This window comes from Monodon monoceros, unplaced genomic scaffold, assembly GCF_005190385.1.
Source record: "Monodon monoceros isolate NGI ecotype Baffin Bay Population unplaced genomic scaffold, NGI_Narwhal_1 Super_Scaffold_20, whole genome shotgun sequence".
In the NCBI taxonomy this organism is placed as follows: domain Eukaryota; kingdom Metazoa; phylum Chordata; class Mammalia; order Artiodactyla; family Monodontidae; genus Monodon; species Monodon monoceros.
The window spans coordinates 135,807,362-136,040,155 of NW_021703777.1; the positions used below are offsets into that span (position 1 = coordinate 135,807,362).

General features: G+C 49.3%; 4 protein-coding genes across 8 annotated transcripts in view; all 4 read left to right on the forward strand.

The window, feature by feature from the left end:
* The window catches only part of ZFYVE28 (zinc finger FYVE-type containing 28), a 62,961-nt gene extending 36,535 nt beyond the window's left edge, over positions 1 to 26,426 (forward strand). For 2 of the 4 annotated variants that reach the window (XM_029235525.1, XM_029235526.1), the window contains 5 exons: positions 20,513 to 20,646; positions 22,205 to 22,321; positions 23,364 to 23,468; positions 25,623 to 25,726; positions 26,295 to 26,426. In XM_029235525.1, coding sequence (XP_029091358.1) covers positions 20,513 to 20,646; positions 22,205 to 22,321; positions 23,364 to 23,468; positions 25,623 to 25,726; positions 26,295 to 26,426 — 592 coding nt within the window. Of the gene's footprint in view, positions 1 to 642; positions 657 to 5,479; positions 5,490 to 5,766; positions 5,795 to 20,512; positions 20,647 to 22,204; positions 22,322 to 23,363; positions 23,469 to 25,622; positions 25,862 to 26,294 lie in introns of those variants that run through there. The other 2 variants (XM_029235527.1, XM_029235524.1) reach the window with 2 other exon arrangements.
* Positions 26,427 to 36,718: 10,292 nt separating this feature from the next.
* MXD4 (MAX dimerization protein 4) lies at positions 36,719 to 48,172 on the forward strand. Its single transcript, XM_029235402.1, has 6 exons — positions 36,719 to 36,937; positions 37,042 to 37,141; positions 40,685 to 40,714; positions 46,149 to 46,263; positions 47,229 to 47,391; positions 47,703 to 48,172. The coding sequence occupies exons 1-6, from the start codon at positions 36,874 to 36,876 to the stop codon at positions 47,855 to 47,857; spliced, it is 627 nt and encodes a 208-aa protein (XP_029091235.1). The 5' UTR covers positions 36,719 to 36,873; the 3' UTR covers positions 47,858 to 48,172.
* A 7,158-nt stretch (positions 48,173 to 55,330) lies between these two features.
* Positions 55,331 to 67,612, forward strand: HAUS3 (HAUS augmin like complex subunit 3). Of its 2 annotated transcripts, XM_029235436.1 has the most exons (6): positions 55,331 to 55,473; positions 56,238 to 56,293; positions 56,667 to 57,720; positions 58,675 to 59,114; positions 60,663 to 60,891; positions 67,293 to 67,612. In XM_029235436.1, the coding sequence occupies exons 3-6, from the start codon at positions 56,812 to 56,814 to the stop codon at positions 67,524 to 67,526; spliced, it is 1,812 nt and encodes a 603-aa protein (XP_029091269.1). In that variant the 5' UTR covers positions 55,331 to 55,473; positions 56,238 to 56,293; positions 56,667 to 56,811; the 3' UTR covers positions 67,527 to 67,612. The 2 variants fall into 2 exon arrangements, with proteins under 2 accessions (XP_029091269.1, XP_029091268.1); XM_029235435.1 differs by having other exon boundaries at positions 56,238 to 57,720.
* POLN (DNA polymerase nu) lies at positions 55,337 to 222,567 on the forward strand. The gene is made up of 26 exons (XM_029235434.1): positions 55,337 to 55,473; positions 56,238 to 56,293; positions 69,369 to 69,513; positions 81,642 to 81,721; positions 83,665 to 84,168; positions 91,287 to 91,483; positions 94,921 to 95,033; positions 105,612 to 105,769; positions 108,344 to 108,412; positions 109,636 to 109,696; positions 110,435 to 110,499; positions 118,979 to 119,062; positions 119,379 to 119,474; positions 127,501 to 127,557; positions 128,456 to 128,509; positions 129,124 to 129,189; positions 160,818 to 160,875; positions 161,828 to 161,902; positions 162,817 to 162,931; positions 200,380 to 200,462; positions 204,936 to 205,067; positions 210,094 to 210,204; positions 212,467 to 212,545; positions 218,654 to 218,721; positions 221,108 to 221,169; positions 222,236 to 222,567. The coding sequence occupies exons 3-26, from the start codon at positions 69,375 to 69,377 to the stop codon at positions 222,413 to 222,415; spliced, it is 2,706 nt and encodes a 901-aa protein (XP_029091267.1). The 5' UTR covers positions 55,337 to 55,473; positions 56,238 to 56,293; positions 69,369 to 69,374; the 3' UTR covers positions 222,416 to 222,567.
* Positions 222,568 to 232,794: the final 10,227 nt, after the last annotated feature.

Consider the following 232,794-nt stretch of genomic DNA (forward strand, 5'->3'; position numbering starts at 1 on the left):
CCCCCCCCCCCCCCCCCCCCCCCCCCCCCCCCCCCCCCCCCCTCCCCGGCAGCACTGTCGGCACTGACTCACCTGGGAAGCAAGGTGGAGTTCCCTGCTCTGCTTTGTGTTTCTCTGGTGACGGTGTCCCTGGGCATTTCCTCCTGATTCTTCTGCAAATTGACCCTGCCCGTCTCTTGCCTGTTTTCCAGCTGGGTTTTCGTGTCTTTCTTGCTGCCTTGGAAATGTTCCTTCTGCCTGGTGTCTTTGTTGCAGGTCGCTTTCCCCAAGTTGTTATTTGCCCTTTGGTCTCATTTGTTGACGTGTCTTCAGTTATGTTCTGTGTAATCAAATTCATGAGCATTCTAGAGACTCGGGTCCTCTGCCTCTCTTTCCCTCCAGTGGGTCTGCGGTGCCGGGGGACATTCCCCTCACTGCCTCCTGGTGTCCCAGGGTCTCCTTCTTTGCTCTGCCCTGGTGCGTAGTGAGAGGCCCGGGCCAGCTTGCCTCCTGAGGCTGTCTCCGGCCACTGGAGGGGGCCAGGGGGCCGGGGCCGAGGGCCATCGTGACGCATGGGCAGGCCCACCCCGGGCCCTGGCTCAGGGCTCAGGAACCGTCACCGCTTGTGCCAGCGGCGGGCTTGGCCTGCTCTGTGTTACTCAGCTCCACGGCTGGCGGTGCCTTTGCCTCCCCACTCGGTGGGCCTCCCTGGCTGTCGTTTTGGTTAGAATGAAAGGAACCTGGAAGGGCACAGGCCTCTGAGCTTCTGCCCTTAAACTGGTGACCTGTGCCCCGACCACGCGCTCCTTCCTTGCTGAGCGTGGTGGTAATGGCAAAGGATGGACCTTGGGGACATCTCCTCGAGGGGCCTTTCTGACGCGCGGTGCTTCCTCGCCTGCCTGGGGGGTGGCACTGGAGCGTGTGTTCCTGCGGCGCGAACGCAGCGGGAGGGGGTCCAGGGGAGGAAGGGCGCCCGTGGGCTGGCGGCCACTTGAGGAGGGCCAAGGGGCCTCTTGCTAGCGCGTGCCTCCGTTCCTTGTGGCTCCTCCACGTCCAGCCCGCCCTGGCCCTTACTCACCGCTGCTGTTCGGGGCTGGGACTTGCCTCAGCCTTCGCCGCTACCAGTCCTGAGCCGCCTCGCTGCCCCATCACCAGTCTCACTGCCTCCTGGCCTCACCTCCACTTTCTCACTCCCCACGGGTGGGGTGGCAGCTGGACAGGGTGGTCGCAGACGTTGCAGCGTTGCTTAGTTAGTCCTGGGCCGACAGCTCTGTGCTTCGCCGACTTTGCTCTTTGCCCACCTGGCTCCTACTCCGGTGGACGCCCCGCCTTCCTGCTAGCCGCAGCCCTCCGGTGCTTCCACGCAGGCTCCACTGCGCTTTGCCGGGGTGGGGACCCCAGGGACCTGGGGATACCCTGGGTCCAGCCCCGAGCAGCTGGGGCTACAGAGAGGAGGCCACATCCTCTGTTCCTTGGAGCAGGGCTCCGGCCCCCCAAGGCCACTGCCTGTTTCCCTGTATGGAGGGGGCTGCTGGGATCCTCCTGGGTCCCTCCAGGCTGCCCCATGAGTGCCTGTGGGCCTCAGCCCGGCCTTGCTGCCCAGCCGGGGGGAGGCCGGATGCACTGGCACGGTTGAGCTTCCTCGAGCAGCATGTGGTGAGCGAGTCTCTGTCACTGGGAAACGTTCCCAGAGGCCCAGGGCTGCACTTCTGACCTGCTCTGTCCACACTTCACTGAATCCACTTTCCCTCCAGCAGATGGAGTCAGGGGCCGGTCAGCCCCTGCCCTGTCCCAGGGCCACTGCTGTCCACCAGCCTCCATGGCCTGGAAGGATGTGCATCCTTTTCCAGTGTATGATCAACACCCACAACCTCTGGTGCTGGCCGTCAGGACTGTGTGGGGTGTCCTGGGGCGCGCGTCCTGAGCTGGCACCCCCAAGGGAAAGGGGGTGTGAACCAAGGCATGGGAGTGACAGGGACAGAGCACTGCCTGGACTGACTGACTGCTCAGTGAGCCGAGACTCAGGACTGCCCCGTTGCTGGGGGCCGCTGGGGGCTCCGCAGGGGACCACCTCCGGGATGCGGGGACAGGGTGGGGCTGGATCTAACCCTAACCCCTTCCTGGTGGCTGTGTGACCCTGGGCACCAGCTCCTGCCCCATCCCCGCCCGGTGTCGGGGTGGACACATCACGGCTGTGTCGCCAGAGCCTCTCTGGGGCCGGGCAGTGGGCGCAAGCCGTTGTCCCCATGGCAGGTGTCCCGGCTGCCACGCGGAGCCCCGGGGTTTCCCACCCACGTCCTGCCCCAGGAAGGAAAAACGAGAATGACTGAGCGGTTTAAAAATAGAGGAGAACTTGGAATTAATGAGACGCTTGAAAAACAGATTGGGCCTAATGACTGCCATCAGACCAACCGTTAACGAGTGACGGGGCTCCCGCGGGGTGAGAGAGAAGCCAGGCTGAGTACCGGCTTGGGGTCAGAGGGCAGGGCTGGGTCTGGGGCTCCTGGGAGGGGTGCTGCCCTCCTCCTAGACGGGCCTCCCCAGCGTCTGGAGCCTTTCTAACTAACTCACAGCTGGGTGTTGAGCTGCTGTGTTCTGGGCCGGGAGGACGGCTTGGCCAGGGCAGCGGCCACTGTTTTGGGTGGGGGAGGCAGGTGCAGGGGCGCTGAGCCCGGCACCCAGGACAGCTCCTGGCCCGGCTCCCCCGCCCCAGCGTACCCGCCCCACCTCGTGATCCCACCCAGTGCTGGCCTTCAAGGCCCCTGGTCCCAGAGAAGATAAACGTGACTCCTAAGACGCAGAGTGCCGGCTGGGTGCAGGGCGGCTCCTTCAGTGAGCACCTGCCCTGGCAGTGACTTCACTGAGACCTGAATAGAGGGGCCCAGGTGCCAGAAGGAGCAGAGGGGGCAAGAGGAGGTAGGGGTGGGGAACCCCAGAGAGCTTTGGAGGGCAGCAGGGCAGGTGATGTTTTTCTCGGAGGAAGGTCCAGCATCCGAGGCGGTAGCATGTAAGCACAGTGAGAACGCAGTCTGGTATTTTAAAGTTGTTTTAAACAGGTTTATGGAAATATAATTGTCGTACGATAAACTGCAGTGTATGAGAGTTCCAGTTCCTCCACAGCCTTGCCGGCCCTCAGCATGGTCAGGCTTCTTACCTTTAGCTGTTCCAGGGGTGTGAGTAGTGTCTCATTGCAGTTTTCATGTGCATTTCCTTAAGCATTTATGACATTGAGCACCTTTTCATGTGTTCACCTGCCATCGGCCTATACTCTTTGGTGAAGTGTCTATTCAGATCTTTTGCTGTTTCTTTTCATTGTGTTGTGTCCTTATTGAGTTTTGAGAGTTCTTTATTTATACTGTATACAAGTCCTTTATCAGATATATAATTTGCAGCTCGTTTCTCCCAGTCTATGGCTTGTCTTTTCATTCTAAGAGTATCTTTTGAAGAGGAAAATTTCTTAATTTTGAGGAAGTCCAATGTATCCATTTTTCTTTCATGGATTGTGATTTTGAAGTCATATCTAAGGGTTATTTTCATAACCTACAGTCACAAAGATTTTTCTTCTGTTTCTTCTAAAAGTTTTATACTTTTAGGTCTATGATCCATTATGAGTTAATTTTGTATATGGTGTGAGGTATGGATCAAAGTTTTATTTTGTTTTTGCATAAGGATAGCCAATTATTCCAGTATCATTTGTTGAAGACTACCCTTTCTCCACTGAATTGTCTTTGCACCTTTGTCAAAAATCAGTTGACCATATATTTCTGGATTTTCTAGTCTGTTCCATTGATCTGTTTGTCTATATTGACACCAACATCACACTGTCTTGATTATGGTAGCTCTAAAATGAGCCTTAAAGTCAGGTAGTATAAATCTACAACTTAGTTCCGTTTTTTCAAAGTTGTTTTGGCTCTTCTGGGTCCTTTGTATTTCACATGAATTTTAGAAGCAGGTTGTCAATTTCTACCAAAAAAATAAAAAATAAAAAAAAACAAGCCTGCTAGGACTTTGCTTGGAATTGTGTTTAATCTATAGATCAACTAGGGAAAAATTAACACTTTAGTAATACTGAATCTTCAAATTCATGAACACAGTATATTTCTCCATTTATTTAGGTCTTTAATTTCTCTCAGCAAAGTTTTATAGTTTGTGTTGTTGAGGTCTTGCACATCTTTTGCCAGATTTATCCCTAAGTATTTTATATTTTTGATGCTGTTGTAAATGGTATTGCTTTATAATTTCAGTTTCCAGTTGTTCATTGCTTATATAGAGATACTTGATTCTTGTATATTGATCTTATCTCCTGCAACCTTGCTAAACTCACTTTATTAGATATGGTAGTTTTTATGAAGATTTCATCAGATTTTCTACACAGATGTTGTCATCTGTGAATAAAACCAGTTTTATGTCTCCTTTCTAATTAGATGTCTTTTACTTCTTTTTCTTGCATTTTTGCACTGGGGAGGACCTCCAAGTACAACGTTGAACAGAAGAGTTGACACAGGACATTTTTGCCCTGTTCCTGTTCTCAGAGGGAAAGCGTTCAGTATCTACCATTAAGTGTGATGTTGGCTGTAGGATGTTCATAGATGCCCTTTTTCAGGTTCAGGAAGTTCTATTCCCGGTTTGCTGCACTTTTCTCAAGTACTTTTTCTGCATCTTTTGGGATTGTCGTATAGTTTTAATTTTTTAGTCTGTTAATGTGATAAATTACATTGATTGATATTCAGATGTTAAGCCATTGCATTCCTGGGATGAACCTTACTTGGCCACTAGGTATTATCCTTTTTATGTATTGTTGGCTTCAATTTGCTAAAATTTTGTTAAGGACTTTGCATCTGATTGTGAGGGATGTTGGGCAGTACTTTTCCTTTTTTTGTAATGTCCTTTTAAGATTTGGGTATCAGAGTAATGCTGAGATCCTCAAATGAGTTGGGGAACATTCCCGCTTATTCAATTTTCCAGAAGATTTTTTGTATAAGTGGTATTGTTTCTGACTTAAATATTAGTTAGAATTCATCAGTGAAGCCCTCTGGGCCTGGAGTTTTCTTTATGGAAAGGTTTTTAACCATAATTCCCATTTCTTTACTAGATATAGGTGGTGGGTGTCAGCAACTGCTTTGGGGCCCTGCCCAGCTCTGCTATACCCCCCACCCCCTTGAGCCCTGGCAACACTGTAACCTCAGGAGTGAACAAAGCTGGAAGAGGCAGATGTGCCAGGGACTGGTGGATGCGTAGGACCTGCCAGGGCAGCTGTGGGATCCATGGAGGTGTCGCCATAGCAACACAGGAGGCCACCTGCTGGGGCTGCCACCCTCCCTCACATGGCACCATTGCATCAGGCCCTCCCCAGCTCTGGAGGAGGAGCTGCCCCTTGTTTCACAGACCCACCTCTGGGGGGGTGTGGCCGGCGGATGAGATGGACCTGGGAGCCGCTGGCTCTCCCTGCCTCTGGACTCCAGGGGGACCAGCCTGGGTGGCCTTCCTCCTCTGAGCACAGCCTGTGGCCTGTGACGGGGGAAGTGGCTCTGACAGAGCCCAGGTCCACCCTGCTGGCTGAGGCCATGCCATCAGTCAGTTGCCAGGCCAGGATGGCTCAGTGAAGACAGCAGGCATCAGGCAGGGTGTCTGCTGTCTGTCCTCCCTGTCTGGGGAAGCCGCAGGTTCCCAGAACTTCTGCAGCCCCTCAGGGCTCTGCAGAGTGTCCCTGGTGACGAGGGGTTGGCTGCGGCTCCCTGGCTGTTCCCCACAAGTGTCGCAGGGAACGTTCCTTCTGGATCACCATAGTGATGACCAGAGACTCCAGGTGGTCACAGTGGGACGTGTGCCCACAGACCAGCCTGGGGCAGACCTCGGGCACTCCTGGACTGGGCCCTGCTTGATGCCCAGCTCCTGCATGACCTTCTGGGGCTGGCCTCTTGGACCACGGTGGTGGTGGGAGCCTGTGGCCCTGAGGCCACTCCCCCACCCCCAGCCTCACAGCTGGCACCCCCGGCCCTTTGCAGAGGCTGTGATAAGCCCCATGTTACAGACCCAGGGCCACACAGCACGAGGCAGACTCGCGCACCCACCGTCCCACCCCCACTGTGAGTCCTTCTTCAGAGGACCGTGGGTGGTGGTTACTGTTTTCCCATTTTACAGACAAGTAAACTGAGGTTCTGGGAGGTTACATTCTCTTGCCTAGACAGCAGGGGAGTGATGCCCGAAGGCCCTCAGCCTGAGCTGTCTGACCTCTCCTAACTTCCCAGCCCCACCCTGGGAGCCGTCCCCACGGCAGGGCCTCCCCTCCCTGCCACCAGCCCAGGGCCCATCGAGGGCAGGTGCACCCAGCTAGGGCCTCATGTGCCCCCACCCCCAACCCCATAGCAGGTGCTCACCTGACTTCACAGACAGGGGCCTAACCTCCTTAGAGCCAGGCCCTCTTCCAGGCTCCCGGTTGGTTTTTCTGGGCGTTGGCCCTGGGGCCAGGATGGGGGCAGGAGCCCTTGCCCCTGGGGAGGGAGGCCGGCACTTCTCAGATGCTGTGATCAGCAGATCTGTGGGGAAGTGGGCCCTGAGGCCAGAATCTGCGAGAAATGCCCCACCCGGGTACAGGCAGGGCTACGGGGCGTGTGTGCAGTGGACAAGCAGTGCGCCAGGAAGGTGGTGGGGAGGCGGGGAGGCGGGGAGCCGTGAGGGTTCCAGTTCTGCAGGGGTAGCAGGCAGCAGAACCACGTCGGAACTTACAGGTGGCAGGTGCCGGGTGGGGCTGCCTAAGGCTGGGGAGGCGGAGTCCTCGGGCACTATGGGCCCCGCGTGTGGCCCCCGGCTGGGGTCTTCATGGACTTATAGACGGTAGAGTCACGCCTCTTGCCAGGCCGTGCTTCCTCCCCCAGGAAGCCCTCCCTGCTGCCTGGTGACTGTCCCCATCTGGCATAGGCACTGGTGGGATTCTGATGGCACGATACTTGCTTCTGTCTCCCCAGATGGGAGCCCTGATGGGCCTGGGCAGGGCAGGAGCCTGTGGGCTCAGACAGAGGTGGGCAGGAGACAGTCTGGAGAGCACAAAGGATGCTTGTTCCCTCCAACCGGCTCATCTCACGGGGCGTCAGTGGTCGTGCTGCTTAACTAGAGGAAACGGGAAATGAACTGGTTTTCAGTGTCTTGTTTACATTTAGTATTTGGAACCAAACTGCAGTCTTTGCTGTCCTTCAGTGATCTCCCTGGGGGCCCTCAGAGGTCCTGCTGACCTCGTGGAATGGGAACAGCAGCCGTGAGGGCCCCAGGGAGGGGAGGCAGGGGGGTGGACTGCACCCCGAGCGCCACGGGATCCCACAGTGCGGATCTGTGTGTGACGGTGCCTTGTTAAAACCCTGTGTTGTTGTTTTGGCTGTGGACTCAATGCTCTATTTCCTTAATCTCCAGTCTTGTGGGAATCCAGTGGGAAAGTACTGCAGCTTCCGGAGCATTTGTCTTAGGCCAGGCACGTCCGCTTTCAACGCACTGTCCCTAGTCCTTGCCACGTGGGTGTAATTATTCCCATTTTATAGAAGAAAATGATGAGGCCCGAAACTATCCCTCGAGGGACAGCGTGTGAATGAGACCCCGGTGTGCACGAGTGCGGCACGCGGAGACCGCTGCTGTTCCCGTGGTCATGGGAGCCTGAGCGTGTGTGCTCTCATGTCACACTCGTCCCCACACCCACACGTGCCCCGACGGCTGTGCAGGCCTCCACCCTCAGGGGCCTGCCCACTCTCTCTCTGTGTGCATGTCGCTGTTCCGGCCCCTACCCCGTGGCCACAGGGACTCACCAGTGAGGGCCAGGCTCCTTCCCTGGGCCTCCCAGGGGGCTGGTGGAGGACCCCAGTGGTGCAGGCCCCTGGCTGCCCTCCCCTCCCCAGGACAGATGGCGCTGGCCCGCGGGGAGGAGATGGCTGAGGGCACAGCTCTGCTCGGTAAGTGGATGGTCCAGCCTGACAAGCTACAATGTTTTCCCATAACGACAGTCTCTCTTTAGCATGTAACACACCTGGGATTTCATTTAAAGTCCTTTTTGGTACTTCCCTGGCGGTCCAGTGGTTAAGACTCCGCCCTTCCATGGCAGGGGGTGCAGGTTCGATCCCTGGTCAGGGAACTAAGATCCTGCAAGCCACACAGAGTGGGCACCCCCCCGCCAGAAAAAACCTTTTCACTTTTAAAACATGACAGGATTCATTTTTAAAGGGATGCACAGATAATATGCAAATAAATTATATCTTCTAAAAATATGAGCTCTAGCGCAACGTGTTCTAGAAATGGGTTTGAAAACCACCGTAGAACCAGGTCTGGTCACAGGTAGGCAGGACTGGAATATGTGAACTCGAGGTTGCAGCTGGTCCTCAAATGAGATGAAAGTCAGGGCTTATCTGGGCAGAATACATATCGGGTCGCTCGCAGGGGTGGTGAGCCCTCGGGGTTGTCCTCGTGAGCCCTGTGGTCTCTGCTCGGAACTTTGGGGAAGATGCAGCTGTGATCTTCTGGGAGGCTGTCATCACGGGTCTGAGCGGCCCCCACCCCCTTGCCAGTTCGGGGCCCACCGGCTGAGGGGAGACCCAGGCGGGGAAGGGCCATCTCACTCCCAGAGAACCCTGAAGGTGCCCCATCTGTGAATTACGTCGGTGTGCCCGCTTCTTTGGACACTTCCGTCACTCGGGCCCCCTCGCTGTGGCCTCACACTGCCCCACCAGCGCTCGGGCACCGAGGCGTCCGCTATGCGCCCGCCCTTCAGACGTGGTCGCCCTTGTTCTCACTGCGCCCACCCACGATGATTTTACTGCCCGTTCTGAGCCTGAGCAGCAGGGTCTGGGCCACGTCACCCCCTGGGTCGCCCGGCGGGTGAGAGATGGACTCGGGACTGGACCACAGCCTCCCCTCTGGACTGGTGTCCTGTGGTCCCATACAGGGCACTACAGACTGGGCAGCTTCAACAGCAGAGATGTATAGTCCCACAGTCCTGGGGCCCGGAAGTCAAGCTGCGGGCTGGGCTGCAGCCCTGCTGGAAGCTCTAGGGGATGGTCCTTTGTCGCCTCTTCCGGCTCCTGGCGTCTCCGGCTGCTCCTGGGCTTGTGGCTGCGTCACCCCAGTCTCTTCGTCATCCTCACGTAGCAGTCTCCCTGATTCTGTCTTCTCCCCTTTCCCTTGTCAGGACGCTTGTCATTGGGTTTAGGGCCACCCAGATAATTCAGGATGATCTCATGTCAAGATCCTTAATTTACTTACGTCTGCAAAGGCCTTTTTTCCAAATAAGGTCACGGTCACAGGTCGTGGGGATTTGATGTGGACATCTTTTGGGGGGAGGGGGGCCCTCGCGAGGAGTCGTTCCGTCAGACACATTTTCTGGATGCAGCAGGAGAGGAAGAGGACGCAGAGACAGAAACTTCCAAAGGTGTGAGGTTTCAGGAGGCCCTGTGGGTTGATTTCTTCCTGAATCCGTTTAGCACTCGATCACAGGAGAAAGCCTTTATTCCCACAGACAGCCCGCACCTAGTCTTCCTCTGTGTCTAACGAATTTGTGCTGTGTGTTCAGTGGAGACAGATTGGGAGGCTCGCAGGGCGGGGGGCGGGATGTCTTTGATGCTGGGCGCAGAGCGGTGAACAGACAGACGGAAGTCGCTGCGTGGCCGGCCCCACGTTCTCCGGAGTGAGACTGCTAGTCGGCACACGCGTGCTGCGTCAGGAAGACAGGCGCCCCAGGAGCAGTAATGCAGGGTGGGAGAAGGAAATGGAGGTTCTGTTGGTGGCCAAGGAAAGGGTCTCTGTTAGAGGATGCTGGGATGGATACCAAAAGAATGGGGGCCTCTGGGGGTGTCCAGACAAATGCATTCTGGGCCTAGCGATGTCCATGCAACGCCCTGTGGCTGTAGCACGCTTGTCTTGTCTGTGACAGCAAGGGGCACGGCTGGGAGGCGCCTACAAGCAGAGAGTGGGGGAGGAGGTTGACAGAGAGAGGTCCAGAGCACGCCGGGCCCCTCGAGCCTCAGGAAGGCTTTCTGGCTTTTACTCCAAGTAACCTGGGAAGCAGGGAGTGAGACACGTCTGCAGAGGAGGGATATGGTCTGAATTTTGGTTGAGAAGGTTTTCTATCCAGGGCCTGCGGGGTCTTGGTAGGAGCTGCAGCTCCTGTGGCAGCCCCTGACAGGGTCAGGGGAGTTGTGCCTGGCGGGTCCTGGGTGCTGGCCTCCCCGCCAGGGGCTGCCCCGGGTGCACACCGCACCGGGAGGGGCTCTGTAGTAGCCCTGGGGCCTGGCCTCTGAACAGCTCCCCCTCTGGCATTCAGTCCAGGTCTGTGGTCAGAAGCGAAGCCCCAGGCCGCCTGGGCCTTCCCCACCCTCAGGCCCTGCTCAGAGGTGAACACGTCCGCACCCCCAGAGTCCCCAGGCTGCCTGGACCCCCAGCAGCCCTCATCAGCCTCCTGCCTCGGCGGGGGTGGGGACAGGCCCCGGCAGATGGTGGCACGTGTGGAGACCGGGCGTCTCCCTGTAGATGTGAGCGCCCCTCTGTGTTTAGCTTGCGTGGTGGCCACTAGAGTCCTGTGCCTGCCATTGGTCATCAGTGGGGGTGGCTCTGAGACCAGCCCCTGTCCCCCAGCACCAGCCTGCAGTGCGCTGAGAGGGTGTCTGTCACTGGGCAGTGTATGTGGCTGCCCCTGCCATGGGTGACCCATCACTTATTGTCCACTTGCACAGGCTCTTGTGGAGCCTCAAGCTGAGCAAGAGTGTCAGGCACAGGTGCTGGGTGGCGGCCACACTTCCTCCTGCTGCTCCACAGGACCTGGGCTCTGGTGTGGCGACCTGCACAGACTCAGGTGAGCCCCGGGGATGCCCCGAGCCTCCCAAGACAGGAGCTGTTACTGGACGTACCCGCCAGGTCAGTCTTCTCTGCACCAAAGTGGTTTCATTTTGCTTTCAGTCCTGACTCAGGGTGCCAGCGCCCACTTGGTCACTCAGTTACAACATCTGCCCAGTTGTATTAGTCAGCCATGCTGCGTAACAAATTACCACACACTTAGTGGCTTCTGACAGCACCCGTTCATCATCTCACAGTGTCGGTGGGTCAGGTGTCTGGTGTGGTGAGATGGGTTCTCGGCTCAGAGTCTCACCAGCCAGGCGTCGGCCAGGCTGCGTTCCCATCTAGAGCTGTCGGTGTTTCTGTTGGCCGTCCCTTGGTCCCTCGGTGAGAAGAGACTGAAACAGCCCCTTTGGGTTGTTTCCTGGGTCGGCGCCAGCCCTCCTGGTCCCAGTCATTTCTTGTTCTCTTGTTCCCTCCGTGGACCTGAGCCGTGTGCTGTGGTCTCCTTGGGGAGAGGGGTTTATCCTTCCTCCCCCTCCCTCCCAGCCTGTGCTCACCCCAAGGGGTTGTTGCACTGGAGTAAGTTGTCTTCCTTCCAAACGCAGAGTCACTCATTAAAACCACTAGAAGAAAGACTTTGCAGGTGGCTGGAGAGTAGAGGAAGCAGGGAGATCTGGTCTGTTCACAATAAATTAGCATAGTTGCTGCCCCAGAGATATTTGTGCTGACGCCCCCTGGGCAGCCTGGGCCTGTCAGCTTTGTGCCATCACGTTTGTATTCGTTTGTAGGGTTGCTGTAACAAAGTACTACAAACTGGGGGGTAAACCATAAAAATGGATTGTCTCAGTTCTGGAGGCCAGAAGTCCTGGATCAGGGTGTCAGCAGGGTGGTTCCTTTTGAGGCCATGAGGGAGGATCTGTCCAGGCCTCTGCCCTCTCACTTCTGATGGATACTGGCAACCCTTGGGGCCCCTTGGCTTGTAGATGCTAAGCTCTGATCTCTGCCTTTTCTTTACATGTCATTCTCCCTCTGTGTGCACCTGTGTCCAAATTTCTCATTTTTTGAAGAACACCAGTCATATTGGATTAGGACCCACCCTAATGACCTCATCTTAACTAATTACATCTGCAGTGACTCTATATCCCGATAAAGCCACGTTCTGAGGTACTGGGGGTTAGCACTTCAACATATGAATTTGGGGAGACACAGTTCGACCCATATCAGCACACACATACCTCCCTGCTAAATCTTCACCATACTAGGATGAATGGATGGATGGATCAATGGATGGACAGATGGATACATGGATGATTGGATAGATGGTTGGATGGATGGATGGATGGATGGGTCGACGGATAGATGAATGGGTGGGTGGTTGGGTAGATAGATGGTCAAATGGATGGATAGATGGATGGATGGATTTTGTAAGGAGGAGCTAGCAGGGCCCAAGCTGGCTCATTAGAATTGGTATGTGGCTGCGCAGATGTCCAGACTTTCCATGTCCCGACATCCAAGCATTAACCTTCCTTCTGGATTCCATCAGTCCGTCTTGCTCCTCCTTGTTTTTCTCTTACTGAGGCCTTTACAAAGGGTTTCAAAGGCTCACAGATTCATCCATGTGATGTCACAGCCAGAAACACCTTGTGATGCTATTAGTTTTTCCAAGTTGTATTATCTCTTATTTCACAGACCCCTAGAACTTCAAAATGACTAAGTCCTTTTCCTGTCAAAAGGCCATTTTTTCTACTCTGACCATGGAATCAGATACTTCTCCATGTGTGCCTTTCAAGGGTGCCCTTTGGAAAGTTTGCCACTATGGACCGTGGCCAAAGACACAGGCTGGACAAAACCTTTGGTATTAATGTAACTTTAGAATTGCATTGTCTTTTGCTACTAGAAAATTGACACTTCCTAGTAATTCAAACCTAAGTGGAATTGTTACGGGGAATATGTGCTGCCTTCAATAAAAGAGAGTGGCAGGAAACAGAATCCAGTTGGGCATCGGTCACAGAAGGTGCTGGATTTTCCGACATCCAGGTGACCATGCAGATTTGAAGTTGAGTGCCTGGGTAGATACGGCTGGTGACAGGAGCTCAGACTGCTTGGTGAGGCAGAGGAAGCCCTTGGCAGGTGGGCGCCCCTCACGCCTTCACCCTAGCCTCTCTCGCCCACCTTTCCTCTGCATCTCAACTTCCAGCCATGTCTCACCCTCACTGTTCCTGCCCTCACCATAGACCTGGACCACTGGGCACCAGCCGGCCTCTCAGCTCTGTCTTGTTAAAGCGTGTGGCTCCCCCACTAGACTGGGCTCTTGGGGGCCACACACAGGGTCTGATTCATCCTTGGAACCCTCTTCCATGTTCCCAGCCTGCTGCATAGCAGCTGCCCATGGAGGACCAGCGCCCTTCCAAAAGGGTGGCCCTGGGCAGTGTTCCTGGGGCCCCCGGTGCCCAAACAATGCCCATCTATGTGGCCCCTAGGACTGGGCTGACCCAGCCGGGCCCCAAGCTCAGGCCCCAGGTGACATCCCAGGCCCCACCCCCAGTGTTCTGTTCTTTTGTTCCCGGTGGCCCTTCTAAGCCCAGCTGGGTTGCCCGTGGGCAGCACCTTGTTGGTTCTTCTGCCTAGGACCAGGCTCTTTATGGAGCCTCTGGCTCTCTTTCCATCCACACCCGCCCCCAACACACAGACACACACACACACACACACACACACACACACACACACACACACATGCCCCACTCTGCGGAGCAGCAGGAGAGGGCTTGAGGGCTTGGGGTTGAGACCATGGTTGCCATCTGACCCACCCACCACCTGTGGGCCAGCCTCGGTCTCAGTCTGCTGGGAGGGTTCATTGCTCTTTTAAGGCACAACATGAACCGCAGGCTTCATAGCTCTCAACGCTCAGCTGACAGTCAGGGCCCTTCCTCTGGTTTCTCGCAGGCGAGCTGCCTGCCAGCCGCAGCGCCTTGTCCAGAAAGGCTTCCCCGCTTCCAGGGCTTTATCTGAGGGGCAGGGGCTGCGGGGCTGAGCCCCAGAGCATGCCTTCCCTCCACTAAGAAACAAACTCTGTGCCTCAGGAGGGCTGCAGTGGCTCCTGCTGTAGGCGCTGCCTCTCCTCAGCCTAACAGTTATTCTTCTGGTCAGAGAAGTAATACTCAATCTTAGAAGATGCTCAGAAAATAATCCATAGTCCTACTATGCAAATAAGTGTAACGTTAATGCTTTGCCTTGACTGTATTTCCCCAAATCTCATTTATGTACATATGATAGCTCTAATTTTTAAAATGCTACCTTTTTATTTAATATTTTAGAATTTCCAGCATCATTAACTGTCCTTTGTGGAAACTGTATGACTGAGCTAACTTACTGAATCAACCCACAATTGACGGGCATTTAGCTTGAGCTCTTTCTTGAATATGAGTCGCGAGATGATTACAAGGAAAGCATCCTCTTATTCTTTTTAAAGTGTACAAGTCAGTGGTCTTTAGCATATTCACAGTTGTGCAACCGCCACCAGTATCTAATCTCAACATTTTCATCACCCCATAAAGAAACCCCAAACATCCTCCCCTCCCTTCTGCCACTGGCAACCATTAATCTACTTTCTGTCTCTTGGGTTTGCCTAGACTTTTCAAAGAAATGGAATCCTACAATAAGTGACCTTTGTAGCTGGATTCTGTCACATAGCCTGATGTTTTCGAGGTTCATCCACGCTGGAACACCTATCCATACTTTCTATGGCCAAAAATTAATCCCATGGTGTGGCTAGACCACATTTTGTTTATCCGTTTGTCAGTTGACTGACATTTGGGTTGCTTCCATTGTTTGGCTAGTATGTATGAACATTCACGTACAAACTTTTGTGTGAATCTGTGTTTCAGTTCTCTTGGGTAGATACCTTGAGGTGGAATTGCTGGGTCATACGGCACGAGGAACTGCTGAACTGTTTCCCACAGTTCCGGTAGCATTTCAGATTCTCACCAGGGATGTACAAGGTTCCAATTTCTCCGTATCTTCACCCACACTTGTTATTTTCTGTTTCCTTTTTAAACTCTTACAGTTATCGTAATGGATATAAAATAGCACATTATCATTTTAATTTGCATTTCCTGAATGACTAATGATGGCATCTTTTCATGTGTTTACTGGCCATTTGTATATCTTCTTTGGAAAAATGTCTTTTCAAATCCGTTGTCCATTCTTTAGTTGGGTTATTTATTCTTTTATTGTTGAGTTGCAAGAGTTTTCTGTATTCCAGATACTGTACCCTCGACAGAGACATGATTTGCAAAAATGTTCTCACATTCTGTGGGGTTTTTCACTTTCTTGAAGGTATCTTTTGAAGCACAGAAGTTTTTAATTTTAATTTTTGTGTGAATATGCGTTTCAGTTCTCTTGGGTAGACACCTCGGAGTGGAGTTGCTGTGTCATCCTGTCTGAGGAACCGATGAATAAGATGTTTGGTTTTGGTTGCTGTGTTTTTGGTTTCACACCTAAGAAACTGTTGCCTAATCCAAGACCACAAAGATTCCTGTTCTTTTCTAAGAATTTTTAAGAATTATTTTAAAGAATTTAAAATTCTTTCTAAGTTTAAGAATTTTAGAATAGATACAGGCCTTTGATCTATTTGAGTCAATTTTTGTCTATGGTATAAGGTAAGGTCTAACTTCATTCTTTCGTGTGTGGAAATGCAGTTCTCCCAGAAAAAAAAAATTTTATTGAAGTATAATTGACTTACAATATTGTATTAGTTTCAGGTTGCATGACATAGAAATTCAATATTTTTATAGATTATACTCCATTTAAAGTTATTCTAAAATACTGGCTGTATTCGCTGTGCTGTTACGATATGTCCTTGTAGCTTATTTATTTTACACTTAATAGTTTGTACCTCTTAATCCCCTACCCCTATCATGCCCCTCCCTCCTTCCCTCTCCCCAGTGGTGACCACTAGTGTGTTCTCTATATCCGTGAGTCTCCTTCTGTTTTGTTATATTCATTTGTTTGTTTTATTTTTTAGATTTCTACATGTGAGTGATAACATATAGTATTTGTCTTTTCTCTGTCTAAGTTCACTTAGCATAATACCGTCCACGTCCATCCATGTTGTTGGAATTGACAAATTTGCATTCTTTTTTATGGCTAAGTAATATTCCATTGTATGTATACACCACATCTTCTTTATCCATTCATCTGTTGATTGACATTTAGGTTGCTTCCATGTCTTGGCTATTGTGGATAATGCTGCTATGGACATTGGGGTGCATGTATCTTTTCTGCTTTCGTTTTCTTTAGATAGATACCCAGGAGTGGAATTGCTGGATCATATGGTAGTTCTATTCTTCGTTTTTTGAGAGACCTTCCATACTGTTTTCCAAAGTGGCTGCACCAATTTACATTCCCACCAACAGTGTGGGAGGGTTACCCTTTGTCGACATCCTCAGCAGCACTTGTTATTTTTGGTCCTTTTGATGATGGTCATTTGATGGGTGGGAGGGGATGTCTCATGGTGTCGATTTGCATTTCTCTGATGACTAGCGAAGTTGAGCATCTTTTCATGTGCTTTTCATCTGTATGTATTCTTTGGAAAAATGTCTATTCAGGTCTTCTGCCCATTTTTTAATCTGGTTTATTTTTTTATTGAGTTGTATGAGCTGTTTATATATTTTGGATATTAACCCCTAATTGGTCATATCTTTTTCAAATATTTTCTCCCATTCAGTAGGTTATCTTTTCATTTGGTCGATGGTTTCCTTTGCTGTTGCAAGAGCTCTTAAGTTTAATTAGGTCCCATTTGTTTATTTTTGCTTTTGTTTCCTTTGCCTTGGGAGACAGATCCAAAAAACATATTGCTATGGCTTATGTCAGAAAGCGTTCTGCCGGTGTCTTCTTCTAGGAGTTTTATAGTTTCCAGTCTTCCATTTAGGTCTTTAATTCATTTTGAGTTTATTTTTATATGTGGTGTGAAAAAACGTTCTAATTTCATCCCTTTACATGCAGCTTCCAGTTTTCCCACTTATTGGAGAGACGGTCTTTCTCTATCTCAGCACCATCTTTTGAAAAGAGCCTTCTTTCCTCGTTGGATGATCTTGGCACCCCTTTTGAAAATCAGTTGCCCACAAACGTGTGGGTTTATTTCTGGACTCGCAATTCTCTCCCATCCTCACGTGTCCTATGCCAGTGCCTCAGTCTTATTTACTGGCGTTTCATACTAAAGTCCACGTCATGAGTGTGAGGCCTCCAACTTGTTTCCTTTTCAAGATTGTTTTGGCTGTTCTGAGTCCTTGCGTTTCCGTGTGAATTTTAGGATCAGCTTGTCAACTTCTGCATGGAAAAAGAAAAGGTGGCTATTTTGATACAGATTGCATTGAACTTATTGACCAATTTGGGGAGTATTGCCATCTTAATGATATTAAGTCCTCAACCATGAACATAGGGTGTCTTTCCATTTATTTAGGTCTAATTTATTTCAGTGACGTTTTGTAGTTTTCCGTGTGTCACTCTTGCACTCTTTTGTTAAGTTTATTCCAAATATTTAAATCTTTTTGATGCTATTGAAGGTAGGGTTGTTTCTTAATTTCATTTTCAGTTTGTTTATTGCTACTATATCTTAATATAATTGGGTCTTTAACAGTAACTGCTTTATTGATATATAGTATATATACCATTCAGTTCACCCTTTAAAAGTGTATAATTTTTGCTGTACACCCGAAACTAACACAACATTGTAAATCAACTATACTTCAGTTTTTTAATTATTAAACATATGTACTATAAAAGTGTATAATTTAATGGTTTTTAGCATGTATTCACTCTTAACCTGTTGTATTGATGCCAAATCCATCAGCTCTCTTCGCTACTTAGACTTTTCAGTTCCCTTTCCTCTGCCCTCCCCTGTCCTAAATCTTTTTTTTCCCCTACTTTTTAATTTTGGCAAAATACATATAACATAAATTTTACTATTTTAACCATATTTAAGTGTACAATTCAGTGGCATTGTACACATTCACAGTGTGGCATAACTGCCACCACTCTTTATTTCCAGAACTTTTCATCATCGCAAACTGAAACTCTGTCCCCATTCAAGCCCCCTTCCCCAGCAGCCGGCACCCACCATCTGCTTTCTGTCTCTGTGAATGTGACTCCTCCAGGGACCTCACGTAAGCGGAGTCACACGGTGTTTGTCCTTTTGTGACCGGCTTCTGTCACTGGGCCTAATGTCCTACAGGTGCATCCATATGGTAGCTGGTGTCAGAATTTTCTTCCGTTTTAAGGCTGGATAATACTCCATTGTATGGAGGGACCCCGTTTTGTGTATCCATCGTCTGTTGACGGGCACTTGGGTTGTTTCCCCTTGGGCTCTTGTGAATAACGCTGCTGCCAATATTGTGTACAAATATTTGCTTGGGCTCCTGCTTCCCAGTCTTTTGGGTGAGGCTGTGAACTGAGACTGGGGGTGTTGATGGAAGCTGACACCCCAGACAGTGATGTTGCATCCCCCTTCTTTACTCAGCTCCCAGGACAGGGGCCGCCAAGTCCACACCCGCCAGGCAGAAAGTCAGGGGCTTCGTCTCTGGAAACCTGGCAGGTGGTCTGGGAGGGCAGAGCTGTAGATCATCACGAGGGTCCCAGCCTCGCCCTCAGCCTCCCACCGCTCCTCCACGTTCTGGTGAAATAGTACTGATAAGGGCACTTCCCTGGTGGCGCAGTGGCTGGGAATCCGCATGCCAAGGCAGGGGACACGGGTTCGAGCCCTGGTCTGGGAGGATCCCACATGGCGCGGAGCAGCTGGGCCCGTGCACCACGGCTGCTGAGCCTGCGCTCTGGGACCTGCGAGCCACAGCTGCTGGGGCCCGTGCGCCTGGAGCTTGTGCTCTGCAACAAGAGAGGCCACCGCGGTGAGGGGCCCGCGTGCAGCAACGAAGACCCAATGCAGGCAAAAATAAATAAATAAAATAAATAAATTTTTTAAAAAGAAATATTACTTGTAAACCAATGTTCACATCGCTAGAGTGTGCCAGTCAGACGCGCACTTGTGCATCTCCGCTTGGCTGAGCAGGGGGAGCCCATGAAGCCAGTCTGGGGCCCTTTCCAGCCCCAGCGCCCCCTGCACTGAATTCTCAGGCGCGTCACATCTCCGAGCTTCCTGATGGTTTGACACCAAGGGACGTGCCCCTAAGTGAGATATCGGGCGGCTGTGCGCGTCTCTCTGCCGTGTCGGCGAGGGTCGTCCACGTCCACAAGGGGCCAGGGCTGCTCACCTGCTACGATCAGGCGGGCCACAGCGTGACAAGATGACAGTGGATTCTCCTCCTCCATCACTGGTGGATTTTACTGGAACTTCCAGAACGGCCCTGAAGATTCTGCCACGTCTGCAGTTGCACAGGGCAGGGTCTTGGGTGTGTGCCGACCACGGCCCCTGGGCTGAGTGTGCCAGCTTCTCTGAGGTGGTGCCAGAGCACCTCCCCCAAAGTCATCCACCAATTTACACTCCCACCAGTGATGCGAGGGCGCCCGCTATTCCACCCATGCCAGGAGGCCACGCCAGGGCCTCTCTCTGACAGGGGTCTCTGCATTTGAGGCAGGCATGAAAAAACCCAACTCCCCCACAGAAAAGCAGAAACAGAGATAGTGCAGGCCACCAAAGGCAACTTTTAAAAAATTATAATGAGGGACTTCCCTGATGGTCCAGTGGTTAAGACTCCACGCTTCCACTGCAGGGGGCACGGGTTCAATCCCTGGTCGGGGAACTAAGATCCTGCATGCCTCGCGGCACAGCCAAAAAAAAAAAAAAAAAAAAATCAGAAAAAGAATATAATTAATGTTTCTAGATAGATAAAATATTTCACATCCATGAAACAACAGAGAGAGCAGGAAATTAAAAACCTGGTAGCAAAAATGTCGAGGGGAAAGTCGGAGAAAAAAAGAGGAAATTTCCCAGAAAGTGGGAGAAAACGGCAGAAATAGAAGATGGGAGACAAATGATTTAAGAACAGGACGGTCAGTGGACGCCCTAACAGTGTAGGCTCGACTGCGGCCACTACTTAGGGCCGCAGGGTGACCCCTGAACGGCAGAGCTCACAGCACCTGTAGCAGGACCCCTGGGCCGTGGGAAGGGACGTGCATGGTGGGGACGAAGGACGGTTTTAGTAAAACAGCACCACGACCTGGGGGCTTAAAGTAACAGAAATCTCTTCTCTCGCAGGCGGGAGGCCAGAAATCTGAAATCTGACAGGACTGCCCCCGCTCCGGAGGCTCTCGGGGAGGGTCCTTCCTGCGTCTTCCAGCTTCTGGTGGCTCCGGGCACCCCCAGGCTTGTGGCCACATCACCCTGATCTTTGTATCGTGGCCACTTCGCCTCCTCCCCTCCCCCGTGTGTCTGTATCTCCTCTCCCGTCTCCCACAAAGACATTTGTCCTTAGATTAGGGCCACCAGATAATCCATGATGTCTCCTCTCAAGATCCTTACCTTGATTGCAGCCGCAAAGACTTTTCTTTCAAACAGGTCCTGCTGGCAGGTGCAGGGGTTAGGGTGTGGATACATCTTTTGGGGGCCCGTCAGCCCACTGCAGAGGGTGTGAGGAAGGGCGGTGACTCTCCCACGGGAGGAGCTCAGCACGTGGCGTTAGCCCCAGTGCACTCCCGCAACGAGGGGGCCTCCGGGCAGAGATTTTGCCTTCCCTCGCCCCTCCACCTGTGCTCCTGTGTTTCCTTCTCTGCACAGCGGCTTCACGGCCGGCTCCTGCCCCTCAGACGAGATGGGGCCGGACGCAGGCCCCGTGGCCATCAGAGAGAAGATCCGGTCCCGGTTCCACGGCAGCCACGACCTGATCCACCGCCTGTTTGTCTGCATTTCAGGTGCCACTTCTGGGCCTGGGGCGGGGCGTGGGCTTGGGGACACACTGGGGCGGGGGGGCGTGCTTTAGCGGAGCGGCTGGCCCAGGTGCGGGAGGTTCCCCACTGATGCTGGGCTGCTCGGGTGTCAGCCCTGCCTTGGGCCTTCCTCACCGCATCACTTCATCCTTCGCCCGCGAGCCCCGCCATGAGCCCGGCCCGGTAAAGAGGCGGGTGTCGTGCTTCACCAGGCCCTCCCGTGGGGGGTGGAGGACCCCATTCTGGTCCCAGTGGCCCCTCGCTGCTCACACAGGGAGGCTCTGTTCAATTTGTAGGTCAGAGTTCATTGTGCGTCCTGTCCAGACTGATGTTTCCTCTCTTGGGGTGGCAGACAACAGGACGGTGACTGTTTTGGCTCCCTGGGGAGTTCAGTGAGGGGAGTGAGCACAAGCGGTGTCTCCGTAGCAGCGCTTTCCCTAGATTTGTGTGTTCTGAATAGCTGCGTCTTTCTCATGGTTTAAAAGTATGACAAGTGTGCAGTGAAGTCCACCCTCCTGGCCTCCTGCCTGCCCTTCCCCGACACCTCCCCGGGGCAGCCGGGTTCACACAGTGCCAGCCCTGCAGCCCAGCTCCCCTGGCCTGGAGTTTCCACGGCGCTCCCGGGCCCCGGGTGGAGGGGCAGCCGCGGGGCAGCCTGTGGAGTGGCGGACGGTGCAGAGTCAGGGTCATGATCCCCGGGGTCACTCCGCACTGCCGAGGGCCCCTCAGGCACAGCCCCCAGCCAGGCCAGGTGGGGGCACGAGGACCTCGGGGTGACTCTGAGCTTCGGTTCAGACATCTGCCGGGATCCACTACACGGGTTTGTTTAGAGGTCTGGGGAACATCATGCCAGCTGGTACTCAACACGGCTGCTGGCACGCAAGGAAGCCCCCGGAAGCGCCGGCCACGGTATCAGCGCAGTGATGGGTCCCGGGGCGCCCATGTGCTGCTGGGATGTGCACGGTCACTCCCTGGCTTTGCTGTTAACGGCAGCCCCTTGTGCCCCTGAAGAGCTAACAGCGCTCTTCACTGAGAAGGGCCGAGTCCACCTAATTGAGGGACAGAGGAAACCTCTGCAGGTGAGGGTGGGAGAAGCCTTGTCCAGCCAGGGAGCGGGGCGCGGCTGGCGGGGGGTGCCGAGGAGCCGGCGCTGGGCCCCATGTCTGGGCAGGGTCCACCCTCGGCCCCCCAGCCTCGTGGAACCTCACTGCATCCCCGCAGTCGAGGTGGCCGTGAGGGGAAGGTGCTGCCATGCGGGTGGGCACAGCTGGGGGCTCTGGGGTTGTCCCTCAGTGAGGGGCCAGTATAAAAGCACGGAGCGAATAACTGACCCCCGGGGGAGGGCTGCTGGGTACTTTACCCCCCTCCGCCACCTTCCCTTGACTCCTGAGCTTTTGCTTCTGCCAAAGGAGCTGTCACGGGGGCGGGGCAGCCTCTTCTCGCGGCCACTCATCCGAGGACATGTTGGTCTCTGACCACAAGCCCTGGCTGGGTTCACCAGCTGCCAGGACCTAACCCCCCCTCCTCGGGCGTCCTCCCCCAGGCGTGGCCGACCAGCTGCAGACCAACTACGCCAGCGACCTCAGAAGTATTCTCAAGACCCTCTTCCAGGTCATGGCCACCAAGCCGGAAACGGACGACAAGGAAAAGCTAAAGAAGGGTGAGTGCCAGCTCAGGACAGGCTCTGAGGCCTAGGCTGACCGTCATGCCCACCCACCCCCGGATGTGGGGGGCCTGCGGAAATCTGCACCCCCAGACCTGGCCCGGCACCGCCACCTAGCTTTTGTGGGCAGAGGGGCACAGGCCCCGGGTACCCCGAGAAGTGGGCTTGGGGACACACGGGGGTCACAGCCCCACGTGCCCACGCCCCAGCCAGGCCACCCCACTTCCGACGGCTGACGGGCCTGGAGACGGGACCCGGAAGCGGTACACTGTCAATTCTACCAAACTCTGTCAGAGCAGCCAGGGGCCAGCCCAGAGCCAAGGAGGGGACGTGGGTCCCCTGCTCGGGGAAGTGGCCGTCTGTGAGCTGCCTCACATACTCACACACGCGTGCACACACACGTGCACGCAGAGCAGAGTTACTTGGTGAGAGAGCAGGTGTCAGACAGGGAATGCTAAGGCACAGGGAGCTCGGCCCCTCGCTCCCTGGAAGGAGGTGGCAGTGTCCGAGCGTGGGGAAGGGGCCCGACCCCTGCTTGCCCACCCTCTGCTGGGCTGAGGCTCCCATTCTGGGCGAGTGGCCTCCCATCATAGGGGCTTCTGCTCAAGAACGTCTGGACACACGGGGCAGCCGGCCCAGCCCTGGAGGGCACGTCCTCGCCCACAGGGAGGAGAAGTCTGTCCTGTGTGCCAACCCAGCTGTGCCCCCCAGGGTCCACACCACTGGACCACACTGCCCCCATCTGCCAGGGAATTCTGGGCGGGGCTGCCTTCTGGGGCTGGCTTCTTGCTCTGCAAGCAAGGACAGTGGGCCCTGGGGCCAGGGGCCCACAGGCAGGACCAGCTGCACACCTGCGGGCACTCGGACGGAAAGGCCCCCTGCGGGGTCAGCACCCAGCCTGCGGGGACGGTGGGTGAGGGCTGCGGTGACCCACTCCGCATGCGGGACTGTGGGTTGTTCGGGGGCTACTGCCTGCTGGCGGCACCTCCCAGGGACAGGCAGTGGCCCATTGACCCCAGCGCCACCCTCTCTCTTCTAGTCACCCAGACCCTGCGGAGCGCGGCCTTGGAGGACTGCGCTCTGTGCCAGGAGACCCTGTCATCCTCCGATCTCGCAGCCAAGACCCGAGATGGAGACTTGGAAGGTGCGTGAGGGCCCGGGAGCCGAGCGGAGAGCAGGAGCCCTGTCTGGATGTTTCCACCGCTCTGCCCTGTACTGCAGGCTCAGGGCGGGCAGCGCTCCTCCAGCGGGGGCCCCTCCCCATCCCCAGAGACCTAGACGTGCCGCTTCCCAGGGGGTGCAGCCTCTTACTCCAGCTTCCCTCCTGGGCTCCCAGGGTGGGCACAGGTCCTCTGAGCTGCCGCCACCTAACCTCAGGCCCGTAACTGAACATCTCAGCCTGGGGGGCAGAGGGAGGGCGTGAGAAGCAAGGAGATGCCGGGGTCCAGGCCGTTGGCCGCAGCTGGAAGTGGCTGGTCCCAGGCCATAGGCACACTGCCGACCCCCCAGCGTTCACCTGCCCCGCAGGAAAGGCCTCCCGTAGCAGCCTGCTCCCCCATTAGCCTGGAGGTCGGCCGGCTGCAGGCCCGGTGGCTTGGCAGTCAGGGAAGGAGCGTCCAGGGTGGGCTGGGGGCACTGGCAACACATCTGTGGGGAGGGGGCCGCCCAAGGCCTTTGGAAGGGGCCGGAGGCCTGGAGAGGTGCTCAGACGGTCAGCGGCAGACAGGCCTGAGTGAGTGTTGAATGCGACCGGAGCTGAGAAGGAGGCGGCTGGCCCCGGTGTGCCTGGCCGGCGGCGCTGGTCCCTGCTGGTCCCGGCTCAGGGCCTCTCTCGCACTGCCTGGTGACCCAGGTGTGCAGTGGGGCTGCCTTGGCCGGGATCCCGTGGGGGCGGCCACACAAGCTTCCCTGCTTCCTAAATGCCCTGAGCCCTGGTCTTCTCTACCCTCCTGTGAAAATCACACACAGTGCCATAACTAGAACGCCCACCAGAAACTCGGAACCCCCTGCTCGAGGAGCGTGCAGCTGGTGAACTGCGAGGTCTTGAGGGGCCCAGCCCACAGCCAGGGCCATGTCCCACCGTGGGCCACCAGTCCAGCCCCCTCCTGGGAGTGGCTCGCAGGGCAGGGCCTGGACCCAGCAAGTCCTCAGGACCCTCACCATCCTCCTCGGGCGGGGGTCTCGACTTGTGTGTTGGAGCTGGCCTCGTGGCCTGGTGTGGTCCCGGAGCTGCCGGGCCCCGTCCAGGGCATCACTGGGGCCGGCCAAGGATTTCACACGGGGGCGGGGGAGGGTGGCAAGCATGAGAAGCCACCTCCCTGCAGTCGGGGGTGAGCTGATGGGGTCCAGAGCAGAAGCGGGAGAGCTGGGTGGGAGGGGTCGGGGGGAGGGGCGGTTCTGTGTGCAGGCGGGGGAGGGCAGGTCCTCAGGTGCAGGTTGGTGAGGAGAGGGGACAAGAGGGAGGCGAGGAGACCCCGGTCTCTGGTGGGTGGGCGGCCTTGCTGAGTTCCCTTGGGGGTTGTGTGAGAGTGGACGGCAGACCCCTGAGCTCACACTGTGGCCCCAGGGAGCCGTCCAGGTGTTCGCTCTCCCTCTGGGTGGCAGTACTGGGCTTTGGGTTGGTACGCAGTGGGCATCTTATGTCTGGGGTGGGAGGAAAGGCATGTCCCCCCATGCAAGATGGCTTCTCCCAGCGCCGACACACACCCTCCCACCCAAATTCCAGAGCAGATGCCCAGAGGCTTCCCCCAGTGATCTCCTGGAGAAGTGACATGGGACAGGCCCACAGGCAGCTGCCAGGCTGCACAGGTGTCAGAAGAGGCCAGGGCCAGCCTCGGCGCCTCTCCTCAAGAACCTGAGAACAGCCCTGGAGCTGGGGTGGGCAAGGCCGATTGACGGAGGGGTCCACAGAGGGGGCTGATTTCTTCATTTCCCAGCCCCCATTTTTGCCCAAGGGCCCTGCCAGTCTGGGTGCCGGCCGGGAGAGGGTTGTCCGGGTGGACGCCCCCCGCCCGTGCCCCGAGTCCTGGGGCGAGGTGCAGGCCGCAGCTGGGGTCCGATCGATGAGCACGGCCGACAGCTGCAAAGACTGACACGTCCATGGGACACCGTCAGTTTTCTGAAACCGCAGCCGGTACCGAGCCTCAGGGAGGACCGGAGGTGGGGAGTGGGGGACAGGCTGCCCCACCGGAGGCTCCTGCACAGCCGCCAGCCTCCGATCCCCACCCGTCATCGGTCCCCACTGCCGCCACCGCACGGGTCCCTCTGGCTGACGTGTTCCCCCCTGTCGTTGTCATAGACCCGCCCGAGTGGGTCCCGGACGAGGCCTGCGGCTTCTGCACCGCGTGCAAAGCCCCCTTCACCGTCATCCGCAGGAAGCACCACTGCCGGAGCTGTGGGAAGGTGGGTGGGGCGGCCGAGGTCGTCCCGCGGCCCCTTGTGCTGTCGCTGCGGGCATCCCAGGGGCCGTCACAGACGTGGCGCCGAGGTCCGGAAGTCCGGACTGATGCCCCGGGGTCCTTGTGCAGACACGCCTGAGCCCTGGGCCCTGCTCTGCCTTGGCACAGGGTGTGGACTCCAGGCACTCCGCCCACCGGGTGCGATGGTGCAGTGCCCAGTCCCAGCCACTTCAGACCTGGGGACGGGGAGGGGATGGAGGGTCTGAGTAGGAGCCTGCGGCAGCCTGGCTATGGGGCCAGGACCCCCTCCGTCGGCCCGGCCTCCTGGCCAAGACCTGCGCCAGGTTTTCCTGAAGGTTCCAGCCCCACGGGGGGGCCGGGAGACACCCACCCGCGCACGCCCGGGATGCTCTGGGTGGGAGGAAGGGCAGGAAGGCCGGCGGCGCCCGGGGCTCCGACCCTGTCCTTGCTGCGCGCCCCTGAGAGGCCAAGGTCAGGAAGGGGTGAGGCGCAAGGGCTGCTGGGAGCCCTGCCCAGCCCACTGGCCCCGCCTCCTGCCCCTCGCCTTCCAGATCTTCTGCTCCCGCTGCTCTTCGCACTCGGCACCGCTGCCCCGCTACGGGCAGGTGAAGCCCGTCCGCGTGTGCACGCACTGCTACATGTTCCACGTCACGCCCTTCTACAGCGACAAGGCGGGCATCTGACACGGTGCCCCAAGCCCGCGAGGGCCCCAAAGGACGCCAGGGAGGAGGTGCCGAGGAGGAGGCCTCCGGCCACGGGAGGGTCTTCACTGCATTTCATCCAGCTGCCGCCATCACCTCTGCCAGGGCTGCAGGCCGCCCTGACTTCCAGAACGTCCAGGACCTCCGCCCCACCCGCCCTGGCCTCCACACCCGTGGGGACCCCAGGCCAGCCGCAGGGGCCAACAGGAGGTCAGCTTCAGCCAGTGGGGGGACCTGGGGGTGCCAGGCGGCTTCCTGGGCAGGATGGGCTTTCCTCCCGCCCATCCGCCTGCCCCCCTGCCCTGCTGAGATGCGGCGTTGAGGCTGAAACGTAGCAGAAGGTCCGCCCTGCAAGGGGAAAGTGGGGATGGTGTCTGAGCTCAGGGCAGCCTCGGCCCCTGGGGCTGAGTCTGGGGAGATGGTGGACACCTCTGGGGGCCGGCAGGGTGGGGGGGGGCCTGGGGCACCGCAGGGCTTCCCCACACGCTGGCCAAACCAGAAAGACTAGGCTTTTCTCTCTCCAGGGCCCTGAGCCCACAGCTGCCTGCCCCCTGCTCCCCTCAGGACCTTGTCTCAGCAGCATGAGTCTCATTGCTTGTTGGAGAGAGGACATGCAGAAGCAGGCCTGGTGGTCCTCTGGGCAAGCAGGCGCGCCCCTGCTGCGGTCTGCCCACCCTGGTCCACCAGCCGATGGCGGGGTCAGGTGGCAGGCAGAGGTTTCCCAGCTTCCAAGGCCAGGGCTCTCCAGGGGGCTGAGGACCCCCGGATGTTGCCCGCTTGGCTGCCACTTCCCCTTCCCTCTGCACCCCTGGGACCCTGGCCCACCTCCTCAGACCCCAGAGTGGCCCCAGGCCCCAGCACAGACACCTCCTCAGGCTTAAATCTCAGGCTTCACATTGCAATGACGATTGCAGTTTTATTTTTAGAGAGATGACATACCTACTGCTTCTTTTATAGGATAAAATCCAATTACTATTTGACACTGGAATACACACGCACAAAAACAGCTTCTGTGGGAGAAGAAAAGCATATAATGGAGGGTATATTATGTATGGAGATTATTTTTATTTTCTAAATGCTGTAATTCAAAACCATTTCCATAAATCTATTTAAGGATTGCAGACACTCTTATTCCTCATGTGAACATGGATGGACTCCTCTTTCTCCGTCTGGCAGGTGACGGGGCTCTTGCTAAAGTTCATTGTCCTCTAGGAAGCTGGGGGCTTCTGGACTCCTGGGACAGTCGAAGGGCAGGACTTGACTTCCCACCAGCCCCCAGGAGAGGGGTGGCCGCCCCCCATCCCCAGCTCCCACTGCCTGCGATGGCTCCAGCCTCCCCACTGCCTGCCCACCCTGCCCAGCTCCTCTCCTCGTGTGTCTTCAGCTCAGACCCCTGGCGTCTGTGTGCATTGGGGTGGGCAGTGCTCTTGGACACCCCACCTGGGGCCCTGGAGAGAATGCAGGAGGGCAGACCAAACGCTGGGGTTGCCAAGGCGATGGGGCCTTCCCTTGGGACTTGGGTGCCCAGTCCCTCTGAGGTGGGCGTTGGGAGGCCAGAGAATGGGGGCATGGCTGCAAGAGGCCCCAGTGGCCACCACACCCATTTTCTTTCTGGTAGGTGAGAAAGTGTTTCAGAACCCGGGGGCTCCTCTGAGCAGCGCTGCGTCCTTTGGGAGCAGAAGAGAAGTGGCATCCAGGGAGACCTGCGTCCTTAGCTGCCCAAGACCAGGCCTGCCCACCTGGACAGAGTCCCTCCCACTCCTGTGGATGGCGGTGCCTGTGTCACTGGCTGGACAGCAGTGCCTTCAGGAAGTCAGCCCCCTGCAGGAAGCCCCCATGAACCTACACTCTGGGGGTCCCCCTCCCTCTACTCTAGGTACCCGCAGTTGTCACCTTCCAGACCTGGGACGTGGTGGTCCTCACTCACTAGGTCGGGGTGGGAGAGGGAGTGGAGACCCAGGAAGGAGGGTCTGCCCCGATGCTCACCCTCGGCCCAGACACAGCTGCCCTCCAGAGGGACAGCCTAGACCCCAGTGGACAGAGGGGTGGTCTCCAAGCCAGCCTTGGGCCGCTTTTGTGCAGTGGGAGGGGACGGCAGCCCACACCCCAGCTGTCCTGCAGGAAGGCCTGTGGCCACGGGAGCGCCCAAGGAGGGTCAGTAGCCGTCCCATCTGCCCAGAAATTGGGATTTTCCACGCTAAGTGGGGGATGTGTGGTCACTCTACCCTTCTACAGGGCTGTCCCCACCCCAAGGGTAGGGCCAGGACCTGGGGGTGGGGAGGGGTTGGTCCAAGGCAGAGTTTCCCGCTCAGGAAGGATCTAGAAGGAATGAACTTCTGCCCACCTACAGCAGGGGCTCGGGACTGGTGGGGGCAGGGGTTTGGAATCAGCCCTCAGGAGCCAACCTTGGACCTCGAGCAGGTGCCCTTCCGGAGCCTCAGCTTCCCCGTCGTCACCATCGTTGTCCTCGTTCCTGCTTCTGTTTCCTGAGGGCCGTCCCCTCCACTCCCCATGACAATCCTTCGAGTGACACTCCCTTGAGGGGGCAGGATCCCATGTCATAGATAGGGAACCGAGGCTCACAGAAGTTAGCAGGTAGCCCATCCCGGCCACGGGCCTTTAGAAGGGTCACGCGAGAGGCAGAAGGGAGCCCTGTGACCTGGGGGTGCTGGGAGTAACCGGCCCAGCTGGCTGTGCCTGGAGGGCCACCTCCAGGGAGGGCAGCTTGGACACACAGCGCCCATGGCACGCCGTGGTTTGGTGGCTGGAGAGGGGCTGGGGAGCTGCCAGGACCCCGCCCCACCCCCTTTCGGGGCAACACACAGGCCTGGGGAGAAAGCCACGGGAGCGCTCCAGCACCTTCCCACACGAGCTTCCGGCGACAGGCGGGGGGTCCCCCACAGGCTCTCAGGACCCAGACGCAGGCTGCAGCATCCCCGCAGGGCAGGACACCAAGTCCAAGGAGGGAGGGTGTAGGGTGGGAGCACCCAGAGCTGTGTCCCAGCGGTCGGGGAGGCCCTGGGACAGGAAGAGCCCCTGAGCCTGGTCCCCGGGGAGGTGGGGAGAAGGCCGCCTCCTCTCCCCCGCCTCCTCTCCCGTCCCGTCCTGCCCCTTCCACCGCAGGCTCGGCTCAGGCCACTCCCACACACCCTGGCCTCTGGAGGGGCCCCTGCTGCCGGCCCCCACCCGTGGCTCATCTGCCCCACAAATATGCCTGCATACAGCCGCCTGCCCCCAGGCCCGGCCCCCCCCCCCCACCAGGCAGGCAGGCAGGCAGGCAGGTGGACACCCACACGGGGCGGGGGCGCGGGAAGGAGAGGAGAAAGACTGTCAGTACCCTGGAGGCTGATGTTGCTGGTGGGGCGCTATCACCCCGGAGGCGGGTGGGTGGGGCAGGGCTGGGGGACACTACCCTTTCCCCACCAGGGCACCGGGTCGCCTCCTCCGAGGTCCCTGCTGCAGCCCCTAATGGCCACCAGGGGGCGCCCCGCCCAACGCCTCCTCTCCCACTGTGGCCCGGCGGCCAAGGCGTTGGGGCAGCTGGAGCGCTGCCTGCAGGAGCTGCCCCACTGTGGGTGGGCACTCCAGGTCCAAGCAGGGCCCCCCGCACAGACGCACCCGGCGGCCAGGCCCTAGTCCTCCAGAGAGCGTCCTGGCCCAGAAAGGACCACAGGCAGGGCAGACCTCGCCCCAAACGGCTGGGGGAGTGGGGAAGACGGGTCCTGGTCTGAGCTGGGCATTTCAGACCACCAGGGCTGGGGGTGGGGGCTGACACCCCACGGGGGGGGAGTTGGCTTCCCGGCCATTCCCAGCTCTTCCTGTTCTTTGGAGTCTGCAGTGGAAGCTGGGGGAAGGTGAGCAGGACCCAAAGCGCCCACCCTAGGCCACCGCCATGACCTGACCCAGAGCCCTGGCGGCTCTTGTCTCCTCTTAGGCCCACCCAGAGCCACCTCCTCCAGGCAGCCTTCCCAGACAGGGGCACCCCACAGCCCCCACCCTCACACACATTTTCAGAGCAGAGTCTGGGACCCTTTGCAGGAGTCAGCGAACCTCTCAGAGCCTCTGCTGCCTCTGAGACTGGGGAGGGGCGGATTCCAGGCCAGCACAAGCTCAAACTTAACCTCACCCCAGAGACTTAACATGTGGCTTGGGTTCTGCTGGTGTGCTCATTTGCTTCCAGGAGTTCAGGACAGCTCAGGGCTGGATCCTGCACCTGAACTGGGCAAAGATGAGCACCCAGACCCTCTAGACCTGCTCTAACCCTAACCCTGGGGGGCTGCAGGTCTGGGAGCAATGCAAGCTGGCTGAGCTGACTGGGCCTTGGCGGGCGGGCAGGATGTCAGTGGAAAATGGGGTACCAGAGCTACAAAGACACAGCCTACGTAGAAATGGTGATGATCCCATTGGGGAGGTGAGGGTGGAGCGCAGATGGGGAACAGGACTGGGTCCCCTCAGGCACCAAATACTGGGCTTTTGCTGAGCAGGGTAGGACATGGTCAGATTTGTGGTTTGGGCCCCTCGGAAGGAGGATGAGTTGGTGGGGCCGAAGCCAGGACCCCACTGCTCCATCAGAGGCAGTAACACGGCTCAGCCAGGGTCACTGCTCTGACCTTGCCACGTCCCCTGCCCCCATCACTCAGGACCCTGTTGAGCCACGTGGGCTATGATCTGAGAGGCCTCTTCACCCTCCGACGGAGGCGGCTCAGGGCACACTCACCAGAGTCTGATCTGCTGCCCTCTGGGTCTAGAAGCAGCTGGATGACTGACGGGGGGCCTCAGCGTGGGGGGCAGGGGTGGGTTTCCCAGGCTCAGGCCCTCAAGGCATCCAGCCTGAGACTAGGAGGTCTCCATCTTATGATTGTGTGTAGCAGCCAGGGCCAAGTGAAGGCCACCTGGGCATGGCCTGGAAGGCCCAGAAGGCTTCCTGGAAGAGGTAGGGAAGCAGGCCAGGAAGGCCTAGGCCAGAGAATCCTAGATGGTAGGACTGGGAGAGAGGTGTTGGGGTGAGTTCCGAAGCACCTATTGCTCAAGGAAGGGAGATCTGCCGGTTACTCCAGGTTCATCCTCCCCAGGCCTTGGGGAAGAAAGGGCGCTTAGGAACAGCCATTAGGGCCCCTGGAGCAGCAGCGAGGCCAAGCCGGGCCCCTTGTCCTGCCCCACCTGAGCCTGGGTCTAGTCCCTGGGACTGGAGGAGGCCCTGAGCTGTCAGAGGTCCAGACCCTCTCATTTTTGGAGGCCACACCTGACACCACAGCAAGTGCCTGAATCTGCATTACATCCCTCCTCCATAACTTTTTTTTCCTGTAAAAAATTTTTAAAAGAAAATTTCAGTGTCTTGGTTTTGGATATTTTTGGCTACAAGAAATTAATTCAATTTGTCTAAATTGTCTAAATTGTTCCAGTGTCATTGAGTAGAGTGGGAAAATCTTGTAAGGTGAGAAAAAAATCTACCCTACACATTGTTCACAAGTATAATGAACTTTTTTCTTATTTTAAAAATGGTATTGACATTATGTTGACTATGCAGACATTTATTACATCTTCATGCATCTTGATTTTGCTGTGTTCTTGTATTCTGGAGACAATTTTTTCTGAGTGTTAAACTTTTTAGAAGGCCCCCATATGCCCTTGGCTGGGTGGCTTGTGCTCTCTTTGATGTGACTCTGATACTGACCGATGGTGACTGGACAGGCCCTGCCCCACTTCCCCATGTGGAGGGCCCGGGTTAGAAGCACTTGCTGATTTGGGGCTGATGTTAATATCCCTGCCACTTCCTGCCTCCACCCAGAGCCCACTGCTCCCCAGGGCTTAATACACATCCTTCATCACACCCCACAACCACCCTAAGAGGTTGCTACTGCCAACTCCATTTTATAGCTGGGGAAACGGAGGCTCAGAGAGGTTTAAGGGACTTGGCCAAGGTCTTGTGGCCAGACTAGAATCCAGGGCAGCTTTTGGGGAGGGACCCAGTGACAGAAACCCCCAGAACTACCCCTGGTCCTGGCACACACCAGGCCGTCTCAGTGCAGGGGAGCCAAGGCTTCTGGGATGCCGGTCGCAAAGCTGGGCTAGGCCTGGCCCTCCAGCACCTGATAACCCTAGAAGTCATCTGTCCCCAGGCCTCACAGACCCAGAAACTGCCGGAAGGGAGCTGTCTGAACCTGCCACCGCCCGGGGTCTGAGGAGCGGCAGCGTCCGGCTGGGGGAGGATTCCAGCCCTGACCCTTACTCCCAGCCTCCTGCCCTGAATGCTGGGCCTGGGGACTCTGGTGGCAGCTGGAATCCACCCCAGTAACCGACGACGGGGCAAGAGAGGAGGCAGGGCCAAGACCAGGTCATCCTGGAGGTGTGAGGGGCGTTCTGGAGGAAGAAGGGCCTCACACACCTCCTCAACCTGGGTAGCGGTGGGGGTGCTTCCTGATGCCGCGGAGAGCCACGGGCGTGTCCCCAAATCAGTGTGTGTGGTGGCCAGGTGGGCGCGCAGGATGGGATACGGGGCCTGGAGAAGGGGAGCCCAGGCCCAGTCAGCATGGGGGAGGCTAGGAAGTAGTCTCCCAGAGGTTTCCTTCCCTTGCGCCTCCTCAGAGGGATCCCTGGCAGGCTCCCGGGGTGGGGGCAGGGGGAGCAAGCCAGCCTTTCCCAAGCTTCTCACCAGAATCCTTCCCCCAGTGCCTGGAGCTGGGCACAGCCGTTCTCATTTGAGGGCCAGGGAAGCTGAGGCTGGGGTGGGCAGGTGGAGGAAACGCTGGGAGCAGACCCCGCCTTCCCCCAAATCCCTAAGTCCCTTCTGGATTCAGGCCCCACACCTTCTCCCAGAGCCCCTGGCTGGGAGCTCAGGGACAGGGACGAGCTGGGCTTCCCCAAAGGGCAGTGAGGAAGAACAGTCAGGAGGATGGGCCAGTAAGGGGAATGCGGGCTGGTCCAGGAGGGATGCACTGCAGGGGGGGCCCTAGGAGCCTGGGTGCACGAGAGGGGATTCAGGGCTGAGGGCAGGAGCGGCCCAGGCTCTGTCTTCGGCTCTAAAGGAAGGTAAGGGTGGGGTCCTGGGCTCCCAGAGGGAGGAGGCCTGAGATGCCCATCTCCTCCCTCCCCGGCATGGCCTTTGCCGGTTCCCACTCGCAAAGTCCCCGCACCGAAGAAGGTGCAGTAAGAGCTGGGTAGGTGAGGGGTTAGGCGAGGAGGCAGCAGGCCCAGCCTGGGCTCCGAGAAGTCTTCCTGGAGGAGGTGATTCGGCCCTGTTGGAGACCTGCCCTATGGAACAGGTCCTAGGGGCAGCACCTCGCGCTTTCCTCGGGCCTGGACCAGCCAGCGCCGACCCAGGGCCGCCAGCGGCGCCCACACCGCCCCTCCCACCTGGGGGCAGGGGCTCACTGAGGCTCCGCGTGTGGAGACTTGACGGGTCCCGGGCAAGGCCATCACCCCATATATCCTCCCCCGTCCCAGCACCCCAACCCGCGGTTCATCGTCCTCCGGAATCTCCCCGGGGAGCTCTGGACTCGCTCACAGCTGCGCGTCGGGCCGCAGCGAGGTCCAGCTCGAGGACACGCCCGCTGCTCCCCTGGCCTCTCTCCTCCCCCCATCCGCCGTCCGGCCCACGTGGCGCCGCAGGGCTCCCCTCGGCCTGGGACCCCGACGTTTCACTCACTTCGTCGGCCCCGCCCACTTCTCCCCGCACTCCTCGCGGCGCGGTGGTGCCCACACTCACAGGCAGTGTGGACCCCGCGGGCACCGGGAGGTGGCCCGTCTCGGGTATGGCTGGGGGACGGGTCCCCCAAAAGGCCTAGATGTGGTTGGAGGCAAGGTGGGGACCACGCCCCTCCCCTGCAGTTACACCTCAGCACCAGCACCTGTGCTGTCCGCTGTGGCACAAAGCGCACCTCATGCCCCGCGGCAGGAAGGACGGTGGGCGTCCAGCAGGTGCACTCACACCGGCATAAGTGCAGGCTTTAGGACTGGGGCCAGCAACCCACCCCTCACATAAGCAGGGATGGAGTGACCTTGCAAACACCAAGTGGTGAGCCAGGGGTCCTGCCGCCCACACCCAGAGCCCAGAATGCACCCAGCCCTCACCAGAGCTGGGCACCTTCCGTTTACCCGCACAGCCCTGAGCAGCCCTCCAGAGTAAGCTGGAGGGGCGCAGCACCCAGCCTGTGATAGGGCTCTGCCCTGGCCCTGGGGTGATTGTGGAGCAGGGGCAGAAAGGGCCAGGGTTAACGTCGAGGTTTTTGGTTTTGTTATTTTTATTTATTTTTAAAATTTATTTATTTCATTTATTTATTTTTGGCTGCGTTGGGTCTTCGTTGCTGTGCGCGGGCTTTTTCTAGTTGCAGCGAGTGGGGGCTACTCTTCGTTGCGGTGCGCGGGCTTCTCATTGCTGTGGCTTCTCTTGTTGCAGAGCACGGGCTCTAGGCACACGGGCTTCAGTAGTTGTGGCACACAGGTTAAGTAGTTGTAGCACACGGGCTCAGTAGCTGTGGCGCACAGGCTTTGTTGCTACGCGACATGTGGGATCTTCCCGGACCAGGGCTGTAACCCGTGTCCCCTGCATTGGCAGGCATCCGGATTCTTAACCACTGCGCCACCAGGGAAGCCCTGGTTTTGTTTTTGGGTTTTTTTTGGCTGCGCGAGGCATGCGGGATCTTCATTCCCCGACCAGGGATTGAACCAGGGCCCTCTGCAGTGAAAGCGCAGAGTCCTAACCCCTGGACCGCTAGGGAATTCCCTTCAGGTGTTGTTTTAATGTCCACACAGAGCTGTCTAATGCCAGTTTCCAAGTTCCTCACTGGGCCCTGACACCCTAGGGGGGCACACATTCCTAAGTCCATTTCTCAGATCAGGTTGTGCTGGTCCAGGAAGTGATTTGGTCTCCACGCTCCTGTGTCACCAGCCCTGGGTCATGTGTATGACAGCCCTAATCTCCATTCCGCTGGGACTGCTGGGAGACCCTGGTGAGTCCCTAAACCTCAGGATTCCCAGCTTCTTGTCTGTAAATTGAGGGTGCGGAAACCCAAGGAAACCCATATAGAGCAGTCAATAGGTCCTAGGACTGAAAGTGTTTGATTTTTAGTTTTCGTTCTGTTTTGTTGGCAGCAGCAGTGCGGGTGGGGTGTGGTGGGTGGGTACAGTCACTTATACCCCACACTCTCCAGCCTGAAGGTCCCCTCCGCAGAAGCCCCCAGGCCATCAATCTCAACAACCTGTGAGAGGGGATATCAAGGGGGACTGAGGCCAATCCGGGTTTGCCCCCAGGCTGCCAGTCCTGCTCCTATGGGCCAGCTTAGCGTCAGGGGTCAACAGGGCCATCGGCCGGCCAGCCAGCCAGCTGGGAGCTTGATGAAGAGCTCTCTCCCCTCCCAGGAAGGGCAATTCTCTTCCCTAGAAAGCGCTTCCGTGGCCAGAGGGGACAAGTGCTAGCCTCTTGGAATGTCCCCACCCTTTGGGCCAGACGTGAGCACGAAGTCCTCCACTCACGGGAGCCCTTCTGGACTGTGGCGGCAGATCTCTGTCCCCTTCTCTTCTCAGACCCTTCCTTCCACTGGGCAGCTCTGAGGCATCCCTTCTGCTCTGGGCCTCAGTTTCCCCACTGAGATCCTCAAGGAGGCCTGGCTCTTAGGCTCAGACCGTCTACGCCCCTGCTCCAAGCCCCAGCCTTTCCTGGGGTCGCGCTGTGTCCGGCGGGGAGGGTTGTAGTTTTGCAGTCCCACGGGAGACCCCGAGCTTCCGCGAACCCAGTGTGGCAGCAGGCCCGGGGCAACAGTTTCCTGCGTAGAGGGTGCAGACCCGGCGGACCGACGAGGGCGTCCGGGACTCTCCCAGCGCTCTAACGGGCCCTCGCACGGGGCCCAGCGGCTGGCTGTCCCACCGCGCTCCGCTTCCTCTCGGCAACGAGTCCGGTCGCGGAGCCCTCATTGGCCGCGCGCCCCGCAGCCGGCCATTGGCCCGCCGTACCTACTTTACATAGACCGCTCTGGGCCAATCGGCGCGCGTCGCCTACTTAACATGCACGCCGGCCGCCAGTCAGCGAGCGCGGGGGCTGGGCCACCACGTGCTGTTGCTAAGCTTGCGCTTCTAAATTGTTACTATCGCGGCGGGCCTATCGGAACCGAGCTTCGCATCTGTCAACATTCTCGGCCCGGCCCGAGGCGTTCGGCCGGCTCCCATTGGCCCCGGCCCAGCCGAGCGCCCGCCCCCGAATCGGAGTGCCGGCTTCCATTGGCTGCATCGGCCGTCGCTCGCCCTTATGTGTCAATTTGAGAGCCTGAGGCGGAGGGTGGCGGCCGAGCGCACAGCTAGTCCGCGGGAGTCGGGGAAGTGGGGCCGCCGGGCGCGCGGGGCGGTCGGCGAGCGGAGCCGGCCGGAGCGGGCCGGGCAGCGGCCGCCGCCGTCCCGGAGCGCGCGCGTGCGCGTGGTCGGGCTGGTGGGCGGGAGGATGGAGCTGAACTCCCTGCTGATCCTGCTGGAGGCGGCCGAGTACCTGGAGCGCAGGGACCGAGGTAGCGCCCGCGCCCCTTTGTGCGCCGGGCCGCGGGCAGGCGGGCGGGCGGCGGCGGGGCCGGGGCCGGGGCGGGGGCCCGCTGACCGCGCCGTCTGTCCGCAGAGGCCGAGCACGGCTACGCCTCGGTGCTGCCCTTCGACGGCGATTTCGCCAGGAAGAAAACAAAGGCGGCCGGCCTGGTGCGCAAGGCCCCGAACAACAGGTACCGCCCCCTGCGCGGCTTCCCCGGCCCCGGCCCGACACCAGGGCCTTACGCCCCCGGAGCGCCCTCCCCAACCCAGACCCCAGCCTGTAGCCCGGCTGCCGCCGCGCGCCCCGGCGGCCAGCCTGGAGGAGGAGGCGCGTCCGGGCCGCGGCAGCCCCGCCCGGCCGGCCCCGCCCGCGCCGTCGCCATCTTCCCGCGGGCCGCGCCTCCTCGGCCTCTCGCGTAAACAGTGCCACGCGTACAGCGCCCGCCGCCCGGGGTCTCCTCCCGTAGCAGCTCCCCGCCCCCAAGTTGTTCTGGACTTTTCCGGGCAGGAAGAGTGTTGTCAGGGGCGCTGGCCGGTGCCCCGTGGGTCTGGGGAGACTGAGGCTCGGTGCAGAGCAGCATGGAGCTGCCCGCCCTGACCTCTGCTCGCCGCGGGCGGGTGGGCTGCATCTCTCCGACTGTCTCCAAGGGCCGAGCCCCGCTACTGGGCTGAGTCCACCCACCCCCAGGGGTTTGCACAAAGAAGGCAAGAAGGAGCGTGGAGGCCCTGCCCTGGGCCCCCACCCCTCGCACGGTGCCCACCGCTCCCACCCAGCCTCCTGACACAAGTGAAACTCCAGCGATCAGTGTAGGGGCACCCTTCTTGGGTCAGAAGGCCTTTTCTAAGGGACCGGAAGAGGCTGCAGGCTGCTGTGCCTGTAATCCACCCCTTCCTCTGGCCTTGTACCCAAGCTGTGGAATCCCGAAAGCCGGCGTGCACGTCCCTGGGTGGGAGAGAGGACCCTCAGCTAGGGCTCCCATGGGATTCCACTCTCCTGGCTGCCGTGGGGACCACAGCACACCTGGCACTGCACAGGGGCCCACTTTGGCCCTGGACCATGTCACCAGGCTGGGAGCTATACTTCCAGGGGCTTTGGGGCCCCTTGGCAGAGGGTGTGGCTCATTCCTGTGGCCTACTTGTTCTTGGGAAACAGAAAGGCTGGCACAAGAACCCATCTCCTGTGACGTCCTGGCGCCCTGGGCCTGGCAAGGAATTGCTTTAGTCTCCATCTGCTCTGGCTGGACATGCTTCTGAGTCCCAGCCCTTGGTGCCCTGCTGGGGCAGTTTGGGAAAGGACATGCATGGGTGGGGGGACACCACTGCCTCAGGCGTCCTTAGTGAGCGAGCTGGGCCCCTGCTGTTGTTTCTCACTTGTTGGTCCCAAGTGCCCTGCCACCCGTGGAAAACTTTGGGCTGTGATCCTTTACTTCCGTGGTATAGGGTAGCCAAAGCTGATAACCAGAATCATAGCTAAGGTTCTCACACGCGTGCTAGTTAATAGTCACCCCACCGCCTGAAGGAGATGTTATTTTTATCTCTACTTTAGGGCTGAGGCTCAGGGAGATTGAACTACTTGCTAGGGCCACCCTCCCATCTCTAGGGATCCAGTTCTGAGGTGGGATCCTGGCCGCCTACATTCTTCTGGGATGGAGACCTTGAGGGCACCGCGGAGGGACCGAGAGGGTCTCCCAAGCCAGGGTGCACCTCCCTGCTGCTCCTCTGGGTGGAGCCCGGCTCCCCCAGTGCTTCAGGCACCCCACGGCTCACAGGCAGCCCTGCGCGGCTGTCCTGGCCCAGCGGGGCCTCAGCCAGCCCAGCCCAGGGTCCAGAGGATGCAGAGCCCTGACTTGGCAGGGCAGCTCCACACCTCTAAGGCTCTGTGTCCCCTGAGGTGAGGGGAAGGAATGGGCCCAGCAAGGACCAGCATGAGGCGTGAGTCATGGGGCAGAAGGGCAACCTGTGTTGGAGGAGACGGCAGCCTCCACGGTTGCCAGGGCTTCAGCGAGGGCTTTTCGGGGGCAGTGGTTCAGCAGGAGGGGGCTGGAGCCAGCCTGCCAGGGATCAGGTCCTGCAGTGAAGTGGGCAGAAGGGTGCCTACTTCGAGGGGTTGAAGGCATGAGTGAACGGTGAAGCTGGGAACCCACTTAGCACGGCCCTGGCCAGGGAGTCCCTCCCCTCCCCAGGCCACTGTGCTCCTGGGACCTGAGTGACCATCTCCCCACAAGGCTCTACGAGTGTCTGGACCAGGGGAGGGCTTCAAGAGGGCTTTGGCCCCTCTGCGTCCCCCGGTTGCCCAAACAGCGCCCCGTCTGTCCAGGATGGGATCCAGCCCAGCCGTGAGGGGCAGGCTGGCAGGCTTCTCTGCACTGAGGGGCGCTCGCTGCCCCTCACATCCCTGACAAGTGAGCAGACCCACAGATCCACAGCGCCGGGCCGTGGTTCAGGCCAGCGAGGAGCCTGACGGCTGTGCCCCCTCCTGGCCCCAGCCAGCCCTGGCAGAGGTTCGGAGGCTCCTTGCCCAGCCTATGTGACCAGCAAGGCCCTCGAGGCCCTGGAACCTGGGTCTGGAGGTTCTGAGGCTGCACAGGGCAACCCGGGAGCCGGCCGCCCTGCTGGGCCCCCCTTGGCTGTGGTGGGACCGTGAACCGTGGCAGGTGCACAGGCAGGCAGGATGGGCAAGCTGGAGGTAGGGATGGGAGACACCTACTCCTGAGCTCCTGGGGCAGGAGAGAGTGAGGGCAGGTAGGTAGAGGCGGCAGAGTCTCTGGGAAGGAGTGCGGGGTAGGGGTTGCAGGGCCTGCTCTGGGTGTGCTCCAAGGGGACCTGGGTCCTCTGTCCCATGTGAGGCAGCCTGGGAAGCCTCGGAGCCCTGGCTGGCCCACAGGATTCCTGCCTGGACGAGGAGGGTGACCTGGAAGTGGGAGCTGGGCTGCGCTGCCTCCCTGTCACCGTGCTCCTGCTCTCTGTGGCACTCAGACTCTGTGCTCCTGTCTGCAGGCAGGCAGGGCTTGGGCAGCGCTTGGGCAGCAGGTGGGGCCGCCGCCCCCAGAGAGGCCAGTCCTGCCAGGCCCTGGCCCCTCAGGGAAGCAGAGGGGCCAGCCTCAGTCTCCCCACTGGCCCAGAAGCATCCCTATCCCAGAGGCCCCCTTAGGGGCTGATCCCTCTGTTGCCAGGTGTCCCCCTTGGCATGGTGGGCTATGATCATGCAGGTGTATGAGCCGGATGGGGTGGGGATGGTGCTCTGTCTGGTGACACTGGGCCAGGACGCCCGTGTCCAAGTCCTGGCCTCTGTGGTCACCTGCCCTTGGCCTTCTGTGCCAGCCCAGGTGGCTCCCAGGACACCACTAGCCTCGGGGACTGGGGAGCTGAGAAGGCAGGTGGCTCAGTGCCCAGGCAGCCTTGGAAGCACTGGGTGGCTCAGCCCCAGGACCGGCTACTGCGGCTCCTCGGGCCCGGCCCACCCCTTCTGAAAGGGAACTGGACCCTCCTGCTAGCCGGGCACCCCCGGACACGGCTGCACCTCTGTCTCTCTCATGTTTGTCATTGGGTGTGAGGTCCTCCAGCTTTTGGTCAGTAGCTACTCACCTGCCCCAGCGCTGCCTGTCTTGGGCGCTCCTGGGGCCCAGACCCTCTCCACACTGTCTGCAGGTCCCCGGGCCCCTGAGTAGGGCCCTCATCCTGTGCTCTGGTGGTGGGCAGTGAAGTGAGCTCTGTCTTTGTGTCTCTCTAAACAGGTCTTCACACAATGAACTAGAAAAGCACAGGTAAGTGATCTCCTGCTCCCCACGCTCCGCCACGTGAGCTGCCTGATACATCCCACCCACCCTTCTGCTGCGGGGATGCTGTGGCCAGCCCCCACCCCCTCTCCCTGCCTCTGTGTCCTGGCTATGGCTCAGCATGCTGCCGGGCTGTGCCGTCATCTTGGGAAGGGGCCTTCTTGACAGAAGAGGCCAGGCTCTGCTCTCAGGCATTCCCATGCTAGCAGGCAGGGGTGGGGGGGCCAGCCCCTGCTCTTGGGAGCTCACCCTGGGGTCCGGAGCCAGGTGGGGGTCAGCGACTTGGGGCAGGGCCCCTTGTGCTGTGTGTCATTCAGGGCCGGCTCCCTGGAAGAGGAGCTCCATCTGTTTTGGGGTGTCTGAGCCCTTTTGGGAGCAGGTCCTTAGCCCTTAGGATGCTGGCCTGCCACCAGGAAGGTTCAGCCCTCTTGGACTGGGATCCCTTGTGCTCTGGGGCCTGCCTTCCAAGGAGTTCCCAGTAGAGTCTTGTCCACGGGCAGTGGGATGGGCAGCCAGTGCCTGGCCACGTGGGCCTGGTGGGAAGCTCTGGCCCAGGGCAGGATCCAGGGGAGTCCACTTCATGCCCACCCATCGGCCCCGGGGATGGGTCCATTCTTGTCCTCCTCTGAGGAGTTGGGGGGCTTGCAGTGAGAAGGAGGAGGGGCAGCGTGGCTGCCCGAAGAGCCTCTGCCCCCCAGCCCTAGTCCGCCCAGGGCCCTGTGCTCGTGACTGCCGTCCTCTCTCCCTGGCTGGCTCAGCCCGCTGCTCTAGCTCCGGGCCTCCCTCTGCAGTGGGGACGAGGTGCGGTGGACAGGTGTCCTCATGGCCGATCGCAGCCAGGCTGTGTGTGCGCGCAGGAGCCCTGAAGCCAGGCCCAGGGGTGACTCCCAGAGAGATGCTCACGGTAGCTTTCTCCTGACCTTTGCTCCCATCTCCGGAATGGGCCAGTTCTTTCCTCCTTTCCTGGCTTGGGATGGGGTGGGGAATGGGGGTCTGCACACAGGATGAACTCTCCCAGGCTGCCGTGGAGCTCGGCCAGCCCTGTGTCCCCACCCCCATGTCTGCACCCACGGCAGCGCCAACTGCTTCTCCCCTGGGATCAGGGCCTCTGCTGAGCGGCGCTGAGCGGGGACAGAACGCTCTGTTCTCTGGAGGAGCTGCACTTCCTGGACTGTTCCTGTGCGTTTGGGGGGTTCCTGAGAGACCATGGAGGTGGGGCAGGTGCAGGGGCCTCTGTTCCTGGCTGGCCCATGAGCAGGTGTGGTCCGCCCTGAGGAACCCACAGACCTGGGGCTTGGGACCCTGTTGGGGCCCTCGGTCACGCCTGTACCTGTGGCTGCCTGATGCTGACGCCGGACGCTCCTGGTCGCTGGCCACAGGAAGGCCGTGTGCCGTCCCAAGGAAGGAAGGAAGCACCTGGCTGGGTCACCCGGCTGGCCCCAGGGAGGTTGGCCCTCGATGTCGCCTTCCCTGGGAGGCATGCCATGTTGGGCCTGCGGGACTTCCCCTTGCCGGTGCTCGGAACTCGCTGGGAGCCAGTGGCCCACCCTAGGCCCACCCTAGGCCCACCCTAGCCTGCCCTGTTCCTCCTCCCCTCCCTCCCCTTCCGCTCAGAGAGCAGCTCCAGCTGGTCTGCTCAGGCCAGTGCTTGGCTCCTGACCCCGGGGACGGGTTTGTGACGGCCATGTGTTCCCGCCCAGGCTCAGCTCCAGGCTTTAGCTTTTGTAGGGGGGAGGGGGCCATCAGCATCCCCCTGGCGGGGCAGGACCCATCACAAAGGCCAGCCCAGGGCCCTCAGTGGAGCTGCCCACCTCTCCCCAGCATGGAGATGGTTATTCGGGTCCTGGGTGGATCCTTCCGAGGGAGGCCTCCTGTGCAGCTGCCCCGTCTGCCTGATGCAGCCATGCAAGACCTCACAACAGCTAGGAAATACAGGGGGACAGGGACGACCAGGCTACCTCACTCCCCGTCCCACCCCCTGAGGAACCACGGGTGGGTGTCCTTGTCGCCTCTTCCCCGAAGCCAGTCGTGGGGAGGTTCAAAACGTGGCTTTGCCCGGCGGCTGAGGGACCTGATGTGGGAGCTCTGGGTCCTCTTCTGAGGAGCAGGGGACTCTCGGTGAGAAGCTGGGTAGGCCTGCGTCAGGGCTGGGCTGTGGCCAGACGCACGGGCAGGAGCTGCCGTTCACAGCGATGCAGGTCTGCACAAGGTGCCTTCAGGAAGTGGCGGGTTTTCAAAGCTCCCAGGAATGCTGGGCGCAGCCGAGGGGCACTGGCACAGGGCTTGGGCACTGTAGCTGCTTCAGAGGAGGGCCGAGCGAAAGCCTAGTGTAGCCCGGGTCCTTGGCACCCCCTCCAGCTCCAGGGAGGTGGTGGCGATGCCCACTCCCCACAGGGGCGGGACCCTGGGCCTCAGATGGGTGGGAGCCTGCCCGAGGCCCCACTGGAGCTGGTTCCCAGCCCTGCAGCCCCGCTGGACGCTCTCCGGGAGTTGGCTTGGCGTGTGGTCCGGTGTTGAACATGGCACGGCTGCAGCCGGCGGCCTCTCTTTGTCTCTTGAGAAGCCTCTGCTTTATGATTTCTAACGCGGTCTGTTCATGGACGTGCGAGGACCCCCCTGCGCCCCACCCCAGAGACAGCATCCTAGGCAGTGGGGTGGCCAAGGCTGCATTCTCCTCCTCCATGCGGGTGCTGAGGGATAAGAACAGAACTTCATTACCTGCTATTTCCTAACTTGACCTTTCCCCAGACACCCCGCGGGCCCCGTCCACCTGTGTCCGTGCATTCTCCTCGTCCCCTAGGCCAGGTGCCTGCACAGGACATGCAGCTGTACCGCAGGGTTCTGAGTGATGGCTCTCCAGTAAACACAGACGGTGCTGTAGTCTGCTGGGTCTGGTGCCGGGGGGTAGAATTGTGGGGCCGAAATCCTAGACCTAGAAATGCCAGTTGAGGGCTTGAGTCGCCTTGGTGGCCCTTCAGAACTTCCATCCCACCGGGGAAGCCGGAACTGCCCGCTGGCCAGCTCGACAGCTAGTCACACCTTTTCATTTCAGCCCAAATTACCATCTCTCCTCGGTAAGCTTTCCTGTTCTAGATCGCTGCCAGATGGAGTTGGTTTTGTGTTAGGTTAGCTGTTTGTGTTCTGCAACTTGCCTGTCTGTGTCCTTTGCCTGTTTTCACGTTCAGATTCTCCTCTTTTTCATTTCGGTGCGTATGAACTCCGAATGGCATGAATACTAACCGCTTGTCTTCTACGTGTATTTGCAGATTTTTTTTGCTGTTACTTGTCGTTTACCCGTGTTTTTTCTTTCATGTACAAATATGTCCTTTTCTGATTGTAAAAGTGTTATGTGGAATTTTTAGCATAGAAAATCTGGAAAGTACAAAAAACTCACAAAGCCAAAGAAATAAACGTTGCCAACCACGTCACGTGGAGACGCGTGCTTCCTGCTCTTCATTGTGTCCCGTGGAGTCTCTTGTGTGCGTCTGTTGCTTTATTTTTTGACCCTATATTGGGTCAGTTGTCACATAGGTGGTTTTGTGTTATGATGTTTTCACTTCTGTTCATGATGTGAAAACGTGGAATATACTGAAACGATGACATGCTTGCCTCTGGGTGGTAGAATTGGGGGGGTACTTTTCATTTATTTTTTTCTTTTGATTTGCATCTTCCAGTTTTCCACAAAGATCACGTACTGTGTACGTACTCGAATGGTAGATTGTAAGAATTGCCACTCATAGATGAGTGGACAAGGGACCCCCGCTTGTGAACTTGGTGCACGTGGTGGGTCGGGGGTCTCTGATTGTGAGCTGTGCTTGAGCACATAGCACCATTGGCTGGGGGGGCTTTGCGCCTCCTGCCCCACAGTCCCAGCACCTTGGAGGCGGGGAGGCTGAGGCTGCCAGACCCTGGGGGCCACGCGGCAGTGAGCCCCCTGGTGTGCCCCCTTCCGCAGCCCTGTGTGAGCGTGGGGCAGGGCTTCTCTCTGAAGATCCTCCAGCCTTGAGGTGGACCCTGGGGCCTGCTCGGAATGCAGATCCCTGGTGTTCAGGCTTCAGGCCACTGCTCTGCCTGGCCTGGTGGCCGAGTGCAGCCTCAGTCTCGTGTTCTAGAAGTTCTTTCTAAGGTCAAACTCAGGTTCACCAGGAAAACTCTAGGCCCCGGGTGCCAGGGGCTGGGGTGCCGGGTGGGGAGGAGCTTCGTCAGCAGGAGGGTGCCGTGTGGACGTGGGTGGCAGACGTAGGGCCCTCCTCCCGTCGGGTGGGGCTGTTATCGCTGCTCTGCAGATGGGCTGCTGCCCTGCACTGAGCTGCCTACTCCCTCCCTATGCTTCGGGGGGCCCCCTCTGTCCTAGGGACATGGCCGTTGCTGCCCGATTTCCTTCCAGAGTCTAAGGGAGACTGGATTTGCCAGGGCTTTGGAACATGGGGGATGACAGGGGGGCCGCCAGGGTTGGCGTCCTTGCAGGAAGGAGCGTGCCGACAGTGGTGATGGGGCGCAGCGGTTCGTCAGAGCCTCGCAGGGAAGCCTGCCGTGTGCCCTTGCGATCCTCTCATAAGAGCTTCGCCTAAGCAGGGCATCTTTGTTTGGAAACGACCTGGGCAGCCTGCCGGGGCTCCGGTGGGTCACATGCCATCAGCGTGCTTTGGGGGTGAACCTTGGCCGCCCTGTGCCCCCACGCCCCCGTGGCCTCTGCCACCCACCCTCCGCAGACCAGATGAGCCAGGGAAGAAGGGCACATCTAGGTCACAGCCCCTTGCCCCGTATGTGAGCAAATGCTGTTGAGTCTTACGGTTCCAGTTCCGTGGGAAAACTGCCTTCATCTGCGTGGACACGGGGACAAAATCTAGAACGAAGCAGTTTCCAAAGGGGTCGCAGACTCGAGTAGGAGGGGTCTGTCCTTGGCCTTCCCTGACTTGGACGGACCCATGTTTCTGTGGTGACGACAGTGACCAGAGAGCACTCTGCACTTGGCGAGGTGGGGGACGGAAGGCTTGTAGGGGGCGTCCCTGATCTCCGCCCGGGAGAGCGTGACCAGCACCCTGCGCCTCTCCCCCTCCAAGTTTCCCCCACCACCTTGCGGACCCCACTGGAGAGGGTGGGGACAACAGGGTGAGCTGGGGCTCTGGGAGCCTGGCTGTAGCACTCGGAGGCTCTGGGGGCCATGATGGGCCGGCTGGCCACACGGGCCCAGCCACAGGCCCCGCCCTTTTACTGGGGCTTCTGGAGGGCTGTGGGTGCCAGGCTGCTCCAGGGGGCTGGAGGCGCTGCCCACCGGGCTGGGAGGGGAGCCCGGGGCGGGACCCTCAGCAGGTCCGTGCAGGCTTCCGGCTGACCGCCCCCTGCCCCCTCCCCCCGCCCTCCAAAGCTCTTGGGCTGCTGTGCCGCCCCCGCCTGACCGTTCCGTCTCTGGTTCTTTCAGACGAGCCAAACTCCGGCTCTACCTGGAGCAGCTCAAGCAGCTGGTGCCCCTGGGCCCTGACAGCACCCGCCACACCACGCTGAGCCTCCTGAAGCGTGCCAAGATGCACATCAAGGTGAGCAGGGCCGCCCCCGTGCACCCGGGGGAGTGGCCAGAGGGCCTGAGGGTGGGGTGGGGAGCCCACCCTGCAGGTGCGCAGCGGGCCAGCGTGGGGGGCACGGCAGTGGGAGCCGCTGAGGGTCGAGGTAGCGGCAGGCGCAGGCTGGGTTTTGTGGGGTGGGGGTGGGAGGCGGGGGTGGGCTGCATGTCGCCCCCCGGGCCCTGGGGTGTGAAGTGGCAGCAGCTGGAAGGAAGGCTGGGCTCCTTGCATGCCGATGCCACCGTTGGAGGCCGGTGGGAAGCAGACGGCCCCGGCGTGTGCGGAGTTTCTGGGGCGAGGGGTAGGGGTTGCTCTCCAGGGGCTGGCGGTGGGGTGTAGACTGAGTGAGACGCTGCCTGGGGCTGGCCCCCTAAGTCTTAAGACTGAGACCTACTGGCTTGGGGGTCTAGGGACACTTGGGCCAACCAGGGAAGGTCTCAGTCCTCCCGCCGGGCCCCTCCCGAGCCTGCGCAGGTGTGGGCTCCCCCAGGCAGGGTGGCTGGAGCACTGAGGGGGCACAGCCGGTGCCCTGGGCCCCTGACGGAGAGGCTGCGGCTCAGTGCCTGGGAAGGTGTGGAGCAGTTGGGCGGGCAGGGCGGCCGGATTGAGCAGGGAAGAGCCCCTGTGGGCAGGGCTGTTGTCTGGGACGGGTGCCAGGCCACGGCTGGGCGGCGCTGTCCCAGGGCTTCAGGCCCACACGTGACTCGGTTTGGCCAAGCTGGCTGGTGGCTGTAGGCCTTCTGGAGCTGGTCAGCAGACGCAGAGCACGGGGCTGGGAGGCAGCAACTACATAAACTCCCGGTGGGCGCGAGGAGGGGGTGCATCAGGCCTTTGGGGCCCAGGCCGAGTGGGGGATGGGAACCTGCCCTGGCCCTTGTGCCCTGGCGCGTCCCGGTGGCCGGGGTTGCCCCACCCCGGGCTCACAGCTCCCGTGCCCCCAGAAACTGGAGGAGCAGGACCGCCGGGCGCTGAGCATCAAGGAGCAGCTGCAGCGGGAGCACCGCTTCCTGAAGCGGCGCCTGGAGCAGCTGTCGGTGCAGAGCCTGGAGCGCGTGCGCACGGACAGCACAGGCTCCGCCGTTTCCACCGATGACTCGGAGCAAGGTGGGGACGTGGAGGCCGCCTGCAGGGGCTTTGGGCATGGATGTCGTGCAGCCCTGGGTGGGAAGCTGGGAGGGTGGGGCCGGCCTGGTGGAGGCCCGGGGGAGGATGGATCGAAAGTCCCCGGCATGTCAGAGGCACGTCAGGGCCCCTGTGTGAGGTGGCAGAGGGGACAGGATGAGGAAGGTGAGGCGTGGAGGCCAGGTGACCTGCCCACGTGAGGGCCAGAGCTAGGCTCGGGCCCGGCAGCGTGCCTCGGGAGGCCTGGCTGGCACTGGCACGGCGTCTGACCCCACCCCGTCTGTTCTCTGCAGAAGTGGATGTAGAGGGTGTGGGGTTCGGCACCGGCGAGCTGGACAGTGTTGGCAGCGGCAGTGACGTGGACGACCACTACAGCCTGCGTGGCGGCTGCAGCCACGGCAGCTACGGGCCCCCCTGCAGGCGGCCTGGCCGCCCCGGCCTCTCGTAGGCCCTGCCTTCTACTCCTCGGCCCGCCCGCCCGCCCGCCTGCCCAGCCGAGCGTGTCAACCCTCCGGTCCTTGAAGTCTCTCCACGGGCCCACTGCTGTGCCATTCTGGAAGCTCCAGCTGCCGCCTGGGCTGCCCGCCTCCGCCCGCCTGCCGGTCAGGGCCTGCCGCACCGCCCACTCCTCCCACCCAGGCAGGGACCCCTACGGGGAGGCGGGGCCCAGCTCCCGGGGCCCGGAGCCCAGCATAGCCGCCCACGGTCTGTTCTCAGATTCCTAATCATTCCAGAAGTATTAAACGTCATTGCTGCAAACCTCGGCGGGCGCCGTGTGAGGGGCTTAATGACCACCTCGGGGAGCTCAGACCCCAACCCCAGCCCCCAGGAGAAAGGAGCGGACCGAGGAAGGAAGGAAGGCGCGGCTCTCCGTCCATCCGTCCGTCTATCTGTCGGTCCACGTAGGCTCCTGAGGCCTGGACAGAGGGATCCATGAAGGGCGGGACTCGGGTGAGCACCCTGGGGCAGGTGGGCGGACGGGGGCCTTGGCACCCCCAGGTGTCAGGAGCCAGGGCTGGGCTTCTGGGGGCTGCCAGGCTACCCCACTCCGATCTGGGCGGCTTCTGCTCTGTTGTTAGATCCCTCAGATGTACACACACATATGCACCTAGGCATACACGCCTGCCCGCACACACGTGCACACATGCAGACACACGTGGTCACTGGACCCAGAGGTCCTTGGGAGCCAGAGGGCGCATGTCCTGGGGCCTTCAAGGGTCAGTTGGGCAAATGCTGGCCCGCGGCCTGTGCCTGGCTCCCCCTCCCCCCCCCCCCCCCCCCCCCCCCCCCCACCCCCGGCTCCCCTGCCCAGTCTGGCCAAGGGAAGAGACCTCTCCTCCCAGCAGGGGCTGAGGAGTGCTGGGGGCTATGAGTTGAAACCACTGGGTCCTCAGAGGGCTTGCTTGTCTCCCTTTAAAAGACAAAAACAAAACAAAAAGTTGCTGCACTGCCCAGAAGCCCAGAACGAGGCTCCCGGGAGAGAAGCTTTTCCCAAAAACCAAGGAGAAACATTTTTAAAAAGAGAAAGAGGCCGTGATGCCGGTGTGTGCCGCCTACTTCCTGTACGAGATTTTTCTACTCTATTTTCCTAGCCGTTATCGCGTCCTTGTTTGCTGAGGGGTGGGAGCGACCCAGCGTCTCAGGGACTCGTCTGTCTGTCACCGTTGTCCAAGCGTGCCTTGTGTCCCGTGTCTGGCTCCACCCGACCGCCACCACCAGCATCTCCCGCGTGGCTCACGGGACGCCCCCAGGTGCCCTCCTAGCCTCCTCCCCATGGCAGCCAGGCCAGGTCAGGTCAGCGGCTGTGCAGCAGCAGGGCGGCGCTCTGTCACCTGGTGGGAGGGGCCGTGACCTGTGCAGCCTGGCCTCCTTGGGGCCGGGGGTGGTGTGTGTGGGGTGTGGGTGCGGCCGCTACCAGAGAAATAGGTTCCTCCCTGCACCTAGCTTGAAGCCTGCCTCCTCCCGACCTGAGCAAGGGCTCCGGGTGTCGGGCGTTGGCAGCTGCTGGGGACAGCTGTTCACCCTGGGCGGTCTGGCCTGGGCATTAGGAGGCTTCTCCTGGCCTTTTGTCCCTGGGGACCACACAGCAGCGTTCAGGTGGAGGGCTGTTGGGTTGACTCACAGCAGCCTCGGCCTCCCTGTCTGTCTGGTGCATTGCAGACGATTTCCAGATCGCAGGGGGAAGATTTGTGTTTATCTTTGTCACGCTGACGGACACCCCAGGTGGGTGGCCTGCTGAAGCAGAAAGGGATCCCTGGAAACAACTCTGGCACAGAACCTGCCCTCCACGGGCCGGGGATGGCAGTGGAGAGCAGGCTTGTCGGGGGGGCGGTGCACGCGGCCGGGGAGACCATCCGAACGTTTTGCCAGTGGTTGCAAGGCAAAGCGTTGTGTTGGCACCTCCTTCCAGCGCCCTCGGGGTCCCCTGGGGTCCAGCGTGCCCGGGAGGGGCTTCCGCCGTCTGCCAGAGCACGCCCACTGAGCGCTCCTTGCGAGGACCCCGCACCACCTGAGCAGGGCAGGAACACCCATGTTTAAGAGCCTTCTTCAGGAGATACAGCTCCAGGTCCCCGGGATGGCCCGTGTTCTGAATTCTTAAAGCATCCATTCTCTAGCCAGCCCCGACACGTGGGGGAGGTCCTGCTCCCCTCTCTGGCCGGCAGAATCCTACCCAGGTGACTAGCTGTGGCCCTCAGCCGACCTTCCGGGCAGCTCAGCCCGTGGCTCTTCAGGCCTCGGTTCCCATGTGGACTGGGGAGTTGGCCTCACTGGCCATCCAGAGGTGCTGGGGTCCCAGATGCCACTCCTCGCCACCAGCAGACACCAGTGAGGGTCTGGTGCTAGAGCTACTCACGTACACACACCCCCCCTCCCCCGGCCGTCGGCACAGTCCCTGCTGCTGGCCAGGGGGACCCACGGGGTTGTTAAGAGCAAACCTGAGTGTTGTGGGGTCTGTAGAGAGCCAGCGGGACCAGAACAGGGTCCCGGGCATCCTGTGCCCTCTCTGCGTGTGCCCTCCCACGCCCACCTGGGCCTCGGTGGACGAGAGCTTGGAAGCCCAGGCTCAGGTTTGGGTCCGCGCCCTCACTGTGAGGCGGCCCTCAAGCCTCAGTGCAGGCCCAGCCGGCTGGGGCGGCTGCAGGAAGGCTGCCCCCCCACCCACCCCCACCCCACCGTGGGCCCTGACTCTGTGACTCTGCCCGGGCAGAGCGGGTCTCAGAAACACGGCGCCCAAGCTCACTTCCTCGGGCGGATGGAGCCATGAGCCCAGCTATGGCCCCGAGGGCCCCCGCCCTCGTGTCTGCCCCATACAGTCCCCACCTGCTGGGTGGGAAGGCTCCTGCACTCTCCACCCCGTCTCTCTGGGCCAGCTAACCGGGTCCCCGCCACGGCCGTGCACAAAGGACTCTGACCACACGCAGCCACGTCTTGGGCGGTAGGGCAGGTTCTGCGCCAGAGTCTGGGGCCGCCCAGGGGGCCTGGTGCTGGCCAGGTGGGCATGTTACAAGAGCCACGCTGGACAGAGATGGGCCACCCACCCGCCTGTTCACCGGGAGGGACTGTGCTGTACCGTTCTGTCTTTGTAACATAAATACAGATTTTTATACCTCACCTCTCTGGCTTCCGGTTCTTTCCATTACCGTGTTGGGCTCCCCTCCCCTCGGCCTCCATAGGGAGCCTGAGCCCACTGGCGGCCTTGGTGGTCCTCAGCACCCTGCCCATAGCCTTGGCTTTCTGGGAGTCCCAGGAGACCACGGGCTTCCCAGAGGGCTAGGTCGGGTCCCAGGAGACCCACTAGTCGGCCACCGAGACCCCACCATCACAGCTGCCTCTCTGGACAGTCACCTGGAGATGAAGGTGGGGGTCAAGGTGGAAGCCCTGCCCCCCCCAGCCTTGGCCTGTTTGCCAAGCAGGAGCTCTTGCCGGCCTCAGACTTTGCCTCTGGGGCTGGGGCACTGCCCCATGAGGACAGCTAGGCCCTCAGGGTGCTCCGTGCCAGCCAGGTGTCTTCTGCTGGTGCCTGCAGCCCACCCGCGTGTGCCTGTGCCCTTTCTGCACAGCGGCTGCTGGCTCTGAGGGCTGCAGTGCGAGAAACCCTCCTTGTCCCCAGGACGTCCTGTTGTGCAGGGTAGGGGTGTGAAGCGGTGTGGCCCCAGGGAGCGCAGCCTGGGGAGGAAGTGCCCACCCAGAGTCGGGCAGCCAGGATGGGGCTTTCCTGGGAACCGGGGCTGCCATGCTGGGCTCAGGCACAGTGCACACAGGTGGATCCACGAGACCTGCCAGCGGGTTTGGTGCGCATCTGTGGGAGAGGACCTAGAGGGACGCTGGGGCATCTGACTTGTCCTCCCTCCCCCAGCAGGAAGCAGTATTCTGGCCTCTTGAACCTGTGTGAGTCCCCTGGGGGCACCTCTAGAAAAGAAGGGAATCCTACTTGGGATGCAGCTGGGGCCTTGAGCTGCCAGGACTCGGGCATGAATGTAAGTGGGAGTATTTGAAACTAAATATTACTATGGCTTTAAATCACCATCACTTTTTATTGAGGGCATCAGGGCTAAACACTTGAGGTAGTTAGCACCTGAGGTCCTCACCCTGGGCCTGTCTCACAGGTAGCTGAGTCTCAGGGAAGGTGCCTGCCTTAGGTCGCCCGCTGGAAGGTGGTGGCCCTGGGACCCGACCTAGCCCTCTGGGAAGCCCTTCCACAGCCCAGTGCCATCTCTGAGTGTCAAGCCTGGATTATAGCAAGCACCACCCATGCCCCAAGCGGGAGGACACCTGCCTCAGTCTCAACCCTCCCGCCCACGCTCTCCTTGGCAGCCAGATGGCTTCTGGTGGCCCTGTTGCCCCCATTGCCTCCAGGATCAAAGCCAGGTGCCCTGCCCTCTCCCCACCCACTCCTGTGCCTTCAGCTCAGCCCAAGCCCACCCCGGCTCCCTCCCCTGTCCCTCCACACTCACCAACCCCTCGGCTCCCAGCTCCCGGCTCCCAACTCCTCTGGGAAGTGGGTCTTCCTATCGCACTTTTGCTGGGGTTATGGCCGCCCAGATCGGTGCTGGGGTTAGCTGGCTACTCAGTGGCCAGGCCCTTTTCAGGCTGGTTCCTTCCCTCCTTTCCCAGCTCCTTGCCAGGCCAAGCCTCAGGGCACACTAGCCTCACAGGGATCTTTCCAGAATGTCAGTGGGATTATCTTCTTACCCGTCTAGTTTGTGGTCGTTCTCAACCCCTCCATCCTCATTGCCTGCCGCCTCCTCAGCCTGTCCTGGTGATCCTTAGGAGCCGCCAACCCCCTCCAGGTGCCTCGCTGCTCCCACCCCCGCCGGGTCGCCTCGGGCAGCTCCTCACCCCCAGCCACTCAGGAGTTTGAGGACTGAGTTTTCACCTTCACACATGATTGTCAACGTGATGGAGGACAAACGTGCTCTCCTCCCACCCTCCTCCAGCCCCACAGTGTAAGGTACACAGTGGTGTTCTTCTGAAGGGGAAGGACCAGGAGGGAGAAAAGGAACCAGAGCCACTTCTTACTCAGCTGCACACGGACAGTCATGCAGACTCTGGCTCTCCCTGGCCATCAGGCCCCAGGCGTCTGCCCTCCAGGCTGCTCTCTGCCCTACCCCCCCCCTCTTCACCCCCAACCCCCGCCAGTGCACAGGATGCTCCCAGCATCTGTCTCTTGCCACCGATGGTCACTTTCGTGACTGCAGAATCGAGCTTCTAACACTGTGTGAGGGTGTCACTCCCCCACCTGAAGGACGGACTCGCACCACCGTCACTGAAAGCTATCCACACATCTGAAAACAAAAGATCTTCAACATCAGACTGCAGTTTAACGTATCTGAAAAGAAATCGTCCAAAACCTAAAATTCTTTTTAATATCAATAGGGGGAAAAAGATTTCCACAGGAAGAAAGGAAATAAACACACTCACATTTTGGTCTGTTTAGTCCAACTGAGTCTCACGGGCTTTCGCAGGGAAGAATCATCACCGGTTCCCTTTACCTTTTGACTGCCTAGGTTCTCCACTAAAACCCCAAATGATTTTGATTGGAGGAAAGAAAGCTTGTCCTGGGAGTAAGTGTAACACGCTTGCTTTCTTAAATTCCGAATGCAACCTCAAGTAAAGAAGTGCCCTAATAACTCAAGTTCTCAAGGAAAACTTTCTGGGTCTAGGTGGTTAACCCTCTAGTATTTGTCATTTGTACCCTGGAGGCTAACACCGTTGTGATTTTTACTTTTTATATTTTTAGGGCTTTTTTTTTTTTTTTGACTCCACGAACATCTTTCAGGCAAATAACTGCGGTCAGCATTTCAAAGTCATATGCGGAATTTTGTGGGCCCAGGAAACGACGCAGGAGTCACTAGGAAAAGTGGGCTTATAGTTCAGCCTCCGTGTGCTGGGGTCTCACCCTCTCACGTCCCATGGATCTTTCATGAAAGCAGCCCTTTTCTTTCTGCATCCTCACTTCTGTCTCCTCTGAGTTCCTCCTCACAGTCTATAAATATCCCCAAGTTCCTCCCATCTTAAAACAAAACAAAACCCAAGCCCTCCCCCCAGCTCTGCATTCCCACCCCCTCATCTCCTGTCGTCCTGCTGTTTTCTCTCTCCCTCAGTCTTTGCCTCCTCAGCAGAATTTCTTGAAGGCGCTGCCTCCACAGCCTGCCCTTCCTCCGCAGAAAGCTGCTCGGTTCCTCTCCCCGCAGCTCGCCCCCATCCCATCCCCATCCCCACGGCTGGGCAAAGGAGTGAGTCTTCCCGGTCCCGGGGCTCTAACCCAGCCTCCCACCTCACACCAACAGGACCGTTCCCCGCCCGCCCGGGCCCAGGCCCCTGCTTTCAGGCCGGGCACTGCTCTGTGAATTTTTTCTCCTGTAATGTTTGTTTTTCCGATCATTTTAGGCTTTATCGTCTTTTGGAAGAGGAGGATTAAAAAAGTAAAACGAATTAATTAATATGTGCAAGTCAAGATTAATTTCATGGTATCTACCCGAGAACATTATTCTTTCCCTTCTTAAAAATACTAAGAAAAATTATCCGGAAAGACTTTTGCCCTTACGATGTCGCACTAGACAAGGACATTGTCTAACAAGCCACCTTAGGGCCATTTGATGCTGGGGGTGGGTGGGTGGGTATTGACTATGTAGTAATGACCAGGGCCCCAACCTTGCACATTTAGATGTTAATTTGTAGAAGATTGGTAACTTAAAAATGATTTGTCTGGTAGAGATGCAAATGAATTCTGCCCAATACAAATGATAACCCCCAAAAGTCTGGTTTCATTGGACGGTAGGGCGTCAACCAGATTTGCATCAAACTCGGCAATCTTATTTGAGCACTGCTCCTTTCGCTGACCACACATCTTCCGTTTCCGGCATCCTCCTTGGAAACCGTCTCCATCCCGACACATATCCACTGTATGTCTATACGAGTTATAGTTTCAACTTTTATTTAAAAGTCGTATGTGGAAAATGGGATTGTCAGGTGAGGGCTTGGTAACTAAGCGCTCCTGCAAAACAGCGTTCATCGTAAAAGGCTGTGAGGCGAGTAAGTCCGCTCCGCGAGCTCGTCCACGCGCACTCCGGAGTGGAGCGCGGCCCCGCGGCCGGGGAGGACGGGACACAGAGGCCACGGGGCCGAGGATGCCCGGTCACAGGGCGGCCGGCAGGTCAGGGCAGGGCGGGGCTGGCTCCGGTGCGCGCTCCCGACCCAACGAGGCTGCGGCTGAAAGCCGGCTCCTCAGAGGGTGCAAACGGGGTACTGCGTGCAGGCGCAGCGACTGTGCGAGGCCGGACCTCCCGCCTAGGCGACCCCCAGACCTCACTCCACCCCTCCCCCTCGCGCGCCCCGGCCCCGCCCCTGAGGCAGGGAGTCAATCAGCTCGCTCCCTGCTGGTAGACGTCAGGCCGGGGGCCCGCCCCATCCAGCCCCGCCTCTTCCGACCCTGCGCCTGTGCAGAAGGTCGCCCCGCGACCCGGCCTCGGTGTTCTGCGCGCGCGCGGGGGGCGGCGTTCCCGTGAGGCCGTGCGAGGCGTGGCGGCGGGCTGTTGAGGGGTACGAGCCGAGCTTTCTGAGGTATGTGGCGGCTGCCTCGCGGTTCTATCAGGCGGGAGGTGGGGCTGTGGGAGCGGCGCGGGTCAGCGGGCTGCGTCTTTCTTCCGGGCGTCCCTGGGGACGTCCTTCGGGCGCGCAGGTACTTGCCCGCGCGGCGCAGTCGCTGTCCGCAGGGCGAGGGCCCGGGGGTGCGAGTGGGGGCCGGGTGGGCGAGGGGAGCGTCCGGAGCTTGGCGGCTTCAGTGCGGTCGGGGGGCGGCGCCCGGAGGGTTGAGGAGAGCGGCGGGACACTGGGGGCTCCCTCCGGCGCGGGGGGGGGGGCCGGGGGCGCGAGTGAGGGGCGAGGGGCGCGGCCGGAAACGGGGGGCTCCAGTGCGGGCAGGGGGGGCGCCCGGGGCCCCGCCCGTCCAGGCCCGACCCTGAGGCGCCGCTAGGACGCGGGGGGGGCGTACCTGAGCCCCGCAGGCCGGCCGGGCACCCGCCCGAGGTTTCTGCAGTTTGTCTTGGCGCCGATTCGGCGGCCTCTGTGGACGAGTGGTTTATTGACGCGCGTACCAGTCATCGCTGAATGCATCACCCCAAATCACCGAGTGCCGCAGATGTGTCACTGGGGCCCTCCTCTGTGCCTCCTGTTTCCGTCCTTGGAGTTCGCAGCGTGGACAGGTGGTCCCTGTGCTGAAAATAATAAATGCCTGAAGTACCTTTATTGAACGACTGCTCAGTCCTTTGGCTCTTCTCGAGTCGGGGGTGGTTCTTAAACCTTAAGCCTGATTTTCTCTGCACTAGGTTCGTCGTATCTGACTGGTTCTTGCGTGAATGCGGATGCTGACTGAGTTATTCAGGTAAATATTTAGTTGACTCTTCGTAAAAAATCTTACCATACTTATTTCTATTTTCTCAGGAAGGGCAGGGAAAGGAGGCTGCTTAGCCGCGTGATGGCTTGGATATATTTACATCCATGTATTTCGAATTAAAAACTGAACTGCTGCTCTCTAAAATACAACGTATTTTAAACCGTGTTATCTTTGGAAAAAATAGGATTTCCTTGTTCATTAGGTTTTCATTACTGTTGCATTGTTCTAAGTAATACCCTAATTGTTTATCTTCATCAGGCTTTCCAGCTACAACTGTATCTTGTAATGTTTAGCCGTATCATCCTTTCAAAGATATAGTGCCCTATTTGTGGTCTAACACTTGTTTTTTCTCCCCCCCCAGGAGAAATTATTATAGAGTCTAAAAATATATTTCCCCCTTCTCTGTGGACTTAACATAAAATTAGTTTTGTATGTATTTGGATTCATTTTCTAAATATCAACACTATAAAGCCTTATCAATTACAAAAAATTTCGGTAGTTAAACCATGAGTTGTGGAAAGGAGTTTGTGGAAACGTTAAAAAAAATTGATTATCCCAAAGCTGATATTCTTAATGGGGAAGATTTTGACTGGTTGTTTGAGACTGTTGAAAATGAATCATTTTTGAAGTGGTTTTGTGGGAATGTGAGTGAACGGAACGTATTATCTGAAGAGGAATTGGAAGCTTTTAGCATTCTTCAGAAATCAGGCAAGCCCATCCTAGAAGGAGCAGCATTGGATGAAGTTCTTAATACCTGTAAAACTTCTGATTTGAAGACACCTACCCTGAATGACAAAGAGCTGGAGAAATTAGAGGATGAGGTTGAAACTCTGCAGAAATTAAAGACCCTGAAAATTCAGCGACGTAATAAATGCCAGTTGATGGCTTCAGTAACTAGCCACAAGTCTCTGAGGTTAAATGCTAAAGAAGGAGCAGCCAATAAGAAGCTGAAGCAGAGTCAGCGAATTCTAAATGCTACCAATACTAAGATCAGTAATGAGCTTCACGCTCTTACTGATGGAGTTGCAAAATTACTGGTGTTCTTCAGACGTTCGAATTTGGGCCAAGGGACAGATCCACTGGTGTTTTTATCTCAGTTTTCATTGGAAAAATTTCTAAGCCAAGAAGAGCAAAGCACAGCAGCATTAACCTTATATACCAAAAAACAGTTCTTTCAAGGTGTACATGAAGTAGTTGAAAGTTCAAACGAAGAAAATTTTCAACTTTTAGATATACACGCATCCTCTATTTGTGAGAATCAAGAAGTTCTTGAGGAGAGACGGCTAGAGATGGCTAGGCTGCAGCTGGCTTATATTTGTGCTCAACATCAGTTAATTCACTTGAAAGCAAGAAATTTGAGCCTGAAGTCAAGTGTAAAATGGGCAGAGGAGAATCTTCATAGCCTCACTAGCAAGGTAAACATGAGAAATGGGACTGGATTCATATTGAAATTGTTGTTGCTAATGGAGTAATACTGATAGTAAAGTCTTTAGAAATGGGGATATAATAAGGAATCACAGTCTCTTGTTTTCTGTTCGTTCAGTGTTTAGTTGTGATCTGTGTCATTGTTTCGTATAAATAGATCTTCATATTAGCCAAGGGCAGAAATAGTATTTATAACCCGACCACATTATCTAGTTCATTTTAAACAAAAGTACTTTTGCATTCTGTGTTGGCAGATGACCCTGACATTCCCTTTTTTATGATGAATGGGTAAAGAGCCTTATTGCTGTGTTACGGGTTTTCTGCCTTGTTTGCGCTGACCAGAGGATGGTGCTAATGAAGTTAGAGATCTGGTTCAGTGGATTGAAACCCTGATTCTTTTCTAAGAATGTATAGATGTATTATAGTTAGCCATCTGCACTCTTGGGAAGCTTACTTTCTTGGTAATGTAACCACTAGATAGTTGAGTAAAAATAACAGCTTTTCTGAAGCTGAATACCTATAACTGACACAAACTTTGGAATGATGTGTGAAGTCCTGTTATTCTGTAGAAGTGCTGAAATCAACAGGCAGGCTGGGAGAATAGCTACTGAGATTATTTTAATTTTAAGAAAAACTTAAATAGTATACATTAGCGTTCGGTGAGTAGTGTGATTTTTATTAAGACAAACATGACAAGATGTCCATTACTGTGTCTAGTATTTTACATGGTAGTCATAGCATTAAAAGTTAGCAATTCATAATGGCTTTACCCTTGGCTTAGTCTACACTTTGCTTTTTTAAACTGTGATTTTGGCTTCTGCTAATATGAAATAAGTTATTAGTCAGTATGTTATCTGATAACCTAAAATGGGAAGTGAAAATAATTTTAAAACTATTTCAACTTTATACTTACAGTTTGAAATGTAATTATTTTCTTTGTGTAGGTTCTTGGCAAAGATATTTTGGATGCTAAAATTTCTAGCTTGAACAGTGAGATTCTGAAACTTGAAGAACAAATCACTCATATAAAAGACAAAATTTTGCCTGCTGTGGTAAGAGAGAATGCCCAGTTATTGAATATGCCAGTTGTAAAGGGAGATTTCGACCTGCAGATTGCTAAACAAGACTATTACACAGCAAGACAAGAGTTAGTTTTAAATCAGTTGATAAAGCAAAAGGCATCATTTGAACTTGTACAATTATCTTATGAAATTGAATTGAGAAGGCATTTGGACATATATCGTCAGCTTGAAAACTTGGTTCAAGAACTTAGTCAAAGTAATTTGATGCTCCACCACCAATTAGAAATGCTGACAGACCCATCTGTATCTCAGCAGATAAATCCAAGGAATACCATTGATACCAAGGATTATTCTACTCATAGGTGGGCTTCATTGTTTGTTTAGTGAATAATTATTTTTCCATTCGTTTTTGTAAAATACTAGAGTCTGAACTAAAATTGTGGACATTTAAAGGATTCTTTGCACTCCGTTTTTGGCCTTTGTATTCTTTTCTTCCACCTTTCTGTTACATTCTTATATGTTTCTTTTTCCTTTTTAATTCTTGCTCTCTTTTTCATTTATGTTAAATCTGGAAGTAGCTGGTTTAGAGGTGAGGTGGATGGGTTGGAGGATTGAAAATATACAATACAAGGTCTTTATTCATGTTTAGGCACTATTTATTGATAGATGTTTTTAGATTTGGGGCAGGAGTTTAACTTACAGCAGGAAGTATAGCTGGGTGTATAGCAAGTATTGCAGAGCAGAGAATTGACTTCATGTGGAGAAGGCAGCAGTAGAGAGGAGAGAAGACTTCATTTTTGCGTCTAGTCAAGGTGAATCAGCAAGAATGAATGCTAGCTTCCAGTCTTTTCTGGATGTCTAAGCAATTGATGGTATGGGGATACTGAAATTGGAGGGCTAAAGTAGTCAAAGGACTCAAAAATCTCGATCCTACTCCTGATTTTTCTCTAGGCTAGAAGAAAATCATCTAATACTTTGTGTTCTTATTGATGAAATGAAGGGCAGGGATAGGGCTGCCTCACTGCACACTTTCAGAGGTGGCATTGACCTCATGATTCTGTGTAAATGGTGCCCCCTGCAATTGTGTAGTGACATTCCACAAGAACAGAATTAGCCTTAGGCTTGAACCTGTTTTAGGAAGCCTGTTGCAACTTGTTAAAATAATTAAAATAATACATTTTTAAAAAATTCTAAGAAAAAGAGCAGGCACTTTTTGTCATAAATATGTAGAAGGTGCTGCCTCACATTTTTCCATTAGTCTTGTAGGATATTTCTGCCATTAATGTTTGAAGTGTTAAAGTGACCTCATGGTTCATTAGGAATTTAATTTGTCAAGCAAATATGGACATGACTGGAGTAGCAAGTTTACTATTACTATTTACGTGGCTCTTTACTGTTTACTTTTTAAAAACATTTTACGTTGTTTATATTTTCATTTTTTCTCTTTTAAGTTTACCACAGTCCTTTAAAATTAGGTAGGTATTACGATGTGAAAATTAAGCCTCAGAGGTTGACTTGACTTAGGCCTTACATGGCAGCCAGAACTCAGATCTAGGTCTTCTGTTTCAAGTTCATTGCTGTTTCTACTACATCATAGTTGTGTTCTGCGAAAGAGTGGTTTTCTAGGGAGGTACCTCTGAAACGTTTGAAGTAGGTTAATGGCAGTTAAAGTCAAAAAATTTTTTGTCTAAAACTTGGAAGATGGGAAAACTGGGGATTCAGATACAGTAATTAGAATACATATTTCTGTAATGAGGTAGTATTTTAGTTGGAATGTTTTTAGTTGTTTGATTAATATTTATAGGTTGTTAGCTTTCCCCAAAGATGCCCCAATATATAGTGGATTATAATTTTGAAAACTGTACTGACTTGAGAATATTTTTGTATAATTTTTAATCTTCACATTTTAGGCTTTATCAACTTTTAGAAGGCGAGAATAAGAAAAAAGAATTGTTTATAACCCATGGAAACCTGGAAGAAGTGGCTGAGAAATTAAAACAGGATGTTTCTTTGGTACAAGAGCAGTTAGCAGTATCTGCTCAAGAGCATTCTTTCTTTCTGTCCAAACTAAATAATGATGTGGACATGCTTTGTGATGCTTTGTATCAAGGAGGAAATCAGCTTTTGCTTAGTGATCAGGTGGGTGTTGCCATACTAATGAAAAATACTTCAAAAAATAGTGTTCAGGGCTTCCCTGGTGGCGCAGTGGTTGAGAGCCTGCCTGCTGATGCGGGGGACATGGGTTTGTCTCCCAGTCCAGGAGGATCCCGCGTGCCGCAGAGTGGCTGGGCCCGTGGGCCATGGCCGCTGAGCATGCGCGTCCGGAGCCTGTGCTCCGCAGCAGGAGAGGCCACAGCGGTGAGGGGCCCGTGTACTGCAAAAAAAATTTTTAAAAATAAAAATAAAAAACAGTGTTCATTGTAAAAGATGCTAAAGAAAATGTTAACATGAGGAAAATATTACTCCATATCCCATTGCCCTAATAACATTTTCATATCTTTTTTATTCATATAAAAACATATAAATATATTTTTTAGATCGTTTTGATCAGTGTACACAGAATTTTAAAAATTTATGAAATATTTCAGATGTAGGATATATAATGTTTATGCTAAGAATTAAGAAAAATAAAACCACCCCTGTATTTTTTTCACCTATCTTAGTAAATAGAGGATTGCCCTTATATCTCTAAAATCCTCTGTACACTTAGTATTAGCGTGCTCCTCCTAATAGCATTCCCCTCTCTTCTTCAAGGAGTAACTACTACGCTTAATTTTGTCATTCGCGTTCGTTTATAATACAGACCATGTGTTATTTAGTTTTGTATGTTTCTGAATTTTATATAGATTGTATTAATGTATTCTTTAGTAACTTGCTTGTTTCTTAGTATGATTTTTAGATTCATCCATGTTGATATTTGTAAAGCTATAGCTCATTTATAGTTTTTTGTATAGTTAGTATTCTCTTATGTGAAATTCCACAATTATCTGTTCTGTTGACAGACATTTAGATTATTTCCAGTTTTTGCCATTGTAGATCATACAGCTATGTATAGTCTTGTTGCATGTCTTGTAGATGCATGCCTACACACACACACACACACACACTCACACTCACACATCACTCGCTGTCCCCACACACAGGCGTGGAATTGCTAGATAACACGTTCAGTTTTACAGTGTACATCAAACTGATTTCTAAAGGGGTTGTATCATATTGTATCGGCGATGTTTAAGAGATGCTATGTATCCATATCCTTTTCATCACGTAGCACTGTCTGAGTTATAATTTTCTCTCACTCTGTAGAGATGTAAAATAGCGTCCCGTTGAGATTGTAATTTGCATTTCTCTGATGGTTAGGGAGGTTGAACCCCCTTTCAGTAGGAGTTATTTATGTATTTCAAATGCCAGTCCTTTGTCAGTGATGTGTGTTATGTATATTTGCTCCCTATTTGTGGCTTGTTTTTTTCTTTTTTACTGTTTCCTGTTAGTTTATTTTTGGCTTTTTTTTTTTGATGTTTTAATGTCATGTCATTTAATCACTCTTAAAGTTTGCCCTTTTTTATATCTTGTTCAGGTTTGCCCATAACATCATAATGATAGTCCCCTTTATCTTAAAGTTATGCTGTTCAAGTTCAGTTCTTTAATCCACCAGGAGTTTATTTTTATGTATGACATGAGAGGTAGAGTTCTCATTTTATTTTTATTTTTTCCCTATGAATAACCAAATTGTCCCATCACCATTTATTGAGGCATACAAATTTAAAATCAGTATCTTTCTGGTGAAGGGACCCCCTTACATTATGAGATAACAAAAGGATCCTTAAATGCCTTCTGCCTTCATGTATGTTTTGTTAGATATTTTGGGCACCACCACTTCTGAACCATAAACTGGGTTCAGACTCTGTTTTCGGAGGACCCAGGTGACTCCTATCTGGGCTGTAATTCTAACCAAGGGCTCTTCCACCTCTGGCCATCCTGATCTTAAGATTGTTGGTGTCCTTTGAGTCCTTAGTTTATTATGAAGAGTCTCCTGTTTGACTTCCCACCTTCTGTGGACCTTGGACTTTGATTTTTCTCCCAGGAATCATGGATTCTGATTTTCCAAGATTGGCAATTGAGTAAAGCACCTCCTGGGCTCCCTTACCAACCTGCATTGTTTTATGGTCTTGTAGTTTCTTTTAATGTCTTGTTACCTCTTTGTTGCTTTTAGGAAGCTTTTGTTTTGTTTGACTAAGTACTTCGTTTCACCTTTCACATTTTTTCCTATAGAAGAATTGATCTGAGTAACTAGCTTACTTTTCTTGAAATAAGAAGGCTTATGATTAGTTTTTTTAAATAATTTTTTTACTGTGGTAAAATACACAAAGTGTAAAATTTACAATTTTAACCACTTTAAAGTGTGCAATTCAGTGACATTAAATACATTCACAGTGTCGTGCAGCCATGACACCATACATTTCCAGAACTTTTTCCTCATCCCAAATGGGCCAATCTCTGTGCCTATTAAATATTAACTCCCCATTCCTCCTTTCCCCCATCCCTGGTAACTCTATTCCAGTTTCTGTCTCTATGAATTTGCCTACTCTAGGTACTTCATGTAAGTAGAATTGTATAATATTTGTCCTTTTGTGTTTGGCTTATTTTAGCATAATGTCCTTAAGTATCATCCATATTGCATGAGGTGTGAGAGTTTTATTCCTTTTTGCGGCTGAGTATTCCATTGTGTGTATACATCACATTTTATCTGTTCATCTGTTTAATGGACACTTGGGTTGTTTACACCTTTTGGCTGTTTTGAATAATGCTGCTGTGAACATTGTTGTACAAGTACTTGAGTCCCTGTTTTCATTCCTTTTGGGTATATACCTAGGAGTGGATGCTGAGTCATGTGGTAAGTCTCTGTTTAACTTTCTGAGGATCTGCCGAACATTTCCACAGCAGCTGCACCAGGGTTCCAGTTTCTCCATGTCCTCGCCTACACTTGTTATTTTCCCTTTTTAAAACATATGTAACAGTCATCCTAATGGATGTGAAGTGATATTTGTGATTAGTTTTTTAAAGTCTCCTATTAGTGATTTTTATCTTCTTGATCTTTTAAACAATTATGTAAAAATCCCATGATGGTGGATTTGAAAATTTCTCCCTGTAGTTCTGTCAGTTTTTTCTTTATATTTGAGTTTATAAGTTACATCCAAATTTAAAATCGCAGTGAAATATTCTGGTAGACTTAAATTGCAGTGAATTGAACCACTGAGCATTATATAATGACCCTGTGTTGTGCTTTTTGTCTTAATATTCTCTTGTCTGATATTAATATTCCTATGCTATCTTTCTTTTGGTTAGTATTTGCAAGGTGGATGCTTTTTTCCTTTACTTAATGTATCTTTCATGTTCTTCCTTTATACTTAGCCTTATGAAATAAACATTTCCATGCTAAACGATTTTAGTTTTTAAAGTTTATAATACTCTTGATTTAATTACTGTGTCATAATTTGTGTAACCAGTCCACCATCTTGGAGTATTTTGATAGTCTTCATTTTTTTCTTTTGTTTGCTCTTGAATGAGATCATGTATATCTTGTGTATATAGCTTTTTGTTGTTGGATACTTTCTTTTTTTTTTTTGATACATTCATTTGGATGAACTCTTAGAAGTAGAATTATTGGATTTCTTGGGTATACACATTTTTTGGCCTTTGATACTGCCATATTGCTTTTCAAAGGAGTTGTACCTACTTACAATGTCACCAGCACTGTTAAATGTCTGCTAGACACCACTTATCATATGATACACCATAATTTCATGAATTTCTAAGAAAGAAAAAACCTTTTCAGTTAAACTGACACAGTATTTCCTTATTTAGAATTTTTATTTCATGCCTATTAGAAGATACCTTTTAGGTGTGGGTACGCATAGCTTTTTATCATATCACTGTTGAATATACATTAAAAGGGAAAAAGCCAATTAAAATGGTTAAGGTGTTTCTAAAGCTTCACATTTAGTGTCCACTTCTATGTTATTTCTTGACTCAAAGTACTTTTAATATTTTTCCACATTATACATCAAGAATGTTGGTGATAGCAGAAAACTTAATAACCTGATTTTAAAATGGGCTAAGGACTGGAATAGACACTTCCTCAAAGAAGAAATACAGATGGCCAACAGGTTTATGAGTAGATGTTCGATTATCTAATTATCAGGGAAATGCAAATCAGAACCACAGTGAGATAACACCTTGTGCCTGTTAGGATGACTGTTACCAAAAATCAAAAGACTAGGATTGGTGAGGATGTGGGGAAATTGGAACCCTTGTACATTTTTGGTGGGCATGCAAAATGGTGCAGCTGCTGTGGAAAACAGTATGGAATTTCCTCAAAAATTTTAAAAATAGAACTACTGTTATAATCCTGTAATCCTACTTCTGGATATATATCCAAAGGAAATGAAAACAGGATATTAAAGAGATGTCTGCACTCACATGTTCATCGCAGCACTTACTCATAATAGCTAAGCTGTGGAAACAACCTAAAAGTCCATCAGTGGAGGAATGGATAAAGAAAATATAGTATACACATACAATGGAATATTATTCAGCCTTAGAAAAAGAGAACTGCAAAATGCCACAACATGGGTGAACCTTGAGGAGATTATGCTAAGTGAAATAAGCCAGTCACGAAGAAATAGTGCATGATTCCACTTATATGAGCATCTAAAGTAGATTTATTAGAAGCACAGAGTAGAATGGTGGTTGCCAGATGGGAAGTTGTTGATCAACAGGTCTAAAGTTTCAGTTATGCAAAATGAACAAGTTCTAGCCATCTGCCATACAACATTGTGCCTGTAGTTAACAATACCGTATTGTACTCCTGAATTTAAGAGGGGAGATCTCATGTTATGTGTTCTTACCATAAAAAAAAAAGAAAAAAAAATATATTGGTGAGGGAATTCCTTGGCGGTCCAGTGGTTAGGACTCGGAGCTTCCACTTCAGGCAGCGCAGGTTCAGTCCCTGGTTGGGAGAACTAAGATCCTGCAAGTCCTGTGGCATGGCAAAAAATAAAATATTGGTGATAAAGTGCTTCTAATGAGTGTCTGGTCAATAACAGTTACATGATGCTCTTGATTGTACAGTGCATGTTGATTTCAGTTATATTAAAATGTGAAAGATTCCATCCTAGAATCACTAAAATATGGTGATTTCACTATAATGTCATTGGGTATCATTATTTAATGTTTTTCCCTATCCCAGTGAGGTATAAAGTGTCATCCATATGAATTTTAACTTGCATTTTTATTAATGAAGCTGTTAAGATCTTTAGTATTGAAACTAAAGGTTAGATGTTTCTGATTGTATTCAAGTTTACAGAGTTTTTCCTCAAAGAGAGACCGCTTAATGTGGATATTACTTGATTTTTTTTTTTTTTAATGTAGTTAGTTTAAGAAATACTCTCTGGAACTGGCATTTATGACAGGTGTGAAGCTGTTATTCATGAACTTGTACGTTAGAATCACCAAGGAGCCTGTTGAAATGTAGCTTCTGGCCCTGTTGCAGAGTGATTTAGTGTGGAATGAGGTGCAGGAAACTATTCTTAACAAACTCCCCCAGGTGATTACCATGCTGTGGACCATGCTGAGAGGCTGTGGGAGGTTGAGGTGTAGTTACAGCTACAGATTTTCTGAGAACCTCTTTGGTAATACTGGCTGAAGAATTACAGGAGTAGAATACATGACTAGAAGGCCATGGAAACTTGTTAATAAACTGCTTTTAATGTTAAGAAGTGAAGAATTTCAATTATTAACTGTGAAGGGTCCAGCATGTCTAGGTTTTTGAGAAGAATTACATGGTAAGTCAGGATTGTTGAATGTCACATATAGTTCCATCTAATGTAACAATGTGAAAAAAGAAAAATGAGATTTTTGTTAAGGTAATTCTTTTATATTGGTAATTGCTTCATTTCAAGGTTTTCTCAGAACCTGTGATGTCTAGAGTAAACAGCTTAGGCTAAAACAAGGTTTGATTACTTAAGCAGAACGTAAGTTCCAGGAAGGAAATGGTGCTCATTCTTCTATTTGCAGACTCTAAAACAGTGCTTGGTGCGTGGTGGGCATTCAGTAATATTTGAATGTATGAATATGCAGAACAGTTTACATATCAAGTACTCTTCAGGGAGTAGGAGTTTGCTTTGAATCACTTAAAATTGCCTGTAGGAAGTGGTTGCAGTGGGTCTTATCAATACATAGACTTTTTATTAATCCTGCTATGGATTTTTTTTTTTGCCCGCGGCATGTGGGATCTTAATTCCCCGACCAGGGATGGAACCCCCCCCACCCGCTGCAGTGGAAGCTCGGGGTCTTAACCACTGGACAACCAGGGAAGGTACCCCCTGCTATGGATTTTTAATTGAGGTTCATTTATTATTGAGATTGTGGGAATAATCATTATATCATTTAGATTCTTCTTATGTAAATTACATTTTAAATTTATAATTGGTAGTATGAATAAAGCTCTTGAATTAAAAACATTACTGTTTTCCTTTTAGGAGTTAATGGAGCAGTTTCATCAAGTTGAATCTCAGCTAAATAAGCTAAATCATCTTCTTACTGATATTCTTGCTGATGTGAAGACAAAAAGAAAAATTTTGGCATCTAATAAACTGCATCAAATGGAAAGAGAATTATATGTATATTTTTTTAAAGATGAAGATTATCTGAAAGATATTGTGGAGAATTTAGAAAACCGGTCAAAGATTAAGGCTGTTGGTCTGGAAGACTGAAAATGAAATCTTTACTGCATGTGCTGTATTTTAATATTTTATATATTAGGGGGAGAATATAGCTAATAAACACTGAAAATTTTAAATTCGAGGTCAATGGAACATTTCATTTAATGAATTCAAGTATTATATCAATTTGGTTTATTATATGTTTGTTCGAAGTCCCAGTGCTTTTTATGACTTGAACATTTGCTTGGTGGCACTTAGTCCTGGTAACTTTTAAGTTACAGGGAAAAAGCATTATTATATAATGCAGATATTTTTTACAGAGTTAATTGTATCTCATTTTTGTTTTTTTTTAGAGATAGAAATTTCTGCTGTTAAATATTTTAAAAATTTGTAGGACTTTGAATCAGCATTGTTAAAGCTGTAGACCTTAATAAATGGAATAGTTAAGTTCCCTCATATTTGTCTATGAAGTAAAATTCTGCCACTCAAACTGTATTCACCCATAATTCCCTGCTGTAGACTTCGAGACTTAAATTTTAATGTTCCTGCTTGTACCACAAAGAATGTCAAGTCTCCATTGGCCTTTGCTCATTTTAGCGGTTGGGTCCTAGGGATTCAACATATCTGCAGGACAGATCTCAGCAGTGCTTTGACTTCAGTCTGACTTACATATAATGAATGTCTTTCAAAATGAAATTTCAAAATTCCATGGAAGTGGTTGCTCAGATGATGTATAACACTATTTTAATCAATTTCTTAGGAGTGAAAATATCTAAGTGTTGGATTCTATTGGTTGGGATACAAGTGTAGTATTTGGACAATTAGAAATTATTTTAAGAGTTGAGGTAAAATAATTTGAAGTAGCTTATTTATCAGTTATTACATCAAATGATTCTTGAGTGCCTAGTTTATATGTGACCTCTGTTACATACTAAGTAAGCTTTATGGAGAAAAGAGAAGATTTAGACACTACTTGCAAGAAATATTACTGCTCCAAAAATGTATTACCTGCTTGTAATGTGGAATGCCTGTCTAAAAACTTCACATTTTAGGGGATGTTTATGGAGTTTTTTAGCTATAACCATCAGAAAATGGGTATGCTCAGATGACATATTGGCCTTGACAATTTTGAATTTGCTAATTATTGTATTTGTACATTTTTCAAATTTTGTATTTGTTAAGTAGGTCTTAATATGCTTGAAAAATTTGTAGCAATAAGTTTTGCCTAAGATTTTGTTATTAACTCCTCACAGGTGACCTTTGTTTGTTCCTGTTTTTCCCTCTGCCCTACCTTGGAATTGAGAATTTACTTGAAATTTTTCTCCTCTCCAGTAATGTGGGAAAGTGTCACCTGGTTTTCTGGTTCATGAAACAGCAAATTCTGTTTAGATTAGTGCCAAGTACATTAGATGTATTACCAGCTACTCGATGATTTGTACTGTCCCTTCTAGACCTTCACCTGCTCAGCCCAGGGGACCAGTACAGCCCAGCAGTGCAAGTGAAAGGATGTTAGGTTATGTGTCTGTCATAATAACCCAAGTCAGTTAAAAATAATTTTTATGTTACTGGATCTGTATGTTTGAAGACTATAATAGCCATTTGTTTCAAACCTCAGGAAGTAGGAAATATTTGAGTAGATTGCTTGCTTCAAGATTGGAGATACGTTCTTTACTTTGTTGTCTGTCTATTTACCATAATACCCAGTTGAGCCTCTAAATGTTTAACTTTCTTCTTACTATCTTATCTGTATTATGGGGACAGTTAATACCTATTTCCTGTAGTGGTGAATATAGTAATTTTTATGAATGTCTATGTAAAAATTTTTACATGACTTGTTTCTTATTTTGAAGTCTCAAAATTAATATATGGGTATTATGTTTATCTTATGTTTAGGATTTTATGAAAATGGAAGGTTACGAGGCATTTGTAGGCTTTGACCTCTGTAAGATACCACTCTCCAGTGTTGCTCAGAAGATTATGTCTGCTATGCATTCAGGTGGTTTAGTGGAGTCTAAGAATTGGACAGAGAGTGAAAAGAGTGAGTAATTTTTATGAACCTTCATATTTTTTGTTACCTTGAGTCTTAATTATTCTTAAGGCTAAGTTTTGAAAATCATTGACCTTAAAAATGAAGGAGTTATTTTACCAGCAAAAGTGGGTTTACTCGAGAATAGCAGAGAATTGCAATTTGGGACAAGCATGCTATACAAAGGCCAAAGGCAAGTCTAACAAAGGAGAGGAACATTATTTTATAGAGAGAAAGGTGGATGTTGGCAGGGGTTGTTTTGAATCAAAGTCCATTGGAGAAAAGTGAGAGTTCAAAGTGCTGGTGGTTTCCGGCTGAGTTGCTGGGGAAGTGGATTTCTTGTAGGAGATGCCCTGTACGTCTTTTCCTGTGGGGACCTGTAATTGATGATTCTTTCCTGTTGATTCTTCCTCCTGCTGACTTTGAGTGGTACTGCATGAGAGCTCCCCCTTCTGGCCTGCCAACTCCATTTTAGTGAGCCTTCTCCTTATTCATTTTCACAAAACGAAATGTAGCAGAGTTTTTCTATAGAACTTTTTATTGTGTAGGGAAGTTCCTGCCTACAAGCAGTCCAGCTTCCCCTTGTTTTACTCTCATTCAGTGATGACTGAGCTGCTGCTCACTAAATTTTATATTCTCTTAGCCCTTACTGCTTTGAAAATGTGACACTCTCTTCGTTGTTTCAGGCATTTCTGCCAAACGTTCCCTTAGAATCTGGTTCAGCTGTTTAAGGAACTTCACAAGAGGTGGGCTCTTTCATAGTGCCCATTTCTAAACCCTTAGCTCTCAGGTCATTGAACCTGTATTTGCTTATTTGTGGTGGACAAGAGAAGTGTTCTTGACAGTATGTGTATTATACCGCCGTAGAATTGTATAAACTGTTACATGACAGATCAGTGGATCTGTGTACATATGTTTATGACATATGATATAATAGTAAAAGCAGTGACATAATGCTCACAAGTGTGACTGAAATGGTTGGAATACCAGGTGTGGTTTTTTTGTTTTTTTTTTTTTTTACTAGCAAAGCAGTTTTTATTTTAAATTGTAAGTCTGGACCAATAATATGTTTTTCTCTTCTACAGAGTAGGTTATAAGTGAGTGAGATATAATTAATTATATTGAGATGAAATAATTGAGAAGTATTAACACATAGTGCAAAAGCTGTTATAAATGCAGTTTGTCGATTAAGATACAGTAACGCTTAACGTTTCAGTCTATTCATATTCAGGCATCTGTTGCCCTTGTTATGGAAGTCAATAATGAAGAGTAAGAATTTTGGGGTATGGGCTACATACCTAGCAATTGATAGTGTTTTAGGGGGAATGTTGGTGCTGGGGGAAGTAGTAAAGAAAGTTAACATCAAACAACAAAGAGCCGGGACTTCCCTAGTGGCACAGTGGTGAAGAATCCGCCTGCCAATACAGGGGACATGGGTTCGATCCCTGGTCTGGGAAGATCCCACATGCCGCAGAGCAACTAAGCCCATGTTCCACAACTGCTGAGCACACGTGCCACAACTGCTGAAGCCCACGTGCCTAGAGCTTGTGCTTTGCAACAAGAGAAGCCACTGCAATGAGAAGCCTGCGCACCGCAACGAAGAGTAGCCCCTGCTCGCCACAACTAGAGAAAGCCCGCGTGCAGCAACGAAGACCCAACACAGCCAAAAATAAGTAAATAAATTAATTAAAAAAAAATCAAAGAGCCTTCTCCTTTATTCTGTATACTTGCTTTCCAAAAGAAAAGAGCAGTGTGCACTTGACAGAGTTCAAAATATACTTACCTTCAAAAACTGATAAAATAGGGGCTTCCCTGGTGGTGCAGTGGTTGAGAGTCCGCCTGCCGATGCAGGGGACACGGGTTCGCGCCCCGGTCAGGGAAGATCCCACATGCCGCGGAGCGGCTGGGCCCGTGAGCCATGGCCGCTGAGCCTGCGCGTCCGGAGCCTGTGCTCCGCAACGGGAGAGGCCACAACAGTGAGAGGCCCGCGTACCGCAAAAAAAAAACTGATAAAATGCCTCTTGAAGGAGTAATGTGAGTCTCTGTTGAGAAAAATTAATGGCAGTCAGCCCCTGTCATGAGCTGTCTTGTCATGCTCTTAAAATACCCTGTTAAAATCCTAATTTTCATAAATTTATTGAGAAGATAAGGTATTTTCTGTCAAGTGTTCTTGGATTTTCACAAAGATTATATTTGTTCCTGTGTCACACTCTTACTGTGAACGTAGTTAAAACAACACACATTTGTTACCTCATAGTTGCTGTGGGTCAGGAGCCTGGGCACAGCTTAGCTGGGTCCTCTGCAGGGCTGCAGTGCAGGTGCCAGTCAGGGCTGGGGTCTCATCTGAGGCTCGAAATGGGAAGCATTTGCTTGTAAGCTCACACGGTTGTGGGCAGAGTTCAGCCCCTTGTAGGCTCTTGGACTGAGGGTCTCGGTTCTTGGTGATGGTTGGCTAGAAGCCACCCTCAGTTCGTTTCCACGTGATTCTCTCCATAAGCAGCTTTACATTATTGCAGCCTTTTCAAAGCCGGCAAGAGTGTCCCTGGCAAGACTGACATTACATTCCTATGTAAGGTAATCACATTGTCACCGTTGCTGTATTCTTTTGGTTAGAAGTAAGTCCCACCCACACTCAAGGGGTTACACAAGGGCATGAATACTAGAAGGCAGGGGATGTGGGACCACCTTAGAGTCTGTCTGCCACACAGTCCCACCAGTTTTATTCTTATTTCATATAAATCTGAGTTAAAGTTGGATTGCTCATGGGTTGTTGGTGAAAGAATGATGCTGAACCTGAATTGACTCCCGGACTCTTGTCACATGCTGAGCTGTTATGTCAAATCCTTCTCTCTTATAAATAAAATCGTAAATCAGCATTTCGTTTCTAAAAGCCCATTTCATACCAGATAAATAGCGAAATTGAACTCAGAAATCAATGGAAATAAACGACAAATATTTGCTTTTACAAAAATGTATTAAGTAAAACCAAACAATGTTATATGTCATTTGGGGATCTCATTTTCTGATCTGCTAGACTGACTGAGGTATACACACCCAGTAAGAATTGGACAGTGTGTATCTTCTTGCAGCAAGGTTGGTCTTTATTTAAAAACCCTTTGCTGTGAAAAAAAGATGGAAAAACTTAAAATACAGCTTAATGAATTAATATAAAGAGGACACCATGTAACTACCTCGTGCATTGCCAATATCTCAAAATTTCCTTCTCAATACTCTTCTGCTCAAAGGTAACCGTTATGCGGACTTTTATGGCAGCCACTTCCCACTTCCTAATCATATGAGGGAGTTTTACATCGCTTCAAAGGCCTTTCTGGCAGAGATTACTTGTCCACCACGCCGGAGTCCATCCATCCTCCTCGGAGGCATGCCAGCAGATGACGTGGCTCAGTGTCCTTGCAGCCAGGTGTGGCCAAGTGGCAGGTTCCTGTCAGCAGGGTGTGCTGTTGCCAGGGCAGTCCCGAAGACACCTGACTTGCTTCCCAGCTGGCCTTTTTCCTTCCATCCAGTTGGAATCTGGAACGACTCCTTTCCAACCTGCAAATGAAAACAGTGTCCTAGAGGACTGTGGACCAACGTGCTGGAGGGACCCCGGGTCCAGAGTGACTTCATGAAAAAGCTGCTCCACCAGCTGAGACCACTCACCTCAGAACAAGAGAGAAATAAACTTCTGTGGTTTAAACTATTGTATGGGTGGGTCTCTTGTGACTGTGGCTTAGCTTTTTACCTTAACTCTTACACCTTTAAACTAGATTCAGAATTGGGTTCGTCTGACTTGAATTTACATTGTCTTTTTTTTTTGCGGTACGCAGGCCTCTCACTGTTGTGGCCTCTCCCGTTGCGGAGCACAGGCTCCGGACGCGCAGGCTCAGCGGCCATGGCTCACGGGCCCAGCCGCTCCGCGGCATGTGGGATCTTCCCGGACCGGAGCACGAACCCGTGTCCCCTGCGTCGGCAGGCGGACTCTCAACCACTGTGCCACCAGGGAAGCCCTACATTTTCATTTTAGTGTTTAGTAATGCCACTGAAAGTCTTTGGGAAATACTGGGGGAGGAAGATTTTTCAGGGTGATTTCAAGGTTGTCACCTGGCCTGGTGCTATGTATAACATGCATTTGATTAAACACGTGTTTATTAGACTACATCTCCGTATTTTGCCTAAGTACCTATAGAAATCAAATAACGTTTTCTAGTACACATTTATCCAAAATTGTTTTTAACTTAATAGAGCTTAGGGGTGAATATGGTTTTTTTCTAGTAAAATAAGAATAGTTTTATAGACATTACATATTTTTCTTTAAAGGACTATTTTATTTTATTTATTTATTTACTTTTTGGCTGCGTTGGGTCTTCATTGCCACACGTGGACTTTCTCTGGTTGTGGCGAGCAGGGGCTTCTCGTTGTGGAGCATGGGCTCTAGACACACGGGCTTCAGTAGTTGTGGCATGTGGGCTCAGTAGTTGTGGCCCGTGGGCTCTAGAGCGCAGGCTCAGTAGTTGTGGTGCACGGGCTTAGGTGCTCCATGGAATGTGGGATCTTCCCAGACCAGGGCTTGAACCCGTGTCCCCTGCATTGGCAGGCGGATTCTTAACCACTGCGCCACCAGGGAAGCCCAGACATTACAAATTAGTTCAGGTGTGAGACTCCTCAAGGTAAATATTTGTCAAAATCCAATTCATTAATGTGAAGTGTGTCTAGTCCCACCATCTAGTGGAAATCTTTGCAATTTCAAGGACAGATAACATAAAGCTAAATGACAAAATAGATTTATTTTGATTATATTCATTCTGTTTAAGAATAATGTGGATAAACATTTTTATTTCTATCAAATAAACATAAAATCCTTCTGTCCAGTCACTTAGCAAACCCTGCCAGGTGTTGGATTCCAATTCCCACCGCTCTAATTCAAGCCTTCGTTCCTTCTCACTTGAAAATTTGCAGAAGTTTCCTAATTGCTGTTTGCTGTCAATTTATTGCCACTTTGCTCCTGCCTTTGCACTGTCGCTGGGATTAGCTCAGCTCTTGTCCTTGCTCTCTGCAGAATTTATCTGTAGAAACATCCCCATGTGTTCCTACAGTGCAGCCTGGCCCTTGCCTGCCCTTTAAGTCTTTATGTCCCATCACTTTCCTTCTCTTTATGCCCCATTCAGATTTCTTTTAATTAATTAATTTTACAGCAGGTCCTTTTTGGTTATCTATTTTAAATACAGCAGTGTGTACATGTCAATCCCAAACTCCCAATCTATCTCTCCCCCCACCACCCTTCCCCCCTGGTACCCAAGGCAATCTACAGACTCAATGCAATCCCTGTCAAATTACCAATGGCATTTTTCACAGAACTAGATCAAAAAATCTTAAAATTTGTATGGAGACACAAAAGAGCCTGAATAGCCAAAGCAAGCTTGAGAAAGAAAAACTCAGCTGGAGGAATCAGGCTCCCTGACTTCAGACTATGCTACAGAGCTACAGTCATCAAAACAGTATGGTACTGGCACAAAAGCAGAGGTATAGATCAAAGGAACAGGATAGAAGGCCCAGAAATAAACCCATGTGCCTGTGGTCAATTAATCTATGACAGAGGAGGCAAGACTATACAATGGAGGAAAGATAGTCTCTTCAATAGATGGTGCTGGGAAAACTGGACAGCTACATGTAAAAGGATGAAACTAGAATATTCTTTAACACCATACACAAAAATAAACTTAAAGTGGATTAAAGACCTAAATGTAAGACTAGATACTATAAAACTTAGAGGAAAACATAGGCAGGGCACTCTTTGACATAAACTACGAAAATATCTTTTCTGATCCTTCTCCCAGAGTAATGGAAATAAAAACAAAAATAAACAAATGGGGCCTAATTAAACTCAGGAGCTTTTGCACAGCAAAGGAAGCCACAAACAAAACAAAAAGACAACCCACAGAATGGGAGAAAATGTTTGCAAATGATGCGACCGACAAGGGATTAGTTCCCATTCAGATTTGACTCTTAACTTCCAAACACGCGTCGTTTCCTGACTTCATCCTCTGCTTACCTTTTCTTTCTTTCCTTCATACACGACTCTGAGTGATGAAGTCATAGCATTTTACAAATTTCTGCTCAAATGATACCTCATTACCAGAATGCCTTATTGGAAGTAAACTGCATTTGATTCATTTGCAACTCAGAGAATTTCCTGTGATGTAATTTTGGGTTATTTGCATAATGCTTTAACTCTTGGTATGATTTGAGCTTTTTGAAGGCAGGCAAAGGTGGTCTCATCTTTGATGCTGCCACAGGTGGGTTGATCTGTGAATTCAGCTCTTACCGATTTGTAAGAGCTTTCTACAGACATGTAAAACATATGAAGGGCTTTACTATTTCATTATTTATGTTGTATTTTCCTCAACATTTTGGGGGGTCTTTTTTTGTTTGTACTACTTCAGAAAAAGTTTTTTTTTTTTTAAACAGAAAAACCAAAAACAAAGTCCATAATCCCACATTAAAAAAAAATTTGGGGTGGGGGACTTCTCTGGTGGCGCAGTGGTTAAGAATCCACCTGCCAATGTAGGGGACATGGGTTCAAGCCCTGGTCCGGGAAGATCCCACATGCTGCGGAGCAACTAAATCCGTGTGCTGCAACTACTGAACCTGTGCTCTAGAGCCCGCGAGCCACAACTACTGAGCCCACGTGCCACAACTACTGAAGCCTGCATGCCTGGAGCCTGTGCTCCACAACAAGAGAAGCCACCACAGTGAGAAGCCCGTGCACTGCAACAAAGAGTAGCCCCCACTCGCTGCAACTAGAGAAAGCCCACACGCAGCAATGGAGACCCAAAGCAGCCAAAAATAAATAAATTTATTAAAAAAAATTTTTTTTTCTTTTTTACATGTTCACACACACACACAGTGAAAGGGTTTATATGTACCTTGTTTTCTTAGTTCAGGCTTTTTCTTTGTTGAAACATCTCCCCTTATTGCTTCCCCGTGTTAACAACTTAGCGTATGCCTTTTGTGTTTTTGTTTTCATGATAGTAATTATAGCTTGTGTGTGTGGGGCTATGTTGTGCCACCCAGACCTCCACCTCCTTGGATGGGATTGGCTGAGGGCTTTGTTGCAACTGTATCACATTTGAGCTTCCACTCCCTCAGTCCTTCTGCTCCCCAAGAGCGCCCCCAAGTAAACGTTTGCAGGAAAAGCTCAGTCTGGTCCCCAGGGAACTTGATCTATGCAGTGGGTGCCAGTAGTGGTCTGAGAAAGCAGACATGGCATTTTGGAATTTGGTCACCCTTAGGTGGGCTGGCACTGATGACTTCATCACAAGTTGTAGGTGAAATACGGATGGCAGCGGTGCAGTTAAAGCTTTTACTAGGGGTGGCTGGTCTGGCATACCAGTGCAAGCAGTTGTGCAAGCTGCTGGGCAGTACTATGTATTTGAAAAGAATAGGGCAATGGAAGAGAATGGCATTGGTGGCTGTGGCTGGGTCCTTTGGAAAAAGACAAAGGCCAAGCGTGGTTAATTAGCAATTAAAGGGTAAATGTGATAGCCAGAGGGCTCACCTGCTAGCCTGTGAAGAGACCACCTGCAGTCACAGCCCACCCCCACCCCCACCCCCCAGCCTAGTATGGCTGGTAGAGCTCCAGAGGAGGTTGGATGCTCAGCCCTGGCGGGTGTTCTACCTCAAGGTCAGGGCCTTGACCAGGAAGAGGGACCTGACCCTGAGATGCAGGATGGGGACGTCTCGATTGGTGCATTCAAGTTTGAATCCCAGGTACCTCTGGGACCTGCAGAAGTAGCTACTCCTCTCTGTTAAAGGCCTGCCCCCTTCTCTCTACCCGCCAGTCCCCCAGCTTAAAGACAGTGCAAGAGGGTTCTATCTTGAGAAATACACATCCTCCCTCAGGAAATGCCACCTCCTCTTTTGGCCATTAAGTCACTACATAACCTGGCCAAGAGGTACCAGGGCCTGTTAAGGGAGTGGATGAGACGGGCTGGTCAGGGAACAGAAACCCTAAAGTCATTGGAACAGGGAAAGTTTAAAGCATTATTACCTAGTAATGGGATTAGCTGACAAGAAGTAAAGAAAACTGAGGATTACAATAATAGCAGACGCAGGGAGCATCTACCTGCGGCAGTGTCGAAGGAAGGAACAAAACTGGAATGACCTGGCCAGGTGACGTCCACCAGCCTCTGTCATCTATTGTCCCTGTATGGGCAACTTGGGCTCTTTAATGGAGTGACCATGGGGCTGGGGCGGAGGCTACGCGTGTGCCCAACAGCATGGCGCTCCCACTCACCAGGGCCGATCTCGCCGTTGCCTCTGTTGAATTTCCAATGACACACTGAACTCTGGGTCCCCAATAGTACTGAACTTTGAGAACAGTCACTTGGGGGCTAGTTGGCAATACTGGACCCCTTGTGCCCCCAAAGGTGCCGTTATTCGTCTTGACTCAAATCCACATGTATTCCAGGCACGGGTTTGCCTTTCCCATATGCAGGGCCTCAGTGAGCTCCGTAATACAAGGCTCACAGAGCCTTTGACCCACTGACACAGAATCCTGCATAGCATCGCCCTGGATATAGGAACCCACTTTACAGCAGAGGAGCTGCAGTGGGCACATGATCATGGGACCCACAGGTTCCGTCACAGCCACACACCCAGAAATGCCAGCCCAACAGAGTGGTAGAGTGGTGGGTAGCAGGCTGAGCTCAGGTGACCTCCAGGCTGCAGTATACACTGTACGTCAGTGACCATTGCAGGATGCAGTGTCCCCAGTGTAGATAATTAAGGGCTCTGGGAGCCAAAAGGCGGCAGTGGGAGTGGCCCTGCTTACCATCACTCCCAATGCCCCTCCCAATAAATTTGTGTTTCTCTCTCCAGATACCTCTGGGTTCTGCAGGTTTAGTCTTGACTCCCCAGGGGAAACCCACCAGGGACAAAGGAAAAGTACTGTTCGATTTCAAGCTATAGCCGCCGCACAGTCATTTCAAGTTCTGTACTCCAATAGACTGGCAGGCAAGTGAGGTACTCTCCATCCTGCTAGGGGTGACCTCCTGTTCACCAGAGGTCAGGGCTGCTGTTACATAATGGGGCAGGAAAGCATCTACGTGGCACCCAAGTGATGTGATTGGCCACCTCTTGGTCCTCTGACCAAATTTGCTGGTAAATGCAGTGGCCGTGGCCTGAGAAGGGCATGGTGACCAGGGACTTACACCCCTCAGGGATGAGGGTTTGGGTCACGATCAGGCAGGCTACCTAGACCAGCAGAGGTGCCAAGCCAGGGTGAGGGGGACCTCAGAATGGGTAGGAGAGGGAGGTGAATAGCATTTGCAGCTTTGAGACCAGCTGCAGGACAAGGACAGGCAGTTCACCCCATTAACCTTCCTTTTAAGTTCCCTCAGGAAGAGGCCCAGCAGAGTCCCGAAGGAGCTGCTCCCAGAACATACCTGAGCTGTGCAGTGTAGTGAACACTGTGGGTGCCCCGAGCCCCCCACTCATCACCCCAGCTGCTGCTCACCACACAGCCCCTCCCGATGGTTGCCTCAGCTGCAAAGAGCTTCTTTGCCCAAGGGCACACCATTTTCCCAGGAGCAACCAGGTAATGACTGGTGGGTGCTGGGGAATAAAGGCTCAGCTCCCTTGACCCTGTGGGGGACAACTATACAGGACCATGCCAGGTCCAGAGCAGGCCTTTGTAGCGGCCGCATCTTGGACCAGTCCTCCCTCCTTCACTCCCCTACAGACGTTGATCCTGAGAGCGCTACCCCAAAACCTTTCTGAATGCAAGCCTTCATTCGTCTCAGGGTCAGCCTCCCAGGGACCAGACCTGTGCCACTGTATGGGTATAACATACTCATGTACATGAATGGGGAGATTTGGTCATTGTTTTAAAAAATGGGATCATATTTTCACAGATCTCTGCATCTTCGAGTCAACTAATACAGCTCATTCTTTTCAATGGCTCTGTGCTTCATGGTGTGGATGTTACATAATTTATTCATCGACTGCCCTCATGATTGGTATCTCCTTTGTTTTCAGTCCTTTGCCGTAAAGCAATACTGTCATAAATGTTTTGCTTTAAACCTATTTACTGTTGCACATATTTCTGTGAAACAGATAGCCAGGAGTGAGGTGGTTTGGTTAGATGATTTATATATTTATATCTCTTTGTTTTTATTGAGGTTACAACACACACACACACAGCACAACTATCCTAAGATTATAGTTCAAAATTTCACAAACTGAACACCCGTATAACCTTCACCCAGATCAAGAAACGGAACATTGGTAGCATCTCAGAGGCCCATCTTTCCTCCCTTTGGGTTCGTTCTTTTCTTCCCAACTCCTGAGAGTGATGTGCGTATTTTTAACTTTAATAAGTGTCGACACTGTGCTTTCCAAAAAGACCCTAACCATTCACATTTTTACCCGCAATGAGTGAGACTACCTCTTCTTCTCCATCTCCAATTATATTTGATTTGTGTTTCCCTGACTACTAGTGAGTTTGGGTATTACATCATGTTTGTTTGCTTTTTGGATTTGCTATTTTGTGTGTTGCCTCTCCCTGTCTTTTGCTCACTTTTCCATTGAATTGTTTCTTTTTTGGTCAGTGTAACTTGTATAATAAAAATATTAACCCTTTGTCTTTTTTGTCCCAAACAGTTTTCCCAATGTATTATTTTCTTTCAGAAGTGGTGCTAGTTATACTATCCCTATTCATTAATCTATCCTTCTCTACTGCATTGAAATACCATCTTCGTTGTATATTAAATTCTCATAAGTCCTGGGGTCAGTTTCTGGATTGTCTACTCTGTTTTAGAGATCTTTTTGTCTATTCCTATTCAAATACCTTGTGGATTTGATTACAGTGCCTTTATAGTATGTTCTGATAACCTGGCAAAGCAAGTCTTCTTTTATTTTTTTAAAAAAACTTACCTTTCTGGGTCCTGCCTGGTGGTCCAGTGGCTAAGACTCCACATTCCCAATGCAGGGGTCACAGGTTCCTTCCCTGGTCAGGGAACTAAGATCCCGCATGCTGCACGGTGCAGCCAAAAAAAACCCTTACCTTTCTTCTCTATTTTCAGACATTTAATATTTCATATGTACTTTGAAATTATTATTATTTTCAATTAAAAGAACCCTGTAGGGTCTCTGATGAGAATTACATTAATTAAAAAAAATATATATATATATATGTTTATTTGGCTGTGCCGGGTCTTAGTTTGTGGCACACGGGATCTTCATTGCTGCGTGCAGGATCTTTTAGTTGTGGTATGCGGGGTCTTTAGTTGAGACACGCGAACTCTTAGTTGCGGCATGTGGGATTTAGTTCCCTGACCAGGGATCGAACCCAGGCCCCCTGCATTGGGAGCATGGAGTCTTAGCCACTGGACCACCAGGCAAGTCCCTGCATTAAATTTATATTTAGGAGAATTAAATATTTTGTTCATATCTCAGTGCTATGTATTCGCATTTGTATAGATCATGCTTTATGCCATTTTATAAGATTTTAAGTTTCCATCATTGAGTGCCTTGTGCTTTTCTTGTTAAATTAATCCTGAGTATAACTTTCCTCTATCGTAAGTGAAAGATTTCCCCCATTTGCATTTCATCGTTGTTATCGTTGCTATAGAGAGAACGTACATCCCAGAGGTTACGAGCCGAAACTTGAGTCATGTTGCCTGGGGTTGAACCCAGGTTCCATCACTTCCTGTCCAGCCCAAACTTATTAAAATTAAAACAAAATCTAAATGAGAAGTTTGTATTAATGATATTTTACTGAAGTTGTAATTGTTCCATTACAATGTTATTCAGTCTAAGAATTTCTTCACCTTTAATACTTACAAGCTTTCTGTAAAATGGTGAACTTGGGTTTTCAGAATCAAGTATTCAAATGCAAATACCAAGTAATACTTTTTAATAAACACTGCATGATTACATAGATCTGTCTCCAGTTAATTTGAAGATACTTTGCATAAATGTTTATTACAATGGTAGTATGCATTTTGGTTGTAAATTTTACTGCATTGTTTTAATTAAGTAAATAATGAGTAAATGATTATAGAGGCTATTGTCAATGTTTAGCTAATTATATGATTTTAATTTCTTTATTCTCTCATGCTTCCTTTCTGTGTCTTTTAAAGCTGCAGAAGTGGTGGACAAATCCAGTGTTGGGTATTCAGTACTACCTGAAGATGGGAAAAATCAATCACTGGAAAAAAAGGTGAAACCTTGCAAGTATGACTAATTCTAAACAGATAACTTTCATTCATTCAATAAATACTTATCAAGTGTCTACTATATGCTAGGCACTGTGGATGCAACGGTTAAAAAAACAAAAGGAGTTCTTCTCCAGGAGCTGATAGTTTAATTTGTATGAGGGGACTCGGAAGACAGAGAAGCACAATAATTCTCTATGACGTGGTGAATTAGTGTCACTGTAGGAGACAGGGCCAAGTGCTTTGGGAACGATAGGGGAGATGGCTAACCCAGTTTTTGTGCTGTTTCGTTCTGCTTTTTCTGGGAGGTGGGGAGAGGAATCTGGGACGTTTGTCTGAAGTATGAACACTCTGACTTGAGGTCTAAAGGATGACTAAGAAATGGTCAGTCTAAAGATCCTCACCTTTAGAGAGTGGGGGAAGGACTTTGGGAAAAGTTTTTAGGTTAGGGGAAGAGAGCTTGGAACTTCGGGGTAGTGGAAATAAAGAGAAGTTCAGAAAGAAAGGGGTATAAAATTTGCAATGGGTGAGTTACGTGGTTTGGGCTTGGGAGAGAGATGAGAAGAGGTCATGTTATTACCCAAGACCTTCTATAGGAAGCAGTGGTGGAGGTGGCATAATAGTTAAGAGAGTGGGCTCTGGAGCAAACTACCTGTGTCCAAATCCAAATCTAACTTAGTCTAATGTAAGCTCCCTTAGTAAATCCCTGGATTGATGGGATGGTTATTTGCCCCTGAAGTGGAAGGAGCGGCATCTTTGACAGAAAAGGGACTGTGCAGCCCTTTGAAAGTGAATGGAAATTCTCTCTCCCAAAGGTGTTCAAACTGTGCTCCTTCGATCCCTAAGGCAGAGGTCTTCAAATCGTTTTGCTCCCTTTCTCACAGACTTTTGAAAAGCCATGTATCTCCTGACATACTTTTAAGTTGACGTTTAAAATATTTATCACAAGTTTAAAAAGTTTCATAGGACATGATTTCTGGTGGATTAATAATATTGACATTTAAAAAAACTTATATCACAGTTTAAAATATGTCCACTAATATCTAAATACTACACTCTGATAACTTGATATCTACAATCATTCCTTTAAAAAATACATGAGCAGGATATTCTTCAACAATCTGAATTTTTATATTTTCCTTTTCCTTCTTGACTCCTTTTCTTGTATACTTCTCCACAGAATTTTTATTTTGATATAATTTTATGTTTGGAAGTCTTTTCTTAAAAAGCATATAATATTTCTCTGCAATAAAAATGACTATAAGTTTAAATTTTCTGTGATCATGTGACTGTTAAAACATTTTCTTTCAAAATTATTTTTAAAGTATTATTGGTATACGTTTGTTCAGAATAGCATAAATATATCATAAAATCTGAAAAATGAACATAAAAAATAAAATTTTATTGTAAATGAATCCTACAATGAAACGGAGAGATGCTTTTTCCCCCTCAGTCTGTGAATTGATGAATGAATATTGCACATTGCTAGATCGAAACAGGAAGAGGATTGCTGCCGAACTGTATTTTTAAAGAAATTTTAGTAGGTAGATTAACATATTATCGACTGGTTGTGGTGATTTAATTTTCTCTGTAAATGGCCTTTGGTTGGAAGTTGTCAGTGATTCATCCTCACTCTTATGCACATGTGCAGCACACTCCCCTCCACAGCATCTCCTGTTACACGCATGGTGCCAGCGCAGGGCTGTGGTGGGAGACTTTCTAAACTAACTCCTGCCTCTTCCAGCCCAGGATGCAGATATGCACTCCTACCTGGTTGAGAAAAACCACTGCTCTGGAAGACACTCCATAGTTCATTAGAAAGTTGGGTCATAGTTAATGTGAAGCTGTGTTCCCACTTTACCTTAGATGAGTTTTATCAGATTTTACTTTGGTTTAGACCTGTCTTATGAATCCATATTCTAGTGAAATATTTTCCATTTTTCTATAGAATCTTAATTCTCTTACGAGCCAGACATCAAGAGTTGCCATCAAGTTCTCTTCTCAGTCCTCCAGTATCAGACTCACAGATCAAGTGTCTACTGACCAAAACCAGAAGAATATCAGCTCATTGGCTTCTTCCAGGTGTTTAATTCCACAGTGTGACCAAGAGGCTTCAGTTCTACAGAAAATGGAACATAAGAGAAAACACGTACCAAAGGAAAGCATAAATAATGAAAACAATGAAGAAAGCATGAGTCTGAAAAGAAAACATATCACATGTAATAATTCATCAGAGAAAACAAGTAAACTTACGGCATTGGAAGAAGATGCTGATGAGGTTGAAACCCACCTAAATTCTAGGAACTCAAAAGCATTCACAAACAATTTTTGTGATATTAGGTATTTGGATGCTTTGGAGAAAAGCCAGCTGATTGAAATGCTCAAACAGGCAGTAGCTCTGGTGGTAACTCTGATATATAAGGATGGCTCAACTCAGCTGAGAGCAGACCAGGTTAGTAAACGGTGTTGGTTTTTGTTTGTTTGTTCTGTTTTGTTGGCACCATGAAAGAAACCCATTTTCTTAGTGTCTGATTTTGATAGGAGCGCAAGAAGTAAGATTTTAAGCTTTCTCCTTTCCCCCAGGGGTGAGTGACTGACACTGCATAGTTCTCATGAGGTTGTTAAGAAACTGCTGAATGTTTTCCATTTTATATTCCACCAGCAAAGTGTGAGTTTCCAAATTCTCCACCTCCTTGTCAATACTTGTTGTCTTTTTTATTTTAGCCATTCTGCTGTGTGTGAAGTGGTATTTCACTGTGGTTTTAAATTGTATTTCCCTAATAACTGGTGACATTAAGCATCTCCTCATATGCTTACTGGCCATTTGTGTATCTTCTTTGGTGAAACGTCTTGAAATTCAAGTCTTTTGCTCATTTTTAAATTGGGTTATTTGTGTTTTATTTTGGATCTGTAAGGATTCTTTATATATTTTAATACCAGTCTCGTCAGATATATGATTTGCAGTTCTCCAAATCTGTGGCTTGTTTTTATCAATTTCCTGATGGTGTCTTTTGAAGCACAGAATTTTTTAATTTGATGAACTCCAGTTTACCAAGTACTTTTTTATTGCTTCTGCTTTTGTTGTTAAATTTAAGAATGCTTTGGGACTTCCCTGATGGTCCAGTGGCTAAGGCTCCGCACTCCCAATGCAGGGGGCCCGGGTTTGATCCCTGGTCAGGGAACTAGATCCCACATACTGCAACTAAGAGTTCGCATCCTGCAACTAAAGATCCTGCATGCCGCAACGAAGATCCCACACGCCTCAAGGAAGATCCTGCATGCTGCAACTAAGACCTGGCACAGCCAAATAAATAAATAAATATTGCTTTAAAAAAAAGAATGCTTTGCCTATACCAGGTCATGAAGATTTACTGTATTTTCTTCTAACAATTTATAGTCTGAGCTCTTAAATTTAAACCTGTGACCCGGGACTTCCTTGGTGGTCCAGTGGTAAAGTATCTGCCGTACAATGCAGGGGACGTGGGTTCGATCCCTGGTCAGGGAACTAAGATTCCACTTGCTGCAGGGCAACTAAGCCCGTGCATCACAACTACTGAGCTCATGTGCCTCAACTAGAGCCCACGTGCCCTGGAGCCTGTGCGCCACAACTAGAGAAGAAAAAAAAAAAACCCACACGCCACAACTAGAGAGAAGCCTGTGCGCCACAACAAAAGATCCTGCATGCCTCAACGAAGATCCCGCGTGCTGCAACTAGACTATGGCATACCCCACCTTCCGGGTTTCCATTTCTAGAAAACTGCTCCCATCAGTAAACCACTCAACCTCAGGGCTGTCAAGAGGCTCATCTAGAAGATCAGGCCTGCTGGAGTAAGTTTGCTCTCTGGTCTCTATACACTGATGCACTAAGTGTCCATTCTTGGCCGCTGGAAGCAGAGTTGCTGGGTTCAGGGTTTGGCACACCTTTAAGGGAATGTTGGGGGTTCCATTAGGAGGGCCTGATACCTTGTTAACCTTCCTCCAGTCAACTAATGATGTCCTTTGACTTCTAGCACAGACTGTACCTGATGAGGGGTTAACACATCTAAGTGTTGTCCTAGGGTGAGCTTGGAAGCCTCATTAACCAATAGAGCCGTGGCTGCTACTGCTCACAGGGAGTTTGGCCATCCCAGGGCCACCGAGTCCAGTTGTTTTGAAAAGTAAGCCACCAGTCTTTGATCTGGCCCCAGCTTTCAGGTCAGAACTCCGAGTGCTATCCCTGACCTCTCATGGAGTATAGGGTGAAGGGTTTGTCTGACATTGGAAGCCCCCATGCTGGTGTCCTACTCAACTCAGTCTTTAGAGTCTCAAAGGCCCACTGGTGGCCCCTATTCCCTTTCTTCCCCCTTCAGAGCCTCATATAGGGGTTTTGCTGTAAGGCCATAATTTGGAGTCCAGATACAATAGAACCCAGCCATCCTGAGAAAGCCTTGGAGTTGTCTCTTCGTGGTTGGAGATGGTAGTGCGCTAATTGCTGTCTCAATCCATGGCCAGGACTTGCACTCCTGGGGTCAAAATAAATCCTAAATACTGAACACTGTTGTGAAATCTGAGCCTTTGTCAGAAAATTAGGACCTTAACAGTATTCTGAGCTGAAACTTGCTTTGTCTCACTACTTATTAGCAGATCATCAATATATTGTAATAGAGTTCCATTTTTCAGGCTTAGTTCCCTCAATTCTTTTGCTAACGAGTTTCCAAACAAATGGGGACTATCCTGAAAACCCTGCAGAAGCAATGTCCAAGTGTATTGAGTAGCCTCCAGAGGGTCAGGGTCCCTCCATTCAAAGGCAAAACAGGTATGAAGGGACTTCCCTGTGGTGCAGTGGTTAAGAATCCACCTTCCAATGCAGGAGACGTGGGTTCTCTCCCTGGTCGGGGAACTAAGATTCCACATGCTGCGGGACAGCTAAGCCCACGGGCTCTAGAGCCTGTGCACTGCAGTGAAGATCCTGAATGCCACAACTAAGACCTGATGCAGCCAAATAAATAAATATTTTATATATATATATATATATATACACACACACACTTTCCTCCCTTTCCAGAAGAAATTTTTTAAAAAATGGTATTGAGATTCTGGATGTAGAGAAATACAGAAAAATGCATCTTTGAGGTCCAACACAGAAATACTGAGTGCTTCCTGGCACTTGGGCAAGGAGGGTGTGTGGGTTTGGCACCACTGGGTGAATAGGGATGACTGCCTAGCTCACTGCTCGTAAGTCTTGCACAAACCGATACTCCCCATCATGCTTCTGAACAGGGAGGATCGGGGTGTTACAAGGGGATTGGCAGGGCCTAATGACTCTGTGTTTTAGGAATTTGGTGAGCAGCTGTTGGATCCCCCTCAGGGCCTCAGGCTTTAAAGGATATTATCGCCAGGAGCTGGGGCCAGCTGGGGTTGTTGTTTGGCCATCCCACAGGAGGGTGCTCAGGACATTCCCTTTCCCGGTGCCCCTCCTTCCAGAAAAAGGCACACTGATTCCTGCCCAGGTGGTTCCTGGGCTGCTGGTCTGGTCTTCTCAGCTGTCTAGTGTCCCCTCAAGATGGCGGGTGGATCAGAGCAGCTAAGAGCTGTGTTTTCTTTCTTAATCTCCTATCCGTGTTGGCCTCCTTTGCCATGTCCTCGTTGTTATAGACCTTGAAGGCCTCCTCTACCAAGGTTGACAATGGGGTTTGGGGCCCAGCTTCAAGCTTTTGTAATTTCCTCCTGATATGAGAAGAGGACTGGGTGATAAAATGCATGGCCGATAGTGACCTCCCTTGTGCAGACTCAGGGTCTGTATTGGTGTACTTCCTGAATGCCTCTGTCACCCGACTCAGGAAGACTGCTGGGTTTTTATCTTTTTCCTGTGTAATCTCTTGGACCTTATCATAATTTACAGGCTTCACCATATGCCTTTTCATTCCTTCTGATAAACAAGTAATATAACGTCTCATCCTGGCTTGGCCTACATGATCCTCACAATCCCAGTTGGGGTCCTGTTGTGGGATTGCGTCACCAGTTCAATAAATCTGGTGCTGTGCGTTGGTGGCCACTAGGCTGTCTGTGTGTTCTCTGGCCTTTCTTAGTATACATTCCTTCTTGTCCAGGGGGCAACAGTGGTTCAGAATAACTGTAATTCTTGCCATGTCAGGGAAAACATTAACCCCAGCATGGTAAATTTGTCCCTAAACTTGTCAGGGTTCTATGAGAACCTGCCAAACCCCTCCTTACGGATTCCTAAGTCTCTCATCGAGAAGGAGACATGCACTCTAGTAATTCCCAATTCCCATCAGCTACTTCCCAGAGGGGGTAAAGGCCCTGTGGTGTGAAAGTGGGGACTAATTTTGAACCTGATCAGGGCCCCACTGGGGACAGCACTGGGGGCTCTGGTTTCAGGGCTCCTGGCTAAATGGGGTAAGGTGGGGGTCGAGGGACTGAAGGTGATGTTGAAGGGGAAGAAGCCCAATGAGAAAGAGGCCCAATGTGCCAATGACTAGTTGGCGGTTGAAAGGGGATCTGTGAGAAAGTCTGGCTCTAAATCTGCTGGGGACAAAACAGAAATAGAGGCCACACACACAACAGGAGTCCCTCAAACCGGGGTCTTGATAAAGTTTCATAAAGGCCTGCACGTAAGGGACCTCCCCCCATTTTGGGGACTGCTTACAATATTTTGGTCCAGTTGTAAAATGGTGCTAAAGTTAAGGGATCCATTCTGTGGCCAGTTCTTCCGGTCACCCAAGGCATATTGGGGCTAGGCTGTGTTGCTAAAGAAGATGGTTTTTAAACCATCTAATTTAAACTGTCCCGAATTTTTACGAGTTTTAATCTTTGGGGGCATTTCCCATGTTTACATATAAATCTGGCGGCTAACAAACTGAGATCCTGCAGCTGGATGGAGTCCTCAAGACCCGGCATAACAAAACCAAAGGGTGAGATGACAGAGGAGATCTCAGAACTCCCTTCCCCACAGTTGAACACACAGGACAGAGAAATATTGGGGGGTTGTGTAAAGTTCACCTCAACAGGGGCCTCGGGGGCTGTATGAAGTAAGGAAAAAGAAATAGGAGAAAGAGAGAAAGCCTGCTCTTTCGGCCTGCCCCTCTGCGTGTGTCTATTCAGGCAGTTCCAGTCTGCCGTGCTCTTCCACAAGGGCCAGTGGAGGGAGGCACTCCGTCCACCACCGACCAGGGTGATCAGACCCAGAAACCAGTGCTGGTGGGACTCTAACCCACAACTGGGACTTTAACCCAGGAAAAAGAAGTTGAGAAGTTTGTGACGACTGGGCTTCCAGCCACTGCACAGTATGAGGATTGAACCTCTGTCACTGTCAGAAATCTCCCCTCAAGGAAAGCCCACCGGACCAAGATCTGCACGGTATGAGGCAAGACTCTCCCACCTCTGTCACCTGTCAGGGTGAGCCGGTGCCAGCCAGAGGGAGCATGGTCTCACCAACTAAGGAGTTAGGCTGTAGTTGCCCAACACTCACTTCTCAGAAGGATGTGACAGAGAAGTAGGAGAGGACAGAGAAAGGAGTTGTAGAGAGAGAGAGATCAGAAGAGGGAAAATGGACAAAGGGAAAATGGAAGGGGAAAGCTGCCTGAATGAGGATAGTGGCACCCCTGGGGCAACCGAAGGCAGACTTACCAATCCCTGCAGCACTGAAGCAAAGATTCAGGTGGCCACGTGTCAGCGGCAAGGAAGCTGCAATCAGCTGTACCAGATGGGCGCAGATCCTCTCTCAGAGGGGCAAGGAAAAAAAGAAGGCCCCACAGGTCCCAGCAGAGTTGCCAAAAAGTGTTACCAACCTGGGCCCTTGGACTCTTTAATCAATAGAAATCGACAAGAGGCCAGATGAGAATTTCAGGCAAGGCTTTATTGGGGCTCCTGCTACAGCACAAGGGAGCAAGAACAAGAGACAGGTTCCCTTGCCTGCCCCCTGAGAGGACCTGCTTGGGTCCTTAAATGGGGTAAAAATGGGGGTGGGTCTGTGCGTTGGGCATAAGGCACAGCTTAGGGGTCTGCCCACCCCCTTGGTGGTGCCATGTGCAGAGATGATGCACCGTGCCCTGCTTTTGCTCCCAGCACCTCAGAAATGGCAGTTTGTCTGTGGCCTTTTTGTATCCTATTGCTTATTATTGTCCCAGCTTGCCCATGCATGCCGTTATTTTTAGTCACTTGTAGTTTCTTTGTATCCTATTGCTCAAGGAGACATTTGTCCAGGTGCAAGCACTCTGGTAGAGGATCCCAAGTCCCAGCCTGGCTCAGTTTTGCCATCTTAGCAGTATTGAATTTTCTGATCCATGAACAGGGGGTGCCCTTTCATTTATTTAAAACTTCAATTTCTTTTAGCAATGTTCTGTAATTTTCAGTGTAGTGTATAAATCTTGCTTTACCTTTCACTTTTTTTTTTTTTTTTTTTTTTGCGGTACGCGGGCCTCTCACTGTTGTGGCCTCTCCCGTTGTGGAGCACAGGTTCCGGACACGCAGGCTCAGTGGCCATGGCTCACGGGCCCAGCCGCTCCGTGGCATGTGGGATCTTCCCAGACCGGGGCACGAACCCGTGTCCCCTGCATTGGCAGGCGGACTCTCAACCACTGCTCCACCAGGGAAGTCCTACCTTTCACTTTTGAAAGGCATTTTTATGGGGTAAAGAATTATAAGTTGATAGTTTTTTTCTTTCAGTAGTTTAAAGATGTTATGCTGCTGTCTTCTAACTTGCTTTGTTTCCCATAAGAAATCTACTATCACCCTTATCTTTGTTTCTTTCTAGGCAATGTGTCCCATCCCCCCTCCCCAGCTTCTTTTAAGGTTTTCTCTTTATCACTGCTTTCAAGCAATTTGATTATGATGTAACTTGGTGTAATGTTTTTCATGTTTCTTGTACTTGGAGTTTATTAATCTTCTTGGTTCTACAGCTCAGCTTGGGAGAATTGACATTATTATTTTGAGTTTTGTAGTCCTTAAACATGCATGTGTCTCTGTTATGGAGGTCTTCTCTGATTTCTTTCATGAGTATTTTATAGTTTTCAGTATACAGATCCCATACATGTTGTATTGATTTCTATCTAAGTATTTAATTTGGTGGAATAGTTATTATAAATGGTAATTTCTTTTTTAAAAAGTTTATTTGTACATGCTCATTGTTAGTGTATGGAAATATAATTGATTTTTGTATTTTGATCTTGTATCCTGCAACTTTGCTAAACTCACATATTAGTTCCAGGAGGTGTTTTGTTTTGTTTTGTTTTGTAGATTCCTTTGGGTTTTCTACACAAACATTTATGTTATCTGTATATAGGGACAGTACAGTTCTTCCTTTCTAATTTATACGCCTTTTCTTTCTTTTTCCTGCTGTATTGCATTGGCTAAGACTTCCATTATGATGTTGAATAGGGAGGAGACCAGATTTGGAGAGTGAGATCATGGGTTTGGCTTTTGACCTTGATTGTCATTAAAAGAGGTGTTCATTTACAAATTTTAATTTTAGGCCTTTTCTTTCTGCTTAATTAAAAAACTTGACAGATCTTTCTTGAATAAATGCATTGTTTATGTTTGATTTTGGAACTTCATTTTATTGTGTATTCACAGGCTCTGGTTTCCTCTGTTGAAGGCATTGTGATGTTACCAAGGAGCCATGCAGAGAAAGGCAGTGGTCCTCTGGCTGCCCCAGCCTCTGACAGTGTTCTGGAGGAAGGCTTCATGCCCAGTGACCAGTGTATCTACATAAAAACTGAGCCCTCTTCCATTTGGGACCAAGAACAAGAGGCACATCATCAATTTGCCAGGTAAGAAATCTTCACTAATTACCTTAAATCCTACTTATTCACCTGCTTTATCCTAATTTAGAGTTTCCCAAGCTCCAGTTTTAGTTATTTAAACTTTCAGAAGTTTTGTATGAGCACATGAAAATAAAATGGATCTAAATGACAGAAACCGCTACAAACACCCTCTCTCCCTCAAAGAGCTTCTGGAATGGAGGGTCCGTCCATGGGAGCCTGCTCCGGGATTTGAGTCAACATCGCAATGAGAGGCTGGTGAGAAAAGCATCATCTTAAGGCGTGAAAACCCACTGTCACTGCTGGAGCCCTGGCTGATTTCCTCATTACACTTGTTCTCTCACTCACGGCCTTAGAAAATGAAGTTAACACTGCCTTCAAAGAGTAGATAGTCCTCAATACCACCAAGATATTACTAATTTCAAAGCTTCATTCTGTGAAAATAGAGAAGAAATGTCTCACTTGTATTTGCCTTCCTAGAATCTTAGAATTTCAGAACAGGCAGGGATGCTTCTGCTGCCCCTTCTCAATCCTGAAAAGTCTCGTCGTGGGTTGGAGCCTGTGCCCCTCATCACTGTTTCTTTGCTCACATTGTCAGCCTGACTCACTTCTGCTTTGGGTGGGGACATCCACTTCCTGTTTGCCCAGCCCTCTGCACTCAAGTCAGTTAGGTGCCTGGAAGGAGCTCCTTGAAGCCACTGCCCTGAAGAGGGTGAGAAGGTGGGGGCCTGGTCCTGGCCCTTCCTGCCTAATACATTCTCGCTGGGCTCTGGGTGGGTTTTAGGTAGTTGTTGTGTCGGTTCCAGCCTACGGATAGTGATGCTCTCTAGGCTGGGAGTGCCTGAGGCACTGGTTCCGCCTGTATTCCTCACACCAAGCCCCCACAGACATTTCCTCCATAGGGGCCAACGCTGTAGCTGGACCAGCCCTTGTGGTTCTTATGATCACAGGACACGCTTCAGCAAAAACCATTAGGGAATTTGAGGAACAAGATTTATCACTCACAAGTTCTGGAGAGTACACAGAGAGGTTATGGGTAGAGAAAGAGAGAGAGAGAGAGTGCATGGACCTGGGCCTCTGCCCTTATTAGGGTTTGAAGGTGGGGTGTCTAGGTTTTCACGGATTCACTCTTTACTGGCTAATTTAAAGCATAAGAGCAGGAATTAGGGCACAGGAAGGTTGAGAAGCCGTGTCATCACACAGTCAGTTATCTGGGTTACCCAGGGCTTTCTGGAAGAGGGAGCTTCATCTGGTTCCTTCTCTGGTTGTTTTGCCAGCAGCTGTGTTGCATAGCTGGCAACATGTCTATTCAGGATGGATGTCTTTGAAATGGATGCCTTGGCAATCAAAGCGTGATGTCAGGCATGTACACCACAGTGTGTACATGGGATGATGTTTGACAATAGAGCACTCTGCTCCCAAGAACCTGTAACCTTTTTTTCCCATAATTTTCTTTTGAAAGAACAATTGGGCAGGCTTTTTCTACGGAAGCCCTCTGTGAGAATAGGGCCCTAATATTCGGACAGCGCTTTCTGAATTTATATATTCTACTCGACATTCTCCACTTGGACATCTGATGGTCACTTCAGCTCCGATCCTCCCTTGTGCCTTTTGTTTAGCAGATGTGGCATAATTGACTTCTGTAACTGACTTAGAAAATACACTGTGTTTTAGCCACTTTGTCTTACAAGATATTCTTTGTGTCGCTCGTCCTTTCTTAAGCTAGAAATCAGCTAGGGTTTGTCTCTTAGTGGGAGAGATCATAGTTGTTAGATGGCCTTATTGAGAACTTCCGGGTTTCCAGCTACAAGAGCATCAAAGTGGGAGGATGCTCCAGTAGTCCCAGCTTAACTCCCTCATAAGCTTCCCCCACTCCTACACACCTCTCCAGGTCCAGCAGAGGCAAGACCTGAAGCTGTGCTGTCAGCAGTGGCCCTCTTCAAGGAAAATCAAAGTGAAAGCGCACAGAAAAATGCAAAAAGCCTGAAATTGTCTGCCTGCGGAGCAAGCAGAGCTAATCGGACCCCAGGTTTCCTTCTTCCTCAGCCTTATCTGAAGACCCTCACTGATGTATTAATAAGCAGTTACCATAAAGGGGGATTAATACCTTGGGCCCTGGCAGCAGCAAGATTGGGTCTCAGACCTCAGCTTTGCCACTTCTCAGTTGTGTAAGGCTGGGAAAATTGTTTCACCCCTCCGAGCCTCAGTTTCCTCATCTGTAAAATGGATCTAGTGCCTGCCTAATGGGATTATGATGAGGTTTCAACACAACAATCCTCGTGAAGTGTTTAGTGTGGTATTCGCACATGGTAAGTGTTTGATAAACGTCAACTATTATGAATCCCATATTCAAGGAGCTCGTGATTTAATGGGCCAAGGTAAATTACAGTATCGCAGATGTGGTCCCCGCTGTAGCAGGTGTGTGGCCAGGAGCACTAAAGGAACCGGGAACCAGGCAACTCCCTGCCCAGGGAATCAGGCACCTGAGCAGTTTGTAGAAATCGTGGGAGGGAAATTTTAGGCAGGAATACAGCATGTGCCTGTGGCCCTGGCGTGTGAGAGGACGTGCACAGTCTGGTGATGGAGGAAGGAGAATCCAGTGTGGGCAGAGGGTAGACTGGGGGTGTGCTGGGAGCGCAGGCTAGGGCCAGCTGGGAGGAGTCCAGGGTGCGTCAGCTCTGCTCAGGAGCTGGAGGCTGAGTCTGTAGGTGGCTGTGCTGCACCCAGGAGCTGGAGGCTGAGTCTGTAGGTGGCTGTGCTGCGCCCAGGGATTGGCTCTGAACAGCTGTGTGGACTTGAGTTCATTACTAGCCTCTTTGTGTCTCGGCTTCATCAGCTGTCAATTGCAGATAATAAGTAACACCTACAAAAAATAACGCAGGAGGCTGCGCATAAGAAGTTTATTTGGGGTCTTAAGAACTGCAGTTCAGGAGACAAAGATTCAGGAACCCCCGAAAGAGTGTTCTGGGGAAGAGAAAGAGTCAGGGACTTATAAAAACAAAAAGCCACAAGATTGTCAAAAGTTGCCTGGCAAGAATTGGGGATTGACTCTGACACAAGTCAGAAAACATTTGTCCTTAAGGAATCACGAATTGTTCCAGGGTAGGGGTCTGACAAGTAGATAGGGTGTCCCGGGTTTCTGGCAGAGGTTCTGGATACCCTCACCAGGTTGAAAGGTCAGATTCCATCCAGGCTGAGACACACGAGTCCCACTTCCTCAGAGGCCTCCTGGCTCCGTTCTGGGGACTGAGCAATACCGTCCCTGTTTCGATTTTCCTTCCACACCTCTTAGGATTTGAGTTAATCTGTGGAAAGCTCGCAGAAGAAGAATGTCTGCCCATAGAACCGCATAAGTGACAGCTGTTAGTGGAGTAGTAATAATACTTTCCCAAGGTGAAAAGCTCCAAATTACTGTGTCAATCAGTGAATGTCTTTTCATCTTCTAGGAAGGTGCTGCTTCAAACACTGAAATGTAAATGTCCTGTTATTTGTTTTAACGCCAAGGATTTTCTGAGAACAGTGATGCAGTTTTTTGGTGATGATGGCAGTTGGAAGTGTGGTACGTTTTAGTTTTTATAATCTCCTAAACTTAACTTTCCAACAGTGATTCCTCCTGGGACTGGGAGCACGGCAAGGACTGCTGTGTTGCACAACTCGTGGGTTGGGGGTGGAAGGGAGGTCGCACAGCTGCGATGCACTACCTGTGTGGCCATGGGCCCTGAGCGAGAGAGGCACTTTCCCTCTGTGTTTTAGATTATTTGAATTTTTTCAAGTATATGTTACTTTTGTAATTTAAAACAGGAAAGAAGTAAATTATTCAGCATGGGCAGATGGGATTTGTTGTTACCACAAATAGCTTATATGTAAACTTTCTAAGAATTAAACTAAAGTCCAGAGTAATTAACATCAAAACAGTATAAAACACGTTTTTTATCTTTCATTTAAAATTGTAAATAAGAATTTTTAAAACCTTTTTTTATTAGATGGACAGATATGTAATAAAGCAAATATTGAAAGAATGTTCATTGTAGATTCTAAGTAGCAGATATATGAGTGTTGACTGTACAGTTCTTTTCAAGTTGAATGTTTGAAAATATTCATAACAAGATACTGGAAAAAATCTTTTTATTGTACAAAACTTCCAACACGTACAAAAGTGCCTGTAATACGACAAGAAATGTATATTTGGTCTTTGTCCCTGGTTCCCAGCACTCAGCTCCCAAAACCCATATGGTCTCCAGAGTGAGGAGTGTCTTTTGTATGCTGATGGAGGACTGGTGCCTGGAGGCCCCCATGGCTTTAGGGTGGGCGTGGTCAACAGGAAGAAGAGGCATCATTAGAGGAGTGGTGCTCAGGAAGGGGAGCAGGGCTGGAGAGCAAGTTAATCACCAGTGGCCAGTGACTTAATCATACTGATGTAACAAAACCTCCATAAAATCCCCTAAAGGGTGGGGTTCCTAGGTGAGCTCGTCAAGGTGCTGGGAGCATTGTGCGCCTGGAGAGGGAGTGGAGGTTCTGCGCCCTCTCTATGCCTTGCCCTACGTATCCCTTCCATCTGGCAGTTCCTGTGTTGTAGCCTTTAAAATAAACGGGTGTCGTAAATAAGGTGCTTTCCCAAGTTCTGTGAGCCATTATAGCAAATGATGGAGCCTGAGGAGGGGTCGTGGGAACCCCCTATTTATAGCTGTTTGGTCGGAAGTACAGGAGGCCCTGGACTTGGGGCTGGTGCCTGAAGTGGGGCCGTCTTGTGGGGCTGAGCGTTGACCTGCAGTGTCTGCACTAACCCCAGGTAGTTTGTGTCAGAATTGAATTGAGTTGTTGGACACTGGCTGGCATGTGCAGAGAACGGCAAGTGTGTGGTGGGGAAAACACAACAGCGTACACAATAGCCAATTTCAACAGCTATCAACTATGTCCAGTCTTCTCTCCCCTATAACTTCCCACATTTCCAAATCTCTATCCCCTGGGTTATCTTGTAGCAAATCCCAAGCGTCACATTATTGACCTGTAAATATTTCAATTAGATGAGTAAAATATGAGGATTTCATTTTTCAGATGTTGCCGTCATCATCTCCCCACAAAATTAACCATAATCTTTTCATATTATTAGCTATCCAGTCAGTGTTTGTACTTCCCCAGTTGTCTTTAAATATTTTTGTTGGTTTGTTTTTGTTGTTCACAGTTTGAACTGGGATCCAAGCAAGGGTTAGTGTTATCCTATACTTGGGTTGGGTGTTTCTTTTACTCTGTATATTCTCTCCATCTGTTGTATTTTCTTGCAATTATTTCGGTTTTTTTTTGTTTTTTTTTGTTTGATATGTGGGCCTCTCACTGTTGTGGCATCTCCCGTTGCGGAGCACAGGCTCCGGATGCGCAGGCTCAGCGGCAGTGGCTCACGGGCCTAGCCACTCCGCGGCATGTGGGATCCTCCCGGACCAGGGCACAAACCCGTGTCCCCTGCATCGGCAGGCGGACTCTCAACCGCTGCGCCACCAGGGAAGCCCCCATTTCGTCGTTTTTAACAGACCAGGCTTTTGTCCTGTAGGATTTCCCTTTCTTGGCATTTAGCATGTTCTCTCTCTTCTATTTCTTGTAAATTGGCAATGAGATTCAGTGGCTTGATCAGATTCAGGCTAGATTTTGGGAGTGCAAGACTGCTTCACAGTCCTGAACCTAACTCCGAGTGGTGTTGTGTCCTTCTGTCAGGAAATACATAATGTCTGTTTGTTTATCTTTTCTGTGATGTTTGAATTGTTATTGTGACTTCATATGTTGAATCTTCTCCATCTTTCCTATTTATCACTTTACCTAGAATCCATTTTCAGTCTCTTCATTTTTTAATTTAAAAAAATTTCCTCTTTCCCATCTTCATTTTAAGAAAACTTAAGGGAGTTCCATGATGTTCTAGTGGTTAGGATTCGGCACTTTCACTGCCATGGCCCAGGTTCATTCCCTGGTCAGGGAACTGAAATCCTGCAAGCCACATGGTGTGGCCAAAAATTTTAAAAAATGAAAATAAATTTAGGAACTTCCCTTGTGGCACAGTGGTTAATAATCCACCTGCCAATGCAGGGGACATGGATTGGAACCCTGGTCCGGGAAGATCCCCCATGCCATGGAGCAACTAAGCCCATGTGCCACAACTACTGAGCCCGCGTGCCACAGCTACTGAAGGCTGCGTGCCTAGAGCCTGTGCTCCTCAACAAGAAAAGCCACCACAATGAGAAGCCCGCACACCACAATGAAGAGTAGCCCCCACTTGCCGCAGCTAGAGAAAGCCCACACGCAGCAACGAAGACCCAAAGCAGCCAAAAATAAATAAATAAATAGATTTTTTTTAAAAAGGAAAAAGTTTAAAAAAACTTTTTTTAAATATAAAAATACTTACGGCATTATCTATTGCACTTATTTGCTTTTGTGTATTGCCAGTTTAGTTTTTATTTCAGAAATTTTGTTTTGTTTTGTTTGCTTTCCTGAATTCTTTCATTTCTTCATTAAGCTTTTCTTTTACTAAGTCACCTAATCTCTAAGTATTTCTAATTCTGAGTTCTTTGTTTTTCATAACTTCTATCATTCTCTTAATTTTTCTTAGCTCATTTAAAATCTGCTTTGTTGGCATTTTTTTTTCAGTTACTGCCATTCTCCCCAATGTGAGGCTTGTCCTGGTGGCTTCAGTTTATTAGTTATAAGAGTTTATAGGGACCAGCCCCCAGACCACTCCAATGCTGTCAGAACTTCCCCACGGATTTTTCAAAAATATATGTTGAGTGGGAGTTCTTCTCGCCCTGCCCTGGACGGTGCCCCTGGAGCATCCAGGTCACCCCTCAGGTGCCTGAGGCTGAGCAGTGGCATCATTTCATGTTCCCAGCGAGCCCCTTGGATCCCCACTGTGGTGGTGCATCCAGTGAGCAGCTTTCTTGGGGATCAAGATGCCATGTGGCTGACAGGGTCTTGGTGCTCCAGCTGGGTGTCAGGCCTGAGCCTCTGAGGTAGGAGAGCCGAGTTTAGGACATTGGGCCACCAGAGACCTCCTGGCTCCAGGTAATATCAATTGGTGAGAGCTCTCCCAGAGATCTCCATCTCAAAGCTAAGACCCAGTTCCACTCAACAACCAGCAAGCTCCAATGCTGGACACCCTATGCCAAACAACTAGGAAGACAGGAACACAGCCCCACCCATTAGCAGAGAGGCTGCCTAAACTCATACTAAGTTCACGGAAACCCCAAAACACACCACCGGACACGGTCCTGCCCACCGGAAAGACAAGATCCAGCTTCATCCACCAGAACACAGGCACCAGTCCCCTCCACCAGGAAGCCTACACAACCCACTGAACCAACCTTACCCACTGGGGGCAGACACCAAAAACAACGGGAACTACAAACCTGCAGCCTGCGAAAAGGAGACCCCAAACACAGTAAGTTAAGCAAAATGAGAACACAGAGAAATACGCAGCAGATGAAGGAACAAGGTAAAAAACCCACCAGACCAAACAAATGAAGAGGAAATAGGCAGTCTACCTGAAAAAGAATTCAGAGTAATGATAGTAAAGCTGATCCAAAATCTTGGAAATAGAATGGACAAAATGCAAGAAACGTTTAGCAAGGATGTAGAAGAACTAAAGAGCAAACAAACAATGATGGACAACACAATAAATGAAATTAAAAGTTCTCTAGAAGGAATCAATAGCAGAATAACTGAGGCAGAAGAATGGAAAAGTGACCTGGAAGATAAAATAGTGGAAATAACTACCACAGAGCAGAATAAAGAAAAAAGAATGAAAAGAATTGAGGACAGTCTCAGAGACCTCTGGGACAACATTAAATGCACCAGTATTCGAATTATAGGGGTCCCAGAAGAAGAGAAAAAGAAGGACTGAGAAAATATTTGAAGAGATTATAGTTGAAAACTTCCCTAATATGGGAAAGGAAATAGTCAATCAAGTCCAGGAAGTGCAGAGAGACCCATACAGGATAAATCCAAGGAGAAACATGCCAAGGCACATATTAATCAAACTATCAAAAATTAAATACAAAGAAAAAAAATTAAAAGCAGCAAGGGAAAAGCAACAAATAACATACAAGGGAATCCCCATAATGTTAACAGCTGATCTGTCAGCAGAAGCTCTGCAAGCCAGAAGGGAGTGGCAGGACATATTTAAAGTGATGAAAGGTAAAAACCTACAACAAAGATTATTCTAGCCAGCAAGGATCTCATTCAGATTTGACGGAGAAATTAAAACCTTTACAGACAAGCAAAAGCGAAGAGAATTCAGCACCACCAAACCAGCTTTACAACAAATGCTAAAGGAACTTCTCTAGGCAGGAAACACAAGAGAAGGAAAAGACCTACCATAACAAACCCAAAACAATTAAGAAAATGGTAATAGGAACATACTTATCGATAGTTACCTTAAATGTAAGTGGATTAAATGCTCCAACCAAAAGACACAGACTGGCTGAATAGATACAAAAACTAGACCCATATATATATACTGTCTACAAGAGACCCACTTCAGACCTAGGGACACAGACAGACTGAAAGTGAGGGGATGGAAAAAGATATTCCATGCAAATGGAAATCAAAAGAAAGCTGGAGTAGCAATTCTCATATCAAACAAAATAGAGTTTAAAATAAAGATTATTACAAGAGACAAAGAAGGACACTACATAATGATCAAGGGATCAATCCAAGAAGATATAACAATTGTAAATATCTATGCACCCAACATAGGGGCCCTCAATACATAAGGCAAATGCTAACAGCCATAAAAGGGGAAATCAACAGTAACACAATAATAGTAGGGGACTTTAATACCCTACTTTCACCAATGGAGAGATCAACCAAAATGAAAATAAATAAGAAAACACAAGCTTTAAATGATACTTTAAACAAGATGGACTTAATTGATATTTATAGGACATTACATCCAAAAACGACAGTACACCTTCTTCTCAAGTGCTCACGAAACATTCTCCAGGATAGATCATATCTTGGGTCACAAATCAAGCCTTGGTAAATTTAAGAAAATTGAAATCATATCAAGTATCTTTTCTGACCCCAATGCTATAAGACTAGATATCAATTACAGGAAAAAAAACTGTAAAAAATACAAACACATGGAGGCTAAACAATATGCTACTAAATAACCAAGAGATGACTGAAGAAATCAGAGAGGAAATAAAAAAAATACCTAGAAACAAATGACAATGAAAACACAATGGCTCAAAACCTATGGGATGCAGCAAAAGCAGTTCTAAGAGGGAAGTTTATCAATACAATCCTACCGCAAGTAACAAGAAAAATCTCAAATAAACAACCTAACCTTACACCTAAAGCAATTAGAGAAAGAAGGACAAAAAAAACCCCAAAGTTAGCAGAAGGAAAGAATTCATAAAGATCAGATCAGAAGTAAATGAAAAAGAAATGAAGGAAATGATAGCAAAGATCAATAAAACTAAAAGCTGGTTCTTTCCAAAGATAAACAAAATTGATAAACCCTTAGCCAGACTCATCAAAAAAAAAAAGGGAGAAGACTCAAATCAACAGAATTACAAAAAAAGAAAACTACAGGCCAATATCACTGAACAAAATACTAGCAAACAGAATCCAGCAGCACAGTAAAAGGATCATACACCGTGATCAAGTGGGGTTTATCCCAGGAATGCAAGGATTCTTCAATATATGAAAATCAATCCATGTGATACACCATATTAACAAATTGAAGGATAAAAACCATATGATAATCTCAATAGATGCAGAAAAAGCTTTCGACAAAATTCAACACCCATTGATGATAAAAACTATCCAGAAAGTAAGCATAGAGGGAACTTACCTCAACATAATAAAGGCCATATATGACAAACCCACAGCCAACATTGTTCTCAGTGGTTAAAAACTGAAACCATTTCCACTAAGATCAGGAACAAGACAAGGTTGCCCATTCTCACCACTATTATTCAACATAGTTTTGGAAGTCCAAGCCACGGCAGTCAGAGAAGAAAAAGAAATAAAAGGAATACAAATGGGAAAAGAAGAAGTAAGACTGTCACTGTTTGCAGATGACATGATACTATACATAAAGAATCCTAAAGATGCCACCAGAAAACTACTAGAGCTAATCAATGAATTTGGTAAAGTAGCAGGATACAAAATTAATGCACAGAAATCTCTTGCATTCCTATACACTAATGATGAAAAATATGAAAGTGAAATAAAGGAAACACTCCCATTTACCACTGCAACAAAAAGAAAAAAATACCTAGGAACAAACTTACCTAAAGAGACAACAGACCTGTATGCAGAAAACTATAAGACACTGATGAAAGAAATCAAAGATGATACAAACAGATGGAGAGATATACTATGTTCTTGGATTGGAAGAATCAACATTGTGAAAATGACTCTACTACCCAAAGCAATCTACAGATTCAGTGCCATCCCTATCAAACTACCAAGGGCATTTTTCACAGAATTAGAACAAAAAATTTTACAATTTGTATGGAAACACAGAAGACCCCAAATAGCCAAAGCAATCTTGAGAAAGAAAAACGGAGCTGGAAGAATCAGGCTCCCTGACTTCAGACTATACTACAAAGCTACAGTAATCAAGACAGTATGGTACTGGCACAAAAACAGAAATATAGATCAATGGAACAGGATAGAAAGCCCAGAGATAAACCCACAAACATATGGTCACTTTATCTTTGATAAAGGAGGCAAGGATATACAATGGAGAAAAGACAGCCTCTTCAATAAGTGGTGCTGGGAAAGCGGGACAGCTACATGTAAAAGAATGAAATTAGAACACTCCCTAACACCATACAGAAAGATAAATTCAAAATGGATTAAAGACCTAAATGTAAGGCCAGACACTATCAAACTCTTAGAGGAAAACATAGGCAGAACACTCTATGACATAAATCACAGCAAGATCCTTTTTGACCCACCTCCTAGAGAAATGGAAATAAAAACAAAAATAAACAAATGGGACCTAATGAAACTTCAAAGCTTTTGCACAGCAAAGGAAACCATACACAAGGTGAAAAGACAACCCTCAGAATGGGAGAAAACATTTGCAAATGAAGCAACTGACAAAGGATTAATCTTCAAAATATACAAGCAGCTCATGCAGCTCAATAGCAAAAAAACAAACAACCCAGTCCCAAAATGGGTGGAAGACCTAAACAGACATTTCTCCAAAGAAGACATACAGATGGCCAACAAACACATGAAAGGATGCTCAACATCACTAATCATTAGAGAAATGCAAATCAAAACTACAATGAGGTATCACCTCACACCAGTCAGAATGGCCATTAGCAAAAAATCTATAAACAATAAATGCTGGAGAGGGTGTGGAGAAAAGGGAACCCTCCTGCATTGTTGGTGGGAATGTAAATTGATACAGCCACTACGGAGAACAGTACGGAGGGTCCTTATAAAAGTAAAAATAGAACTACCATATGACCCAGCAGTCCCACTACTGGGCATATACCCTGAGAAAACCATAATTCAAAAAGAGACATGTACCCCAATGTTCACTGCAGCACTATTTACAATAGGCAGGACATGGAAGCAACTTAAGTGTCCATCGACAGATGAATGGATAAAGAAGATTGGCACATATATACAATGGAATATTACTCAGCCATAAAAAGAAATGTAATTGGGCATCCCTGGTGGCGCAGTGGTTGAGAGTCCGCCTGCCGATGCAGGGGGCACGGGTTCATGCCCTGGTTGGGAAGATCCCACAGGCCGCAGAGTGGCTGGGCCCGTGAGCCATGGCTGCTGAGCCTGCGCGTCCGGAGCCTGTGCTCTGCAACGGGAGAGGCCACAACAGTGAGGGGCCCACGTACCGCAAAAAAAAAAAAAAAAAAAAAGAAATGAAATTGAGTTATTTGTAGTGAGGTGGATGGACCTTGAGTCTGTCATACAGAATGAAGTAAGTCAGAAAGAGAAAACAAATACCCTATGCTAACACATATATGGAATAATTTTTTAAAAAAAGGTTCTGAAGAACCAAGGGGCAGACAGGAATGAAGACGCAGAATTAGAGAATGGACTTGAGGATACAGGGAGGGGGAAGGGTAAGCTGGGACAAAGTGAGAGAGTGGCATTGACATATATACACTACCAGATGTAAAATAGCTGGTGGGAAGCAGCCGCACAGCACAGGGAGATCAGCTGGTGCTCTGTGACCACCTAGAGGGGTGAGATAGGGAGGGTGGGAAGGGGATGTAAGAGGGAGGGGATATGGGGATATATCTATATGTATAGCTGATTCACTTTGTTATACAGCAGCGACTAACACAACAATGTAAAGCAATTATACTCCAATAAAAATGTTTTTAGGGCTTCCCTGGTGGCGCAGTGGTTGAGAGTACGCTTGCCTATGCAGGGGACACAGGTTCGTGCCCTGGGCCGGGAAGATCCCACATGCCGTGGAGCGGCTAGGCCCGTGAGCCATGGCCACTGAGCCTGCACATCCGGAGCCTGTGCTCCGCAACAGGAGAGGCCACAACAGTGAGAGGCCCGCGTACCGCAAAAAAAAAAAAAAAAAAATGTTTTTAAAAAAGTAAATTATAATTAAAAAGTTGGTAAGAGCCCTTAATTTTGGAACATTACAGCTTTGAAAAGGCAAGTAGAATGAAATAATCTGGCTCGGTCAGTGTTGGCAGACATGGTTACATGAAGTCATGATGGCTGACTTGGGCGGCAAGTAGCCAGAGTGCATACAGACTTCCTGTCAACCCAAGTTCCATATCTGCCAACATAGGAGACGTCCCACGCATCAAACAAAAAAGTGATGATACTGGCTGCTTTGGTAAATATAAATCTCTTAGACTACTATGATTTAAAGGTGCCAGAAAATATATTTAGTGTGATGTAATCTAAGATTACAGTTTTATTTAAAGGCAGAGTCCTTGTAAATCACACTTCAAAATGTTAAAGTAACTTCAGAAAGCAGTCACTTAGGATTCAGACTTACGTCTTAATTTATCAGTCTCCCCATCCTTTTATAAGTCCTCTCCATGTCTAAAATACTCTGGTACTAAAATGTATTTAGCAAATATCACTTTATTTTATTTTTTTAATAATAGTAGGACATTTATAGGGCTCTTTTTTTTTTTTTTAATTTGGTTGCACCAGGTCTTAGTTGCAGCAGCGGGCTCCTTAGTTATGGCTTGTGGGCTCAGTTGCGGCAGGCGGGCTCCTTAGTTGCAGCTTGCCAGCTCCTTAGTTGCGGCTCATGGGCTTCTTAGTTGCAGCATGCATGTGGGATCTAGATCCCTGACCAGGGATTGAACCCGGGCCCCCTGCATTGGGAGCATGGAGTCTTATCCACTGTGCCACCAGGGAAGTCCCCATCACTTTTATTTTTTGAAAAGCACCTTCATATGTGTCCCATGGATACTTACAGTGATTTTTCTCCCAGTTTTCAGACAAGAAAACTACACTTAAGGGGTGATGTGGCCTCCCAGGCTCACGGGCAGCCTTCTACCACCACTCTTTTCACACATCACGGTGCAGCACACGAGCTGTCTCACAGGGTTTCCTCACCTCAGGGTGACTGAACAGAATGTCCGGTATCTTCATCCTCGCGTACACTGCCCACCAGCCACTGTGTGCTCAGGCGGCTCCACCGCTCCTCCTTCACTCGAGAGACTTTTTTCCTGACACTCCGATGCAGGGTTAGGGGTGGCCTGGGAGGCAGCCCAGCAGGAGGGTGGAGGAGGGGAGGCTTGGAAAGAGTGGACACGGGGACATGTGTGGTTGAAAAGAGAGGTGTGTGGGGCAGAGAGAGGCTCCAGAGCAGGGAGAAAAGTTGGGAAGAGAAGGCAAGGGTGTGGCTGAGGATTCTGACTTCTGTCTCTTTCAACATTTTTGAGAGAGTTACTTTGGGATGGATTCCCCATGGAGATTGGCTGTGTGGGACCCTGTTTGTGGGGGCCACTCTTATCAAAGGCTCAGCATTCTTTAGGAGTGAGGGAGCATCACTTTGGTACTTAGGTCTGTGATTTGAGGGGATGGTAGTACCATAATTATTAATTTGAACCTTGAGAACCTTGTTAAAGCAGGGAAAATATAACTATTCATTTTTCTTAGAATGATTAAATGATCTTTTTCTCTGTAGTTGCTGATTTTGTAGGGCTAGATCCCAGAATTGCTGCATGGCTTATAGATCCTACTGATGCTGCACCCTCTTTTGAAGATTTAGTGGCAAAATACTTTGGAAACTCCATCACAGTTAAGGTGAACAGCACATATGGAAATTCCTCAAGAACGACTGTGGTGAGTTGTTTTAAGATAAGGTTTATCAACCTTAATACAACCCAAATTTTCCTCTAGGAACTTCTTCTACTTCATAGACAGTCCAGTAGTAAAAAGAACATTGCTGACATTCATTTTTACTTAATCAGCAGAAATGCTGTTTACCCTGACATTTCTGATAGAGGATACTGAATAAAGATGGGTGATTTCTGTCAACTGTTCCTGGGAGGTGCCATCCGAAGAGTGGTTCTTCTAAATGGATTCTTTGTGTCAGAGAGTCGCCAGCTCTGTGAGCAGAGAGCTGCTTGTTTATAAATTCTTCATGCTGGTGACACAGCTGCTGTGGCCGAGGCCTGGGAAGGCCTCTCCTCAGTCCCAGCGGGGAGAATTGTAAGACTGCCCAGGTCTGTCTCTCTGACCCCCTCTTTCAAGATGCACCCAGTTGTTAGGAACCACTGTCTGGAGAAGCACGGGTGCTTGCAGCTCTGGAACCTGCCCGGAGCCCAGCAACAGGGAGACTTGATATGGCTGCACAACAGGGCCAGAGGAGGCGTCCCAGCGGGAGCAGCACCGGCCACCATCAGGCCACTCTGTTCAGACTTCCCGGGTGTAAGTTAACAGGCACATGTTAAAAGCACGACTAGAAGGCCACACAGGAGGCCATGTGAGCCTGCCCTGCGTGCCGGGGCTGAGCTGGGGTTGGTCGCTGCTTGGGGTGCTTGATCCTACAGACCCGCAGTTGAGGAGGGATTTGTGTCAGATAGAGGCTTGGGGTTGGAAATACAGAAACTCAGTCTCCCTTAATTTAAAAAGAGATTTGTCAGAGGAATGTGGGGTAGCTCAGAGCCTCAGAGGAAAAGCAGAACCAGGCTTTGGGAAGACAGGCGTCAGGCGGGTCTGGGGACCCAGGCAGCAGGAGCCCACGGGCCGGGGGCCAGCAATGAGCTGTGATCATTTTCTCTACACGTCACTTTTGTCCAAGATTCAAAGTTTTAGCACTTAGAGTCTCCTTTCCGCGACTGTGTCACATGTCCACCCCTCGGCAGGGCAGGCAGGGTGTGGAGATTGGCAGTCTCCCCAGATCCATGCTGCTGGAGTGGGAACTTCCCCTGACACAAGCCGAGATACCATTGCTGAAGGAGGGAGCTGTCCGCCTCTGTGTTAGCCCAGGTTTACAGAGGAGAACCCAGGTGCAGAAGGGTGCATGTACACGCACCTTGCCCAAGGTCATGGTTCAGTTCAGAGTTTGGATTTCTGACTCTAAAGTATAATTTCTTTCCAGTATACACACGTGCAAGTTAGGGATGGGAGTGGCTGCACGGAACAAAGCACCAGCTCCAGCGGGTGTGTTTTCTCCCTGTCGAGAAGTTGGAGCCCCTCACCCAGGCCGAGCAGCTGCTCCCAGAGCTGTGCGACTCAGTCGCTCCCCGCGCACCGTTGCCTTATGCTCCCACCGGGAGCTTCGCCCGAGGCCCTCCTCCACACGCCAGGCGGGAAGGAGGCTGCCTGGGATGAACTTCCGCTCGTGTCTTGTTAAACAGGGCAGCAATGCGTCTGCTAGAGGTGGAAGGCGGCCCGCTGCTCCGCAGGGTCTCCTGCCGCCCTGGAGCAGTGGTATGAAAGGAGGGGAAAGGAAAGCGCGGTCCGGGTCAAGGAGCAGCAGGGAAGCAGTGAGGACTCATGAGAGTGTGGCTCCTGTCGGGGAGGCGGGAGACCTCGGATGGCGAGAAGGAAGATGACGACCGTGGGGAGACGAGCTGCGGCCGGGCTGAGCCGCGAGGGGCCGGAGCTCCGCCACCGAGTGTGAGCCGTCCTGGGGAAGCCTCGCGGCTCAGCGCTGCCGTCGGGGAGGCGCGTTCAGGCAGCAGGGCGGTGGCCGTCTGCCGGTCACAGCCGACGCGTTCACGTGGACGTGTTCGTGGTGCCTCCCAGCTAGTGGTTCCCGGGAGAGCCAAGACCCGGGATGGCGGCAAGACAAACGCGAGGTGCACAGCCAGCCGCCGATCATCGTGGCGGGGGTGGCGGTGTGTGTGTCTCTAAACTGAGGCCGGGCGCCTGGAGTCTGGGGGGCCGTGTGGCAGCAGGAGGGGTGCAGTAGGGACGCAGGGCTCTGCGCAGGGGGGCAGAATTCGACTGACTGTCGGGGCCGCGGCTCACCACCACCCTCCTGGTCAGCTGGACACAGACCCTGTTGGCCCACCTCCCAGGGTCTCTGTGTGTGTCTGGGACGGGGACCGGCGATGAGTGTGGGCGAGGCACAGGCTCCCAGACGCCCACGGTGGGTAGAGGGGCAAGCCGAGGGGCCGGGTCTGTCTCTACCACCATGTGCGATCTTTGCACCTTGGGCACTTAGCTCCTTTGTGGGTCATTTCCTGTAAAATGAGGAAAACTGGGTTGGGGAGAAAGTAAGAAAGCAATAGGTAGCTTGAATTTGCCTGAAAAGTATCTTCCGAAGTGTGGGAACTGCTCTGCTTGAGGCGATGGGTGGCGGCACCAGACGTGTGCTCTCTGCCGAGGAAACACTGCCGCTTCCTAGATTGTGATGAACGTTGCTGCCAAATGTGCCTAATGTTGAATTCTTTTGATCTTTTAAAGAATCAGAATGTACATGCAAACCTGAGGGTGCTCTACAGACTTACGATGGGCCTTTGTTCCCAGCTCAAGGCAAGGCATTTCATTGTAACTTCACTGTCCAAGGGCTGTCTTTCATTCGCAGCCATGCTCACAGGAAACAGTACCCTCAGTGTCTTTGTGCAGGAAACGGGGTTCTGAGGCCAAGTGAACCTGCGCATCACTCATAGAAGGGCAGTCCAGATGATAAGACCTGAAATTTTTTAAATGTTTTCTATAGGTTGACAACAATTGTAACATTTTTTTAAAGACTCAATTCAATTGGAATGTTTCTAACTCTGCAGTTAACGTAAAAGCTAAGAGTTTATTTCAGTTAGTAGTGATGGACACAGCTCCACTCAGTCTCATTGGGAAGCAGAGGTCATTTGAAGGACCTGTCAGGAAGGGTTGAGTGAAGGCGCTGTGAACCACAGCAAGGGCAGGAGTCAGGGGGCCAGAAGGGACGGAGAAGTCTGCAGGGCAGGCACTGGCTGGAAGCTTTCCATCCCTGGGCTCAAAGGGCGGGCTGTTACAGGGACCCTGGGAAAGCAGTGGCCCTGCAGGGGGCTGCTGGCCAGGAGCTGGGTGCCAGAAGTGGTGGCTGCAGGCCACGGACTGGGGCCAGAAGTGCACTGTGGGCTGGCGCAGGGGAAACCCGCTTCCCTCTCCTCCTGCCCCTGAATGGGCAAAACCAGCCCGAGGGCAGGGAACAAGCCCGGCTGATGTGGCCTGGAGGGCATCTACCCTTCTTCCAGGGCCAAGAGCAGGACAGAGGATGGGTCCTAGGGGCAGCCGAGAAGGTGAGGGCACAGCAGAAGGACAGACGAGGCAGAGGGCTCTCAGATGGAAACCCTGATAAAGAGCGTGGGAGGTGATCCGAGTAGATGAAGGTGGTGCACGTCTCCCCACGTTAATTTATAAAGTCTGTGCAAAATCAAGGAAAATTCTAAATTTTTGGGAATTCAGAAGACCTATTTTGAAATTAAAATGGGAGACTAAAAGTCCACAAATACCTAAATCACACTTAAAAATAAGAAAGATTAAAGAAAAGTGGGAGTGGGACTTGTCCTACCAGGTATTTCTGAATATCTCTACTGGGGCTTGGTAATAAAATAGGATACTTGACAAAAATAGGGATTTTATTAGGAAGGAGGATAGGGGAACCAACCATGCCCACCAGAGGAGTTGCTCAATGAAATTAAGTAGGCTGTTCAGCAAACGCAGGTAGAAATAATAGTTTAAAAGTAACACTGATGTCGTTTCTTCCTATGAAACAGGTTTACGGTTTATGGCAACTGTTTTGTACTTTGGAGCTTCCTCTGATACCAATTTTGGCAGGTAAGGTACCCTAAAGATGATGCCCAGTCATCCTTCTAGAGAGTTCTTTGTACCTTTTGGGAAGACTGTTTTCTCTTGACTTAGTTTGGGGTGGGCAGTGCATCATATGGGCACTGAAGAGGTAGTGAGCCCTTAACTTTCCCCTTCTCTGACAAGAGGGATTGGACCGCATCACCTCTTGGGCTAGAAGGACTCTAAGGTTCTAACATCTGGGTCACGTGGTATCGCTTCTGTACTGCCTGTTCTGCAGGCGTCCTGCCGGACTCCCACAGCCCTGAGAGCAGTGGTGGGGGGAGGAGGCCTGTCTGGATGTTTTCCAGGTCAGCACTTGTCCTGGTCCTGGTGTGATGGACCCTTCTGCTTCGTGAGAACCCCCTGCAAGCACTGTTGCAGGCTCTGCTCTGCCTTTGCTCTTAGCCCCTGACCCGCCCTGTCCTGCTGGGCACCTGGGAGAGCAGAGCCTCGCCCAGCATGGCAGCTGAGTGGCCGGGGGTGACTCTCCATCCATCGCCCAGCATGGCAGCTGAGTGGCCGGGGGTGACTCTCCATCCAGAGTGTCCCCATGCCCACTGCCACCATTGCTGGGCTCCAGTACTGACCCTCATGGACGCTGCCGAGCTCGCACTGTCATCTTGGTCCTCATCGGGGGATAAGGCTTGCTCCTGGCACTGCAGTCTTTCTCAGAAATGATTTGTTGCTGCAGTACAGATTTTTATCTGCTTTGGTTTTGAATCACAGTGATGGAAAGCCACAGCATTCAGGTGAACAAGGAAGAGATGAAGAGGACTTCAGCACTTCTTGGGGTACATTCTTCTGTCAGACTGTTTGCATGTGTTAGCTCTCTCCTGTCTGATGAGTTGGTCCCCTTGTCAGTTCTCGGGTGACTTTCCTTTTCTTCCCTTCCTTGTTTGTCCCAGACTGATGTTGGCACTGTTCCTCCTATCTCTGACTCCTGCAGGGGAGTACCACGCTTTGAAAGGATTGAAACAAGCGTCACATCTGGTTACTCTCCATGTGGATGTGTGCATGGTTTAATGGATACCCACTGACATTGCCCCTTGTAGTTGGTGACGTTTCTTGGATTCTTTAAAGCAAAATCAAAGTTTCATCTAGGTTATCCATTCTGCTGGTGTACAGTTGTTCATAGTTCTCTCTGATAATCCTTTTTATTTCTGTAAAATTGATAGTAATTTCTTTTTTTTTTTTTTGGCCTCACTGTGAGGCTTGTGGGATTAGTTCCCTGTCTAGGGATTGAACCCAGGCCCTTGGCAGTGAAAGTGCGGAGCCCTAAACACTGGACTGCCAGGAAATTCCCTGATAATATTTTTCACTTAAATTTCTGACTTGTAATTTGAGCCTTTTCTTTTTTCCTTAGTCTAGCTAGCTAAAGGTTTGTCAATTCTGTTGATCTTTTCAAAGAACCAAATTTTGGTTTCATTGATTTTCTTTATTGTTTTTATATTCTCGATTTCATTTAACTCTGCTGTCATGTTTATTATTTCCTTCCTCTGCTATCTTTGGGTTTAGTCTGTTCTCTTTCTAGTTCCTTAAGTTGTGAAGTGAGGTTATTGAGTTCATATTTTTCTTGTTTTTTAATATAAGCATTTATAGCTATAAATTTCCTCCTTCACACTGCTTTTGCTGCATCCCATATGCAGGTATGTTGTGGTTTTGTTTTCATTCATCTCTAAATAATTTCTAAATTTGCTTTTTATTTCTTCTTTGATCTTTTGGTTGTTTAAAAGTGTGTTGTTTAATTTATACAATTTTGTGAATTTTCTAGTTTTCCTTTTGTTATTGATTTCTAACTTGAACTTGCTGTGGTCAGAGAAGATACTTTCTATGATACTTGTCTTTTAAAATCTCTTGAGACTTAATTAGTGGCCTAACATGTAGTCTATTTTGGAAAACATCCCATGTTCACTTGAGAAGAATATCCCATGCGCATGTTATTGTTGGGTAGAGTGTTATGTACATGTCTGTTAGCTCTAGTTGGTTTATCATTGCTTAAGTTCTTATTTCCTTACTTACCTTCTGTTTGGTTGTTCTATCCATTATCATGAGTGAGGTATTCAAGTCCCCAACTATTACTGTAGAACTATCCATTTCTCCCTTCATTTCTGTTAGTTTTTCTTCATATATTTTAATGGTCTGTCATTAGGTATGTAAATGCTTATATTATATCTTCTTGCTGTATTGAAAATATAATGTCATCCTTTGTCTCTTGTAACCAGTTTTTATTTAAGTTCTATTTTGTCTGATATTAATACAGCCATCCCTGCTCTGTTTTCATTAATATTTGGATGGAATATCTTTTTCCATCCTTTCAATTTCAACCTGTTTGTCTCTTTGAATTTAAAGTGAGTCTCTTGCAGACAGCATATAGTTGGACCATGGTTTTTTATCCATTCCGCCAATCTCTGTCTTTCAATTGGAGAGTTAATCCATTTACATTTAATTAATTACTGATAAGGAAGGACTTACTTCTATCATTTTGCTATTTGTTTTCTATATGCCTTATAGCTTTTTTGTCCTTCATTTCCTGCATTACTGTCTTCCTTTGTGTTTAGTTGATTTCTTGTAGAAATGTTTAAATTCCTTTCTCATTTCCTTTTGTATATATTCTATAGTTTTTTCTTTGTGGTTACCATGGGGATGACATCTAACACCCTAAAGTTATAACACTCTAATTTGAATTTATATGAGCTTAACTTCAATGACATACAAAAACTGTGCTCTTTTACAGCTCTGTCCCCCCACTTCCAGTTATTCATGTCACAAAATTACATCTTTATACATTGTGGGTCCCAAAATATAAACTAATAATTTTTAAAAATTATGTAGAAAGGAAGATTTGGAGTCACAAACTAAAGTTACAGTACTACTAGCTTTTATACTCATAATTGTTTTTTTCTTAAATCATATAGAAAACAAAAAGTATAGTTACAAATTGTTATAATACTGGCTTTTATAATTCACGTATTTACCTTTATTGAGATCATTATTTCTTCATTTGGCTTTAGGTTACTGTATAGTGTCCTTTCATTTCACCTTGCAGGACTTCTTTGAGCATTTCTTCCAGGGCAGGTGTAGTGTTCACATCTCCCTCAGCTTTTGTTTATCTGGGAATGTCTTAATTTTTCTCTCACTCTTGGAGGACAGTTTTGCCAGATAAGGATTTTGGGTTTACAGTTTTTTCTTTTAGCACTTTGAATATATTAACCGACTGTCTTCTGGCCTCCAATGTCTCTGATGAGAAATCTGAGGATAATCTTATTGAGGATCCCTTGTATGTGATGACACTTTTCTCTCGTTGCTTTCAAAATTCTCTTTTGTCATTGTCTTTTGAAAGTTTGATCATATTATGTCTTCATGTTCATCTCTTTGAGTTCATCTTACTTGAAGTTTTTGAGCTTCTTCAATGTTTGTATTCATGTATTTCATCAAATTTGAGGAGTTTTCATCTTTAGTTTTCTAAAGATTCTACCAGAAAACTACTAGAGCTAATCAATGGATTTTGTAAAGTAGCAGGATAAAAAATTAATGCACAGAAATCTCTTGCATTCCTATACACTAATGATGAAAATTCTGAAAGAGAAATTAAGGAAACACCCCCATTTACCATTGCAACAAAAAGAATAAAATACCTAGGAATAAACCTACCTAAGGAGACAAAAGACCTGTATGCAGAAAATTATAAGACACTGATGAAAGAAATCAAAGATGACACAAACAGTTGGAGAGATATAACATGTTCTTGGATTGGAAGAATCAACATTGTGAAAATGACTATACTACCCAAAGCAATCTACAGATTCAATGCAATCCCTATCAAACTACCAAGGGCATTTTTCACAGAATTAGAACAAAATTTACAATTTGTATGGAAACACAGAAGACCCCAAATAGCCAAAGCAATCTTGAGAAAGAAAAACGGAGCTGGAAGAATCAGGCTCCCTGACTTCAGACTATACTACAAAGCTACAGTAATCAAGACAGTATGGTACTGGCACAAAAACAGAAATATAGATCAATGGAACAGGATAGAAAGCCCAGAGATAAACCCACACACATATGGTCACCTTATCTTTGACAAAGGAGGCAAGAATATACAGTGGGGAAAAGACAGCCTCTTCAATAAGTGGTGCTGGGAAAACTGAACAGCTACATGTAAAAGAATGAAATTAGAACACTCTCTAATACCATACACAAAAATAAATTCAAAATGGGTTAAGGCCAGACACTATCAAACTCTTAGAAGAAAACATAGGCAGAACACTCTATGACATAAACCACAGCAAGAAATAGGTAGCTAGTGGGAAGGAGCTGCGTAGCACAGGGAGGTCAGCTTGGTGCTTTGTGACCACCTAGAAGGGTGGGATAGGGAGGGTGGGAGGGAGGCTCAAGAGGGAGGGCACTTCCCTGGTGGCGCAGTAGTTAAGAATCCGCCTGCCAATGCAGGGGACACGGGTTCAAGCCCTGGTATGAGAAGATCCCACATGCCACAGAGCAACTAAGCCCATGCACCGCAACTACTGAGCCTGCACTTTAGAGCCTGTGAGCCACAACTACTGAAGCCTCTGCACCTAGAGCCTGTGCTCCGCAACAAGAGAAGCCACCACGATTAGAATCCTGTTCACCACAACAAAGAGTAGCCCCCACTCGCACAACTAGAGAAAGCCTGCGCACAGCAACAAAGACCCCACACAGCCAAAAATAAATAAACAAACAAACAAATAAATTTATTTAAAAAAAGAAGGAGGGCATGGGGGATATATGGATACATATAGCTGATTCACTTCGTTATACAGCAGAAACTAACAGAACATTGTAAAGCAGTTATACTCCAATAAAGATGTAAAAAAATTTTTGAGGGGTTTTCAGCTATTATATCTTCAAATATTCTTGCTATCCTTTTCTTTCTCTTCTCCTTCTGGGGCTCCCACAGTGTGTGTATTGGTCTGCTTGGTGGTGTCCCACAGGACCCTTAAGCTCTGTTCACTTTTCTTCAATATTTTTTTCTTTCTGCTCCTCAGCCTCAATAATTTTCATTATTCTCTCTTCAAGTTCACTGATTCTTTCTTCTGCCTGCTCAAATCTCCCTTTGAACCCTCAAGTGACTTTTTAATTTCAATTATCATACTTTTCAGCTCCAAAAATTTCTTTTTTAGTTTCTTTTTACATTTTCTGTCTCTTTATTAATATTTCTATTTTGTTCACACATTGTTTTCTTGACTTTCTTCACACCTTTCTTTAGTTCTTTGAGCATCTTTAAGGTGGTTGTTTTAACGGTGTCTGGTATATATCTGCCATTAGGTCTTTTTTTTCAGTGATAGTTTCTGTTTTTTTTTTTTTCCTTTGAATACACCATATTTTCCTGTTTCTGTGTTTGTCTTGTGATATTTTTGTTGAACATTGGACATTTGGATCTAATAATGTGGTAACTCTGGAAATCAGATTCTCTCCTTTCCCACAGTTTGCTCTTTCTGTGTGTTATTGTTTCTGTTTATTGTCTTGGGTTTTTTAATTTGCTGTAGGTTGTCTCTGTGTTGAGGATCAACCTAAAGTATAAACCTAAGGTCTTCACAGTTCTTTTCTGAGCCTTTTCCTTGGCATGCACGGTCACTTTCTAATTTTCCCCATGTATGTGAGGTTATTTTTGAATGTCCTTGTCTTTAATATCTGGCTTCAAAGGAGAAAAAGCAAAAAATGCAGAGGGGTTAAAAAAGGCACTAGCCCTTTAAGTCCCCTGGAAGTCACTTCAGCTGGAGGGGGAGGGTCTTGCAACAATGGGGGAGGTGCAACAGCAATGGCTGCGGGCCCGTTCATCTGCACCTCTGTGACCAGAAGAGCAGAGGCCCCCAATATCTGTACAGGGTCTTTTTTGCCCCACCGGTTCCTGCAGGCTGTGGGCAGGCTGCTCCAGAAACAGGTGCATGGCCTCCTGGCCTCGGGCCTCCTGTCTGGGGGAGGTGGGGTGGGTAGCTTCTATGGTACCAAGAGCTGAAACTGACCAAAATGAACTGCGGTTTACCATCCGAGGCTTCCCCTGGAAGCCATCAGCAGACTCCAGGGTTCCCAGACGGTTACATCAGCGGGTTCTTCCCCTGCAGTTGCTGTCCAGGTGGGAGATGGAGTCTCACCTCACAGGTGCCTCCTACTCTGCCATCTTCTCTGAATCTGCTTGGTACAAATCTTAAGTGTACAGCTTGACGTATTTTTATATATGTACACATCCATGTAACCTCCATCCAGATCAAGGTATAGAATATTTCCAGCACCCGGAAGTCTCCTTCCTGTCCTCTCCCAGTCTGTACCCCCAGATAGCCATTCATCTGACCCTGTCCTTGGTGATTCTGAGCTTCATGTAAACCACACAGCTGGGCTCTTTGCTTCTGGCTCCTTTTGCTCACATTCTATCTGTGGGATTCACCAATTTGGTTGAATGTAGCAGAAGTGCATGCCAATAAAAATTGCTTGTAGCACCTGTTGTAAGAAGGTGCCATAATTTCCTTACACCCTCTCCCACTGTTGGGCACTGTGATCGCAGTGGCTGCGACTATTCATGTGGTGTAACTATAACCTGTGGTGGATAAGAGAGCTCTTGTCTCTTGGTTTTCTCTCCAGAAGTGGAATTGCTGGGTTACAGCGTATGCGTACATTTAGCGATAGTAGGTACTTCCAAATAGCCCTTCAAATTGGTTATAACATTTTCTAGTCCCACTTGCTACATCCTCACCAGCGCAGTACCGTCAGTCTTTTTCACTTTAGCTATCCTGGTGGGTCTGTAGTCGCATTTCATTGTGGAGTTAATTTGCATTTCCCTGATAAGTAATAATAGTGAGCACCTTATCATGTGCTTGATGGTATTTTGGATATATTCTTTTTGTGATCCAATTTTTCAAAGAATTTGCCTATTTAAAAGTTTATGTCAGCTTTTTCTTATTTACTTATAGGAATTGTTTATATATTCTGTATGTGGGTCCTTTGTAAGATATATTGAAAGTACTTTCTCCCAGTCCAGGGTTTGACAAACAGTGGTCTATAGGCCAAATCCATCCTGTGGCCTGTTTTCATATGGCCTGAAATTAAGAGTGGTTGTTACAATTTTTAAAAAACAAACAAAAGTAGAGAAGAATATGTGACAGAGACCATATGTGACCCATAGAGTCTGAAGTATTTACTGTCTGGCCCTGTCTTTGTCTACAGCTTGTCTTTTTACTCTCTCAATAGCTATGTCCTTTGATGAACGGAATTTCTTCATTTTCATGAAGTCCAATGAACCATTTCTTAAATGTTTGAGAATTTTTGTGTGCTAAGTACTTTTTGTCTGACCTCTAGTAAAGATATTCTCCTGTGTTTTCTTGTATAAGCTGTATTATTTTAAGCCTATCCTCCACTTCAAATTAATTTTTCTGCATGGTATAAAGTACAGTTAAGATTTTTCCCAGATGGATTTCCATTCAGTTAAGCACAATTTATTAAAAGTGCCACTGTTTCCTGCACTAAGAATTACAGTAGTGTCTTTGTCATAAATCAGGTCACTGTGTACGTGTGGGGTTTTTTCTGGACTCTTTTCTGTTTTTTTGTTTTGTGTGTGTGTCCCTGTGCTACTACTCCCCTGGCTTAGTTACTGTAGGCTTATAGTATGTCTTGATATCCTACAGTCTTCCATCTTTGTTCTTCCACATGGTATTTATCAATCCAGGTTCTTCGCATTTCCATATAAAATTCTCTGATCTACTTTTTAAAAACCAGCTGGGATTTTGATTGTACTTTCAATGCGTGTGATAAAAGACTCATATGCAGACTCTGTAGATAACTCCTGTCAATAAGAAAAAGCCACTTAACACATTTAAAAAAATATTTTATTTATTTATTTGGTTGTGCCAGGTCTTAGTTGCGGCAGGTGGGCTCCTTAGTTGCAGCACCCGAATTCTTAGTTGCGGCATGTGGGATCTAGTTCCCTGACCAGGGATCAAACCCGTGCACCCTGCATTGGGAGTGTGGAGTCTTAGCCACTAGACCACCAGGGAAGTCCCCATTATCTGTTTTTTCATGCTTTGTTCCTTGTTTTTCTTTTCATCATTTGTCCCCTTGACTATAGAATTCTGGCATACCTTAACTGAGGGCATTGTCTGTGGGTTCTTCTTTTTGCCTAGTGCTAGCTTTTTGTATCATACTTGTCCTGCTCCTATTTGTAAGCGTCTTTCAGTGTTTCAGCCGAAAGGCAGTTCTTGTCTGGTAGAGTGCAGATGACATTTCCTCAGAGTTGGTTGATTTACACTCTGCTCTCTCTTTTCTTTTATAATATTTTTTTTAATATGTAAATCTATCTATTTATTTTTGGCTGCATTGGGTCTTCGTTGCTGCATGCGAGCTTTCTCTAGTTGCAGTGAGCAGGGGCTACTCTTTGTTGTGGTGCAGGGGCTTCTCATTGCTGTGGCTTCTCTTGTTTTGGAGCACGGGTTCTAGGTGCGTGGACTTCAGTAGTTGTGGTTTGTGGGCTCAGTAGTTGTGGCTCATGGGCTTAGTTGCTCCGCGGCATGTGGGATCTTCCCAGACCAGGGCTCAAAGCCATGTCCCCTGCATTGGCAGGTGGATTCTTAACCACTGCGCCACCAGGGAAGTCCCTATAATAATTTTTTTAAAGTCCTGGTCATGTTCTACTTTTCTTCTGACCAAAATGGTGAGGGGGTGAGGGGTTCATAAATTCAGCATGTCTACTGCTCTGCTCAGCACCGTATTTATCAGCTGTTTCGTAAGGTGCCTTGTCTTTTCCCACCTGGGCCTTGCATGCCGCCCACCCCTCGCCCTGGGCTGTGCCCCAGTTTGTGTGGTTGTTCAGAGCGTTGTTGCTTGTTTCCGCTGCAGCTGCTCCTCTGTTGGGAGGGAATGTCCTGCATCATGATCACTGGGGTCACCATGCAGTTTGGTCCTAGCTCTTCTGCCTTGGGATACTTTGGAAGTTTTGAGGTTTATGGTTTGATGCTGGATCCGTTTACGTGTCATAATGTTGCTGGAGAATTCCTTCTTCTTTCCCTCCTTCATTTTGGTGTGTTATTTACTATTTTTACTTCTTTAAGTTTGTTTCCTTGGGTCCACTGCACTTAAGAGAGCGATTCTGAGCCTGAGTATTGCATCATGAGTCAAAATATGTATTTTGTAATGTCCGTTTTGGTAAATTTTAGATTATTTTTTATTCTTGCTAGATCTCATGTTGAGAAAAATAATCTTAAGTTGTGAAAACTATTAATAACACTGTGTCTGTCACATTCATAGTCTCGTCTCAAGGAACTGGAGCAAGAAGCCCATTTTGTTGCAGGAGAACAGTTTCTTATAACAAGCAGTAATCAGCTTCGAGAGGTAAAGCTAAATTTCAGTTCTTTTATTAAATATACTTCCTGTTCAGGGGTTACAGGGAGATTTATTCTGATTTTATAAACATTATTTTATGTGATCATCTGAAAAGTATGTAACTTGTTCATGTCTTTCACATTGAGATTCATTACTTCAAAGCCTTTACATCTAAGAAAAGTACTGAATCAGAATCTAAGCATTTTGTCACAGCTAGTCAGGTGTGTCCCCTCTGGCTGGTTGCTTTAACTCTGTTATAGTGATGTTCATTCAGGTCCTCTCAAATCTGGGACCCGCTCATCACGTGAAATGGCTTTTGTTGCAGATCCTGTTTGGCAAGCTGCAGCTGCACCTGCTGCGTCCACAGGAGACTCTTCCCAAAACTGGGCTCCGGAGACACCCGTCCACATCAGAAGCCGTGGTAAGGGTCGACGAGTGTCCCCTCACTCTCCGAGACAATAGCACCTCCCACCACGTGCGAGTCCCTTGCAGAGCCCCGTGCTCCTTGTGGTGGCACAAGCCGGCAGCAACCACCACGGAGCAGTTCCGTTCCATCACTTCCTTTCTGCGGCAGGAGAGGTGCCCCCACCCCAAGGTTGCCCTTCAGTTATGAAGGAAGGACAAAGAGGCTTATGGTACAGTTTTCCAGAGGCAAGAAATTGCCTTGATTTCCTGCAGAGGATAATTTGATGGAACTTTGTTCTGGAAACCAAATTCTTGGCAATGTAGTCATGACTTCTTTGTTTCATGCCCTCATAAGAGACTGGAAATGGGAAAAGTCATCAGTCTTCTCCTTTCCCCAAGTTTGTTTTAGAAAAATTTAGCTGCCCTTCCCTTGAGAGGAATGCATTTTTTAAAAGACAGGGTGTAGCGAGATGCTGCTTTAATCAAATGGCAGGGTGTGAATAGATATTCAGAACCCCGTGAGTATAATGATACCGCTGGAAGCCCGCAGCGAGGAGCTTGGCCAGTGGGCGAGAGGACACGTGTTGCTCTGCTGAGGGCCGGCTGTGGAGGCTCCAGCTTATCCTTTCTGTGCCTTGTTCAGCGTTGGATTTTGCAGCCGAGGAACGCTTCCCTCCAGACTCCTCTGTGCACATCGCCCTTCCAGCCCCGCACTTCCTGCTCGTCTCAGCCCTGGCGGGGCACCACGGTTGCCAACTGTCCCCACACCTGGCCCTCGGGGCCCAGGCATCAGTCACCGAGTGAACGCCCACCCCTGGGGAGCGCTGCTCCCAAGAGGGGCTCGCATCTTCCCTCTTCCCCAAGCCTTCCCCACCCTGGTCAGTGTCCCCCTCCTGGTCCTTGGGAGCCAGCAGTGAGCTTACCCCTGCTGGTGACTCGTCACATCCAGGCAGAATGATCTTTTAAAAGTGTTAGAAAAGTCATGTTGATCCCCTGCCTTCAACTTCAATGGCTTTCTTTTTTTTGTTTGGCTGTGCTGGGTCTTCGTTGCTGTGTATGGGCTTTCTGTAGTTGGGGCGAGCGGGGGCGAATCTTGGTTGCAGTGCGTGGGCTTCTCATTGCGGTGGCTTCTCTTGTTGTGGAGCGTGGGCTCGAGGCTCACGGGCTTCAGTAGTTGTGGCACACGGGCTCAGTAGTTGTGGCTCGCGGGCTCTAGAGTGCAGGCTCAGTAGTTGTGGCGCACGGGCTTTGTTGCTCCGCGGCATGTGAGATCTTCCTGGACCAGGGCTCGAACCCATGTCCCCTGCATTGGCAGGCAGATTCCCAGCCACTGTGCCACCAGGGAAGTCCCCCAGTGGCTTTCCATGCCACTTAGAATAACATCCAAGCTCTTGAGTGTGCCTCCCCCAGGCCCTGGGTCTGGACTTGGCCCTTCTTTGACCTCCCTGACTCCCCACTCCCAGCACCCCACTGAGGACACTTCTCACAGGCTCCTTCCTCATTCTGGAAACTCTTCCCACGGAGTGTGCTCAGCTGTCTTCTGATTGTCAGCTTAAGTATTGCTTCCAGAAAGTCCTCCTCTGGTCACAGGTGACAGTAAGACCCCCAACCACAACCTATTCCTTCACCTCGATTTGTTTTCTGCACACAACTTGCCAAAATGCTGGAGAGAGCGTGGAGAAAAGGGACCCCTCCTACACTGCTGGTGGGAAGGTAAGTTGGTACAGCCACTGTGGAGAACAGTATGGAGGGTCCTTTAAAAACTAAAAAGAGAACTACCATATGATCCAGCAGTCCCACTACTGGGCATCTATCCAGAGAAAACCATGGTTAGAAAAGGTGCATGCATCCCAGTGCTCATAGCAGCACTGTTCACAATAGGCAGGACATGGAAGCAACCTAAAAGTCCATCAACAGAGAAATGGATAAAGAAGCTGTGGTACATATATACAATGGAATACTACTCACCCATAAAAAATGAAATAATGCCATTTGCAGCAACATGGATGGACCTAGAGACTATCATAATAAGTGAAGTGAGTCAGACGGAGAAAGGTATATATCACATGATATCACTCATGTGTGGAATCTAATTTTTAAAAAATGATTTAAATGAACTTAATTTGCAAAACAGAAACAGACTTACAGATATTGAAAACAAACTTATGATTACCAAAGGGGAAACGTGGGGGGGGAGGGATAAATCAGGAGCTTGGGATGAACATACACACACTACTATATATAAGATAGAAAACCAACAAGGACCTACTGTAGAGCACAGGGAACTCTACTCAGTATCCTGTGATAACCTATATGAGAAAAGAATCTAAAAAAGAAGGAATACATGTATATGTATAACCGAATTACTTTGCTGTACACCTGAAACTAATGCAACATTGTAAGTCAACTATACTCCAATAAAATTTTAAAAAATAAAGTTACCTAGTCACTTGTTTGCTTGTTCCAGTAGGATGTAGGTTGCACAGATCAAAGACTTCATCTGACTTGTTCACTACATCCCCAGAACCAAATGACCTAGAACTAGCACTTGCTGGGGCTGAACTGTCGGCTGTGTGCTCACAGAGCACAGCGAGGGCAAGGGGCAGGACCCACCTTGCTGGAGAGACTCTGGAGTGGGTTTCAACGCCACATGGCAGTGTGCCCTCAAGTCCCAGGGGTGACAGAACCTGGGAAAGCACACGTTTCCACTCGGACTGCACCTGAGCTGGGGGTCTTGGCCTGATTTATTCTCCATCTGGGCACCAGCTGGCAGTGTTGCCCTTCCCTTTGCTACTCCTTAGCTCTCCCAGACAACCAACAACAGAAGAGAGGAAATGTGATTCTCCTCTGGTGTCGAGGTGCTTCACTGTGCACAGAATTCAGACGATGCCCTGAATTTTTCTTCACAAAGACACGATCAACATGAATCATATTATATTAACTTTAATCTCTTACTTAGCTGAACAAGTCACACTATTCTGTACATTTAAAAAGATGAACCTGCGCTAGGCAACATGTGCACATGGCTCTCAGTGCAAAATTAGGACTCCTTCCCACTTCCCTTCACCCTCCCTGTTCCCCTCCCCGTGGGAAGGGATGTGGTCTTCTGGTGAGATGGACAGCCTGGAACAATTCAAGTAAGGGCGCAACTATGAGCTTAGATATGCTTTTATTAGACTTTGTTTTTTAGAGTAGTTTCAGGTTCACCGCAAAATTGAGCAGATGGTATGGAGAAGTCTCATATACCCCCTCCCCAGCCCAAACACACACAGCCTCCTCCACCATCAACATGCCCCACCAGGGGCTACATTTGTTACAGCTGATGAACCCACGCTGACGCATCATCATTGCCCAAAGTCTGTAGTTTGCATTAGGGTTCCTTCTTGGTGTTATACAGGCTATGGGTTTGGACAAATGTGTAATGACACGTATCCACCATTAGAGTATCGAACAGAGTGGTTTCACTGCCCTAAAAAGCCTCTGTTCTCCCTACTCATCTCTCCCCTCAACCCCTGGCAACCACTGTTTTTACTGTTTCCATAGTTTTGTCTTTTCCAGAATGTCATATAGGAATTATACATTATGTAGCCTTTTCAGATTTGATTCAGCTAGCAATATGCACTTAAGTTTCTTCCACGTCTTTTCACAGCTCATTTCTTTCTAGCACAGAATCATATTCCATTGTCTGGATGAACCACAGTTTTATTTATCTATTTACCTATTGAAGGACATCTTGGGTGCTTCCAAGTTTTAGCAGCTATGAATGAAACTGCTGTAAAACATTTGTGTTCAGGTTTTCACGTGGACATAAGTTTCCATCTTATTTGAGTAAATAAATAGCCTGATTTCTGGATTGTATGGTAAAAGTATATTTAGTTTTGTAAGAAACCACCAAACTGTCCTCCAGTGTGGCTGCACCATTCTGGTTCCCACCGGCAGCGACGAGGGTTCCTGTTGCTCCACACCCTCGCCAGCACGTGGTGGTGTCGGTGTCCTGGATTGTGGCCATTCTGACAGGCGTTAGCTATGTTTTAAAAAGACCACTCTCGTCACTGGTTGGAGAATGGAGGAGTCCCATTAATAGGCTGTTGCTGCAGCGTGGGCACTGCTGGCTCAGTGTCCAGGCGATGGCAGTGAGGATGGAGCAGAGCAAACACATGCTCAGAGCATTTTGAGAACAGGAAGGAGCTTCTCTGAGTGTGAGTTCACATGAGTGTGAATGCAGAGTGACTCCTGGTTTCCTTAGTTGTGCACCTGAGCAGATAGCCATGGCCGCTGCCCAGAGAAAACCAAGAGAGGAACAGTTTACGGGGGCTGGGGGGTCAAGTGTTCAGCCTTGGACATGTGAAGACAGATGTGTGCACAAAACATCGATACAGAGCAGTTGGGTCTGTGAGGAGAAGTCCTGTGTTAGAGATGCACACCTGGAAGTAGTTGGCCCTGGGATGGTCGTCCTCTACCCTGGCAGGAGCTTCGGAAAAACACTCATGCCCAGGCCCACAACTGATCCACAAAATCAGAGTCTGTGGGCTGCGTGGCCCAGTCCGGACATTTTTTTTTTTTAATGGATTAGTCTTGCTTAATAATGTCTTATTTATCTATCTATCTATCTATCTATTTATTTATTTATTGCTGAGTTGGGTCTTTGTTGCTGCACGTGGGCTTTCTCTAGTTGCGGTGAATGGGGGCTACTCTTCGTTGTGGTGCGTGGGCTTGTCATCTTGGTGGCTTCTCGTTGCAGAGCACGGGCTCTAGGCGTGTGGCCTTCAGCAGTTATGGTGCGCGAGGGCTTCAGCAGTTGTGGCTCGTGGGCTCTAGAGCACAGGCTCAGTAGTTGTGGCACACGGGCTTAGTTGCTCCGTGGCATGTGGGATCTTCCGGGACCAGGGCTCGAACCTGTGTTCCCTGCATTGGCAGGCGGATTCTTAACCACTGCGCCACCAGGGAAGCCCCAGACATGTTTTTGAAGCTCCCCCGCTGATTCTAGAAGCAGCCAGCACTGATAACCACAGAACTGAGCTCTGAGAAACTGACATTTAGGGGTCAGAGAGAGAAGAGGTGCCGAGCAGAGGCTATGGAACGACCACAGAGAGAGAAGGGAGCTGAGAAGAATGTGGGGTCAGGAGCCAACAGAGGGAGCGTTTGATAAGGCTTGTAGAGCGGCAACGGCCACGGCACTCCGCCTCTGATCATGAACCAGCGCGGCAGGGCTTTATCCAAAGCGTTATGAGATCAAACACTTCATCCTTTTCAAGTGTTCTCAGACAGCTCGATTCGAGATATACAGGGAGACTGTGGTTAGAAAGTTATTTTGTGAGTAAGGTATCAGGATAAAGAGAGTTAGTTGATCTTAAGCAGTTTTCTTGGCTAAGTATTTTCATGCACTTTCATCCCGCTAGGGATAGCTTTTCTGAGAAACTGCAGTTCTGGATTACACCGAGGCAGGAGTCCTCCCCCTGGGTAGAGCCCTGCTCCGAGGACACCAGTGTTGGCCCTCCTGTTTATGTTCTATGGCTGGCCAAGACTCCGTGACCTCAGTCTATTAAATAGAGAGTGATGCAGTTCCGTGGCTCATGCTAGTACATTAAAGTTATGTCATCAGTTCTCCCCCAAGTTGATTTTTAGATTCAGAATGATCCCAAATTTGTAGGGAAATGCAAACAACTAAGAAAAGCCAAGATAGTCTTGGGAAAAAGCACTATTGAAGGACTTAGTCTGTTGGATATCAAGACTAATCATGAAGCAATAGAAATTATGAGGAATTAATTAATCAGTACGAAGTAGTGTCAATTCAAGGATAAGCAAATAGACAAATGGTCCAGGATAGGGAATCTACAAACAGACCTGCACATGTGTGTATAAAGTGCATGTTCTCTGAGAGGGAGGGCTCATTACATAAGGGGCCAGTACATCTTGACCCCTGTTTCACACCATATACAAAAATAAATTTCAAATGAATTGTATATCTAAATATAAAAAGTAAAACAAAGATTGTAGAAGATACCATAAGAGAATATCTTCAAGGCCTTGAGGTAGTTAAACATCCTTAAACAGGACACAAGATGCATCAGCCATAAAGGAAGAGATTGATCAATTGGGCAATAGTAAAATTAAGAATTTCCATTTATGAAAAGACACTATTGGACTTCCCTGGTAGCGCAGTGGTTATGAATCTGCCTGCCAATGCAGGGAACACGGGTTCGATCCCTGGTCCGGGAAGATCCCACATTCCGCAGAGCAACTAAACCTGTGCACCACAACTACTGAGCCTGCACGCTACAGCCCACGAGCCACAACTACTGAGCCTGTGCACCACAACTGCTGAAGCCTGAGTGCCTAGAGCCCGTGCTCCACAACAAGAAAAGCCACCGCAATGAGAAGCCCGCACACCTGCAACGAAGAGTAGCCCCCGCTCGCCCCAACTAGAGAAAGCCCTTGTGCAGCAACAAAGACCCAATGCAGCCAAAAGTAAATAAAATTTTTAAAAATAAATAAATAAAAAAGACACTATTAAACAAATAAAAGACCAAGCCACAGAGGGGTAGAAGATATTTCCACTAAATATAGCCAACTAAAGAAAGCCCTGTCCAGAAAAATGAATTCCTACACATCAAGAAGAAAAAGACATACAAACCAACGTTTTAAATGACAAAAACATGAACAGGGTTTAATGAAAGGAGATATACAATTGGTCAATAAACATTTGAATCATGTCTGACTTTATTAGTCAGGGAAACTACATTGAAATGTCACTTCACATTTGCCAGAATGGCTAAAATTAAGACCTAGGAGAACATGTGTTGGCGAAGATGTGGAACAAGGAGAACTTTCATGTGCTGCTGATGGGGACAAAATCCATTGTGTTTACCTTGGAGAACTGGCTGGTATCAGCTCTGCTACAGGTGACCCAGCGCCTCTCTCCTCTTTCCGTACATGTTCAACAGAACCGTGGACGTGTGTTAACCAAAATCTGTGCACCAGAATGTTCACAGCAGCACTCTTTGTAATAGCCCTGCAGTGGAAACAGTGCACATGTCCATCAGGGGTGGAATGGGTAAATAACTGTCCTGCATTCAAATAATTCCATACAGCAGTGCAAGTAAATCATACAACAAGGACCAACCTTAAAACCAGAATGTTGAACGAAAGAAGCCACACACAAAGAGTACCTATCCTATTCCATTGATACAAAGCTCAAAAACTGGAAGAAGGGCTTCCCTGGTGGCGCAGTAGTTGAGAGTCCGCCTGCCAATGCAGGGGACACAGGTTCGTGCCCTGGTCTGGGAGGATCCCACGTGCCACGGAGCGGCTGGGCCCGTGAGCCATGGCCGCTGAGCCTGTGCGTCCGGAGCCTGTGCTCCGCAACGGGAGAGGCCACAACAGTGAGAGGCCCGCGTACCGCAAAACAAAAAACAAACAAACAAAAAACTGGAATAAGTGGTCTTGCTGGTGGAGGCCAGGGGGCTGGTTACCTCTGGGGGAGGGCCAGAGGCCTGCCTGGGAACCTGGGATGTTCCCTCTGGGTGGCAGTACCCAGGTGTGTTCATTTTGTGATAATTTAACAAACCGTGTTTACATGATCTTGTGCTTTATGTACGTTGTATTTTGACTTTTTAAAATTAAATTTAAAACCCATAGTCATATTCCAGTGTTACCTTCCTGACTTTGTGCTCGAAAACTGTGATTCAGATGTTGGGGTTCCTAAACTATTGAGTTACACATTTGTAGGCATTTTCCTAGTTTACTGTCCTACATGGTGTTTTACATGCCCTGGATTTAGATTTCAGGAATTTAAATCTCAAGAGGAATCTTATTTCCGAGCTCATGTGAAGTGCCTTTAGCTCCCAAGTGTACAATAATGATTCTGTAAGGGATTAAAATTAAGACACTTGATAAACTGAGTTTATTATGAGTCTTCATTTTGGAAAATATGCTCAAGATAGACCATTTATTATTAGGACTTTTCCAGCTGAAAATAAGTGTTTGGAATGTTAAAATTAAATGAAGGAATTATATTGGTGATATTTATTCTTATTTTTTAGTTAAACGCTCTGCAAGACCTTCATCCATTACCCAAAATAATTTTGGAATATAGGCAGGTAAGTTAGATTTTTTTTTTTTTGGTGAGTAAGTTGGTAATGAAGGGGGCCCATATGGCACCGTCTCTGTTCACAAAATCCATCATCGCTGAAGTAGCCCTGACAGTGTCCTAAAGGGAATGCAGTTTGTTCACGTGGACCTCATATTAGCACTGCTTCTTGTACCCAGGCATGATATTCCTCAGGTCTACAAACAGCCCTGCTGTGAATCAGAGGAGTCGTAAATGGAAGAGGACAAACAAAAATTCTGAAGGAAGTATTTGGTGTGTCATCCTCATGTGGCCACAGTGTGACTTGGGCTTCCATCAGTGCCGAGTTCAGAAGCCTGTCACACAAGCCTCCTCCCTCTCCCGGCCTGGTGGTGTTTTATCATCTCGCATTGACACTTACTGACTTATGGTCATGCCCCTCTCTCTAGCTACGCTTCTAGCTCCTCCTCTTTTCCCCGTTCACATACCTGCCATCTGTTCACAGGTATGACTTGCTGCCGCTCGGACCATCGTTATTTACTGCTGTCCTTGTTAGGGCTGGGCAGCTGTGTGTGCGTGGGGTTGGGGGTGGTGGTGGTGGGTAAATGGCAGCACCTGAACTGAAAGAGGCCCCACGGGGGACCCTGGGTGCTGGGACTCGGGAACTCTCCCTATACCTTTGCAACTTTTCTCTAAAAAGAATTATTCCAGGACAAAGTTTATTTTAAAAGGGGTAGGGTGACGTCTTTCTCTGTTGGTCATTGTTACTTAATTCTGGGCACCACATAAGGCCATTTCAGGGCCTCCTGGAGTCACCTGAGGTGACATCAGTGACACATGCCCAGCACTCTGTGAGACGCTGCTTTGACACTTGTTCCTAATTTAAACACTTAAACACAGAAAGTGATTACTTTTGTCTTGTAATCTAGGTTCACAAGATCAAGTCAACCTTTGTAGATGGATTACTAGCTTGCATGAAAAAGGTAACTAAAGCTAAGAAAAAAGATATCATGATTGGGAATATGGCTTACACATGGGTTCAGATACATGTAGAATTTCTTTAAATAATCTAATATTCTTGAAACTATGAACCATGATTTTGTTATCATTTAGGTCTATAGCATAAGTTGACATTATACCTTAAAATCTCATATTCATGTGGAAGCTCTACTGCTGACCACGTGCTTTCACATCTGTTATTGCATCTCTTTTCCATAGTCATTTGAGGGACATGTTGTTTTAGTTCATGCACGAGGAGTCTGCAGTCAGAGGTGTTCTGTGACTTGTCTGCGGCCACACAGCAAGTGACAGCCCCGGTCTGGGGTGCACAGCCCCACCTTGAGTCCACGCTGCGACCCCCATGGCACGTCAGCCCACGTGTCCTACTGCAGCTTCTGCATAGCCTGGGGGAGAATCTCCTTCACCCTGATCACATGCAGGAATTTGTAACCCCACGGACGTTGGGTTGGGAGTGTAGGGCCCGTGGCTCCTGGTTCTCTGGACGGAGCAGTGAGCGTTGTGTGTTGAAGGGGCCAGCGTGTTTGTGACTTCGCACGGCACTGTCAGAGCATAAGCTGATTCTTTCCAACTGATAAAGGGCTCCGTTTCCTCCACGTGGAACCAGACTGGAACCGTGACCGGAAGACTGTCAGCCAAGCATCCTGTAAGTTAGCTCTTGTTAAATGCCTGTTCTGTGTCGGGACTGCAGTTTTGCCTAGATGTGTGTTTGTCTGTGCACTTTTTGTTTGTAAAAGGAGACCCCATTCTGATAGGCTGTGGAGTTTTTTCTGTTTATTAATTCAGCCAATGTTCATTTAGCACATACTATGGGTTTTTTTGTGGTTTTTAAAAAAAATTTTTATGGTAGTGTATAGACGTCCATGTCACTCTCTCACTTTGTCCCAGCTTACCCTTCCCTCTCCCCGTGTCCTCAAGTCCATTCTCTAGTAGCACATACTATGTTTTGGGCACTTAGTGGGGGATCAGGACACTACACGTGTGAAGTGTTGAGTTAGTGGGGGGGGTCTTCACATCCAGAGAGTCACGCACTCTGGTGCTGAGGGCAGGAGGGACAGACACCTCTTCCCACCCCATTCTTCATTTTCAGATTTGTACTGGATAGGTGGCTTCCCCAGATTATCTCTCTTTTTTTTTTGGCTGCGTTGGGTCTTTGTTGCTGCGCGGGCTTTCTCTAGTTGTGGCGAGCGGGGGCCACTCTTCATTGTGGTGTGCAGGCTTCTCATTGCGGTGGCTTCTCTTGTTGCAGAGCACGGGCTCTAGGTGCATAGGCTTCAGTAGCTGTGGAACACGGGCTCAGTAGTTGCAGCTCACAAGCTTAGTTGCTCTGCGGCATGTGGGGTCTTCCCAGACCAGGGCTCGAACCTGTGTCCTCTCTGATTATCTCTTGCTGAGCTTTATTCTCTTCCAGAAATTTCTCACGTCTCGGGCTTGCGGGTAGCACTCCTCCCAGGTTTTCTGGGATGCTGTAGTTTTACTTATTTATTTTTCTGTTATTTCAATTGAATTTTTTGAAAAAGGAGATAAACATCATGTGTGCATTTGGCCCCCACCTTTGACTCAAAGTGTACATCATCATTTTAACAGCTGCATTGTACTCTACTTAGTGGCTGTCCCTATTGAGGGTCATTTAGATCGTTTTCAGTTTTAATTATTTTATATGTGCCATAAACTTACTTGTACAAATATTTTTGGTATGTTTTTCTGTTGATTTCCATAGCATAAATTCCTGGAGATGGACCTTCTGAGTCAAAGTATATGTGTATTTTTAAGGCTTTGCGTTGCCAAATTGTCCTCCAGAGAAAAAAAAGTTTTACGTTCCCAATCAATTTGTAAAATGTTTGGTTCCCTACATCCTTGCCAGTACAGGGAGTCTTCATTTTGATTACTAGTTCATGGCTTGATCTTTAAATATCTGTTCCTTTAAACATTAAGTGAGGTTGACTATATAAAAGTTATTCTTCTGTGAGTTGTCTGTTCCTGTCATTTTGCACATGTCTCTGGAGGATGTATATTTTTTTGTATAGGTATGGAAAAGCTCTTTATATAATAAAGATCAACCCTTTGTAAAATACTGAGTTGTTTTTCTCCATTTTTCTTTTGCCCCTTAATTTTTAAAATATATGTTTGCTATACTTAAAATGGCTTTTTCATTATACAAATAATATATAATTCTAAAGACTTCAAACAATAGATAAAAATATAAATAACAAAGTAAAAGTCACCTGAAATGCCACATCATTAACATTTTAGTGACCATACTCTATTTCTTTATGCACACACGTATGTGCGTGCACTCACATTTACATGACTGGGATTATATCATACATGTTTTTTTATTGCAGACACTCCCTCACCACATCCATATCTCAGCCCCTTACCCTCAGGCCCAGTGCCATTGGAAGCTCATGTTAGCAGCCTATAGAGTGTACATCCATATTTTCCTCCAGATTTATAATAAAATCTTATACAGACCCATATCTATCTATCTATCTAGATAGATAGATAGATAGATAGATATACAGAGACACAAAATGACTTTGTCATTCTTATTTTACAGAATTAGAATTTTATTTTTCTGCCTCTCGCTTTTCTCTCTCAGCAACAGCTCGTGGAATCCCTGCAGTTCCTCTGACAGGGTCCTGTTTCACCTTTTTTAAAAATTGAAGTATAGTTAACTTGCAATATTATATTAGTTTTAGGTGTACTACATAGTGATTTGATATTTTAACATTACACACCATACAGCGTTATCACAATATTATTGACTATATTTCCTGTGCTGCACATTACATCCCTGTGAGTTATTTTAAAATAAATGCCCTGTTTCTCCATGTCCCTTTTGGAGTTGGGACCATCTTTCTTCTTTCCTGATGTCAATGGAAATAATTAATTAACAATCTAAAATAAGATAGAAAAGAGTTTTGTTTGACCCAAACTGAGGACTGTAGCCCAGGAGACACAGATTCAAGAAGCACTTAAGTTGTGTTCTGTCAGACTGCAAAATGGGGGAGGTATATGAAGGCAAAAAACTCAAGGTTACAGTTAGTTGCATGAGTTGTCTATAGGGAATTATAATTGGATGTGGCAAGAAGTAAGGGTGCTTGTTAAGCATGGATTAGTTGGGGTCTGAGATGGTTGCATAGTTACAAGCGGGGGTTGGGGGGGACCTTGAGACCATAAGGTTGCAGCTGGCAGCTGCTAGCAGATATGGTTTTGAAAATGGCTGGTGGTGTCCTGGAGCTTTATCCAGTTCAGGAAATTCATATTCTCAGTGATGTAGGAATGTGTCTGAAACCACATCCACACTGGCCACCCAACTTCATCCTGGATGCCTGAACCACAGTTGCCCCATTTTGATTTCTAAATGCATTCTTTTCTGCACTGTTTAAGCAGATGTACAATGCCTATTTGACAGGCCATAAGAGAGGCTGTGCTAGTTAGCATAAAGTTCAAGCCAGATCATGTGTAAGCCAGGATGACTTCTCCGAACCTCAATAGGTGAAAATTTCTTCCATCACCTGATATAGGCATTCAGTGATATAAATTTAATCCCAGGTACTGCTTTCTGGCATTCAGTAAATTCTGGTATGTTGTATTTCACTTTCATTTAGTTCAGAATCTTTTCTAGTATGTCTTCTTTGACCCATGGGCTATTTAGAAGTTTGTTACTTAGTTTCCAAGTAATTGGTGATTTTCCAGTTATCTAACTGTTACTGATTTCTAATGTAATTTCACTGTGGTCAAAGGATATACTCTGCATGGCTTGAATCCTTTTAAATTCATTCGGACTCGTTTTCTTGCCCAGAAAATGGTCTATCTTGGTAACTGTTCCATGTGCACTTGAAAAGAATGTTCATTCTGTTAATGTGGGTGGAATGTTTTGTAAATACCTATTAGATCAAGTTGGTTGACCGTGCTGTCCGAGTCTACTATATCCCTGCTGATTTTCTGTCTGATTGTTCAGTCCATTGTTGAGAGAAGGGTATTGAAGTCTGCAGCACAACTGTGGAATTTTCTTTGTCTCCTTACAGTTCTACCTCTTCTATATCCTTGTAGTTTTTGCTCTTTTATAAGGAGCAGAAACATTAAGAATTTTGTCCGCCTGATGAATTTACCCTTTTATTTCTATGACATGCCCTTTTTATACCTGGTAATATTTATTTGATCTGAAATATATTTTGTCTAATATTAAAATATTAATTTAAAAATAATTAACAAAATACATCAAAGATAATTTTAGAAATAATAAAATTAATAAAAATGTAATTTAATATTAATGTTAAAATAGCCACTGCAGTTTTCTTTTGACTAGCGTTAGCAGGGCATTTTCCATCCTTTTACTTTTAAACGATCTCATTATATATAAAGTACATTTATTGTAGGAAGTATGTAGTTGGTCTTGCTTTTTTATCCCTTTTGATAGTATCTGTCTTTTGATTAGGATGTTCAGTCCATTTACTTTTTTTTGAATTTTTGAATTTTATTTATTTTTTTATACAGCAGGTTCTTATCAGTCCATTTACATTTATTGTGATTATTCATAGGATTAGACTTAAGTCTGTTATCTTGCTTTGTGTTTTATATTTATCCCAATTGTTCTTTGTCCCCCTTTTCCTCTTTTTCTGCCTTCTTTTGGATTGAGTTTTTTAATGATTCTCTTTTATCTTTCTTGATGTATTAGCTGTAACTCTTTGTTTTGTTATTTTAGTGGTTAATTTAGGGTTCACAGTCTACAACTTTAACTTACCACAGTCTATCTTCAAGTAGTTGTGTCATGCCACATATAGTATTGTATAAGAACCCTACACTAGTACAGTCCCATTTCTCCTCCTGGCCTTTGTGCTATGATTGTCTTTTATTTTACTTTATACCTAAGTTATAAATTCCACAATATATTTTATTTTTGTTTGAATAGTCCATATCTCTTAAGTAGATTTAAATAATAAGAAAAATCTTGAATATTTGCCCATGTAAATTTTCAGTGCTCATTTCCTTGCGTACATCCACATTTCTACTTGGTATCATTTTCCTTCTGCCTAAAGGATACCCTTTAACATTTCTTATACTGTGGGTTTGCTGTTGATGAATTCTTTCAGCATTTGTAGGTCTGAAAATATCTTTATTTCACCTTTGTTTTTAACAGTTATTTTTGTGAGGTATAAAATTCTCAAATTCTCAGTTGAAAGTTTTTTCTTTCAATACTTTGAAGATGTTACTTCACTCTCTTCTCTCACTGTTTCTGCTGAGAAATCTGTCATCATTATCTTCATTTCTCCATCTGTAATGTGTCTTTTTTTTCTGGCTGTTTTTAACGGTTTCTCTTAATCACTACTTTTGAGAAATTTGATTATGATGCACCTTGATGTAATTTTTTCATGTTTCTATGTTTCAGTTTCTTGGATCTGTGGGTTTATAGTTTTAATCAAATTTGTAAAATTATCGGCAATTACTTATTCACGTACTTTTTGTGTTCCTTCTCTCTCCTCTCCTCTGGGAACTCCACTTATAATTACATATAGTAGGTCACTTGTATTTGTCTCGTAGCTCACTGAAACTCATTTTTCCTCTTTTCCTTGGATATTTTTCCTGTTTCAATTCGGATAGTTTCTATTGTTATATCCTATAGTTCACTAATCTTTTATTTTGTCATGTCAAATCTGTTGTTAATCCCATTGAGTATCTTTTCCACGTTAATTATATGTTACAGTTTTCATTTCTAGAAATTTACTTTGGATCTTTTTTATGCCATCCATGTCTCTACTTCATCTTTAATATATTGGATACAGTTGTAGTAACTGTTTCAGTGTCCTTGTCTGTAATTTCAGCATCTGTGTCCATTATAGATGATGTGTCCATTCAGTAGGTGATTACTCCAGTTAGGACTCCGTTTTCCTGCTTCCTTGTGTGCGTGGTCATCTTTGTTTGGATACCAGACACTGTGGATTTTACATTATTGGGTGATGGAACTTTATGCATTACTGTAAATATCCTGAGCTTTGCTCTGGGTTAGGTTACTTGGAAACAGTTTTTTCCTTTCTGGTCTTGGTTTTATGATTTGTTGGGCAGGCCCAGAGAAGTGCTTCTTATAAAACTAATTATTCCCCATCCCTGAGGAAAGACCTTCTGAGTATTCTACCTATTGTCTATAGATTATGAGTTTTCTAAGAATGGCTGATGGGGGACTTCCCTGGTGGTCCAGTGGGTAAGACTCCACTCTCCCAATGCGGGGTGCCGGGATTCAATCCCTGGTTGGGGAACTAGATCCTGCATGCATGCCGTAACTAAGAGTTTGCATGCTGCAACTAAAGAGTCTGCATGCTGCAGCTAAGAAGTCCACATGCCACAACTAAGAAGCCTGTATGCCTCAACTAAAAGATCCCGCGTGCCACAACTAAGACCTGGTGCAGCCAAAGTATAAATAAATAAATAAATAAAAGAGCTTAAAAAAAAAAAAAGAATGGCTGGTGGGAACAGGAGACTTTCCTGTCCCTGTGTGAGTGTTGTACACAGTTTCCAACCCCTTTAGATGGCTTTTTCCTAGCCTTTGGTAGTTTGCTCACAGGCGTGCACTATCAGTTCTCTGTTGGATACTCAGCTCTCTGCTGGGCTCAAGAAAATGATGGTTTTATAGATTATCTGTCTTTTCTAATTATTAGGGTGCTTTTCAATTGTATACTTCCCAGGTGGAAGTAGAAGCTCCCATCTAATAATTTTTAATCCACCTAAAACCCTGCATTCTTTCTGTCCTCTTTGCCTCGGAGAGTACATTAATCAGTATTTGTTTTATCAGAACCTCAGTCTTGTGTCCCTCTGAGGTAGTCCCCGAACTCCCCCTTCGTGATGCTTATTACACTGTGGTTTAACTGCCTGTTTACTTCTGTGTACCTCACTGGATTGTAAATTTCATGAGAACAGGGACCTTTCCCGCCTGCTTCACTGACTATTTCTAGGCCTGGCTCTGTACCTGGAACACGGTAGGCGCCAAGTTTTGATTGAATGAAAAACTGGACGTGTGATCCACTCTCAAGTCGTCCTCCAGTGTCTCAGGGTCACCTGGTTCAGGACATCATCGAGATGGCAACGTGTTGACGATGGGGGCCAAACCCTTCCCCGTGCTGGACCATCACGCCTTCGTCCCTGGCCTGAGTTGGTCATTGGTCTCCCGTTGGTCTAGATTCCCCTCTTCCCCTAACTCTGATACTTCAGGGGTCACGCCTGTCAGTCTGTTTCGTGCGTCCCTCTCATGCCTATTGTGTTTTTACAAGACCTTCTCCTGGGAAGGTGCCGAGCACCTGCCAGGAGCCGCATTCTTACCATCTCTTCATCATCTAATACCTCCTTATCAGGCATGGCTTTAGATGTCCCTTCTAATGTTTCCACGTCGACAAGGCCAGTTTTTGTCAATGCCTGCATTTCACTGCAGTGCCATTCGCGGTACTGGCTCAGAATTTATCAACATTTTGTAATTCAAAATATCTGACCTTTCACATTGTATTTTTATGAATTCTCTAGTATCCAGAGTCCTCATTCTTCTTCTAGGTTAGTGTTTAAAAAAATTTTTTTAATGTTACAGTTTTAAAAATGTATTGATTGGAAATGTTAAAATCCAGCCATTGTTTAGCTGGATTTTTGCTTTAGTTCCTTTGTGAATCTTTTTTTTTTTTTCACATCTTTATTGGAGTATAAATGCTTTACAATGTTGTGTTAGTTCCTGCTGTATAACAAAGTGAATCAGCTATACGTATACATATATCCCCGTACCCCCTCCCTCTTAAGCCTCCCTCCCACCCTCCCTATCCCACCCCTCTAAGTGGTCACAGAGCACCAAGCTGATCTCCCTGTGCTGTGCAGCTGCTTCCCACTAGCCATCCACTTTACATTTGGTAGTGTATATATGTCAGTGCTACTCTCTCACTTTGTGCCAGCTTCCCCTTCCCCCGTGTGCCCTCAAGTCTGTTCTCTACATCTGCATCTTTATTCCTGCCCTGCCACTAAGTTCATCAGTACCACTTTTTTAAATTCCGTATATGTGTGTTAGCATACGGAATTCGTTTTTTTCTTTCTGACTCACCTCACTCTGTATGAGAGACTCTAGGTCCATCCACCTCACTACAAATAACTCAATTTCGTTTCTTTTTACTGATGAGTAATATTCCATTGTGTATATGTGGCACATCTTCTTTATCCATTCATCTGTTGATGGACACTTAGGTTGCTTCCATCTCCTGGCTATTGTAAATAGTACTGCAGTGAACATTGTGGTACATGTCTCTTTTTGAATTATGGTTTTCTCAGGGTATATGCCCAGTAGTGGGATTGCTGGGTCATATGGTAGCTCTATTTTTAGGTTTTTAAGGAACCTCCATACTGGTCTCCATAGTGGCTGTATCAATGTACATTCCCACCAACAGTGCAAGAGGGTTCCCTTTTCTCCACACCCTCTCCAGCACTTATTGTTTGTAGATTTTTTGATGATGGCCATTCTGACCGGTATGAGGTAATACCTCATTGTGGTTTTGATTTGCATTTCTCTAATGATTAGTGATGTTGAGCATCTTTTCATGCATTTGTTGGCAATCTGTATGTCTACTTTGGAGAAATATCTATTTAGGTCTTCCACCCATTTTTGGATTGGATTGTTTGTTTTTTTGCTATTGAGCTGCATGAGCTGCTTGTATATTTTGGAGGTTAATCCTTTGTCAGTTGTTTCATTTGCAAATATTTTCTCCCATTCTGAGGGTTGTCTTTTCACCTTGTTTATGGTTTCCTTTGCTGTGCAAGAGCTTTTAAGTTTCATTAGGTCCCATTTGTTTATTTTTGTTTTTATTTCCATTTCTCTAGGAGGTGGGTCAAAAAGGATCTTGCTGTGATTTATGTCATAGAGTGTTCTGCCTATGTTTTCCTCTAAGAGTTTGAAAGTGTCTGGCCTTACATTTAGGTCTTTAATCCATTTTGAGTTTATTTTTGTGTATGGTATTAGGGTGTGTTCTAATTTCATTCTTTTACATGTAGCTGTCCAGTTTTCCCAGCACCACTTATTGAAGAGGCTGTCTTTTCTCCATTGTATAGTCTTGCCTCCTTTGTCAAAGATAAGGTGACCATATGTGCATGGGTTTATCTCTGGGATTTCTATCCTGTTCCATTGATCTATATTTCTGTTTTTGTGCCAGTACCATACTGTCTTGAGTACTGTAGCTTTGTAGTATAGTCTGAAGTCAGGGAGCCTGATTCTTCCAGCTTCGTTTTTCTTTCTCAAGATTGCTTTGGCTATTAAGGGTCTTTTGTGTTTCCATACAAATTGTAAAATTTTTTGTTCTACTGCTATGAAAAATGCCATTGGTAATTTGATAGGGATTGCATTGAATCTGTAGATTGCTTTGAGTAGTATAGTCATTTTCACAATATTGATTCTTCCAATCCGGGAGCATGGCATATGTCTCCATCTGTTTATGTTATCTTTGATTTCTTTCATCAGTGTTTTATAGTTTTCTGAGTACAGGTCTTTTGCCTCCTTAGGTAGGTTTATTCCTAGGTATTTTATTCTTTTTTTATTCTTTTTGTTGCAATGGTAAATGGGATTGTTTCCTTAGTTTTGCTTTCTGATCTTTTGTTGTTATTGTATAGGAATGCAAGAGATTTCTATGCATTAATTTTGTATCCTGAAACCTTACCAAATTCATTGATTAGTTCTAGTAGTTTTCTGGTGGCATCTTTAGGATTTTCTGTGTATAGTATCATGTTATCGGCAAACAGTGACAGTCTTACTTCTTCTTTTCCGAGTTGTATTCCTTTTATTTCTTTTTCTTCTCTGATAGCTGTGGCTAGCGCTTCCAATACTATGTTGAATAAGAGTGGTGAGAGTGGACGTCCTTGTCTTATTCCTGATGTTCACCTGAAATGCTTTCAGTTTTTCACCATTGAGCATGATGTTTATTGTGGGTTTGTCGTATATGGCTTTTATTATGTTGAGGTAGGTTCCCTCTATGCACACTTTCTTGAGAGTTTTTATCATAAATGGGTGTTGAATCTTGTCAAAAGCTTTTTCTGCATCTTTTGAGATGATCATATGGTTTTTATTCTTTAATTTGTTAATATGGTGTATCACATTGATTGTTTTGTGTATATTGAAGAATCCTTGCATCCCTGGGATAAATCCCACTTGATCATGGTGTATGATCCTTTTAATGTGTTGTTGGATTCTGTTTACTAGTATTTTGTTGAGGATTTTTGTGTCTATGTTCATCAGTGATATTGGTCTGTAATTTTCTTATCTTGTGATATCTTTGTTTGGTTTTGGTATCAGAGTGATGGTGGCCTCTTAGAAAGAGTTTGGGAGTGTCCCTCCCTCTGCAATTTTTTTGAAGAGTTTGAGAAGGATAGGTGTTAACTCTTCTCTAAATGTTTAATAGAATTCTCCTGTGAAGCCAGCAGTACTAGACTTTTGTTTGTTGGAAGATTTTTAATTACAGTTTCAATTTCATTACCTGTGATTGGTCTATTTATATTTTCTAATTCTTCCTGGTTCAGTCTTGGAAGGTTGTACTTTTCCAAGAATTTGTCCATTTCTTTCAGGTTGTCCATTTTATTGGCATATAGTTGCTTGTAGTAGTCTCTTACGGTCTTTTGTATTTCTGCGGTGTCAGTTGTAATCTCTCCTTTTCATTTGCAATTTTATTTATTTGAGTCCTCTCCCTTTTTTTCTTGATGAGTCTGGCTAAAGGTTTATCTATTTTGTTTATCTTCTCAAAGAACCAGCTTTTAGTTTCATTGATCTTTGCTCTTGTTTTCTTTGTTTCTATTTCATTTATTTTTGCACTGATCTTTATGATTTCTTTCCTTCTACTAATTTTGGGTTTTCTTTGTCCTTCTTTTTCTAGTTGTTTTAGGTGTAATGTTAGATTGTTTATTGATTTTTGTTGAGATTTTTCTTGTTTCTTGAGGTGAGCTTGAATTGCTATGAACTTCCTTATTAGAACTGCTTTTGCCGCGTCCCATAGGTTTTGGATCGTCATGTTTTCGTTTTCATTTGTTTCTAGGTATTTTTTGATTTCCTCTTTGATTTGTTCGGTGATCTCTTGGTTATTTAGCCTCCACGTATATGTGTTTTTTACTGTTTTTTTCCTGTAATTGATTTCTAATCTCATAGTGTTGTGGTGTCCTTCCTTATCTCTTGTAACAGTCTTCATTTTAAAGTCTGTTCTATCTGATATGAGTATTGCTACTCCAGCTTTCCTGTGATTTCCATTTGCATGGGATATCTTTTTCCATCACTTCACTTTCAGTCTATATGTGTCCCTAGGTCTGAAGTGGGTTTCTTGTAGACAGCATATATAAGGGTCTTGTTTTGGTATCCATTCAGCCAGTCTGTGTCTTTTGGTTGGAGCATTTAATCCATTTACATTCAAGGTGATTATCGATATGTATGTTCTTATTACCATTTTCTGAATTGATTTGGGTTTTTTAAAAAATAAATTTATTTATTTATTTATTATTTTTGGCTGTGCTGGGTCTTCGCTGCTGCATGCAGGTTCTCCCTAGTTGCAGCAAGTGGGGGCCACTCCTCCCTGCAGTGGCCTCTCCCATTGTGGAGCACAGGCTCCAGGCACATGGGCCTCAGCAGTTGTGGCTGGCAGGCTCTAGAGTGCAGGCTCAGCAGTTGTGGCACACAGGCTTAGTTGCTCCACGGCATGTGGGATCCTCCCAGACCAGGGCCTGAACCCATGTCCCCTGCATTGGCAGGCAGACTCTCATCCACTGAGCCACTAGGGAAATATCTGGGTTTGTTTTTGTGGGTCTTTTCCTTCTCTTGTGTTTCCTGCCTAGAGAAGTTCCTTTAGCATTTGTTGTAAAGCTGGTTTGGTGGTGCTGAATTCTCTTCGCTTTTGCTTGTCTGTAAAGGTTTTAATTTCTCCGTCAAATCTGAATGTGATCCTTGCTGGGTAGAGTAATCTTGGTTGTAGGTTCTTCCCTTTCATCACTTTGATTATGTCCTGCCACTCCCTTCTGGCTTGCAGAGTTTCTGCTGAAAGATCAGCTGTTAACCTTATGGGGATTCCCTTGTACGTTATTTGTTGCTTTTCCCTTGCTGCTTTTAAAATTTTTTCTTTGTATTTAATTTTTGATAGTTTGATTGATATGTGTCTTGGCCTGTTTCTCTTTGGGTTTATCCTGTATGGGACTCTCTGCACTACCTGGACTTGATTGACTATTTCCTTTCCCACGTTAAGGAAGTTTTTGACTATAATGTCTTCAAATATTTTCTCAGTCCCTTTCTTTTTCTCTTCTTCTTCTGGGACCCCTATAATTCAAATATTGGTGTGTTTAATGTTGTCCCAGAGGTCTCTGAGACTGTCCTCAATTCTTTTCATTCATTTTTCTTTATTCTGCTCCCTGGCAGTTATGTCCACCATTTTATCTTCCAGCTTACTTATCCGTTCTTCTGCCTCAGTTATTCTGCTATTGATTGCTTCTACAGTATTTTTTTTTTTTTTTTTTTGTGGTACGCGGCCCTCTCGCTGCTGTGGCCTCTCCCATTGCGGAGTACAGGCTCTGGACGTGCAGGCTCAGCGGCCATGGCTCACGGGCCTAGCCGCTCCACAGCATGTGGGATCCTCCTGGACCAGGGCACGAACCCGCGCCCCCTGTATCGGCAGGCAGACTCTCAGCTACTGTGCCACCAGGGAAGCCCTTCTATAGTATTTTTAATTTCAGTTATTGTGTTGTTCATCACTGTTTGTTTGCTCTTTAGTTCTTCTAGATCCTTGTTCAGTGTTTCTTGTATTTTCTCCATTCTGTTTCCGAGATTTTGGATCATCTTTACTATCATTACTCTGAATTGTTTTTCAGGTTGGTTGCCTATTTCGTCTTCATTTATTTGGTCTTGTAGGTTTTTACCTTGCTCCTTCGTCTGTAACATATTTTTTTGTCGTTTCATTTTTTTGTTGTTGTTTTGATGGGTGATGCTGTTCCTGTCTTACTGGTTGTTTGGCCTCAGGCGTCCAGCACTGCAGTTTGCAGACAGTTAGATAGAGGTGGGTCTTGGTGCTTAGATGAGGGCCTCTGGGAGGCCTCACTCCAATTACTATTCCCTGGGGTCTGAGGTTCTCTATTAGTCCAGTGGTTTGGACTCGGAGCTCCCACCACAGGAGCTCAGGCCCTACCTACAGCCTGGGAACCAAGATCCTGCAAGCCGTGTGGTGTGGCAAAAAAAGAAAAAGAAGAAAAAAAGAAAAGGAGCAATACAATAACAAAGAACAAAAATAAATAAAATTAGAAAGATAAGAACTATACTAGGAAAAATTAAAATATAATTGAAACAACTGCAACAAGGTAAAATAAAATCACAACAGAAAAAAGAAAAGAAAAGGGTGGGGAACAAGCCAAAAGGAGCAGAACAATAACGAAGTATAAAGAATAAAATAAGGGCTTCCCTGGTGGCGCAGTGGTTGAGAGTCCGCCTCCCGATGCAGGGGACACGGGTTCGTGCCCCGGTCCGGGAAGATCCCACATGCCGCGGAGCGGCTGGGCCCGTGAGCCATAGCCACTGAGCCTGCACATCCGGAGCCTGTGCTCCACAACAGGAGAGGCCACAACAGTGAGAGGCCGGTGTACCGCAAAATAAATAAATAAATAAAATAAAATAAAATAAAAGATTTATTAGAAAAAATATATATATAAATGAACCAACAAGGTAAAACAGAACCCCAATCTAAAAGAGGAAAAAAGAAAAAAAAAAAGTAAGCCTTGGTGATGGGGGCGGAGTTTAGGCAGGGTTGTAACTTAGGCAAGGGCGGGCTTTAGGGTGGGGCAGGACCTAGGCGGGTCGGGGGTGACGTTCAAGCGTGGGGCAGGGCCTCTGCTTAGGACCTGCTCGTGGAAGGGGAGAGGCAGCACGTGGAAAGGAGGGCCTCTGGAGTGTGGAGTTCCGGAGTTTGGAGGTAGGGCCCTGAGTGAGGGTGTGTGGGTGGGGTTTAGGCCCAGATGTTCTAGGGGGTCTCAGAGGGGGTCTCCGAGTGTAGAGGTAGGGCCCTGGGTGGGGGTGTAGGGGCGGGGCTTGGGCTCTGCACGCGGGAGGGAGGCTTCGAGGGCAGAAGATTAGGCCAGGGTGCCCAGCAGGCTCCCCAGTGCCTAAGTGGACAGGGAAAGCACAGGGCCCAGTTCTCGTCTGTTCCTTCATGCCCCTCCCCCACTGTCCCTCCTAGGGCCTTCCCCGTCCCCGCTGGACCCCTCACCGTGGGTGGGTCCCGCTGGGTGTAGGAACTCCTCCCCTCCCCCAGCCACCTCTCAGGGGTGCTGGTCCCGGAGGTCCGGCCTTTACTTTTGCTCCCCCTTCCGTCCCTCCCACTCCCTCAGGATTCGTGTGGCTGGAGGGGGCCTTGGTGGGCAGAGGATCAGGCCCGGGATCTCAGCAGGCTCCTGGGGGCCCAAGCGGGCAGGGGAAACCTGGCCACACTGCCTTTGGACCCTCTGCCCTCCCAGTGGTCCCCCAATTTCCCCCTTCGGGTGTGGGATCCCCTCCCTTCCCCCAGCCACCCCTCAGGGGCGCCAGCCCCCTCCTGCCTCCACTTCTCCTCCCTCCTCCCTCCCCCTCATGCCACACATCCTACCTCGTCGCTGGGGGTTCCTCCGTCCCCTTAGGTGTCCGTGGTCCCCCACCGGTGCCTGGTAGGTGCCCTACTTGTGCGGAGACACATCCTCCTAGTCCACCATCTTGACTCCACCTCTCCTTTGTGAGTCCTTTTTCCTCTTAGTTTTCTTTATTTTTCTAAATATATGTCCAGTATTTTATTAGCATATTTGTACTAGCCTTTTGGTATGTGAGTTGGAGCCAAATTAAGATTTTGTCATAGTATGGGTAATAACTTCAAGATGGTTGATGATTGCTTTACCCCTCATGCTTCCCCCTGCCTTGAGCCTTTGTTTTCGTTACCTCTGTTAGATACCTTTTCCACCCCTAGATCCCTCAGCATATCCTCCTCCAGGTATGAGCGGCAATTTAGTTTTTGGGTTTTTTAAAATTTATTTTATTTTTTTGGCTGCGTTGGGTCTTCATTGCTGCACTTGGGCTTTTCTCTAGTTGTGGTGAGTGGGGGCTACTCTTCCTTGTGATGCACGGGCTCCTCACTGTGGTGGCTTCTCTTGTTGCAAAGCACAGGCTCTAGGCACATGGGCTTCAGTAGTTGTGGCACTTGGGCTCAGCAGTTGTGGTGTGCGGGCTCTAGAGCGCAGGCTCAGTAGTTGTGGTGCATGGGCTTAGTTGCTCCGTGGCATGTGGGATCTTCCTGGACCAGGGCTCAAACCCGTGTCCTCTGCATTGGCAGGTGGATTCTTAACCACTGTACCACCAGGGAAGTCCCATCAATTTAGTTTTGAAGACATCTGCGGTTTTCCATGTTTTTTGTTTGTTTGTTTTTTTGCGGTACGCGGGCCTCTCACTGTTGTGGCACGCGGGCCTCTCACTGTTGTGGCTTCTCCCGCTGTGGAGCACAGGCTCCGGATGCGCAGGCTCAGCGGCCATGGCTCACGGGCCCAGCCGCTCCGTGGCATGTGGGATCTTCCCGGACCGGGGCACGAACCCGTGTCCCCTGCATCGGCAGGCGGACTCTCAACCACTGCGCCACCAGGGAAGCCCTCCATGTTTTGGCTATAATAAATAAAGCTGCTATAAGCATCGATGTACAGATTTTTGTGCGAACTTAAGTCTTCATTTCTCTGGGATAAGTGTCTAGGAGTGCAACTGCTGAATCATATTTTTAAAAAATATATGCTGAATTTTATGTGCTAATATTTTAAAAGGATTTTTGTGTGTTTATTCGTGATGGATATTGATCTGTTCTTATCTGGTTTGGTATCAGAATAATACTAGTTTCATAAAATGCGAAATGTTCCTTCCTCTTGCATTTTCTTGAAGTTATTGTGTGGAATTGTGTTAATTCTTTCAGTATTTGGTAGAATTTGTCAATAAAATCACCTGGGCCCAAAGATTTATTTTTGGAGAGCTCTAAAATTATGAGCTCAATTTCCTTAATATTTATTGGCTTATTGATATTATGTTTCATATTGGATGAATTTTTATTGTTTGTACTTTTTGAGAAATTGGTCCTGTTTTTCTGAGTTGTGAAATTAATGTGTGTGTAATTGTTCATTAACATTTCCTTGTCCTTTTGATGTCTGTAGGGCCTGTAGTGATGTTCCCTATTTCATTCCTGACCTTGGTAATTTGTGTCTTCTCGCTTTTTCCTTTGTCCATCTAGCTAGAGTTTTGTCAAAATATTATTGACTTTTTCAATGAAGCAGCTATTTGTTTCATCGGTTTTTCTCTGTTTTCAATTTTATCAATTTCAGGTTTTCATTATTCCCTTTCTTCTACTTGATTTGGGTGTATTTTGCTTTTCTTTTTCTAGGTTCTTAAGGTGGGATCTTAGATTATTCCTTTGAGACTTTTCCTTTTTTCTCATGTATGCATTTTTAGTGCTATAAAATTTCCTTCTCAGCATTGCTCTAGCTGTATCCCACAAATTCTGATATGTTGTATTTTGTCAAAGAAAAAATGCACCAGACAGAGTTAAACAGGCAAGGAAGAGTTTACTCAGGATTATCGCAATAAGGGAGAGAGATTGAACTACTCCAAATGCAGTGAAGACAGCTGGAGATTTATAGCTAATGGGGAGGGGAAGGGGTCAGTGGGTGGAAAATTACTAAGAAGAACTTGGTGAGGTACGAGGAGTTGGGGGGATTCTTGCTAAACTGCTTGCTGAACTTGCTAAACTCAGCCACAGTTTTTGTCTGTGATATTTGAAATAGTACAGTTCTCATCTAAAAATTTCCTATCCTGCTAGAGAGTGCAGGCCTTTGTTGGGGCTTTTGGTCTGTGGCCATCAGCATGTCTAGGTTACTGGCTTCTTCAACACCCAGTCTGAGACTTGTGAAGCAAAAGGAAACCCTGGGCTTCACCTTCATGTAATCCTTGGTCCTGTGGTCCCTGGCCAGTCTGCCTTACTCTCTCCACTTGCAGAGCTGTCTTGTGTTTGTTTTACACATAATGGCTAGGGTTTTAGTTGTACCAGTGGGGGAAGAAGGGGAGTGTCCATGCCATCCTCCTGGAAGCGCAGTCTCCTTATTAGCAGCATTAATGGAACAAAAGATTTGCTTGCACAAGGATGGTTTCAAAACACTGTCTGCTGTGTATTTCATTCCCAGCACCTCTTGCTCCTATGAGACTGCCCACCCTTGGGGCTGAGGCCTCTATTTCTTCAGAAGGAGAGGGGGATACAGCTGAGGATAAAGAATTCTGTGTTCAGCTCTGGCTTTCAACACAGAACTTGTGAAAGAGCGCAGCAGAAACAAGAAAGTATCAGAAATGAAGATCAGAAAGTGTTTGGGGTGGTTTTTTCCTTTTTTTTTTTTTAATTTCAGAAGCTTCCCTTTAAATATCAAGACTCAGAGACTTGTATTTTCAGAGTTTATAAGGTAAGGTATGCAAGATATGCTATATGGGCAGGTCCACTTCACTGGGAGGCATGAGAATGACTTGTGGGGCTTGGAGGAAATGCTGAGAGGGAGACAAGCACTAGTGAGTATCTCCAAAAGGGCTCTGGCCTGGCCCCCTGGGGGAGAAGCCCAGAGGAGGGAATAGACCCCTGTAGACTATAACCCATGGGGATGAGGCTTGGCTTCTAGCCCAGAAGCCTGGGAGTTCCAAGCCAAGACAGGGCATGGGCATTGGGCAGGGACCCTGAAGTGGCTTTCTCCTGCCAAGTCTCCATGGGCCCCAAGGGGCGTGAGTGAGAGCTGGAAAGTTCCCGTGGCCCCTTGGTCCTGTGGTCCTCTGTTGTGGAAATGCAGGACCACCATATTTGTCTGGGTCTGACTGGGCCACAGAGTGGGGCTGTGAGGTAGACAGTCCAAGGTCAAGTCCACACAGAGGAGGCATCTGAGTTTCAGCAGATCAGCAGTGTCAAGCAGAGCCAAGGCCAGGACCAGGTCATCAGGGGAGGGGCCGTTGGATGCTGGCCATGGTGTGATAACAGGCTTCACCAGCAGAAGCAACAAGGGCAGCTGGCCCCAAGCTGGTGACGTAGGACCCACCCCTTCCTGATACCATGCGGTTTGTGGGATCCTCCCCGCAGACACAGCCTGGGGCGGGAGGAGCATGACTGAGAGGGAAGAAAGGCTGGGCTTTGAGGACTGTGGGTGCTACACTGACTGACTGCTTTTCCCCAGGAGTCTAAACTGGTGATTAAAATACCTCTAATCCACGTATTCATTCAAATACGTTCAGCTGCAAATGACAGAAAATCAGACTAAATTGATCTAAACAATTAAGGTATTTCTTAGCATACCTGACTTAGAAGTCCAAGGAAGGGCTAGCTTCAGGCAAGGTTTGATCTATCAGTCAAGTCATACAGGCAGGCCCCTCTTCTGTCCCCCATCTCTCAGCCTCTCGTCCTCAGCATCCCATCAGGTCTTGGGGATACCTGCTTAGTTTCTCTCCATGTGGCTTCCATGAAAGGAAGGGGAAACATCTTTTGCAGACGCCCTCAGCAAGCATCTCCTTGCATCTCTGTCTGGAACTAGGCCACCCTTGAACTAGTTGCATGGCCACAAGATGGGCTCTGCTGGCTGGCGTAAAGAGGGGAGAGTCCTAGTGAAAATCTGAGTGCCATTTTCTAAGGAAAAAGAAAAAGAGCATGCTTCAAGGCCCAAAACAAAGGGCAAGATTATGATATTTTTCATGCTATCAGCAGAAATAAGGGTTACACATTTTAAACCTACTACGTAAGATAAATTGAACCAATATCTCTTTGAATGCACTGAAAGAGGGTAAAGGATATTTATTACTTATCTTTCTAGTTATAGCAGCAAATGTTCTATTCTGTCTTCCTCTGTGCAGCCGTCCTTATGTTGTTATTTGGAAAAGAGCCTTAGGAAATTTGTCTTCAGGCTCAGACTGTGCCACCAAGTGTAGAGGCCTGGCTTTCCTGATACAATATTTAAGCCCTATATTCATCAGTACCTACATAATGTTACAGTAGCTAATTTGGAAAAATTCTAATCATGCTCTTTACATCGTTGGCTTGTGAATTTTTCAGCTTTGCTTATGAATATCCCTCCTACGTGATATTATTTAAATATCAAAATATTTATTAGCAAGGTTTTTATAAATCAAATAATTATTGCTAAATCTGTGTCACTACTTGAAACCCAAATGAGATTTTTAAGCCTCTGTCCTTTGTCATTTTTAGTGATGTATGACTTTCCTATTTCTATTTAGAGTGAAATGAGTAGTCCCCTCCTTGTCCACGGACCGCGTCACAGCACTTTTCGTGCACCTCCTTTTGATGGGGACCTTAGCAGCTAGAGGGTACCAGGAGCGAGTACCACTGTGAGCAATGCACAGTGATTCTTTATCCTATTCAATTTCATCTTCTTTTTTAATATTTATTTATTTATTTAGTTGCACCGGCTCTTAGTTGCAGCAGGTGGGCTCCTTAGTTGTGGCTCGCCAGCTCCTTAGTTGTGGCACGCATGTGGGATCTAGTTCCCCGACCAGGAATCGAACCCGGGCCCCTGCACCCGGGCCCCATGCTCCATTGGGAGCATGGAGTCCTATCCACTGCACCACCAGGGAAGTCCCTCAGTTTCATCTTTTAAAGCACTGGTGGTGACCTGCAGCTAAACGGACCATCAGAGCCCAAGAGCCGACAGGGAGAGGAGCCTGTTCCTAAAGCCACTCTGCCCAGACTGCATCTCGGCCCCACTGGCCCCACTAAGCCCTGCTTAGCAGAGGCTCACCCTTTCTCTGGCGGCCTCTCGCTCCGCCTGCACGGTCCCGCTGCTGCTGCTGGGCCGGGCTGCTGCCTAGTCCTGTCCTTCCTCCTCGCCTGGCTTGGTCCTCCCACATCTGTCCCCTCTCCTCCAGGGTGGCCCCTCAGGGGCCTGTTTCCTGCTCCAACCCTCTCCTCCTTGCTGCTCTCATGCAGCCTGGTGCTCCTCCCTCCTCTGAGCCCACCGCACACGCCACTCCTTCACCAGCAGCTTCCCACTTACATGCTTACGACGCTTGCATCTCTCTCTTTACTTAGCTCTCCTTCAGGTCTCTCAAACAAACAGTCACAGTCCCTGTCTCGGCTCCCTGGTAACTCAGGCAGGACCTGCATGTCTAGGATCACCAAGTACGTGGGGGTCTGCCTCCTGGTCCCCTCTGCTCCCCACTGTCTTCTCATTCCCCCTCCTAGGTCTCCACGCTCTAGTCCGTCCACCAGCCGCCTGTTTAGCAGCCAGAAAACCTCTCAGATGGTAGCCTGATGCTTCTTCAGGCTTCAGCTGCTGCCAGGCCTCTCGGGGAAGTCTGGACACCCTGCCTTCTTCTCCAGCCCATTTCCTGCTGCTCCCCACTCACTGATTCATTCATGAGCACGTCGTGTGTGCCAGGCTGTTCATGGAGCTCGTGCTGAATGGACCAAAACCTCTGCCCTTGTGGAGTCTGGGGGGCTGGAGGGCACGAGCCAGACAGCAGACATACTAAATTAGTCATGATGTGGAAGATGATAAACACTGTGGACAGCACAGAGTCGGGGAAGGACCCAAAGCACAGGGGAAGGTGGTGTTGGCCAGGGCAGTCAGAGCAGGACTGATGGAGTAGGCTGCGTCCTGGGGGAGCACAGCTGTTCATTTATTCCCGACGGGCCAAGGTGTCTCACAGAGCTTTCAGAAGATGCTGGAGCTGCTGTCACGTAGCGACCAGGACAGAGGAAGCCAGCATGCTGGCTGTGGCCCCGCTGGATCATCTGAGGACCCACCGAAAAGATGGGGCTGTCGTCACGGTGCCTGTCCGTCTGCAGCCTCCTCCGTGTTTTGCCTCCAGCGTGGAGACTGTGGCCAAACTGAAGGTGGCTGATCCCCGGACCAGCTGTTCTGCCCAGGCCACACATGCTGAGCAGAGACGCTGTGGGCCGGGCCCATGGGTGCACCTCCTTCCCCACAGTTCAGACTATTGCCTGCTTGGCATGTTCACTTACAACTACCGACAGTTGAACAGACGCCAAAGTATAGACTTAAAACGTCACCTCTGCACCTTGCCTTTTGCTGAATGTGAAGCAAAGGCCGTTAACATTGAATTTTTCCAGATCAGTTCTCTTATTTTTTCACACATGCCAGAGTTCACCATGAAAACGAATGCTAGGAGTGTGCCCAGTCTTCGTCACTCCAGACACCAACGGAGCCTTGGGCTGTGCAGAGCAGTTGACGGAAGCTGAGAAAAGGGGCTTGCTGCAGAGCACAGCGCGTTTCCTGCAGTGGGTCTCAGCGTCCTGGAGAATCTGGCTGAGTTTGTTACACAAAGGACTTGGAAGTGGTTTTCATACATTTAAGTGTCCACATTAACGGCAGAAAATGTTATAGCCGACAACTTGCTTTCAATTTCCGCAGTTTGGGTAAGTTTCAGAACAGTCCCCCTGACGTGTGGTCACATTGCTGTGTGCCCACCTTGATGCTCACTCTAGAGAGTCCGAGAGGCTCATGGACCTGGTCCCGCCCACTGCACCTTGGACCCGGGAGAGTAACGTCATCACTGATGGTGGAGCCAGGTTTCTCATGTTGCAGTAGAGAGGAGGTTCGAACGACCCATGTGGTGGATTAGAGTTGGAGACAGCAGTGTGGACTCATGTGTGGCTTCACACAGACACAGATGGCTATACCTAGAAACATTTATAGGTACGACTACACAGGGCAGCATATGCGCACATATCTCCTTGCTCTGTCAGCTGAGAGGGCCTAGAAGCAAGGACACCCCCTAGCACCCAGATCTTGGCTTCTGATACCATCTCCAGTAAAAGCAACCAGGGCTCCTTGAGAAATGGCTGATTCTACGACTGTGGCAGGAAACACACAAGATGAGCCTGGAGCATCCTGTAGTGCCAGAGAGTAAGGAAGTGATAAACACACACACACACTGAAGAGGTTAAGTCAAAGGGACACAGGAGCCAAGTGAAAGAGCTTCCACTGGCCAAAGCTGGAATAATGTGAATAACAAAATAAATAATGTCATGTTGGATTATAACCCAAAGGATAGAATAAATGTCCATGAGTTCATACGGATATAAATAAATGACTGAATAAATACATAAATAAGGGAGAAAAGATGAATCCCCCATGTAGAATAATTTATGTAGGTATTAATACTTTGCCCTCAAGAAGATGGAGCATAACCCCCCACTCTCTAAGCATAGGGACTCTTTCCAAAGAGTATTGTATGAAAAGAGGAGAAAAAGGTAACCTTACAGTGGAGAAACTGAACAAACACACCTCAGCCAAGTGATCAAGGTCAACATCAAAAGTGATAAATCATACTGCTAGTAAGAACCCTTATTATTATGATGTGATGAAACACAATTTACCTCTCCAGCCTTCCTCCTCAACACCTATATCCCCATTCTAATCATGAGAAAAACATCAGACAAACCCCAATTAGGGATATTCTACAAAACTACCTGACCAGCAGTCCTCATTTTTGTCAAGGTCATCAGAAACAAGGAAAGTCTGAGAACCTGTCACAGCCCAGAGGAGCCTAAGGGGACATGACAACTAAATGCAGTGTGGGATCCTGGAACAGAAAGTGGACATTAGGGAAATATTGAGGAAATATGAATAATTTATGGACTTTAGTTAATAATAATGTATCAGTATTGGGTTCGTTAACTGTGACCAATGTACCATACTAACGTAAGATGTTAATAATAGGGAGAACTGGGTGTGGGATATATTGGCACTCTACTAGCTTCACAATGTATCTCTAAATCTAAAACTATTCAAAAATTAAAATTTCATTTTTTAAAAAAGGAGGTCAATATTCATTTATGATAAAAGCTCAATAAAGTGAGTATAGAGGGAATGTATCTCAACATAATGAAGACCATATATGACAAGCTGACAGCTAACATCATACTGAGTGGTGAAAAGCTGAAGGTCTTTCCTCTGTGGTCAGGAACAAGACAAGGATGCCCACTGTCACCACTTTTATTTAACATTGTATTGGAAGTCCTAGCCAGAGCAATTAGGCAAGAAAAAGAAATAAAAGGCATCCAAATTGGGAAGGAAGAAGTAAAACTGTCACTATTGCAGATGCTATGATGTTATACATAGAAAACCCTGAAAACTACACACACACACACACACACACACACACAACTGTTGGAAGCAATAAATGAATTCAGTAAAGTTGTAAGGTACAAAATCAATATTAAAAAATCTGTTGTTTATATACACTAATAAACTATCAGAATGAGAAATTAAGAAAATAATCCCATTTTACAATTGCATCAAAAATAATAAGATACCTCGGAATAAATTTAACCAAGGAAGTGAAAGACCTGTCTGTGAAAACCATAAAATGATGAAAGAAACTGAAGGCACAAATAAATGGAAAGATATTCCATGCTCATGGATTGGAAGAATTAATATTGTTAAAATGTCCATACCACACAAAGCATTCTACAGATTCAGTGCAATCTTTATCAAAATTCCAATGGTATTTTTCATAGAAATAAAACAAACAATCCTAAAATTTGTATGGAACCACAAAAGACCCCAAATAGCCAAAGCAACCTTGAGAAACAAGAATGAAGCTAGAGGCATCATGCACCCTGATTTCAAACTATCTTACAAACCTAGAGTAATTAAAACAGTATGGTACTGGCATAAAAACTGGCATATAGATCAATGGAACAGAATAGAGAGCCCAGAAATAAACCCATATATATATGTGGTCAATTAATCTATGATAAAGGAGCCAAGAATATACAGTAGGGAGAGGATGACAGTCTCTTCAGTAAATTGTGCTGGGAAAACTATACAGCTGCATGCGTAAGGATGAAACTGGACCACTATTTTACACCATATACAAAAATTAACTAAAAGTGGATTAAGACTTGAATGTCAGACCTGAAACCATAAAACTCCTAGAATAAAACATAGGTGGTAAGCTCCCTGACATCAGTCTTGGCAATGAGTTTTTAGATCTGACACCAAAAGCAAAAGCAAAAATAAACAAGTGGAACTACTTCAAACTAAAAAGCTTCTGTCCAGTAAAGGAACCATTAACAAAATGAAAAGACAACCTACCAAATGGGAGAAAACATTTGCAGATCATATACGTGATAAGGGGTTAATATTCAAAATATATAAAGAACTCATACAACTTTATAGTAAACAAACAATTCAATTTTTAAAATGCACAGAGGATCTGAATAGACATTTTTCCAAAGAAGACATACGGGTGGCCAATAGACATATGAAAAGATGCTCAACATCACTAATCATTAGGGAAATGCAAATCAAAACCACAATGAGATATCACCTCACACCTGCTATGATGGCTATTATCACAAAGACAAGAAATAACAAATGTTGGTGAGAATGTGGAGAATAGGGAACACTCATACATCTTTTAGTGGGAATGTAGATTGATGCAGCCACTATGGAAAATAGTATGGAGGTTCCTCAAAAAAAATTTTTTTTAAGATTTAATTTTATTTATTTTTGGCTGTGTTGGGTCTTCATAGCTGCACACAGGCTTTCTCTAGTTGCGGTGAGCGGGGGCTACTCTTCGTCGCGGTGCACGGGCTTCTCATTGCAGTGGCTTCTCTTGTTGTGGAGCACGGGCTCTAGGCACACGGGCTTCAGTAGTTGTGGCGCACAGGATTAGTTGCTCCATGGCATGTGGGATCTTCCCAGACCAGGGATTGAACCCGTGTCCCCTGCATTGGCAGGTGGCTTCTTATCCACTCTGTCACCAGGGAAGTCACCCTCAAAAAATTAAAAATAGAACTACCATATGATCAAGCAACTCCACTGGGTATTTATCCAAAGAAAAATTTAAAATTAATTTGAAAAGATATCTGCACCCCCATGTTCATTGCAGCATTATTTACAATAGTCAAGACAAGAAAACAACATAAAGGTCCATCCATGGATGAATGGGTCAAGAAAATGTGGCATATATACAATATAATATTATTCAGTTGTAAAAAGAATGAAATCTTGCCATTTATGACACATGGATGGACCTTGAGGGCATTATGCTAAGTGAAGCAGACTGGACAGAAAAGGATAAATACCATATGATCTCACTTATATGTGGAATCTTAAAAAACAAAACAAGAAAAACAAAACAAAACAGAAAAAACGAACTCATGCATATAGAGAACAGACTGGTGGTTGCCTGAGGCGATGAGTGGGAGGTGGGTGAAATGAGAGAAAGGGGTCAAAATGTACAAATTTCTAGTTATAAAGTGAGTAAGCCATGGGGATGTCATGTACAGCATGGTGACTGTAGTTAACACTGTATTGCATGTTTGAAAGTTGCTGAGAGAGTAGATCTTGAAAGTTCTCATCACAAGAAAAAATGTCTGCAGCTGTGTGTGGTGATGAATATTAAATGGACTTTTTGTGGTGATCATTTTGCAGTATATACAAATATTGAATATGTTGTATACCTGAAACTAATATGTTATGTCAATGACACCAAAATTTTTAAAAGGAGGGGAAGGGGAGCCAGGATCACCAGGGGGGGCAGATAGCATGATGCGTTGGGGAGACCGCAGGGAGCTCGGGTTGGCTGGAGCTGGCGTGTCTGTGGGGCAGTGGTGAGAGATGGAGTTGGCAGTGGTGATCAAGATTAAATCGTAGGGGCACGAACTCTACCTCTGGGATAGTGCAAAACCACTGAGATATTTGAAGCCAAGGGGTGAAAAGGTTGGTTTAGTGTTTTTGCAAGCTTACCCTAGTGGTAACCCCGTTCCCAGCCTGGGTGAGTCTGCTCTGAGGGGTGCTCTTTGGTTCCCCCTCCCACTCAGAATGACAGCACCCTGTTATCGTCCTGCATGGGCACAGTTTGTAGTGATGCGACTTCTCTCTCTCTTTGTTCTCGCTAAACTGCAGTGTAAGCGCCTCAGGGCAGGACCCATGTCTGTCCTGTTTTATTTATTCTTTGCCTCTCCCCACTAGGATGGGAGCTCCGTGGGAGCAGGGACTCTGCCTGCCATGTCCACCACTTGTTTTCCCAGCTCCTAGCAGAATATCTGGAATAAACTAGGAGCCCAATAAACAGTAGTTAACAGAGGGAATGATAGAGTTGCTTCACTCGTGGTTGGGAGAGTGTTGTTAGAACCCATGTAAGATGTGACCAGGACACGGGCAGCGGAAAAGAGGCAGAGAATGTGGAAGGGAAGACATCCAGGAGGAAAAGCAGGTCTGGGCTATGCGGGGAGGGGGCCAGGGGGGAGGGTGCAGGGAGTGGACAAGAGCATCTAGAGCATCTAGAGACACATCTGTTGGACTTGGGAAACCAGCTGGAATGGAGGCACCATTTGTTAGCTGGTTCATTCATTCATTCATTCACTCATCTTGGGGGGCAGGTGGCCCATGGCTGTGTAGATACATAACACATGTACATTGTGATGAGTGCCAAGGAGAAAATAAACAGGGAAATGGGAATAGAGAGGAATGGGGGTGTGCTGCTTTGGCTTAGATGTTCCAGGAAGGCTTCACTGAGTAGGTGACATTTGAGCTGTGGCTTCAAAGCTGAGAAGGAGCTGGGCCTGCTAAGGTCTGGAAGAAAGACCATCTAGTCAAAGGCTCCAAGTCAGGATCACTTCCGGAGGATACGGCACCCTGTGAGATGCTAAAAGGCGTTCTGTGAAAAGGGTTCCATAGCCGACTAAATCTGAGGTATGCTGCAGGCCAAGCTCTTTTCAGGGCTTTACTTCACAGCGTAGTTGAACGATTACCTGGTAGGGAATTTGCACATCTTGAGTTGCAGCCCCAACTGTGCCTCTTGCTGGCCTGAATCCACCTTTTGCTATTGCAAAGCTCACCTGTCTCTGTCCGTGCCAGCAACGTCCATGCTGTGACTGACATCAACCCCCCCTCCTCTGGCACTGTTGCATGGACTTCAGTTTGCTGTTTGGTCAGTTAGTGTTCTCCCCAGATGGTAACCTTTCTCACAACACCACCCCTCTCACTTTGTCTCTGTCATTGCACACAGAAAAATACTTTCTGTGATCATTTCCCACCCCTTAAGTGAAGGCTGTGCTCAGAAACTTGATTTCAAAGAGTACAGCATAGAAAGGGGGAAATAAAAAAGTAACTTTTCAATGGAGAACTTCGCAAACACCGCCTGAGATCAAAGTCGACATCAGCAGTGATAGGTCATGTCGACAGCAGGTGCCGTTGACGTGATGGGGCACTTTATCTCTGGGGTCTTCCTCCCCAAACCCGTAACCCCAGTCTAACCATGAGAAACAACAAGCAAACCCCAACTGAGGGATATTCTGCCTGACCAGTGCTCCTCAAAACAAGGTCATAAAAAACAAAATCTGGGAAACTGCCACAGCCAAGAGGAGCCTAAGGAAACATGATGACTGAATGTGTCCTGGATGGGGTCTTGGAGCAGAAAAAGGACATTAGGTGAAAACTGGTGAAATCCAAATAAAGTATAGAGTTTGGTTGATAATAGTGTATTGATGTTGGTTTCTTAGTCGTGTGAAGGATGCCCTAGAAACGTAAGATGCTAGCAATGTGGGAAATTGGGTGAGGGGCATATGGGGACTCCCTATACTATCTTCCTAACTTTTCTGTAAAACTGTTCTCAAATAAAAAGGTTATTTTAATTTAAAAAAAACATTTAACATAATAGAAGATTCCATAGATGTTTTTGGTCCTCTCCATCAAAATATTCTGGTTCTATTTTTATCAGCTGAGTTATTTAATTTTAATAACTGTTTATCTCTAGACATATTTGGGACACTTCATAAAAGCAATTCTGATTGAAAGTCATTTATGTTTTCTTATTCGGTGACTGTGTGCTCCTCTAGTCTCCAGTCAGTGTGCACAGCATTTTTATTGGCTTGTTTAAGGTTGGCTTACGGGAACTACTGTTCGTCTTCTTTTCCTGCAACTTGACAGTGAAAGACAGTGTTCGGGAGTTCCTTGGTAGCCTAGTGGTTAGGATTCTGGTTTTCGGTGCTGTGGTTCAGGTTCAATCCCTGGTTGGGGAACTGAGATCCCACAAGCTGCACGATGTAGCCAAAAAAACACAAAAAAACCAAAACCATATACAGAAAGAAAGAAAGAGAGCGAGAGAAAGAAAGGAAGGAAGGAAGAAAGAAGGAAAGGGAGAGAGGAAAGGAAGGAAGGAAGGAAGGGTTCATGGTTGAGGTTCTCTGCTGTAGTCAGATGCCAGAGCACTCATTCATGCCTCGGCAAGTCACCATGAGCAGAATGGCCTCTGTGGGATAATAGAAAAGAAGATGCCATTTGAGACTAGTGTGAGTGCCTGGGAATTGGGCTCATGTCTATCGGCAACGGTGGAGAAAAGAAAGAGCTAAAACCTTCAGGTGCCTTCTTAGGATGCATTCCTCCATATGGTCGAAGGATAAAATATACATTTTAATTTTCCTTAAAATGTTCAAATTGGGTCTTCCCTGGTGGTCCAGTGGTTAAGAATCTGCCTTCCAATGCAGGTGACGCAGGTTCCATCCCTTGTCGGGGAACTGAGATCCCACATGCTGTGGGGCATCTAAGCCCACGCGCCACAACTACTGAGCCCAGGCACTCTGGAGCCTGCACACCACAACTAGAGAAAAGCCCGTGCGCTGCAACGAAAAGACCCCACAGGACTTCCCTGGTGGTGCAGTGGTTAAGAATCCGCCTGCCAATGCAGGGGACACGGGTTCGAGCCCTGGTCCAGGAAGATCCCACGTGCCCCGGAGCAACTAAGTCCATGCACCACAACTACTGAGCCTGCGGGCCCTCATGCCACAACTACTGAGCCCACACACTGCAACTACTGAAGCCCACGTGCCTAGAGCCTGTGCTCTGCAACGAGAAGCTACCGCAATGAGAAGCCCACGTGCCACATCGAAGAGTAGACCCTGATCACTGCAACTAGAGAAAGCCCGTGCATAGCAACAAAGACCCAACGCAGCCAAAAAAAAAAAAGGCCCACATGCTGCAACGAAAGATCCTGCGTGCCGCAACTAAGACCCGACGCAGCCAAATAAATATTTTTTTTAATGTTCAAATTATAGAACATATTTAACAAAGTGTGCTATATAGGTTAGATATTTGGTGAAGTTTCTGTTATTTTATTATTTGTTATATTGTAAAGCATAAAAAGTGGCATTTAATTATTAGAAAGCTTCCTTCATATTCTTCTGAAGATAATCAGTTTAAACTTAGCATTTCTGCTTTCTCAGGACAAGTAAGAAACTTATTTATCCCTCTTTCCATTGGTAAAGGAACTTTCATTAAAAGCGATGTTTTTGTATGTCCCAGAGTACCTCCTCATTACCATCCATTTCTATGGTCTCAAAGAACCCAAACCAACTTTAGACATGACTTAACCAAAATCTGATTAGGGTAGCAGCACTTAAACAAATATAAATGTCTGTTTTTGTGCCATTGATAGCCTCATTAATGTGAATGAGACATTTCCTAATGACAGTAAACTTCAGTCATTCCTTTCCTTTCCTTTTCTTAGTTCATAAAGCAGTTATAGCCAAGACTACTAGTTGAGTCACTAATTGCTCTGTAGCTGTTGCATGACAGTGTTGAGGGTCTTTCCAGATCGTGTGCACTACTGGAATTCAGGGAGCCATGCTTCACTCAGATCATGTAACTGCTGAGTGCTTGGGTTCTCAATAAACACCCTTCGTGGGATTCACTGAAAAAAAAAAAAAAAAAGTGATGTTTTATGTGCTGTGGGAGGGAAATGATTTCAGGAATCACGCCAGACGACCCTGACACCACGCTGTGCTTACCAAGAGCTTCTAGCTGGGCACGTTAGTTACAGTCTGGTCTGATCCCGATTTGACATGCTATTGGATAGAGAACACATTCTGTTTTATACAGCTGTAGACGCTGACATTACTCAAAGTGAGTAAATTTTATAGATGTTCTCTTATGAGTTTGAGAAAAGTCCCTTCTTTTCCTAGTTGAGTTGTTTTAATATGAATGAGTGTTGGATTTTGTTTCTGTTGTGGTGGTGATGTGCTTTTTGTCCTTTATTCTACTAATCTGATGTATTATATTAATTATTTTTGGATTTTAAACCAACCTTGTATTTCTGAGATAAATCCCACTTGGTCATGGCGCATAACCCTTTTTACATGTTGCTAGATTCAGCTTGCTAATATTTATCGAGGATCTTTGTGTCTATTTATGGAGGATGTTCTATTTGGTGTCCGGCTTTAGCGTCAGGATAACACCTCATAGAATGAGTTGGCAATCTCCTGACTCTGCCATTCTGGAAGTACCTTTCATTGCTGAATTTTTTGAGAGTTCTTTATATGTTTTGAATCCAACATGATTTGCAAAAAAAAAGTTTGATGGAGTCCAGTGTTTCACTGTTTTCTTTTACGGACCATGCTGATGGTGTGTATCTAGCAACTCTTCATCTAACCCAAGATTACAAAGATTTTCTCTTAAGTTTCCTTCTAAAAGCTTTAGAGTTTTACATTTTACCTTTATGATCCGTAAATTATAGAATCAGCTTCTTGACAGCTATGAAAAATCCTGCTAGTATTTTGATTGGGACTGTATTAAATTTATAGATCAACTTGGGAGTCATTGGCGTATTAAGGTGAATATTCTAACCCATGAACTTGGTATATCTTTCCGTCTATTTAGGGCTTTTAAAATTTCTTTCATCAGAATTCTGTAGTTTTCAACATACGGATTTATACCTAAATATTTTGGGGTATATTATAAATGGCATTGTTCATTTAATTTCAATGTCCAGTTATTCATTGGTACTATGTAGACATAGAATCGATTTTTGTATATTGACTTTATGTTGATTCTTTGGTCAACTCATTTATTAGTTCTGGAAAGCTTTTTTGTAGTTTCCATGGGTTCTTCTACGTATGAAATCACATCTAGTGAATAAGGGTCATTCTACTTCTTCCTTTGTACTGTATGCTTTTCACTATTCTCTCCTTCCTTATCGTGCTGGCTAGGACCTCCTATATTATGTTGAATAGAAGTGTTGGAAGTGGACATCCTTGCCTGCTCCTGATTTTGAGGCGAATACACTGAGTTTTGCACCATCAGGATGACGTTAGCTTTAGGTTTTGTTGCAGGCTCTGCTTATCACGTTAAAGGAGTCCCTTCTGTCCCCAGTTTGCTGAGAGTAGTTTTGGCCACGAATGGATATTTAATTTTGTCAGATGCTTTTTCTGCATCTATCAAGATGATCATGTGACTTTTCTTCTCTAATCTATTAATATGCTGAATGACGTGGATAGATTTTCAAATGTTGAACCAGCCAAGGCTGGGCTTTGGGGGATTAAGCCCACTTCGTCATGACGGATTGTCCTATTGTTGGATTTGATTTGCTAATATTTTGTTTAGGATCTTTGGTGTGTATATTCATGCAGGATATGAGTCTGTAGTTTTCTTTTCCTGAAATGTCATGTCTGGTTTTGTTATTAGGATATTATTGACCTCATAACATGAGTTAGGAAGTATTTCATCCTCTTTTTTTTTCTGGTAGGGATCGTGTAGATCTGGTACAGTCAGCAAACACTAAGACCAAGGCTGGTGCCAAGTGCCAAGAGCAATAGCCTTGGTTAGAGTGGAGAGACCCAAATACTCATCTTAAAATACCTTTTTGTTTTCTGTTTTTGTTTTTTGTGGTACGCGGGCCTCTCACCGTTGTGGCCTCTCCCGTTGCGGAGCACAGGCTCCGGACGCGCAGGCTCAGCGGCCATGGCTCACGGGCCCAGCCGCTCCGCGGCATGTGGGATCTTCCCGGACCGGGGCACGAACCCGTGTCCCCTGCATCGGCAGGTGGACTCCCAACCACTGTGCCACCAGGGAAGCCCTAAAATACCTTTTTAAAGGAAAGTACGGTGTACAGATTTCACAGAAATCTACATTAGCATATTATGTAGGAATTTTAAAGGTAACTAAGTTCATAATTCAGGCTGCTGATGAAAGAATTACTGTATATAATTATGATAAGGGTCACACAGGCTCAAGTCAAAAAGAATTGTTCTCATATTTGCTGATAATACCTAGTGCTATACCCACCAAAATTATGTTTCAGTATTAGTTGTATTAAGTATCAATACACTTATGCATAGTACATTGGCATTAGTTATTTTGTTAATGTTTAATAAAATATGACACATTTTAAATACCGTTAAATAGTACAAATTAACTTAAGAGAAGATATTTCAACTAAAGCAATTTCCCTCTTATTATTCACAGAATATCCAAGGCATCTCCAAGCACCCAATTCAAATAACTAGACCTCAAAATTTTCAAGGTAACACATTTCTTTCTACTTTGCAGAAGTCTTGTGTAACATTTTCTAAAAACCTAGAGATGTTGTCATTGTTTTTCTGTGTAACTAACTGCTTTTCTTTCCTGAAGTTCTCCTCTGTATTTGCATGACCAGGATTTAAATATACACTGAAAAATAAAACACAGCTAAAGTGATATGGTACCTCCCCTTTAGCACTTTATAAGTCAAAATACATGATAATTATACAAGGGAAGTAGCTCCGCTCCTACTATCTCTCCCCCACCAACTTCCCAACAAAGAAAAAACAAACAGACGTACAATAGAACTGGCTTTTATTAAAGTCTGAAAATTACTGGAAATGTTTATGAAAGCATAGTAACACTCTTTTTCTCTTAAGCTATTACACTGTACTGCTGATGGTTACATTTCTAAAGAAGAAAAAGGTCAAATCTGAGCAAAGTAGGGCTCTGTGGCCCATTCCCAGTAAACTCCTGCCCCCTTTGCTTTGGGAACTGCTGCTTCCGGAAGGTCAGGGCCAAACAATGAAGCCCGATGAGCAGTCCTCTTTAAAGTACACACAATCGTGCGTGAACACAACTCATGGGAGGTGAGCAGCAACTCCGCCTCCTCCAGCCCCTGTAAAATGCACTCAGCGGGGAAATCTTAGAATTTGTGCTTCCACAAAGGAGATCTTCTCAGCAGAGAGGCCAGAGGGTCTCTAGGCGGCTCTTACTGCAATGTTTGACCTTTTCTTCATTAAGAATTCTACACAGAACAGGAGACTTTAACAGCAGAAAATCTAGTTTACTTTCAGTAGTCTTATGATGTTTTAAAATTACATTAAAAATATTAAGAAAAATCAGAAATCTAGACTCTTCTGACTTTAGAATGACGTTAAAATAACTTTGTATGAGGAATAGCTATGAGTCGGCTCATGACCAAATTCACCAAGTGCTCTTGAAATATGATTCAGGTAAAGACGAACTCCTTACCATCTCCCCGAGGGCCGTGTTTGTTTCATCCGAAGGCCACACCTTCCTAGCAGCAGGTATGTGTGGGCCATGGTAGAGACACCGTGTCACTGGATCCCATGTTATGCGTTTCATACAGTTCAAATATTTAGAAATTGAATAATCCAAAGGTGCTTACAGAACTCATTCTTTAAAATAAGTCCTGGCAAATATTTATATGAAGCAAAGATTTCTTATGCACAGTGAGAGCGGCTCTGCTTCCTGGGTCCCTTCACTTTACCATGACTAGATCCCAAGTTCCTCTGCCTGGTCCCGCTCAGTCTGCCCCCCTTTCTCCTCTCTGTCCCCATCACCCGTGGCGCTTTGCCTTGCTTGCTTGCTGCAGTCCTGCTGGTCCCTGTGCTGTCCCCCAGCAACCAGCCAGCTCCACCTCGGGCCTGCATGGACCCCCCCTCGCCAGATGAGGTCCCGCTCCCTCCTCCACCTCATACCTCTGCTGGAAGGTCACTTTCTTGATGACACTTTACAGCAGCTCCCTCTACACACACTGACTCCGGAAGCTCCTTCTCTTGATGGATCTTTTCCACTTCATTTCTCACCTTCTAACATGCTGAGTAATTCGAATTGCCTCCCTCCCCTCAAGTGTAAGTTCTACGCAGGAAGGGATTGTTGCCCGTTTTGTTCACTAGCGTACCCCAAGCACACGGCCTGGCGCACAGCAGGCCTTTTAAATTCTGAGGTTCCAATGAAGTGATGAATCAATACAGCCCACCCTGGAGGCATGGCCAGGCTCGCAGAAGAGGTCTCGGGACTTTTAGACCCAGGGATGGCCAATAGACCCGAGGCCTAAGGACCCTGGCATATGAGAGGTGGGCACATTGACCTTGATTCCTCAGTGGGGAGGGAAGATTGAGGGTCCCCTGGGGGTGGGTAGCAACAATGAGGGACATTGTTCCTAGATTCTGAATTAATGCAGAGCTCTATCTAACAGACTTTTCACAGATTGAATTGCGCATTCTTGCACACTTATCTGGGGATCCAGAACTTTTGAAGTTATTCCAGGAATCTGAAAGAGATGATGTATTTTCCACCCTGACTTCACAGTGGTAAGATATATGAGCTCATAATAGTATCAGATCCGCAGGAATGCTGACACGATTTTAAAAGCCTGAAGTTGTTCCAAACCTATTTTCATAAGAAAGAAATTATACTTTTCTCTAGTAGTTAATCTCTTTGAAAAGAAGAGTAGGTAACGAGGATGCCAAGAGTTTCCTAATTATGAAAGAAATGGTAATTCTTCACCACTAGAAAGGAAGTCCATTGCGAAAGAATATAATAGAAATATGGAAAAATCAAAAGTGAAAGGCACGCACGCCCTCCAGATGAGTGTCACTCAAGACAAAGCCCAGTGCCTGGCAACCTGAGTGGCAGTCGTGTCTTCAGCCCCACTGAAGCCCTCACTTGCTGTTTGGGTACAAAACAAGTCTACACAATGCTATGCTTTCTCACTGCCGCCTCATCGTTGCTTTTTTGAGTAAACTTTCATTTTGCCTACTTAGGCTTTTCTTCTTTCGGTTTGAAGCCTGGAACTCCTCCCATCTAAGGCCATGAATGCCTTTCTTCAGGGTGCAGTTGGTCTCGAGGTCCAAAGCCAGCAAGAGCAGGCTCAGACCCTGCCTGCCCCTCCCTGCCCACCCCCCAGCTCAGCAGCTCTCAGCTTGGGTTGACGAGGTGCCGCCAGGTCCTGGTGCTTTCGCCCCGCCCGCCGCTCCCAGGGAGCCGCTCCCAGCTGCTCCCGCGTCTCCTCCCTTCTCCTTGGTACGCACCGTTTATTCTTCTTAAAACTGAGATATAATTCACAGACCATAAAATTCAGCCTTTCAAAGTGTACAATTCAGTGGGTTTTAGTACATTCACAAGGTTTTGCAACCATCATCACTGTCTAATTCCAGAACATTTCCATTACCCTAAAGAGAAACCCCACACCCAGTAGCTATCACTCCCCAGCCTTCCCTTCCACCCGGAAACTACTAATCTATTTTGTCTCTATACATTTGTCTATTCTGGGCATTTCACATTAATGGGATCATACAGCATATGGCCTTTTGTGACTGTCTTCTTTCACTGAACATAATGTTTTCAAGGTTCATCCATGCTGTAGCATGTATCAATACTTCATTCCTTTTCGTGGCCAAATAATATTCCATTGTACGGAATAATGTATTCTGTATATTTCAGTATAAACAAAAAAATAATATTCCATTTATTTATCCATTCATCAGTTAATGGGTATTTGGGTTGTTTCCACCCTTTGGCTGTTATGAATAATACCACTGTGAACATTCATGTACAAGTCTTTGTGTGGAAATATGGTTTCATTTCTCTTGGGTAGATACCTAGGAGAAGATTTTCTGGGTCATATGGTAATTCTATGTTTAACTTTTTAAAATTGTGGTAACATAACATAAAATTTACCATCTTAACCATTTTAAAATGTACAATTCACGTCACAATAGTGGCAACTATATTTAATTTTTTGAGGAATTGCCGAAACAGTTTCCAAAATAACTACACCATTTTACACCCCACAAGCAGTGTATGGGTTTCCACTTTCTCCACCTTCTTGCCAATACTCTTTATCCTCTGTCTTTTTGATTCTAGCCATCCCAGTGGGTGTGAAGTGGTAGCTTTGTTGTTTGATTTGCACTTCCCTGATGACTGCCAATGTTGAGCATCTTTTCTTATTCTCTATCTTTGTCTCTTTCCCTCCTCTACACCTTTACACAAGTGCACCTGGGTGTTTTGCTCACCCCAGCTTTCTCTGCATACTTCCTCCCAGAAGATGGTCTCTCTTCTGTTTAAGTTCCTGTCCAGTTAGGATGTAAGATAACATAGAATTTTTAAGGCATGTGATAGATTTAATAATACCCCTGCCCTCTCTCCCGAGGCGTGGAAAGCCTTAGAAGATTGTTTCTACCTAGGAAGGAAGAGTATTTTGCTTATTTGTTTCACATATGAGCTTTGTTGCCATCTTAGTGCTTTGGTGGAAGGGTGCTATAGATATTCTCCTTGACATTGTGAAAGAATCTATCTGTGATTCAAGGTGAGTGCTTGTGCATAGATCACTAAGCATGTTTTTTGTTCAATGGGCCCAAAGCTACTCTGGCTGTTGCTGACCAAGTGTTACAGAAAAATATTTTTGTCAAAGTATCAGGCAAAGGATGCAACTAAAGCCGTGCCAAGAGGGAAGTGTGCAGCACTGGTGCTTACATCAGAAATGAGGAAAGATCTCAGATAAATCATCAAACTTTCTGTCTCAAGAAACCTGAAAAAGATGATTAAGAAGGAAGAAGGAAGGAAGTAGTAAAGATAAGAGCAGAAACCTATGAAATTGAAAAAAGCAATAGCAGAAATCAATGAAACAAGTTGATTCTTCAAAAAAATCAATAAAATTAATAAACTCTAGCAAGACTGAAAAAAATAAAAATAGAGAAGACACAAAGCACCAATATCAGGAATAGAACAGAGGATATTAGTACAGATTCTGCAGACATCAGAAGGATGATAAGGGAACACTACGAACAGCTTTATGCTCAAAAATTCAACAATTTAGAAGAAATGGATCAATTTCTTGAAAACCACAAACTATCAAAACCCAACTATGATGAAATAGATAACCTGAATAGTCCTATAAACGTTAAAGAAATTGAATTTTTAGTTTAAAATCTCCTGAGAAGGAAATCTGCAGGGCCAGATGCCTTCCATGGAGTATTTTACCAAACATTTAAAGAATTAACAGCAGTTGTATACAACCTCTTCCAGAAAATAGAAGAAGAAGGAACACTTCCCAGTCATACTGTGAAGCCAGTATTACCCTGATACCAAAACCAGACAAAGACTAAAAACAAAATAAAACAAAACACAATCCCATGCAGACCAATATCACTCCCAAATTTAGACGTAAAAACCCTCAGCAAAATATTAGCAAACCAAATCCAACAACATCTTAAAATGTTGTATGGGTATAATTATACACCATGTCCAAGTAGGATTTATTCCAGGTATGCAAGGCTGGTTTAACGCTCAAAAATCAGTGTAGTCCACCATGTAGTCAAGCTAAAGAATAAAAATAATATGATTTTATCAATTGACCTAGACAAAGCATTTGACAAAATCCAACGCCCATTCATGATAAAAATTCTCAGGAATTTAGAAATAAAGGGGAGCAACCCCAACTTGATAAAGAACATCTGCAAAAAACCTACAGCTAACAGCATATTTAATGGTAAAAGGCTAAATGCTTTCCCCCTAAGATCAGTAACAACTTATTAATATTGAATATTGAAGTTCTGCCCACTAAATAAGGCCAGGAAGAGAAATAAATGGTGTATAAATTGGAAAGGAAGAAATAACACTGCCTCTATTTATAGATGATATGATTGTCTATATAGAAAGTCTCAAAGTATGTATAAGAAAAAAACATTTTTTAACTCCTAAAACTAATAAGTGAGTTTAGCAAGGTTGCAAGACACAGTATCAATACACAAAAGCGAATTGCATTTCTATAAACTAACAACAAACATGCAGAAATCGAAATAAAAAATGCAGTACCATTTACATTCACTCCAAAGATAATGGAATACTTAAGTATTCAGTTAACAAAATATGTATAGTATCTGTATGTCTAAAACTACAAAATGCCGATGAAAGGAATCAAAGAAGATCTGATCAATGGAGTGGCATACTGTGTTCGTGGAATGGCAGACACAACGTAGTAAATATGTCGCTTCTCCCTAAATTGATCCATGAGTTTAATGCAGTCCCTATTAAAGCCCAAGCAAATTCTGTAGACATAGACAAGCTCATTCTAAAATTTAAATGAAAAGACACAGGCCCTAGAATACCTAAAACAATCTTGACAAAGAAGAAAGTGGGAGGAATCACACCTGATATTAAGACTTAGTACACAGCAATTGGGAACTTCGCTGGCGGTGCAGTGGTTAAGACTTCGCCTTCCAATGCAGGGGGTGCAGGTTCGATCCCTGGTTGGGGAGCTAAGATCTTACATGCCTCAGGGCCAAAAATCCAAAACATAAAACAGAAGCAATATTGCAACAAATTCAATAAAGATTTTAAAAATGGTCCACATCAAGAAAATCTTTAGAAAAAAATACAGAGTAATCAAGAGACTGTGGTGTTGGCAGAGGAACAGACACATAGACCAATGGAACAGAAAAGAGAGCCAGAAATAGATCCACACAAACAGGCACAACTGATTGTCGGGAAAGGTATAAAGTCCAGGCAGAAAATAATTCTCTTCAGATTCATGTTAAGCTGATCACTCACAAAGCCAGCTTGGGAAGTTCATTTCTGCATTGGATATTATATATGTCTTTCCTGCATTTTTTTATCTTGTGGTGGTTTTGGGGAGAACTTCAAAACTAAGAAGATTCTAGTATTTGCATGGTGGTCGCTTCTAATTTCCTACCAGCAGTAGTAATCCAACACTTGTGACTTATACTATAATTAGTTGCTTTGGAAATGATTTTTATGTTCCAAACAGAGGACTAGAATAGCACATGGTGAAACAGCAGCAAATGCACTCTTAAAAATGTTTATTTCATGTAAATGCCTTATTGTTTGAAACACAAAAAGCAAAAAGGCAATTAGATGTACTCTGAAATATTTAGTAACATTTTCAAAGAATAACAATTTTCTTAAAAAAACCTTCAAGAATATGTAGATCATGTATAAAAATGGAGACTTGGAAGAGGTCTTGGAGATCATCTGTAAAGCTATGATGTGACTGATGAAAGTCTGACCCAGAGAGCGGGGCCCTGCCCACAGGTGCACGTCTGAGCCGGGTCAGAGCTGCCTCCTCCAGCTCCAGTGTTTTCACCTGAGCTCGGAAGACACAACCATTCTGCACGGAGGTGGCTTCCTTCACAGTAATCACCACACATGTGCCTGATTAGGTGGTTTCCTAAAAGTTCTACAAGGCAAATAAAAAAGCATTTCTTATCGGCTGTACGTTCAACTCAACATTTTCAGACTGAAACTTAAAAAATAATTTTTCACTGCAGAATATATTAGTTTTTCTTCTGCTTAAGGCTTTTCTTGAGTGCTTTTCTGGCAGGTGTGGTAGATAGTCTTGTGGGCCTCTCTCCTTCTCTGGGGGAAGATGGTGCTTCCCTACCTGTTAGATGTCAGACTTGGGCGTGTGACTTGTTCTGGCTAATAAAACGTAAGCACAGGTGACAAGGGTCATGCCTGAGCTGGGGCTTTAAGCAACTGCACACGGTTCCTCTTGATCTCTTTTGTCTCTATTTTGGCAAAATTGACAGAGGCTGCTCCATCATCCTGCATTATAAATGGTGGACCAGACTGTGATGGAAAGGTGGTGAAGAAGAGAAATAAAGTATTCTTGCTGTAGGCAGTAAGGTTTCAGAGTGATTTATTATGGCAGTATAACTTGACCTATCATAGCATCTACAGGACTGGGTGCCAGGACTAAGAGGCTGCTGTAATGAATCCTAAAACGTGTGGCACTGGCTTTGGGGCCAGGTGGCAGGCAGTGAGACGTTTATTGGAGGCTGGAGGATGGCACTTGGTAAATGGTATAACATTTGGCAAAACTGTCACCTGTGATAACTTGTGAAGCAAATAATACCCTAATGAGCTGAGGTTTGGGGCAGAGTGGGCCAGCAGAATGCTAGAACATGCTTTGGTTGCTGTTGTCTGCATGTGACAAGGTACCATAAGAAACAAACTCAGAAAAGAACTGGCCAGTGTACAAGTAGGAATGAAAAGAAATAAGAAGATTCCAGAAAATTGGAGTTTTACATATTTGAATATAGAAATGATTCTCATCTCCAACCAGTAAAAGATGAATCTGAAGAGGGCTCTGAACAACAAAGGCCAGTTAAAACACTGCCTTTAACAAATGAAAGGTATGGCTTTGATGTCTACTGTTAACATCTCTGAAAGAAGGTGGCACCCATAAATCCTTACAGTTAGACAACACAGCGCTGAACAAAGAGACTAATGCTAGCTTTCCCCCAAGTTCCTGATAAGCTGCAGGCACCTGTGGTGGAGTCTGGAGAGAGGATGCATCTCTAAGCGAATTGTGGGAATGTCTGTTGGCACATGGAGCTGACTGAAGTTAAATAGGACTTACTGTGTTTCTGAGCACTGTGCTTACCAAAGAACCTCCAGTCTGGGCCAAAGGAGACTGTGATTGCAAACCTGGGGCCCCACGTATTCTACAGCCAAGAAACAGTCCGGGAAATATGCTCGTTCCCCCAAGGAAAGAAAATCCTTCAGTGCCCTCTTACATGTAGCCAAGAAAGATAATGGAAAAAGAAGTCCCAGGAGTGGAGCAAATGGCCATGGTGAGCAAGGGACTGAGCAAGGGTCCTTTGTGAGAAGGGCCCCTTCAGCGCCTACCCAGTGAGAATTCAGAGTTGCTGTGGACCAATGACGCCCATGTGTCTCCCACTCTTCCCCTTTCCACATGGGAGTGCTTATTGTGGGCGTCCTGTCCCTGCCCCACCGTTGCATAGCACATGTGTGGAGTGAAAGGTAGACTTGACTTTTTTAGTTCCTTGGCCTCCAGATCAAGAGGAGCCCCATCAAGACCTGATATAAAGATGATCACAAAATCCTGATGCCCTATCAGATGGAACTTGGAATTGTCACTCTTGTCAAGGGGGAGGAAAGCCAATATGTGTGGTCAGAAGGGCGGAGTGTGGTGGAATGTATTATTATTCAAGCATATTTGCTATCCCTCCCTAGAGGAAGAGTGTACTTCCTTGCCCATTGACTCAGGCTTGGCCATGTGACTTGCTACCAATGACATGTGAACAGAAATGACATTTGTCACCAATGGGTAGAAATTTTAAGAGCCAACACATGGTTATCCGTATTTTCTTCTTCCTCTGCCGTGACAAGCATCATTGTTCCAGATGTAGGCTAGACTCTGCTCCTGAATCACAGAATGCAGATGACATGGAGCAGAGCCTCAGCTGACCTGTGTTGGACATGTTGCATGAACAAGAAATAAGCCCTTGTGTTTGTAAGCCTCTGAGCATAGCCTAGCCTGTTCTTACTGTACAGCAAAGGTGCAACCATTTGTGTTGTCAGTATTTGGGTACGTCTCTCTTAAAAATGAGCTTAAATACCACATCCTATCTGCTTCATCACTGAGTTGTACAAGGCTTCATTAATCTCTGGGTAAGCAGGTTGGTGTTGAAGAGAATTATGTGAGTGCTCTGCATACTCTAGGCTGACTTCTGGTGACCACCTGAGAGGGTCTGTGCCTGGAAGGCCGAGAACAGCTTTGGAGGGGAGCTCTTTTGGGTTGCCACTAACGGTGATGAAAAGTCTCCTTGGGACCTTGTGGTTTAGGGTCCTGGGTCACACTGCCACATGATAGTGAAACCAAGTTCATAGGCCACGCGCCCTTGAACGTTAGCACGACCTCCCCTACACCTTCCTCCTGATGCACTGTACTGGATTATATGTCCTGAAACATAGCTATTTTAGTTTCTTTAAGTTGTAAGATGAGCCCTTCACAGAAAAGAAGAAACCCCTGGCTTCTCTCATCCCTGGTGGAGTGGCAGGAGGAGGAGGAATCTGCCATAGAGGGGATAAGAAGGGACCATCTAAACCCTACTTGCACATGGGCTAGTGTGACAGAATTCTAAAGAGAACCTTGAAAGCCACCCGAGGGAAGAAGACATCATATACAAAGAACAACACAAAATACAGCTGACTTTTTACAGAAACGGCAGAGACCAGAAGACGATGGAACAAACATCCTTACTGTGCTGAAAGAAACATTCAATCTAGATTTTTAGATCCAGAAAATTATCTCTCAAAAATTAAGGCAAAATAGAGACAATTTAAGATTTACAAAATCTGAAAGAATGTGTCTTAGTAGACCTGCTCTACTAGAAATGCTAATAGAAGTTCTTCAGGCTCAAGAGAAATGATACCTCATGAAACTAGATCTTCAGGAAGGAATAAAGAACACCAGAATGGGTCAATACCAGGGTAAATATAAAAAACATTTTAATCTTTATTTTACATAGTTTATTTTATATATATTTTATATAGTTCTATGTATAATTTATATATAGTTTGAATTCTTGAAAAGACTAAGATTTTTAAAAAGTTTGTAACATAGATCTAAAATATAAGGCATTAAAAAGTACAAAGGGTAGGAAAGGGAGTAAATGGAATTATACTCTTTTCAGGTTCTTACACTGTGAAGTATTACAATATTATTTAAAGGTAGACTACGATGACTTAAAGATGCATACCGTAATTTCTAGGGCAGCCTCTAAAACAATACCAAAAGAAGTATAGCTTAAAAAAATCAGTGGAGGTAGGGGCTTCCCTGGTGGCGCAGTGGACTCCGTGCTCCCAGTGCAGGGGGCCTGGGTTCCATCCCTGCTCAGGGAACTAGATACCACATGCATGCCGCAACTAAGAGTTCATATACCGCAACTAAGGAGCCCACTTGCTGCAACTAAGGACCCCGCCCCTTGCAACTAAGACCTGATGCAACCAAATAAATAAAATAAATTTAAAAATAAATTTTTGAAAAAATCAGTGGAGGCAATAAAATGGGATATTAAAAAATATGCGATTCACCCAAAAGAATTCAATGAAAGAGAGACAGAACAAAATGCAAATGGGGTAAATGAAAATCAAATACGAAGATGGGATGCTAACACTGCAAAACAAAGAGTGTGACCAGAAATAAAAACATTTCATAATGATGAAAGACTGATTCATCAAGAAGACACAACAGTCCTAAATTTGAATGTATCTAATAAGAGAACTTCACAATACTTGAATCAAAAATTGACAGAACTAAAGAGAGAAATAGAATTTACATTTCATTCATTCATCCACTGAAAAGTCTTACTGCATTTCCCAGAAGGGAAACTTATTTTCAAATGAGGTTTATTTTATTTTTTTATAAATTTATTTGTTTTATTTACATATTTTTGGCTGCATTGGGTCTTCATTGCTGCACGCGGACTTTCTCTAGTTGCTGTGAGCGGGGCTTACTCCGCTGCGGTGCGTGGGCTTCTCATTGCAGTGGCTTCTCTTGTTGCAGAGCACAGGCTCTAGGCACACGGGCTTCAGTAGTTGTGGCGTGCAGGCTTAGTTGCTCCGCAGCCTGTGGGATCTTCCCAGACCAGGGATCGAACCCATGTCCCCTGCACTGGCAGGCAGATTCTTAACCACTGAGCCACCATACATAATTAGGATGTCATGTTGTATCATTTGGATTATTGCTCTTTCAGGATACAATTTATGGCACTGATTTCAAGATACACGCATTGTTAAACATTTGATGACCACAGATTATTATTTTTTTCCTAGATCCTGTGCAGTGCTTCCATAAGAAAGTTCTGCCATAATGATTGATTATAACAAAGGACTCTTCTCATGATTAGCTCTGCTTCAGAGGTTTTGTTTTGTTTTTTTCCAGTCACTTTCTCCTTAGTGGTATTGCTTAATCTTTCGGATTCTTCTATTAAAAAGTTGATCAGGGACTTCCCTGGGTGCAGTGGTTAAGAATCCGCCTGCCAATGCAGGGGACACGGGTTCCTTCCCTGGTCCAGGAAGATCCCACATGCCTCAGAGCAACTAAGCCCACACGCCACAACTACTGAAGCCCATGTGCCTAGAGCCTGTGCTCTGCAACAAGAGAAGCCACCGCAGTGAGAAGCCCGTGCACCACAACGATGAGTAGCCCCTGCTCGATGCAACTAGAGAAAGCCCGCGCACAGCAACGAAGACCTAACGCAACCAAAAATAAATTAATTAATTTAAAAATACTATTAAAAAAAACTATATAAAAAAAAAAGTTGATCAGATCTCTGGCACATTTAATTCCTACCAATATTCCTACAAGTGCTGGCAATTTTAAAACAGTTTAGTGTTTTATCACCTCTCAGAGCTTCCTAAGGTTACATATTCTCCCAAACAGGACAGTAGTGACATGCACAGGTTAATAGACAAAGCAAAATCGCCAACGCCTGTTGACGAAGAGCCACCACTTTCAGTGGGACGGAGTTATTACTATTCTTCTTGTCAAAGAGGAGAGAGTCCTGGCCTGCCCGGTGACCATAGCCATGTGGCTGATTCCCCGCCGAGGTGCCGAGAGCTGTGTGGCTCGGATAGGGCCACCCCCAGCCTCTGTCCCCCGGGCAGCTCTGATCAGCGCAGCCGAGTCTCAGCATTTGGGCGACAGAGTCTCACTGCACCCCTCAGGGTGGAAAAACTGGGACAAAATCACCTGGAGAGTTTTCTGAAATTGTAAAGGACTTCAGTACACGTAATGCAATGAGTACCTTACTTTGGAGCTGTAATAGAGATTTAGAAGGAAAAGCAGCAGGATCTGCGCTTTGTTCTGACTGCCTGTGCCCAGGAGGTTTCTCTCCCTCTTTCTTCTCTGCTGTCTATCCCTTTCACAGTAAAAAAAACAAAACAAAACACGAATTCTTGCTGATTCTTACTATATGCCTTGTGTTGTTTCAGGCACATCTCACTTAATGCCTGTGACACTGTTATTCCCCATGTTTTGGATAAACTGACACAGAGGTTGTTAAACTTGCCAGAAGTCACAGGGTCGCTGCCTTAGCAGCACGATCCACATCCAGCAGGATGGGTTCTAGGGCCGTGGTTCTTAACCCTTAGGGTTTCAGGGAGTCTGTGCCCCACACCTCTTTCTCAGCCTCCTACGTCTAGAGCTGTGATAGTCAGAGCCTCCACCAGGACTTCAGTTTCAAGAGGGGCCATTTGCAGAGGTGTGGCTGGGCGAGCAGCCAGGGGTGCTTGGAGAAAGGCAGTCCTGGAGCCTGGTGAGTGCCGGCAGGGCCCGGGCAGCTGGTGATGGAGCCCAGAGGTCACATGAGGTCACAGACGCTGTCAGGGCAGCAGCGGCCAGGTGAGGGGCAGGAACACTCAGCACCTCCTTCTCACCTTCCCACCTGCCGGTGCCCCTGCTGGCCTAACCTGTGATGCCAGAGGGCACCAGAGCCATCTGCGGAGTCCGGTCCCTCAGAACACAAGACAGTGCAGGGATTTAGGGAGAAACCCCACTGAGAAGGATGTCCAGGGAATGAAATCCAAACACTGCCAGCTTTATTCTGATGAAGCCGATTGGAAAGCACAGCTTGCACCATGGTCAGATGGACTGGTCCCTAAACTGGACCCAAGTCCACACTGCAGAAGTTGCCCTGCAAGGGCAGGGCTCACCACATGGGAGGACAGACCCGAGCGCGTCCGAGCTGGAGCCACCTGGCCAACTTGCCGGTTAGCCAGGCCGCCCTCCCACAGGGATAAGAGAGGAGGCATGGGGGGTGGGGCCTGCACCTTCTGCTCCCAGTGAAGGGATTCCCAAGGCTTTATCCAGGGCCCTTTTCCCTCCCCTGGTTCCCTCTGGGCTGCAAGTCCACCTGTGCCCTTGGCTACTGGGAATAAGGACGCCCAGCTCCTGGGATGATCATCCAGTTGCCCGCTCAGCAAATAACTGAATGTCAATCACGCGTTGATACAGCTGCGAGGAGACGGCGGCCATGCCCACAGAGCCTGCAGAGGACATTGCACAATGCAGCCGAAAATTTCCTTGCGGTGGTCTAGAGGCCACACGGGCCAAGTCCAGGGCGCCGCACAGTCAGGAAGCCTTCCTTGAGGAGGTGAGTTGGCACTGGGCTCTCGGGAGCGAGGAGAAGGCGGGGAAGGAAGGTGGCTGACGGCACAGGGAGTGTGGAGACCTTGGAAAACGGTGGCGCATCCTCACAGCACCTCTGTCCTGAGCTCCAGGCCAGTGACTCTGGGTCTCAGCGGCGGTTTCCCTGGCTGTCCCAGGGCACTTCAGACATGTCTGGAGAGAGCTTGGCCCAGTCCCCGCGGGGGCCGTCCTGATTCTCCCCTTCATCCCTCCCAACCCCCTGTTCCAGCCAGGCCCATGGTCCGCTTACTGGGCCTCTTAAGTCTGCGACCTCAGCTCAGGCCTCGTTACTGCCCACACAGCTTCCTGACGGCCCTGCTCCACATCCACCTCCAGCTGCCTCCACCTTATCTCTCCGAGATGCAGTCAGACCACGTGGCCACTCTAGGCCCCCCCGGCTGATGACTCTCACCCACCCCAAGCCAACAAAGCGCACAGCAAGCCAGGCACGAGTCCCAGAGCAGCCCTGCGAGACCCAGGACCCAGGACCCAGATGAGCCGCGGTCACCACCACTCTCCACGGTCGCTCTGGTTGGTGTGGCAGAGGAGAAGCGTGACAGCTGGAAAGGAAGAAGCAAAAGGACCATTTGGGGGCAATGGTGGGATGGCCTGCCTGGGAAGCCAAGAGAACAAACTGAAAGAAAAGGTTGGTCCTAGGATCTGGAAGAAGACCAGGTACAAGTGGACCTACAGAAATTGCTTCCCAAATATAAACAACAACCAGTTAGAAACTGTAATGGTAAAAAGCATGCAAAGAGAAAGACATAATACCTATGGTAAACTTAAGCAAAAGTGTGCAAAATCTAGATGAAAAGAAGTTAAAAATAGAGAAACACAGAAAAGAAGATAGGGAATCTCATTTTTATAAAGATATTATTTACACTAATGTATAGATATAGAAATGTCCTAATAAATGTGCCAGAAATACCAGTAGGATTTTTTAGTAACTAGACAAATTAATCTGTAGTTTATGATGCAAAAATAATCCATAATAATCATGAAAAAAAATTTTAAGAGGAACAATAAGGAAGGCCATGTCCTACGAGATATTAAGATTTATTATTAAAGCCACAGTTACTAAAACATCATTATAGGATACAAAATGGGATAGATCAATTTAAGAACAAAGTCCCAGAATAGACATACACACACACACACACACACACACACACACACATAAATTAATACTTGATAAAGGAGATGTTAAAGTGAAAAATGGGCTCTCAAATGATTTGTTAAATAATCCTCTGATGGCCGTGGGTTTTTATTTAACCAATATTGTGTGTATTGGAAGAAGAGACTGCCAGTAACACTTTTCTTATTTGACAGCCAAGTCTTATTTATAAGTATTTATACGAATTAGGAACACAGACATGCCAACTTTAGCATTATTCCCAGGGCAAAAAAATGATCAAGCAACAACCTATCAAAATGACAGGAGTCTTTTGAGATGATTCTCACAGGACCCAGCAGCAGACTGTGAAGTCTGGGGGCCTTTTGAGACTTCCAGGGGGAAATTCGTGAGAGGAAAGGGACGTTTGCTGCTGTTGAGGGATTCATGCCGGATTTCATACTTCTTGGGAAACCAGGAAGGACATTCATGTGAAATTCCCCATTTAGCGTCTTTTCAAATCGGATCTATGAATGCTGTTTCTTCCTCCACAGCTGCACAGAGGGAACATCTCCTTCATTTCTTTCTTAGATGCTTTTTTTTTTAATTGTAGAAACTTGCACTTTTATGGCCAGACTCGAATTTCTTTAATTAGCATTTGAGCACAAAGCAGACTCGTAGGGATGACCTCGGTGAGAAGAAATGCGGAGGAACCTGAGGAGGGGTTTACACACCTAAGTGTCTTCTTCAAGGTCGTCCACGTGCACCCAGCCTAAGGGGCTGCCCCGTTCGGTCACACGAGGGTCATGGGAGCGCGTGTGGAACCAGCTTCGGAGGAGTGGCGGGCAGACCTCGGTGACGCACTCATCCGTTCATAGTTCAGAGTGACATGAAAGGGTTGGTCAGAGCTCTCTGTTCAAGAGCGGAGTGTTGGCCTGTGGGCCTCACTTCAGAATGACCAGGCTCTTGGGCACAGCACACTGGGGACCCCCCAAGCACCCAAATACGGAAGTCACTTTTCTAGAGCCCCCAGTTTCTGTAGAGTTCTCTGGTTCGTTTTACGCATCATCTTCTCTCTGGGGGAGCAGATGCCCGGCTAGGCTCATGTTGACCGTGTGGCGCTGGGGGCAATGGGTGGTGAGTCAGAGAGAGAGCGCCTGACCATCTGTCCCCCTCCTGTCTTCAGCCCCTTGTCTCTCTCCTGCCTGGGGCTGTACCTGACGGTCCCAGCTGCAGAGCCTTCCTGGGCTCAGCTGGGCCCAGAGCTCCCCCTGGGCTGTCACCCCTTGGGCACGTTCTCAGATGCAGCTGGGCCTGCTGAAAGCCCCTCTCCCATTCTCTTCTTTCTCGTAGATTTATACCTTTTAACTCCTTTGCTCTATTTTAGTGGAATCTCAGGAGGGAGCAGGTAGACATGTCTGACTAGTGTGCCATCTTTAACTAGGACCCTATCGATTGGTTTTCAGCAAGGAAGCGTTTACATTTCACTGTGGCTCTTGTTGGGGGGAGAAAGGCAGAGGGGCTGTTTCGTCTTCTGGGCTCCTGTTGGGGAGAAGTCGGTAGAGGTGGCAGAGCCAGCAGGTGTGGAACTGACCACACCTGGGATGTGGGGAGGGGGAAGGTGAGTCCAGGGTGAGCAGCTTGGTGGGTGAAGGGCAGGTGAGAAGCCGGTGTAGCTGGTGGAAACAAGAGTCCGGTCTTGAACGTGTGGAACTTGAGCCATCTCTGCAGCATCCACCTGGAAATACCAAGAGGGAAGTTACAGGACCGAAGCCCAGAGGGAGGCCTGGGAGCTTGGTGGACGCTCAGCAAATGGTCACTGTGGGACCACGTGTGCCCTGCTTGTGCACATATCTGAGGGGGGCCAGTCTGATTCACTGTTGCCCTAGCAGCCTCTGAATGGCCCTCACCTCACCTAAACGGGGGTGAGCAGGCGGAGGGGTGCAGGCCGCATGGGGGAGCGGGGGAGGGGTGGCAGTGAGGCCTGGCCTCTGGCCAGAGCTTGGAGTCAGGCTGGAAGCTAAGGAGTGGACGGCCCTGATCCATGACCCGAGGCCATGATCTGCCATCAGGGTTCGCCTCTTCCCCGGGCCACAGAGGAACCTGCCACGGCTCACGTGGTCTGACGAGGCAGTAGTGACCCCGCGGCCAGGCTCAAGGGCAGCAGGGGCCTCTGCTGCTCAATCACTCTCCCTCTGGAGAGTGTGCCTCACTCATTAAGGGCTCCAGGAGCGTGTTTTCTGGGGGCAAAATTTAGTAAAGAGCTCAAGGACTGATCTTCTGCTTTCTCCGGGATAAAAGTCATCAATTCTTTTTTTTTCAAATTTGTTACAGGAAATAAGGATTTTTTTTTTTTTTCCACATTGGGTCTTCGTTTCTGTGCACGGGCTTCCTCTAGTTGCGGCGAGCGGGGGCCACTCTTCATCGCGGTGCGCGGGCCTCTCACTGTCGCGGCCTCTCTTGTTGCGGAGCACAGGCTCCGGATGCGCAGGCTCAGTAGTTGTGGCTCACCCCAGTTGCTCCGCGGCAGATGTAGTTACCATATGACCCTGCCATTCCCTCCTAGGCATATGTCTAAGAGAAATGAAAACATGTCCACCCAGAGACTTGTACTTGAATGTTCGTACAGCACTATTCACAACAGCCGAAAGCTGGCAACAACCCAAGTATCCACCAACAGCTGAATGGAAACCACAGTGTGGTCCACGCACATGGTGGACTGTTATTCAGCCATAAAAAGGAGCAAAGCACTGACGCACGTTACTACACGGATGAACCTAGAAAGCGTGCTGCATGAAAGAGGCCAGTCAGAAAAGAGCACATGGTGTAGGAGTCCGTTACGTGAGATGAGATGTCCAGAGCAGGCAAGTGTATAGACAGAAAGCAGAGCAGTGGTGGCCAGCAGCTGGGCTGTGACAGGCATGGAGAAGGACTGATTACTGGTATTGGGTTGGGTTTGTTTTTTTGACTAATGAAAATATTGTGGAATTAGATAGTATTCATTGTTGACAGAGCATTGTGAATACGCTAAAAACCACTGAACTGTGAGTTGTAAAAGGATGAGTTTTACAGCCTGTGAATTATATCTCAATAGTAAAACAAAGGTGGAAATAATCAGTTCCTCCCCCTCACAGTATTTTTAATTATAGTGAGAAATGAATGGAAATATGGGTACGGAGTTTCAGTTTGGGATGATAAAGTTCTGGAAATAAATACATAGTAGTGGACTTCCCTGGTGGCGCAGTGGTTAAGAATCTGCATGCCAGCGCAGAGGACATGGGTTCGACACCTGGTCTGGGAAGATCCCACATGCCGCGGAGCAACTAAGCCCATGCACCACAACTACTGAACCTGTACTCTAGAGCTCGCAAGCCACAACTACTGAGCCCATGTGCCACAACTACTGAAGCCTGCACGCCTAGAACCCGTGCTCCGCAACAAGAGAATCCACTGCAATGAGAAGCCCGTGGACCACAATGAATAGTAGCCCCCGCTCACCACAGCTAGAGAAAGCCCACGCACAGCAACAGACCCAACGCAGCCAAAAAACAAAAAGCCAAATAAATAAATGCATAGTAGTGATTCACAGCATTGTGAATCTACTCAATGCCAGTAAAGTGTGCAGTTAACATGGTTAAAATGATAAATTTTAAGTTACATATATTTCATAATGACTCAACCGAGGGAACCATTCCTGAGTTGCGCACAAGCCATTGTAAATGAGAGCCTTCGGACACGAGGAAATTCAGAGGCCCTTACAAATGTCTGTAAGTCCTGGCTCGAGTGGGGCCTGGAGAGGACAGCTCCCGCCTGGTCGCCCTGCCCACGATGGCCGCCTGCTGTGAGCCTCTCGTCCCCTCTCTGCAGTCACACTAGTTCTCTGCCTGCCTCAAGGGCGGGGGAGGTGCAGACAGGCCTGGCCAGTGGAAAGCACAGCCGCGAGGTGCTGTCCGAGGTCTGGGCGCGCCCTCAGCCCTGGCTCTCGGGCCAGTGTCGGATCCCCAGGAAGTTTGCTTTGGCTGGAGGCCAGCGTCTGTCTGCTTCCACGAGCTGGACGGCGGGTTCGAGTCTGCCCTGCATCCCTCCCCGCCCCCCAGCTGAGCCCCGCGCTGCGCCCAGAACCTGTGTCCTCTGTCCTGGCCACTCCTCAGTGTGGGCAGACTTTGTGTTTGCCAGTCTCTTCTGTGGAAAGGGATGTCTTGTGATCTTTTTTTGCATTTTTCAGGACTAATAAGGTTCTCTTAGTTAGCCCTTCCAATTTCTACTTTTAGAAATTATTTGTTTGTATCTTTTGCCCAGTTTTCTATTAGCTTCTTTTTCTTGATGACTAGTAGAGGTTCTTTGTATATTCTGGATATCACCTTATTTCCCCAGTGTATAATTTTTAATTTTCTCTTAACTTATGATGCTTTTCATCATACAGGATTTTCGAATTATGATGGAGAGTACTTTATCATTATTTCTTATTATGGTTTATATTGTTTGTGTCTTTTTATCAATACTCTTCTATTTGGGAAACTTATATTCTCCTTTGTTTTCTTTAACTTGATTTAAAATTTGCTCTCTTTTTTTTTTTTCATGTGTAGGCTTTTAAATCCATCTGGACTTGGATTTTTTTTATTTTGTGATACATGAAAACAAAGAGCTAATTTGATCTTTTCAAACAGGGCAAGTCAGTCGCCCCAGCACTATGTGTGGGCATGTCTGTGCTGTACCCACGGCCGGCCTCTGTCATGCACCGGGGCCCACGGGCTACAGGCCTGCCTCTAGGCTTTCCGTGCTGTTACATATACATGTTTATCCTCATCTTTTCTTGATACCTTCATTTGTCTCTAGCTTATTTTTGTGTATGATATGAAGTAGGCATTTAACTTTATAATTGTCCAAGTAGTTAATTAATTCCAGCCCAATAGAGATTTGAAATGCCAAATCATAGACTCTACTTCTATATACACTGTGGCCTGTTTGGGGCTTTTCGTTTTCTTCTGCTCACCTGTGTGTCTTCCATCAGTGTCAGTACTGAGCTTTCCCTGTCGTACACGACCGCCATTACCATTTGTTCACCCTTCGTAACATCATCAGGACTGTTCTCACGTGGATTGTTTTCGGATGGACTTTAGAATCACTTTATAAAGTTCTCACTTTATAGTCGCACTGATACTCTAATGATAAAACTTGCCATGGGGACTCGGCGTCTTTTCAGTGTCTTTTCAGTGCAGTGTCTCATCTTCAGGAGCGTGGCCTGCTCTCCATGCACCCCATGAGGTCCCCTCCTTCATAAAGAGCTGGCACATTTCTTCTTAAACTCACTGTCAGGTATTGGGGGGTTTTTTGCTATTGTGAATGCTGTCCTTTTATTATATTTTCTATCTCAGTACTGGTAGGAAAGTTGCTGATTCTTTTGTATTTACGGTGAGATTTTTTTTTTTTAATGGCCTAATTTTTCTGTAGAATTACTATTGGTTAGAAAACAGTTTAATTGCCAAATGTTAAAAATAACAAGAACCAAATAGCCATAAGCCCACTAGAGTTCCTCTTGTTTTTTCCCCACATATTTGTCTACAGTTTTGATTAAAGAAACCAATCATACTATATATGCTATTTTGTAAACTAGAGTAGTGTTATCTATTTTTAAAATAAACTTTTTATTTATTTTGGCTGCGTCGGTTCGTTGAGGCATATGGGATCTTTCGTTGCGGCACTCGGGCTTCTCTCTAGTTGTGACATGTGGGTTTTCTCTCTCTAGTTGAGGCGTGCGAGCTCAGTAGTTGTGGCACGCAGGCTTAGTTGCCCCGAGGCATGTGGGATCTTAGTTCCCTGATCAGGGATGGAACCTGAGTCCCCTGCATTGGAAGGCAGATTGTTTACCACTGGACCACCAGGGAAGTCCCCCAAAATAAACTTTTTATTTTAGAACAGTTTTAGATTTACATAAAAATGGCAAAGATAGTACAACAGGTTCCCATATGTCCCACACCTAGTTCTCCCTATTATTAATCTTGGATTAATATAGTACATTCGTTACAGTTAATGAACCCAGTGCTGATACATTATTATCAACTAAAGTCATACATTATTCATATTTCCTCAGTATTTCCATAATGTCCACTTTCTATTCCAGGATCCCATACTGCATTTAGTCGTCATGTCCCCTTAAGCTCCTCTGGGCTGTGACAGGTTCTCAGACTTTGCTTGTCTTCAATGACCGTGACAGTTTGGAGGAGTGCTGGTCAGGTGTGTTGTAGAATAGCCCTTAACTGATGTTTGTCTATGTTTCTCTTGTGGTTAGACCCGGGATATGGGTTCCGGGAAGGGAGACCAAAGAGGTGACGTGCTTTCTCCTCGATCACGACAAGGGTTCATACTGTCAACATGACCCACCACTGTTGGTGTCGACCTTGATCACCTGGCCGAGGTGGTGTTGGCCAGATTTCTGTACTATAAAGTTCCTCTTTTATCCCCCTAGTCACTAACCGCAGCCCACCCTTATGGAGTTGGGAGTTAGGCTCCATCCTCTTGTGGACCGAGTATCTATGTGAGTTATGTGGGATTCTTCTGCATGGGCAGTGTGCCTATTCTCCCTTATTTATGTATTCATTCAGTCACTTATTTATATCTGTATGAACTCATGGACATTTATTCTATCCTTTGGGTTATAATCCAACATGACATTATTTATTTTGTTATTCACATTATTCCAGCTTTGGCCAGTGGAAGCTCTTTCACTTGGCTCCTGTGTCCCTTTGACTTAACCTCTTCAGTGTGTGTGTGTGTTTATCACTTCCTTACTCTCTGGCACTACAGGATGCTCCAGGCTCATCTTGTGTGTTTCCTGCCACAGTTGTAGAATCAGCCGTTTCTCAAGGAGCCCTGGTTGCTTTCACTGGAGATGGTATCAGAAGCCAAGATCTGGGTGCTAGGGGGTGTCCTTGCTTCTAGGCCCTCTCAGCTGACAGAGCAAGGAGATATGTGTGTGTACGCTGCCCTGTGTGTGTACCCATACCTATAAATGTTTCTATGTGTAGCCATCCGTGTCTGTGTGAAGCCACACATGAGTCCACACTGCTGTCTCCAACTCTAATCCACCACATGGGTCATTCTAGCCTCCTCCCTTGCTTATCTACCTGGCATAAATTTAAGTTTACCAAGACCTCTATAGCATATTTTCATTTCAGTAAATATTCTTCTACAAAAGTGTCAAATAGCTATATGGGATTTCACTGTATAGATATGCACTAATTAAAACAATTTCCCAAATGCCTTCTTAATAAATATCTTCAAACCAAATCTATTTCCTTAGGATAAATTCCTAGAAAAGGAATTTTGGGGTCAAAGAGCATATGCTCATTTTAAGGATTTTGATGTGTACTCCCCAAATGCCTTCCAAAAAGGTTGTAATAATTTACTCTCCCACCAGAAGTATATCACAGTGCCCTTTACCTGCACCTGTGCTAACAGCACATATTTCAGTTTTGCTTAATGTTTGCCAACTTGCTAAGTGAAAAAGTCTCTTATTAATTCACTTAATTGCATTTTCTTAATTATTTTTTTGAATTTATTTTATTTGTTTTTGGCTGTGTTGGGTCTTCGTTGCTGCGTGCGGGCTTTCTCTAGTTGCGTCGATGGGCTTCTCATTGTGGTGGCTTCTCTTGTTGCAGAGCACAGGCTCTAGGTGCACAGGCTTCAGTAGCTGTGGCGCGTGGGCTCAGTAGCTGTGGCTTGGGGCTCTACAGTGCAGGCTCGGTAGTTGTGGTGCACAGGCTTAGTTGCTCTGCGGCATGTGGGATCTTCCCGGACCAGGGCTTGAACCCATGTCCCCTGCATTGGCAGGCGGATTCTTAACCACTGTGCCACCAGGGAAGCCTGCATTTGCTTAATTATTAATGGAAGCTGAACTTTTATTTATTCATTGATCATTTCTTTTTCTTCTGTGAATTGCCTGTTCGTATCATTTGCCCATTTATATCAGGATTTCTTTTTCTTATTATTTTTCAGGAGCTCTTTCTGTAATAAATGTATTAGCCCTTCAGCAATTATGAAATAAACATTTCTCCCTGTTTTTTAATTGGCCTTCAATTATGTTAATTCTTTTTAATGTTCAAACGTTTAAAAGTTTATACCATAGAATCTATTAGTCCTTTTATTGCTTGTTTTTGGTTATCATCTTTAAAATACTATTTCCCATCCCCAAATCATATAAATAGTCAAGTGTATTTTTCTGTCTTTGTGATTTAATTTGTTAAATCGAAAGGTTTGATCCATATGGAATTTATTCAGCTTATGGTGATTTGTAGGGGATCTGCCTCCGTTTTGCGAGTTTCAGGTTTACAAGGTTGAGATAATCATACTCAACAGTTAATGACACATGATCATATTTGGTCTTGGAAAGGCCCCTTGGTGTTAAAAAAAATCATAGGAAATTAAGAAATGTTTGGAAATTAATGATAATAAAAAATACAATATGTGAAAACTTGTGGGACACAAAAGCAGTAGAGGGAAATTTAGTACTTTAAATACATTTTTCAGGAAACGGAAAATAAAAACAAATGAGATAAGTATTCAACTCAATAATCTGGAAAAAGAACGAGTCCAAATTTTTCTAACTACACAAAAAAGTCATTTATAAAGGGCAGCAATTTTAAAAATCGAGAAGAAAATAGAAAAAAATAAAATGCTAATTATTATCCTTTTATTATTAATTTATTAGTGTATTGTAGTATAGTTAAGAATATAATTTGTGTAATATGGGTCCTTTGGTAGTTAATGAGGCTTCATTTTTGGCCAAGTATGCATCCTTACTTTATTGGTCATGGAGTTCTATGTATGTCTCACAACTTGAGCTTATTAATTGCTCTGTTCAGGTCTTCAATTTCTCTTTTTGTTTGCTTGCTCGCTTGTTTGACCTACAAGTTTCTGAGAGGAGTATGCTAGAATATCCAGTTTTACAATTGTTGATCTATCTGTTTCTCCCTGTGGTTTTGTTTTGTTTGGTTTTTGGGTTTTTTTGTGGTACACGGACCTCTCACTGCTGTGGCCTCTCCCGTTGTGGAGCACAGGCTCTGGACGCGCAGGCTCAGCGGCCATGGCCCACGGGCCCAGCCGCTCCGCGGCATGTGGGATCTTCCCGGACCGGGGCACGAACCCGTGTCCCCTGCATCGGCAGGCGGACTCTCAACCACTGCGCCACCAGGGAAGCCCCTTGTAGGTTTTTTCTTGAGAGGTTTGAGACTGAATTGTTAGGTGTTTATATGTTTTTGATGTATGTATCTTCTTGTTTTATTTTCAACAGAATGTAATCTTCTTTGTCCTTTATGACTTTTTCTTGGTTTAAATTAAATGTTGATCAATGTTAAGATTTCTCTTGGAGCATACTTGTATTTTTTTTTCTTGTGCTTTTATTTTAACCTTTATGTGTCTTTTTGTACGTTATATTGAAATTTGCATATTAAGTCTATGAGTCCCTTTCTCTTAATTGGTGAATTAACATTTCTTGTAATTACTGATATATTAAGCCTTTTCTATCTTCTTATGTTATATTTTCATAACATATATGAGTTTCCTTTTCTTTCCTATTTTCCATTGATTGGATCATGCTTTCTTCTGCTAGTTTAAGATTTTGCATCTAAATTTATGCAAGCAGCCTGGCCATAATTTTCCTTTCTTTTAATTTCCTTGTCAAGTTTTTGAGTTAGGAAGTATTCCTTCTTTTTTTCATTTTCTGGAAGAGTTTATGTAAGAGTGGTCTTGTTTCTTCCTTAAATGTTTGAAGGAAATCATCAGTGAATTGGCTGAACCTGGAGGTTTTATGTGTGGGATACAACACACAAAATAGCTATATGACTAATAGCTATATGGCTACTCAGATTTTCTCCTATTTCTTGTATAAGTTTTGGTTTATTGTGTTTTACAGTGAATTTGTCCATTTTGTCTCTATTTCCAAATTAATTGACATGAAGTTGCTCATATATTCTCTTTTTATCATCTTAACGAATATAGGGTCTGAAATGGTATTCCCTTGCCGTTCTTGGCATTGATAACTGTGCCTTCCTTTTTTCATTTTTATTCAGCCTTTCAAGGGACCTTTAAATTTTATTAATTTATTCAAAGAACCAATTACGTCTTTGTTAAATCTCTTTATTATACATTTATTTTCTATTATATTAATGTCTTCTCTTTATCATTTTCTTCTTCCTACTTTCTTTGAACTCAGCATGTTATTCTTTCTTTTTCCAACTGTTTGTTATGGTATTTAGATCATTGCTTTTCAGTCTTCTTTTCTAATATGGATTTAAGGCTATAATTTTCTTTCTGAGCATGACTTTATTTAGCTGCATCTCAAATATTTTGATATATCTATTTTCATTGTCATCCAGCTAAAAATATTTTCTAATTTTTATTGTGGTTTTTTTCTTTGACTCAAGACTTATTTAGAAGTACAATGCTTAATTTCCAAATATATGGGAATTTTCTAGTTTTTGCTGTTACTGTTCCTGATGTGACTTTTAGTTTAATTCCACTATGGTGAAAGAACATTGTAGGATTTTCAGTCTTTGAAATGTGTCTTTTTTTTTTCTTTTTAAAGTATAGTTGATTTACAATACTGTGATAGTTTTCAGGTGTACAGCAAAGTGATTTGGTTATATATGTATATATCTATATATTTTTTTCCTATTCTTTTCCATTATAGTTTATTACAAGATATTGAATATAGTTCCCTGGGCTCTACAGTAAATCTTGTTGTTTACCTATTTTATATATAGTAGTGTGCATCTGTTAATCCCATATTCCCAATTCCCTTCCCCCACCTTCCCCCTCTGGTAACCGTTAAGTTTGTTTTCTATGTCTGTGAGTCTGTTTCTGTTTTGTAAATATGTTCATTTGTACTATTTTTTAGATTCCACATATAAGTGATATTTTATAATATTTGTCTTTTTCTGCCTGACTTACTTCACTCAGTATGATAACCTCTAGGTCCATCCATGTTGCTGGACATTATTTCATTCTCTTTAATGGCTGAGTAATATTCCATTGTGTATATATACCACATCTTGTTTACCCATTCATCTGTTGATGGACACTTAGGTTGCTTTCACGTCTTGGCTATTATTATAAATAGTGCTGCTATGAACATTGAGGTGCATGTATCTTTTAGAACTAAACTTTTCATCTTTTCCAGGTGTATGCCCAGGAGTGGGATTGCTGGATCATACAGTAACTCTATTTTTAGTTTTTTAAGGAACCTCCATACTGGTCTCCATAGTGGCTGTACCAATTTGCACTCTTACCAACAGTGTAGGAGCGTTCTCTTTTCTCCACGCCCTCTCCAGCATTTATTATTTGTAGACTTTTTGATGATGGCCATTCTGACCAGAGTGAGGTGATACCTCATTGTACTTTTGATTTGCATTTCTCTAATAATTAGTGATGTTCATCTTTTCATGTGCCTGTTGGCCATTGATATGTGTTTTAAATGGGCTCACAGACCAGCCCAAGGTCAGTTTTGATAAGAACGTCTTTAATAAGAACGTCTCTGTCGTCCTTTCTGTACGCGTCTGTTAGGTCAGGCTCGTTACACGAGTCATTCCCATGTCCTATGTTGTTGCTAATATTGTGTGCTTGTTCTATGAGTATCAGAAAGTCGAGTCAGTCTCCCATTGTGATCATGGATTTCTCTGTCTCTCCTTCGGGTTCTGTCAATTTTTGCTTCATATTTTTGAAACTATATTAGTGGGCATATATAAACTTACAACTATTTTTTTCTGATATAAGTACAGCTGAACCAGCTTTCTTTTGGTTGGAGGGCATGTTATCTTGCAGTGGTTTTGGTTTTTTTTAATTTATTTTATTTATTCATTTATTTTTGTCTGTGTTGGGTCTTCATTGTCACACACAGGCTTTGTCTAGTTGCAACCAGTGGGGGCTACTCTTCGTTGCAGTGTGCGGGCTTCTCATTGCAGTGGCTTCTCTTGTTGCGGAGCATGGGCTCTAGGCGCACAGGCTTTGGTAGTTGTGGCACATGGGCTCAGTAGTTGTGGTTCGTGGGCTCTAGAGCACAGGCTTAGTAGTTGTGGTGCACGGGCTCAGTAGTTGTGGCTTGCAGGCTCTAGACCGCAGGCTCAGTAGTCGTGGCGCACGGGCTTAGTTGCTCTGCAGCATATGGGATCTTCCTGGAACAGGGCTCGAACCCGTGTCCCCTGCATTGGCAGGTGGATTCTTAACCACTGCACCACCAGGGAAGCCCCTAGGCAGTGTTTCTAACATGTAATCTGTTCTGCCAGTCTTTGTTTCTCAATTGGAGTATCTTTCTCATTTACGTATAATTGCTGATACATTTAGGTATAAATTGCTCCTTTTAGTGTTGTTTTCTATTTGTCCTATTTATTCTGTACTTCTTTTTCTCTCTTTTTTTGCCTTTTTTGGGCTTAAGTATTTTTTGTTATTTCATTTCCCCCTCTATTACCTTGTTAGTTATATATTCTTTCACTATTCTTTTAGAAACTATTCTAGAGACTACTACAAGCATCCTTCACTTATAAAAATGTAACATAAAGTCGTACTTTTACCCCTTCTCAGACTATATAACACTTTAACTCCATTTATCTCCCGCTCCTGCCTTTTGTACTATTGTTTTCATTTACTGTTAATTCTGCATATATTTTGAACTACACAAAGCATTATGAGATGGTTTTGTACAGTCAAGATTCATTTTAACTTTGCTTATAAGATCCCTTCCATTGCTCTTTATTCCTTCCTGCATATCCGTGCTTCCACATGGAGTTGTTTTTCTTCTGTCTTAGCATTTCTTTTAGTGCAGGTATTCAATTGACAAATTATCTCAGTTTTTGTTCATCCAAAACATTTTTTATTCTGCCTTTATTTTTGAGGAATATTTGTGCTGGACGTAGAATTCTAGTTTGCCACGTTTGAGTGTTTTTTTGTTTGTTTTTTTTTTTTTTAGTATCTTTATAATTTCATTCCGTTTTTTTCTGTTTTCCATTATTTTTGTCAAGAAGTCACTGTTATTTATATTGTTGCTTTTTTGGAGGCAATCAATCATTTATTCTAGCTGTTTTATAGATTTTCTCTGTTGTTGGTTTTCAGCAGTTTTATATTATGCTTAGATGTGGTTTTCTTTGGATCTGTCTTGCTTGTGGTTTGTACTGTTCCCTTTATCTGTGGTTTTATGTCTTTCATCATCTTTGGGAACTCCTTGGTTATTATCTCTTTAAGTACTGCTTCTCTCTCCTGTCTCCTCTGCTTCTGGGACTGAGGTTACACCTACATTAGAACTTTTCACCATATTCCATGTGTCTCTTATTCTCTTTTCTGTATTCTCCATCTTTTGTCTCTACATGCCTCAGGCTGGACACTTTATCTAATCTTCAATTACTTTGTCTACCTTCCACCCAATAGCCTTTTCTACAGGCATGACCAATAGGCTGTTAAAGTTAAACCCTATTTGAGTAAACTTTTGAGTTCTTAATTTTATTTACTGTATTTTTCAGTTGTACAACCTGCCATTTAATTAATTTCTGTAGTTTTCAATTCTTTACTTAAATTCTCAGCTCATCATCTAATCTCTGAAACATGTTAATCACAGCCACCCTAATGTCTATAACTGATAACTGCAATACCTATGTCTCCCATAGATCTGTTTCTATTGTTTCTCTCTTGGTTTTTAGTCATTTGATCTTGTTTCCTGGGATGCCGGGTGATTTTGGATCAAATAGTGTGAATGAAAATGAGAGGTTACAGCTATGAATAGTGTTATCTTCCTCAAAAGATGGTATAGTCTTGCTTCTGGCAGACAGTCAGACTGAGGGCAGATTGCCTTAGTCCAATCATGGGTTGATCCATTGGGAAGATGAGCTTCAGTCTTTGTGAAAGCTAGTAAATTTCAAGATCACATTTTCCCCTAGAGTACCAAGGATCCTCTTTCTTTTTTTTTTAAAGATTTATTTATTTATTTTTAATTTTTATTTTTGGCTGCGTCAGGTCTTCATTGTGGCACGCGGGACCTTCATTGCAGTGCACGGGCTTCTCTCTAGTTGTGGCATGTGGGTTTTCTTTTCTGTAGTTGCAGCATGCAGGCTCTCTAGCTGAGGCGCACGAGCTCAGTAGTTGCGGCGTGTGGGCTTAGTTGTCCCAAGGCCTGTGGGATCTTAGTTCCCTGACCAGGGATCAAACCCTCATCCCCTGCATTGTAAGACGGATTCTTTACCACTGGACCACCAGGGAAGTCCTGGATCCTTTTTTTTGATAAGCCCTGAACCTCAAGTTGTTCTCTAGTCCCATAGACTTCAGGAAGCTAAAATCAGCCTTTCAACTATCACTTCAAAATCAGCAAATTCCTCAAGGGAGAGTGTGGCCCCAAACATCAGGCTTACATTTCTACATGTTCCTTTCTCTGAAGCCATAGCCTTTCAAGTTCTTACTGCCTTGGGCTTGTTTCTTACTGTTCTCTCATGCCTTCAAACAGATGCTTTTTAATATTTTCTCCAGCAATTATAATTGCTCTACATGGAAATTCATCTACAACATGCTAGTCTGCCACTACCAAAAGTAGACAACTCTCCAGATTGTTTAAAAGTTATATATTTAAAACTTGTTCTTATGCTTTTTGCCCTTAAGTATCATACCTATTTATTTCTTAGCTCATTCACTCACTAAATACTTATTGAATATTTTCTGTGTTCCAATCACTGTCTTAGGTGCTAGGGTAAATACTCATGTTCTTTTGTTCATCCTTTGATTACTTAAAATGATCAATATTTACATCTTCTTTCTAATAAAACACATAATTTAGCATGTCCTTATGTCCCTTTAATATCCCCTTTCCACGCCACTCCTGTGTTAACATTGTCTAGAGTTTCTGTCTTGCAGTTACAGATTTCTCTGTTTCATTTGATCTGAGCTTTTTTGAGAAAAAGAAAAGCCAACAATGAATCTGCCAAAATATTGTATTCCCCTTACCTCCCAGATCTCTTATAGTAACTCCTGAAGTTGTTTATTTTATTATGGAATACTCTTTCTGAAGTTTTCTCTGAGGAGCTTTGCATGGCAAACATTCCCACCCATCAGGCGTTTATCAAGTTCAGTTTCCTGAAGAAGTTCTTTCTGGAGCCTCTGCCCTGTTCCATCTGGACTGATTGCCCTCTAGGCCTGGCGTGTACAGTCAGCCTGTGCTTCTCCTCACCATCCTCCGGGGCCCCTCTGCTCCTCTGCTGTACTGGACTCCCTTTCTTGGGTTACTCCGTTGTCTTGGTGGAGCATATCCTTATTTGGCTCCCTCAGAAATGGTACGTGGAAGGTTAATTTTTAGAGAACTTACCTGTCTGAAAATGTCTCACATTTGGTTGATAATTTGGCTGGGGATAGAAATCTATGTTGGAGATGGTTTTCCTTCCGATTTCTGAAGGCAGTGTTCCATTATAACATTTAGTGGGGTTTTTTTTCTTCATTTGCTAGAAGTTTTTCTTAACAGGTCTTTTCCAAGGTCTGTCTCTTGCAAAAAGAGAAGTTACCATGTACAGCTCTCTGCTAACTAATGTGTAAGTTTTAATGATATAAATGATTTTCTAGGAAAATATAAATTACCTACAAGGATCCGAGAAAAGAGAGAAAGCCCAAAAGACCGATAACCTTTTCAGAGGAAACAGAAAAAGAAGGAAGAACTGAGTTCCACAAACATCAAAAGAAAAAAGCATCCAGGCCAAACAGTGCCTTCAAACCTGCAAAGGATGGATGATTCCTGTGGTTTAAGCTGGTCCTCAGGCCCAGAACATGGAACAGCCCCACCCTTCTCTCTTTGGCTGGTCAGGGGAATTGTTTCAGGAAGGCAGGGTGGCCGCCTGTAGGAAAGCGGGTTGGCAGAGTCAAAGGCAAGCCCACGACAGGGTCTTCCGGCTCCTTTCTGTCCACTGCATCGCCGCCCAGTTCACAACCGCAACCGTAACAGCAAGTCTGCCTCTGGAAACCAGCCTGTTACTCCTGTTTTCTCCAGTCGCCGGCACAGGAACTGGGTGCTGCTTTCACCCCAGGGACAGAATTCACAGAGAGTGGCTGCCTGTGGTTGTGAGGGCTGCACGTTCTCTCTTGACAGTGTTTGCCCGGCCCTTTCTAACTTTGGGATAATCCCCTTTCACCGAGGAAACAAAAGCAATAAGGAGCCTGTGTCCCTGGGCTCTCCCGTGTCTGCGGCCTCCGGATGGGGGAGGGGGGCCATGTCTGTGCTGGGTCGGCCTTGACCAAAGAGCCTGGCTGTTGGGGGGTGGGGCAGGGAGCTGGGGGAGCGGGGACACTCCCTCGGTGGCACTGAAGCAGTCGGGCTCTTCCGTAGGCTTGGGGGCCACCTGCAGCTGCCGCTGCCCTGTCACACATCTCGGGCCACTGCTCCCAGGAGACAACCAGCTGGGACCTTAGAAGGGGACACCTGGGAGCCCATTCCTTCCAAGCCGGTCTGCTCTCCCTCTGTGCCTGGGCTGTTGACCACCTCTGCTGGCCACGCCGTGGGGTGCACACTGGAGGCCTGTCCTAGCAGCCCTGATGCAGGCAGTGAGACGCTTTGGCCTCCTTTTCCCTGTGGGATTCTGACTTACCTGCCATGGCCCCTGAGGGGCCCCTTGTGAGCTTCTTGTGCTCGCGGGTGCAAAGCCGGCCCCTCTGCACTCCCTGCCCCCTCTCTACCTGGCACTCGCAGGCCTGACTGCAGTGTCTCTCCTGCTTCTCAGCTGCCCAGGGGCAGCCTCTGGCATAGCTGCAAGGTCAAGCATAGGTTTGACAAAGATTTAGATAGAATTTTACTTATATAATTTTTGTACAGATCTCATTTCATTTTTCTATTTCTCACTAACGAACTGGAATCCAGGCTTGGCCTCATTGAATTGGGGAACCTCTGACCTCTCACACACCCTGGCCTCTGTGACTGCATCCAGCTGTCGTTCATGGGCCAAGGCCACGTATGGGGGGCACTTTGTTCCTCACCCCACATCCAAGTCACTGTCTCCACTCAGCTTTGTCTTCCTTTGCCAGATTCCACTCCTGTCCATTCTTTCTCTGTCTCGGCCTCTGTCTCTCTTGTACACACACTTCTGTGCTTTTGATTCTTATTCCTTTGTTTTTTTGTTTTTGGTTTTCAAAACCTGGATCTCATTGTGTAAGCATTTTAAGGTTCATATGCTGTGGTAATCTGAATAATGGCCCCCAAAAGATATCTGCATCCTAAAGCCTGGAACCTGTGAAGGTTGCCTTATGTGGGAAAAGATCTTTGCAGCGTGATTAAGTTAATGATCCTGAGATGAGAAGGTTATCCTGGTTATCGGAGTGGGCTCTAAATGCCGTCACAGGGCCCTTGTAAGAGCCGGATGAGAGGGACTTGACACAGAGGAGAGGAGGCCCCGCGACCACGGGAGGGAGACTGGAGGGATGTGACCAAAGGCTGGAAGAAGCAAGGGATAGATTCTTCCCCTAGGGCATCCAGCAGGAGCAGGCCCTGCCGACTCCTTGATTTTGGCCCAGCGGTACTGACTTCAGACTCCTGACCCCCAGAACGGTGAGGGAATAAATAGCCCTTGTTTTAAGCCACCAAATTTGTGGCAATTCATTACAGCAGCCACAGGAAACTAATACATATGCCAACCTCTCAACGATTCTTTCAAGCGCTAGGTGTATGGAATATCTGCTCTGTATCTACTTATTAGTGGCCACTGCAGCAGGTAAATTCAATTAATGAAAAGTTTATACTTTGCTCCTGGTATGCAGTCCCACGAGAATACAGGTGGCTTCATTCCCTGTCATTGTGTCTGAGGACAATACAAGGAGCCAGAGAAACGTGCACTTCACAGAGGCCCCCAAACTCTCCCTAAACCTGGAGCTGGTAACAGGAGACACAGTGTGCAGTTCAGTGGGTCAGAACATAGACTAAAAGCCAGGAGATCAGGACTCACCAGATAAACATTTGAATGGCTGCTTTAGTACCAGACAGTTAGATTTCAGGGCAAGGACTATTGCCAGGGACAGAGAGGGACACTTCATAAAAGGGCCAGTTCATCAAGAAAACATAACACTTCTATATAGGGTGCATCTAATAGGACGGATTCAGAATACATGAAGCAAACCTGATGGAGCTGAGATGAAACATGCACAGATCCACAAGTCCAGCTGGAGATTTCAGCACTACTTTCTTAATAATAACAAGGACAAGGAAGGTCAGAAAGGATATGGAAGACCTGAATAACATTATCCACAATTGCAGAATATACTGCATTTTACATGCACAATAAAGCATTCATCAAGATAGACCGCATGCTTGGCCATAAGACGAGTGTCAATAAATTTAAAAGGACTGAAATCGTAGAGACGATGTTCTCTAATACAATTAGAGAAATTAAATATGGAATCAAGAACAAAAATATGTATAGAAAATCCCCACATATTTGGAAATAAAGATGACATTTCTAAATAACCCATAGGTCAAAGCAAAAAGTCAGAAGGGAAATTAGAAAATATTTTGAGCTAAATGAAAATGAAAACACATGTCAAAATTTTTGGGAGGCAGCTATAGAAGCACTTAGAAATTTATGACATTACATGTCTTAAGCTTCCACCTTAAGAAGCTAGAAAAATAAGAGGAATTTAAATCCTAAGTAAGTAGAAGGAAGCTAGGAGGAGTGGAAACCAATTTAATAGAAACAGAAAAATAGTTGAGAAAATCAAGGATTTTCCTACAGAAGCAGGATTTTCGAAAAGATGAGTAAAATTGGTAAACCCCTGGAGAGACTGATGAAGAAAAAGAGAGAAAACCCACAAATTACTATCAGGAGTAAAAAGGGTACATCAGGGGACTTACCTGGCGGTCCAGTGGTTGCGACTCCGTGCTTCCACTGCAGGGGGCGCGGGTTTGATCCCCGGTGGGGGAACTAGGATCCCGCAAGCTGTGCAGCGTGGACCAAAAAAAAAAAAAAGTACATCAGCATGATCTTTACAGATACTAAAAGAATAATGGGGAGATGTAATGAGCACGAAGACACACACACACAACAGATACGTTGATTAACTGTGTGGATGACGATGATTCACTGTTCAGTGCATGGAGGTGGATCATCACAGGGTCTCCGTCCTCATCGTCCTCATGCTGAGTGATGGGCGGGGGGCGGGAGGCAGGAGAGGCAGGTACACCTACTGTAACATCACGGAGATACGTCGTAATCTCTGCCTGACTTTCCTGCTTTTTCACTTCTCTAAAGATGTTTCTATACGGCACCAATCCTTCTTCCAGCATTTGCTTCAGTTTCATAGAGGAGTTCACGTCCCGAAAGAAGTTGAAAGCAGTCTGGAATATCAGAGCCCTTCTGCCAGGTCATCTAACGTCAGTTTGTTCCTGGCGCTGCTTCTTCTATGTCCTCCTCTTTGGCTGGCGCCGGTGGGGAAGCTCTCATCTTCATGGAGTTGTCTTCTGTTCACTTCTCTGGTGTGGTGTCTGTCAGCTCTTGAATTTCTCCAAGACCCGTATGTTGAAACCCTTCACCCCCTACCTTTTTTTGCCCAGCTCACAATTTCTTTCATGATTTCCTTGGCAGACTCCATCGTAAATCCTGTGAAGTCATACACAACACCTAGTCACAGTTTTCTCCAGCAGGATTTTATTGTTTGGGGCTTGATGGCTTTCACAGCTTTTCTGTAACAATGATGGCATCTTCAATGGTGTAACCCTTCCAGGCTGTCATGATGTTGTCTTTATCAGGGTTCCCTTCCATAGCATTGACGATCCTTTCTGTAGAGCACCGTGTATAATGAGCCTCAAAGGTCCTTATGGCCCCTGATCTAGAAGCTAAATAGAGACATTGTGTCCGGGGGCAAGTAGGCCACTTTGACACCTTCGGGGCTGCACCCATGGAGTTCTGGGTGGCCAGGAGGGCATTGCCCAGTATCAAAAGAAATTTAAAGGCAGTCCCTTCTTGGCAAGATACTTCCTAACTTCAGGGACGAAGCATTGATGGAACCAATCCAGAAAAAGGGCTCTCACTGTCCAGGCCTTGTTGTCCAATCAAAAGCCTGACAGCTGCTGTTCATCGTCTCCCTTTAAGGCTCGGGGGTCAGCAGATTGATAGGTGGAGGGCGGTCCTGACCATAAGCCTGACTGCACTGGTACCAAACAGGAGTCAGCCCTTCCCTTCCTGCCCTAAATCCTGCTGTTCACTTCTTCCTTACCGGTGAGTGCCCTTTGTGGCACCTTTTTCCAGAATAAGGCATTTCCATCTGCATTACAAACCTGTTCAAGCAGATATCCTTTCTCCCCAGTGATTTTCTTAGCAGCGTCTAGGACCTCGTCTGCTGGCCCTTGGTCAGCAGAAGCTGCTTCTCCTGTTATCTTTACGTGTGTAAAGCCAATCCTTTTACTAAAATTATTAAACCACCCTTTGCTGGCATTAAATTCTCCAGCTTTAGATCCTTCACCTTCCTTTTGCTTTAAGTTGTCATGTAATGACTTCACTTTTTCTCGAATCATATTAGAGTCTATATCAATCCTGCACCCACATAAAAGGTGCATTTTCAATACAAGATAAAGAGGTATTTTGCAAAAAGTCCAAGGTTTTTGCACCTGCTGGCATAGCTGCAGCGACGGCTTCACGAATTTCCTTTTCTTTTCTTACAATGGTCCTTACGCTGAATTCAGTTATCTTGAAATGGCGGCAACCACAGCTGCAGACCTCGATCTACTGTACATATCATGCAATTCAACTTTTTCTCATAACGTCACGACTTTTCTCTGCTTCTTGGGAGCATTTCCAGCAGCACTAGAGGCACTTCGTATGGGCTCCATGGTGTTACTGAAGGTTTACGATATTGCACTAAACACGATGAAAAATGTGTGAGGACCATGAGAGATCACTTCTTACTGCAATTCCCGATTTACTGGAGAGACAAACTCCCCACATGGAAATGACCAGCGTCACGGGGCATTTTAAGTGGACACTTGAAACACTTGAGCTCAGCACAGTAGCAACAGGAGGAGACTAGGAAATCGTTAACGACAGCACAGGGCACACTGCAGTTCATTCACACAGGGATGATTTCATACTGCAGCTTCACGTTTGTCTGTCAACGGCCCCGTGTACGTTCTGTGTTTGTGTGCTTAAGTTTTGATAAATTTTAACATTTTATAATAGATTTGTGTCCATTTTATGGTAGTAAATGATAAACTAAATTATTATCTACATGTCTTTTATGCATTCATGACACACCTAACCTTTTCTTAATATTTTTCAATATTCAGACTACAAAGTTCATCTCTGAGTTTTTTCTAATTGTTGCAAATCTCCAAAAAAATTTTCAATCTATTTATTGAAAAAAATATACATATAAGTGGACCCACAGAGTTGAAACCTGTGTTCTTTGAGGATCAACTATACTTTCAGAACAATGTTAAATAGTGGAGGTAGTGGGCATCCTTGCCGTGGAGCTTCCCATGATAAGAAGCTAGCTTTAGGAGTGAGGTGTATTGCTTTGTAAGTTTAAGGAAGTATCCAGCTATTCCTGTTTTCTCAAGAGTTTTTACTGGGAGTAGGATTGGATTGGATTGGAGTTGGATTTTGTCACGGGGTTTTTTTCAGCAACAATGTAGATGATCATGTAGTTTTCTCCTTAGTCGTATTCATGTGGTGAATTATATTAATGGACTTCCTAACATTGAACCAGCCTTGCTTTCCTGGTATAAACTCTGCTTGGCTGTGAGGTGCTATTTTCTTAATGTGGAGTTGGACTCTGTTTGCAAATATTCTATTTAAGATTATTACATCAATCAATATTCATAAATTTTATATTTTGAATAAATTTTAAGATTTTTAAAGAAAAAAATCAATATTCATAGGCAGTATAAGTCTATAATTTTCCTTTTTTATGCTATCTTTATCATGTTTTGGTTATACTTTCTTAATAAAATTAATTTGGAAGTTTTTGTTCATCTTCTGCACTCTGCAACAATTTGCACAGCGTGGGGACTCTCTGGTCTCTAAGGTTTGATAGAATTCTCCTTTGAAACCATCTGAGCCTGGTGTTTTTGTGGGATAGTTCCTTAATAATTTTCTCTATTTCTTCTATAGACATTGGTCTGTTTAACTTTCATCTCTACTGGAGTTAGTTTTTATAACTGTGTTTTCTTAAGAAATTGTCCGTTTCACCTGGGTTTTAAAATGTACTTATATAGCATTGTGCAAAATAACTTTTAAGGTTTTTTTTTTTAACTTCCTACATATCTGCTGCTACTTTCCCCCGTTGTTGCTTATTTTGTATATCTGTGTTTTTGCCCTTTTGATTAAGCTAGCTAATGGTTTATTTATTTTCTGTAAGAACCAGGATTTTTATTTACTAATGATCTATTTTGCTGTTCTCTACTTAATTTCTTTTCCTCATTAATTTCTGCTCCCATATTTTTTCTAGCTTTATTATTTCACTCCTTGTGTATCCTTTTGACTTTCTTGTTTTTTTCCCTTGTGTTTATTTAATTCATATACTTTTATTCTGTCATTTTGATTAATATAGGCATTTAGGGTTATGAAATTTCCTCACTGTTTTAATGTAATCCATTGGTTCTGACATAGGGTGTTTTCATTAGAAACTATGTGATTTCTGTTTATATTTCTCTTCAATCAAAAGTTGACTGATAGAAGTGTTTTCTGATTTATTTCTAGCTAGATGGGCTTTGGGGATTTTGTTTTTGTCTTTAATTTCTAGTTTTCTTATACTGTGATCAGAGTGTTATTTTAATATTCCTACTATGTGCGGCCTTTTGAGGTTTTTTGTGTGCCCTGGTGCATGATGTGTTATTGTGCGTGTGCCCCATGTGCTCAAGGAGAAAGCATGTTCTCTGTTATTGGAACATGATGTCCGATATATGTCCCTAGCATCTATTCATTCTGTCACATTTTGGTTCTGGGAAGAAGCAAGTCCCAGGAGAGTTAATGCTGCTTCCTCAGACAACTTTCCAGCCCCGGATAGAGCTAAGGGGGTCCCTAGTGTGGTTTGGTTGAGGGGCACCTGCTCCAAAATGCTTCCCTTGTCCCCTCCCTGCAGTGTCGCCAGACCCATTTGTTTGGGCCAAGCCCTCATCTGCTGTCACTGCAGGTGGCCCTGAGCAGGTAACGGGGAAGCTAGTCTTACGTAAGCTTTTCAGCAATGTCTTTCCTGGAGCAGGTTTGGAGTGCCTGTGGGATTTCCAAAATAAAGGGAGTTCAGTGAGGACCAAGGGTGGCTGGTGACATAGGGGTTGACACACATTTGTTCTGGGCTTGGGTGCATTTTGGTGTTTTGCTTCTTATCTAAATACAGCTGTTGACAATACCAAGTTCAAGGGTGGGATTTTAAAACGTGGGCAAAATAGCTTAACACAGAAGGAAAAGGACAAAAAGAAATGCAACAGTACTTTAAAATCAGGTGGTAAAATGAATGAACTCTAGGACATCAATGAGAATGGTGAAGCCGGCAGCTCTGAGGGCCTGTCCACCGACAGAAGCATCCACAAATCAAGCAAAAACTGTTAGAACCAACTTTGCCAGAACGCTGAGAAACAGTCAGCAGTTCACAGCAACCAAGCAAGTTCTGAATCAAGAAAAAAGCAACTGAAAACAGGAGGGCTCTGTGGTGTTTTCATTCGGCCCACACCACTCCCACGACTCAGCAGCCTCCTGCCCAGAGTGGGACCCTGTCCCTGCTTCCAGGCACAGACCTTATTCGCAAAGAATAGTGTTTGTCTGTTCTAACTCGTCTGGGGGCTGCCCGAAGGACTGACACGGGCATTGTTTCCCCATCTCGGAACTGTCTCCAGTCAGAAAAGTGGCCGCGTTGCTGGAAAACATCCTAAGGTCAACCACAAAAGACCTCAGTCGAGGCAAATAACAGAGCCTGAAAGCTTGGGAGGAAAAGCTGGGGAGAGAGGGTCTTTGAGAAATAGGGCATTCAAAGCCCCGTGCATATCGGGAAATCTAGAAGCCACATGCAGGCCCGGGGCAGCCCATACACCCCAAATCCCTGCACAGATCCTAAGCTTCACCCCGTGGCCACGAGTGGAGGTCAGCCCTGCAGGAGGGCCCAGCACAGGGCTGCCCGCAGAGGTTGGACAGGCTCCTTTTTCTTCCTTTTCTCTCTCTCTGTCTCTGCTGATCTGACGTGCTCACTCCATCAGGGAGACTTGGGGTGTGCGCACGGCTAGGCGAGGATGGCCTAGCAAGGAGGAGGGGCCCTGGGTGCCCACCGGCCCCTGTGCTTCTCAGGCTCAGCTTTAATCTTTGGAGAGTGGCACGATTACACGCTGCCGGATGTGGAGTTGGTTCTTATTCTGTCTGAACGCCAGGACAGGGCCCTTCCTTCTGTAGGAGGCAAGGCACAGGCTGCTTATCCAATCCTGCAGGAGGCCCAGAAGCAGCCACTACTGCAGCACCCACAGGCAGGCCCCAGGCCCCAGGCCTCCTCCTGTCTGCCTGGTACTCCGGTGGTGGAGCCACTTTTTGGGTTTGGGGTGTGGATACCCCAGAACCTGGCTGGCGGCTGACACGGACGCTTTAGATGCTGACTGTCTCCCCTACCGTACTACAGGCCTGACCTTGAAGTGGTTCTTGGGGTGTGAGGGGATGCGGGTGGTTTGGACCCTCAGACAGGTGCCAACGTGCCTGACAACATGCCATCTTTCCACGTAGGAAGGACGTTTCCCCAGAACGCGTGACGCGCGCAGACAGGGAGCAGACCAAGAAGGTTGTGTACTCGGTGGTCTATGGAGCAGGTAGGCTGTGGGTGGGCCTGAGGCCTCGGCGTCACCTGTAGGCCAGACGGAGGTGGCTCTAGTTGTGTACCTGCATGGAAATGTGGCTGTGGCTTACAGAAATCGCTCTCAGCCCGTGGAGCTCACTTTGTGCGTCCCTGCGCGCCGCTGTTGACACGTGTCGGTGGTATTTGTGATGCACCAGACACCAGTCAGACCACTCACGCCCTTAACCCTCGGGGCTCCCAGCAACCTCTGCACGGAGAGTAGACGTGCAGAAGTGAGGGCCGGCCAAAGCCTTCCCCGGCCCCACATCACACCACCTGCTGGGGGCCACTCCTGTGCTTTGAGATGCTCCAGGAGCCCTTGTCGTCACCCTATTCCCCTCCCCTTTTCCAGCCCCAGGACCCAGGGCAGAGCAACCTGCTCCCCTCCCCTCTCCCACCCTTTCCTCTCCCTTCCTGACCGTGGGCTCTCTGGGCTTTTTAAATTCTTTCTCCCTCTAGGTCTTGCTGCATCAGTGGGCCTGATGCCCCTCGGGAGTTGAGGGAGGGGGTCAGGAGAGGCTGTGGCCTGGCGGCCAGGCCTGTGTAGGCCCCTCCTGGATCAGTTCCACTTTGAGGAGCAGGGCTTGTGTAAAGACACGGAGAAGAGGGTCCCTCCCTGCCGTAGGAGCCCTGTGTCCGTTCAGGGAAGAGCTGCCAGCGCAAAACCCTGAGCAAACGTGTAGTCAGCTACAGGTAGGAGCCACCTCGGGCTTCTCCAGTGTGACTGCGGTGCCGTGTGACCTGCTTCCAAAGCGCCTCTTCCCGGACCGTGAGTGACCGACCTGCTTATGACGAGTCTGGAACCGCTTCAAACCTGCCAGGGCTGTGGTCTCAGCCGGGACTCGGGCAGGGGCGCTTCAGCTCCAGTCTCTGGCTGGCAGGCCTCCCCCGCTGCCCCCGCTACCCAGTGCACCCAGGGCCAGTCTTTGCTTCTGTCGGTCTGGCACCTTCTAGAGTATTCACTTTGTTATTTTCTGGGGAAGAAAAGAGCTCCACTTTGTACATAAGCAATGAGTTATTAGCCGCTGCTTTGAGCCCTAACGCTGACAGGGTTCCCACCCCGGGCCTCGTGTCTGCCGCTCCCGTCGCCACCTGACAGCCGGGCTTCCGTGCACCTGTCGGGCTGCGTCTGCCTCGTGCGTGAAGTGGGGCCTTCATCTCCTGAAGGGCCGGCGTCCTGGGCTGCTGGGGCCCTTTGGAAACTCAGCAGAGAAGCCTTCAACCGCCTGGCTCCTGTGGGTTGCAATGCTGTGATTTCACCTAAACACGAGGGGTCTGGAAGCGGCTGTTCTGGGTGCTGGGGGCACATGGCCCCAGCCTGGCTTCGGGGTCGTGGTCATTGTGAGGATGACAAAAGGCCGTAGAGGGAGAGCAGGACCGGGACAAACGAGAAGACGTACCCCCAGCCCGCGGGCAGCCTGATCCCCACGCCTGCCTCAGCCCCTCTCCCCAGGGCTTGGGAGCCGCCAGGCCTCTGCCACCAGAGACCTGCCCCCCCGAAATGGGAGTGCCTGCCCGCCTGCAGGCCTCAGCCCGGAGCGCAGGCCCGGGGCTCACCGCTGCCCTCAGCCCACTGGACACAGCCGCCTGCCCAGCACTGTGCCCCACCAGGCCCGCTGGCAGCAGAAACCCCTGCTCCTCCCATCCTGCCCTGAGCTCCTGCTACTCTTAGAGTCAGCGTGACCCGTGATTCTCCTCGCTGCGTATCTTAAGCTCACTCCACGTCCCGTCGCCAGTGCGTGCCGAGTGCCGGGCTCTCACGAGGCCCTGGAGCTGTAAACAGGAGTGAGAAGCTGTTACAGTTCAGCATGGGGCAAAGAGCACGTGGAGGAAAGGGAGTGAAGACTTCCTTCCTAAACTTAAAATTGCACCACACACACACACACACACACACACGAGGCAATTAGCCCTCTGTGGGGAAAGCCAAACTGTATGTTCACGTGGCACCTATGAGGTGGGGTACCTCGCGCTCCCACCAAGGGGGTCCGTGCTCCCGGGGGTGCACCTGCGGAGACAGGCCTGCATTTTCACAACTGAAACAGCAGGAACCTGATCAGTTGAATCAAAGTGTGAAGGGAAGTTGTGTCGGAAGTGGGGACCCATGAACACGAAGCACGGAACAGAAGCCCTCACAGAGCCAAACATTGTCCTACTTGGGGGATAGGGGCACGGTGGCCTTAGAGTGTGACAGACCCCCCCGGCAAGGGCATGGGGAATAAGGACCAGGGCCTGGAGAAGTGACCAGACCCTCAGTCTCCGGCTCAGCCCATCTCTGCTTCTCTCAGAGTTGCCACATCACCGACTTCTCTCAGAAGCAGGCTTTCTTCCTGTGCAGAGACCTTGGGATATCCCAACAGCTCTACAGAGGAAGGGAAAGGAATTCCTTCTCAGCCGTAGACACAGAAGGAGAAATGTGACTTCCGGCAGTGGCCATGGCACTCCGATCAGACCACCCTCCCACAGATATCAACTAGAAAGTATGCTAAAGTATAATAAACAACTACCTAAAGGTACTGAAAAGTGACCAAAAGCAGACAGAAATTGGAGGTGGGTTAACACTTGGAAGGAAGGAATAGCACAGGGTGAGTTTGCCGTTTTGTAGCTCTTCACCTGAAGGCAAGCCTCTGTCTGTGTTGTGTGTGGCTAAAACTCCGACAGAAATCCAGGGTCTTACTGGCTTCAAGAAGCAGAGGGCAGGGGCTTCCTTGGTGGCACAGTGGTTAAGAATCCACCTGACAATGCAGGGGACACGGGTTCAAGCCCTGGTCCAGGAAGATCCCACATACCACGGAGCAACTAAGCCTGTGCGACACAACTACTGAGCCCACATGCCACAACTACTGAAGCCCATGCACCTAGAGCCCATGCTCTACAACAAGAGAAGCCAGTGCAATGAGAAGCCCACGCACCACAATAAAGAGGAGTCCCCCGCTCGCCACAACTAGAGAAAGCCTGCGCGCAGCAACAAAGACCGAAAGTAGCCAAAAATAAAAATTAATTAATTAATTGGGGAAAATAAAAGGCAGAGGAAAGAGGTCAGGGCAGCCAGTGAATCTGGAAAGTGAAAGGAAAAATCTCAGAAAGAGGAGAGTCAAAGGAGAACCCCGAATTCTGGGCTTGAGCTCTGCCCAGATCTCTGGCTGACCCCTGACTGTGTGTGAAAAGGGCAGACTTCAAACAGCCCAGCTACTGCTGAAAGGCCTGATGCACGCTTTCAGCTGCTGCTGACTGCAGGGGGACAAAGTTTGAAGTTTTGTTTTGTTTTGTTTTTTCTAAATCAGCACTGCTGAGAGAAACATAACAGAATCTAGAGCGTCTACAACATATCATTTATAATACAATAGCCAGAATACAAAACGTATGAAGAAAGAGGGTAACCCGGTCCATGCCCAAGAAAAGAGATGTGTGTAACTGAGTCCCTTTGCTGTACACCTGAAACGAACGCAATGTTACAAATCAACTACACTTCAATTTTGAAAAAAGCAACAGACTATTGATACAGCTGTCAACATGGATGAACCTCAAAACATTATGGCAAATGAAAGAAGACAGCCAGATACAAAGGAGTATTTATAGTGAATAATTTATTACACCATTCATACAAAATTCTGGAACACAAAATTAATTTACAGTATGGCATACTTTGTGTTATATATATTTTACCACAAAAAATAATGAAAAGAAAATCTGCACTGATATAAAGCGAACAAGTGGTTTCCTGGGATCTGGAGTCGATTGCAACTCGCGTGTCGTCCTGGAACTCGGGGTGCTGTCCTAGAACTCGGGGTGCCGGCCTAGAGCTTAAGTGTCATCCTAGAACTTGGGTGCCATCCTGGAACTTGGGGTGTCATCCTGGAACTCGGGTGTTTCCTGGAACTCGGGGTGCCATCCTGGAACTCGGGTGTCATCCTGACCAGAGATCTTGCTATAAGAAGCTTCGCCAGAACACCTGCGTCCTCTAGGAACCAAATATTGGTCTGGACCAAAAGTTTTTGTCTCAAAAAAACATTCCAAGGATGGGAGCTCCTCGTATTTTGGCACTGAAAACTTCCCTTCCTCTTTTATTTGCCGGCCCTCTCCAGCCTCCCCCAGTTCTGGAAACAGGCTCCCTTCTGGACAGGCTGCAAGCAGGGACTACAGCTCCTTCACCAGGGCTTCACCTGCAGCACCTGCCAGGCCCTCAGTCAACATTGTTGAATAAATAAATGTTTAACAGGCTCCCGTCCAGACTGGCTGGCACCGAACACTTGGTCTGTAAAGCCAAAGCCAACACCATCCTGACCAATCAGAAGAGACCAGTGGTGCCAGTTGGGCCTTGACGCACCGAGTCTTCCAAGATCCCTTCTGTGGGCTCACTTCCACGTGTGGTGGTCACTGCCTGGTAGCTCGTGTCCTTGGAACCCGCTGGGTGAGAGGCTGGCCTCTGATCATGCTTCTACTCACACAGGGAAGGAGCGGCTTGCTGCTTGCCTTGGAGTTCCCGTTCAGGAAGCTGCCCAGTTTTTGGAGAGTTTTTTGCAGAAGTACAAGAAAATCAAGGACTTCACCCAAGCAACCATTGCCCGGTGTCACCAGACAGGTGAGCCAGCTGCTGCCAGAGCCGTTGGCAGGTGCCCCTCCCTCTCCCACGCCCTCTCTGCAGTAGCCAGGTGGTCTCCCAGCCCCTGCTCCTCCAGTGGGTGGGCGAACAGATGGGAGGGTGGTGGGTTGTTGGGGGCTGCGTGGGTGGGGACTGCGTGAGCATCCAGCCCCTGCTGGATAAATGGGACCAAAAGGCTCCACGTAAGGAGGGTCCAGAGCCAGGCTCTTCTTGAGGCAACAATACTAAGCTTGAGTTAGAAATGATAGATGGATAAAGAGGGAAGAGATATGGGAACATATGTATATGTATAACTGATTCACTTTGTTATAAAGCAGAAACTAACACACCATTGTAAAGCAATTATACCCCAATAAAGATGTTTAAAAAAAAAAAAGAAGAAATGATAGATGGATAGATACACAGAGAGAGAGGTCCTGCACCTAAAAATGGAGAACTATGTTCTTAGGAAAAGCCTGTGGGGTATCTACAAAAGTTCGCCACAGTTTGGTCACAGATTGCAAAGAATATCAAATAGAGCATGTTCTGTGACCACAGTGGAATAAAAAGGTAGTTTATATCAATATGTGTGGCCATCCATCCATCTGCCTATTTGGAAAAATCATTGCACTCCTAAATGATTTAAGATTTTAAAAAGAAGTCCCAAGCCAATGACAAGCATTTTAGCAATAAATGACAGTATAAGTATCTCAGTGAAAAACCGTAAGACATGGCCAAGCGGACCTTCACTTAGAGATGAAGGAATTCTTTAAGAGTGCTTTAAAAAGAAAGAAAAATTTCTGAACATAAATGACTGTATTCAACACAAGACATTTGGGAACGAGCAGCAGAGTAGATTAAAGAAACAAGAAGGAAGGAAAGCAACGTAGGAGCAGAAGCTCATGAAACAGACGCAAAACAGAGAGCAGTGGTCGCCACAGAGCAAGCACACTTGGGATCACGGAGGATTGGCGCATCCCGCAGGGCCCGGGATCCTCCCGGGGGCTCACTGATGACCTTTCTCTCGGGAGCCCGTGAGTGCAGGGCGGCCCCACAGGCTCCCCTGGGCCTGGCCGCACATCCCGACAGCAGCCTGTGCGGGGTCAGCGCTCAGCTCCTGCAGCCTCCTGGGGGCTCGAGAAAGCCGGGAAACCGTTTCTATCCCCCAGTGAGCAGCTCACAGGCCTCAGCTCCTGGGCCTGGGGGTGAGCCGTATGGAGGCTGCACAGCCCGGGTTGATGCCTGCAGCCTCCTCACTGGGGCCCCATGCTTGGGAAAACTAAAATACTATCAATTATGAAATGTGAAAACAGTGATAGAACCCAGCACTGCTGAGTGCACGGAGCCAGGGTCACTGCAGGAGGGGGGACAACCACACACAGGCCCTCGAGCCACACAGCGCGGCCAGGCGTGGTGTCCACGGCTGCCCACAACTGCCTACGTCATCCTCACTGCAACTCAAAAGCTTGGGTCGCATCGTGACCCTGCTTTGCAGGTGAAGAAAATGAGCCCCGAGAGATCAAGTAGCTTCCTGAGTTCACACAGCTAACAAAACAGGCGGTGCCAGGCCGGGACCCACCCCCCAGGCAGCTTGGCCCAGCCAGTGCCTCTCTGCTGCACGGCTCTGCATCCCTGCCCTGCACTTAACTTTCTCGAAGGGCCGTGGAGCTTTACGCTTGCCAGCGTGAAGCACGCGTGTCCTTTGACGCAGCAATTACATTTCTGGGCAGACGCTCAGCTGTCATTAAATTATGCTACAGACATTTGTTGGGTGCCTACCCGTGTCAGGCACTGTGTTGGCACCAGGGATAGGACCTCCTGGCTCTCCTGGAGACGCAATCCAGGGAAACGTAACCCACAGTGAGCAAGTACATCCAGACAGTGTCAGAAAGATGGGATCCTGGGTGTGGAAGAATCCCGGGGCACTGGGCAGAGAGCAGCAGAGGGCAGCCCTGGGGACGGTCAGCCACAGTGACACAAAAAGAGGTGACACCTGAGCAAGACCAGTGAGAGGACAGGGAGAGCCGGCAGGGAGGGGCGGGGCCAGGAAGAGGCAGGTGTGCACCCAGACTCTGCACAGCACCACACGGGTCACGAAAAGAACCTGGGTTTCATTTTTCGCAGATTGTTCCAGCAGAGTGTGGAAAAGAGGTCAGGAGGGGAGCTGATCAGAGCCAGCACCTGGGAGCAGTGACGCGGCTGTTAGCTCAGGAAGTCCCGGGAGGTGGGATGGAGGGGGACCACTGGTGAGAGGTAGACAGCAGGGCGAGGAGGGAAGGAGGTGGTGCGAGCCTGCGCTCTCCCTGCAGGCTCACTGACCTGCCCGGGGGTGGACAGGTGGGCCAGGCAGGTTGACCATGATGCTGATGCAGCTGTAAGTTCAGGGTCCTCCTTGTGTGGGCCCCTCCTCCCAGGCCCCGGGAGAGGCCCTGCAGTGTGTTCACGTGGTCACATCTTTTGTAAAATTGGCAAAAGCAGGGTACTTTAACTGCGATTGACTAAGACGCTGTCTCTTCCCCTCCACCCTCCTCCACTGTACTCCTTTCCATGGTATGTGACATTGCCGTGGCCACAGCTATATTTTGAATCCGGCTTAAGGGGAAGTCAAATTGGTGACTCATTTAGTTCGGATCTCAGTGTGGGTATTCCTGAGGTTTGTTGCTCTTTCCGTGCACGGTTGAGGGGTGCTAGCCGTCCTGGCACAGGGATGGCTTCCGGGAGCATTCCTTCCGTGCCTTCCCACTTCCCGAGTGCAGTAACAGGAAGGTGCAGGGCCAGAGGTCATCTCGCAGTGTGAACAGGAGCTATAATCACCAGCACCGCAAGCCTTGGAAACAAGATTTGAAATGTATGGAACCAGGGGCTTCTACTTTGGGCCGCAAAGAAGTTCAGACTTTCCTCCCACCATAAACAACTAGAAAACTGGGCAAAACGTATGAAGCAACTGTTCCAGACACTGGATCATAGGCAGTGTATTACTCTGGTCTCTGATAGAACAGAAGCAAAGGAGGGGAGCCCTCTGACGCCCTGTGTCTAGGGCCACAGACCATAGTGCAGGAGGGGAGCCCAAGCAGACTACAGTGGCCTCGCTGAGTTGAGGAGACAAGTATTGGGTCTGGGAGGCAAAGGCAACCGGATCTTGCAAGGTAGACTATCAGAGAGGAGGAAGTTACAGAGAAAAAGCCTCCATGAACCTTCAGAGGAGCCCCCGTCTGTCCTGAATACTGAGATATGGGTGCAGAGAGTGGAACTCCATAGGACTAAGCAGAATCATCTCTGGGGAGCAGCAGCCTGAACCATCTCAGAGTTCACACAGGGCCAGGAGATGTTTGGGTTCTGACCATCGGAATGGAGGGTGCTCAGTGGACATCTGAGACATTCACCCAGAAGGGTAACACTTTAGCAGTAGGTCTAAACTAGCCCTAGATTAAAGCTGCTCTAAACCCACCCTAACAAAGCTTAAAAGTGGGCCTCAAAAGGATCAGGCGATCTGCAAGTACCTCAGGCCTGCCTAACACTCTTGAAAGGAAAACACCAGGGGCTTCCCTGGTGGCGCAGTGGTTGAGAATCTGCCTGCCAACGCAGGGGGCGCGAGTCCGAGCCCCGGTCTGGGAAGATCCCACGTGCCGTGGAGCAGCTGGGCCCGTGAGCCACAGCTACTGAGCCTGCGCGTCTGGAGCCTGTGCTCCGCAACAAGAGAGGCCGCGATAGTAAGAGGCCCGCGCACCGTGACTAGAGGGAGCCCTCGCGCAGAAACGAAGACCCAACGCAGCCAAAAATAAATTAATTAAATAAAAAAAAAAAAAAAGAAAGGAAAACACCAAACCCCATCACTGAACAACATAAAAAGCACAATACCCAGCATCCAGTCAGAAATCACTAGACAGGGCTTCCCTGGTGGCGCAGTGGTTAAGAATCCACCTGCCAATGCAGGGGACATGGGTTCGAGCCCTGGCCCGGGAAGATCCCACATGCCGCGGAGCAGCTAAGCCCGTGCGCCACAACTACTGAGCCTGTGTGCCACAACTACTGAAGCCCACACACCTAGAGCCCGTGCTCCGCAACAAGAAAAGCCACCACGATGAGAAGCCTGTGCACCGCAACGAAGAGTAGCTCCCGCTCGCCACAACTAGAGTGAGCCGGCACACAGCAACGAAGACCCAACGCAGCCGAAACTAAATAAATAAATAAATTTTTAAAAAAAGGAAAAATCACCAGACACGCACAGAGACAGAGACTGGAATGCGCCCGTCAGAAGCACGGCTCTCCCTGTTCTCGCTGCCTGTCACAGTTAGGGGACTTTAATTATACGTTGCCTGGCGTTGGAGCAGGTGCTTAACACACTGTCATTTTTATAATCATTGTATGTGTGAGAAATTCTTCCAATCCTCAGACACATAACGTGTAAGTTGGGGATTTAGTTCTTACCAACACCTAGTAAAACCAAAGTTCTCACTGGTCAGGAACATAACCATTGCAGCACCTCTGCATTCACTCTCTTAAAGAGGACCCCAAATTATGGAAGCTTTGGGCCCCACAAAGCTTGGATGTGCCCTCATGTGTAGGGATGTGGTCTCTGACACAGACCATCAACCCCTCCTTGAGTGAACTAAGGATTAATGCTTTTCTCCCCAATTCCAGCTGCCACACTGTCCAGAATTACTTCTGTCCCCAAGAACCACAAGTGGTTTTTCACCTTTAGAGTGTAAAAACCGCCCTTCCTGTCCTACATCAGATCTAAGCACGGCTAGAAGTTAGAAAGTGTGCAAAACATGCCACCGGGCAAGCAAAGGCCACTCTGCTGCTGTCCTTGCTTTCCCACCACAGAGCCCACCCGCCCTAGAGACAGACCCAGAGGCTCAGGGCGGAGCTCCGGCACTGCAGCTCCAGCTGCAGCAGGAAGGGTTCCCGCGGGGCCCCAGGACCTAATCTGAGAGCAGCTGTGCCCACAAGGGGAGGGTCCAGCAGGCCGCCGCGCCGCCCGCTCACTGCTGCTCTCATCTTGCTCTTCCTCCATGTGACGCAGGCTGTGTGGTGTCCATCATGGGCAGGAGGAGGCCGCTGCCGAGGATCCGTGCACGTGACCCACAGCTCCGGGCTCAAGCAGAGCGGCAGGCGGTGAACTTTGTGGTGCAAGGTGCCAGAGCCCCTCTGCTTCTCGGTTTCCAGCCCCAGGAGATGAGTGCCAGGGTATATCCTGCTCTCGTCCTCCTGGCGGTTACTGCTGGGAGCCGCAGGGCAGGTGCTCAGCACCTGGTCCCCTTCCTGACTGCGACGCACCCCACGAGGCCAGACGGGAGACAGGCTCCAGGAGGTCATCCGGCCGGCGCCAGGGCCAGACCTGGAGCTCAGTCCCTTGACCCTCGGCCTGGTCTCTCCGCCACAGCCCTCATCCTTGGCAGGCGTCCGAACCCCAGCGCACCCACCACGGATCCGTCAGTCTTCCTTAGAATGGCCAAAGCCACAGTCTCCGCGTGGAGGGCAGGTGTGAGGCGGCGCTAGGCGCTGTCCTGATGAGGCCTTGGGGGCCTGGGGGTCGGGCAGCGTCCCCACCTGTGACCCCAGTGGTCACGGATGGAGAACCAAGGTTCCTGGGCCCAGAGACGAAAGACTGGAGGTAGGACCCCAGCCCCAGACGGGTTTCTGCAGCAGGAGGGTGGCCCAGCCCAGCAGACGCGGAGTGCGAGGCGTGGATGGTGGAGCAGGAAGGTCAAGTCCCCAGCGAGTGCTGCACAGAGGCCGGTGCGGCAGCGCTGCCCGGCTAAGCTCAGCCTTGGCGAGCAGGAGAGCGGGTGGCGGCTGCGGGAGGACGGCTGGGACCGGCTCTGGGCTCAGTGTAGCATCTTCCCGGGTCCTGCCCCGCTGTGACCACCCAGACGAGAGCAGAGCACAGCGACAGCCTCCAGCCCTGAGAGTTCTCTGCATCTCAGGCCGGCTCCCTCACACGAGGCCGTGGTTGGCTCACGACCACCCGCCTCTGTCCCTGAGGTGTGTGCAAGGCGGCCTTGAAGCTGGTTTGGAGAAAAAACTGCACGTAGACCTCTCCACATGGGACGCTGACCAGGAGGCCTGGCCACGCTTTGAGCTCCCCCAGAGAGGTGATCTCCCAGCACGTGACGGCACGGGACAAGTGACCTGCCGTTCCCGTGCTGAGCCGAGCCAGTGCCCACCAGGGAGCTGTCCCTCCACCTGGGCAGACACAGGGCCTGGCCGGCCTGCTCCCGCATCCCACCCCACCCACGCTCTGCTCCCCACCTCACCTCCTCTCTTGGCTCTGCGCCCCCTCCTAAGGTAGCAAAGCCTCCCGACATCCCAGCCCCGGCAGAGGGTCCCCGTGGCGCTGAGACCCCTCGCAGCCAGCAGGTCAGTCGCAGAGACCAGACTTGCACGTCCAGCATTCCTGCTGCGCTCATGGGAAGTGTGGCCCTGCAGTGGAGGGAGGCGGCCCACTGACTGGGGCCTTTTATTTCTTCGTGAACCTCAGGAGCCTTGAACAGCTAGAGCAGCTTAAAGCCAGGAATGGAAACCTGAACTTCAGTCTGTTTCCCGTGATCCGAACCGGTTGTTGAGACACCCACTGTTTGCCTGGCGCTGGAACAAGCGTGTCCCCTACGCTGGCCAGCACCTCCAGAGTGCCTGACTGACCGTGTGATTGATCCCGCCCAAGTCCTAGAAGCCCGTATCATAGCCCCACTCCACACACTGGGAGGCTGAGGTTCTGCCAGGTTCACGGGCTGCACAGCGGGAGGGCTGAGGGAGCGGGGGCTGAGCCCATGGCCGCCGTCCGGGCTCCGTCATCCTGTCGGCTGGTGCAGCGGGCACAGCCCAGGTGTGGTCAGAACCTGTGAGCATGCTGAGACACTGCTCCCAGGGGCAGGTCGTGATAAATGGCAGGTATAGGGTCCCCAGTCCGCTGACTTGAGCATATCAGAAGGGGACATCCCAGGTGGGCCTGAGCTGATCAGGTGGACCCTTGAAAGAATGTTTAGGGGTCAGAGTCAGAGATTCCGGCCGTGGAGGGGCAAACACGCTGGGGGGAGGGCCCGTGGCACAGACCTGAGGGTCACAGCCACCAGGAAACGGGAACCCCAGTCACGTGACTGCAAGGAAATGAATTTTGCTGGCAACCTGAGGTCATCTGAAAGTGGGCCTTCCTCAGGGGAGCCCCAGATGAGGACACAGCCAGGTCCACACTGACCTCAGCTTGCAAGTCCCTGAGCAAAGGTGCAGCCACACGTGCAAGAACTGAGAGATGGTAGATCCTTGTGGCTCGCACCTGCTGGGTGTGCGGTCATGCGTTACGCAGTGTAGAAAATTCAGACAGTCCTCCTGGGTGGGCAGGGTTGCGGGGCCCCGGACCTCACACTGTTCCTGAACCAGCGCCCTTTGTGCCTCACAGGCTCGGCCGCGGACCTCTGCAAGATGGCCATGATCCACCTCTTCACAGCAGTGGCCACATCCCCCATCCTGACGGCCAGGTCAGTGAGTGAGCGCCAGCCAGCCCAGGCCCAGCCCAGGGCGCGGACCTGCCCTCTGCAGGGCTCGGGTGGGCAGCCTGCTGCTCTGTGCCTAGCCCGCGGGCAGACGCCTCCAGGACGCGAAGCCACAGTGGCCACTTCCCTCCGGGGCTTGGACCGGACAAGCTCGCTGACCCCCACGGAGGGACCCGCTTCCGCCAAGGTGCTCCCAGCGCTCCCAGGAGAACGCTTTGTTCCCAGCTGGGACTGAGCAAGGTGGCCAAGGGCCTGCTCACCCCGGAGCACGCTGAGTCTCCCCAGGTTGCCAGGTGCAGAAATGTGTCTCCCCTTGGTGAGCCCGAACCCCTTCGGGCACGGCCCCAGGGGTACACACGCAGCTGCCCGCCTCAGAGTTGGGTGGGCCCCGCGGCCCCTCAGACAGGACACGGGGCTCCACACGGCGTCCGCTCCCAGCCCCTGATAAGTGAGCCAGAGGCCCGGCTTCTGCTGCCATCCCCTCCCTGAAGGCTCTCGCCAGGCTCCACGTCTGCCTCGGTTGCTCTCCTGGGCACATACCCCGAGCAGAGGGAGTGTCCGGGTGTCCGGGTGACCAGGTGTGCTCGTCCCAGGCTCTGCTGGCCCAGAACCACCCCTTGGGCCGCCCAAGGTCCTGGCCTGGGTGCAGGTGGGAGGGGATGGGTTCTCCTCCCGAATCCCAGGATCCCCTCCTGGCGGCCCACCTGGGCTCCCCAGAGAAGTGAGTATGTCCGACCCCAGGAGGTCTGCCTCCCTCCCTCTTTGGTCTCTATGTCTGTTTGCCACCCCTCCGGGCCCTCCCAGGCTCCACGTGTGGGCCAGCGTGGGCCTGCCTGCTGAGGAGCCCTTCCCGGGCGTCAGCCTGTCTGCACCTGGGGAGGAAGCTCATGGCGGGTTAGGTGATGAAAATTTATGAAGCGTTAAGTGGTCTCACGGGCCCCACCCTGAGGGGTGTCTGCTCACTCCTCTGCACTACGGGGTGCCACCGGCACAGAGGACAGCTGGCCCCTCCTCCCGCCACCTCTGGGACACGGGGCCTGCTGGCCTGTGGCCACCCTTTTCCACGTGAGCTTGTGGTTTTCTCTTGGCTTCTGATACTGCTTTACATCCTCAAGACATGGGATTTTTCCTTGCCTGAGATCTTTCATCTTTGCTTAACAAGCTTCCGCCTTTACTTCTTCAGATGTTTCCTCCTGTTCATTTTGATGTTCTAGCCTACGTTCTTTTGGCAATTTCAGCAACTTTGTAGAGAAGTGTGTCCGGGGCAAAGGCCCTGGCCTGCAGGGTCGTGTCCTAGTAAAGGAGACGGGAGAAGACCTTCCCAGGCTCCACCGCTGTTGGCTTCCACCTTCACAGCCCCTGCCCCGGGCACTTCCTCTGGTCCATGGTTCACCTTACACCCCTGGGAAGGAGCAGCCACACCCCGGCTGTCACCCCAGGGCTGGGAGGAAGGACAGAGGGTGAGAAGCCTGAGACCCGGCAGGATATAAGCGCTACCCCAGGTGCCCTGCGGTAGCTGCGCCAGGGTCTGGGCTGCTGTCTCCGGTTCCTGCAGCAGCTGTGGGAGGTGAGGGGGCAGGAGCTGAGTGGGAGATGTTCTCCTGTTGCCGGGTCTCGCCTGCCGGCCGTCCCCAGCACACACACGCCGAGGCCAGACGCCTCTTCCATCCAGGGCTCCTCGTGGCTTTCTGCTCGACTCCTGAATCCATGCATCCTGTTCACTTGTGCCTTTTCTGAGGGTAAAATGCGTGAGGGTGTGTGGGGCCTGCACTAGCGCCGGTTGTTCCACGTCCGCGATATCTTACGTCTAGGAGGTCTGGTCCATCTCCAGTTTCTGTGAGATGGGTAAGGGAAGTGGCATACGAGGGTCTGGGGCCTTTTGGTGACAGTCCTCATCCAGGAATTCAGAAACCCGGTGGCCATCCCTTTTGCCAGCGCTGTGTTGTCTTCAGGAAACACGTTTCATAACAGAACACGTTAACCGCTTCGTGTCATTTCAGAAACCGAAGCAGGCCAGTGTGGAACACGGCCGTCCACACTGTGCGTGTGAACTTGAGTTGTTCTCCCTGGAGTGGCAGGAAAGGTCTAGGACAATGTCGGTGGTCGGGGTGGGGGTGGGGGGCAGATGCGGGGCACGCGTGAGCTGGTATCTGCCTGAAGCAACGTGACTGGAACGCGTCCCTGGGGCTCCTGGCACCTGGTCCAGTCGCCCCGAAGTGCCCTGCGGGCTGGAGCCACAGGACGGCCTCCACTCACTGCCTACGGGCTGGGGAAGGAAGGCCAGGGGGCTCGTGACCCCAAGCGCTGCCGTTGGCCGAGAGCTCACTTGGCCTCATGCTGAGCTGTCGGGGGGCGGGGGGGCGGCCTCCTGTCTTCCAACGTGGGACCCCCATGACAGGCCCTTCCAGGTTTCAGACCATGTTGGGGCTGGAAAGAAGCTTTGGAGGCTGTCGATTCCAACACCTGCATGTAGAGAAGGGAACCCGAGAGCGTGGTGCAACACGGCCCAAATCACCAGAACTAGACCAGCACCGGGCCCCCCGGCATGCTGCAGACTCTCCTCCCCTGGGCTCATGCAGAGGACCACAGCCCCACTGCTTCCCCACTGGACGGCGTGGCAGCCTCAGAGGACACTTACCCTGCTCCTTTGCCCATGGTTACAGGACAGCAGGGTCATCCCACCACACAGGCAGCCCTCTGCCCTCTGCCCACCTGGCAGCAACCCGAGGGCATCTGTGGTCAGGCTTAGCCTGGCATGTGGTCTCTTGCTCTCCCCATCTCAGGAAGGGGCAGAGAAGGTGCCTGGGGCCCAGGGCAGGCGACAGGACCAGCCAAGCAGCGAGAAGCGGCCTTGAGGGACATGGGGGCAGCAGGCCCTGGACTTCCCACGGTGACAGGGCAGCAGGTGGAGAGGGCTCTGCAGCACCTGGGCCCTTGAGGATGTATGGGAAGCAAGGCTGGGGCAGCCAGCAAGCCCCTGGACCATGGCCTGGACCACAGCAGCCACTGGCCGGAGTGGACGGATGGGAGGCTGGGCCTTTGGGGGCGGGAGGACGCCACGCTGGTCCAGCAGGAAGGACGCAGAGCAGTTAACAAAACCTGACCTTGACAGCACAGAGGGACTGTGGGGGCACTGAGACCAAGCTCCCCAGAGCGGCCGTCTGTGGTCACCTGCGGAGGTCAGGACGACAGCGTAACGGCAGGGGCGTGGGGCCTTGCCGTGTCTCTCAAGGACTGTGGCCAGGCCGCGGGAAGGCCTGGGGCTCAGCCACCGTGCGCCTGTGCTCTCAGGTGAGTCCTCACGGTGTGCTCAGAGCTGAGGGCGCCTGGAAGGGAGCTGCCCCAGGCAGCCACTGCCGGCCGGGCCACAGCCGGGAGGTGAGGTGAGGCTCTCCTGGAGTGTCCCCACAAGAGCGTGGTTATGGGCGGCCTGTCCGCGCAGGACAAAGGGACGGGAAGTTCCTCAGCCATCAGCTCGCTTCCTGGGAAACAACGGGTCTGACACCTGTGTTCACCTGCCCCACCCGGGCGCCTCCTGTGCATTTCCTGTGCCCCAGTTTCCAACTGGAGATATGGTAATGTCGCAGTCAGCTGTGAGAGAGATGTGTGAGTGACTAACAATTCAAACCTATTCTTAGGTTGCTGGCACACCAGCAACTCAGAATTTCACAATGTAATTTCAAAAAGTATGAAAACTCTCGGGAGCCTGAGACCCCGCCAGAGGCCTAGAAGTCAGTTCAAGAAAGTAAATGGCAATGCTACCAGCCCGGCCTGGCTGCCCGGAGGACGGTGCCGAGAGCCCTTGGCCAGAGGCTGCGCGTAAAATACAGGCCCCTCCTTGCGGGCACTGCGGCGTCTGCCGGCCTGCGGCCTGGGCTGGACCCAGCATGCCCTGGGGATTCACTCCCACGAGCAGGATGGGCTGTGCCTGCTCACGGCAGCTCAGACTTAAAGGTGGACTTTCCCCCATCGTGAGGGATCCAGTTGCTGACTTCGGTTCAGAGGCTTGGGGCGGCAGGACTGAAGTCCCTCTGGCTCCCTGGCCGTTTCCCGCTTGGTGCCTTGGTAGAGGTGGCCACTCCAGCAATCACAGCGCATAGCGGGCAAAGGGAGAAAGCAGTGGTGATAGAAAGGGTACCCGCCCCCGCCCCCCGCACGTCAGCCCTTTCAAGAGCCTTCGTGGGAGCTGGGGGGTACCCACCGCAGGTGGCTGGGAACACAGCCTCATCTCCCCCCGACCCAGCAACAGAGAAAAGGGGAGAGTGGTTCAGGGTAGAGCCCTGTGCTTCTCGGTTACAAAGTCCTGCACAGCTTCTGAAAGCGCCGGCACAATCCGTCTCTGCACTGGGCTTGAAGACTGCTCCCCGCGCCCGGCCGGACTCACCATTGTGGTGACCCCTGTCCGGGGGCCTCGCCTCACCTCCCTGTGCAGCCCCAGCTCCCTGGTGCCCCTGGGCCCACAGCTCTGCCAGGCGCTGCCTCTGCCTGCTGTGGACAGGCAGTACGGTGACAAGTGTGCACAGGCTGTACAGTGACAAGGACAGGACATGGCCCCTTCCCTCGGAAGCAGCGTCCTAGAGGCAGAGACCAGGTCACACAGAGGGCAGAGCACACACACACACCCCACATGCCTACCCTCCTTCCCTGAGGGCTACAGGCCCTCAAGACCATTCTGCACCACGCCTCCCCCCTCCCTGAGTGCACAGGGTGAGCCTCCTTCATCCGCCCCAAGGAGGGGCTGGCACCAGGTCTGAGGTCACAGCCCCCAGTAGGTGTCAGAAGACAACCCAGATCCTACCTTCTTTTTTTTAATCAATTTATTTATTATTTATTGTTGGCTGCGTTGGGTCTTCGTTGCTGCATGCAGGCTTTCTCTAGTTGTGGTGAGCGGGGGCTACTCTTCATTGCGGTGCAGCGGGCTTCTCATTGCAGTGGCTTCTCTTGTTGCAGAGCATGGGCTCTAGCTGCGCGGGCTTCAGTAGTTGTGGCTCGCGGGCTCAGTAGTTGTGGCATACGGGCTTGGTTGCTCCGCGACATGTGGGATCTTCCCGGACCAGGGCTTGAACCCGTGTCCACTGCACTGGCAGGCAGATTCTTAACCACTGGGCCACCAGGGAAGCCCCCAGATCCTACCTTCTAAGCGCGGGGCACACCTGGCCCATGCTGGCCAGATCCTTGCAGACCGTGTTCTGTGCGGCCAAGGAACAGCTTCCAGGGCCGATCCCTGGGGTGTCCCCCTCCTCCATCCCCACCCCGTGCACACATGCGCACATGCCAGTCCTTGGCGCTTGAGTCTACGTCCTCCCAGGAGCCCTGCCCCTCAGCAGCACCTTTGTTGCCTACACACCTCCTTCCACTGCAGCGTCCACACACCCCCCCTCTCTCTTCCTCACCCAGAGGCAGCTGGGGACAGACACCCCTCAAGGGGGTGCCTGAGGGGGCTCAGAGAAGTGGGGCATCGAGCAAGGACTTGTCCAGCGGAGTGGGCTGGAGTGAGTGCTGACTCCTCCCCTGGAGCTCAGCCCTGGGCCCAGACCCAGGCGGGGAGCGTGGTGTCTCGGGGACAGGGAGTGGCCAGGAGGGCAGCAGCAAGGTGCCCAGGCCGTGGGCCAGGACCCAGGAGCAGGGACATGCTGGGGTCTTGTGCCTGCAGAATGGCCTCGAGTAGAGGCCTGTCAGGGTCCCTGCCCCCGCGATGGTCCAAGGGGGGCTCTTCTTCCTCAAAATGCTCAGCCCCACTGTGTCCTCGTCAGGCTCCCCAGGTTGGGGGGGGGGGCAGGGGGTCGCCCGGACCCTCTTATCCTGGGCCCTCTGCCTCCAATGCATCATTCTAACCTGTGTTCTCCTCCCGCAGGCTGTCCTGGTGATGGTGCCGTGACCCCCGCCCACCAGCCCCTGCCTGGGTCCTCTCACTCCCCACCGAGCCACATCCTCACGGGCACCTTGTGCCAAAACCTAGGCGGATTGGCCAGCACCGGGCAGTGCCCCACGTGCCCCTGTGCACATGCCCCCCACGCGCCCCTTGTCACAGGCAGGGACAGAGCACGGAAGGCCCACGCACGGGGGTGACTCCCTCCACCGCATGTCTTGCAGGTTGGTTGCCCAGATTCACGACGAGCTGCTGTTTGAAGTGGAGGATTCACAGATTCCTGAGTTCGCAGGTGAGCCCGGAGGAGCCAGGGTTGTTTCTATGTCACGAATACAGTATCTCCCTGGGGGCTCACAGGCCCCCTCCCTGCACCTGCCGTGTGCCACCTGCAGAAGGGCCAGCCTTGTTTGGGGGCCCTTGAGAGGTCTGGACGGCCATTCCCTGGCCAGCAGCCCTTGGGGAACGCTAAGTGCCCTACTGGGGGCCCTGCATCAGCCCCAGGGGCCCCGGAAAGATGGGGGCGACATTGGGACCCCAGGCCGGCGGGAGCCAGGCGGTGGGGCCGGCAGCAGGGTTAGTGCTGGAGCATCGGGGTGGCTGAGGCCCACAGGCTGAGCACAGACTCCAAGCCTGGGTCCCACCCTGCCCCCGCGACAGGCACCACCCGCTGTGAGCCCTCCGGTATTCTTTGAAGCTAGAGACCACCTGTCCCCGACTCAGTCCTCAGGTTGGGCAGCAGTCCTCCCCTAAACAACTACCACTGCAGTGGGCATGGGGGCCTCTCTTCTGCCTCTCTAGTGAGAGCAGGAGCCCTAGGGCCCTGGTCCCTCTAGGCCCTGCAGGGCCTGTGAGGGAGGTGGCCGAGGGTGGAGAGAGTACAGGGCTGGGCGTTAGGGCTGGGTACCAGCCTCCCAGCCAGCTCCCAAGTGACAACTGGCCAAGCCCTCCCCCAGCTCCGCCACCACCTGCAGAGACCTGCCCTGAAAAGTGGTGAGACCACTATCCTCGGCGCCCCAGCCTACACGCACCTCCGTCTTATATTTGGGAAACCAGCCCATAGCGGGGCCCCATCCTGCACAGGGTCCCGTCCTACACGGGGCTTCAGCCTACACGGGGACCCATCCTACACCGGGCCCCATCCTACAAGAGCTTCATCCTACATGGGGCCACATCCTACACAGGGCCTCCTTCTACAGGGGGGCCCATCCTACATCATCATTTGAAATCTGTTTGGAAATAATGGGCCTGAAACAAACCATTTGATGGGATTGGCGGGTGCTCAGCTGCTGGTTAAAAAGGAAAGAAAAAGTTCTACATCTGGAGGGAGCCGTCTTAGGAACAGTCCAGTTCCCGTTCATCCTGGGGGCAACTGCTAACTGTTTCAGGCAGGCATTGAGGCTCTGCTCCCTGTGGCTCCCTGAGGGATGCAGGGGCCTCGGCCACAGGCCAGCACTCAGAGGCACCACCTGGCGCTGTGCTGGGAGAGCTCTGGGGTCTCGACCCAGCCACGGACCACGAGACAGGTGAACCCGGTGTGGGCCGGGGCTGGCTGCCATCTCTGAAATGCTGGGTGGTCAGGACACACCTGATGGCGGCCCAAAGGGCAGACCCAGGATGGGGCTCTGGGGCCCCCAGCCCAGGGACCCTGCCCTCATGGGCCATATGGTGCAGGCCGGGGACACGGGTCACCCCAGGGAGAGGCCTGGGAGAGAGCCAGCTCTGCCCGACTGCCACCGCCCCTCTGCCCAGTGGTTACTCGGGGTCACTCGTTTAGTCAGTCGCACAAAGGAGAGGATACACAGGAGGACCTGGCATTGTCTGCACACCCAGTGAGGGGGTGTCAGGGTCTGACTCCTCCCATTAGAAGCACCTGGACACCCTGCAGCTCCCCAGGGAGGCCGGGCCCACTCTGCCCGCCCACCTCCCCACAGCTGGACCCAGGAGCCACATGAAGTGGCTCCCCACTCCCCGGCCACACCAGTGTCCCTCTGCAAGCACAGAGAGGGTAGTGAGGACTTCGGACAGCGGCTGATCCTGCGCCAGACACCCCAGGCCCTGTGCCCCGCCCTGGGGCCGCGGAGGACAGAGGACAAGGCAGCCTCCGCCCATTCCTTGGGCGTTCCTTTGGCGATCTTTGTATTGAAATGTCAGATAACTTAGAGCAAACCCTGAGGAACACAGCCAGCCAGCCCCTCCCGCCGGGCTGCTCCCGGCCCAGCCCCCAGTGCCATGGAGTTGTCCTTGCAGCGTCACGGGCACGTGAAACTTCACAGGGGTTTCGGCGGAAGCACAGGTCGTCCTGCCTGGGCTGCTCGGGCCAGCGGGATCGCCTGGCCTGGCCACCCGGGGCGGGGGGTTGGGGTTGGCACAGGGGGCCCGCAGCTGCAGACAAGCGTGTGGGCGGGGCTACAGCGACGCTTGGGACCCGAGGGCCCTGCTTGCGGCACCCACTGTTGGGGCCCGTTAAGGCGCCTTCAAGCACGTGCCAGTGGGAGTTGGAACCAGTTGGGGAGAGCCGCAGTGGCTGCCAGAGCAACCAGTACAGGTGACCATGACTGTGTGGACTTGGGAGAACCGGGGATCCTGAGGGCTGGGGTAGGGCTGGGGCCCGGGTGTCCTCCTGGCGCCAGCTCTGCCAGGCAGGCTCGGGCTGCCCCTCTGTCTTGCCTTTGTCCCAGCCCTCGTCAGGGGAACCATGGAGGCCCTGCAGCACGTGCCGGCGGTGGAGCTGCAGCTGCAGGTGAGGGGGCGGGGCAGGAGCCGGGCAGGGCCGGGCGTGGGGGAGGAATTCATCAGCCCTCCCCCCCCAGGCCACTGCCACCTGCCCCAGGTGCACCTGGACGTGCCAAGCCAGTCCCAGCCAGACTGCTGGCTGTTGGCTCTCAGAGGGGCTCCAGGTCCCCACCAGGAAGATCTTCGGGTCCAAGCTCCCCCAGGGTGGTGGGGAAGGTGAAGGAGTAACAAGGAGGTGAGAGTCCTTGAAGTCTTGCACATGGGCCGGACAGGGTCAACAAGCACCTTGGAGCCCCTGGAAAGGCTGCAGGGAAGGATGGCTTGCCCCTCGTCCCATGGTCGCTCCCTCCTCCCTGCCGTGGAAGCAGCCATGTTCTGTGCCCCTGGGGCCCCTGCACCCATCCCACCGTTAACTTCACCCCTCACCTCGCCCTGCGGGCGGCAGCTGCGCAGCATGAAGGAACACCCACACAGGCCCAGCCAGGGACGGGAACTCCCGTGTTCTGGAGTGGTTGGCGTTTGCTCCTGTGGCAGGTGGAGACGTGGGGGACCCGAGGTCCCCAGGAGCCCAAGAAGCCCCACCTCACCCCACTAGTAGCCCTGCAAGTGGCAGGGGGCTGCAGCTGTGAGCGGCCCCCTCCTGTTGAGAGGGAGCTCTTGAGCCGTGGTCAAGGGTGCTCTCAGGATCAGGTCCCTAGGAGGGCTCTCCAGACTCCTCTGCACCTCTTGAAATCAGCTGATCCCCCTGGGGGACCGCAGGTGGCCCCAGGACACACCTCCCTATGCCAGAGCCCCCTGCCTGGCCAGCCCCTACGAGCTCCTTGCTGCACAGGGGCCCTGGCAGGTGAGGGGGGCTCAGCCAAGGTCGAGGCATTGTGACAGGGTGGGTGTGCGGTGAGCCCGTTTACCTGTTGCCGTGTGTGTGCGTGTGAGCGTGTGTGAGTGTGCGTCTGTCCGTAGCTGAGCTGCTGTGGCCGTGTCTAATTGTGTGTCTTGGGGCAAGTGGCTGCCCGCGTGGGGGTCTGGGCGGTGGCTGGGAAGGTCTGGCGCTCACCTCTGGCTGCCACCTGCAGGTGCCCCTGAAGGTGAGCTTGAGTGTCGGCCGCTCGTGGGGACACCTGGCACCACTGCAGGAGGCCCCGGCCCGTGACCCCACCACCGTCCTGCCGAGTCTCCAAGCAACCGCTCAGCCACCGCCGGCCCCTGAGCGCCTACCCCCGTGCACGCATTTTTCGCCTTCATTTGGTCTGTAGCCCCAGGCAACAGCGGGGAAGAGAACTGGTTTCCACCAGCCCGCTGTGTGGCCTTCCCAAGGTCAGAGTCAAGCGCTTGGTACTCGGCTAGGGCCACCTTTCCTCTGGAGCTGGGGCAGCTGGGTGCCCCCCAGAGTAAACGCCTCTTGTGAATGTGCTCAGCCCTGTCCGCGTGAATTCTTCCCTTGGGTGGGATACACCATGTGCACAGCCCTCGGCCGCTTGGGCACAGCCAGGGCAAGCACCCCAGGCAGGAGTGGCCCAGCCCTAGGTTGCCCCAGGCTGACAGCTGCTCACCACCTCGCGGGTGCCCAGGAGCTGCCAGCAGCCTGGCTCCCAGGGTCTCCAGGGCTGGGGCAGTGACGTACTGGCCAGAGATCACAGCCTGACCACCCTCCTGAGGGCCAGAGGGGCCCGTGCACAGGTGCTCGCCGGCCAGGTGTCCACGCGAGCTTGTTCTCACAGACCCCCAGGGCCGAGGGAGGGCATGGCCCGTGCACCCCTGGAGCCTCACAGCAGCCTGTGACAGAGATGCCACCCCCCTGGCATGGTGGGGACACTGAGGCAGGGGAAGGTCACCTCACTGGGACAGGTGTCCCAGCAGGACTGCAGCTGGGCTCCCACCGACCCTGCCCCGCACCACTGCCCGGCCGCCTGTCTCATCCCGGGGCCCCATTCCCAGACCCTGGTCTGGGTCCAGGCTCTGCATGCCACCCTCCAAGTGGGGTGCAGCGCCTACCCAGGGCAGGGCGAGCATGTTGACAGGGCCCAGATGCAGCTCCAGGAGCGGGCACGGGTCCCCCCCCCTCCACCGGCTGTAGACTCTGCTCCTGTTTAATGGCAACTAGAGCCCACGGGACATGGCATCATCTTTTCTGAGTGACGTGGATCGTCACAGTTTATCATGCCCAGGCCCGTTTTTCTCATGGCTTCAAGATCTCGTCACTGGTCTCATGGGCTGTGCAGCATCCAGATGGCCAGGCCTGACCGCCATGTGATAGAACATTCCAGAACCTGGAGAGCTGCCAGGGCCCTCCACGCCACTGCCTCTGTTGTGTGTCCGTATGTCTGAGTGGCAGCCTGTCTTCATGCTCTGTCACCTCAGAAGCAAGACCACTGCCGGGCTTCACAAGGGGCATCTCACTCAAGCAAACGACCGTCCTTGGGAGCTGACATCTCTGGGCCAGCGTGGACCGCCGTGTGCCTTGTGGGTGGAAGCCACATGGGGTGGGCACATCCCAGAGCGTCCCAGTCAGACCCGCGAGAAGGGAACACGCCTGACACCCTCGGGGCTGGGCGGTGGATGGACCCTGCGAGGACGTTCCCTCCCACCCAGAAGCCGGGCCAGGGCAGGAGAGCGCCTGCTGTGGAGAGCCGTCCATGCTGGGTGGGCTGCAGGAGCCTTTGGACACGGCTGGGTGTATGTCCACCCTGAGCCCCAACGTCCCTGCCCCACCCCTGTGCCCTGCTCTCCAGCCTGACACCCCCATCCCATCACCCTCCCTTCCTTACAGACACTGGGGGTCCCACACCTCATGGCATCCCTCAGAGCCGACCTGCTCCAAGGAGGCGTCAGACAGACGGGCAGACCCCCAGGCCTGCAGGAGAGCCCGGCCGGGGCTGCTGACACAAAAACGGGGGCCTCTCAGCCCACAGGTCACCCAGGCACCTGCTCCAGCCTCCAGGAGGAGGGGCCCAGCATCTCCAGGAAAGCAGCCCTTCCTGGCCCAGCGTTGCGCAGACGACACCTCAAGAAAGCATGGAGCCCGGTTCCATCAACTCCGGTTTTATTGAAAAACAGCAGCATTGGGGGCTGGGCAGGCGGAGGGACACTGCTCCCGGCCCCTCCCATCGCTCACACACGCACAGGAAGCCTGGGACCCTCTCCCCAGCCCTGCAGCCTGTCTCCTCTGGAAGCAGTGCACGGCCCCTCCGGGCCCTCTCGGGGGCTGTTTGGTACATCCTGGGATGTCAGGACAGACGCCTCAGTCCTGGGCTCACAAACGGTAAACACAGTAAGTGAAACCAGCCACCATGACACGTTCTGGGCTCTGCCTGCCCAAGGACACCGCGTCCATGGCAGCCGTGGTCAAACAAATCTGATCTCGGCCAGTCTGGCTGAGTGTCACTGCCCTTGCCACCCTCCCCACACAGCCAGAGAGCTGGGCAAAAGCTCATCCTGGTCACCCCCCTTCACACAGGCCGTCCGGCACCCTTGGCCAGGGAGGAAAGAGCACTAGATTCAAGGTCCGCTGGGTCCGGAGAAGGAGCGTGAACGAGGCCTCAGGCCGGCCGCACCGCCGAGCACCTCCCGGCTGCCCCTTCCCAGCCAGAGCGGGCCCTCGGCCCCCAGGCTCCCTCCCTGCACACACACACACGCACACACGCAGAGGCGCACACGTGTGCGCGTACCCACAGGCACACATGCACACACACAGGCACACCCCTTCTCCAAAACGGCTAATTATTGCTGTTAAAAAACCACATCCAACAACAGTTAGCTTGGGGCTCCCCTCCCTGACCCCGGGCAGCCCACTTGTCAGTGGACCTCACGCCATCACTGAGAGCCTGTCCTTGGCACCATGGAGCAAACACAGTCCAGGATCTGCCCCACACCCAGCCCAGAACTCGAACCCAAAAGCCTCGGCCAGAGGGCCACCAGCACAGGTACACAGCCTGTGGCCAAAATGATTCACAGAAGCGGCTTCCAACAGACACAGGAGCAGCAGGAACACGGAGGACATGGCCAGGGAAAGGCAGCAGGCTCCCAAGGCCTGGGGCCACTGTCCAGCCATCCCCCAGACACTGACAGGAAGGCGGCCCCAGCGGTGTGCCCAGCGCCCGAGGATGGGCAAAGACCCACACCCACAAGTGTCAACATGCCTCCCAGAGGCCAGAGCCAGGCCCTGTGGCCCAGAGAGCATCCTAAGCACTTGCCTGATGCTGGAGGGGCCACCTGAGAAAGGACACACAGAGCAGGGTGGGGGCCGCCCCAGGACCGTGTGGCCTCCCAGCCCAAGCCTTCTGCCCCCTGTCCCTCCCCCACTCCACCCAAGGGCAGCAGGGGGAGGCCAGGCCGGACACGATGGAGGTACCAGGTGGGAGACGCTGCCACGGCCCTTCCTGGGGCCGGGACACCTGGCTGGCCTCAACACACGCACACCACCCACCCTGGCTGCCCACCGTCAGGGGCCAGCTGTCTGAAGAGCCCATACCTGGGCAGGGGGAGCTACCCCTGGGATGGCCCGCCAGCCACATGCCAGGACCCTAGTGGCACTGGGCCATCCAGAGGTGCTGGAGCCTTCAGCTGCCCTGGATCCCACTGCCTGGACGTGCCCATCGGGCCTGTGTTCCAGGCTCATCTAACGCAGACATCCTGAGCGCTCTGCCTCCCGCTTTCCGCTCCAGACACAGACAACAGAAGCCCTGGAAGCCCGACCCCTGAGCACGGGTGCCGGGCCCAGGGCTGGCTTTCCAGTCTGGGGAGGCCCAGGAGCCAGCAGGGAGGGGAGGGGGCCCAGGGCCGCCCAGTGCAGAGAAGCTGCCCAGACACATCACTGGGCAGGACCCCAGGAGGACGCTTCACAGAGGTAGAAGAAGTAACATCAGAATTTCTACAAAGGTATAAAATTCACATCTCAGTGCATGTTTGTGGAGCAGTTAGCTCCCAGGCTGGGGGAGGACGGGAGACCTGCCCCCCGTGCTCCCCTGGAGCCCGGGAGCCGCACGCCGGCCGGGCAAGGGTCCTGACCTGGGCTCAGCACGCACCCAGCCTGGGGCACACAGGTGCCTCTGCCCACCTCAGGGGCCAGGCAGCAGCTGGACAGCAGAGTTCCGGACACATGGCCACCCTGCCACACCCCTCCTGGCATCTCTCCTGGCAGCAGCAAGAGGGCAAAAGGAAAGGTCAAGAGCCCAGCCAGCACCCACCAGCCTCCGGGCCACTGACTGGGGCGCGGGGAGGACGCAGCATCGACAGACACCAGCAGGACGGGAGGGGCCACACCACTGCCAGAAGCATCACCAGAGAGGCACTTCGGTCGATGCCAGCAGACGTGGGCAGCCCGGGGGCTCCGGCGGCCCCACCCACGGGCCCCGCCCCAGGGACGGGAGGTCCAAAGGCACAGGATCAGAGGAAGCTGGCAGCGTCCCAGTGCCACCGCCTGACACCTGACAAGACATGACCCACCACGCGGACGTCACGGGCCCCCGCCTGCCCTTCCCACCCGGCCAGGCCTCAGGTCAGCTGCAGCCCCAACTCGCCCCACGCCAACTAAGGCCACCCCAAGCCGACACCGAACCAAACAGAAAGAGGAAAAAGGCACAACTGTTTGTTTTCCGTTTTGCTAAAACACTTTACGTCTGTCTGTATAATCCGGATTAACAAAATCTGAGAGCTGCAAGAAAATAGGTGCCGATTTCTGTACAGTCTACAAAATTCCCACCCCCGAGCGGGGACCGGGCGCCACCAGGGGGAATGTACAGGGGAGCACGGGGTCTGTACAGTGTTCTGCAAGTATCTCAGTTGCTGACAGCACAAAAGGCCCCTCAGGAAACTAGGCTTGTTCCGTCCATCTGCTTACTTCCAAAGCGCCTCTTTAAGAATGCTCCCTCCACGGTCCTGCACATGGGACCCAGCTCAATGGCCCAGGACGCCTGCCACTTCCCCTCCCCCAAATCCCCAAATAAGGGGGTCTTGGCGGGCATCTCTGCCCTCCTGCCACCAGGCGAGGTCCGGGCTTACAGCTGGACGTGCGGGCACTGCCAACCACCACCTTCCTCTCCCCCTCTGGGCCACCCCAGCACCCCAAGGCCACTGCCTGAGACCTCAAGAAGGAGAGGGTGGAGGCACAGGTCCCCCAGAGCCCACGGTGAACTCCTGCACTGGGAGGCTGCCAGGAACTTGCTCCCATCCTGCCCTCCGTCCTGCAACACGAGAGCTCGACAGGGGTAGCCCGGAGCCTCCTCACAAAGCAGGAATGCTCTTTGGGGAGAAATTATGTTAAGTCAGGGTCTCCCTCCAGATTCCAAACTGAAACCCTCCACCCACCCGGCCACCCACCCCCACCCAACTGGGCCAGAAATAGTGCATTCTAGACCACACAGGTGTGTGTGTGTGTGTGTGTGTGTGTGTGTGTGTGTGTGTGTGAAGGTATAAACTACCGTTTTGTCCCAAGAATTAAAGTCATGCAGAGTGCTATTCTGTCTAAATAACTTATTAAAAAATAGGTCGGCTTCAGGCTGGGAGAAGCTGCGGGCTCGGTGGTGCAGGCAGCAGCCTGGGTTGGTAAGATTCACAGGACAGAGCCCGTCCTCAGGGAGGTCTGGGGGAGGCCACCGGGATCAAGTTGGCACTGGGGGAGAGATGACCCCATGACTGCCTCCTACCCTGCTCTCCTGAAGGGCCCTGACCACGGCTGTACAACATGTTGCCATGGGAACCACACCTGGGCGATGCCACCCATCGGCAAAGCCCGGGCGGAGGAGGGGCAGGTACCAAAAGGAAAGACAGGTGATCCGATGTCAAAGCAAAGCTGAACTGGGTGAAGCAAGGGGCAAGGTGGACAGTCAGGCCTCCCAAGAGGCTGGGCTGGGGCTGGGGGCGCTCACCAGTCTGGGTCCAGTCCAGGCAGGGCAGGGGGCGGGAGGCTGTGGGCATGCGGCACGCTGCAGCCAGGCCACAGCCTCAGCATGCACAGAGCAAAGCAGGCCCGCAGCCAGCTCGGCGCCCCGTGGGGCAGTGGCCGGCCGGTGCAGCGGGCCACACCTGCTGGGGACTGATGGCTGAGCCACCGCCTGGCTGGCGGCCAGGGGTCTGCCGGGCGGGGGCCTCACTACAGAGGCTCTGTGCTTGGTGGGCAAGGCTGGGCCCGCCCCTACCCCGGGGGTGGGCTGGAAGGGGCCCCTCGCGCCAGGGCCGGGCAGCCGCGTGGGCTCGCGGTGGTCCACGCTGTCACTCTTCAGGATGCGGCCCCAGCAGACTGGGGAGGGCAAGGGGTGTGGCTGGGAACAACCCACCTCCCCAAGTGTCACGGATGAGCAAAGGCCCCGCACCCTCCCCAAAGAACCAGCCAAAGAACCGTGTGGTGCCGAAAAAGGAAAAACCCAACACAAACGCCAAGGTGAGCGTCTGAAAGCGGCCCGGGCGGCGGGCAGGAGGGCACAGGCGGACGGAGCGGTGGGCGGGGCAGCGGGCAGGTGGGTGGCGGTCACTCCTCGCGCAGCTGTAGGCGGTAGCGGTGGTAGCGGACCTGGAAGAAGAGGCGCTCGGCCAGCGAGAGGGTCATGCCAGGCATCACGTAGCGGTCACTTGAGCCCATGTGCCTGAAGCCCAGCGACTCGTAGAGCTTGTGGGCGGCCACCTTGACGGCTGTCGTGCCTAACACTACCGCAGAGTAGTCGTGCACCAGGGCGAACTCCAGCACCTTACGGCCCAGCGCCTTGGCGATGCCCTTGCCACGGAAGCGTGAGTCCACCGACATGCGTAGCAGCTCCACCGTGTTGTCCGCCGTGTGGGCCCGCGCTGCCACAATGCCCACCACGTTGCCATCCAACACGGCCACCCAGAAGCAGGAGCCTGTGGGGAACGGGGCGGTCAGGGCCACTGGCGCTACTGCATGATACAGCCACCCCGGCAGAGGGAGCCAGGCCCAATCTGCCTGCTGCCCGCGGCAGCCCTGGAGCCTCCCTGACCCTGGGCCTGAGGCTGGGCAGCCAGCCCTGTGCTGAGGCCAGCCGTCCCCACCCCCGGCCCAGACCAATCGCGGCCCCACGCAGGGCAGGAGGAGGAGGGGGAAGACCTCAGGGAGATGAGGGAGCAAGAGGGACAGAGGAGTGAAGACCAGAGGGGAGAGGCCTGCAGGGCACAGGCCACGGGGAGAGCCATCTCCTCTGGGGGCCCAGGGGCTACAGCAGGCAAGGCCAGGGGGCAGTGCCTGCTCCGAGGAGCCCAGCCTGCACACGCCCTACCCACGGCCACGCCAGCCTCCACTGCCGTGTCCTCCCGCCAGCCACCCCCCAGGCCCCCGCCCCAGCCTCCCTCCTGCAGTGGCCAAACCCTCCCCCGCTAACGCTCCTTCCCCGGACCCCCGCCCTACGCCTGGGGGTCCCCCACTACCACATCTGCCAACGCGGCCCCCAGCAGCCCGTCAGCTCTGCCGGGCAGTCTCCTGTCTCCTTCACCGTCAGACCCCAAGACTGAGACCGGGCACGTGGCCCGAGCTCGGGAAGGAGCTGACCGCCCCCTCCACTGGCTGACCTGCCCACTGTCCAGGATTTCAGGCTCTCCCCACCTGCCCGGGCCCAGGTCAGAGGTCAGCACAGTCCTGGGAGCCTCGTGCCTCCCCAGGCCTTGGTTCCCCCATTGCGGGAGCAGCTCCCACAAGTCCAGCACGGCCCCACCAGCCACTGTCCAGCCTCTCTGGCCCTGTGGGATCTTCCTGCACACCCACCAGACATCTCAGGAGGGGCGAGCAGGGCCCAGCCCCCCATCTCACACCCAAGGACACTGCACTCCAATGAGGGCAGGGCCACGCTGGGCCCCAACCCCTCTTCTGCTCCTGCGGCCTGGGCTTTGGTGCCAGGTGGGTCTCACGCTTCTGTCCCCTCCCGTCCTGGGGGGAGCCAAGCTGAAGCCAGAGCTCCATGGAGGCTGATAAGATGCTTTGTTTGGGCTTGGGAAAGGGTCAAGGAGAGCCAAAGGTGCCCAAGGCCAGCCAGGCAGCCTCGGGGCGGGGAAAGGACCAGCCACCAGCGCGCAGGAGCTGGCCGGGCCAGAGCATGTCACTGCTGCTCCGGGACGCCTTGCCTCTCTTGTCCCCACTGCTCTTCCCTGGCACCCACCAGGATGCTGCTAGACCCTAACCAACCAGGCGCACTCTGTCCCTCTCCTCAGGGACCTTCCTGCACCTGGAAGGCCCTCATGCCCCAGCTCCAGGCATGGAGAAAAGCAGGACCCTGCCTTCCAGGACCCACCCTGCCTCAAGGCCAGCCTGGAGACTAAAGAATGGCTGCAGACCAGGCCCCAGCCCCTCCCTCTACAGAAGGCCAGGGCCGGGGCGAGACTCTGGGCTTACTAAGTGGCCCAGAGACCAGAAGTGGGACCCCTGTTCTCCTAGGGTCCTCATTGCCCCAGAGTGACCTCTGCCCTCTCCCCACCATGTGGCCCTCTGCCACACAGGGCCCTAGCATTCCAGGCCGGCCCAGGATCCAACAAGGCAGCCAAATGGGACCGGAGAGAGGTGAGAAAGACCCCCTTTCCCCCATGAAGCACCAGGGCAGCACAAACAGGGGGGCCAGGACCCCATGGCCCAGGGCCAGCTCAGGCCACTCAGAGCCCTGCCCTCAGAAGCCCGGCCATACTCAGGGCAGAGGGCCTAGTCCTGCCAACCCCAGCGCCTGCCAGCCTGCGGCCAGAGCCCTTGGGCACCCAGAAGCCTCGAGTCACGGGGGTGCCCCAGCCCAGGCTGACCTGTGCCCAGCCCCTGCCCCAGGCCCGCCCCGAGGTTGCTGCGCTGGGGGCAGCTCTGCCAGCAGGAAAGGCTGGGGAGGAGGGCAGGAGGGGGGAGGAGGGAGGAGTCGTCCAGAGACCCCCGGGACTCACCAGGGGGCTTCATGTAATACTGCTCAATGTCGGCCATGTCTGTGTGTAGCGCGCAGTCCAGGTAGGCGAGGACCACCTTCCGGCTGTAGTAATAGCGCAGGCCCAGCAGCCCTGCTGGCACCAGGCACGTCAGCAGCAGCGAGCGGGTCAGGGCAAAACAGAGCGCTGCGGGGAGAGGTGGCGCCCGGTGAGTGGTCGGTGGCGCAGAGCCTGTGGGGACAGCCCCGCAGACCAGCACGGGGGAGACGGACCCAGGCCCACCAGCCCCTGGTAAATAAGCCAGTTAGGGACATGCGCAGAGGAGAGACCATGCCCAATACGCCAGGCCTGTTTTCTCCGGAAGAGCAAAGAACATCGCAGCTGCTCCTTCTACTTTTCCCTATTATCAAACTTCTCACCATAGGACACGTTACCTTTATAACCTGACATCATAGGATTTCTTAATACGCTGAGCACCGCAGTGGCCTCTGGGCAGGCTGCCCTCAATAGCTGGCGGGCACAGCCCAGGACAGGGCTACTGAGGGGTGGCCCCTGCCCATCGCCCCGGCCCGCTAGCTGGGGAAGGGGCTCTGTCCACAGCCTGGCCCACACGGGGCGGGGCGGGGGAGGGGGCCAAAGAGCTGCCTGGCCAGGCATCTGCAGGCCGTCCCACCCTTGGGAAGTGGTGGCCCCGCCTTCCAGCAGGAGGGCCCCAGCCAAGAGCCCTCCCTGGGCCAGCCTCTGGGTGCTGCGAGGACAGGGGCCAGGGGGAAACTGCTTCCAGCCTAGGCTACCGAGATGCAGACGTGCCTGCAGCGAAAGTGCCTCTGCTGCGTGACCTTGGGAAAGTCCCACCCCGCAGCCTCAAGCTCCTCACCTCTGAAATGGGGAGAACCACCCTCCCGCGGCAGAGCCTAAAGGGGCAAAGCCCCAAGGCCCCTGTCGGGGCCGCCCACCGTGAGGGCCCACTGCCCCCTCGCTCTGCATCCTCGGCGCACACCCTCCCCCGGAACCCCAGGGAGCCGGCTGTCTTCCCCTCATAAATTAGCGCTCAGAGCCGCCGAGGCAGCCTCCCCCGCCCCGCGAATTATATATAGTTACACGCGCCAGGCGCTGGGCCTCGGCAGCGGGCGCTACCTGCCGTCACCCCGCCCCCACCGGGATGACCAGGAAGGGGACGCAGATGGAGACCCCAGTTCCCCGCCCGCAGCCCCTGTACCCGGCCCGCACTGGTTCCCACGCCCCAGCCTGGCGCGCCTTGGCCGCGAGCCCGGGCCGGCCCCAGCGCTGGGGGCCACCTCGCCCCGGGCCTCCGCAGAACGCGCGGGTGCGTGTCCGCGCGCGTACGAGGGGGGGCGGGGGTCCGCTTCCGTCCCAGGACGAGGCCCGGGCCCGAGGCGGGGGCTAGCGGGCCGGAGGAAGTCCCGCGCGCGTCCCCAGAGGGCCGGGCGGGCGCAGACTGCGGCAGGCGGGGGTGCGCCCGGCCGGCCGCGGCCCCGACCCCGCCTTCCCCGCGGGGTCCCCGCGCACTGACCGGCCAGCAGGGCGTAGAGCAGCTGCGTGCGCGGGTGGTGCCGCAGGCCGCGGAAGGCCGTGTTGGGGATGCGCTCCATGATGCCGTCGTAGAAGATGCGGCGCGCCGCCTCCTGCTCCGCCGCGCGGATCTCGCGGATGTACACGCCGCGCCCCTCCGGAGGCTCCGCGCCCCCCGCGCCGCCGAGGGGCTGGGGGCCCGGCGCGGGCGGGGGAGCGGCGGGGGCGGCGGCCGGCCCAGGAGCGGCGGGCAGCGGGGGCCACA

Bases quoted from the DNA above. Each gene is read 5' to 3' on its own strand.
- MXD4 (XM_029235402.1), top strand. From the start codon at position 36,874: ATGGAGCTGAACTCCCTGCTGATCCTGCTGGAGGCGGCCGAGTACCTG. The intron at 36,938-37,041 runs GTAGCGCCCGCG...GTCTGTCCGCAG, and splicing joins CCTGGAGCGCAGGGACCGAG to AGGCCGAGCACGGCTACGCC. The intron at 46,264-47,228 runs GTGAGCAGGGCC...CCGTGCCCCCAG, and splicing joins GTGCCAAGATGCACATCAAG to AAACTGGAGGAGCAGGACCG.
- HAUS3 (XM_029235435.1), top strand. From the start codon at position 56,812: ATGAGTTGTGGAAAGGAGTTTGTGGAAACGTTAAAAAAAATTGATTAT. The intron at 59,115-60,662 runs GTGGGCTTCATT...TTCACATTTTAG, and splicing joins AAGGATTATTCTACTCATAG to GCTTTATCAACTTTTAGAAG. The intron at 60,892-67,292 runs GTGGGTGTTGCC...TTTTCCTTTTAG, and splicing joins AGCTTTTGCTTAGTGATCAG to GAGTTAATGGAGCAGTTTCA.
- POLN (XM_029235434.1), top strand. From the start codon at position 69,375: ATGAAAATGGAAGGTTACGAGGCATTTGTAGGCTTTGACCTCTGTAAG. The intron at 91,484-94,920 runs GTAAGAAATCTT...TTCATCTTCTAG, and splicing joins GCACATCATCAATTTGCCAG to GAAGGTGCTGCTTCAAACAC. The intron at 129,190-160,817 runs GTAAGTTAGCTC...TATTATTCACAG, and splicing joins GACTGTCAGCCAAGCATCCT to AATATCCAAGGCATCTCCAA.